The following is a 288,358-nucleotide window of genomic DNA, read 5'->3' as shown; positions in this document are numbered from 1 at the left end:
AATTATTTTGCCAGGCTTGGGGGTAATATACATACACATATACATTTTAAACTGTTAAAGTGTGTGTTAAATTCAATTAAAAAGAAAGAAAGGGGAATGTGAATTGGCGTTTACCTTCAACAAAAAACACACATAGTTCCGTTTAGCCTACACACACACATCATTTGGCTTTACAATCCTAAATGGAGCCAACACAGAGAGCCGGCGGTTGCTGAACCCATCCACCACCCCAACCATCCACCCTACTTGGACTTCCCCCACCTTAACTTCCATTGTTGTCACCCAAATCTAGAAAGATTTAGGGTCTGGCTATGAGTAATGAAAATGGCCCAACTCGAGGGGCAGCACCAAGCATGCATTTGTAAATATCACTGCACGCAATTGGATAACACTACGACCAATCAGAACAATACACGGGGTGACGTATACAGAGCGCTACCAGTGGAGCTAACTGGTAGATTAGAGTCTTGCCGTATCCGGTCAGCAAAACAGCAAAAACGTCCTTCTTGCAAAGGAAAGATTCGAGCGCTGTCTTCTGTTCCTCTTTTAGAGAAAAAGCCAAGTCTGACTCGTTCATTGTAGCAGCCAAAGCCGTTTCAAACAACTGGTGTTCATCCGTAGCCATCTTGCAATGTTTACTGACTGATTCCGGGCTTCGTCATCGTAGCACTGTCGTCATCTGTTTAGCTCGCCTCTGGCCCGCCTATATCAGATACACCGATGTGATTGGTGCAGCTCGGCTCCAACGGCATGGGTAATGAGCATCATTACTGATTGCCAGAATGACTCGCTGAGCAAATTCAAATTGTGCTCTCGAGAGAACTCTGGATTTCCAGGGTAGGATCTGGGGGGATAAACCAAATAAAAAGTGGTGATACCTGATAACTGCTGAACCCGACTTTAAGTGCAGTGATTTTATGTCCATTGTCAACATTTATACATTTTTTGCTAGATTATAACATAATTATAATATTCCAATATTGGGGTAATTCCTACTCCCCCATAAATAAAGACAGCAAAATGTGATCATGGAGAGCATGAAGCAACAGAACATGAATGCATACATTTGTAGATTTCTCCACCTTAGTGTGAGCCTAGAGATTATCGCTTTAATGAACCTGGGGGGCATATTCGCCTGTATTTTACATATGATGGAGCAGACTAGAAACTGGGAACGCAAGAAAGGTCACGATGGTGGGATGTTGCTGTGATGTGACTCTAACCAGCCGACAACAAAGGCGCTCTGCACTACTACTTTAACAAAAAACAAGCCTCTGAAAATATAGACTCCTACTCTATGTGCAACAACTGTGAAAACATCAGTCACGCAGGAAGGCACTCAATTTTCAAAAAACCATCCATTAAAATATCCATCTCCATGGCAACACTGCCTGTCACATCTACATCAAGGACACCCGACAATGTATACGAGCTTTATTTGGAGCTATAAGGCACTGAGGAACCGCGGGCTGCCAGCTAAAAGGCCAGCAATTTTCAAGCACGCCGGCAAGGAAGGGATCAGGGTCTGTCTCACTTTCAAAAACCTCCCCGCTCTGTCCCTGAACCCTGGGGTAAAGGAGAAAACTATGTGATCGCCCTCAGCCATGAATGATTCAACAGCTCACACTGACTTAGATTTCTGAGTCTGCAGTGCTTGCAAACAACCTGGGGGACAAATGAGGACTCACTACAGCCAGTTTCTTGTGTCATTAAAGTGTGTGCAAATGCCGCTACCTTTGAGACAATATGTGCTTGGTTCTGATGAATTCTTGGACACAGTGTCTGAAATACCTTACTTACTACTGCCTGAATACACACCCATGACTCATTTCTAATGTTTCCGCTTTATCACTTTAAATTGGCTGTTTGTATATCCAGCTCCGAGTTAGTCCCTCGCTTCTTTCAGATAATGTAATCCCCCACAGCGCCCAGGCATGGAGATTAATCTGTCAATCCTCACTATATTAACCTGCGCCTGATATGCAAGAGTTGGTATGAATGGAGAGCGAGCAGGAGCTGCAGAGACATCTCGGTAGAGCATCTCTGCATTGCTGCACGGAGGCTCCCTGACCACATGGCTTCCCCCCACATGTGAGCCTTCAGGCTGGAGTGCTTGTCAATATGGATACTGCTGTTCCTGCTGCTAGCCGGGGCTGATAGAGAGCATGTGGTGTCGCTGCTGGACAAGAGACAAGAGTGAGGAGAGCACTCTGTCATGTGGACACAGGTGAACAGGCGTTATCAGGCAGGACATGTGTTGTCTGGGACAGGTTGTGACTCTCATTTGATTCGCACTCCCTCGCATGCTGTGCAGTGTTTTGCAGGGTATCCATACTGTTCATGTGCAAGCAGCAGGGAATTTGAAGGGTGGCCACAGACTTTTATGACATCATCCATTGGTTTGTGGACCCTCTCCATCCCCACCTAGGTCACTAATAGGTAGACCTTGAATTTGGACCCTACCCAGATGTTGTCCTTTCTGGACCTGGATCTAAAACGATTAGTTTGAGAATTATTCAAATTTGAAGAGGCATTTCTGTTTTAATTGGTGCAATATTTCTAGTCTTTACCTCACTGGTTTAGCAGCCCAGGAGACTCACAGACCAATTGCACATGTGGTAGATTATCTCACCTGATGCTACTCAGCCAATCAAATCTGTGCATTCTCACAAGCGTTGCAACAGTTCAACAGTCTTGAAGCTTTACATTTCTCATCAACCCTGTGGTAGTGGTGTGGTTAGGTTTAGGCACAAAAAATTACCTGGTTATGGTTAGGAAAAGATGTTTTGGTTTATAACACTCACATTTGGTCCCTCTTTAGCTCACCTCAGGGTGGTGAAGAGTGCGAGCCAGAAGGCGATGCTGTCAATTTACTGGTCCCTCTATATCCCAGTCCTCACCTATGGTCATGAGAAAGAATAAGGTTGTGAATACAAGTGGACAAAATGAGTTTCCTCCGTGTGGTGTCTGGGCTCAGCTTCAGAGATAGGGTGAGGAGCTCGAACATCCGGAGGGAGCTCCAAGTCGAGCCACTGCTCCTTCGCGTCGAAAGGGGTCAGTTGAGGTGGTTCGGGCATCTGATCAGGATCCTACTGGGCGCCTCCTGTTAGAGGTGTTCTGGGCACGTCCCACTGGTAGGAGGCCCCGGGGCAGACCCAGAACACACTCGAGGGATTACATATCTCATCTGGCCTGGGAACGCCTTGGGGTCCCCCAGGAGGAGCTGGAAAGTGTTGCTGGGGAGAGGGCCGTCTGGGGTGCTTTGCTTGGCCCACTGCCCCCAAGACCCAGCCCTGGATAAGCGGATGAAAATGGATGGATGGTGTCATGTTTGGTGGTACAAAAGCTGCTGGAAAAGCAGGGATGGGACGATGGCAAACACCAAGGTTTGGTGGCTCAAATGCCGCTGGGAAACACTGCTGGGAAGTGCTGCTGGGAAGTGCTGCGATGTGTTGGTGAAAAACCAGAACTGGTGCCAAAAATAGCACTAGGAAACCTTGTGATGTGCCACTAAAAACACCTAGGTTTGGTGGCACAAACACTGTCAGGGTCAGTAAAAACACCCAGGTTTGGTAGCTCAGATGCAGCTAGGAAACACTGCGAAGGGTTGCCAAAAAACAACCATTATTGTTGGTGTCAAACAGTGGTCTGCAGCTTGGCAGGTGTCTCGCCAAGGTGTCACACCATCCACTGTCTCCTCCACCTGTCAGCGTTGATATGATGTGTATGAAACATGCAAATGTAACGTATTTTGTGGTTTGCAGAAACATATAATGCAGATCTTTTCTTCTGGCGACTGGGCTGCATGTTCTTGTGAGAGGGTGTGTAAAAATGAACAAACCACCTAAACTGCAACAAAAGATACGTGTTGGATGCTGGCTTTTTTTTTGTAGCTCTCAGAGTTTTTAATCTGCATTGCGATGGGAAGAAAATGAGTGCAAGCTGATGTTTATAGAAAGATCTGAAAAGAATCTCCTTGACAACTTGAAATGGGCTCATTCACACTATTTGGTGGTTTATTCAACTAATTTTTAGTTTTCTTTGTGCATGAAAAGTGTGATTTATTTGTAAATGTATTGCAGTTGTGTTGTGAAAGGCGTAGCAAGACGGATATTCAATATATTTCTGTTAATTTAACCTTATGCTGCCATAGATGACTTGAGAGTGTGAAGAAACGTCCAAGGAGCATGGGAGCTTTTGTGTGTACACCTCTGGGTTGTGTGTGTTAATGCTCCTCATCCTCTGTCCTTCTCTTTCAGTTTTTCTTTCTGGGAAGACAGTGCTCCTGCTGCACTGGGCTTGTATTGTGCCTTGTTTAGGTGACACTTGCTGACACAGCTAAAACAGCAGCATGCAAGGTGCCTACGGAAAGGTGAGCCTCAGCATGCATCAAAGATTCAGAGTTTAAGGCTGGATGAAGAGATAAGCAGCAGAAAGCTTTGCAGATAAGACGGGGAAAAAAGAGTGTTTAAAGGTTTAGCAGAGCTTTATGTCTCCAGGTGTGTGTATGTGTGAAGGAGAGCTCTCTCTGGGGAGACGGAGAGATTCACTGTAAGGTATTTCCTTAATATAAACTGTCTTGAGATCTTTCGGGCAAAGATGCCAGTTTTCTGCTGTCACTGCACTCCACCAATCGACATATCCAGCATACAAAACTGAGCAAATATGAGTCAAAGCTGGAGCCTCGGGGAGATGAATCGGCCAAATTTCCTTTTTTGTGGCAGCCTTATTTTGAAATTGCCCACAGCTGACTGGAAGAAAGATGCAAAAGTGCAGCTTGTTTCTGATGTGACTTTTGTTGAACAGCAGGCAGGTTTAACTTCACCATCTGAATTGGGAAGATGCCCAAAACCACCCCCTAAACACCTGCCAGAGGATTTTATGCACAGGCGTCATGAAACAACATTAAGGGCCCACGTCTTTTGAGTGTCACTCCGGCTATAAAAGCATCATCTCAAAATAAGTTGACGGGATTTGAACTCATCTTTGTTGTTTTTTTCCAGTAGAAATACAGGTTGTCCATAAAAGCTTTCCAAAAACACATTCATACCTCACATCTGCATAAAGCCCTGCTACTCCAGTGGATTGATGTGTGGCCTTGCTGTTTCTTATTGCATTTTCCTCTACAGGAGAGCCTCTTATCTAATGGCCTCCCTTGTTGTTGAGCTGAGCCACTGTCTGACTTTTACATTTTATGTCAGGTTTATATTCGTAACCCCCCCATGCTGACAAACTAATGGATGAAACGTTGTCCCTTTCTGCCCGAGCTGATGAGCTGTCTTAAAAAGGAGCTGCCTGGTGGACTCAGCCAGCAGGTCGGTGAAATAAAGATAATGGCCATTATCTCCTCACCACTTGCTGTAATTTCCAGTTGACCGCTGATCCGGTGACACAGCTGGACATGACCCAAAATTTTGGTAAAAAACACCAGCTTGTGTTGCTATAAACACCTCTGGACATATCCTAGACTGTTGTTAAGAACACTCACTTTTGTCACAACAACATTACTGGACATGTTCCGAAATGTGGTTGAAAACATTTGCTTTTGTTGCTCCAAAACACTGCTGGACATGCCTCACACTGTCATTAAAAATACCCCCTTTTTGTCACGACAAACATCAATGCACATGTCCCAAACTGATGTTAAAAAACACCCCGTTTTGTCACTGCGTACACGACTGGACATGCTAAAAGCTGACATTAAAAAACAACCCCTTTTGTCTCTACAAACATCACTGCCCCGAAATGTTGTTAAAAAAACATACACTTCTTTTTGTTTCAATACCACTGGGCATGTCCCAGACGGTCCTTAAAAACACTGGCTTTTGTCACTACAAACACAGCTAAACATGCCCCGATCTGTCGTTAAAAAACACCCACTTTTACTGCTACAAGCACAGTGGACATGTCCCGAACTTTTGTTAAAAAACAGCCCTTTTTTTCTTACAAACACCACTGGACATGTCGCAAACTCGTGTTAAAAAACACCTTGTTTGTCGCTACAAACACCGCTACAAAACATTTTGTCACTGCAAACACCGCTGGACATGTCCCAGACAGTCGTCAAAAATCACCCCCTTCACTGGACATGCCCCAAACTGATGTTAAAAATCATCCCCTTTTGTCACTACAAACATAGCTAAACATGCCCTGATCTGTTGTTGAAAAACACCCACTTTTGTCGCTACAAGCACCATTGGACATGTCGCAAACTGATGTTAAAAATCACCCTCTTTTGTCACTACAAATATCGCTGGACATGTCTCAAATTGTTGTTAAAAAACGCCCCTTTTTTTGCTTCAATACCACCAGACACGTCCCAGACAGTCGTCAAAAAAACACCCCTTTCGTAGTGACAACAACCGCTGGACATGCCCCAAACTGACGTTAAAAGTCACCCCCTTTTGTCACTACAAACACAGCAAAGCATGCCCCGATCTGTCATGAAAAAACACTCACTTGTGTCGCTACAAGCACCGCTGGACATGTCCCGAACTTTTGTTTAAAAAAAATGCCCCTTTTTTCCCTACAAACACTACTGGACATGTCCTGAAATGTCATTAAAAAACACCTCCTTTTGTCACTACAAACACAGCTGGACATGTCTCAAACTGTTGTTAAAAAATGCCCCTTTTTTTGCTTCAATACCACTGGACATGTCCCAGACAGTTGTCAACAAAACATCCCTTTTGTAGTGACAACGACCACTGGACATGTTCCAAACTGATGTTAAAAATCACTCCCTTTTGTCACTACAAACACAGCTAAACATGCGCCGATCTGTCATTGAAAAACACCCATTTTTGTCGCTATAAGCACCACTGGACATGTCCTGAACTTTTGTTTAACAAAACACCCCTTTTTTCCTTACAAACACTACTGGACATGTCCCAAACTGATGTTAAAAAACACCTCCTTTTGTCGCCACAAATACTGCTGGATATGTCCAGAACTGCCATTGAAAAACACCCCATTTTGTCGCTACAAACACAGGTAGATATGCCCTGAACTGAGGTTGGAAACACCCTCTTGTGTCGCTACAAACACTGCCGCACATGCCCTAAAATGTCGAACACCCCCTTTTGCTGTTATAAACACTGCTGGACATGTCCTAAACTGTTATTAAAAAAAACACAGTTTTTGTCACTGCAAACACTGCCACACATGTCCCAAACTGATGATAAAAGACACCCACTTTTGTTGCTACAAACACCACTGGACATGTCCCGAAATGTCATTAAAAAACACACAGTTTTTGTCATTACAAACACTGCTGGACATGTCCTGAACTGGTATCAAGAACACCCGATTTTATTAGTCACGAACACAGTGGCTTGTTGCTGGCTTCCACTCGGCAGCTGTCTCGCTATATGACACCGTCAACCATCCCTTCCTGCTCCTGATGAGAAACTCAGAACATACACAGAAATACAGAAATGTACAATGCAACCATCTCATTCAGGCGACTGGGCTGGTGTCTCGTTACATCAGTTAGTGGCATCTGTCAGCATGTTTCTGGAACCACAGTGTTAGTTTATCCAACAGATCATTTGAGGAGCTCAAAATAGGATATGTTGCATTTTTAAAAATAAGACAGTTCCTATTTATGTGCAGCCTGTGTGCTCTTTTTGATGCCTCACTCCAGTGACAGAGCCATCAGGGCGACAGTCAGGAGAATCCCTCTGCCCTGCTGTGAGGACTAAATGCCGGTGTGTGGAGGATGAGCTCCTCACAACAGAAGATTAATCATTCATATAGGAAGAGCTTCATTTACGTGTTTCAAAGCTAATTCTCCTTTTGTTCCTTCAAGGGATGCAACTGAAACGATATCAAATGCTGTTGCTAGGAGACACCAGTCATGGTCCACAGATAGGGAGCGGGCGAAGTAAGTGATGAGCGCTGGCACTGACTTCAGACCAGTATCAGTAGCAGAGTGAGGGAGCAGCAGGAGGAGCTGATGGATGGAGGGAGAGCGTGTGGAACGAGCCTATGGAAAATAAGTGATGCAGACTAGTAAAAGATAATGAGGAGTGTAAGCAGATTCAGATACCTCAGTGGTTGTTTAACGCGCCTTTGTGCTTCATGTAAACTCTACCTCTGGAATTTGAACTTCAGCAACACAGACAAGCATCTCCTCCCTTGATGCGCCACCTTCCAATAAATCCTTCATACACAGCAATCAAATAACCATGAATTATTCAGTGTTGCCAAACAACTCACACATAATCATTTAATGAGTTTCTCCCCTATCTCTTTGCTCCGATATACTTGGGTGAAAATAACTTCTTGTCTGTGAGAAAACTTGGCCGGTTTGTCTTTGAACATAAATGGTAAATCACTCATCGGAGCCGGGACGCCGTGATTGTTCAGTTGTTAGATTGATGGATTTTTCTTGGCTTTTAATGAAAAACAAACAGGGAGTAATAGAATTATGAGATTAGTAGGATCCCTAAACTGTAAACATTGGAGACAATTAGTTTGTCAAAAAGCGGCTACAGCGTCTGTGTAAACATCACCCGAGCGGCGAGTGCACGCTTGTGCTCCGCCAGCGCTCGTCTCATTTGTCACAAACTGACTGGTTCACATTCTGGGGGAAAACAGAGGAAACACACTTATCTTTGGCGCGCTATATATCATAACCAAACAAAAAAACACGACAAGATTTTCTGCGGGAGTGATTTAGCTGTTGGTGTAAGAAAAACAACACAAAGCTCAGACAGACTCTTTGAGCCTCGGAATGAAACGAGGAGAAACTCATAGGTTTCAGTAAATATTCTCCAGTTACAATATGAATTTGCTGCATTCATAAAGGAGCATATTTCAGCTGGATAACACCAGCAGTAGCACAAAATATCACACATACCATACATAATAAAACTTCAGAAATACAGTTTCTCACTTTACTATTATGTGAAATGCTGTTGACCTTAATGTAATAGATTGGTGTCACTAATCTTCTCGGTCTGGCGGTATCTCTGTACCTTTTTCTTCTTTCCATTTCATGCACACAAAGTGTCCAACACTGGGTGTACAAGACACCAAAAGTACAGCTGCAGTAGTCAAACATTTCTTGTCATTACACATTTACAGGTTATTTTACAGCTTGTTCTTAAAGGCATACTACACCAGCACGTTCTCATTCCCAGGTTGTCAGATTCCAACACTGCCCCTCTGTGTGTGATGCTGTTAAAGAAGGCACCCTTTGGCGTCTCCATGAGATGGCAACACATTCTCATCCTAACTCGTCAAATATCGCAGCTCGGTCAGTGGACTTTCACATCTACATTTGACACGCTAGGTCTCTTCCTGTGTCTGTTATTGATGCTCATGTCAATTTATGCCTGTTACTGTACATGCTCCCTCTGGGTTGGGTGTGAAGTACCTCCCCAAGCAAGGGAGTTCAAGTATCCCAGGGTCTTGGTAGAATGGAGCGTTAGATGAACAGGCAATTCAGCGAACTTGAACAAGCTGAGCTGGAAGGCAAAGCTTTCGATTTACTGGTCCATGTACGTCCCAACCCTCACCTATGGTCATGAGCTCTGGGTAGTGACCGAAAGAATGAGATTGCGGCTACAAGCAGCTGAAATGAGATAGGGTAAGGAGCTCAGACATCTGAAGGAGTCGTTGCTTCTTTGCGTCGAAAGGGGTCAGTTGAGGTGGTTCAGGTGTCTGATCAGGATGCCTCCTGGGCGCCTCCTGTTAGTGGTGTTCTGGGCACGTCCCACTGGTAGGAGGCCCCGGGGCAGACCCAGAACACGTTGGAGGGATTACATATCTCATCTGGCCTGGGAACACCTTGGGGTCCCCCAGGAGGAGCTGGAAAGTGCTGCTGGGGAGAGGGATGTCTGGGGTGCTTTGCTCAACCTATCAGTCTGAAAGAAGCCACAGAGCTTGTGGCTCGCTACGTGGTCGGAGAAATGCTGCCGTTGTCTACGGTGGAGTCTAAATAGGTGGAGTAGGACTCACTGACAGACATATTTCAGACTCAGGACTTGCATTATGCCTGGTACACGCTACACGTTGGTACTCACCAGTTATCCCCGGTCGTCTTTCACAGTATGTGTGATGTCATCGGGTTATTCTTGTCCTGTTTTTATTACTTTCACTATTATTTGAGTCACTGTGTGTGTTCATGTGCCAGCCGACATGTTGTTGTAGTCACCTAAAAGCGTCAGCAGATGGCAGGAGCTACATTTGAAGCGCCATAAGTAAACTATCAAGTTACTGTATCTTCCACAGGAAGTTCTGACAAATGTTTCAGAATAAAAGCCTATTTAGAAAATGGAGGGATTCTCTCAGCCGAGGTTATAAGGGACTTTTAATTTGAAACAAGTGTTGAGTTTGAAATGTCGGTGCGATATGTTAACTTTACAAAGACAACGGAGCGGATAAAAAGTAAATATATAAACACACAGAGGGATTAATAAATAACGGACCGTCTATAATGTAGTTTGTTTCAAATGAAGCTGGGAGCCTCTGCAGTTGTGGTGAGTAAAAGCCCCGCCGCTATTTGTTAATGTTATTACTTTATGTCCGACCATGAGGATGTACCATTGTTTGCTAGCTTGATGCTAATGACAGTAACGTTAACTCAGCGGGTTGACAAAGTGCCTCTGCTGTTTCACACCATCATTTCCCCCTTTTACTCTGTGTGTTAACATCCCTAGAGGAAATATTAAAAATGCTGGGGTGTTGTTGTCATACAGTTGTCTACGGCAGCAGATCGCTCTGTGTTTCTACTGGTCAAAGTGACGGCTGTGATGGGAGAATTGGATCTCAGTGAAGGGCAAGTGGTCCATAACTTTAATTTTGGAGACAAAAAAATGTAGGCTTAGCGCCCTGTGGTCCATTGCCCAATAGGAAATGTAGAATACTCAAAAGTACTTAAAAGTGCTTGAGTTACTTTTCTCAGGGAGTAACGTTGGAAGTACTTTTAAAGTATGAATGTTACATTACTCAGGGAGTAACGCAGTAAAGTAACTGGTTACTTTTTTAAAAGGTAACGCAGTAACGTACTTTGATGACTTTTAAAGTAACCCTTACCCAACACTGTCAGAGACGTAGTATAAAGAGCTGGTCCATGTTGGGCTGGTCGGGGAGGTGGACTGTCAAACAAACACAGACTCTCCCCATATGAAACCAAAAGTCAGTGCTGTGTCAGTCTAATAGTCAATGCTTATTAACGTTATGTAACTACATGAGTAACATCAGTACATGCCAGTCCGGACTCAAAAAGACCACAAAGGGATGTAAAGTGACACATAATGACTTCAAAACAGGCACAAGAACCACAGAATGACCCTTTGCGTATCTCTGCTTAGGGGCTCATTGTCTCATAATACACCCCTGCACAGGAACACATTTTACACTCTACTAACTCTAAATCAAAGCACAGCAATGAAAAACAGACTCCAAATGTGTATGTTTAAAAACTGACACAAATGCAGTCATAAAAGGAGGAGCGATTCAAATGTTACACATCACAGGCATCACAAATTAACAGGAACGGCAAAGAAGGAAAAGTTTTGACAACAGCAGCGGGTATTTCGACAGTGAGGAGAATACGGCTTCTAATTAAGTGGAAGTGTGAAGGATGCCACTGTTCCTTCACTCCACTCAACTACCTGCCAAACACTGTTCTCTCTCACAGCCTCCCTCTCCTCCACCTGCAGGAAAAAAGCTCTGAGACACACATTAGTGCAGAGAAGAAACGAGAGGAGACAAGGAGAGACGAGGGACGGGATCAGATGTCATGTAACAGCTATTTCAAAGCACAGGTTTACTATCAGAATGAACAGACGTAATGAAAACATGACACGGTTGGAGTAAGTAGTGACTTTGGTGCCATTAGTGCCATGAAACAATTGACAAGCACACACTCGCAAATGCATTGAACAAACTCTTGAGAGTGGACAAAATAACATGAACAACTAACTATATAATGTTGTACAGTGTGGCTGTTCTTGAAGCTGGTTTGATGACAGAAATGCTGGTGTGTTTCGAGATGCCACAGGCTGTGGACTCAACAGCAAAGGCACAACACTGATGAGGGAAGTGGGAACAGGTGAGCAGGGGGGCGGGGCTGTCAGGTAATCAGTGGCTTACTGCGGGTCAGGTGGCAGCAGTAGAGACAGGAGAGTTATGCCTGCCATACATTAGAAGACTTTACAAAGACTTTTAAGTCCGACACCCTCTCACATGCAAAGACAATTTAAGTTTTCAGTCACCCACTGTAAGATTTTACAAAGACTGGGGATCTTGCAGGGTCACTATTTTCAATACTGCAACTAGAGTCCTTTTGAGATTATTTCCCATCCTGCTCCTGGAGGAAAACCTTACACCAAACTCTGTTTCAGAAATATGACATCATCAATATGACATGAATCATTCGTTATGTGTCCGCAAAAACGCATGACTCTAGAAACACAAGATAAGAAGTGTCACACGTCAACTGTATTCTTGTCAATTCAGCCTTAGTATAACCCATAAAGACTAACTGTATGTGTATACAAATTTTACATGTTGGATTTTGTTTCCTCAACTCACTACCAGCTGTGTTATTACAAATTTAAGATTCCTCATTAAAATTACACCCAGCCACACTGCCTGTGGGAGCAACGCATGTGTGTCACGGAACCTTGTTATTTAAATTTTTTTCAGTACACCTGTTAACAGGTTAAAGCACTCACATTGCCTGCGTGAGCAGCGCTGCTTGGGCATAGCGTGGCTGCTACTCGGCTGTGAAACATATTCTTGCTGGTTTTTATTTGGTGTGTGTGTGTGGGTGTACTTGTGCATGTTACATAGTGAGGACCAAAACAACAAACAACACAATTGAGGACACTTTTTAAAGCAAGGACATTTTGACCGTCCTCACTTTTTCAAAGGCCTGCTTGAGGGTTAAGACTTGGTTTTAGGTTTCAGGGTAGAATAAGGTTTAGGTTAGGGCTGGGTAAGGGTTAGGTTAGGGTAGGGTGGCAGTGCCCTTAAAAGGGCAATCCAAAGGGCACGGGCTCTCGGGGGCTCATAATAATCTTGATGCTCTTAAAACAAGACCACAAGGTCCTTGTAGCCCTTTAAAAACAAGATGTTAAAAAAAAAAATGCAAAGTCAATTGGACTACTAGACAGATGAAGCCACAGGAGTTTGTAGTTTATCAAATATCTACCGCTCTCCAGGGTCTTCCAATGTAACCTCCAAGGGTGGTGAATAAATTGTGGAATCATGTGTGAAGAGGGAGGGTTGGTAAAATAAATAAGAAGGAAGAATAAATTACAAAATAATGAATTTCATAATAATAAAAAATAAATAGAAGTGCCACACAAGTAATTAATAAGTGAATAATCGATAAAATCACACACAATAATAAAATATATACAAAAATATGTTAAAAAAAAGCGTGCAATAATACCACAACCTCCCTCCAAACCATAAAATCTTATTTATATATGTACACGAATTCACAAGAAAGAAGCACCCAGGATGATTTTTTTAAAACAGAAAAAAAAGGTTTATTTACAGGCTGCTAGGGCTCCGCTGTGGATAGGAAAGATTAAAATTATAAATATATAAATATATATGTGTATATATAAAAAACTTTTTAAAAAGGTCTCTAGATTAAGAAATTCATAAAAAATGCAGTTACACCCACCATGAAATAAAAGTGCTTAGGATAATCATTAACCACATGCAATCTCAATAAGAAATATATAAAAACATGCAAAGCATAATATAAAATATAATTATAAAATACAAATGTGAATCATAAAATTGGCATAAAACACGTAAGCATGCTTAAAATGAGTACATAAATAAATAATAATAAATAAATAAATAAATTCATAAAATCTTAAATTCAAGGGGGCTAAACTGCATTTAAATAATTTCAATAAATATATAAAAGGAATAAATTCATGTGGATATATTAAAGAAAAGAAGAGAAAGAAAAGGCAATTGTTAAAATCACAGGTAAGAGCCTCTAAAAACCTATAAAAACAAGAAGGCCCTGCAGGGTCAAGAGGTCGCACTCCTAATGAATGCCAAAAAGAATGTATCATTAACAAATGGAAATGGATCCATCACCCATATTTTTCATTAAGGCCCGTGGGGTCTGTTGTTTTTAATAGATGGATCCATTTCCTCTCTGCCGCTCTTCTCTGACCAGTCGTCCAACCACTATTGCTCTCCAGGCCCATGCTTGTCACATTGTGTGGTGAGGGGAAGGGGGTAGGGAATGCACTGTCAGTGAGGGTTCTCACAAAGATAGAAAGATGTGTGTGTGTGTGTGTGTGTGTGTGATGTGGATTTCTGCAAAACAAGACAGTGAAAATGGTCTTTTGATAATCATATTGACATTATACCACATTTCATTGCCGTTTCAATGTCTATATCTCTCATATAAATTAAATATATATAAAAATGTATCTTTAACTCAACACTTCCTGTTTCCAACAACATTTCTGTAAAAGGAATCCCTTCATCTGTTATCACAAAGCTTTTTATGGTGAAATATTTGCAGGACCGTGTTGTAATCTGTGTATTGCTCCATCAATTAGTGGAGTATCTGTTTTTATTGTGGAAATACAGCACTCATAGAAGCAGGCTGATCTGCAGCAGCAACGTTGTTTGTGGGCACTGCTCACACAGGCAGTGTGGCCCGGGTGTAAGTGTTGGTTGGTGGATCAGATACACACAGAATTAATCACTTACTCTTGTTCACTCCACAACTCCACCAGTTTGTCCTCCTTTTCCCACAGTACAAGACAAACAAGACTTGTTCAAGTTCTTGCACCTCCCCTGAGTCCTCTCCATGTGAACTGTCAACCCAGTGTGGTGCCTCTATTTTGGTGCTGGAGAGAGCGCAGCTATTCTTCACTATTTGCACGAGCCAAGATTGAAAACTTGTAATAATATTAAACGTTTGATTTTGTCCGACCATCAACACCAGTAATGGACTGACTCTGAGTGAGTTTTATGACCAGCTTACAACTAAAGATGGAGATCACGGGAGCGCTGACTAACTGAGGTAGAACTCATGATTTTATTCCAGCATTAGAAATTTGTCTGTGACAGTGAAATTGCTTGACAAGTCGTTTGGTGTGAGGCTGGCATTAGTGTTGCAGGGAAAGGAGCAGCTTGGGGGAGAATAATGAATGAATCAAGCTGGTGTTGTGACATATATACTGGAAGTAACGCAGCACATTTGCCTGCATGAAGTGCCAAAAGTAGGTCATTTAACACCTTGAAAAGGGCTGATTCAGTGCGCTGAAATGTGCCGAATCAAGACCAAAAATGAATGAAATGTGAAATAAAGTGAGGGAGCAGCGATGAGTAACTTTTTTATGTCTGTTTATCTCTCATTTTATCTCCTGAAAAGTCTGAACCTTGTCTGAAAACTTTTAAAAATAAAGGTTTTTGATGTGTTGTTTACTTCAAGACTGGAAAACACCATCTGTTTTAATTCCAGTTAATAGCTATGAAATAATGTTATGTATGCAGAGGATTTATAAAATATGCTGATCTTAACGTACTTTACATATAGCACGAAAAAAAAACCCTTGAATCAATAAGTAAAGCAGTGCGGATATTTAAATGCAGCAGGACTTTATGGAGGCTGATGTGAGAAGTGGGGATGGAGCTTGGTGGATCCAGTAGAGAGGAGGAGGCAGAGGGCCTGGGCTCTGCACACAACAGGCATTTATTATTTATTAATATGATAGCTAAGTGTTATCCATTACACTGCAGTAATTAACAGTACATTAAGGCCGTTAAATTACACATTAGTAAAAGTTTTACAAATGCTGATGGTAATGTTGCATAACAAATAAGCAGACATAGATTGCATAATACACAACATTAAAGGACACTGAGGATGTTAGCTAGGATGATAAGGTTAGGACGATAATTTTATGATGTGTTCACACACTCTAGTGTCACATCGCTAGAGTATTTTGGTTGATGTAGCACCCTGAATGTATTATTTAATTTTTCTTGCTGATTTTATATCAGTGTATACAATTAAAACATGGCACACGTCATCTTACCTAGCTGCTTACATTTATAGTGACTCTTATAAATAGTCGCTGTTCCTCCTCCTCGACCCGATGTCCGCAGGGAGTTAAAATAGCAGCAATCATCGGGTAAAAGTTCTGTGAAAGCACTGGACTCACCAACAGTCAGCCACGTCTCAGTCACACAGAGAAAATCCAATCCTCGGGAAGTCAGGAAATCCTTCAGGATAAACGTTTTGTTTGCTAACAATCCAGCATTTACCAGCCCAATCCTGGCAGGAGCTGGTGGGTCCACGGCGTTAGCTGTCCAGGGAGCCACACACAGAGGCCGCAGGTTGTGCAGATTCACCCCACGCCAGCGGGGACGAGGAGAGCAGGAGCCGCGGGGCTGGAACACCTCATCCGGGCCGACGACAGGTACCAGCCAGGCGTTGACAGGGTCCAGCGAGTGCCGAGAAATAAAGAGGCGAGGCACCGCTCCATACTCAGTCCAATAAGCCGTGGAAGTGCTCGCCAAACAGGCCTTCAGCCTTACCAGCCGACCGCTGCGTTTACCCTGGCGGCGGTGGTGCTTACGCCGGAGAGGTGGAGCTGGGGCGCGGCAGAGGTGAGCTGGGATCCCTGACAGGAGCGGGGGCAAAGTTCTCCTGTCTTGTTGTTTCATTCACCCCCAAAACAAACACATGCACGAGTCAGGTAAGTGTCTTTATGACACTACACGCTAGAGCTCATGGGAAATGTAGGCTTCATTCCGGCAAAACACTACCGCTTTTGTCCACAGGGTCGCCAAAATTAACTTAAAATGAAAGTTCCTTGTAGGGGCTTTAAGGTACGTCCTCACTATGTTTCTTTTCCTAAACCTAACCACAGTTAACTTTACTGGCCTAAACCTAACCCCTGTGACTTTACATTAATTATTATGATAATGTGGTCAAGACTGAAGAATTGATCATTTGCACGAAACAAGATGTGAAGACAGAGCCGGTTACACTCAATGGCCAACATGTTGAAACTGTGGAAAATTTGAAATACCTTGGGACAGTTCTGGACTCCAGTGTGAGCTTCTCTGATAAAACTGAGTATATTTTCACAAAATGCTCACAGCGACTTTATCTTCTTAGAAAACTCAGCGGCCTCGGTATTAGTCAGCAGACTTCAGAATAAGTGAACAAAACTATGGATGAAAGTGTTTTAACATTTCACCTCCCTGCCTGGTACAGTCTCCTTGACTGTACATCCAAGAATAAACTCTTTAGGATTGTAACGATGGCAGGTAAAATAGTTGGCAAGCCACAAACCCTTGACCCATCTCTTTACTGAAAGGACGAGGAAGAAAGCGAGGTGTATCTTAGCCGATAGCTCCCAATAGCCCCTCTAGCACCTAAAAATGTATTTAAGAAGTCCTTCATCCCAAGTGCCATCAATATCCTTAACTCAGCAAAGTGACTGATGAGTTTTAAACCACAGACAGACAATGAGCTGATTTGGTGTTTTGTAAATACTTTATATGCCTGTGTTACCAACTATTTGTCTGCTTTTTATTATCTTGTCTTTTCTGTTTGGTGAGCCGAAGACAAATTTCCACCTATGATGGACAATAAATATATTTTCTGTTATATCCTAATCTAAAAAGTTTTGGGCACAATGCTTCCTCAGCAACACATTCCACCAATGGGACAACGTTACCAGCTGTAGCCAAATTGCCAAATGAGCAGCTCAGCTAACTGACTCCCACTCCACTGGAGTGGTGCACAGTGGCCAAGGGACCAGGAGTGACCAATGGCTGGGCAGTGGGCCTATGTTTTCAGATGTTAACACGGCTGGGTAGAATTTAAAAAATTAAAGACATTTACATCACAAAACATTAAAGTTTCACAAACTCTAAATGGCTAGTGCTTTGGAATATGGCGCGAAGTTCACAGAGAGGAAGGAGCGTCAGACAAAAAGGAAAGGCCTCTTGTATTTCATGCTTTTTTTTGTCTGTTTGAATTTAAGTGGTAACTTATTGGTTAATTACTTACAAAATATGCAGAGCTGGGACAAATATGACTTTGTAATTAAGTGTGGCGCTAGAGAAATGATGTTTAGCTTCAAATGGTTGTGTCCCCTTTGCAAACTGGATGTGTTCTCTCCTTGTGCAAAGTTTGACATCATGGCTCTGAGGGGAGGGTGTCCAAAAATGTGAATTTTTGATGGACATTCAGCAGTTGCATGGCGTGCCCCAGCAACTAAACTGCTGTGTGCTTTGAAATTAATTTAGAAAGGTAGAAGGAATTAAAAGCTGGAATTTACAGATCCTAGGACCCTGAACAAAGGGCTCACAGGTTCGACAAAAAAATCAGGGGAGCAGAGTTAAAAACCAAGGAATTTATTACAATTAAAAATAAACAACGATGGTACCATCAATCGAAATTAAAGTTAAATCATAAAACCAACACTATTACTAAAAACAATAAAATACAGGTTGGGCTCTCCTAAACCCATCAAGCAGTCCAGTCCCATTCAGCAGCTTCTTCTGTGTTGACATCCTCCCTTTTGGCGTCACACCAACTCGAACTCAAAGTGCTCCAACCGTTGGAGGGTCTTCCAGGGTGGCAGACTCCCTGCTGCCAACTCGGGCCTGAGTAGAACGCCACTGGCAGACACTGTCGGCTGCATGTCTCCTTGCTGCACTTCTGGTGGCTCTCGGGAGGGCCGCTTCTCTCTCAGCTGCTTGGTTTAGCGTCTGCTGCAACCCACGTCCTGCCTCTGTAAAAGTTCTTCCAATTGGGTCCTCCCATGCCTGTCGCTCATCAGGTAATTGGGTCATATAAAAACACACAAGGTAAAATAAAAACGCAGCACACTATTAAAAACATGAAAATAAATATTAAACGTAGGAAAACATGACATGGACATGAAGTTTTGACCTTGTCACAGTCAGTTTGGAGACACTTTGTCATGCACCACATTGTTGGTCATTATTAGGAATTATGAATCAGGGGGTTATCCTCTGAGGACCATGAAGATCTGCAATGTAGCCAGCAGTTGTCAAGATGTTCTGTATTGCCTGAAAGAAATGGAAAGACGGCCAAATGAACAGACTGACTCACCTTCCTCAGGCGCTTCCACAGCAGAAACCAAAAAACAATAAAAGGAAGTAAACCCACAAAAACAATAGGAGAACATTAAAAATTAAGGGCTGGGATTTTTATAGCTCGCAGGTGAAGATACTTGCCATGATACTTAGTTCGTTATTAATTTATGAACTTTACTCTCTACTTCTTCCCTGCATCACAAAGTTGGGAACCAAAGGTGCCCCTTCAATGCAGCAGCTACAGCAGCTAACCCTGAGGGGCTATCTGTGACCTGCTGTCCTTGGCAGGTAATAACAAGCTTCATCAGCCAGTCAATCAGGTGTCCCACTAAGTAACGGATTTGATTAACCAGTAGTTGCTCATGTAGAATGAGATGTAATTTAATATCATAGTGGTGCTTTATTTAGCATTTAATTAACGTGGCTGCTAGCAGAACACCATACCACCTGCCTGTGTGGTGACGTGTCTTTTCAGCTCCTGATTTGTGACTCAGATACTGTTGTCCAATGAAATCCTAAACTTTCTTGATGAGTCACTTTTTCTCCACAGCATGTTACTGCTCTCTTATTAATTTTGTCAGGATTTCTCATCTTATGGGTGTCAAGTAAAGTAATAAAAAATAGATGAGAAATCAGGATAATGACAGTAAAGTCGTTTATAAAGTCGTTTCAGTAAAAACTGAAGGAATGTTGGTGACAAAAAGAGTCCTTATTAATATCCTGTCGCTGGAGTTTTCATTTTTAATATAGATTTTTTTTTTTTTTAAGGAAGAACCTGGTAATTTTCATTTAAACAAATGTGTGTAAGATTTAGGGAGATTTAGTGGCATCTAGTGGTTAGGATTACATATTGCAACCAGCTGAAACTTCTCAGGTTCGAATTCCCTCAGTGTTCATTGTTCAGGAGGTTTTTACCAGGAGCCGAATTAACTGCAGAGGTCTCTTCCTCTTTAAAACATATTTACCAGGTGATTGAAACCGGCACCTGCTAATGTGTGTTCACCTTATTTCTGATCCAGACACTCGGGAGGTAAATTGAAGCTTTCGATTTACTGGTCCATCTTCATCCCAACCCTCACCTATGGTCATGAGCTCTGGGTAGTGACCAAAAGAATGAGATTGTGGGGTGGCTGGGCTCAGCCTTAAGGCCCGAACATACTCGGGCGTACAAATAAGCGGAGCAGACTCTGTGAGGAATGTCCGCAGTCATTTGGGCTTTCATAGTCGACCGCACTTCCGCGTTGTAGTTTCCTGTAAAAATGTCCGTGAAAAATCCCCACGATGTGAAAAATACATGCCGAGCAGTCACTGGTGCGCGGAGCGGAGTCTGCACGGTCGTAAAATCTGAGCTTTGCGCGCACGGGGCTTGCGGACGTCCGCTTTGAATCCACGCGGACCTCCGCGGAGTCCGTTCCGCGTACGTTCCACCCGAGTATGTTCGGGCCTTTAGATTTAGGGTGAGGAGCTTGGACATCCGGAGGGAGCTCGGAGTAGAGCCGCTGCTCCTGCACATCGAAAGGGGTCAGTTGAGGTGGTTCGGGCATCTGATCAGGATCCTTCTGGGCGCCTCCTATTAGAGGTGTTCTGGGCACGTCCCACTGGTAGGAGGCCCCGGGGCAGACTCAGAACACGCTGAAGGGATTACATATCTCATCTGGCCTGGGAACGCCTCGGGGTCCCCCAGGAGGAGCTGGAAAGTGTTGCTGGGTAGAGGGACGTCTGGGGTGCTTTGCTTGCCGCGGATAAGCGAATGAATAAGGATGGATGGATGGATGTTCAGGAGGTTTTCACCCAGAGCCAATTCATCCGCAGAGGTCTCCTCTTCAAAACAAATGGACCTGGTGATTTAAACTGGTAGAAACACTGATTATATATCTAGAGCTAGAGGTGGTTTGTCTGTTGTGGGCTACTGTAGAAACATTTAAGTGAACATGGACATCTCTGTAAAGGATCCGCTACCTGTGTGGCTATAAATTATTCATTTTAAGGTAACGAAAACACAACGGTTCTTATTTTCAAGTGATAATACACAAAAGAAAACATACTTATTATATTCCATATCTGCCAATAACACTGGACCTTTAATACCAGGCAGGTATAAGGCCGGCACTTCACTCTCCCCAGTGATGTCATTGCCTGAGCAACATTCAACAAAGCTTATTTTTATATTGCAGATAGAAGATTACAGATCCGGCATTTTTTCCAGACATGCAAGACTCTCCAAAAGATCAGTGAGAATGCATCATATATCTACTTAACTTCTCTTTCAGATAAACTGCAGCGAGGGGATTTCAGAGTGAACAGTAGCTTTCTCATTCCTTACATCTGAAGGACGATGTTGACACTACAGTACAGTGGGCGATAACAGGAAGGACGGGAGGCGCTTTATCAGTATTTACAAAGGGAAGTACATACTGTGTTTGGAGATGAACATATAGATGCATTTCTAATTGGTCCACCGAAGACACCGGTGGGAGTCTGCGTGTAGTGGGGAGCTATTCAGCGGTAGCGACACTGAAATGATGGATGCCAAGGCTGGCCGTGAAGATAAAAAAGCACACAAAAAGATGTAGGTGAGAAAGAGAGTGGGAAAGTCAGGAGAGGGAAAGCAGTGATAGACGCTGTTTTGGGCGAGAAACTAAGATAAGGCAATGGGTGCATATCAGTGAAAACAGATTCAGCGGTGAGAAATAACCAGACAAGAGCAAAGCCTTGGCTGCAGCAGAGGGAGCATAAGCGCTTAGGGAACATAAATTGTATTGCAAGAATCTAATACATTAATAAAAACTTGTGCGTGGCAAGTCTTAAACATTCAGATAGAGCCTGACAACTGGGACAAGTCGGAAAGACAAAGAAACATTGTTACTCAAGCGAAAAATGAGGGCAGTGCAAAACACAAGTTGACAGGAAATTTATGATCCTCAAATAAAGCATGTATGTACAACTTTGATAAATCATAAACAGGATGCATCATCCCTCCAAGGTACGTCAAAATCAGAGCTTGGCGTAGCAGCAAGGGGCCTTTAAAATTAAAATTAGCATCTCAATCAGGCCAATCAGCAACACAGCTCCACCAGATGTAGAAGCAGAGACGTAATTCTCTTGATTCGCTGGCAGCTTAAAATTCTTAGTTCATTCTGTAATTTTCAAATGTTTGGGACTAAATCTCGCCAATTAAAGGAGGTGCAGCAAAACAGCAGCAGTAAAGGAGGCAGGAGGCATCTGCAGGAGGCTACTTCCAAGTCTCAACACAATCTAAAACAAATAATCAGCCTTACACCTTTTTTATTTCATCATGTGGAGAATGATGATTAAGCTGGGCATAGGGTGTACAATTTAAGGTGGTTTGAAAAATGTTGTTTAAAACTTCCACTCAACAAATAAATCATCTGCAATATAAAGTCAGAGCTCAAGATTTATCTGCTCACGCTGTGTGGTCAAATCGTCCAGTAGTCCAAGTGTAAAATGGACAATAAACCGCCCCTGTAGATCGTTCTGGCTGCTGACAACTGTCAATAAAGCTTTGTGTGAAAGCTCCAGGGTAGTGGGCAGGCAGGAGTTTGTTTGTGGAGGAATGCGTCACAAAAATGTAGAGACAGACGTCCTCAAAAGGGCTTAAACGTTTCAGCAAAAACAGGGCAGTCCAAACTTTGTTTCGCTCTCTTTCTCTTTCTCTTTCTCACACACACACACACACACACACACACACACACACACACACACACACAGCAAAAATGAATTGAATGAATTCAAAAGAATCAACTCACCATGGATCCTGAATTACAAATCATCCCTCTGCTTGATCTCCAGTACATGCTGCCAGATCAGCCTAACAGAAGACATCCACCTTCACCCTCCACTTACTCATACTGTTGTGGTGTGGTCCTTACAAGTAAATGTAATCTTTTGCACTTGACTAGAACAGTGGTTTCCAACTGGTGCGTCACGGTCCAAAAGTCAGTCTTTGGTCCATTCTGAATGGACCACAAGTGACTTACGAACGTGTCACGTTTCTCAAAAACACACTTTTTGAAGTACAATGGATTCCTTGCACAGAAGTTTTATTTTGAAGTGCAGTTTCCTGCTGTAGAGTGAGTGACTAACGGACAGCTACTTGACAGAGACAGCAAACTATTCAACGACATGGCCAAACGCAAGTATGATGCTTAATATGTTAAACTGTGTGGACTGTGAACGAATGAATGACTGAATGAATCGGAGAAATCTGGACCTTGTCGCTGGACCACTTGGGAACCATATTGTATGAGTATGAGAAGTATGAGTATGAGAAGTGTGACTGGGGGAGGAGAACTGTTGACTGTTCAAGGTCATGCACATATGTGCATTTAACATACAGTACATTTACGACTGTGATCTTGGATGCAGACAAGGTTAAGTTGACATGTTGAGCTTGTGTATTCTCTTATGAACAGGGACGAAATTGGGATGTTGTTTAAAAAGAAAGACATGAATCTGTACCACTGTATCATCATATATGCAAATTGTTGAATAAAATTTGTAAGGGCGACCAAAAAATGTCAGACGCAAACAACTGGTAGAGAGCTGCTGATCAGGCTACAATTGCCTCCTACAATGTGCAGCAAGCGACAACCAATAAAGCTGAAAGTTTCTCTAAAATACGAGTCAGAAACAGGCCCAAATCACACAGTGTGTGCCCAGCTTTAGTGTTTTAAGGGGTACAAACTTTAGTTAGGGAAAGACAAACCACTACGTATTGAAGTCCCTCTTGTCTGTTTGGACTGTGCAAGGACCAGAGAGAAAATTCTTGGTCACAGTCTGTGCCAGACATTACAATATCCATTTCCAGGTGTCAAATTGTGGACTGAACACTTGGTAAATTGTAGCGCTATAATGTAAAGGGAAGAATAAACACAAGCAGAGACACATCATCACCTTGCATCATCCATCTGTGCTGCTTTGAAAATGGTGATCACATTACAGTGTGTTACGGGGTATTAAAGAGAGATCTACAGTATGAAAAACAAGACTCAAAGCAAAGGTCTGAAGGTGGGCAGATACACTGTGACTCAGCTTTTGGCTCGGCCTGAATTAACCACCACAGTCTGAGGCTGTCCTCTTTTAAAATACAACCACATAGGTCGGTTGTACAAGCAGCAATATTAACCCGTATTTACGTGTAGTGTTATGCCGCGACCTCTAGAGGCCATAGGTACAACGCTTTTTCACGACCGGTGCCGTGTGATATTGATGCCAAACAAACAAACCAGTTCACCCAGTAGACCACAGTGTGTGTCCCAGGTAAAACCAAAGAACAATTTACTTACAGTTACCTTGTACTATCATCCCTCATGATCCTTGTACGTCACTCGTGACATCATTTGTCCAAACCCAACCTCCTTTTATGATGTGTTTCATCTGTGCATCACGTAAATATGCTAAACAGTGTCTTATGCGTTGATAAGAGATGCAGAGGGACATGACAAAGTGTGGGTATTTGACAACCTGGGAATAAGAACGGGTTGATGAGTCAAACAAACAAGAGTTTACTGCAGGAGACTGGTTTTAGGCCCCGTTTATGCGACGATTTCAACTGGAAACGATGAACTTTAGTTGTGTTTTGGCCGATCGTTTACACGACAGCGGCGTTTTGGGTGCCTGAAAATGCAACATTCTGAAAACGGGTTCCAGAGTGCAGCATTTTGGAAACAGCAGCGTCTCCGTTGGCATGTAAACTTGCAATATGCAGTTCCTCTGAAAACGAAGACTTTTCGCACATGCGCATTACGGTTCCAGTCACTAGGCCTGCCGACCGTCACAACAACAACAATGCCGAGCTCTGTTTGTGCTGCTCACCCTGTTGATTTGAAGTGAAGTGTAGATCTGTTACTGTAGCACCTCCACCTCGTCGCCTATCCAGACAAAGTTATCTGTGCGTGTTTTCGCCATTGTGTCTTCTTTGTTTTGGTTTGCAATCACCGCGTTGGAGAGGAAGGCGCTTCAGCGCAGGCGCATGGCGTCATGCCGTGGTGTTGCCTTGCAAATTTACACTGCCACCCATTGGCCTGGCGTGCATACTACAGCGTTTACAGTAGATTTTGCGGCTCCGTGTGAACGAGGATCATTTCAATAACGTCGTCATATAAACACAGAAGTTTTAAAAAAAACAAAGGACAGACTTTTCCGTTTTTAGAGAAACCGTTGTCATCTAAACAGGGCCTTAGTGTCCCGGGTGAAACGTAAAGTCAGCATTGAGTTATTTTAACAACGTAACATAGCATGGCGTAGAACTGGGACGGCAACATTTACTATCAAAAGAGCCATTTTTGACCAAAAATAATTCAAATAAAATCTGTCTGCAGCCAAAAAACATATTTTAGCCTTATGATGAAGGTAACACAGACTATCAAGTCTGAATTAGCCAATCAGCATTACTGGTGGATTTCAATGAGCATTTATTAACATGTTTCACCACAAGGTGGCTTATCTGCAGCGGGTACTTTGATTCTGCAGAGCTGGCGGTAAAAGCAAATGAAGCTGTCAACACTATTAAATTTTCTATTCTCCTCCAAAACTTTACTTTTCCGGATTTGGAATCCATAGCTAGCCGAGCTAGGGAGCCACCGCTCTTGAGGTTTGGCAAAATTTGGAGCTGACACAAAGTTTAAACTTTGGGTGCATATTTTCTTTAGGACAACTACGACAAACAAATATTAATGCTAAATGAACATGTGACTTTTTTTTTTTTTTTTTGCCAAAGCCACAGGAAGCCACTGAAGAAGTGGTAAAGAACCGCATGTGGCACCAGAGCCACAGGTTGCCAACCCCTGCCGTAGAATGTCACATGTATGTGATATATACTACATACCAGGGCAGGAATTTCAAGGCTATTTGGCCTTGTGCCCTTGAAAAAAAATATCTGCCCTAAGGCCACATTGGCCTTGATGCCCTGCCTGCACAGCCCCAGGTGATTTTGCAGTTTTCTCCTCTGCCTCTTTCCTGTCAACACAGCTTTGACACCTGTGTCTTTTGAGAAAAAAAATGGGTCTTTTTGATGACATTCTGGAGACTTATGGAGCAACATCAAATGAGACGATGCATACATCACCAGTGGTGGGTTTGATTCGAGCCTGGCATGAACTGCTCGGACGGGCTATAACGACAGTTTGACACCAGTCTATCACCGGCCAACCAGGAGACTTCATCAAATGCCCGGGCAGGGATCGTACCGAGACCGGTATTAAACAACCCAAGGCAAATTTAATCAAGACTGTAATAATAGTAAGCTCCACCATTATTGGCGTTACTTTTTAAAGTTTCGGTTTCATCATCATTCTGCAGCCTCTCTCCTGCTCTCTGCATGTCAGGGCTGACCTCCTCCTCACAGCGCGCACACACACACACACACACACACACACACAAACTCAACAGAGTGAAGTCAGACAACAGCAGAGAGGCCGTGGTGCAGATGAAGGGAGTATAACTTCAAGATAACTCTAGTTAACAACAACTACGCTTGTTACTGTAGGTAAGTGCGATAAAACCTCTGCCAGCCAAGCCAGTACTTTATCAATACATGTGATCAGCATGGGAGCAGGAGCGTTTGAGGGATGCTCTTGTGAGTTGGATTAGTTGCTGGGAACAAAAAAGCCATTTGTGGTCAAATAGTTTGGAGGACTTGTTGCACAATCCGGTTCACACATTATAAGGAAAGACAGGCAACCACAAAGGAGGTACTCAAAAAAACAACTCAAGGACACAATCAAAAGTTAAATTCTTTACTTTACTTGAGAATTCAGAGTTCAGTACACAAGAGTAAGTCCTAACAATCAAAGCAAGGATTTCAAGGTCCAGAAGTACAGAGGAAAGGTCAGATAAGACCAGGAGCACACAAGGAAAACTGCTGGAATGCTAGAACCAGATAAGACGAACTGGCAAAGACAGAGTGGATGCAAGACTGAACACACAGGGGAGGCAGGGTAATGAGGAACAGGTGAAACTAATCAGGGCGGGTAAGGTAATTAAACAGGCAGGAGGCACAGGAAGAAAAAGAACTAGAAAACTAAAACAAGAACACACGCTAGCGATAGCTTGTTTGTCCATGCCCTCAAGAACAACACATAGATGTTTTCTGATCTTAACTTTGTATCAGCAGGATGGCATCATTTGTCTGTTTGGTTAGGAAAAAATACACGGTAGAAACACTATGGTTCTTTTTTTTGGCAATTTTGCCTTTATTTGATAGGACAGCTTCCAGCGTGAAAGGGAGAGAAGAGTGGAAAACATACAGCCAAGGGCCGCTGGCTATGTCATGATCCTGGGTTTTGTTTATAGTTTGTTATCCTATGGATTTTGTTCTGAAATTTTCTGTTTGTGTTCCCTTGTTTCATGTTGTTCATTCATGTTTAATGTGTTTCCTGTTTTATTTTGTATCCTCCCTCCTCATGTGATGTGTCTGGTTTCATTACCTGTTCTCTGTCACACCTATCTCGTTAGTCCTTCCCTGTTCCCAGAGTCTTCCTTTCACACCTGTTCTGTATTAGTCTTGTTGGCTCCACCCTAGTGTTCCCCTCCACACCCTTGTTATTAGCCAGTCCCCATTTCCCTCCTTTTGCCCGTGACCTCCTGCTCCAGCTGTGTCTCTTGTATAGCGCATTTCTAGTCATCCGACCACTTGTTGACCTATTGACATACACAGTCACACACTGATGGCCAAGCCTACAATATAAGGTGCCACCTGCCACTCAGTTAACATTCACACACTCTCACACATCAATGGACAGCCACTGGGGGTTCAGTATCTTGCCCAAAGGATACTTCAACATGAGGACTAGAGGAGCCGGAGATCAATTTACCGATCTTCCGATTAGTGGACGACCTGCTCTACCTCTGAGCCACAGCCATCCCGGTTTACGCATAACAACTTTGTTTCGGTTAAAGTAAGTGACATTCAGGGAAACATTTTGATTCGGGTTGAATGACCACTTGGTTAAGGCTAGGGGAACATCGTCATCATGTAACAATGATAAACGTGGTTAAGGTGAGGAATTGACCCATCTGTCTACCCTGACCTCCTTCTGCGGACATTGTCACACCATAACAACACTACCTCTCTACTCCCGTCATAATTACTACAGCTGTTTGAGGGCTTTGTCACACGAATGTAAACATGTCTCTATTTGGGGCGCTTGCCGAAATGACTGATGCTGTCGTTCTTCTTGTGAGCACAGTCTCCACGGTGATACTGTCCAAGACAAACGTAGGGATTAATGCACCGCTGCGAGCCTGACATGCAGAGAATGAGCATCTGTTTTCCACAAGGACTGACCCACAAAACATTTCAACATAAAGGGTGGACATTAAAAGAGGCAGTGATCAGATCAGTAACAGTATTTTACTGTGGTCCCGCCAGAATATGTTTCTACAAAAATAATGGAATGTCAGCCGCTGACAAAAAAAAAAAAAAACTGACTTAACCTTGTGTCCTTTAATAACAGGAAAACAAGAATACGACCATGCTTTCAGACTGAAACCTCTCAGCTTCTTTGCACAATAGAGGAGCAGACAGAAAACTGTGGATGTATGCTCAGAGAATTGGATTGCATCCTCAAAAGCCCTTTGAACCTCTTTGCTCGCACATACACACAGTTTTAAAAGAAAACAAAACAGAGCCCAGGGCATTGCAGAGAAATACTTCGGTATTGGCAGGGAGTGGAAATGAGACTGGCAAGCAGGAGGAAAAAAAGCAGCTACTCAGTTTGTCATTGCTCTTAACTGTTCCACTCAGAAACCATTGATCTCAGGGACACATGGTGCTCTACCCTAAGTACCAGCCACTGGAAATTCACTCATGGGGGGGCTGAAGAAGGAATGTGGCTGCAGCTACTGTGGCTCACATAACATAACCATACTGGTGCATGATATGTAGTAGGGGGTCCCTGTTCCGTCTCTCCAAGGGGTCCTTAGCCTGAAAAACGTTGAAGACCTTTGGCGCAAAACCTGCAGTTTTGAATTATCTGCTATTATTAAATTACACTGCTCAAAAAATGAATGGTCACAGTACAACACCAAGTCATTTAAACTTCAGGGATATCAGCCTGTCCATTTAGGAAGTTGAATCAGTTTCAGCTGCTTTGGTGCAAATGAAAGTGACAACAGGTGCAATGGAAAGGCAAAAACAAGACAACCCCCAAAAAGGTACTGGTTTTTCATGTGGTGTCCACAGACAGTTGCTCTCTCCGTATCCTTCCTGACTGATTCTTCTCTAGTTTTGTGTCCTGCTAGTGTCCTTGTCACTACTGATAGCATGGGTACTGCAGCCCAGTCAGGTTGCACAGGTAGTCCAGCTCCTCCAGGATGGCACATGCATACATGAGGTTGAAAGGAGATACCAGGAGACCGGCCATTACTCGAGGAGAGCTGGACAGGACCAAAGAAGGGCATTAACCCAGCAGCAGGACCGGTGTCCTCCAGCAGGCTACTGGTGTGCATGTTTCTGACTACACTGTCAGAAACAGACTCCATGAAGGTAGAACGAGGGCCTGATGTCCTCTAGTGGGACCTGTGCTCACAGCCCTGCACCGTGGCATTCTCCAGGGAACACCAGAACCAGAAATGGCAGGTCTGTTATTGGCGCCCCGTTCTCTTCACAGATTAGAGCAGGTTCACACTGAGCACATGTGACAGGCGTGAAAGAGTCTGGAGATGCCGTGGTGAATGTTATGCTGCCTGTAACATCATCCAGCATGACCGGTTTGGCAGTGGGTCAGTGATGGTCTGGGGAGGCATATCCCTGGAGGGTCGCACAGACCTGTGTGGGCCCAGGGTTCCTCCTGGTACAGTGGGCCATGGGTTCTTCCTGGTGCAGTGGGCCCTGGGTTTCTCCTGGTGCAGTGGGCCCTGGGTTCTTCCTGGTGCAGCGGGCCCTGGGTTCCTCCTGGTGCAGTGGGCCGTGGGTTCCTCCTGGTGCAGTGGGCCCTGGGTTCCTTTTGGTGCAGTGGACCCTGGGTTCCTCCTGGTGCAGTGGGCCCTGGATCCCTCCTGGTGCAGTGGGTGCTGGGTTCCTCCTGGTGCAGTGGGCTCTGGGTTCATCCTGGTGCAGGACAATGCCCGGCCTCATGTGGCCAGAGTGTGTAGGCAGTTTCTGGATGACGAAGGCACTGTTGCCAGTCATTGGTCCTCTCGTTCCCCTGACCTAAATCCAGTTGAGTACCTATGGGACGTTAAGTATCGGTGCATCCAACGCCACCAAGTACCGCCACAGACTGTCCAGAAGCTCACTGATGCCCTTATCCAGGTCTGGGAGGAGATCCCCCAAGACACCATCTGCCAACTCATCGGGAGCATGCCAGGACGTTGTCACATTATGAGCTGGATCAGCCTGTGATTTCGATTTTTTACTTTGATTTTCGTTGTGATTTTGAATCCAGCTCTCAGTGGGTTGATGCTTTTAGTTTCAATTGACTGTTGTTATGTCAGTTTGTTCAACAAATTATACAGTGTACATCAGTGAAGATTTTCAACTAATGAATAATTCATTCATCAAGATCTGGTGTGTGATTTAAGGGTTCCCTTAGTTTTGTTGAGCAGTGTAGTTTGATGTTTTGAGGCCACAACAAGTTCATTGCCAATGAATTTTAACTAAGAAAATACAGTATTTTTATGATTTAACATGCCTTCTGTATCAACCACAGCCACCTCACGTCTTCTATCCACACAGTAATACAGAGACAGATCATTTTGCTGGTTGAACAGATATAGATACAGATACAGTCGATGACTTCTCGACACACCTCTAACAGGTATTTTTTAATGAAGTCTGCAGAATCCAGTGTTGGCTGCATATATCAGAGGTTCACTCCAATAGAGACAAAACAGTTTGTGTGTAAAATCAGTTTTATGGCCTGTTCACCTAATAAATGTCCCTCAGTGCCTGTTCCCTCTGGGCTGCTGTGGTTTCAGCAGCCTATACAGTACTAAAGAACATTCAAAGCTCCAATGACTGCAGCTTTACGGGACATTTTCCGGTATAGTGCTTCCGAAAAAGTAGAGTGTGGGGATAATTAAAATGTAAGAGAGTGGGGATAAAACAGCATATTCAATCAAAGACAAAAAAATATTCCAACTCAAAGGAGGAACAGATGGGCTACAAAATAAACCCAATCCAGCGTAGCACCAAATGTTTTTGCATCCTTTGAAATATACTGTGAAATAAAGAGATGGAAAGAGCAGATATGGGAGGACAGCGGAACGAGGAAACCGGTAAATGTTGTTGTAAGACAGGTAGAACACATACATGATCTCCTAGGAGGTGACTGCACCCTTTCACCTCTATCCAGTGAGCCAATACATCTTCATACCCATCAACCTGTTAACCTCTCAATATTTAGTCATGACTTGGCCTTCTGTTCATCTCCTCTTACCTTTGAACGAGGCAAATGAAACTGCATGAATTAAATCAATGATGTGAGCCCCTGACAATTCCATTACAGCACTGTTTTCCTCTCTTTCCTTACCATAATTTCCGTCTGATGTGCCTTATGCTTTGTTTGTCATCATTTCTGACATTTCTCTTGCATTGCAATCATTTGTCAAATGCAAGTGGTAACGTCTTTCTTCATCTCTGCTTCATTCCATTGTCTTTGTTATTTTAGATTATGTTGTTTGTCATCTTTATCTGCTCAAGACAGCTTCCTTCATAAATCCATTGTCATATTTGTGGTGCGTAAACAAATGGTCCTGTTTACAACTATGATTTTATAAACAGTTTGATATTTATAAGACAGACAAAGACAGATTTATAACACTGTATCCTAAACAACTTTGAACAGGAAGACACTTAGGGGTCAGCTGTGGCTCAGAAGGTAGAGCTGGTCGTCCACTAATCAGAAGATTGGCAGTTTGATCGCCAGTTTCTCCTGTCAAAGTATCCCTGGGCAAGATACTGAGTGCTTGTGAACAATTACTGAGTAGTAGGTGACACCATGTATGGTAGCTTTGTCCACCACTGTGTTGAGTGGTATATCAGGAAGTTATACATTTTGGGTTCACTGCACTTTATATTTTATTCTTCTTGACCAAGACCTGTTGTCCTCGTCTGTGGACACTTTTTTTGTGCCATCTACTGGCAGCAAAAGCATAATACACTAATCTTTGTAAAAACATGATGGTGGCCATCTTTGCCAAGTCAGTATGCAGCCGATCCTGACACAAAAGTGGACAAGGTCCAAAACCTGATCCAACTTTATGGTTATCATGTCTGTAGTTTGATAGGCCTAATTCCCAAAATGCAGATACCATGCTTGGTCACTGGCACTTGAAGTTAGATACTGAGGCGGTGGTATGAGATGCACTGGGCGGTGGCATTTTTTTGATGCTCCGGGCAACTACCTCAACAGAGTGGCTGCTGTTCACATCCCATAAAGTCATCTGAGTTATTGTAATTACAACATACTGTGCTAGTATGAGCAGCATACTGCAAGTGGTCACATATCGCTGCTTTGTCAGTGGCCTTTCATGCTAGGTATCCTCCTGCATCTACTATTGATGTTCAGATATTTTGCAGCCAATGCCAGCGTGGCAACAAAAGCACATGATTAGGTTTAGGCAACAAAAGCAATTGGTTAGATTTAGAAAAGAACATAATGGCTATTCATTCATACGGGAAGTGAACACCGGGCTCCCAGGTGAAAGTCCGGGCTGTGTTGGACCCATCCACCACCTCTCCTGCCCACCAGCTCCTTGTATCATATTCTTACCAGCAGCTTTTGAACCTGGCGCCATCCGGCAGTCTATCATACCAACGTGACAGTTGCCATCCAGCTGTATTATGTACTGACGCCATCAGTCCGCATATCATACTGCTGCAACAGGTGCTGCTACTACGTATGATACTACCACAAAAGGTTGCTGGCCGCGTCAGAAACCAACGCCACATGGCAGTGTATCATACACTCCCCTGATGGCTGCAGTCCATGAGGACCAAAACCTCACACCACAAAAACAATTTCTTCCTGACTGCAGTGGACCTCATCAACAAGGTCCAGGACCCCCACTGGCACGGACTCTTATACATTAATTAACACTTGGACTATTATGTTTGTCTTATGTTTGTCTGTCTGAATAAAAGTTCAGGTCTCAAGAGGCCTGTTATGTCTTTTCTGTTATAACTTTTTTTGTGTGGGTTTTTTTACCCTCTTACATCCCACCACCAGTGTAAAGGCCATCATTTGTCATTGTATCATTAGTTTGGATCCAGGAGACCAGCGTCAAACCTCCATCAGGAAGCTCCCTGTTATGCCTGTTATATACATTTCCTGGTCTCTGTCACTTCAGGCTCGGGTGTCTTTTCTGACTCAACTCTTCTTGTAAATAATCCAAGCATCAGTCATAAGTCCCAAATATATCTTTATAGTTTGTATTTGCTCAGGTTTACACAAACGAGCTAGCAAATTTAATTATGCCTTATTATGAGCTAGCTTTATTAAGTTCATGCATATTTTACTGCCGTTTTCCATTAATGAACACTAGAGAGATCCAAGTAATTTGAAACAGCTGCTTGAAAGAAAAGCTAAGGTGTTTAACACTCATGAGGGTCCACAGCATCCTGTGTGACTGTGTCTGTTGTAATAAGTCAATTAAATTACGTATAGTGAGGCTGGTGGCTGACAACTGAAACAACATACCGGCTCACATATTTCCCATGGAGCACAGCTCTGTCAACACAAACATAATTTGTTTGTGTGCATTGAATCCCTTCTTTGATGTTGTCAGAGGAGAGGATATGGATGCTCACATTAAGTGACATCAATTATATATAAAAAGGCACTAAACCCAGTGACACAGTCTGAATGAAACAAATAGGACAGTTCAAAGATAATGTTTACAGTGATGAGAGGTAACAGTAACAGAGAGTGAACAATGGACTAAACTGCATAAACTTTGGACAAACTTGTATTCCTCTGCAAACTTTGGGGAAAAGGTAGTCCTCGCATAGTTGACAGTCTACTTTAAAACACAGACTTCAATGTAATAGATCATGCACTGTTCAAACATGTACCTAGTAAGAGTGGTGTACCAGATATTGAGCACAGCGTTAGTTCAGGACACGATGTCAAGCTCAGCTCACATCCCAGCTACATCAGCTGATCACAAACAGCCCAATCAACTGATGGAGCAACTGATTGGTGGAAGGGAGTCAGCTGATAGATCACATGATTCCTTTCTATGCAACCAATTAGTGAATCTCATTCAGGGCTCTATTTAAACTGCTCTGGCCTGCCTACTGTTGCTGCTTCCTCTGCAAGCTGCTTTGCAACCTGCCTCCACCCCAGCTCCTCCTTTTCATGCTATGTCTGACTTATCAATGTCATTTCTGTTTGTCATTGATGCTGCTCTGTTCTGTTCCTGGGGGTCTTTGCTGCTGCTCTCCCTGCCTTAGGCTTTCCATGTAGGCGCATGGAAGGGCATGGAGGTTTGCTCTCTCTGCCTTAGGCTTTCCATGTAGGCGTGTGGAAGTCCTGAGGAAAAGCAGAGAGTCCCCAGAACAGAGCCATACCACCTAATATAATACTGCAAATGGCAAAAAGTTTTCTTTGACAAAAGTGTTCCTGACTGAAGTAAAATTTTGGTTGGAATGAAAATCAGATTGACAATATTTAGTGTCTAACAACATTAGAATTTCATGTTGCATTGATATTAACACTAAATGTCTTTATTCTACATCAAAATGATGTTGGTACGAGATGTCTGTAAAATGTATGAAAGCAGCATTAATACTTCTGCACTGAACTGATGCAGTAGCTACGGCGTATGCTGACGTGCACCTCCCTAGAAATGTAACTATACATCACAGCAACGCACACCCCCTGTCTATTTTTGTAAGCTGAAAGCATTCCCCCTGAATTTGTAACATTACCTTTCTTGAATATTGCTTTTGTCCCTGGCTTCATATGAGTAGAGGAAAAGTCTGCTTGTCGCTAGGCTAATTTATACAATCTAAAATGCCATAGGCTTGTGCTGAAAACATTAGCATGTTGTATTTGTGGGGAAAATGTGTCCAGATAAAGATAAGTGCTTTGTCTGTGAGTGCTGCGAGTTATAGTGAAGCAGATTGGTGCACTTGTCTCTATTAAGCCATGTTTAATGTGTGCTTAATGTGTGTTTTGAATCAACTAAACTTTACAGCACTTCACATAATAATCACATCATAATACTGTCCTTGCACTGTCTTCCTTTAGGGATGATTCCCCATCTGTAACTTAATTTAAACACCTGCTTGAACTCTACCTTTGTTTTTTTTTTTTTTTATCTAGAATCTGTTATTACCACTCAATTTCCAATATTTAATTCTTCCAGCAACAACAAGGTCCTTTGAGTCCTTTGTATTTTTCTAATCACTATATCAGTATTGGAAATCACAATATAATGAATAAATTTATTTCCACAATATTAAAAAAAAAACACATTATTGAAATGCTTCTCTATGGAAGCCCATTTCCGTCAGTTGATGGAAAAAATCTACTAAGTCAAAATTATGACTTACTATGTCAAAATACTGATACTAAGTCAAAATTATGAGATACTAAGTCAAAATAATGAAATACGAAGTCAAAATTATGACTTACTAAGTCAAAATAACGAGATACTAAGTCAAAATAATGACTTACTAAGTCAAAGTAATGAGATACTACGTCAAAATAATGAGATGCTAAGTCAAAATAATGAGATACTAAGTCAAAATAATGACTTACTAAGTCAAAATTATGAGATACTAAGTCAAAATAACGAGATACTAAGTCAAAATAATGAGATACTAAGTCAAAATAATGAAATACTAAGTCAAAATTATGACTTACTAAGTCAAAGTAATGAGATACTACGTCAAAATAATGAGATACTAAGTCAAACTTATGACTTATGACATTATTTTTGACTTAGCAAGTCATTATTTTGACTTAGTATCTCATTATTTTGACTTAGTAAGTTTTTATTTTGACTTAGTATCTCATAATTTTGACTTAGTAAGTCATTATTTTGACCTAGTATATCATTTTGACTTAGTATCTCATTATTTTGACTTAGTAAGTCATTATTTTGACTTAGTATCTCATTATTTTGACTTAGCATCTCATTATTTTGACGTAGTATCTCATTACTTTGACTTAGTAAGTCATTATTTTGACCTAGTATCTCGTTATTTTGACTTAGTAAGTCATAATTTTGACTTAGTATATCATTTTGACTTAGTAAGTCATTATTTTGACTTAATAAGTCATTATTTTGACTTAGTATCTCATAATTTTGACTTAGTATCTCATTATTTTGAGTTCTTAAATTTTATTTTTTTCCATCAAGTGGCGGAAATGGGCTTCCATACTTCTCTGCACAAACACATTACAAATAAAACAAGACAGTGCTTACTCCTCATTCAAACCCTTAGGATGTTTAGTTTTTAAATGATGTATCCAATAAGCTTTTCTTTGCACAAGTCTGTTCATCCCCATCCCTTCCTTTCCTTAGTGGTGTAACTACCTCAATAGCCATAAAACACAGCGTACAGACTTCATGGTCTATGACGTTTAAATGTCTGGTATTATAGACTTCTCATCTCCTAATGTTGCTTTCAGAGATTCTCTGCAAAACAAACCCACGGGGATATCTCCAGCAGATACACCACGTATTTACTCATATGTGTGATTCTACCTTTCATTTGGATTTTTACTTTTATGTGTGGGTGTAGAAAGTGATTACTCTTAATCATTGCACTGCAGTCCCATTGCAGTGCCCATTCCCCCCTGAGACTAATCATGCATGATTAGCTGATGGGTTTTGAGACTGGCTTCAGAATGAATGCATTTCTAAATTTAACTCCAAAAGTGCAGTTTGAAATGTCACCGTGCTCGCATCATTATCGCCTGTATCAAACTCGACACTTTGGAAAAACAGCAAGGACTCCAGGGTTGGGGTTTTAACACACATGGACAGGAATATCTTGTCCACAATCTCTCCAGGCGTCGGGCACAAGAGCGCTGGAAATATCCTGTAGGTGTTGTAAAGATACAGATTCTTCCACCGTTTACTGTGCATAGGACGCCGGCTCCTGACAGACTAACTCTTCCCGGGATTTTATAGGATATGGTCACATTTTATGGTTCGTAACTGTTGGCAATATAATGAAATGAAGGTCATTTTGATTTAAAAGCTCAAACAGACTTTTATTAGCCCACAAGGTCGATTCATTCCCAATGTAATAGCCGCTAAATTTGTCCCTTAGTGAAGATTAAAGGCTGTTTTCTTGTGTAAGCACAGATTAACCTGTGTTTGAAACATCATGAGGATTCTGTTCTGTGGGTTTCTTCCTCTCTTAAAAGCAGCTACGAGGGGTTTTTAACAGGTTATGAAACAGTCTCAGTTGAATGCTGATGCCTCTATAGCCACATTAGCACAGAAGACCATCGACGAGAAGATTGGTTATTTCTACATAATTATTTCTAATGCCCTTTTCATTTTCCCAGGTGAAGCTTTACAGTGAGTAGAACGTTTGTCAGTTGAAAGGAAGCAGGAGGAGATTTTCTTTGGAGAACTTTAATTTTCACATATTGTTTCTGGTTATGACTGATGCTGGACCAGGATAAAAAAAAATATGATGAAAGACTTGGCGGAAGAACAAAACAAAAAAAGCAAAGGTACAGTGATAGCGTACGGGCGAAAACATGAGTCAACCTTGGTTAGTCATTCAGCAGATGGAGAGAATTGCAGGATTTGAAAGGATTTAAAACAGATCCTGAATTGTCCTCTTCTTCCTAGACACCAATGTAATATCTTGTTGTTGTACCAGATGGGACCCCTTTTGCCTTCAGAACCGCCTTAATTCTTGGTGTCACAGATTCAACAAGGTGCTGGAAACATTCCTCAGAGATTTTGGTCCATATTGACATGATGACATCACATAGTTGCTGCATGATGTGAATCTCCCGTTCCACCACATCCCAAAGGTGCTCTATTGGATTGAGATCTGGTGACTGTGGAGGCCATTTGAGTACAGTGAACTCATTGTCATGTTCAAGAAACCAGTTTGAGATGATTTGAGCTTTGTGACATGGTGCGTTATCCTGCTGGAAGTAGCCATCAGAAGATGGGATCATAAAGGGATGGACACGCTCAGCAGCAAGTTCTTGATCTTGCCACTGACAGGCTGAGATTGTTGTTTTAAGTGTCTGACGAGATTATGGAAAGGATGCATTGAGGTAGACCTTTGTATTAAAGATTAAGATCCTTTTGGTTCAACCAGAAACAGCCCCGAAATTGCAGTCGTCAAACCCACCAGACTCTATTTAAAGAAACAGTAATTTTGTCACCCTAAAACACACATGATTCAAAGTCCATACACACAAAATAAAACCATCTTGGTTTGTCTTTCCATTGTTTGAACAGTCACCAACTTTGGTTTGGTTTAAATAAACCCTTCACCCAGTTAGATGTGAAAGTATGCTGGCTCTATACGAACTAAAATGGTTGTTTATTTAAGTGGGTTCAGCTATGGCGATATCTGGGCTGTTTCTGAAAGGATCTAATGCTTTATCCAAACAGTGTTGGATTGTTTAGCCACTGGTAAAAAACATAAAGAGCCTCCAAGGACCTTTAGTTCTTGACGTTGCAAATCCCTGCGCGATAACATTATAGCACATCGTCGGAACATCGGCTAGTGTCCTTGAATAACACAATGTAGCCTCACAGAACGGTTCGTATTATATCCACGAATGAAGTTACGGCCTTGACATAAAGTTAGGGACGTCAGGTTTAGTCAAGTAAAGTTACAGAGGCTAGGTTTAGGAAGAGAAACATGGTGAGGACGGACCTTAAAATGGCTCAGAGTTCGTCCAAAGTTCACATGGTTCCGAACACCAGTCTCCGTGGGAAAGTCTCCAAAGAAAATCTGCAGTTCTGTGACCTATCCACTGCTCCAACCTACCTCCTTAAAAGACCACTCATGACTGCTTCCTTGTTTACTGCCATCAGCGCATTGGTCACATGATTGCAGCCTTCGAAATACGTGGGTTATACACACATTGCTGGCTCATGATTATGTGGGATATGTACGAATTTGGGTGAATTACTTATCGTAGGAAAACGTACAAACATTTTATGAGAATATGGAATTCACTATAACACGTTTGTCTATTGCATCACAACATTAATGGCTGTGTCATGGTATCACATGTATAATAAATTTAACAGTGTCCGATGTGAGTATGAGCATTCACAGGCTGGAGGAAACGGTCATGCCCCTAACTATGACTGGAGACTGACTGTATCTACACCTACGCGATGTAGCACATGTGCACTGTGCTCCAGCTCCGGTCCCACTGAGGCAGCGTCTGTATAATTTGATTGCCGAGCCTTCAAGCCCTATCGAGCCGACCCAGGCGCTCTTGGTAGAGAGGTTACAAGTAACCCCCAGGCAAGACTTCACAGATCAATGTGAGCTGCTTCCGATTCTTGTGCCTTCATAATTTGCCAAGCAAGTGATCAAGAGAAGTGATCCAAAACATCATCAGGTTTTAATACACGGGTGCTGCAATTCAATATCGATCCTCTGCGCAGGGCAGTCAAGTATGGACATGTGTACACGAGGGTATTTACATTCTCTGCATGTCCAGCTCACTGTGACATTAGTCTTATAAATGAAGCGCTACAGGATTGTGCTGGTATGTATCGATGTATAAAGAACATAAACAGGAACATCTACAGCGTAATGGGATGCCCTTTCAGTCCAACTCAATTTATTAGAACAATAAATACATGAACACAGTTTTACTCCCTGTCTGCCTGCCTCGCTCACACATTCATACACCCATGTTCACAGCTGCCAGCGATCGATAAACAGTCGATAAGCAACACATTAATGCTGTACTGTAGAGAACTGCACTGGATCCACAGCTCGTCAGTGCCTCTCAGTTCTTCCTTAAGGACACCAGTCTTATAAGTATCAGTGACTGAGATGCCTAAATTCTCGGCACAGCAGCAATGGGCCGAGTGGATTAAAGTCAGCGAACACACAGACCCAAGCTGAGGGTTACTGTTGGTTCAATTCTAGTTGACAGGACAGATAAATCATCTGGAACTGGACAGTTTGGGTGAAATTAAAAACAAAGACAGCAGAGTTATGGAACAAAATACTATGAGCATGGACAGATTGTGTCAAAGTGTGCACACACCCCAGCCCTCCTACAGACAAACCTGCAAACCCTTACATTTCTCCCATATGTCTCCCGATTTGACAAAGGTTAACGCCTTTTTCTCCTCATGGTTATCACAACCCTGGTTCCTGGCACTGCACAGCATGAGTAAAGCCTGCAGTCTTAAAGTCTACTGATGCCTCCCTGTTGGTGCTTCCCCTTCTCTCCCTCCTTCCCTAACTGGAGAGGTCGGTTCCCGGGGGACACCCTCCTCTCCGTGCTGACTGTATTAGAGAGTCACAGGATCCCTCTAGCTTGGGTTTTGAGGGGTGCCTTGGGAGTTGGGGGGACCCTGCTTGTCCTCCTTTATTGCAGCGGGGTACCCAGCTGTCTTCCAGAGACCATGAGCCTCTCATTCTGCCTCGTTTAGGCATCCAGGACCCAGGGGTGTGTGGGCCAGGGAGGTCAGCCAGCTGTAGGCTTGGCCAACGCCAAGGACCCAGAGTACCAGGAGCGTGGACCAAAACTAAACCAAAATTAGTATTTGACAGAAAGAAGCTGTTCCAGTGGAGTTAATATTTTGTTATTTTCATTCTTTAGTCACCAGAATGCAGGAAACAATGTGTCGGAAACTCAGATTCTTTTGGGGGAGGACCTCCAGATCCTGCTTTGGTTTCAAAATACTAACTACTTTATGTTTCAAAATTGGCAAGTATGTTCATAATGGAGAAAGACATCCAGACTAAAAGCACACAGTGCCCAGATGTAGCTCTTTTGTTTGTGGTCTAGATATTTGAGTCTCTTGGTGGTGGTTTTGACTCTCTTTTTGGTCATTTTTTTCTTCTTTTCTGCATTTATTTTGAGTTTTTGCACCTCTTTGTGGACATGTTTTGTGTCTCTTTGTATTTCTTTGTGATCATTTTCTGTCTTCGTGTAGTTTTTTTTGAAGGTTTTGCACCTCTTTGTAGTCGTTTTTTCTATCTATGGACATGTTCTGTCTTTGTGGTAGTTTTACATCACTTTATGACCATTTTGTCTGCTTGTAGACATTTTTGGTGGGTTTGCACCCCCTTGTAGTCATTTTGTTTCACTTTGTGGACAGTCTTTGTCTTTAAGGTGGTTTTGCATCTCCATGTGACCATTTTATGTCTTCTTGTACTTGTTTTGTGGTGTTTTTTGTAACATTTTTATGTCTCTTTGTGAAGTTTTAGGGCTGCTGTGAAACTGCGTTTATTCTTCTTGTTATTTTTTTTTCACCTCTTTGCAGTGTTTTATGTCTTTGTGGACATTTTTGTCTGTTTATTTTGCACCTCCGTAGTCGTTTTATGTCTTCTTGTAATTGCTTTTTTTTTTTTAAAAAGGTTTGGCACCTCATTTTGGCCATTTTATGTCTCTTTGTGGACATTTTTCTCTGTTTATTTTGTATCTCTTTGTAGACATTTTGTGTCTCTTTGTGGATATTTTTTGTTTCTGTGAGGTGGTTTTGCATCTCTTTGTGATCACTTTATATCTTCTTGTCGTGATTTTTGGGAGATTTTTGCACCTCTGTAGTCGTTTTATGTCTTTTTGTTGACATTTTTGTCTATTTGTTTTGCATCTCTTTGTGGTCTTTATGTGTCTTTGTGGACACATTTGTCTCTTTGTGGTGGTTTTGCATCTCTGTGATCATTTTATGTCTTCTTGTAGGCATGTTTTGGAGGTTTTGTATCTCAATGTGGTCATTTTGTGTCTCTTTATGGACATTTTTGTCTCTTTGGTGGTTTTGCATGTCTTTGTGATCATTTTATGTCCTCTTGTAGTTGTTTCTGGTACGCCTCTTTGTAGTGTTTTTATGTCTCTTTGTGAAGTCTGAGCGCTGCTGTGAAACTGCGCCTATCTAGGGCAACAGAAACGTTCTTGGGTTTCTATCTTGGGTGCATCAGTACAATGGACAACCAAGAAAGAAAGGCAGAGGAGATACCTGCACACCAGTGCAGCTGAGTTGGACAGCAACAAAAAAGGTTCACAGGCTGAGATCAATGTAAAGTCAGTGTATTTATGACACAAAAGAAGGGTGCTCAAAGTGCACAACATAATAAAGCATGAATGAAAGCAGCAGCAAAGGTTTGAGTTCTTGACTATCATCAGAGCTGCTGACATGAGTGCTTCACAGAACAGATACAGACACAGACAGATTCCTACCAGGTGTGATCAATCAGTCAGCTGCTACCACTAATTAGATGAGATTAACTGTGAGGAGCAGAAGCCTGACTACCAAACCACAATCACCTGTTCTATGAGGATTGGACTATTCATACCATCCTCACACACAACACAGCACAACATACACATGTACAACACACACAACTATACACAGAGGAATAAAAAATGAAGAAGAAAATATGATGAAGCATGTCCAGCAGCGCCTCTTTGTCGCTTTGTGGACATTTCTTTTGTGTCTTTGAGGTGGTTTTGTATCTCTTTGTGGTCATTTTATCTCTAATTGTAGTGGTTTATTGGAAATTGCATGTCTTTGAGGTCATTTTATGTCTTCATGTAGTTGTTTTTTCAGGGATTTTGCACTTCTTTGTATTGTTTTTACGTCTTTTCCACAACATTTTTTTCTTTGTAATGATTTTGCATGTCTTTGTGGCCATTTTGTCTTTGTGTTATCGGTTTTTTTTTTTTTTTTGGAGGTTTTGCATCTTATTGTGGTCATGTTGTGTCTCTTTGTGGTTGTTTGTGGACATTTTTTTGTCTTTGTGGTGGCTTTACAACACATTGTGACTATTTTTTTTTTGCTTGTAGACATTTTTTAGTTGTTTTGCACCTCTCTGTGGTCATTTTATGTCTCTTTGTAGACACGTTTTGTGTCTTTGTGGTGGTTTTGCCTCTCTGTGATCATATGTCTTATTGTAAAATTTTTTGGGGCTTTTTGAGGTCATTTTGTGTCCTTTTGTAATGTTTTTATGTCTCTTTGAGCACATCTTTGTCTCGAGAGTGGTTTTTCATCTCTTTGTGATCATTTTATGACTTGTCAGTTTTTTGAGGCTTTCCATTTTGTGTCTCTTTGTAATCATTTTATGTCTTTTTGTGATCATTTTTACTGTCTTTGTGGTGGTTTTGCATCTCTATGTGACCATTTTGTCTTCATGTAGTTGATTTTTGGAGATTTTGCACCTATTCGCAGTGTTTTATTGGTCTCTCTGTGGGCAATTTTGTCTCTTTGTATTAGTTTTACATTTGTTTGTGATCATTTTATGCCTTGTTGTAGTTGATTTTGAGATTTGCACCTCTCTGTAGCTATTCTGTGACTCTGTGATCATTTTATGTCTTATTGTAGCTGTTTTCTAGTTGTGTTGCACCTCTTAGTGGTATTTTATGTCTCTTTGTGGACATGTTTTGTGTCTTTGTGGTGGTTTTGCATCTCTGTGATCATTCTATGATTTCTTATCATTGTTTTTTGGAGGTTTTGCATCTCATTCCGGTCATTTTATGTCTCTCTGTAGTTGTTTAATGTCTCTTTTAGTAATCATTTGTGTCATGTAGTCATTTTCTGGAGACTTCATCCCTTTGTGGTTGTTTCATGTGTCTTTGTAGACATTCTCTGTCTTTTGTAGTCATTTTTTTTGTCTCGTGGTAGTGTCACGTCCATGCGTGTGAACAATATTGAGACTAATCACCTTTTCAAAATGACTATGATGGATTACACACATATCTGTGATGTGTCAAAAACCTTAATGAGTTTACGCTTTTTCGCTCTGATGACATCTGAACTTACACTGTAACGAATGTTGTAGAGAAAATGAATTTTGATTAATAATATGTATCAGTAATTCCAGTACCTCTGCTGTCTAAAGCTTGGTGACACCTCTCCTCTGCTTTGAGAAAGAGCCAGTCAAGCGCAATCAATAAAACACGCTGTTAAAACAAATGAGTTGCATGTGTCTCCCTTAACTGGACACAAAAAATCCATAATTTTATTGTGTCGTTTGCTCTTTTTTTTCCATTATTCCTGAATTATAATACAAAAAGTCTTTCCATGCAAAGAACAAAAAGCACACGCCATTAATCATCAACTCAAACCTTTTGCTTTAATCGCTATTTCTGCTGTTTGCCTCTGCCTGCGATAGCAGCTGTCACAATGGGACAATATGCATGACTGGATTCCCATCAGCCCTCTCTGTACATCCACACTGCTGGAAAGGAGCGACAAGCCCCGTCCCCAACTTCATTTTCAGAAAATAAAAGTTACCCTCACAATTACCCACTGTGATGTACTCTGAAAATCAGCATAATGAAGCTTGTAGTGTGAGAACCACTAAAATCTGATGTAAAAATGTTCCCAAACTGGTGTCAAACAATAGGGAGAACAACTCATACAGCATTTAATTTAATAACAGATACTCATTTAGTCTTTTATGAAATTCATCTGGATGTGCTGAGGCGGTGTTACACTGTAGGCCTCTGAGAGAAACAGTAGTAGGTGGAAATATGAATTATAAACATAGACTGGGATCAGTTTTTCCCCCCCGAGCACTGTGAGAATAAATGTGAGTTAAGGCACTTAAATCGACTCATCTACTCTTTTTATTCCCGACCACAGGAGCCGCTACGTTTCAGCTGGAGAGTCAATCACAGCTGCTTGATATGCACATGTGTGCTCCCTCTTTTTTTGTCCTTCACACTGAGCGCAATGAGGCCCTGATGGTAAATGCTGAAATGCATTAATGTAATAATATCCACCCTCGTGACAGACAGTGACCCGCGGGGAAACTCCGGCCTGATATGAAAATATTGCCCAGCGCGGAGTGTCTCCAAGTAATTGAATCATGTCTTGCATTGTGTACTCTGCCTTTGTGTTGTGCTGTGTGAAAATTCGTTTAATGGTTTGGAACAATGTTAATGCACTGGGAGCTTTGGGTTTGAGAGGGCTGGTGACCCATAGGAGGCTTCTCGTGGGGGAGGGGAAGATTTCAGGGAATGTGTGAGAAATGTCGTGTGTGCATGCGTGTACAGTATGTTAAAATAAACTTAGATTGATTGTACTTTTCTTTATGTGTTCTTGGACATGCTTTTATTTGCTGGACTGAAAACCAAATCCAAAGAGAAGGATAATAAACTGGGACAAATCCTGAAGGATGCTGGGCCAACTTTCAAACATAATCTTGAACCACAATAACTTAGGTAAATCAAATACACTCTGATTCCAGCAGTATTTTACCCCCAAATTTCTACAGACAGATCAACCTGCTCTCATTCAGAGGCTGTCAAATAGGTGGCTTGGCACACCTGTTCTGTTGTGCGGTGTGGAGCAGGTGGAGACTGCAGGCAACAGGAACTCTAATAAATCACTTTCTATTCAAGGTTTGAGCAGGAAAAAGTAAAACTGAAACTTATGCAACAAAACCAAGGATCTACCAAAAATTGGACTGAGAGCCAGGACTTGAAAGCAAACTCATCAAACAGGATGAGGTGCAGGTGGGGATAAAGGCAGAGGAGCTCAGGTGAGGGAAATAAGGTGACTAGGGAGAGCAGGCAGGGAGCTGATTGGCTGCGAAGGACTAATGAAGCTGATACAGGACAGGTGTGTAGAAGAGTGAATGATGGAAAAGAGCACAGAAACCCTAAACCCACACAATACAATCCTCTTAATAATAAAATGCTGTGTTAATTTTCAGTTTTAGTCATTTTTATCCTTATTTTATTTGAATTGGTGAAAATTCATGACATTTTAGGCAACTTTGAATCATAATGTTTATTTATTTATTTATCTTTACACTAATCCAGAGAGGCTAATTCATGTATCAGAAACAAGAAACAAGGTGACAGGTTGTATCATAATTTTATTTAGACACTTTTTTCTACAACGACAAATAATTTCTGAAATGGCAAAAAACAGAAATATAACAAACATCAGATGGACTGGAGTCATAATAAATACGCCACAATAATATAAGTAAGCAGCGCCGATTAATTCATTTTAAGTAATAATGTGGAAAAAGACCTTTAAAGAAACATTTCTATTCTATTTTTGTTTTTTTCAAAATGACTGGAAACACGAGTCCCCTGTTGGTAACTTAGATCGACGGTCCACTGTTAGCGAGGTTGATGTGTATGTGTGTGTGTGTGTGTGTGTGTGTGTGTGTGTGTGAGGTGGTATATGCACATACAGCGAGCAGCAGCAGCGACCCACCGTCCAACACCGGCACACTGTGAGAACGGAAACAGAGCACCTGCCGCAGCAGGTGAATGCGCTGTCTGTAGTCATTTTGACTTGACCAGTGGACTTTCCTACAAACTAATTGGCTGTAGAAGCAGGTGCTTGATGTAAAACCAGCCGCCAGCAATTTGACCAGCTGAGTTGCAGGTGACACCATCAGCCGGCTTGAGTCAAACTCAGACCAGCCACTTCACATCTCTGCAACTTTTCTCTGCAACGTTCTAAAATGGTTTAGTCTTGTCTCGTTGCAAATCTTTGGTCTGAACTGGGAATAATACTTTAGTTGCTCTGAGCATCAAATGTTGCCTGGAATGGATTTACAGTGGAGTTTGCTGAAAGCCAAGTGCATCTCTTACAGACACTAAAGTGTGGCTTGTGCATCGGTGCCAGATGCTGAAAGGGCATGATGAAGCGTCAGTATCAGGGGTGTAAATATAGACAGTGCAGGCAGTGCAATTGCACTGAGGCCCCTGGGGTGGAGGGGGCCGTAGAGAGTGGGCCCTTGCAAGTGAATCAGATTGGAAATATACCTGTGTGTTCAAAAATAAATGATAAAACAAAGAATATTTTTAACGGTTCCATTTGCTATATATGTCCTCAACAAGGCAAACACATCTGTGTCATGATTTCATTTTATTTTTCTAAATACTCAGAAGCTAGTTAAAACAAAATTACATGCTTTTTCTATATAAACTATAAAATCTATAAATATACTATGAAACTATTAAACGACTAATTTCTTACTTTCTTTGACATATCTTGTTAGATATATAATGATAATTGCTGAGTGATATGCATGTTGATGTTGACCAATGTTAAGTCTCTGTTTGTATCAAGACAGTACATACAAAATAATGTGCGCTTGGGCCCGTCCAATCGTCTTTACACCACTGGTCAGTATATACCACCTGGGAGTAAGATCAGGAGAGTATTTCTGGTGAAATTTCCCTGGGTGGGAATAATAAAGTTCTTCCCCACCTAAAATTGTTACTTGTAATACTTGATGAGGTAATATTCAAACACAAATGAATGCAATTGAAATTTGTTTGCTTGCTACTGTAAACATATTCCTCCCATAGCACAGATAATAAAAACAGTTGTTGTTTTTTTCATTCCCCTGCCAGTGTACGTGCCATTCACTATGAGAATGACATATTTTATTGCAGTGTGCCTGGGTGGCTGCCCTGCTTTTTGCATAAGAAACGGTAATCTCTGGAACGGATGCATTAGAAGTCTTGAAAGTGAGGACCAAAGGAATTTTAATCAGGCAGAAAACATGCTGCTGTTTAGCTTTTATACAACCCAGCAGAGCTGTTGATGTGAAAACTGTAAATCTCTCCCATAATTACTCCTTGCCTTCTTATCGCCACAAACTAAAGGGGAGAATCAGGGAGGGGAAAAACAAGAGGGGGGGGGGGCAGATTCAGCAGGCTCAGTGTTCGCCCCCTCGGTCAGTGGCCCCACAATCAGCTCTGGCTCAAACAACATGGAGTTTATCATTCAGAAATATTCGGGGTCCTGGTCATGTAGCTGGATAAGCAGGGACAGCTGGGCTACTGAAATGGTCACCATAGTACAGTGGATTGATGAAGACCAACTGAAAACACAACATGACTCCGCCACTTCTCTTCACTGCTGTGGGTGGGTCAATGTGTCCAAGCTTGCAGGTAGCTTACTCGTTAGTGAGAAGCTTGTTTGTGAGCAAACACTGTTTTAATAAGCAACCTATAATATTCGTCAACAGACTACCAGACTTTGTGCCAAGCAATACTTTACTTTCTTGAGGGTAAAGGGCATACAAAAGAGGAATCCCAGGAACTATAACAGTCATCTTCTCCTCTCTAAATGTCTATGTACATCAAGGTAAATATCTAGTTTCCTGATCCACCACTCTTTTAGTTTCTGTCTTTTTGGGTAGATAAGAGTGCATTGAACCTTCTTTATTAGCATGAAATTACAATGTTCGGACCTTCCCTTAATTATTTAAGGGAACCCCCCAGTCAGGCCCATGTGGTTTGCTATTCCACAATGCTTTGGCGGGTGAGAACATCAGTCCGCATTATCATGTGTTTAGTAGGTCATCAATGACATAGACTGTATATAGACAGATGACACGTCTCAGCTTCCTCCTACTGTGAAAAACTGATGCCTAAATATCCCAGATGTGGCTGCTGCCATCTTATGCTGTTGGCAACATTTGGAGCCAGAGACTGATTGCTGTTGAGTTTGGAGTTCCTGTCTATACATCTGTACGACCCAATCGTGAGTAACGCCATGAATTGCAAGCTCACAGATTGACACTCACAGCTGTCAGTCATGATGTCAACCCCCATTTTAGAGCATCAAATAACTAATTAAAACCAATGTTATTCATAAAAGTAACACTTAAACATCGAGGTGATTAGAACTCTGTGAAATGACAGAGACCAAAGAATTATTTGGCCTGTACTTTGAGTTTTTAGTTTGTCCCATGTTGAGTGAAGGGGCGGGGCTTAACCTATACAAAAGTCCAGCCACCAGGGGGCAGTCAAACTGGTTTGGCTTTACTTTTGTGGAGCTTTCCATCTCTCATACAGTCACGCTAAAGTGGTTGTCACACAGCTCACATTTAAACTATGTACTTTCTGAAAATGCAGCGTATGTGACAGTATGAACCAATCTGCTTTTTTTCCCCCTCAATGTTTTTGAGTCTGTTCTTTGTCAAAAAATATGAAAACCAGTCAAATATTTCACTGAGAAATGCAGGTTTGTGACTCAGCTCTGCAGCCTTGCTGGTCTGTGCTTTGTATTCTTTGTGAAATTTCTATTTTGATGTGGCCACAGTTCTGTAGATTGAATAATGATGACAGTAATGAATGACACAGTCAACTGTGAGATTTATAATTTTTTAGCTTTTCTGTTGATGGCCTTGTGCTTCAACTTCTCAGTAAAACATTTGGCATTTTGGCATAAATCATGGGCTATTTGAACATTTGCTTTAAATTTTGATCAGCATGGGATAAGGTGACTGTCAGAAAATGAACGGCAATGAAAAAAAGGATGTTTAAAATGTGTGAATTAAATTAGTCCCTCTGATCTGACGTGACATTGTCATCATGCCAGGTCAGAGTGCAAGGCTCAGGGTTTAGTTTAGTTCAGTTTTCAAAAAGACCGTGTGCAATGACATTAATCATTCACAAAAAATAAAAACATGGTTCCACCAGATTTAGCGAGACGCTAATTTCCATCTGTCGTCAACTTAATGGGGTAAAGCAGTACATACAATTACAACACAGATCACTAGATAAGCAGATGCCCCACACAACCAAGGACACTGAGCACACACTGGACATCATAAAATACAGCATAGATCAGTGGTTCCCAACTGGTCCAGCCACCGGGTCCAGATTGCTCCTTAGTCATTAGTTCAAGGTCCACAAAGTTGAGTATACTGGCCATGTGTCAAGCTAGTTTGTTGTCTCTGTTAAGTAGCTGTCTGTTAGTCACTCACTTTAAAGCAGGAAAATGCGTTTCGCAGTAAAAGCCTGTGCCAGAAATTCAGTGAGTTTTTTTTACAAACTTGACACATTCAAAAGTCATTTGCAATCCACTCAGAGTGGATCCACAACCCCTTTTTTGGACCATGACCCACCAGTTTGGAACCACTGATGTAGAGTTCATGATAAGTTCATAAGTCAGCAAAACTTGGGAAGAGATTTAGGGTCGTGGGAACTAATTGATAGCGTGGACAGGCTGAAAAAGTCCAAAAAATCTAGTTTTACAGCAGCTAATTGTGAGTGGACATATGACTCGCCAAGATGGTGTGAGTGGCTTCAGCAAAAAGACACCTGAATGTCCGACACTATTCAGAATTAAATATTAGAGATTTTGGCACATGTAGCCGAGAGGGAAATTTCATCTGAGGTGAGGGGGCGCACAATATTTGGAATAACAGCTTAAGGAAGCACCAATGTAGCTACGTCTGAGCAGTTTACCTGTAGCTCCTGTTTAATGCTCCACATTTCTGCTGTGCAACACCTATAAAGTCTTCCCACCTGCATAATAAACAGCTCTATTTTGGTCTGTCGCTAACAGTGTCATCCTGTCAACATTAACCAACGTTGCCTTGGTTTGGTTTGAGGAAGGTTTCGGTTCAACACATACTGATGCAAAACGATCATGATTTGGACCACCAGTGTGAAATCCCCTAAAAAACTACTGTTCTGTATAAGAGTATCAGTCTCAGCAGGTGCAGGTACGGTGTTCCAGAAACTGCCTTTGACGGTTATGTTTAAATGAGACTACAGTACATGTTTAATTGCTGTGTAGGATTCTGCTCTGGAAACCAGGTATTTCTAAGTATAGAGCTGCTTGATTGCAGATGGGACCACAGCACTGCCAAAGGCTCCGTTGAGAAGCTAATAGTCTCTGCGGATCACAACAATTTTCCTTTCTAACTTGTTAAATGAGACCTGAGAGGTATGACGAGTGGGTGTGCAGGAGAAAGTGAGAGTTCCACACGTTCAAATTAGATAAGACTGACTGTTGACTCCTTTTGTTAAACAAGATTTAGCATTAACTCCTCAAAGTGGCTGCATTTTTTGGCTTTTCATGACTTGGCAGGAGAATTAACTAAATAAAAACACCAAACATGGAAAGTGTGAAAAAAAGAAAAATGGTATCAGGACACTTGTTCCTGGAAATCTGTATTTATTGAAGAAATGTGGAGCAAGAGGAGCTTTCACGCCTTGGCACCAAGGGACACAGCAAATCACTGGTTGGACAAAATGTGATGAATTGTCTTACAATACAATTTCTTTGAACAAAAATAGTGACAACAGGGATTTTTTTTTTCAGGACCTGAATATAGAACAAGCAATACAGTGGCGGATCTTCCTATAGGAGACATAGGCGAATGTGTAGGCGTCCACTAATGGACTAACTTGTCCACTAATGAACAATCCAATGTTCATTAGTGAGTGTTCATCACAGTCAGAACATGCTAGGCTCACAGGTAGACAGCAAGTGCAAACAACTACCATTCAGTCATTCAAACCACATGCCAAGGTGTTCTGACATACATTCAACCACATATAATGTGTTAACGCTAATGTGACCCGATGTGTCCTCAGCAAGGAAAGGAGAACATCATCAGTGCAGGACATAGTGGCTGTTTTGGTGACAGTGCACTAAAGCTATGCAACTCTCAAGCAGGATTTATACTTCTGCATCAAATCGATGGCATAGGCTCTGCGTAGATGTGTACCCTGCGGCATAGCCTGGCGTGCACCTCCTCAGAAATGTAACCGCACGTCTGTTTATTTTTGTTCAGATAAGAAACAAAGTGTGAAGACAATAAAGCATTAATCATTTGCTGTTATTTTGCTGCGTACTGCTACTTAGAGTTTGAGCTACCACCTACAAGCTAAGCGCACAGGTGCAGCTAATGAGATTGATGTCAGCAGCCAAGCACAAAGCACTATTTTGGGGTGAGCAAATCGTCACAAACCTGTGGATGAAACTAAAATGAAGCAGTTACATACAGCGCTTGTTAAACAGGTGGCAACTGACTGCAGACCTGAATTTTAAATCTTGTGTGTGATTTATCCTGGTTTCATATGAGTAAAAGTCTGCTAACCATTAGGCTATTTCATATAATGTAAAATGGAATAGGCCCGTTTCCACTGCAGGAACATCGGGGTAATTTTATGGGGCCGGGGCCATTGGTGCGTGTCTCCACCGCAGGAACCACCCCCGAAGGACAGAGTTCCGGAACTTTTACAGGGGCTAAACAAGTCCCTGCCTCAGAGTAGGTACTCAGAAGGGCCCCGAGAAACTCCTGGCTGGGACTTGGGGATTACTTGGTGCTGATTGAATATACTCAAGGCGGGATGTGACATTCTGTAATTAATAACATGGTTATCGTAGATTAGCTGGGCTAACCGTTAGCTGTTAGCAGTGTCTGTAATAACTCAATAAACGGTCCGTGAAAAAAATATTTTTTCTAGCGGATATCTTAGTTACAACATGATTGAGCTAGCAAAGCAGTTTTGTGTTGCTATGTGTGGTGTTTATTCAGTTGTGGGAAATCTTGATGTCTAGACAGCTAACAGCAGCAGCAAAGCTAACATCAGGACGTCATCTGTTAAAGCCTCCCGATGTCGGATACGACATGAAACTACTCCAGTTAGCTCAATCATGATGTAACTAAGACATCCGCTGGAAAAAATATTTTTTTCACAGACCGTGACCGGAGTTATTACAGACACCGCTAAGGGCTAACGGCATCCCTACGCCCCTACGTCGCCCCGGTCAAAATGGTCGTGCAACGATTACGTCACATACAGAGCCCAGTAACTTTCAAGGTTCAAGGTTCAAGGAGTCTTTATTATCCCCGTGGGGCAATTTGTTGTACAGCCAGCAGTAATAAACAAACAATTAAACAACAATCACTCAGACAACAATAAATAACCAGAGACAACAAAAAGAATGAAGAGCAGGTCAGTCACTTATTCAGGAGAGCAATAGCAATAGCAGCAGGAACCTTCCCCCTACTCCGCTCTCTCAGTGGAGACAAGGCGGTTGAGAGGGCCGAGCGAGAGGACGTTGCTGTAGTAGTTCCTGCCCCCCAAATAGTACCAGGAACTTCTTCAGTGGAAACGGGCCTTTTGTTTGGAAAATGTGTCCAGCAAAATACTAGTGTTTTGTCTGTCAATCTTGCAAGTTATAATGGAGCCGAATTTTGAAACGTTACCTTTGTTAAATGTTGCTGTTGTCCCTGGCTCCATATGAGTAGAGGAAAAGTCTGCTAGCCACTTGGCCAATTAATACAATGTAAAATGCCATAGACTTGTGCTAATAACATTAGCATTTTGTATTTGTGGGGAAAATGTGTCCGGCAAAATACAAGTGTCTTGTCTGTCAATCTTGTGGGTTATAATGGAGCTGATTTGTGTACTTGTGTTTGAAATTGTCGCTACAACACTTCAGAAACCCCACCACTGACTAGCGTTTTGGAGGTGTAATTGTAGAGAGACACAGTCAAGACACAGACAAGTATAAATGCGTAAGGCCAAATGCGTAGGCTCTATGTAAAGACTTTTCTTAGTTTGCACATGTTATATTCTTTTAGTGTTTATTTATTATCTTTGTTTGTTAGATGTATATTTGTGTTAATTTCTTATTAGCTCTTGTTGTTTGTAATAAAATGGTTGGGGCGGGGGGGTTAGACGTCATGGCCATCTTGCCCCAACTTGCCCGGGGCGCTGGCTGTTTAAGGTCCCAACTGATGCCATTGGATACACGGTAAGTCTTTGTGTATTCACCAGAGGAGAAAAAAGACAGTCACCAGACATATTTGATATTGAACAAGAGAAGGTTTCACTTTTCACAACGACTGTTTCCAGCATGTTAATAACACTCCGGTGGAGCCACTGCAGGCTAACTGAGGGATTGGATTGGAATGAAAGGCAGTGTAATTTCACACATTGTGAGAATTAACTTGCTGCTCAATGAGTGAGCTGGAGGGTGAAATATGTAGGATGGAGAGTCTGTGCGCTGACATTATTTCTTTAAAGCACATAAACAAACGAAACCAGTGGACATGAATAGTTTATAACTGTTTTAAAGAGAAGCAGGAGCAGTTGCTTTTCACTCAGAAATTTGTGTTTTCTTCAACAAAGGAGAGGCTATTTTCGAGGTTGGCATCTTATCAAGTGTTGAATGGCTCATTGAAATCTGATCATCTACAATTAACAAACATGGGCGCACACACACACACACACACACACACCTAGAACGACACAGCATGCAAACAGACCCAGCATGCAAACAGACACAACAATGACCGTGTTACCCTTTTTTGACATGGTTAGTTTAAAACTATTTCACAGCCCTGGGGAGCAGATACAGACAGACAGACATAAATATACTTAAAATGATATTAATAATTAACCAAATAATTCCACTTATTTTCACCCTGGGCCTCATGGTTCTTGACAACAAATCAAAATCACATCACATTCACCGAGCTGTAGAGCTTTACAAAGTTTTCATTTACAAGACTCCAACACACACACACACACACACACACACACACACACACAAAAGCCATTACTTGTCTAATTGTCTTCATAAATCGCCCACTTATGATTTTGTTCAACTTGTGATAAAAGATCTGATCTCCAACTCTTAACTAGCTGAAGTTCTCTGATGCTGCATTCACTGCAGATGTTCAGCAAAAATGAATCACCAACTGGGACCCCCCTAAATGTCACAATTACCTGTCAGAACTCAGTCAAACATAATTATCTGTATCTAAGAAAACGAGGGCAAACTGTATCTGCTGTAGAACATCTATGGTGTAAATCAGAAGTACAAAGTATTTGGTTGTTTCAGCGTTTTGACTTGAAGTGGGGAATGTCCATTTTACACGGTTTGGAAGCGTAGACTATATTAACTGGATCCTTTTAACAACAGGATTCAAAAAGCACCCACAAAGTTGCTTTGCTGCGTCACATTGCCTCTGGTACACTGAGGTATTTATTTTGTTCTCGTTTTTTACACAGTTCAGTGTAGATGTTAGGCTGTTGTAGGGTCATGTCATCACACAAAATGGCGGCGAGCAGCTGTGGCTCATTCGTTCGCGCCTCGGCCCCTGCAGCCTCGAGCCTCGGCCCCTGCAGCCTAAAGTGTCCTTGGGCAAGATACTGTGCATGTGAATGGTTATTGCTCCTGATGAGCAGGTGGCACCTTGCACGGTAGCCTTGGCCACCTGTGTATGAATGTGGTGTGAATGGGTGAATGCTGACTTGTGATGTTAGGCGCTTGAGTGGTCACTAAGACTAGAAAGGCACTATATAAAGGCAGTCCATTTCACATTTGAGACGGCACAACAGAAACTGAATGCATGCAACGTGCTAGAGATTGCTACTAACATTCCTTGTCCACTGTAAGGGCAACTTATATTAAACTTTTGTCAATTTAGAGATGCTACACATCGTTAGCTCGATTGATTTCATTTTACTAAAACCATGAGCACCAGAGAAGAGTGTAATTTATTCAGATTTACTGGCATAATAATAAAAAAAAAAGTGGTGACTCCCTACTTTGGAGCTGTCATTAAGTCAGAATATGTGTCCATTCCTCTATAACAAAACAGTTTTGTGTAAAAAGAATTAAAAGCCTGTCCCGAATAAAGGGCTGCTGAGTCCAGTTATCTCAGCAAATAATAGCCCAGGCAACTAATTGACGTTTTATGGTATGCACTTGCCAACACTGGGTGGCACTGTGGCACCAGCTTAGGGTGGGGGAGCCCTTCTGTGCAGCGTTTACATGTTCTCTGGGTTTTCTCCGGGTATTCCAGCTTCCTCCCACAGTCCAAAGACATGCAGGTTAACTGGTGACTGAATGTGAGTGTGAATGGTTGTCTGTCTCTATAGCCCCTTTTACACTGCCAGATTTTCAGCGAATGTTGGGCCGTTTTGCCGGCGAGCTGCGAGCGTTTAGACACACAGAGCCGGATTGGTGTGTTGATCCGAGGTGCCCAGTTATCCACCTCGTAGGGTAGTCATACTGGTGAAACCTTTTTGGTTTAAAACAGAATGAGGCCCCCTTCCACAGCGAGAGGGGCTGTTGAAGACTTGTGGGTGGAGCTGTTGATGACGCCGCACGAGTGACCCACTGGCAGTGGATAAACAGGAAACAGCTGATAGCAGGAATTAGCGAGCAACTAGTAGTAAGAGGGAAACACAAACCTGACAGACACTGTAAAGATGAGCAACTGGGGAGACAAGGAATTGCGCGCCCTCCTTGCCCTCACAAACGAAGAGGCCATTAACTGTCAGATGACGGGGACGGTGAAGAACGGGCCGACTTATGAGAGAATCACTGAAGGACTGACCAGCCGTAGCTTCCCTCCTACGTCACTGTTTACGTCACACGCTGAGCTACACGTTTTGTTACTTGCTCATGCCCCCCATTGCCCCGAAAAAGGCGCATTCTGTATAAACAAAAGTAGGTAGGCGGCATTTTGCTGCACTTCCTGATTTTGTTTTTATACTGAAAAAAGACTGATTGGGCTTTCCTGCAAATTTGCACAATTCCTATCTAAAAAGGGCTCATGTGTCAGCCCTGTGATAGTCTGGCGAGCTGTCCAGGGTGTACCCTCTCGCCCAGTGTCAGCTGGGATAGGCTCCAGCCCCCCCACGACACCTAACAGGATAAACGGAAAATGAATGACTTGATGAATGACTTGCTAGCCACATTCACTTTCCAAGATGACAATATGTCAGTGTTGTGTTTACAGCTTGTTGTGTTGCCCTGAAGAAGCAACCAGTGGTTTAAGAGATGTTCTATGCTCTGCAGCACCATTGATAAACTAGCAGATAATAAAGTTCAGCAGTGAAGCAAAGTGATAAAACTCCACACAAAGTAATAAACTAAGAAAACAATGCCTAAGTTTAAAAACATTCCTGTAATTAAACTTTATCTAAATTATATTTTGTTGTAGAACCATAACATTATAAAGACATACAGAACAAAAGAAGCTGTGAAGCATTTAATTGAAATAACTGGTTTACTAGTTGAGCAGAGGCTTTATTTCCTGACAGCTCAGCCAGGAGTGTACTTTTATTGTAATTCACTACAAAACAATAAACAAAAAAAACACTGAATTACGAAATAATGAATGATGAAATGGGAATGCACCTTAGTAAACAGCTACAACAACTTTTCCCCTCTTTGTGATGAATAATGTATGCTGACCTACATGGCAGAAAACATATTCAAGGGATCATATCGACTTGTTTGGCTCAGAGAGGCGTCTAAGCATGCCTTCAGAAATGTCCACTCTTTTATGGTGCCAGTGAAAGTATGCACTTGATCGATCTGTGTTATCTCTTCCAAGTGTCTCAAGTATTGACTGGCTTGATTTTTTTTTTCTGGAAGGAGTCTGCAGAGTCAGCACAAAGTCAGCGTGTCTTGTTATCTCTCTTGCTGGTCCCAGAGCAAACAAAACCCCTGTATATGTTTACAACCATTTTAAACTTTGATATATGGGAGGGCCTCCTCGTCCCGCTTTAAGAGTCACCACACAAGCTCATTAAGAGCCAATGTTCCTGTTTTTATGACAACACAAGTTGTTACTGTGTCCCAGCCTGCCCTGCATGGTTCAATACAACCAGCCCTGATTATAGGTGAGGGAGACGTTGCGGAGGAGAAATCAGAAAACTGGAAGAAGTTAGAGGAGGAAAAAAACTGAAGAGAAGGAAAAAAGAAGACGCTGATGACAGAAAGGAAGTGAGAAAGCAAGAACGCTGGAAATGTACCAAGAGACAACAGGCGCTACCAATTAACTTGCTCCGAGAGTTACGACTTTCTCTTGAGCCCTCACACTGGCTTCAACCTTTTGACCGCTCATATATAACTTAGAGCCGGTTAAGTGCCTCACAAAAGTAAGCATCTCATTATAATTGCTTTAAATATTCATGACTTCCTCACAATCAACAGTAACTTTTACAAAGCAGCCGATTGGATGTGCAGCTGCTTTCTTTCAGCGTCTATTGACAAGATAACTCTTAGCACCTGGCTTGTCTCCATAAGTGGACTCTAGTCATTACTTACATTGAGACTGTAATCCAGCCAAATGCCAGCCGCTGAATGAAGCTGTTTAAGTCCTTCGTATAAAACAGCAGCTATGGTCACCTTGAATTCTTCTCTGTTAAAGTGCACTCAAAGAGGCCTTTTTCACACAAGACATTTTGACAAAGTGTAAATGAAATCAATGATGGCTGGATTCCATTCAGCTGCTTTGGCTTCAGAGTCCTGGTCAGTAGTGAAGTGGTTGCTAATGAAGTGTGTGCACTGCTAAAGAGATGGGAGGGTTACGCAGGAGGAAGTGGCCATACTTAGACATATATTCCAATGAATCTTTGGCTGACAGGTGGGTATACTGTAAACAGCTAGAAAAAGAGGTGGGCACACCCCATGTCCCTGCATACACCCTCCTTTTTGGGTAATTAAATTGCTAGGTCAAGTGAAAATTGCAAACATAGTTTCGATGCTGTCTCAGATTCGGAGCCTGTTATTATGCAATGTATCCTCATAGAACTGAAATGCTGACCCAAAAGTCAAGAAACTTGGTGAAGAAAAATGACGTTAAGTTTATTCCTAAATGTTACATCGTTGGCAACTGGATTTGCTTGGGTTTCTTGAAGACGTTTAGCCTCTCACCCAAGAGGCTCCTTCAGTTCTAATGGACTAATGAGGAGTCTCAGGTGTTAACCTCTGTGTGGGTGTGAACTCTTGTAGAGTCGTTGACCAACCCGGCCATCATGTGTGTTTTAGGGTTAGATGGGTCCAGGTGTGAATTGGTGTTAAGCCGTATGGGGAGGGATCCCAAGACTGCATTGTAGGTGGGTGATAAGTGGTGTCCTAGGCCACCTCCTCTGTTTAATAATGGTCATTCCAGTTTGACGTAGATGGCTTCTTTCACACCTCTTTCAAACTATCTGTCCTCTCTGGCCAAGATTTGAACATTGCTGTCTTTGAAGGAACGTCCCTTCTCCTTCAATGGCAAGTGCAGCAGCTTCTGTTAATTGTAATGAACATGCTCTGCTGCAGCAGACATGTTTCACCGCGTCCATGTCCCATGTTTTGCGGTTGCTGCAACACATCCCTGACACAGACCCGGCTGCAGAAACAAATTAAAGGGGGGGCACTAAATTTTTTTAGGGGGGCAAACTTTTTCAAACTACTTCAGGCTGAACAATGGCTCTGTGACCACTCCTACAGTGCTGAGAAATATTATTTTCCCTCACCAAAAAGGGGCAGTTCATCCCAAAATCTAAAAAAACAAACAAAAAACAATATTGTAGTGCTCTGTCCATTTATTCAACTCAAAAGTCAAGCATTTCTGGAGACATAAGCACTGATGTCAAGCTGAACACTGAAGTAAACATTCAAACTAGGAGAGGTAGCTACAGCAGCTAGGGAGCACAAGGAGCAGAACAAATCAGTGTTACCCTTCTGCCTTTAAGTACCCTAAGTGGGTGTATCTGTAAGATGTGTGTGTGTGTGTGTGTGTGTGTGTATGTGTGTGTGTGTGTGTCACTTTCAGTAGAGTGGCAGGCGGCATTTGTGGAGTATGTGAAACCTTCTTAACACATTGTCCTTCCACTCATTCCTAAATTTTCGAGTCAAGTCCCTAGCATGAATGTTTACTTCAGTGTTACTGTTGACTTCAGTGCTTACATTTCCAGTTAAAGTCAATGGTGCTGCTGCTTCCTGCTCCCCCCCGTTCGCGTTGTCACTTCTCGTCGTTATATTTTTTTGGAAATAATTCCGGATATCCATAGCTCGCGCCTCGCGGCGATATTAATTATCGATGCTGTCCATGAATGAATGAGTCAGCACCCGCCCCCCTCTGTCTGTAATTGGCTGAAAGTTGACTTCATTTGTTGGTTGGATTGGTTGAACTGTATGATCGTCAAAACGAGATAGGAATAAGAGAGAGTTGGCCACTCTGAGTTAAAAAACAAAACCCCCCAAAAATAAACAGCTTCCAGTCGAGGGCGGGCACAGCTGACTCTGTGGGCGGGCACTGCCCCCCAATGCCTGCCCATGCCGCCGGGTCTGCCCTGACATATGTTGTGGCGTTGTCCTACTTTCCACCTGTAGATCAAATACAGCAAGATGCAATATTTGTGACAGAAAATTGCCACCCAGCTGCAACATCAGTCACCTCCAAGTCCTGTCAGCATGCTTTCCTCATAGAACTAACTATACCAAGCAAGGATGCCATGGAGGAGGCGTTTGAACGCAAGAGATTGCGCCCAGCTGGCCTCGTAACTGAAGTGACGACTAGAGGCTGGACAGCTGAGGTGCAATCAATCAAGGTGGGCTGCAAAGGCTTCATCACTAGATCCACCACTAGGCCCCTCAAGGAACCTGGGACCAATGGGCAGGCCCAGAGGAAAGTGGTCAAGGATCTGGCCATTACAGCTGAGAGGTGCAGTCATTGGCTATGGCTGAATAGAAAGGATCCTGTCTGGACCCCTCGGTAACCACAGAGGAGCCAACCTTTTGACACACCCAGGCCTGATCAGCCTGCCGTGGGCCTGCCTCAACGGAGAGTGTCTTGTGATAAAGGCTGAAACACCTGATGGTTTTTAGGTGCACAGCTGATGATGTGTCAGGGGGCAGCTCTGCCGGGTGGTCTCGACTGAAACACCTATGCTCTGGCACGAAGTGTACTGAAACTCCAGGGATTGTATCAGCAAGTATTATCAAGTCTAAATCAAGTCCATCTCAGTTGCCTTTTGACTCAGCTATTCTGCGTAGACAATATTATGACTTGGATGACTGACAGACTTCCCAGACAAAAGTTTGAGTGCAGTTTTGGCAATAATGTCAGCAAGGAACACTCCAAATGTGTATTACTTTTTTCTGTCCAACATCTCTCAATCTTCCACAACAGCTTGCCTGAATGACGCTGTTCTCTTGAAGCTGATTAACTCCCTCCCTTCAGAGCTTTGTGAAGGCAGCAGGTATGTTTTCCATTTGCAGTGTCTAATTCAAGTGACGCGCATTGTCAAAGTGCGATTACTCACACCAGATCCACTGTGGATAGCCGATTAGGTCTTGAGCAACCGGCGTCTGGCTGTTGCACACAAACATCGGTTTTGTTATGACTCGGCGTTCTTACAACATCTCCCCAGTTTATAGAATGATGAGTGATAATCGTCAGAAGTGTTTGAGATGATGACATGCTGGGGAGACATGGGACACACACAGCTCACTCATGAGACAATAAAAAACTTTTCTCCCCTCTTTATGTCTCAGAAAACACATCACAACTGTCACTTTTTCCCAAGCCGCTCCTCAAATGCATCATTTTCTTTCCAGCTAATCTGACAAAAGTAACACCTGAAGTATCACATTTTAAATTGCTGCAGAGGTTTGTTATTGGAGACGCAGTTTAGTTCTGCTGATGATGAAAGTGGAGTTTAAAGTGTCTGCATCGGGACAGAAGAGTAACAAAGGCTTAAAGGGACAGCTCACCCCACAATCAAAAATACATATTTCTCCTCTTACTTTAGTGCTAGTATATGTCAGTCTAGATTGTTTTGGTGTGAGTTGCAGAGTGTTGGAGATATCAACTATAGAGATTTCTGCCTTCTCTCAAATATAATGGAACTAGATGGCACTCAGCTTGTGGTGCTCAAAGTGCCAAAAAATACATTTGAAAAACTCAACAGCAGTATCTCTTTCCAGAAATCATGACCTGGTTACAAAAGACAACATCACTGTAAGCAGTTTCGTGGAGGAACTTTTTTCTTTCTACCAAACAACACCCGCCAAACTGGATCACTGCATAGAAAGGTGCCATGCTATGTTCCTAAAGGCCCTGCAGGTGTTTCAGTTTCACAGTGACTCTTCATTACATTTCCCATTGGTGCTGGAGCCACCAAACCTATGTGCTTTTCACAGAGGCTACATAAATAATGGACGTAGCCACTGTAACGTCACCCCTTGGCTTATGGCCTTAAATTCTGCACTTCGGCCAACACCTTCTTGATTTTTGGAGCCAGAAGTGACTATATTGAGATGAGAAGTTGAAGCTATGGAGAAGCGAGGGATGGATCTGACACATGGACTGTAGCAACGCCTCACCTACAGCCTGTTTATCAAGTGGCCCCACGCTAAAATATGCCTTTGGGCCTTTGGGCCTTGATAAAATGTAAACAGGTAATAAAAAAAAATCACCCTGTACTGTTGTCATGAATGTTGAAATTAGCTAAAGAGCACTTTTTTTTCACCAGGCTGAAAATATGTTAACTTCTGCTGTAAAGTTGGACATTTAAACATGGTGGTCTACGGGGATTGACTCATTTTTGGAGCCAGCCTCAAGTGGCTATTAAAGGAACTGCAGTTTTTGGCACTTGCACGCTGGTTTAATTTTTCAGTTTCAGAAGTTGCCACTTGGCTTGTCACAAACCTGTCCCTGCTTTTGCGACAACTTCTGCGCCACTTCTGTACAGGCGACACATTTTTACAGTTGACTCTTTGCTAAGTCCCACCCCCAGACACAAACTGGCCAATCATAATTTAGCATAGCTCAGCCCAGGGTCCGGCAACAACACAGCTGTGCTCCATTGACTCTAATGCAGTCATTTCAGATTTCCTTCATTTTCAGGCTGGTTTTGTGGATTTGGAGCTAAATGTTGTGCCTGGGGCACGTCGTGTATTAATGATACTCGTTACCTGGAGAGGTTGGAAAAAGATTTACGTTTCTTCCCTGTTCCAAAACCAAAATCAGACCCTGAAAAGTGTAGGGTTAGCTAGCTAGCTACTGAAGATATAGCCTACTGAATGTATACACATGCTGCTTTTGCTTTGTAATGATTCTAACAGTGAAACAAAGACCGACCCTGCTGTACAGGAACCAGTGAAGGGAAGCAGGGAAACTTTGCTGATATTGAACCAGCTGTGTGTCATCACACTGTGCGCAGATGAACGTTGTTTACTTCCCCTGGAGATCCCAGGAGGTCCAGGTGCTGGCAGCGGCATGGGGGCAAATTAAAACACCGTTCATCTGCACACACTGCGATGCCACACAGCTGGTTCAATATCAGCAAAGTTTCCCTCTATATTCATTGTCTTGTGTGGCGATCAGCCGTGATGTGGTGGTTCACTTTTACACTGTGATCTGTAGCCTATAGTTCGGCTTTCGCTTCTAACTATCTTTGTCTTTTTAACCTGTTGTTGCTGCTGAGTCAGTTTGACATCCTGGATATGTCCTTCAAACACAGACTGTAGACCCCTCTGTCTGCTTCTCTCTGGAATCACGGTTTCATTTTTCCAAACATGTAATCTTTCTTCAGGGAGTGCAGTTAATTTCAGTGTGGACTCCATGCTTCCTCTGACACCTTGTCGGACCATCACAAAGGGGTGGGGCTTAGAGAAGGGTCAATTAATGATACTAAAATACCCTTAAAAAAATCTGTAGAATAAAGTTAAACTCCTAACTGTCCACTTACAAGTGGGAAAGCATTTGTGTCCATCATACCCACGTATGAATTTACATATTCTCATCATCACTATGGCACATTTTTTCCAGCTTCCAGTCATTGCTGGTATCATCCAACTGCTTCATCCCTCATGTCTGCCAAAAATAAAAGGAGATTTTTTTTCTTAGCCACAGTCGGTGTTTTGGCTGTTTGCCAGTCAGCACTCCACACTGCTGCCTCTCCTCTTTTCCTTTTCCAGGGACCTCTGATGAGCTGTGAAAGAGCATCGATGGACTCCTACAGTGCACCTTCCACGTCTCGGGGAGATTGTAATCATGGCCACAACTTTCTTCTTTTTTTTTTTTTTCTTTCCCCACACATCCTCAGCAAACTTATTCATAGGCATAATAAATAGGATCCACTCTCTGTGGATTAATGAGAAATCAGAAGTCATCCGCGTGAGTAAATCTCTCAGTGGAGAGAATTTAAAATCCCCTCACGTTTGGAAAAAATAAAGATCAGTACTCACTGTATTATTTTAGCTGCTTTAATGCTGTGTCTGGCTGTAATGGATATATATTTACTGTTGCAATAGGTGGTACATTTATCAACCTCCCCTTGTTACCAATGCAAATGTGTAAACCCACATCCAGCTGAGAAGACAAGGCTGCTGACCCCCTCCACTATTAAACCCTCCTGGTAGTAATAACCAAATCCAATAAAATTAATATCAACCCATAAATATAAAACACAGAGCTTGACCATCTCCCTGTTTCCTAATTAATTGCGCCACATAATTTCCCTTAAGATTCGGATGGCGATACTTAATGTTATCACTCAAATTTACAGTGTAATTAGTATAAAATAAAAGGTGCTCCCATCTCTCATTCTTCCTCTGGTGGTTTCTTATTACACTCATCACAGCAAGTGATTTAAGCTCAACGCCAGGCAACAGCACTTCTCTGCAACCATTTTTCAGTTCCACTGCCACAGTCCATATTGCTGAGCTGGACCGTGGACATAAAATCACCTGTGTTCTCTGCATTGGGAGCAACACATACAGTAATGAGGACTGGAATGAATGCACAGATGACAGCAATGGGTTTTTTTTCCAACCACCACCTATAGCCACTGTTACATTAGTTAATGATATGGAGATATTTCACTTCAACACATTGTCAATATCAGTCAATATTGGCTGCAGCTAATTATTTTTAGTATTGATTATTCTGGGGATTATTATTTCAATGGACTGGTTAATTAGTCAGTCTCTTAAATGTCAGAAAATAGTTAAATATAGTCAGCACTTTTCCCTGAACTGAAGGTGCAAAGGTAAAGAAGTTTATGTGGAGGTGTCAATAGTACATACCCACATCTGGGTGGAGGGGTTTGTTAGATAGATAGAGATATCTATCTATCTATCTATCTATCTATATATATATATATATATATGTATGTGTGTGTGTAACTAAAATCCTGCCAAAACTAAACAAACAAACAGAATGTGGCTCACAAATATAAAGCATTATAAACAAAATAATGTATTTGGTTTTGCAAATACAAAACGTACCCATCAAACGAATACACAACATAATTCCATCATGCTATCAAATACATGTACATGCTTCCAAAAATATATATCCATCAAAGACAACATGTCTTACAAGTACAGAAAAAAATCCATTCATTGCATACTTCAAAATTAATTTAGACATTTACACAGGAGTAAAAGCCAACAACGCCACCTAGGAATTTACAGAGCCCAGGACCCTGAACAAAGGGCTCACAGGTTCATGGGAGCAGAGTTAAAAACCAAGCAAGAGAATAAAAGTCAATTTAAAGGAAATTCATTAAAATTGTCACTATTAATAAATTGCTAAAAACAATAAACCGTAAGTGCTATATCGTAAGCAACTGAACTTGCTTGCGTTTCTTGAAGACGTTTCGCCTCTCATCCAAGAAGCTTCTTCACTTCTAAATGACTGGTACGAAGTTGCAGGCTATAAACCCTGTGTGGGTGGGAACCCTTGCAGAGTCGTAGGGGTCACATGTGAGCTCTCAGTTTCAGAGTCGTTAAGGTCACAATGTGAATCGCTGACCCACCTGGCCACCATGTGAGTCATTCAAATTCCTGTACCAGTCGAAGGGTATTCCTCCCAAATTGAATGGCAACTTGTTGGTGAAAATTCTCAGTCATCCAGGTCATGGTAATCGTAAGTGCTATATCGTAGGCAACTGGACTTGCTTGCGTTTCTTGAAGACATTTCTGAAACTGAGAGCTCACGTGACTCCCACAACCCTGCTAGGGTTCCCACCCACACAGGGTTTATATCCTGCAACTTCGTACCAGTCATGTCAAAGTGAAGAAGCTTCTTGGATGAGAGGTGAAACGTCCACCAGAAAAGCAAGCAAGTCCAGCTGCCTATGATATAGCACTTACGATTACCATGACCTGGATGACTGAGAATCTTCACCACAAAATTGGCCCACAAATAAAAACAATAAAGTACAGCAGCTGTTCAGCAGTCCTGGAGCCCAACAAGAAGTTCAGTCCCATTCAACAACTCCTTCTGTGTCGACGTCCTCCCTTTCAGCATCACGCCAACTCCAGCCTTAAACGACTTCCACGCCGACTCCAAAGCGCTCCAACCGTTGGATGGTCTTCCTGGGTGACGGATGTCCTGCTGCCAACCCAGGTCTGAGTAGATTGGCGTTGGGGGAAACTGTCGGCTGCACGTCTCCTTGCTGCACTTCTCGTGGATATGGCTGGTGGCTCTCTCAGCTGCTTGGTTTGGCGTCTGCTGCATCCTGCGTGCTGTCTTCCTGCTTCGCCCTGCCTCAGTTAAAGTCCGTCCGGTAATTAGGTCATATGCCTCGGGGTGTGGCTGTGTCTTTCAGGGTCATGACAGTTCAACAGTAAAAAAAGCACACAAGGTAAATTAAAAGCACATTTGTGACCCTGTAATATATGAACCTAAAAATGAGCAAAATAGGTCCCCTTAAATAAATAAATAAATCCTACATATTTTCAGGATGGGTGTAATGTCTGCGGTTTTGCCGGTGGATGCTTCCTCCAAAGACAGATCATCATGGCTCTACCATCACCCCAGGGTTCATACTATGTGCCTGAAATCAGCGTTCACTAAGTATATCCCTCCTTTTTTCCACAGTAATACTTTCCAATTTCCTTTGCGCTGTCTTGCACCACTCGACGTAATCAATTTCAATTTCTTATTATTTAGAGACAAAGGGAGCCACGCTTGGCTGAGAATCTTTGATCTAGCACCACAGTCCTCTGTAATTTGCACCACTAAAGTAGACCACCTCCTCATCCACCTCGAACCTCCCTCGCTCTCCACTTCATTGTGTGTGTGCTTACCTCAGCTGATGGAGCTCATCGCGGGTCAGATTTGATTACAAGAATGAGAAAACTTGCCAAGTGAAATTTCGTTCTGTGAGCGCGGCTATACACAGTGGCCATTTGACGACACACTGCACGGTTCCAATTTCCAGCTTGTTGTTGTCGGCACAATATGAGACTACAGTGTATGGAAGCAAGTGAAGAAAAAAAAAAACCCATAAAAAAAGCATTTGCATTTTTATGACTCACACTATCTGTCTGTCATTTCCCATGAAATCACTCTGAATTTGAGCATTGTAACTTAATGACACACCAGGAGCAAATACAAGTGTTTATGCCCAACTGCTCAGACAGATTTTTTCTTTTTTAGAAAAGTTCCTATGAGATGTCTATTCAGTTAATAATTCAGTGATAGAAAGTTTTCCAGAGCGGCTCCAGCTGCTGCATGGACACAAACTTTGTGCATAAAGTTTCGGAGCAATTTTCTATTCTGATGGCTTTACAGCATTGTCACCGAGCATTTGCTTTTGCTCTAATCATCTCTAACTGATAATTAGACGATGTTCTTGTCACCATCACACACACACACACACACACACACACACACACACACACACACACACACATAGCTCCTAGTGGGCCTTGCTTTTTCTGTGAACAATGCTTGTTGTAATTTCCAGTTGTCTCCGTATGAAATAGCACAGCCTTATCTAAGCAGGAGACAATTTAAAAGTTAAAGACAGACGGGGACAGGGGAAGAATAAAACTCAGAGAAGAAACACACAGATTTAACTTTTAAATATCCCCTGTCTGCTTGCAAAGGCAGACTTTCCATTACAGGCACAGCACCTGTCAGAATCGGACAGATTTTAAACATGTAATCTGAGTATTTGTCTCTCAGCTCCGAGTAGCAAAAGGCCAAATTGCCTCTTACGGTGCATTTTTATATCAAAACAACTGTCTCGGTGAGTCACTGCAGCGCGGAGCTTTGGCTGTCGACGAGGTATTTACAGGCTACAATAACCTCTGCACAATCACAAAAGCAGTGTCCTCTTAAATTCCCTTCAACGCAGTCACAGGTGGAAGCATCCTTTAGAAAAGGAGTCGAGTATCTTCAACAGCACAGACCCGGAGCAAAGCCAAAGCAACAGCCTGTGAAGCTAAGACAAGACATGTTTTCTCCTCTGTTCTATATTGTAATAACAAGGTGAGGGTTGGACAATGTCCAGCTAAAGGATGACTGACCACATGCACTCTTATGATGCAGATTTATGAGCTCAAAGGTTTGATCATCAATGCTCACATTTGTTAGTAATTTTTTCTTTTCAGATCGATCACCACGAACCAAAGTTTGTTTGTAACCGGACCGAGACCACCTTTTCAAGAAGGTCTCGGTCCGGTTGTTTTGGTGCACACCCAGAGATTTTATTGCACTTATTTACAGTAACAAGCATAGCTGCAATCTAAGTAGTAATCTTGAAGTTATACACCTCTGCACCGCGGCCTCTCCACTGCTGTCTGACTTAAGGAGGAGGTCAGCCCTGACATGCAGAGAGCAGAAGACAATCTGCAGCATGAAAATACATGAAACCAAAACTTTAACAAGTACTGATAAAAGAGCAGATAACATATGAGGTTATTTATACTATGGGCTTGGTTAATTTTGCCCAGGGCCATTTAGCCCAGGGTCTTGATACTCATCCCTAGTCGGGCCACTCAGAGGTTGTTTCTGGGCCAGATGTGGCCCACAGGCCGGCAATTAAATAGGCCCAGTATAGGGGACTGAAGCGGACCCCTTGCAGACCTTTGTGGATGCAGAAACCATGACTTGGCCTTTGCGGTGGTGGTAATCTGTCTTTGCATGGAGCTCTACAGCAGTATGCCTCTTTGGTAAGTTTTAGGGAAAGATCACAGTTTGGCTTTAGTAAAAAGAAACCAATGCTGATCATACTTGCCAACCCTCGTTTTTCCTGGGAGACTTCTGGTATCATTGCCCATCTGGTTTCCTCCTGGGGCCAAAGTTCTCCTGTGTTTCTCCCAATCTGTGACAAAGTTTCAAAGCCTTTTTTCAGTTTTTGTTATAATAACTTGTTTCTGGCACTGTTCAGTGGCCATACAACTCTAGTTGTCTAGTGCTTCCCCCTGTCTTCCTATTACTCCAACCCTCCGGCCATGCATGGGTTAGACACAGCTGCTGGTGGACACCTCATCTCCATGCTGACCACGTTATGTGTGTCATGTCCGACAGGATGCTCTAGAGGAGGTTTGAGAGGTGCCTTGGGGGTTGTTTGCCTTCCTCCATTGCGGCAGGGTACCGAGCTGTCTTTGAAAGACCATGAGCCTCCATTTCTACTTGCTGAAGTATCCAGGAGGCCCCACTGTGGGTCTCTGACATGGGCCAAACCTACAGCCTGGCCTCCCTTCCTCCCTCCTGCTGGTACTTTGCTGTAGTACCAGGGGCATGAACCAAAAACTAAACCACATTAAGTCTATTTTACGTAAAAATGTTGTTACAGTGTACTTATATTGTTATTTTCAGTTTTTGAAAAAGTTTTTTAAACTCACTTTTTAATGTGAAAAAACCCCCAGACCCTCCTGCTTAGGTTTCAAAATTCCCCCTATTTTCTGAGGTCTCAAGGTTGGCGAGTACAATGTTGACAATTGGTGATAAACAAGAAAGGAACAAGCCTTTTTCCCTCCGTAATAACCTGTCTTGAACCTTTCCTCCCGTCAGAATTTCTATGGCTGCTAGAGGTCTTCGTCATGTGAACGTAAACGTGTCATTTTGGAGCGCTTGCTGGAATGATTCTGTCATTTGTCCCCCCTTGCAGCAGGTCAAAACAATTTGTTGGTGCCTTTCAAAGCGGTTCCACTTCAAGGTTAAAAACTGATCACAGCTGCAGTTAACCAAGAAGTGACTTATTTTTCTTGGAAGGATATTTGGGGTGCTCACGGCATTAAAAATGACACCTAAAAAGAATCAGCAATGTCTCTTTCTAGACTCAGTTTGCCTGTTGGCAGTTTTCATTGGAACTTTATTTAATTGAAGAAAGTGAAGGAAGGTCCCAGGTGGATATCTCAGAACCCGGACTGAAAGTGAAACTGAAACCATTGAACTCACATATGCTCCATGGGGCAAGAACTCACAAATGTTCTTGTATCATCTGACATTCTATCATCTTTTTAGCAACAGTCCAATACACACATGGAAGTTTCAGGCTCTGCCTTCCTCACGGTGTGTCTTTAGCTCCTGACTGGCAGAACCCTGTAGATTTTAAGAAACGTAGTATGAAGACAATGAGTAGTTCATGTGTAACAGCAAAACCATCTTTATCGCTTAATACCATGGAGGTTGGTGAGAAAGTTTGAGTGAACTGACCTTTTAACTCTTGATACTAAAATAAGTACATACCAGTGTCAGTGCATCCTTTCGGTTTTGTAATTCTACTTGTACTTTTCATTGCAGATGGTACAACTGCTCCGTGATCTGAGCGAGATCACGAGAAAGGTCTGGGTTCCTGAAGCGTGACACAGAGGTCCAAACCCTGCTGGTCTGCTTGACAAAGCTCTATTGCACATCTGCACTCTGATACAGCAATCATCCCTATTCCAATTATCCCACTTATCTAAATAACAAAAAACGTTTCAGGCAAATGAACACATCGCTCATCTAAAGCTCCAGCACAATAAGAGGATGTGGGGTTTATTCTTGAGTGTCACCATTAATGACATATTCATGTATGCTACACCCCTAGCAGAGGTTTTGATGCTTTGTCCACCAACCCACTAATGCCATCACTTCACTTAATTACCCTCAATTAAGACACTATAAAAGAATTGCAAAGAATTGCTAATGAACTAATTTGGAGACGTGGAAACATTCAAAAGGAGATCCTGGATTGAGGGCAATTAACCCCAGGCATGGTAGATAAGCCTCTTTGCTCCCTTAAATCCCCTCTTTATATGGAGAGAAAATGGGAGCTTGGAGCGTAAATCCACCTTAAAATATGTGACAGCTCAATCAATATTTGAAGATTAATATCCACTTCGATGACCATAAATAGGTTCAGAACCTTATGGATTTAGAAAACTTAAGCTTTCACATGTTGCTACAAGGAACTGTTGAGAAAAGTCCACTGGAAATTGTGTCCACTTTCAAATGGCATATGGCCTCGTTCAAGTGACAGTTGGGTGCATAGGTACGAATCTAAGATAAACCGTAAACAAATACATAAATACAAAGATAAACAAAAACAATGTGGCTCAAACACATGGACTGTTTAAAATAATGGACTTGGCTACCATGACGGCACCCATTGCTGTGTGGACTGCCGTTTTGAAGCCTTGAGTTCGGCATTTCAGCCAAAGCCATCTTGGCTTTCTGGAGCCAGAGGTGACCATATTGGACAAGAGGCTGGAGCTGTGAAGGAGCAAGGTGGGGCCTGTCAATCAAGCAGTGCCACCCTTAAAACTTAAATTAATAGCCCGGGCTATTATTTGCTAAAGTAACAGAAATCAACAAGCCTATATTTGGGACAGGCCTGTAATTCCTTTCACACAAAATTGTTGCTCAGCAAAGATCCGGAAATATAATCAAATCTTTTTTAAACCGGTATGAAAATTACTTTTATAAAAATTAGGCTTCAGCCCTGCCAATATTTATATGTGGAGACCATGTGAATAGTAAATGGGCTGACAAATGGGCCCTATATGGGATTGTCCACAAGTTCCATAATGGCCCCATGTCATTTGCCCATATGGATGGGTTTCCCCAAAATAAGATCCCCATTTTGGACCTATACCCACTTTGTACTCAGGTAGCTCCAGCATGACCCATGTGGGGCCCACTTGGGCAAACACACCCATGTGATCAATTTGCATGGGGCCAATATGAAACACATGTACAATGCCATATAGGGCCTAATTTTCAGCCCATTTACTACCCACATGAGCCCACATACAACTTTTGGCTAGGAGATAATATATCAATTATGAATCATTTATTTGATCTAGCTCTGACAGAGTTACAACACTAGAAGATAATGGCACCTGGCATACCGACACAGCACCACTTTATCCTATTACAACAGTACTCACAACTTGGCTTCATGTTTACGAAAAATCCTTTTGACTCTTTTGAACAGAAGACCCTTACGGACTAAAGGAATATGAATAAGTTACACGGCATTCGAGGAATGGACACATAATTTGAGGTAACTAACACCCCGGTTTTATACATTTGAAGAACTTCTATTGAAAAAAATTAACTGCTTGACAACCAGAGCAGGCATCTAATTGAGACCGGCGTTTATTTGTCAAAATGTGTCGCCACACCAGGCTATTTAAAGGGACTGGGTGTTTAACTGGGACTAGGCTTTTAAATAAAGCTTTACAGGTATGTATGACTTTGGACCTTGTTAAAATGTAAATGGGTAAGTTCTGAAAAAATCAACCCCTATAAAGTTGTCATGAATGTTGAAATTAGCAGAAAAGACAAAAATTGTTTTTGTACCAGTCTGGAAACACTGAAGTCTTTGGCTATTCATTTTGGATCAAGCCTCAATAAGATGTTCGATGAACTGCAGTTTTTGGTACTTCCTTACTGGCTTCATTTTTCAGCCTTGGACGTTGCCGCTTACCTAAACACAGCATAAAAGGTGAAACTCAAGCACTTAAAGCTGCATTCATATATTCTTTTACCAATGAACCCTTTTAACAGCAGACATAAGAACCTATCAAACTAGGAGGAAAAGCACAGGTGAAACTGATAGCCTTAACGAGGGCTCAGTTCCATAAAGTGTCCCAGTGAGATATTCCAGTGAGCCAGCATGCACAATACCAGAACCTTCCCTAAGTGGAATGCAGCTAAATTGAATGTGATTAAATACACCTGTGCTTCTCCTACTCTGACATCTCAAAATATCTGCTGGCAGAAGGGAAAGCGGTTTCAAACACAGAAATAGACGTATGAATCTGTTGTATCCCATGTGAATGTGCATAAGAGGAGCTGATAATGTTGGTGTCTGAATACCTGGAGTTACGGTGCTTCCAACTTAAACAGACAACCAGAAGAAAAAGTGGACCTCAGATAACATTTCCACCAAACTTCAGATAAAAGGTAAACTGTCCAAATATGTAGACACCTTTGGTAATTTCTGTGGTTTCCAGTGTCCTGCCACAGTATGCAGCTACAAGCTACAAATGCTTGTGGCTAACCTGTTACCAAACAATTGCCACCTGAAACATCCAACAGGCATGGAACAACATTAACATTCATTAGGAGTCCTGTTTTCCTTCACCTGATGAACATTAGTAAACTATGTACCTTCTTTCAGGTCTGTTTTTATCTCCAACAACCTGGGGAAAATATCTGGCTCTTTAGCTAACTAGCTAGGCTGCTACTTGTCTGACTGTCTATCTCCAACAACCTGGGGGAAGTATCTAGCTCTTTAGCTAACTAGCTAAGCTGCTACATGTTTGACTTAAATTCTTAAACAACTTAGGGAAAATATCTAGCTCTTCAGCTAACTAGCTAAGCTGCTACATGTTTGACTTAAATTCTTAAACAACTTAGGGAAAATATCTAGCTCTTCAGCTAACTAGCTAAGCTGCTACATGTTTGACTTAAATTCTTAAACAACTTAGGGAAAATATCTAGCTCTTCAGCTAACTAGCTAAGCTGCTACATGTTTGACTGACTTTCTCCAACAACCTGGGGAAAATATCTAGCTCTTTAGCTAACTAACTAAACCACTACATTTTTGACTTCCTTCACAAGCTAGATGCTAGCTTTGTCATTTGGTGCTGGGTAGGTAGCATACTTTGAGTTTATAAGATCTTTTTAGATTAATAGCTGACTGTTGTGGTTGTAAATGGACTTTGTGGACAAGAAAACAAACCACAAAAAGCTAAAAGTGGCTAAAAAAGCTCTGTGGAGCTAACAGGAGCTGCAGAGCAGTGTTTCATGGGCCCTCCGGTGGCCTTGGGCCAGGGTCATCTCTACTCCTTGACCTCCCCTGATGTTGGGTCTGCTGTCTGGATTGGAAGTACGAGAAAGCACTTGTTACATTCAAATATCTGGTTCAGGATTTATCTGCTGAGTGGTAAAAGGCTTCCATTTTCCCAAATCAAGCACAGTGATGTCACCAATATACTAAAATGATGTCAACTTTAAACCGCTTTTAGAGCTAGTGCTAGCTACCTTCATTGGAAAAGAGTTGGCAACACTGCTGCAGAGTTAGATGCTAATTCTTGGTTGGCCCAAGTGACTCCTTTCATTATTATTTAATTCAGGAAAATCTCAGAAAAGAGACTTAGAGAGAATTACCACCCAGAGTTTTTTTTTCCATCAGTGGGTTGGATAATGCTGAAGCGGTGGATTTGCCATGCTAATGGCACTGCCAAATGCAAAGACTAATAGCTCAGCAAAACATAGAGAGCAGCAGGCAGGTCACCAGACTCTAGTGAAACATACTTGAAAACGCTGATGCATACAGAACAGTCCCTGTACTCGTTATTGTGACAAACTGTAAACAGGAGTACAAGAGGCATTAGCATACAGGTGGAAAAGACTGAGGCGCAGCAGCATCTGATTTCTGAAAACGCTCACGATACCAAAAAAAATGGAGACATTGTCTTTCCATGCTGTTTGATGAGAGTGATTAATTATCATGCATATCAAACTGTTTTGACAGTAGTTTGGCCCGTTTCCTGGATTCCAGGTAAAATCGCCTTCCCCATCCTCTATTGATTTGTGCATATTGTATTTCTTCTGCTGCCTGCTTTTTCCTCTCCTCCTGTCTTTTGTTCTGGTGGTCCTGAGAGGATTGTGGGCCCAGCTTGTCAGTGACTTGCCAAACCTGATTAAGACAAACTGGTCTGACTCCAGGCCTACCTGATACCATGACACAGCCTAGATTTTAAGGTCATGGACTCATGTTTTATGTATGTTAATGATAGAATAATGAAGCGTTACATGTTACACAACCTGTTGTTTGAGGTCAGATGTCAAGGCAATGATGGTAGACAGGAGAAGGATAGTCTGGTGCCTTGCCCAGGATCATGTGGAAATGCCAAACCCAGTTGAAACTCCATTATTCAGAAAACTAATTTTATATGTGAAAGTGAGAGGAGGTTGTAAGTTTGTGGCTTTGTAGGCTCCAGACATGGATGTTTTCTAGCAACCTGTTGCTGGTTTTCTAGCTGTTTTTTGGGCATGAAAAGCAGTTGTTTTGTATCAAGTTATTGAGGATAGTGCTTCAAATATTGGTTTCTTTTACCAAGACCTTGCTGTGTTTCCTGCCGGAATAGTGGCCTGAAAAGTTGTTGCATTTTAGTGAGAGAAACTGAGGTATTTTAAGCCAAAGCATGACCATAACCAAATGTTTTTTGGGCCCATTTTGGAACCAATGTTAGGCAGAGCATTGTTTAAACAAAGTTTGTAACGTAGCTGCTAAATATTAACGTGCAAATGTATCAAATCCATGGTTTGCAGAAAAGTGCGCCGCTATTTATTCTGGTGATTGGGTTGACATATTTCAAATTTTGACCTTATATTCCGATGCAAAATCCCAACATTGAATTTCTCAAATGTTCAAGGACCATCCGCACTTTCTTTGTTCCTCAACAAATGATCAAAGGATGATCCATTCTACATCTGCTCGAGCCTCTTTACAACTTCACAAAAGAAATCCATGATGCAGAGTTGCTCACACACACCAAGAGGATTATTTCCTCCCCCTGTTGAAGACAGTGGCACTTCAGATTCTTTTCAACATTAAGTCTCTTGACAGCTGTTTCCATTGACTGACAGCCCAGTGATCAATAAGCACTCTGTAAATGCAGGTCCCCACGACACAGCACTTGAAGCAGCTAAAGAAAACAGTGATTAACAAATGTTAATCAGGATTTTAACAACTTGTTGAGGAGGAATCATATCTAGGTAATCCGCTAACTAAAGGTAAAAAGAGAAACACCACATGGCCACTGACACAAGCTGAATCAATGAATGGACTTAAAGTGATAGTTTGAATTTTTTAAAGTGGGGTTGTTTGAGGTTCTGTAATCAGTCACGCCTCTGGTTTGGAAAGGCAGGTGGGAGTACCACCAGCAGAGCTAATTAATGTCCTGCTGTGGACGGGGGGCAGCAGCAAAACATATTTTAGCAACCAGTATCAGTCTAAGTGTACGCTATACTCAGAATATTTTCACTGCTCTACCTTGACATCAAAAAGCTCTTTACAATGGGGAACTGAATAATCACTAATACTGAGTCAGAGGGGTGACGCCTACATGTCTATGCACTGAAAGACGATGAACTCTATGCAAAGTCAAAGAAAGTCCGAGAGTTTGTTAGATTTTTTGTGAAAAAGAGAGGATTTGGGGATCTATTCTTTAAATACCCTTGTCCCCAACAGCCCAAATCTTAATTTGGATTTAAAACCCTTTCTTTGACTTTGCATACACTTCATTGTCTCTAGTATACAGATACCTAGGCGTCTTCCTATCTTTGTCCTTAATTTTTTGCTTTTCTTTTGCTCTCTCTGTAATAGCATTTTTTCTTCAGTCTGTTTAGTGCAGTGAGATTAAATACAAAATCAATGCAAAGATGTGGATAGACCCAAATTTGCACCAGGAGATGCAAACTCACAAAATGTGCGTGTTGCTGTTTTTTCTTTGTGTTTTTTTAATCCCACAGATGAAGTGTGAGAACTGGTTCCCAAATTAGAGGGTAATCCTTGACATATACTTGATAATACTTCTTAATATAATAAATTAATTGATTAAATTTCAGCTTCTTAGCAATGGTGTTAAACTCATTATGTTTATCATGGTAGAATAAAAAGCTGGCCTTTCATCGTCAACCAAAAAGCTATAAAACTTTCAAAGGGATGTCGAAGAAGAAAGTCAACAAGCAGGAGTAGGTGCGAAAGAAGTGACATTTTAAACAAGAAGTTTTCTGAAATTTAAGAACTAAATTAAACTGAAGCACAGAGAACACAAAACTAACAAGGCTGCAGCCTCCTTCCTCCTCTCAGCTTCACTAAATGGCATTTCACGTTTTCAGCTGCACCTAATTACAACCTGCCACTTGCTCAGGTAGAGCAGGCTAAACAGAGAGCAAGCATCAACATCTAACAAAAATAATTAAGAAAACATTAATGTAAGATTTCTTAGTTACTGCTGACATCACAGTTTGTCTATGGGTGCCATACACACCAGTGAGCGCACCAAATGTAATGTAACGTCATTGATAAAACATAGAATAAATTGAAAAAATTGGACTAAATTTATAATCAAGCAGACACACACAAAAAACTGTTAGTGTTAGGAAAACAACTTTCACAATCACAGTTATAAAAAAACATGTTTTTATCCTTTTCTGCATCCATTACTTATTTTAAAAAATGCTGAAATTATTCTGTTTTGTTGTCTTGATAATATTTCCTCTCAACCCAGTTATAGTCTTACCTCAAGTAAATCAGTCTTTCCAGAAAAATATCCAAATGTGCCTGTATATGCGACACTACAGACAAATACATTGTTTTTAGATTTCCAAATGCATTTTTAATGTTAAGCATTTTGAATTGCCTGTTTCTTTGTCCTGATCATTTGATAAGATCTACCATTGTGTTTACTTTCACAAAATATTCTGTTTTTTGTCCTATTCTGGAAAAGACAATATTCCTACTTAGCTGTTTACATGAAAATGAAGATTCCGCTAATATTTCTGTTTACGTGCAGCTCTGCATACTCCACTTAATGTGCCCTAACATGTCGTTTATCACGTCAGAATATGGAAAATTGGAACAGCTGGAGCAATTTACACCATCTTGATTTTTTTTTAGCGTCAAAATAGGATTTTTCCCAAGTTTTTTCCCGCCGGTAGTGGACATGTTAAACCATGCGAACACAGCTTCCTCTGTCATTCCTTCAACCAACTTCTTGAAAAGGTCTCCATTGCGTTATCTGTTGATATCCAAAAACGTGTTGATATCCAGTCTTTTATAATTTTTAAAAGTAGGTGTTTCTACTTCTGATCAGATGACGTGATCTCACAGAAATACATGAAATGACCATGACCTCTGCACATGTGGTGTGGTGGTGAAATTTGTGTGTCCACCAACACAATTTGTGTCACTACTACGTGATGCGGTGTTAAGAGGTCGTGGTCATGTCACAAATTTCTTTAAAACCATGGTTGGACCCAAAATGTGGGCTTTGCTTTTGGGCATGCATCTGTTCCCCTGCCTTGCAAACTGTTGGCTAGCTGGTTTGTGTATAACACACAAAGCTGACAGAAACAGGCAACACGACGTGTGTCATAAACGGCGGTCCAAACCCCAGTTAAGATGCACATTCTGTGCCGTATACATGTTCAAAGAATGCTCCTAAAACCTGAATAATATTCTGATCCCAACTTGTTGCACGTTGCTGCTTGGTCAGTGCTGTTCACGTCTACATATTACACACGTTGGTGTTTCAGGAGAGCGTGTCAATTTACTCTTGTCAGATGCATTGTGTCTTAAAATACGTGTCTATTTTTACAGGACATGCAGTTTCTGCTCGTTAAGTGCATCCAGTGTTTTTCAAAATAAACTTACAACATCCATTAAACAACTCGTATTTATATTTAATTCCTTGTGCAACAAAAGCACGTGGTTAGCTTTAGAAAAAAAACATGGTTTGGCTTAACATTTGTACAGGAAGCAAACACTGGGCTCATGGGTGAAAGTCCGGGATATGTTTGACCCATCCACCTCCTCTCCCTCTTGCTCGCCCTATAGGGACTTTCCAGGTCCTGATATTACGTGGTTACTGGCAGCATTTCAAACTGACATTGTACAGCAACATGTAATACCACACCCAACAGGTGCTGTCCGGTCTTGTTATTAGACGAGGAGGCCCGTCTGCGTATCGCACTGATGTGACAGGTGCTGTTCAGCCGGCCGGGGGCGTATCATAGCACTGTGAAAAGTTCCATCCAGTCGCATTACAAACTGATGCTGCCAGGCAGTGTATCATACCACCACAAAAGAGGGCTTTTGGCATCAGTATCTGATGCAGAAATTGTTGACAAATTGAGTTCAGAATGAGAACAGGCTGGCATATCCTGCGTCTTGATCAGAAAAAGCTACACTGGGAACAAGGCCGAATACGTAATATCCAAATGAAATATGCTGTTTACAAGACAAGGATCATCTTTGGAATGATACTGAAACACTTGTGTGAATGTAAATATAGTCAGTAAGACCAAATACCAGATGTAGACGGGTATAGAAAGCAGGTATGTATACAGAAACTCAGGATACAGTATGACATAATGGACTAACTCACACAACTCATCAACAGATGAAACAAGCTTTTTCACCCTGACATGAGGACATGAACTAAACACACAACAGGTAACAGCTCCGAGAGGTGAAACAGGAGCACGCCATGGCCTTGACAGCTCTCTGCTGCCATTAAAGAAAAATATATTAACACTCAATTTTACATATGCACTTTGATGTATTTGCCATTTACAGGAGGCGCATTAGCCAGACTCTTTGTTCACCGCGTTGCTCTCGTACTCTGGCACCAGTGAGTCCATTAAAAACTGTGATTTTTCCACAACTAATTGTGGCACTCTCGAACCGGCCTTTGAGGCTCTCCTCTTCATCAGCATGTTACAGGTGCATCTGCATCCACCCGTGGCCATTTAGGGGCCCGCTTACAGTGACACACACACTCATATGATGCGTGCAGACACTGTGAGTCATTTGTATTGTGAGCAGGAATAACTATAGCAATGTGGTGGGTGTTTTGACTGTCACCCAGCGTCGTCTCTGGCCGTCAGATGGGACTGAGTAATGAGAACAGACGAGTTTGATTGTAGTGCTAATAACATCTCGCCGTACCTGGAGCATTTACACGAGCCACTAATACATTCTTTTAAAGTTAAAATATGTAAAACTGTGTCTGACATCCGTCACCACACGAGAGCCGCCTCTCTCCTGCATCTTCTTTAGTTTGTGTTTTCCTCTTCAGAAGCTTCCCGCTTCATATGCAAGCTCACCGCACCAATTTATACCTCTCACTTGCTACAAGAACCACGTTGTTAAATAATTCAAGTACAGTATGTATGCGTTTCCTAAACCACTGGTACTTGATAGGTTTTAATTGACAGCTAAGGTTGAGGATGGCACCATTCAAACTGAGCCTAATGGTGTCTTATTTTTCCTCGAAATTGAAAACTCTTTAACAGTGATGGGATGAAATCTGGAGTGATAGCACTGAGAGGGAGGAGGAGGCTGATTTTTTTTGCCTTGTGGGAGTATATTCATTAAAATAAAGTTACCTGTCCGTCAGTGTGGTGAGCGGACCTGAAGGCAGAGGGCTGATTGTGTGTGAAACTGCACTTCCTGTGGGCAGACAGCCACAGTCTTCTGAGATTATTCCCCCAGTAGATGTCAGTAAAACATTCCCATCCTCGGTTTATTCCCCCCACCAATCTTGGCTCTTACAGTATGGCAGGTTTTAAAAAGTAAATATAATGTCAACTCACACTAAGCCTTTAATACCAGCAGCCCTATTTTCAGATGCAACGTTGTAATAAATCAGGCGGGAATTATCCTTTCTCAAACAAGTGTTAAGCGGCTAAATCTCAATAAGTGCCAGTCAGTTATGATAAAACGAGTCATTCGGCTGCAGCAGCTGTCTGCACACGCAGAGAGAGGAGGAGGAGGGAGAGGACAATGTATACAACGTGACGAAGAGCAGGACTTCATGGCCAGATAGTCAACAGGCTCCCTGCAGGGGACTGAGTTCATGGACAGCACGAAGGGCACAGGACATCAATTTAAAACTCTTCTATTGTCTACTTTTAATTGTTTCCATTCGGAATTAGTTGCGAGAGATATATTTAATTAAGTGGAACTGTTTAGTGATTTATTCAGTCTTGCTCCGAGATATTCAGAAGCTGATTTGTCTCCCTCCCACTGGCGGATTGCTCCTCTGTTTGACTGGAAATAGGATTTTGAGAATGGAAATTAAATTTGGAGACTTTTGCGGCGTGCTTTGGGTGACAGGAGTTACAGAGAGCAATGTCCCCTCAGCATGTCCATTATATGTGATCTAAAAGAGGTCAAATTTTCAAACATGCACTGGCACATTTTGCTGTCTCCCCTCTCCAAATTTGCGCTCTCCTCGGTGCTGAAAGTGTGCGTAAAGCTGCGGTAAATCTGCCCCTTATTTTCTGAATGGGAACACACACACACACACACACGCATGAAAAATCTTGCACTTCTGCCAACAAGTGAAATAAAATGAATGAAATCGTAGTTAAATAGCCTCCAAACGCATTAAATAAATATGAAAGTGCCTTGAACCAAGTCCTAATGGGCTAAATTCCCTTTGAAAATTGGTGGCATATGTCTGATCCCGCTGGCGCGAGGCTTAATTGGTGTATTGGCGAATAATACAATTAAAGGCTCTGAGCGATTTTGATATTTTAAATCACGTGTTGCTGCTGCTGCTGCTGGACACGCTCGGCCTGGTTTCCCCGAATCTAAAAGGCAAATAACGACTGTCATTATCGTCAAAGAAATGCCTGCCTCCTTCTTATAGCTCTTTCTCTCCCTCCCTCTCTCCATCTCTCTCTCTGTGTCTTTCTCTCTCACACACACACTCACACTCTCTCGCACACACTTCTCCCCCACCTTCCCACTTTCTCCTGTGCAGCCGAGGCGCTTTTCGTCTCCAACGCCTGTCTCCAGAAGCATGTCCTCAGACATGCAGCCGCGGTGCGATGAAGCGGACCAAAAGACGCCACCAGCATGACAGCATGAAAGCAGGTAAGCCCATACCTGGATAATCTATCCCCCCTTGTGAAGTGTTTTCTCTCATAAAACGGGGAAAAATATGAGAGTCGATAATTCTCGAGCAGGTTTATTTGCCTGTAAGAGCAGGAGACAGAGCGCCTGTTCCTGCGGCGACTGAGCGAGCGGACAGCAGGCTTCATTAATCTGCCTTGCTCAAGGACACTCCGACAGAAGGGACTAGTTGTTGCCAGGGATCGAACCTGAGACCTCACAGACACGGGACTGTGCCAGGTCGCGCACACAGCCGCGCAGACACCTGTAATCATCATCCTCCGGCGCGTAAAAACACGAAGCTCGATCATTACACTAATATTCCGAGAGGGTTTTCTGACACTCAGTGGGTCAAACTTTATTTCCAGGAAGGTTTAGCTCAACAGAGAAATGCAGATTGTTGTTATGAAGATGTGATGCCATGTAATCGGCGCAGAAAACAGGCCTGCCAATATCTCCTGCTGGGGAAGCTTTGCACGATGAGCGCAAGGACGAAATGTTTTACGCTTGAGCCACAGCTGCCTGTGCCAAATGGCGCATCTTGGACAGAGAGAGCAGAACAGAACTTTCTGTGTGGCTTATGTCATATAGTTTGCGCGCACCTGCAGCTTAAAAATAGTCCCAGAATTATTCTGTAGTGTCGTTTAATGTCATCCGTTCTGTTTTCCAACCAAATACATCCAAGCATCCCGCACCTATGCGCGCTGTCTTCAAATCTCCGCTGCAATAATCACAGTTAACCCCAATTTATCGGGATTTCTCAGCAGCTTTTGTCTTTAAGGGATTTTACCAACTGTGTTTTCATCATTACTTAAGAAACGTCAAATGGTTTACCAGTGATGTTTGCGCTCGTGGCACTCTAATGCGCGTTGGATAAAAGCGTCCTTCGCGTCGTTTCATTCCTGCCGTCATGTAACAGCTGCTTCCTCCACAATTCTCCTCTTTTGATTTTCCATCTGGGCTAAAAACACTCGAGTCTAATCGTCCACACGCAGCAGAGATGCAGATCTGTGTGAGGCTGTATCCGCCAAGGAGCACATTCCTCTCTCGTCTCCTCAATTCGATCACCCACTCTTGATTTCAGCGCCTTTGATCGCCACAGCGAAATGCACAAAGAAGCTGCTGCTGCCATATGATTCCTGCGTTTTCAAGTCAATTAAAGAACCAGTCAAACCGCCCACGGAGTGATGCTTTTCTACGTGCGTTAAGATTTACAAACCTAATTAAGGCTGAGAGGTGATTTCGCGTCGCAGCCGCTACCTGCGTAAAAGCGCAACGCTAGAGCAGACTTGAGACGGCGCAGGTTTGTGTCGGATTGTGTTACAGCTGAGGTGTTTTACGCGCAGAGTGGATCTCCCAAATTATGCTCTCAGCTTGTTGCCCGTAAATCTGCTGGAAGCTGCTGGACTCGGTGTTGAGAAGGTAAAGCTGTGATTTATTGAGCTACTTTTCCGTTTCCACATTTTGAGGCTGCATGTTGTGTTATAGAATCAGGATGACATTTACTGTACATGTGAGTGGAAAAAGGGGAGTAGATGTTTACTTGTGCTTTAATTTGGCTGGATAATTCAGTGCAGTGGGGCGACTTGTGATGGATGGATGGATGGATGGATGGAGGCAGTTCTGGTTTTGGATCATTTAACTTCACTGTGACATTAATAAAAGAATGAGAGTCTGCTTAAGAAGAGCTGGGAAAACTGAAAATGAAAAGTAATTTTGTCCCTGAGAAGGAAAATCAGATTAGGATTCTCCGGATATTTCTGCACTGGCACTAAGACAAAGTATGCTCTGTATGAGCTTCCTTGTTCCCGAGGATGTCTGGACTATTTTTTATAACACAGAGTACAGTGGGTCTGATTATTATTTTGAGTGTAATATTTTATCAGGGGTTATTAAATGAGTATTTACAGCAGGGTCCCAAATAATACTGCAAACACAGTTCACCTGTGGCTCCAACCCGAGCAGAGATTTGATATTCATTTGGCATTTGCTTGTGCAGTGCATGAATGAGTGCTGTGGCTTGACCTTGATTAAGTGGCTGGCTGTAATTGGTTTTGTTTGAAGAGATGGCAGGTAAACAAAAAAAAGCACTGATGTCGCCGTTAGTGTCTGTTATTGTGGCACCGTGTAGGTCGATGCTGGATTTGTTCTTGCACATTCGTGCACATCTCCAATTGGGAATCTGATTTGGTGCCTTGCCAAAAAAAAGAGGAGGTGATTTGCATTTTGCTTCTGTCTGGAATCCATTATAAAGTTTCCATCACTTCAGCCGCGCACTGGTGTTTTTCAAATAGCCCTGCAGGGGAACAAGTTTTTGCGTGCAGAATATTGTTCATCCATCTGGGAAAAAAAAACCCCAGATCCATATTTGGTATCAAAATGTACCTGATATCGAACTGATCACAGCTGCTGTACTCGAGGAAAAACATAATTTGGTGCTTTTTGTGGGAATGTTAATCTGTGGTGGATACTTGATCATGACTGGGTGTCGTCTGCTGCAACACTTGAACCTAAGGCTTCACAGAGGAGCTATTACTTTACCTGTAGATAAAGATTTCTGACAGCCCATTACATTTCCATAGAGAACACAATGTGCAGGCCCACAGAAAACCTTTAGGTTTCATAAATCACTGGAAACAATCACAGAAGCTCTCAAAGCGCAGCAGGAGTGAACAGTTTCTTTAGATGTGAATAAAAGTCTCTGAATGCACATTGTGTTGTTGCATATTCACATTATAATCATATTGCCCATTGTAGAAATGTGATTGTAATGTTTAAGTGGTAAAACAGTCAGTTTTCTCTTAGTGCTGCCGTGTGGTAACAACTTAAACAAGACTGCTTCACTGCACGACCCACTGCTTTTGTAACAACTCTCAGCTTTGTCAGTATTATTATATACTTGTTAATGTACTCAGCTTAACGCCTCATTTCCACATGACTCTGTACGTATGTGAGTCAACCTGAAGTCCATATGAGAGCCTCCATGATCTCCGCTGTGGCTGCAAAAGTCCTTTAATTTCATAACAGTCAGAAATTAACCTCGAGTGCATTGCTAGAAATAAACTTTTGCAGATTTTGGATAGAAAGCATGCACTGTGCCACAGGATATTAGCACAAAGATGAATTAACTAACAAACAACACCATTTATACTTTCTCCTTTCTTTCTTTCTTTCTTTCTTTCTTTCTTTTTTTTTAAGGCAAAAAATCGACAGTATGTTTAGCTAGCTAACTTTGGTAGCATGCTAGCAGTGTAACTTAAAAGAGTGCATGCATGGTGGTATACGTTCATTCATTCATTCATCTTCTAACCGCTTCATCCTTTTGAGGGTCGCGGGGGGGCTGGAGCCTATCCCAGCTGACATCGGGCGAGAGGCAGGGTACACCCTGGACAGGTCGCCAGACTATCGCAGGGCTGACACATAGAGACAGACAACCATTCACGCTCACATTCACACCTACGGACAATTTAGAGGCGAGAGTGCTAACCACCACACCACCATGCCGCCCAGTGGTATACGTCTATTACGAAAATATTTCACAATACCAGCAACACACTAAACAGGCCAACATCCTCACTGAATTGTCGCCATGTATTGTTGGTTCTGTTTTTGTCTCTGTACAGCTGCATACACAAATTATATAAGATTAATCGTTCCTCTGAGAACCTCTGTGGTTTCCTATTTGTTTGCAAAACTCCTTCATATGCTTACATCTTTGTTTTTTGTTTTTTTCCCAGCTCCAGCCTGCATTTTCCTCAAGTACGTTGATAAATGTGAACTTTTGCGACAGATTTTGGACAGACTGTACCAGAATTAATTAGCATTAAACTGAATGAGCCAATGTTTTGATGAAATTAATACAGCTCATGTACTGTCCCCATTACGTGTCCGTATTGGCCATCTTAATGCATGACCAGTGAAAATGTATCAGTGAGACAGTAACAAACAGTAAACAGACTTGGAATGTCTCCTAGTTAGCGGAACAAGTTGCAATATAATAACAACACAGCTGGTCAATGAGTGCTGAAGCTAGCCATCAACAGCATAAGCGCCGCATCTTTAACCACCTAGAACATGCGAGGTCAGGCGCTGGGCGCTACTCTTGTGCCTTTTTGGTGCCAGCTTTCAAGAGTGCGGCGACAGGTTCCCGTTTATCTGAAATCCTGAGTGCAGAGCTGATCTGTGTAGGCCTATCGTCTGTGGGACACATGTAAAGCTCTGGCAGCCCTGCACTAACATGACTAACTTCTCCTTCATATTTACCACGGACTGATATCTGTGGAAGAAGGGAAGGATGTCTTTCGGCTGTGATTGGATGTTCCTCATCACATGACATGCGGTGCGCGCTGCTGCGTTCCAAAAGGTGAACACCGTTTATCTCAAAGCGCAGCCGTCGTGCCCTGAAAAATGGGTGCTTTGGAAGGCATGCATGCCACACGATGTCACTCTAGCGTTTGAGCGCAAGGAAAAAAAATATTTTAAAGGTGCAAAAAATGTGTACGGCCCCTTAAAAGCAAATGATGCGCTAATTAACATTAGCATGTAAATTAGTGTCATTTAAACACCAAAATGAATCACTGTTAATGTCAATCTGCGCACTAATGAGCTAACACTGCATAGACGTCATTCTTAGATGTTAACTAACATATTAAATAACCAACTACTTGTAGCCATTGCTTTGAGGGAATAAGAAAAGTGTAAGATGAGGGAGAAACCCTCGTAATGCGCCCACAGACTTTGTTTACTACTGGGATTTCTCTACTCCACAGTGCACAGCATATCTCTTGCAGTGTATCAAAATAAAGGTTGTTCTATCAAAATAAAGTCTATTACAAGTTCAGTACTTAAATCAGAGGACAGAAAAGAGCTATTTATACTTTTTTTTTTTTTTTTTTTGCTAAGGGAAAAGTTTAACGGCACATTTAGGTACCAAACATTGGTTGCATGCTAGCTGTATAAAGTGCATGCAGAGTGGATAATAGTACAAAATATTTAACAACACTGGCTGCACACTGAACAGGCCGACCTCCTCATTTTAATTGTTGCACATATTCCACACGACTGGATCATGTATCCTTAAGGGTCTGTGAAGAGATGCAGTTCCTTACGTTAAAAAACAAGGAGCCTACTCTGTATGCTACACAGAAATACGGACACAACACTGTGGAGATGAGGTGTTAGTTTCCTTGGTACTATTTTAAGGCATATTTAAGGGCTTTAAAACAACTTTTCACATACATCTGAATAAAGGCTTCCACCAGTCTTACCGATGCTCTCGCTTCTGTGCAAGTTTGCAGAAGTTTCTCTGTCTTGTTGCTCTCCATCTCCACTTATCATCCTGTTTGACATCCTGATGGTGATGGATGAGGTTTGGATGCGCCGTGACTGAACAGTTATTTGATGGGTTTTTCAATTTCTGCCAGCCCACTGAGGTTTACCGAGGTCAGACATGCCGCTCCGTGTCTTTTTTCTCCGTCTTCAAGTGCCCTTCCCCAACCCTATTGATATGACATTAGAGATGCAGATATCATAGACTGTGCATAATTCCTTACTGGAGGTGTCAATGTGTCTGACTGTGATAGCAAATGATGGCACGCATCGGTTTGTGCATCATGCACGGCGAGCAGTTTTCCCATGAATATTGCCTACTGGCATGTTGGTTAACGTAGATAAGAGTAAAATGACGGAGCATGTTCATTCACATATCTGTCTCCCACGTTTTAAGGAGCGACCACAGAGAAGTGATACTTGTTGCCCCCTGTGATGATAACATGACACAGACAGGTATGATCTATGGTTGGGTGTTTGCTGTTTGTTTTCATATTGAAATTATGAGGACATAGACCAACACTGTGCTTTGTTATAGCTAAATGTGTATGCACACACACACAACAGAAAATATGACTGTTTCTTGGCCGCGCGGAGGACAGAGAGAGGAGGAGAGATTGAAGGAGGCGGCTCATGCCAACGCTTCTACCTACCATGAATGCACACATATTCCTAAATCTGTGTTTTTGGCAGTGGTGGAAACAGCGTTTGAGGCGAGGTTGCTTTTGTAAAAAGTTAAATTTAGCCGGTGGGGTGCCTCATTCCATGGACATAAGCTTCTCGGTTGTTGAGCGGCTGCACAGTGCACATTAGTGAATCTGTGTAGCTGGCACACACAGAAAGGAATGTCTAATTATCACGCTTTCAACCGCAGTAGGCTCCTCTATTTGCACTGAGCTCCTGCTCTAATCGCTTTCTTTTGCTATCATTACGCACTTATTTATTTTATTTTTACGCAATTAAAAATTTTATTTTTGCTCCGTGTGGATGAGCTGGGAAGTCCACGCAGCGTCGGCTGGGTGTTGAAGGAAGGTCTCACTGAGTAGAAACAGAAGATTGGCTCGGCTGGTGTGTGGAAATTTGGTGGAGAAGCTGAAATGAGATTTTATGACGGGTGTTTTACATCAGTAAACATGCAGTGTACAAATGTGTGTAGATACGAATACGAATGCATATTTTATTTTTGTGTCTCGTCGTTTACATGACCCATCCCTCATGGGATTATTCAGACACATTAACTAACAACCATCCAAATATCCCAGCATGTCTAACAGCACAATACATAAATGTCAACCATACAGAAACATAACAGACTGCTCTCATGCACTGTTGGTATGTACATGAGAAGTACTACAACCCAATCTGTATACAACCCAGGTAATAGAAGAGGGGTCATGTGAGAAGTGCACTGACGGGAGTACAGAAGGAAATAATAAAAAGGCTGAAAGTATGTGTAAGAAGAGAGGTTTAATGATGAATGCTTGAAACAGCACACGTAACTATGTAACTTCACTTGCCTTAACCTAACCTACATAATCTAATTTACGTATCTTTACTTGCCTAAACTTAACCTACTTAATTTTAATTGCCTAAACCTAAGGACTCCCAACCATGTTTCTTTTCCAAACCTAACCTACATAACTTTACCTGCCTAAACCTAAGCTACATCGATTTACTTGCCTAACCCTAACCTATGTAATTTTACTTGCTTAAACTTAGCCTACTTAATGTGACTTGCCTAAACCTAACCTACATAACCTAACCCTCTTAACCTAACCTACGTAATTTCACTTGCTTAAACCTAACCTACATAACTTTACTTACGGAAACTTAGCCTACTTAATTTTATTTGCCTAAACCTAATCTACATAACCTAACTTACATAACCTCACTTACATATCTTTACTTGCCTATACTTAACCTACTTATCTTACTTGCCTTAACTTAACCTACGTAATCTAATTTACATATCTTTACTTGCCTAAACTTAACCAACTTAATTTTAATTGCCTAAACCTAAGGACTCCCAACCATATTTCTTTTCCAAACCTAACTTACATAACTTTACCTGCCTAAACCTAAGCTATGTTACTTTATTTGCCTAAACCTAACTTACATAACCTAACCTTCTTAGACTAACCTACATAACTTTACTTGCTGTAACCTAACCTATGTAATTTCACTTGCCTAAACCTAACCTACATGACCTAACCTACATTACTTTACTTGCCTAAACTCAACATCCTTAATTTTACTAGCTTAAATCTAACCCACCTTACCTAACCTATGTAAATTTACTTCTTTAAACCTAGAGTCGCTCAACCATGTCTGTTTTTTTTTTTCTATTCCTAACTTGCGTAACTTTACTTTCCTAAACCCAACCTACATAACTTTCCAGTAAGTACGCAACGTAATGTAACGTAACGTAACGTAACGTAACATTAAGTGTCTAACATCATTTGTGGGGCGCTCACTCTTTAGATATCATACAAACTGTTGTATGACAATACGTTTAACATAAACATCTAAACAAAAGCACAAACCTCGCACAAAGCAGTTGCCAGGGAAAGTATTAGACTCATATCTAAATATGGTTTCATCAGCTAAATGTAAACTGTATCCACATTCAAAGCATGCAGATTTCCACATGCTGATGCCGTATCTTCAGCTAGTGGGACAAATGGCTAGTGTATCCTTTAGTTGTGCTCCTTATCAGATGTTGAGTGATTGCAGAGCTTTACAATATGAAGTGCCACTAAACCACCGTACGAAGTGGCATTGATTGGAAAGGATGGGAGGAGGGAGATTCCTCCTTAAGGTCATTATCTAGCAGACAGAAAGAGTTAGACGAAACAAACCAGTGTAATTGCATTTGTAGCAAAAGACTCGGAATCAATGGACTAAGCACTACTTACAGCACTGTGTCAGCATATTTCATCAACATACAAATGGATTCAGTGACCCTGTAATTGCTCATAAAATCTATTCTATGAAATCAGTTCCGCGGCCCCGAGACGACTGTGGTCTGTGTGATCCAGGCCTGGAATTTTGTAATTTTAGGGGCAAGGCCACTTGGCCTCCAGCGGGGCAATTTGTTTGGGGGCCAAAGGCCACATGACAGGGCATCAAGGCCATAAGTTAACAAAAATGCAATTCTGATTGCAGACAGATCCATTTCCGTAACAGTGTTACACCACCTCTAGATGAAGGCAAACATTCAAAAGAATAATTTATTATAGAATCTTTTTAATGAAGACATTTTAAAAACAAGTTGGGGTAAATGATATAGGTAGGCTATATGGTGAAATACATTTACATCACACCCATAAGCATGTATGTGTGAGACAGACATTCAGTGTATGTAGTTTACATATTTTGGCCTAAATAAGATTTATGTGTGAGATTGTTTCTGATGGAGAAATGGTCGATATTGAAATTAATAACATAAAAAACACTTGATAGCATTCTGAATTAAATTATTTTCTGGAGCTGATGACGGGAGTAGCAAATGAGTGAGCCATTTCACTCCTTTCTCATCCCTGGTGAGAGATGCACATGCACAGTACCAATCGGGCAGGATGCACCAGATTAGGTGACAATACTGTGACTTCTTCCAGTCTTGTTAGAAACTTAAAAACAAGAGCTCTGTCCAGCTTGCATTTACTCGACATATTACATATGTTGATCACAGGTGCATTTGTGGATCCAATCTGAGGTTCTACACTAAAATGAAAGCACTGTTGTTAAAAAATAGTGTTCTATTTCTATATGAATTAGAACAACTTTTTAGTTTAACTTTGACTGTGCATGGTGCTCTGCTGCTCTGTTTGTGCCCAGAGTGTGTTCTGCCGCTCTGGTGCTTCAACGGTATATTCAGCCCATTCCAAAGTCGTCAAATACTTTCACTTTGTCTGTGAGTTTGGTGTCAGACACCAATGCCAAAAGCCACCTTTTGCTGTGGTATGATATGCAGCCAGGTGGCATCAGCTTGTAACGAAGCTGGACAGAACCTTTTGCAGTGTAATGATATACCGCCAATTGGCCAGATGGCACCTGTCACAGTAATGTGTATGTGGATGGGAGGTATGAAATGCCACAGGATGGCTTCAACTTGAAACGCTGCATCATATAAGGAGCTTGAAGTACCGTATGAAGTGAGCAGAAGGGATGGTGGATGAGTCCAACAAACCCGGACTTTGACTCAGGAGCCCGGTGTTTGCTTCCTGTATGAATGTAGAGTCAAACCATGATGTTTTTTTCTATACCTAACCACATGCTTCGGTTGCCTAAGGGCTCATTTATGCTCAACGTTAAATACGGATCCGGATACAGACGGAGCCTTCTGTCCGTGCTCTGCGTTCATATCGTCCGTATTTCTGCACGTTTCCATAAAGCTTACGGATACGGGCCAAACGGAGCAGTACCACCGAGAACCGTGGACGCAGTGTTGCTGTCACTACCCGATACGTAGCTCTAGTGAGACACGAAGAAGAAATAACAATTCAGTTTCTCTCATCGGCAGTACTAGAGAAAAGAATTCTCCGTCCTCCAGTCGCGACGTATTTAACGGCCTCACCGACCACCGCCTCCTACAACGCTGCCTATGTTTGTCTTTTATGCAAGAGGTACATTATCAATATCTCCTCCACAGTCGCCATATTTGTTTTTGTCATAAACTTTAGACGCTGGGTTGCCCCCTGGTGGATATATTGGTTAACATCCATGCCAACGTAAAGGGCGCATGGAAGTATGTGGACAGTGACGGTAACATCGTTTGAAACGGACGTATACATTTTCGTACGTAAAGGGAGCATAAATGAGCCTTAAACCTGAACATGTGCTTTTGTTGACATACTGACGTTGGTGGCTGCATCCCAGAACATCAACAGCAGATGCAAGATACCCACCGTGAAATATGCACACATGAAAGTCCATAGTCAAAGCGGCAATATGTGATGACTTGGGATGAGAGTGTGTTGGTGTATTTCAATTTACACTCCAAATTTACGGTTCAGTTTACTCGGAGTGACTGTTTAGAAATGCACACATTACTGATTCCCAATCAAGTCCATGTACCAACATTCTGTTGCCAGGGTGGACTTGACAGGAGAGGGCAGAGAGGGCAGAGAAAGAATACAACAAAACAGACAACGAGCGAGGCACCAAGGCCAGAGTGGCTGATGGGCATTCGATTTTCAGCAGGGCATCAAAACCATGGCAGTCACGGCTGGTGGTGAAACACTCCTGCCCTGGTTTCTTGTCATTCAGAATGCATCTGACAACATCAATAGTGATCTACGTGGCAGGCATTGGAAGAATTTGACATGGATAAATTGTTTCATTCAAGTGTTTGACAGTAAATCGTAGTTCAACACTGCTGTCATGTCTGCAGTCTTTGGATCAAAAAATCATTTAGCACAGAGTGAGGAGAACATATTTTATTTTCAGTCCCAGTAAAGGCAGTAGTAGCAGTGAGATGATAGTCACTCATTGCTCACGATTATTTTAAACCTGCACTGACTGATTTTTTGGCCACTTGGGGGCAGTGGAAACAAGTTGTTCGTACTGTGAACTTTTAGGGCAGTTGTTGAGACTTCTAATAGTTCACAGTGCTAATAGATGACAGTTAATTAAACTCCATTTTAGAAGAACTGATCAGATTCAGTTGATGCTGCACTCCAGTTTTAACTCCTTGACGCGTTATTGCCATGTTTTATCCCGTGAAATGATCTATTATTACACTTCTAATGCATATGTTTCAACAGGAGTGCCATACAGCAATTACAAATCAGTTTCATAATGAACACTGTATAAACAGCAAACTGTAGACTGAGCAATTGCTCACAGCAGCATTCTTGTCACTAGAATCAGGAAGTAACTCTTCAGGTGGGCTAAGTGCCCTTGCTTTAAATCAGGTCACCATGGTGATGCTGAATTGCAATCAGAAAAGGAAACTTGAATTTGGTTATATTTTAGAGGCGATGAATAGCAAAGAATGCTGACGTCTAACCCGGGCTTTCACAACACAGAAATAAGTCTCCTGTCCTTCACAGTTGTGTTTTACAGAATTCTTTTTAATGAAGCTGGCTGTATTTTCATCGGTAATGCTACGTTACAGTGCTCAATAATCCCTCCATCGTAGCACTGTTTATCACCACTTAATGCCAGCATAATAGGACCGTACATTTCAATCATTGTGAAAGTCTAAACAGCAGCCCAGTTGCGGCAGCGGCAGCAGCAGTTGTAGTACTACCCTCAAAATCTCTGGAGATCCCTTTGAATGTTCTCTGCCTCCAAAAGCCTCAGGTGGTCCTCAGTCTTGCCGCTCATCCAGCAATAATGCCGTGCGGCCATTCCCTGCTCTTAATTACTCTAAACTTCAGTATTAGATAATTCCAGTCTACTACTTCAAGCTCTGGCTCTGTCGTTATCACTGGCTCTATAAAACATTCAGTGTGCCGTCTGCTCTCATCGGACCTTGGCAGGGAGGGCTTATTGTAATTGCCAGCAGGCCTAATTCCTCTATGATGGGAGATTGTAAGACACGAGACAGAAAAAAAAGGTAGCTCTCCATCTCACCTTCACAGTTGCAGTGCACACACATTTTGAAGAGTGTTTGGTGAGGTGGAAAAAAGGAGAGACAGAAAGTAGGTCTAAAATTACTGTACGTTTCCTGTCTAATTTTTGTGCTGCAACTTTAGCAGCGGGGGGAACGGCTCAGGCTGGTGTCACAAGTTCTTGTAAACGGTGCCAACATGACAGGGTGCCCCTAATATCTCACTGTGCTGCTGCAGATGCTGCTTATGTGGGTGGTTTTGAAGTAGCCCTGTGTGACTTTTTCTTCTCGTGGGCCAGGAGCACTAACAAGCAATTAGCCAACAGGAAGAGAGCTTGCTATTTCAGGGGGACAAAATCCAAAGCTTACAAAGTCTCAGACTCTCTGACTCTTCTTTTTTTATTTTGGACACGAGCTTGTTCCAGGAAGTGAAAGCTACCGACACTGATACAAAAACATCTTACAATAATCTGGACAGACACACAGGACTGAGGGGCTCATTTGAACATATTTAAAAAGGAAGAGGAAAATGCCTGAACACTCGAGTGGACACAGAAGCATGACCTTGAAGAGCCCATTGAGAGTTTTGCAGATTTAATACAGATTACACTGCAGTATGTGCGATGCATTAGAACTAGCAAAGCGTTAATCCATCCACTTTTAAGTGCAAGTCAATGAGCTGCTGGCAGCTGACTTCTATTTGAATAGGCAATAAAAGTCAAACTGTACTCCTGAAGGTATTGCTGTCCTAATTACAGGCCTGCCTGAAGCTGATAAACAGAAATGATCGCCAAATGGAGGCACCATGTACTTGACGTCAATAATGAATCACTGCCCTCTTGTACTTGTCATTCTGCCGTTCAGCCTGAATTCAGTTTGTTGGTCTGCTGGTCAGTCTGCACTTTTGGTCCACACCAAATATCTAAAGGAATGCTGGGTGGACTGCCACAAAATATGCTACAAATATTCATGCCCTGCAGAGTTAACCTTAATATCTTAAGTGATCCCTTAACGTTTAATGCAGCTCCATCACAAAATCCAAACTTTTAATTTGACCATTACTTCGGTGCATGACCTGCAAAGCCATTTGCATTCCGACCACAGCTCTACTAGCAGGCTGACGTAGTAAATAAAGATGGTGAACGTAGGAAACATTATGCCTGCTACCTTCTACAATCAAGGTTCTGCTTCACCATCTGTGTCACCAATTTCCCATCTCCAAAATGTTCATAAGCATGGGTCAAAGCTTCTCCTATCAAGTCTGTTTTCATAAACCACAGCTTCTGCATGGGAGGTAGTGTACGCCTCTTTCAGGCCTCGTTTTGTGCACACACAATGTTAATAAATAAAACCCCAGGCCCCCAAGCCAAATTTACATAGTGGCTAAACCGTGTTACTACAACTTCAAGATCCGTCAGTGATGCCACTGATGATGCCTTTGGGCCCATGAGTTTTTCTTACGGACTTACATTGAAAGGGATGCCTGTAAATGAGTGGCTACATCACAACCTCTGCAAAATGACTTGTTACACTTTCAAGATTTGATCAATTTTGTGCGGTAACATTTGCCTTGCCTTTGCCTTTTGTCTTGAAGGGTTGTGCAAGTTAGCCTGCTCAGCTGGCAAAATCTCTAGTGTGCTTGCTGTAGGTACCCCTCCAGAATCAGGTTTGGATCTTCGGGGACAGTGTGTCAATTCTTGCTTGTTACTTTGTCTTTTCAAAATAAACTCACAGTGTAGGTGAATAAATGGTATTGTTAGGTTTACTTCCTTAGGTTCAGGCAACAAAAGCATGTAGTTAGTTTTAGACAATGATGTCATGGTTTGGCTTAAAATAAGTATGTTTGTTACTAGCATAATGTATTGTCACTTGACATACATCACTACCGTAGCTTGCTACACCATCTAGCAAACTTTGTTATTAAAAAAAACCTGATTAACTTTTGGTTTTGCACTGAACACAAAACAGTGGTTCCGGTTTGTTTGACCCATCCACCTCCAGTCCAGACTTTCTAGTTCCTTAAGTAATGGCAGATGCTCAGAGTGTCAAAAATGCCCCACCCTGTTTATCTAATACCACCACTCAGCGCGCAGTATCTGAAGCAGCGGGGCACTGACCAGATGAGTTTTTTCCCCGAAAGTATCACTTCTTGAAAATGTTCTAAATTAAATCATAAGTACATTGGGGATTGCATAATTCAGCATTAACATCTGCCTTCCGCTGGCACAAGCCTGAAATTGCTGCCACAAAAAAATTCTGCTTAACATCCCTTTTAGAAGCACATGGAAGGTTTTCTCCTTCATCAATCAGGTCGCAGATACTTGTAAAGAAGATAAATCTGTGCTTTACTGCATGCTGTAATTACAATCTTAATCATGCTCTGTTAGCAAAATGTGTCCCTTGGCTTCGTGGAGAATTTGAGTTCCCCTGTGACCAACACAAGTCCATTAACCTGAAACCGCCAGTAAAAATGGAACACCAGAATCCCCCTTGGTTTATTTCACAGTGAAAGATATCTCTCCATGGGGGCATTGCAAGGAAGTTCAATTCTTTTGCCTTCCAATAAAAGGAAGGCTATTTAAAACCACTAGAACTCCTCTCTACCTCAGGTTTGATCATCACTAACTTAAAAAAACATGCATTGCTGAAATAGCTTGAGGGTGTTTTCTAGGGTTCAGCAAATGTCTTCTATGCACAAGTAACAATGTGTGCAGTCTACAGATTGTCCAAAACTGTGTCAAACAACCATCCTCTTCACATTCCCAGCTAGATAAAGAACATGTGTGGAATCAAAGCCGATTAGAGCTGCCTCGAGATGGACGACTTGACACAAAGCTCAATACTGTGTACACACGCAACAGATAAACATGGGCCCTGGCCCTGGATATTATGGATCAAATCAAAAGGTAAACAGACACTACAGCACTTGCTGAGGGAGCGAGGTGGTGGACGAGTGGCGGTGGCTGCTGCGCATCCCATCCTGAGCCAATATTATGAAGTCCAGTGACAATCACTGTCTGTTATTGTTATTGGATTCTGTGTCTCGGTTTATTCCTGTGCTTTTGCAAGTGAGGACCTGTTTATTGCCTCAGGTACAACCGGGTTCATCCTGTGTTTCTTTAATGCCGTGAGGCATTGTAAACTGTAGTTTCCTTTTATGTGGTCAGCCGGTTCAATTTATTGGCTCTGTCCACACTGTCTATTTAAGAGTGAACGTGAGAGAAAACCCAGATAATGGTAGTAAATACCACTGTGTAGTCTGATGGCATACGTTGAGTGTCTGCCTTTCCTTCAGAAAAGACTGTCATGTTTGTGCAGTGCCTTGGGGGCCCATGGAGGAAATCACTGGAGTATGAAGACATACAGTATTATTCCAAGTTGCACAGGAAACGGGGTCATGAGATACTTTACAGGATAAACATGACCGGTTTATTTGAGAGAGAAGACATAGCCTGAGATTACACGTATACACACTTGATAAGTACAGCGTGACCGAGTCGTCTGGGACGTGGATGTCTCATTCCCTTCCTTCAGGCTTCACTTTGAGAAGCCAGTGGACATTGTGCTTTATCCAAAGCTTTGTACAGATTCATGGTTTGGCTTGACATTCTCACAGAAGATCCCTGAAGGTCTGAGTAACTCGTTCCAGGTGAATGATTTGACATTTGAGAGAAATGCCAGCAAGAGGGGAAAGTGGGCACTTCTAGGTTATCCCAGCTTGTGTGTGTTGTGGAACTTGTAGGGCTTCCTCTTTGCATTCTGCAGTGGACACGCAGGCGAGTTCTGCATATTTCCCAACCAGTTTTTTGAACCTCTCTGGCCTCCCGATGAGCCGCCTCGCCGTGTCAGAGCATGGAACCCATCTGAAATGCTGTTATTTGACTTGACAGGAACAGGACTGCCAACAGAGTCCAGAGACTACACTGTGTCAGTGGAGCACAAACAGACTGTGGGATAGATTTACTGTGTGAGGCACCCGCAGCCCCTATGTTCACACCCTCTGATGGCCCTTTTTGACATCCCTCTCACAAACAGAGCAGTCATGGCAGAAAAAAGGCATGTCTGATCATATGAAAAAAGTTGAAGACATGGTGAGATGAGAAATACCCTCTCCAAGTTCTTACACTGTGTTGCTGAACTGATTATTCTGCTCTTACTGACAGTATATGTCAAATAGCATTTTTGAGTATTTATATACAGTCTACCCATGTAAGACCCTCAATTTGATCTACTTGTAAGTTATTAAAGGGTAACTTAGATATATTGGTTTTGCTGACCTCCAGTGGTTTCTGGAGGTTTCACTTTGCTGCACAGATGTAGAGGTGTTGTGTGTGGTAGTAGGCACACCCATCCGAGATGCAGAAGTACTTTATACTTTAACTAACATAATACCAGACTGAGAAGTATCATCTTAGTGGTCAAGAGTTCTGAGTTTCACCTCTGACCACTCCCAGCATTTTTAATACCTCAGTAATGTCATGGCAAGCTGACACACCCTGGAATACATTTCTACATCACTGCAGGAAAGTGAGCAGGTAAACGACTAGAGACACAAGATGTTCAGCTGATCTTGGTCATGTTTTAGGTGCCGTTTGCGCGTTTATCTGTTTTGTCAACAGGATTATCGAAAAACTATTGGCCCATGAAACTGGGTGGAAGGGTGTAGCATTAGCCAAAGAAGAACCTGTTTGATTTTGGAGCAGATTCAAAATATGGGGCAGATAAGCAAATTATTTTTCACTTTGTTGTGCAGTATATGCACCTGGCTCTTACTCCAGATGTCACAAGCAAACATGGAGGTGGCTGAGACAAAATGGCGGCGGCTAGCAGTGTAGTGCCAAAAACAGCAATAGTACCGACAGAGCTAACACTCACTGGGGTGACGTGGGGTTGGAACCTGAGGGTGGGCGTTACACCTCTGCAACGACACCGTCCTGCCACTGTTTGTCAGGACAGCCTTATCAGGGGTGCTAACAGCACCAACAGTGCTAACAATGGCAACGGTGCTGGTGCTGACGGAGCTAATAGTGTACCGAGAGTTCGTTTACACTGACCAGGGCGACCATCCCAGCTCACCTTATCAGGGCTAGCCCAATCCGGAAATCCATCGGTCCTTTACCTCTGGAGGCACAGCCTGGAGTTTTTCGACTAACAGAAGTGCAGGGGTCTCGGCGATCGCTCACGCCCTTCACTTCCGGTGGTGCCCCCAGGGAATCTCTGTGTTGTTTACAAATACTTCGGGTAGAAAACCAGCAGAGTTTAGCTATATATCACATTTTTCACGTCACTATATCACCGTGTAGACTAATCTGATGTTTGTTAAGTCTATAAACACAATGATCAAACAAACGTTAATATTTCTGTGTGCACGTTTTGTAATTAATAACATGGTTATCGTAGATTAGCTGGGCTAACCGTTAACTGTTAACGTTAGCTGTTAGCAGTGTCTGTAATAATCATAGACCGTATAAACATAAGGTAATAGCTAACTCAATAAACGGTCCGTGAATAAAATATTTTTTCCATCGGATATCTTAGTTACGACATGATTGAGCTAGCAAAGCAGTTTTGTGTTGCTATGTGTGGTATTTATTCAGTTTTGGGAAATCATGATGTCTAGAAAGCATCAGTGGCTGCAGCTGACAGGGACAGTTAGCAAAGCTAACATCAGGATGTCATCTGTTAAAACCCTCCCGTTGTTGGACACGACATAAAACTACTCCAGTTAGCTCAATCATGTTGTAACTAAGACATCTGCTGGGAAAAAAAAAAAAAAAAATTCACGTTGACGAGATGGCGTTTTGGGTGGAGCGGTTGCTATGGACACGGAGCTTGCTGTTTCTGTAGGTACACATTTCCTGGGGACACCTGCACGTCTCGGCCATGCCCCCTCCATTGTGATTGGCTAAAGCACAGCATCTTGTATGTAAATTGCAGACTCTGTCTTGAGAGATTAGGGCTAGCCTAACTCTTGTATGAGCAACACCATATGAGCACCTCTCATAAGTTCAGCTAGCTAACAGATATCATGGGTCAAAGGTGCGTCTAAGTCGGCAAGAACTTTAACATACTCTGAATAATTTGATCAGATTTCCTTTGAAGAAATATCTCACCAGGCACACGTCTGGTCAAAAGCTAAACACTGTCTGACTGCGGTTTCATTGTGTGTTTGAATATTAGATTCAGCTCCTTTATAGCATATCTGTGATTCAGTGTCTGAGCCGCGATTACCTGCACCTGTTCTCTTCTGCGACAACACTGTCCTGCTATTGTGGGTAAGGACACCGTTATCAGTGATATGAGCACAATGCAGCACAGCGGTGATTAGCCAGTGGGATAATACACAAGGACATGTACTAACATGCAGACGTGGTCAGACCTGTTACCAAAACAGCATTACATCACAGAGAGGTATGGTGGCTTCATTCTCTGCTCAGGATACCATCACTCTACTATATCCTTCCATAACAACAAGTTGTTTGCTGCTATATCAATGTTCTGAATGTCGTATGAAGCTCTTCTGAAGCACTTCTCAAATACACGATCTGAAAACTCAAACAGAGAGCATTGCTATGCAGGTACATCTCCACAACTGCCTAGCTACTTTGTTTGTCAATCAGAAGGGGAGTGCAAGAGACAAGGTCATCCCACTTCTCTCCAATTTTACACAGTTTCCCAGTCCAATCAATACTGCCCAACACAGTTAAATCAGAGAGGTCTCATTCCCCAGTCGCCTGATAATTGGAAGCTGTTAGCATGGAGGACAGGACAGGAGTGTCAATTGGCTCAGCCTCTGGCTTTTTGTAGAATGACACCGAGGCTTATTCGCTCTTTGCTATAACCTAAAGCTCAAATGTCGGATGTTTTCATTGAAAACAGCACTTTCTCATCCTCGACACTGGGTAGACCAGGAGGTTTTAAAATTCTTGCATTTTTGATGAGGGAAATCACTGGAACTTAAGCCTTCAGTACTTCTGGAGTTGGCAGGATGTACTGGGTTGCCAACTACTTTGCCAAGATGCATGAATTAAAAACTGTTTACTCTTAAAGGAGAAACAATGAACAGTTAATTTCACATTAAGCCAAGTGTGCTCTTTTGGAGTATCCTCTCCCATTTATTATTGAGCAGCATTGTGACAGATCTCACACTGTTTGTAAACTCACTGTGTAACTCCTAATTTAAAATCATATTGTAATTGTAAGAGAAATGTATGAGTTTTCATTCTATTGCAAATGATAAAGATCTAAATGGCTTGGCTTTCAGTCCCTTTAAGGCTTCATGTATTGCTTGCACTGTCTTTGACTTTTCATCACACTTTACAAGCCTTACTCGATAAGGAATGTTCCCAGTTTCTAGATGACTCTTCAGACTGTGAGCCTCTGTGCTCAGAGATACTTTAAAGATTTTTTTTTGGCAATTTCTCTGTGAGACAACCTTTCACTCCTCAAAGTCATGATAACTTAACTTTTTATGTCATGAGCTGACACAGCTTCCAGCGATCACTGCTGAACATCTTGTTTTCTCTCGGTTCTTAATGGCACTCTACTGTAATTAGTGCTTTATAAGAGGCAGGTGTGCTAAAAAGGTCAACCAGTTTGCTACAAACACAGACGGGGATAACAACAATTGTAAGACTAATACACAGTATGTTTCCTACAGGCGCCTAATCAGCGTGATTAAGGCGGAGTCTGTTTTCAATTAGATCCAGGTAATTTTGTTAGGACTCAAATCAAGGTCAAGTGAAGGCAAACACTTCAAAAGTTTTAGAGTTGCCTTAAATTGCTGAAAATCTTTGACTGGCATTTCAGTCTGTTATCAGATGACAGGACCATGCATCACTTTCACATACGGCAGCTTGGTCAGCTTGGTGAGCTTCAAACCATGACCCTCTAGGTACGACTCCAGTGTTAGTTTTAGACACATCAGTTCTGGTGTCAATTTCTGCTCATTCAATGTCACAGTGTCTTTTAAAATAAATCTCCAACTACACAAGAAACATAGGTTTTGCTACCAAAAGTGCTTTAGATTTAGGCAACCAAACCATTTTGCCACTAAAACTACCTTTGGTTTAGGCAACAAGACAATGTCAGCACCAAAGCTACCTATGTGTAGGCAACAAGATGGTTGCACTACCAAAATTACTTAAAGTTAAGGCAACAAGACCTTTTGCTACCAAAACTACCTTAGGTTTAGGCAACAAGGTGGTTGCGCCATCAAAATCTATTCAACAAAACAGTTTTCCCACAAAAACTTCTTTAGGTTTTGGTAACAAGATAGGTTTGCCATCGAAACAACCTTAGATTTAGGCAGCAAAATGGTTTCACCAAAAAAACTACATTAGGTTTAGGCAACAAGATGGCCTTGCCATCAAGACTACTTTAGATGGTTCTGCCGCCAAAACTACCTTAGATGTAGGCAACTAGACAGTTGCACTACCAAAACTTTGGATAAAGACAACGAGATGGTTTTGCCACCAGAATTATTTTAGGTTTAGCAGCAAGACCTTTTGCTGCCAAAATGCCATTAGGTTTTGGCAACAAGATAGTTGCGCTACCAAAACTAATTTAAGATGGTGTCATTACCAAAACTACCTTAGGTTTAGGCATCAAATGGCTGCACCACTGAAATTACTTTAGGTTTAGGCAACAAGACGGTTGTACCACCAAAAACTACCTTAGATTAAGGGTTACAGTTTCCCCACAAAAACATCTTTAAGTTTTGGTAACAAGACAGGTTTGCTACAAAAACTACCTTAGATTCAGGCAACCAGAATGTTGCGCTACCAAAACTACTTTAAGTATAGGCAGCAAAATAGTTTCGCCACAAAAACTACTGAAGGTTTAGGCAACAAGACATAATAAGAAATAGGTTTCTCAAACTCAACGAATACGCCTCATGTCAACTATGTCCAGTAACAGACGTCGGTGACTTTGCGAAGGGGTTGAAAAAACTCTCACAGGAGAGGAACTGCGATCTTCTGTGTGAAAGTCCAGTGTGTGTTTTGACCCATACCATCCATTAGTTGAAAGCCCGGGGTGTCTCATACAGATTCTATAAGGTGCCTTGTGCATTGGAAACAGAAGCCACGGCCCACTGACCATCGGCTGTTTTTGATGCCCTGGGAATGAGTTTGGGTTTGACATGACCTGCTGAGTTTAAATACAACCAAGGACTCTTGTAGCACATCATCCTCTTGTTTCCTCTCCTGCTTTATATTTCCTGTCATTACTTTTACTCAGCTTTTGCCTTGAGAGGCGGATATGCCATAAATTAAAGGAAGAAAAATGCAAGCCTATAATACAGTAGATAAGTGATGTGACCTTGCCATTTTGTTCCACTGCAGTTCTGAAACACTTAGAGTTTTTCTTTGTATCTTAATTGGGTGAAACAAGAAAGTTTTATGCCTTCAGACAAAACGTCCTTATTAGAAAATACATTTATTTTTGTAGATAAAGGAACACAAACCTCCTATCAGTGCGATCCTATCTTTAAATTACACTTCTGTGAGAGCGCGTTCGGCGTAATTACGGCCTTACGGACGACCTTTGTTCAGAAGAAACCAAGCCAACAAGCCTGACTGAATCATCTCGTCCTTCAGGTCACTTCCCTGTAATACTACAGGACTTGCAAAGTGGGAGCATTCAGCTAACCTGATAAGAGGGACAATACTTCACCTCAAGCACTGTAAGCTATTGTAAAAGCTCAAGTGAAACACAAAAAATGACTCAAACTCCGAGTACAGCTCTGCTATGATCATATATGTTAATTGTTGTGGGTCATTAGGTGGCCAGGTCTACCTCCAGGTTTAATTTGATATGTTTTCTGCTTCTCAGATCAAGACATTTGCTCCCTCGAGGTGCCATTGTACAAGTTAAATGATGATAATGATTCCTGCAGCCCAACAGATTCATTATGGCCACTGTCTTGTCAGGTATCACATTCCTGGAATTAATCCAAAGGGAACCGAATCCCCATTCCTCCTCTTGCAGTTAATTGCAAATCACGGTGTCACTTTTCATGGTGCTGCAACCGTCCCTTGAGTGCAGCTCGTCCAATTATCTGTTGGCTGGTGATTTATTTGGTCACTTCTTTTCTCCTTCCGTCCCCGTGCTAGCATCCTTCATTCACACTCCCTCATTCCCTCTCCCCACTTCATCATTCTGCTTATCCTATATCCTCGCTCCTCTCATCTTTCCATCTCCCCCTCCTTGCGCCGTGTTCAGCCTCTCCCTCTCTCCCCAGAGCAGTAATGGTCTGGTTCACCATGCCGGGGCTCAATAATGAAGCTGCTGCCCTAGAAAAGCCATGTTAATGTTGACTCTGGGATCAGATTCTGCTCCAAGACACACGGCAGTGACAAATGAATGTGCCGGCTTGAGCCAACCGAGCCCAATAAACAGCACATATAGATCCGTGCACTGGGAGGTTCTTTGCAGGCAGATTATGCATATGAGAAAATAGAAATTCAAATGTACTCATCAGGGAATGTTCAAATGAGCTGTTGACATGTGCTCCTAGTGAATAACTAACCAGTATAGGCACTTTGGGGCATGTCCAAGTGTTGTAGTATGATGTGTTAATAAACAGGAAAGTGGAAGTGTGGCTCCCTGAAGTATTGGTTCATCCATCTGGTTGTCAGCAGCATTGACAAGCTGTCTGCCTGCTCATGCTCTCCCACTCTGACCTCCCTTAACCTCTTCGGTACAGTCTGACAGCCTGAGATGTGCTCTGCTCATAGAGAGGTGTGCGCATCTGTCTGTCTGCCATTGTGCTTAGCTGCATTTACATCTGAGAGCTGCTGTGCCAGTGACCCTGGCTGACGTACATAGGCAGTCGAGAGGAGTTTCCTCTGTCTGCCGTCCCCATGTTTCTCCTGTCAGTCTCTGTCTGTCTGGAGCCTGAGGAGCAGCCGTGCATGCCTTCCCTCCATCACAAAGACGGTCTCCGCCTGCTAAACCCACTCACGCTCCCCCAGCTTAATGTGTAATCTATTTAAGTTACTGCAAACTGTATTAGGTCTGTTTAAACTGTTTCTCCAGAGACATGCCATAATGTGAGGCTCCACCATGAGGGCTATTTTAAAATAAACCCAGCTTGTCTGCTGAGATTCAGTGGCGAAAGAATTCAAACTAACAGTCCAGTCGCTAGAATGAAATGTTGCTATTGTGCATTTCTATAAATCACAGATATGTACATTTGGACATTTGTACTTTTCTTATGTCTGACGTAGTTCAGATTACATGTATATGACCTGAGCTTCTCATCGGAAAGAGGAGGCTTAGAGAGGACAAGAGGTTGATGGACTGAGTGACCCTTAAGGCCTTTGCACACTGAGTCCGAAACATCCGTCCGTCATCGACTCGGTGAAGAAAATGTGGCGGTGGGACACAGCTGCGACAAGACGGGGGAATGGGTTGCACAGAATCATTTCATAACTCAGACAGCCTACATTCAACAGGTCAGAAAGTAATATTCAGGTGGATGATGATGAAGAGGGGGAGGATGTGGACCGCACACAGAATGTGGAGACAGAGAGGGAGGATAGCTCCGCCCCTTAATGCAGCTGAGATGCCAAATGTCAGATAGGTAACTCCAGTGGAGAGAGGAGGAAATGTGTCCATTACTTTTTTCCACAATGAACAGAACAATAAAATGCATCAGAATCAGTGTGCAAGGTGTCTGTGCATGACGATTTTTTTTTTTGAAGACGGATTAAAGAATGGCATCTGGGCAAAAATGGACTCGGTGTGCAAAGGCCTTTAGGTGAGAGCTTAGCGGACAGCAGCAGGTTGAGACAAAAAAATTCTGCAGAATTCCAGCCATGTTTGTAGCAACCAAATGGGGTATTATAAGCCAAAACATGATCTTTTCCAAACCCTAACCAACAGAGTGTGCCAGGGCTGACGTCAAAACCCGCAAGTTTAGCATCGCGCTGGTTCCCGGAAGAGAAAGTGAATGTGATGTTTGCATTGCGTTTTGGATTATGTCAGAAAATAAGCTCCGTGGCTAACACAAGTTTATGATACTTACAGGTTTTGTTCAGCGAGATAATCTTCACATATGAACACCTTTCATACCGCATTTGAAGCTTAAATGCGATCGCCAGAAGTAAAAAGCTAACGTTAGGCTTTAACGGACTACATGACTACTCCACGGTCGCATGACTCTTGACGTCACCGCCACTAAGCTTTCAACTGATTTCGGCCGCTTTATTTTAAAAACATTGTATAACGGGGAAATCGGACTGTTTAAGCTAAATAAGAAGCTGTAATGGCGGACTGCCAGCACTCTCGCCTGTTCGGGGGTGATGACGTTTAATGTCCCCGACAGGGTTTGTAGTCGTATTGAGCAACTTGTTAGCAACCGCCTTTTTTACGACACGTAAAAGCTTCAAAATTCACAAGTAGGGTATTTACTGATGTGTTTTATGTCGTAGAACAAAACCTGAAACTCGCTTAAGCTTTTGTTAACCACAGACCTTATTTGAGGCATTTTACCAAAATCCCATTCAAAAAACGTATTGACTTTTAGACGAGAGAACCAGAGGTGCTAAAAGCGCTAACAGAGTTCCGGGTGTACTGGCACACTCTATTGGTTTTTGTACCTAAAACTAACCACATGTTAACCACAGCATTGTTCTAACTAAAAATTGAAAATTAAAATGTAAAGAAACATACAGTTCAACATATCCACTACATATGAGATGTACAACTGTAACACACAGTGGTTCGCAGAAACGTACAATGCCAACATTTATTCTGCCAAGTTCGGATTTTGCTATGGACGCTATTTTGTACATTCCAAACTAGCTATCACCCAAATATAACTGAAATAAGGATTCTCCATTTTCTAATTCACAATGAAAAAACATTTTTGATACGTTTAATGTAAATAAGGTGACGTAGTGCAGTAAAAAGCAGCAAAATAGAGCTCGTTAATAAAAAAGTTCCAGGGTAGGATCCCTGGAACCCTAGACAACTGCCTGGGCTCAGCCTAAAATGTCCTTAAGTCCTAGAAATGCCCCTGAGTACAACTAACCTGTGGAGGGCTGCCGCAACTGGCTCCTGGCCTGCTGTCATTTTGCAAAAGTGGTCCCTGCTGATCACTTGCACTAAGTTTAAGATAATTACCTCAAAAGATGGCCTCCAATAGCCTATAAAGTTAAACAACTATTATTTAACTTTCTTTGGGCCCTGTAGGAAATGCTCAAAGGCCTAATATCAGTCACCCACCACTGATCCACAGTAGAAGAAGGGAAAAGTTGCCCTCTTACATGGGTCCAAAATATGGTGTTTGATGTCCTAGAAACAAAAAAAACAATAGCAGAAATGTGCAAATTCGCAACAGGAAATAACCTCATGTTGCAAACAACAGCTTGCATAATGCACATTTGGTGAAATGCACCTCAGATTAGTCGCTACCACCGGCTGCCATTAAAGGAACTTCATGTGACGGCTCTTCTGCAGTTGCTTCTATATTCAGCTGAATGGGTTTGTGCTTGGAGCTTTTGCCTCTTTCAGTCCCCTCGGTATCTGCCAGAATTGATAAATCAGCTTGTTGTGTGCAGTTTGTTAACCTCTGGTTATGGGTTTTCTGGGTAATGAAGTTTAAAACAATCGAATATTTCTCCCGATAGAAACAACAGCCTTAAAAAGTGTCCTACTACTGCTTCATGTGATTATCTTAGCAGCGAGGTCTGTGGTAGAAATGTAATTCCCTGCATCTTTAATTCAGTGACAAAACTGCAAAACAGCTGGTAAAAATTAGGGTTAACATCTGGGGCCTGTTTCACAGAGGCAATTTGCAAGCACTGCTTACATGCAGATTGCAAATGGTGGCAGCATCACAAATGGTCATCCCTCACAAATTGTGGATACATTTGTGAGTCCTACAGGTTTCCTGCACACTCGTGTACATCAACAGTATTGTATGGTTTAGAGAAATGTATCACCCCAAATTGAAGCCGGCATGCTGCAAATTTGGTGTATCCACCCCCCGGGTTAAGAACATGCACGCTTTGATGATAAGTGCATCCATGCTTTGCTTGGGTTGGAATACAGTGGCAAAGCTGTGATTCAATATTAGCAAATTCCTACCCATCAAATGTGAGTATTTGAAAATAGCCAAGCTTGCAGAGTACTCCATTCAGCAAATGCACTCAGTGGCTCCACAACATGACACTAGGCATCCATTTCAAAGAGGAGGAGATAACTTTGCTCTGCTTTCATGACATCAGTGTGCTTTTTGTTTGTAGCAGTTGCAGGGCAGATGCACAGCACATGAAACGCAGATAGATATGAGGTGCAGCTCGTTTCCCGGCACTCGCAGCTAGGAATGCTGCATCCGTCATGCAAAGATCATCCCCTCCCTGCCCCTTTGAAATGGTGGCTTGGATCTGGTGAGGTGAGGCAGCACAGCTTCATCCACACAACCTTCTCCACAGAGAGACACCAGTATATAAAGGTTCTGCTCCTGTGCAGCCGCTTATTGGAAAATGCATCAAACTCCCCATGCATGAGGGATGTGAAATGTTATGAGACCAGGTGTAAGGCGGCCAAGTCAATCAATTTCCAATTAAGCCATGCTCCTCAGTCATCCATAATTCTTTTTAGCATGTAAGTGGCTTTTTAATCTTTTCATACAGGAGGTGTGCTTAACCCGTGCACCCTCTATGAAAGATGTCAACGAGTGCGGGAGGAATTAATTAAAAGCGGCAATGTGTCTGATGGATAATGCCAAAATTTTCCCCGTGAAAAATACAGTTCACCCGTTTTAATTTAATCAATGCGCTCAAATCAGGATGGCAGTTCCACTGACGCCCAACCCACTCGTTTACAGCTCAAAAAACTCCAGAGATTTATAGAGTCCTTTCACTTCACCATATGAATAATTTATTACTCAGTCTCTCTAACAAAACCCGAGCAACTCTCACTCCTATCACACTCTATTGTGAAGAGTCGTAAAGCCAAAATGCTGTTAATATATTTAACTTTTGTCTTGGGTTGTTTCTCTTTTTTATTCTTTGGGCTGTTTTGTTGGACTGGAAATTGCAGAGAGATTGCCACAGATAGACAGTGAAGCATTACTCAACTCTCGGGAGATAAGGAGGCCTGGTTTTTCCAAGTAAGAGCTGTCAGTTTGCTCAGTACGGAGAATGTGATTGAGCATGTCTGGTGGCTGCTTACACCACAGCCTTGCCATCTTCCTCGATACGGCGATTGATTAAGCTGTCCCGTCTGGGCTTCCATTGGCCCCGTGCCCGTCCTGGGGCCAAAATATACCTGCACGGCCTGTCAGCTGCTAAAGTTATGACATCATGAGGCCCCTCATAAGGCACCTCCATTGTTTTGAAATGAAGGCACATCAATTTCATGGGCTCCACTGCCCAGTGGATGATTTGTGAGTGCTATTATCCCTTGAAATCGCTCCGGAAAATGGCTGCAGTGTGAAGACAAGAATTGGTGACAGGGGGGCGGAGGGGGTTGGTTGGTCACATGGAAATGGTTCACTGATTGTGTATGTAACCTGTAAAAGCAAGGTCAGAGTGTAGGGAAAACAAATATCAGGGATAGACCACAAAGTGTATAAAGCAACTGACTTAGTAAGCACAACATCACCCATTGGTTTGTGGACTCCTGTTTGGAGCCTCAAGTTCGGCATTTTGCCGTTTTGTGATTTTGGAGCCAGAAGTGACCAAATTTGGCAAGAAGGTGGACCTGTGGAGGAGCGAGGGGTGGATCTGACTCACAGAGTGTGGTTAAGCCTCATAGACAGCCTGTCACTTGATGTGGTTGTCCTTAATTATGCGTAACTTTAAGCTGTAATTACATTTAAACAGGTGAGTTACATGAAAATTCAGCCCCGTCACGCTGTCATTAAGGGCAGTTTCTTGTACCAGGCTGTAAACATGCTCTTTTCTGCTGTACAGTTCTGGCATTTTAACATGGGAGTCTGTGGGGATTGACTCGTCTCTGGAGCCAGCCTCAAGTGGCCATTAGAGGAACTGCAGTTTTTGGCACTTCGAAGGTGGCTTAATTTTTCAGCCCTGGAAATCACCACCTGGAACACAGGCTAATGCACCACTGGCACCATGGGTCACCATTAGCAGGATTGGCTGTTAGCTCAACAAGCTCGGTTCACTGTTAGCTCTGTTAGCACCAGCCCACCATAGAACTCTGCTGCCCACCCACTGCTAACTAACTAACTAGCTTTGCTCCCTGTGCAAACAGCATGAAGATGGACCCCATAGTAGTTGCTCTATTCAGTTTGTCATTTGCTAAGCGATGGTTACCCATTCAAGAATCCTTTTTGTCCTGGAGGTGTCCCAGGGAAGATCAATGCTCATCCTAAACATTTTTTGTATCATCAGCAGGATGATGGGACACCATTGAGCCCTGACTAGGGGCTAGGAAGCTAATGAAGGCTCGCAATATGGGGATGTTTAAAATTTATTTAACTTCTATTGAGGCAGGAAACCTCATTGAGACACATTGGCTCCTTCTCAGGGGAGAGCTGATCAAACTTAGTGGCCACAGCGAGCCACCTACAGGCAATATTTGGTGTACAGAGAGTAACTTTTTGTGGCAACAGCCCATTGGGCCATCGTTAATGCTGAACCCTGAAAATGTTGTGTTTCCATAGAAAAATGTAATTTCAAAGTTCCTTTGGAAACATGAAAGCACTTCATAAACATGGCAACTAGTAAACACAAACAGACTTACGACAGAGGAAATAAAAAAAAATGAGCGCCAGAAAGAGGAAAAGAGAGACCAATAACTTAGTTACAAAATCAGAATGCGAGCACTTCCTCTTTTTCTTCTCGTAGCAGCAGCAGCAAGAACAGGTCTGACTGCCATCCAGCTGACAGCGTAAGTTTTCATTTCCAAGCTTGACTAATTCATTATAAAGCCATTTGAGTGCCAGAACTCTCCATTGTTATCACCTGAATCTGAGACATAGAAAGTGCTGACTATTTGAAATGATAATTTAAAACCTGACCACAGCGGAGGGAAACGCAACATGCATCTTGTTAGGGATTCACCTCACTGCCCACTTAGCACGAGCAGTTCAATTTGTCTGAAGCTTCCACTAACTTAACAACAAAAAAGCAGATTGCTGATAAGAAATGCTCATTAATCTCGCCCGGGCAGGCATTGAACCCGCGTGCCATCTATTTTCTTTTCAAGAGTTCACTCTCCTTTTTAAAACTCAAAGTCGTGCGGGAACAAAAAAATGCGAATCTGTTTGGAGGAAAGCATCACTGCGCGCTTTCATGAGACCAGCTGCCAGAACACAATACGTGGTCAAATGTTAAAGTTATCAGTGGAGTGCAGAAGTGAAGGAGCCTCTTCACCACTCTGCTTTCCACACCTGCACTGAAGGATTTCAATTCACTGGCAAAGCCCTCTATGGCAGCGCAGAGCCATTCTGCTGGGCTGAGATAAAACATAACACTAAAAAAAAAAAGTTAAATAATCAATTCCAAAGAAATGGCTGGGTATTAATCTAGAGCTGACTGCAGCATGGTACCTCCCAGAGGATTGCAAGATGATTTGCAGAGGGATTTAGGAGATGATTCACGGCTTGTGAAAAAGTTATATGCCAATATTTTCTAAAATACAAATATTTCATCATGTTTGTAATTCATTGTTAAATTTGTGCAACGAATATGTGCAGCCTCGAGGCTTTGTACGTAATTATAAAGTAAAATTGTCTGCTAATGAGAGAAATTATTCTCTTCTATTTCAGTCACTATCGCTGCGCTATTGCAAAGTGTGGAGTCAGTTTCCTTTAACTAAAGACTCATTTAGAGGAACTGGAAAGGTGACACTACATTTTTGTCTTTTGAGAATCAGGAATCGGAAATTAATAAATTCCTGACAGGCTGAGAAACATAACATACAAAGGATGGTTTTCCAAGTTTCACAGCCTGCATGACATAGATGAGGCAAGGTGCCAGGGATCGTTAACGCATGTAATCAGGGTTTAATGAAAGACAGCAAACCTGGAAGCATTCATTGTCACTCTGAGGTGAAGGTGAGCTTCGTCTTTTTCCCTGCCAGTGAGCAGAGGGAGGGTGAGTGTGTGGATGCTCAGCATAAATGTGTGCAGAAGGTAAAGTCGCACCCACAGGTGTGATTAATTTGGTATATTGCTCGTGTACATCATTACTCTTTTGCTGTGCTGTGACAGTTGAGCACTGCTCTGTGCTCCTCTGTGGATCAGCATCATAGAAGTTGTAAATTTATTTTAAAGAAGACAGAAAAAAGATAATAATAAATCTGACATGGTAGTCTTTTGGTTGGGATGTTATGACGTGTCCCAGATGTCTTCTCTACCAAACCACGTGGGATGAATTTTTCCCTACAAATAAAAAATGCAGATACATATTTGGTAAAAAATCTGAGCTCAGGCTGGAGTCTGACTTTTTGACATCCGTTTGATCATATCAAAATGATAATGCACAAAAAATTATCCACAAACATTTCTCTTGGCTCTTTTTGCTACAATCTGTCATAGAAACAGCCAACAAGACATCTAAAGCAAGGGCCCTTTATCAAGTGAAAGCTAGCTTGTGAGATAGCAACAGCTAGCCTTATCTAAAGCTAAATTTGGTTTTCAATTTGTTTCTAGTTATTTGTAATAACTAAAATATGCCATAAAATTATCCTCAGACATTTCTGTTGGCTCGTCTTGCTACAATCTGTCATAGAAACAGCTAACTAGACAGCTTAAGTGAGCGAGCTACAGCAAGTAAATGCTAGCTTGTGAGATAGCAACAGCTAGCCTCAGCTAAAGCTACATTTAGCTATCAATTGTTGTAGCTGTTATCCGCAATTTTAAAAAAGTATGCCATAAAATAATCCTCAAACATTTGCTCGTTTTGCTACAATCTGTCATAGAAACAGCTAACTAGACAGCTAACGCAAGAGAGCAACAGCTGGCCTCAGCCAAAGCTAAATGTAGCTATAAATTTTTCTAGTTGTTATTTACAATTTAAAAAAAATATGCCATGAAATTATCCTCAGACCTTTCTGTTGGCTTGTTTTGCTTCAATCTGTCATAGAAACAGCCAACTAGACAGCTAAAGCAAGAGAGCTACATCAAATGAATGCTAGCTTGTGAGACAGAAACACGTAGCCTCAGCTAAAGCTAAATTTAGTTAAATTTTGTTCGTTAATGTTGTTTTGAATGCAAATATTAAAAGAAGACGGACAAATACTGAGAACAACAGAGATACATTTAATCCCTATGATCAATGCTGAAATACTACTGTACTTACTGTGCTGTCTGTTTTTGTAGGTCAGAAGAATCTTTTCTAGCACTAGTTTTCAATCCTGGTGCCCCTCGTCTGTCGGGTCAGGCCACTGTCAGGCTGATACTGTGTCATCTGAACTTGCCATAACATGGATTTATTCTTATCCATGCTTGTTCAAGAAGCAGTGTACATAGAACTGCTCTGTACTGTACTCTTGTACACACGATGCGAGTGCCTTACCCCATGGGACGAAGCAGTAAATTATAGTCAAGAAACTCGACAGCATGGGGTCCACAGTGGCTCCCTGTGCTTCATTTCATATGCAGAAGTGCCCACATTACCGCAAAATAATGGATAGGCCTATTATAATTTAAACTGGCTGCCATTAGATGCAAATGTAAAAAAGACAAAAAAAAATGTGCAATAGGATCTGATGAGGAATTTATAGGTTTTGCTTGAGAAGCTGTTGAAGTTCTCGCTTCCTCAAAAACGTTGCTCCTAATCCTAAATGGGATTATGGCAATCAAAAGTAGTGTAAATGTACCGCTCAGCTGTCCTAAAACTCAAGGAGTGTCCTGCAAATCACATGCGAGAAGGGATGTCAAATTTACAAAAGAAATGACACTAACGGAATTTTGAGGGAGAGCATATAACTTCCACTAATGTCTGCTTAACCCGTATTTCTGTGCGGAAATATTCCCCGCTGTTTGACTTCTTATAAAAAAGGAATATATAATTTAAGTCTCGACAAAAAAAAAAAAAAAAAAAATCCTCTAGTGTGAATTTAATTACAGTCATAGCAGAGAATGTCGTGCTTCTTCACCTCTGTCTTTTACAGTGAAAAGAAGCCACTGAAGTCTCCAATAAAGCTGCCATGGGCTTCTCTCAATTCCACCTTTTGACTGGAGCTTTCAGATGCTGTCCCTGACATGTATGATTAAAATCCCCAATGGCATTGCATGAAAGGTCCAGCCAGTTTGCCTGCAAGATTATTGTTAAATCAAAGCATAGCTGAATCTTATCTCTTGTAAGGGATTCTTTGGAGTGTCTGATTGGCTGTAATGTGCAAAGCTAACCCTTATATGATCCCTGCCGAGTGTTTATTTAAATCATACCCTCTCTCTGAAGCTTTGCCCTTAACTTCTTTTGCCCAGATCTTTCTCAGCTTGTTGTAAAATTGTGAGCCCGGCTGAGAAAGTGAGTTCCACTGAAGTGAAGACGAACAGTGCAGAAGCACATTTCTTCTATGGCGTGGATTTGAAAAGCTGATAGAATAAATTTCTATAAATATGCAGGCAGTGGGGCAAAAACTAAATTGGACTGCTTATCATTTATGCTCTGTGAAAGGTTAAGTAAACAGATAGACGCTTGAAGTTTGAACATTTTTCTGTCCCGTTTTATAAATCCCTTTTTTTTGTATTAAACTTATACAAGAACATTTACACAAAACATTAATCTCAAGGAAATGCTTTTCCATCTGTGGATTCTGATCTCACACATGCATTTGCTCACAACCCCTTAAGGTATGACAAACAGTTTCATGTTTTTTGCTATGTTTGTTCTGCATTTTCACTCAGTGTCGGCTGAACACAATGAACGCGCATTTGTTCGACTCAAAAAGGAGCATCTATTCAGAAGAAAAAAAAATCTAACTTATTGTGATGTTGTTGGCAGCAACATCAAAGAGATCTCAGTGATTGTCTTGTCAGGGTAAATGTCTGGTGAAAAACATAAACAGCTGCAAGTGCAGTGAAGCTTCAAACTCTTTACAGTGTCATTATATTCTGATGATATCTGGACTGAGATCTCGCTGCGTCAGTCAGAGAAATAAAGATGGTGTCTGATGATTTTTCAGCTTTAAGATGTCACAGTCAGTCTTAAAAAACAACTAATCTAAGGAATTCATATCAAGATATCTTCTGTTTTGTACAACTGGCAAATACACCCACCGGCTACTTTAGCACCAGGTGGGACCCCTTTTGCCTTCAGAACTGCCTTAATTCTTGGTGTCACAGATTCAACAAGGTGCTGAAAACATTCCTCAGAGATTTTGGTCCATATTGACATGATGACATCACACAGTTGCTGCAGATTTGTCAGCTGCACATCCATGATGTGAATCTCCCGTTCCACCACATCCCAAAGGTGCTCTATTGGACTGAGATCTGGTGACTGTGGAGGCCATTGGAGTACAGTGAACTCATTGTCATGTTCAAGAAACCAGTTTGAGATGATGTGAGCTTTGTGACATGGTGCATTATCCTGCTGGAAGTAGCCATCAGAAGATGGGTACACTGTGGTCATAAAGTGTGCCAAGAAAATCTCCCCCACACCATTACACCACCACCAGCCTGAACTTTTGATACAAGGCAGGATGGATCCATTACACCAAATTCTGACCCTACCATCTGAATGTGGCAGCAGAAATCCAGACTCATCAGACCAGGCAATGTTTTCCAATCTTCTATTGTCCAGTTTTGGTGAGCCTGTGTGAACTGTTGCCTCAGTTTCCTGTTGTTAGCTGACAGGAGTGGCACCTGGTGTGGTCTTCTGCTGCTGTAGCCCATCTGCTTCAAGGTTGGACAAGGTGTTGTTGCTTCAGAGATGGTCTTCTGCAGACCTTGGTTGTAACCAGTGGTTATTTGACTTCCTGTTGCCTTTCTATCATCTTGAACCAGTCTGGCCATTCTCCTCTGACCTCTGGCATCAACAAGACATTTTCACCCAGAGAACTGCTGCTCACTGGATATTTTCTCTTTTTTGGTCCATCCTTTGTGATGCTGTGATGGTGTATATGATTGTTATTGTTATCAGATTTTTTTCTTTGATTATTTGACTGTATTGGCCTCAAAAACCCAGTATTGGTCAGGAGATGATGTCAAGTCTGAGAAACAGAAATTGAAGAGAAAGCTCAAACAAGGAGGGGAAAAATAAAAACAAATATTTAATGGAGCACCTCGATGACTAAAGCATGACTTTCAGAGATTCATTTCTACACAAATAAGAGAATGTAAAGGTGAGGAGGTTTGAGGCAGCAAAGGATTTACTTCCTCTATGACTGCTACACACAACAGTGGGATGCGGAAATAATTAATTCACACAAAAGGTTTTGACATTGTGCTCGGTAAAGCCTATAAAAATTTGAAGCGACACCAATCTGATTTTAAACTGGAGCAGGCGCTGGATCCCCTGTCAATTGGCAATGAATAAAATCAGCCTTGCTGATAATAGAAGAGGAGAAAACAACTCAGCAAAACGCAAAAAAATCCAACCACAGAGAAGACTGAATCTTTGATGAAGGAAAATATAGATCAGCTGACTGAACGCTGCCTGAAGGACGTCCAACCCCAACAAATAACGCCACATTAATATTGGATTAATAATATATCAGAGTCAATTTCTATTATTGTTAATAGTATTATTATTATTACAGAGTCAGTGCAAACAACCTTCCAGTGTTCCAACTAGTTTAGTTAATTTTAACTATGTTAGGGCTGTAACAGACTCTGAGGTCAAGTGAGATTTGGCTGTTCAATCCGAATATTTGAGTGTTCTTTTTTTCCAAATATAGAATTTGAGAGTTTTAAAGGGACTTTTGGAGTGAGAGTGGCAGTCATGTAACATAGTAACCAAGCAAGTTAGCCTTCCAAGCGAAACCATGCTAACTATGCTAATCGGACATCGGAAATGTCCAACAACATTTTTTGCCAACACTAGATATAAAACAAAAACCAGACAGTGACGTATTAAGTTGTCACAAGTTTAAATTCACCATTTCTAAGTAGAAGCCAGAAGATAATGTTATCTTCGAGCCTGACCGGGCAAAGCCTCTCTTCCTTCAGGCAGCTGCCTGCATCTCACTCAGACTCACCCAGGCTCTGGGTCTGCAGCTGTCTGCAATAGAGAGCAGCATGGCAGCAAAGGGTGCCCACTCTGCAGCTACATCTAGGGACTTAAACATCCCTAGATGTACACTGGCTGACAAAACAAACACACAAAAACCCAGTGCTCAACTTGAGGAATGTCAGTTGAATGAGGGGTCTCCGACTGATGATTCAGATCTTAGACTTTCACGGGGCAGCCCTGCTGTACATGCTGATTGGTCGTTTATTTCATAAGATGATCTTATGGTTTTGAGTGAAAGTCATAATAGGCAAAGTACCAGTGGTGGTAAAACAAATGTGGTGGAGTAAAAAGTACAATATTTCCATCTGAAATAAGTAGGTGTGTATGTAGCTTGACCAATTCTGAATTGTTACATCTATACCCATAAAACTTCAATTTAAAGCCTACTCCCAATTCCCTTTCACGAACCCATTGTGGCTACACATTTTGACAAATGAACACCTGTCTCAATTAGACGCCTGCTCTGGTTGCCAAGCAGTTCATTTTTATAGAAGATCTTTGGATGTATAAAACAGGTTGTGGCCACCCTCTACCCACATCGTTAGCTCAGCAAGATTCTCCATAATTCAGTTGTTTAGTTCATTTTACTGAAACCATGAGCACTGAAGAATAATTCATTCAGATTTACCAACCTGGTAAACGAGAGATGCAAAAAAGGTGGTGACTCTTTGCCTTTGAAGCACTCATACAGTCAAATTATGTGTCTACTCCTCTGTTACCCTGTAAGTAGTTCATATTCCTTTAGTCTGTACGGGTCGTCAGATCAAAAGAATCAAAACGATGTTTCAAAGAAATTAATTCAAGCTGTGACTATTGAATGTCACTACTACAGTTTTTTACTGCTATATACAACACCACAATATCATATACAGTACATAAAGATATACTATGCAGGATACTCTTTAAAAAAACTATTTATACACTCATACAGAAGTGATCCCTCTCAATCATCTGTTATGATCCATTAGAAGTGTGTGGCGGTGTATCTTTTCGTAGCGACTCTGCCCTCTGCCTGTATTTTCTTCTTATTTTCTGTGTATAGGACATTTATGGATGTGTACTCCCACAGTGCTCAGGTGAGGTCAGGCCTCTATAAAAAGGTAGCGATACCCTGCCAGACAGTAAGCAGCAGGCATCGAAGAGACACAGCACCAAAAAAATGCAAATGTAGTGAGATGAAACGCCGAACGAAAGTGAACCTAGGGTTGGCTTTTACTGTCAGTTTTCAGTTTCGTTGGCGAAAGTGTTTGCAGGATTGTCAATCACTGTTTGTATAGTATACCTGAGAGTAAATGTAGTACAGTTGGCAGATTTAAAAGAGTGATTGGCACAGATGAAAATATCCTTTGGTGGTTTTTAGCTCCGTTAGTTCTGAGTGTGTGTCGGGACGCAGAGGGAGAGGACTGGAAGATGGCAGACGGCAGCACACAGAGCTGAGTAAACTCTCTGTTTAATAACAGGATCCTTCTGCCCTGAGGTTAAACAGATCCACTAATCACTCCCTTTGTTTGCTTTGGTTTTCATCTAAGCAGCACCCAGAGCCATGGACGTCTGTGCGTTCACAGCTCGGCTGTTTCCCCAAAAGCTTGAATATGCAGGTGCAGAAACATCCGCCCACTGAAAATAAGACAGATGTCTACATTAGTCCAGATACAGATTTAATAAATGCTGGCACTTGTCCATGCATGTTTAGTGACTTGTTATTTGGATTTCTTGATCGATCAGAGCAGGCAGTTAAATGAAAAACATTTACCAGCAGACCATGCATATAGATCCATCATGTATATTGGAAGTCTGAGATATTCTAAAGAGATGCAGAGTCGGTGGAAGATTGATGCATCGGCTTGTAAATAGGCTGACAGCCAGCCTTTCAGACAGTTACATAATCAAGGCTTTTTATCCAGACGCATGCCCCCGTGCTGGGATGTTGGCTGAGAGCAGATAATGAAGAGACAGTGTAGATGTCCACTGAGATCTATGACCAGGTTCAGGCTTGGAGAAGCAACCCCTCCCTCCTCCCCATCATAATGCTGATGTTGCAATAACGCAGCAGCCCACACTTGAAGGAAGGCCCCGGCAGTTGCAGTCAGGGGACACCAAGTACTAGGAAATTGCATTACAGGCGTTCCCTTTGGAGTATTTAAAAATGGAAACACTGGAAGGCTTGTTTTATTGCTCATGCCTTCCATGCGGTCTTTCCAAAGCGCTTCCGACAGTTCATAGCGGTGTGAACATGTTTTTGTTATAAGACAGTTAACACGGCACTCTCAGGGAGATCTCATGGAGATGCAGAAGTCATCAGACATAAAACAGCAATTTCACAGAGGGGGATTCTGAGGTGAAGTTGTGATATGTGAAAGTGTGATATGAATGGTTCCATCTCTGTGGATATCACATCTAGCTTGGGGAGCACCTTTTTCTCATTTTCCGTAACCTGCATGCCACATCTTCCTCCTGTGTACAGTTCTCTGCATAATGGAATCTGACTGTATTGCTATGCAGAGGTAACCCACAGTGAACCAGATTCATAATAACAGCAAGACCATTTGAACAACCTTGGAGTAGCTGAGGCTTCACTCTGTCTGCCGTCTCCATGTGCCATTAGATTAAACGTGTAATGTTTGTTTACATTAAGGCTGCAGAGAACGACTACTTTCAATATTGATTCGTGGAAAATCTTACAAAGCATTCATCACAACATCCTTAAAGTCTAAACCCACGGGGCTGAAAGATGTGCCAAAAACTGCAGTTCCTCTAATGGCCACTTGAGGCTGGCTCCAAATGTGAATCAATGCCCATAGATCCCCATGTTAAAATGACAAACTTTAAAGCAGAAATAAACATGTTTATAGCCTGGCACAAAAACTGCTTTGGTCTTTATTGGTGATTTACCTGTTTATAGGAGATGAATTTAAAATATAACTCACCTGTTCAGCTTTGACTGACAGACTATGGTGGTGCCTCACAGACATCCTGTGAGTCAGATCTGACCCTCGCTCCTCCACAGCTCCATCTTCTCATCCAAATATGCTCACTTCTGGCTCCAAAAGAAACCAGATGGCAATGGCCAAAATGCCAGACTCGTATCTCTAGAACAGTAGTCCACAAACCTGTTGTTCATGTCACATTGGCTACATCCTTTTATATAGTCTATGGTTTTGTTTGACCAACAGTCCAAAGTATTCAGTTTACTATCATGGACACAAGACAAAGAAAAGCAAAACTAAGAAGCTGAAAATTTATTTTTTTAGCATTTTTGCTTCAAAAATTAAAATTATCAACTGATCAGAACGGCGCGGACACATTTTATATCATTTTTCTCATTTTCTATTATGTCCGACTCCTTTCACATCTTATTTGAAGAATACCAGCTTTTGACATCAGAAGATTCAGAGTCCCACAGGCAACATTAAACAGGTTGACGAACCCTTTTGTTCCTCCATCTGTCAACCTATTGATTAGTGTACCTAGGCTGATCACTGAATGTAATAGATAATGATTAATTTACTGCCCTGCGTCCACTCATCATAATGTCTGATGCCACGTGTAGCATTCGTCATATGGTTTGTTGTTTGGTTAAATGTTGTTTCAAATGTTTGTTTTTTTTTGCTGTATGTATGTGATCTATGGGTCAAAATGTTCCGCACTTAACTGGCAGCGGCATTCTGATATTACTGCTAACTACCATATAAGCCAACCTGGTCTGACTCCGAGGTTGTTGAAATACAGTGCCTGGGAAGTGACTTAAGGCGTCAGATACCAACGAAAAAAGCCATGGTTTAATGTCGGCACAATACGCAGCTGGGCGCCGTTATAGTTTAACAGCGCTCCACAGCATCGGGGGAAACGTGGCAGGACAAGAACGTTAGTTATGGCGGCAAAAGTTGTAAGTAGGGTGGACAGGAGGGGTGGTGGATGGGTCCAGCAAACACCAACTTTCACCTGGGAGAGCGGCGTTCGCATCCTGTAAGATTATAGAGCCGAACGTTGTTCTTTTTTCCTAAACCCAACCATGTGTTTTTGTTGCCTAAACCCAGAGACAAAAGACACGTATGTAAATGGTAAATTTCCTTTGAAAACAGAAGTGTTTTTTGAAAGAAGACAATGCATGTGACAGACGGAACTTGACACGGCGTCCCAGAACGTCAACAACCAACACAACTTTGACATCGTATCTGGACGTGGAGGGTCCATGACCAAATGTCGATATGTAACAAGGTCGGAGTGAGAACGTGTTATATAAGCGCAGTGCAGAGCTGTGGCGATTAGCCAGCAGGCTACACACATGGGACTCCCATGCACTCAACATGCTGTACCGCAACAAAGAACAGAGAATACAACACACAGAAAGAGTGTGACTTCATTCTCTGCTCAGGACGTCATTATATTATACATTATATATCTTTACATAGCAAATATAGTTTGCTGCTTTATTAATGCTCTGATTATTGTTCAGAGCTCCTTTTATTGACATTGTTCATTGATTTAAATGTACTTTTCTTGGCCATTTTCAAACAAAAGAAATGCATTTGATTAAAAAACATGAGGAAGAAGAAATAATCTGTCAGAGTAGAATGAAATGAAAATTTGAGTAGCTCTGTGTAGCCACACTGCCGTAATAAATCACCTCAAACTTAATATATGAAATGAAGATGTGGGAGCAAGTATTAATCAAGGCAAACTTGCAAATTAAAGACTTTGAATGTGTTACAGATATTACCTTGTTAAATGGTGGCACACTTGAATAGCTAGTTATGTGTCTTGATGGTTGTTTTGAAGAAAGAAATCACAGCTTAAAAGGTACCCTGTGGAGTTTTCGACCACGACTATCAGAGCTATTGAGTGGATCCCAATTTGTCCTGTGTTTGTCCCAAGGACGCTAACGGTATTACACTATTCCACTGATTAACAGTTTGTGGTGGCAATGTGCAAAAAAGTGGAATTGAAACATGACTTTGTTTACGAGGAGACTCCAGAGGGCATCTTTAAACAGAAGTATGGTTTGTGGTGTGTTTGCCCAAATGAACAGGTTTGTCACGGTCTGTCACGTTGAGTTGGGGTGGCGTCTGGTTGCCCAGCCAAACTCCTCTCCATCCTTTTGCCAAAATTTTGGATTCAATGTCTCCAGTAACAGACAACATGAGCATACAAGCAGCTGTAAAATGTCCCTTCGGAAGCGTAGTGGTAATTCTCACAGATGCCACGTTTTTATTACTCACCGATGCACAATCAATTTAAAGATCTCTTACCCAGTGTGTTTTACACTCCTCATCGCCCACAGGTTGCCAATCTTCTGAACATTAACAGGAGTTGACTGCGAGCAATCAAAAACAGAGACAAGCTGCTATCACTGTTATCAATGAGAGATAGAATAACAAGCATTATATTGAACCCTGCATAAATCTGCAAGATAAGATCAGACACACCATCCCGCCGTGTTCTAACACATATCTGCAAAATGTGTTTCAGTAGCGTAATCAGATGTAAATGTGATTTCATTGGCAGCACAGCCAGCTCCAAGGCATCTAATTTAATATGTATCTTGAAGGTATCGGATTACAGGTGTGAACACGGAGAGGTAAAGAAGAAAATCTGATTGCCCACACAATAATTGGGATAACTTAGTTCAGTTTTGAGATCTCAGACACAAGATCTAAAGTCTGTTATTTGTGTCGCTAAAAAAAATAAGGATAATAATACGTCAACAGTAGTTAAAGGGACAGTTTGCCCCTAAATCAAGAATACAAGTTTTTTATTTCTCCTGTAGTGCTATTTATTAATCTAGATTGTTTTGGAGTGAGTCACTGAGTGTTAGAGAGAGGGCAGACATCTCTACGGCCGATATCTCCAATATAATGGAACTAGAGGACACTCGGCTTGTGGTGCTCTAAGAGCCAAGAAATACAACTCAACAGCAATGTCTCTTTCCTCATCTCATCTAATCATTAATGACAGGCTTGTGTTTGTGACAGCATGAGATGTAAACATTATTGACATCCTCTTCGGCTGACCAGTAACATTAGCTAGCTCAGTGGTGCTAGGTGAACTAGCAGTAGATGCACACTTCCTTCTTCGTGGTGATACAGTTGGCGATCTAGTCCGACAAAGAAAAGAAAATTCCTACACGAAACTGCTCACAACAAGGTCTGTGGATTATGGACTATTTTCTTTCAAACGAACTACACCTGCCAACTGTGTTACCGTGCAGAAGGAACTGTGCATCTGCTGCTAGCTCACTTGGCACCACTGAGCTAGCTAACATTACAGCTCAGCCAGGAAGAACGCCAATAATGTTTACATCTCAGCTAGCAGTAGATGCTAATCCATGGACCTTGTTGTGAGCAGTTTCATGTAACTATTTTCTTTCTACTGAACTACATCTGCCAACTGTATCACTGCTCTGACGAAAGTGTGCATCTACTCATGAATAAGAGGCTCATACGTACGGCAGCACGAGATTTAAACATGAATGACATCCTCCTCAGCAGAGCGAGCAGTAGATGCACGCTTCCTTCTGCGCAGTGATACAGTTGCCGGGTGTAGTTTGGTAGAAAGAAAATAGTTCCCACATGAAACTGCTCAGAACAAGGTCTGTGGATTATCTTGAGTAACCAGGTCATGATTTCTGGAAAGAGGCAATGTATTTTTTGGCACTTAGAGCACCACAAGCTGAGTGTCATCTAGTTCCATTATATTAGAGAGAAAGCAGACATCTCAACAGCTGATATCTCCAACACTCTGCAACCCACACCAAAACAATCTAGATCAATTAATAGCACTACAGGTAAGAGGAAAAATATGTAGCTGAATTTTGATTTTGGGTTGCACTGTGCACTTCTAGAGCTAAAAGCTAGCACAGTAACCAGCTGACAGTCATCTCCCAGCCACTTCACTCCTCTATCTTTACAGGGCTTAACCACATTTCAGGGTTTTATGGTCCGCAAAGTGTCCAAGCAGTTCAACAAGCATGTTCCAAACGTTTAGTGTTCCTCCGTGATGACAGTCTGCGGTACAGGTCGGTCACTTTATTTAATAGGAGTCCCCCCTCCCCAGAGGTTAAGGTAATTCTTGGGAGATTAAGGTGACAGAGTGAAGAGAGCTGCCCGGGTCAGGCTGTGCCCAGGGAGAACATGCACTGCTCTTTATAACCTTGATGGACATGTTCACTGTTGCACGCATATACAGTGAGTCCACCGCTCCGAGCAGCAAAGAAATGTATCTTAGGTCATGCCACTCTGCAGCCAATCAGTATGCAGTATATGTCATCTGTATATGTTAAGCCTTAGTGCACATTATTCAGAATTCTCAGATTTGCTCACGGGGGAATTAACTGCCTGTCGCCAACAGAGATTGCAATCCATGTCTGAGGCTGCCTATACAATATTTTAAACCCTTATCATCATCTGACAATTTTATGAATAATTTTCATCATCTAACAAAGCAAAGGAATTGCTAGTAAGCTTCAAATCCTCCTCTGACATGATTAGGGAACATTGAAGTACACTTATGCTTATGCAGTGTCTGATCAGATGAACAGCTTTTCCTATTAGCATAATAAATGAATTAGAGCACCCGAGACAAAGATCATTAGGCAGGTTTTCACCACGGGGAAATCATTTGGACAATGTATTGTCTAACAACGTGGGACTACAGCGATGCGTCATACAGCCTCAACATGCATCAGCCTCCGGCTTTCCCCAAATCCTTCACTCACTAAAGCCCTGCTGGTGTTTGCATTCTGCCGAAACAACCCTCATTTCTTCAAGGCAGCTGTTTGGTTTCAAACGCGGGGCCTCTGTGATTTCTTGGCTGTCTTGTAATTAGTCATAACAGTGAGTGGCATGCTGCAGACAGTAATGGCTAATGTGTCCATGGAGTGACATTCCATAAACACAGGTTGTTATCATCATACTACATCTCCTTGCCGGGACAGACTGACTTAGTTTACTAAACACCATAGCCTCAGGATTTATCTCTTTATCATCTGCTCCCGTCTTTCCCTCAGCTTCTTCAGCTCAACTTATTTCTCTGCCTACAGTTCAAAAGCAGGTGTGACATTGCTTCGTTCTTGCTCTTCATATGCTGAAGACATAAACAGCAGCTTGTTAAGAGTTGTTTTTAATAAGCGTGTAAGGCTTGGGTTAAGAGCTTTCCAAACGGCTGTGGTTCCTGCAAGGTGCTCTGGTTGAAATTTGCATTTAAACATGAGGTGTGACTGTTAGCAGCTCATCTGGAAATATGAGTGAGAGTGCTGCAGGACTGGGGATAATGGTCTCAGAGGGCGGTGGCTCCCATACAGGGTACAGGCATACAGTGAACTTATGCCACGGACATTTACATTAGAGGCGGTCGGAGCCATCATCATTTTTCTTTGATTGTCAGGCAGGGTGTGTACATTATGTATATTGGGAGTTACAGGTCCATAGGGGTTGAGGATTGTATAATTTGGACTGAAAATTGTATCCCAGGGCAACTCTGTAGCTGCTCTACCCTTGAAATAGTATCACTGGCTTTTGATCTGGGATGACCAGTGCAGAATCCCTTGGGAAGGACAGTGGGACCTGATGATTCCACTTTGGATAATTTTACTACACATCCAGTGTCAGCGTTCAGTGGCAGTGCAGATAATGATGTGCTCTTAACAGACACAGGATAGATTTTTTTCTTCCTGTAAAATGTAATAATCCTGTAGACCGGTGGTTCCCTACTGGTGGGTCGCTGGTCCATTCTGAATGGACCGCAGGTGATAAGTGAACATGTCAACTTTGTAACAAAAAAAACCCAACAACACTTTATTCAAAAGTACAGTGGATTTCTGGCACATAACTTTTATTTTGAACTGCCATTTCCTGCTGTAGAGTAATTGACAAATGGACAGCTCCCTTGTCTGGAACTTGGGAGCTGTTGTATTTACATTTATATTACATTTCTCCAATCAAACGTGACACAAGGTGACTTGCTTTCGTAACTAAATTTCGCAAACAAATTCCACGTCACGGAAATATATCACATTACTGAAGTAGCTGCTTGGGCAGCGGCAGATACGGACGTACAATGCACCCTTTAAAATCTGTAAGAGACTCAACGGGTTTCCAGTCAGTTCCAGTATATACAGTATTCGTCTGCGTCATTAATACAGTAGATGTTCAACAGACGTAGTATAAAGGGCAAGAAAACACACTTAGGGCAGGCAGTTGGGCAATCTCAGACCCATAGGTTATCAGTCTTTGGGGGTACAGCCCATATTGAAGGAGATCCAGCGTAGCCAGTGGATATCCAAGTCAAGACTTCCTCTTCCATACACCGGCCAGTCTGCGTATGAATTCAGATAATTAACACGCAGACTGTTTACCTGCCTCTCAAACTTGACTGGTCAATACTACTTGGTGGACAAACAGGAACCAAAATGTTTCCGATAATAAATTCTTGTCTTGTTGCTTACAGATTCTGCAGATTTATGTAGAAATCTGTTCATGGAAATCAGTGGGTGGTGAGGTGGATGGGTTCAGCAAGTGTAGGACTCTGACCCAGGAGACCGCTGTTTGTGTCCTGTGTGAAACTGAGGGTCAACATTGACTTATTTTGTTACGTCAGTCAAGTGAGTCAACTGACGTGAATAACATCAAAACCAACTCCCAATCCTGCCCAAGCGTCAAAATATGACTAACAGGAATGAGATTACAATACTAACTTTAGCTAAGTATTTTTGTTGGCTAACCTGAACCACAACCACTGTCATTCCCAAAACCTCAAAGGAATAGTTTGGGAAAAATGTGTACTTACTTTTTTGCCAAGGATACTGTTAGCTTAGGATATTACTGCAAAACACCTTGCAAACCTTAATGTCCTCACACTTTTTGTAGTTAAATGTTAGAGATTTATGGCGTTAATGTGTTAGCTCTGAGGATCTGGTACCAGGCCCAGGCTATCCATTTCCCTTGTTTTCAGTCTTTATGTCAAGCTAAGCTAACTGCCTCCTGCTGTAGCTTTAGATTGAATGGAAAAATATGAGAGTGGTATCGATCTTATCATCTAATTCTCTACAAGAATGCAGAAAAGTGAGTTTCCCAAAAACTTTCTATTCCTGAGCTTGGATTCTTTGCCATAACGGTGACCCCCATTGGTATTTTAGAAATAATTATAAAGTGTTGTCACTGAATGTTATCAGGGATTTAGAAGAGCATACAATTAATGTCGTGTTGGCAAAAAGGTTTTTAGGTGACTTTAAGGCAGCCTATTGCTCATCCTACTTTACTTCTTTCTTTTCCAACAGTGGCCATGGCTATTAACCATGAAGCTGGAGCCGGACACGCCCATCGCTTCCTTCTGTCAAAAAGAGCCCCTCTGGTGCTACATTGAACACACACTCTCCAAGTATGCCATCCCAGTGCAAGAAAGCCCAACGGACTGCTTAACACCCGCTGTAAGTACTAACCCACTTTGACACTAGAGTGAAAGCTTTTGAGTGTTTACTCATGACACTCACACCAAGTCAAACCCCAAAAGAGATAAACTCGTCCTCGGCTCAGGTTTCTGAATGACACGTTTTTAAATAACCCCCCTTTTGTTCAAATGTTGTAGTGAGGTATCGCACCCGCTCTCTGCACGCACGGTGCACACATTTACATTTCTTTAATTTTATTCAAAGAGTTATGTCTGTCTTGACATATTATTTGACCTGCTGCAGGTCATTGCTCGCAATGAATTTCAATTTACCCGTGACATCTTGGCAGACTGAAATTTATGTACACACAAATGACATTTACATATTGTGTACCTCAAAAAGCAGAATCACTTCACCAAACCTGGCAGGCAGCCCTAATATATCATGTATTCATAATCTAAATTTATTCATCATAGATGTGAAATAATGTGGTCATTATGCATACATAATTTGTTCAATGCATGGCACACTGTCATGCATGTTATCTGGTAGCCTTTGAAGAGCAGCCTACGCTTACGGTGATATACTAGCAGCGTTCTTACAGCATGTGTATGTGACATTTTTCTAACATAACAGTGGAATTACAAGAGTTTGTCCTAAATCAATAGATGCAAAAGAGCTCTTGACCATGGATTAAAGAGCAGAGTTGTGAATCTGACACGCTGCACAGTATGTAGTGCGCTACAGTCAGACTGAGACCTTGAACATAGAAACTGTGTAGTGCTCGCAGTCAGGAGGCTTTAAAGCACCAGGTGGGTGGGCTTTTTAATTGCATAAAGAAAATTCAGGTAAGTAGACTTGTGTGGTGATGTATATTAAATTGACATTCAATTTTAAGCCGTACTCGCTGCATCGCCCTGAGGGTGGCATTATCAATCAATGGAGTGCAATTAAATTTGATATGAACATTGACGCATCTTCCCCTTGGCCTTTGGTCTCGTGCCAAAATGTCAGTTTGTCCAAAACTTTTTGTGCTAATTAGCAAATGTTAGCATGCTAAAACACTAAACTAAGATGATGAACATGGTTCGTGTTATAGCTTATCATGTTGGTATTGTCATTGTGAGCATATTAGCATGCCAATGTTAGCATTTACATCCAAGCACAACTGCGTCTGTAGACTTAATCTTGTTTAAAGTGTATCTTAACTTCTCAGTCTTAGCCAGGCCCCCAGCAATGCTGCTCAGCCTTGCTTCCAATTTTTCCCAGTGGCCACTCACAATATTGCAGTGAAAAAATCCCCTGTGACACAAAAAACACTTTCCCATAGACTATCATGGTCTATGGTCATTTAATCTGTGAAGGTTCTATATTTGTAAAACTCTCCTGATGCCGAGAAAAGCAATTTAAAAATCCTGTACGGCATAACATTGTAAAGTCAGTGGGCAGAGCAGGAATTCATGGGTGGGCCAGCAGGGAAGACAGTGGGTCATATACCCCAGAGGTAAACCCAGAAGCTAGAAACTTTTTAGGCAAGTTCCATTGGACTGAACAGGCTATCTTCTGACAGCTTATGTGCTGTCAGAAGATAGCCTGTGCATTCCACCTCTTCACACAGACTGATAGCCTGCTGTTTAAACGTGACTGTAGTCCAAGTAGTATGGACCAAACGAAAACCAGAACCCTTTTGATACCATAATCTTCTCCCATTACCTACAAATTGCAGAATCTGTTTATAGAGATTGACCCGGTAGGAACCGGAGGGATGGCTCTACACTTCTACGATGACGCAGTGTCAATATCAACAGTAATATGAGTGCAGTGAAGAGCAGCGGCAATTAGCTTGCCAGTGGGATACACTCCCTGGGACTCGCATGCTCTGACATACACACACGGCTGGACCATCTACCACGACGCATACAGAGGGAGCGTGACTTATTCTCTGCTCAGGACGCCACTCTATCTTTACATAGCGAACATTGGTTTGCTGCTATATTCTGATTGTCACATGAAGCTACTTTAAATTCATTCTTATATAATCACAGGAATACGGCCTGTTTCGGAGGTAAAATTATGATTTGCTTTTATGATTCAGATCGTTCCGTTTAAAGATTCACAGTGGGAAGTCAAGCGATAGCATCAAAGGCATCAAAGATCAGGTGTCACTCTGTCATGCCAGACGATCACTGCAGACAAAAAGGATGTCATGTATCGCAATGTGCAAGCACTTGATATCAACAACCTCACTTCACACTGCGGGAGTGTGCGCGGACATTATCAGCAGACACAGAGTCTGCACGTATGCACACACACTCACACACAAACTCACATTACTGTTTGATGCTGTTCCACCAACAACACTGTCAAGAGCTCTCCCCTCTTCATCATAGTGATGCTGTCCAGAACCATATCTCAAATGGAGTTTCGGCTCTTTGATGTCACTGAGATTGTGTGTAGATGTGTGTGTGTGTCTGTGTATCTGTTGCTCTCATTTGCATGAGAGTTCATGTCTCTTTGTGTATGTGTGTCTAAGTGGCTGCATATTCATCTGTCTACTTTTTTCTTGCTGTGTGTTTGTGCACCCCCAAAGGACTGTCAGGTCAGGTCCGTGTCAAGCCGGCCAAATCCCTGGCACAGATTAACAGGAGAGGGCAGCGCCAGGCTTTGAGGGCTCGAGCAGTGGGAGCAGTCGCACCAATTAGGAAGCGGCAACCCGGCCACCCAGTCCTACACTCGCCCTGGCTGGCTTGAGATAACAGAGCCGACACACATGCTCAGACAGATAGGCAAGCACGGGGATGCACTCGCCGCATACCCACTCATAACTTGGTAGCTTATACATATGCAACACAGTGCCAAACGTCATCCATTAGCTGCAACGGGGGCCTGAGCGTGCTGCTGGAAGTGTCAAATATGCATGAGGGAGTGGAGGTCTGTGTCTCCTAATCCTCCAGGCAATTAATACAATCGTTTCCAGGGCCAAGCACCTAGATGCACACATCAACCCTCTCCCTGGGCCCGTTGAATTTTTTAGGTAGATTAATTTACAGGTACTTTGGCCAGAGGCTTGCTTTTATGGATTGGAGCTGTCTGGGCGCCAACGGCAGGCCATACATTGAGAATTGTCCGCACTGATGCATGAGGCACCGGGGACACCATATTCACAGTAGGTGGAAAATCCTGCTGGAAAAGCTGTGTTTAAAGATAAAAAGCTTTCTGTTGTGCTAATTGTATTGTAACACTAATTGAGCAGTGATTTGGTGTTTGGTTTGCTAAGCTGAGTTAATACACGCTAAGTCCCGCATGTGTTTTCAGAGAAGTTAAATTTTGTTGAGATTTGGAAAAGGGGATAGTTTGGATATTTTGAAGTGGAGTTTTATGGGGTACTTATCCATCGTCAGTGTATTACATACAGTAGATATCTGTCAGCACACCCCCAGTTTGGAGAAGCAGCCTGGAGTCCAACACGGAAGCTAAGCAATGTACTGTTGTTGAGGAAGGCAGCAGCAAAACACATTTTAGCCACAGAGAAATCAATAACAGTTAAGTGTACACTATATTGAGAGTATTTTCACCCCTTAACTTTCTATCAGACGGTCCATTTAGATAGCTTCAGTTCCCCATCTATGCTCTCGTCAAAGCCACCAGACTCCATTGACGAAACAGTCATTGTGGCTTGCTGAAGACGGGAGCTGCTGGTCTACTGCTGCCTTGATCAGCTAGTTGCTGTTATTATGTGACTTTGATGAATCCAAACTAAAACTTCTCAGCCCCTCCAGGATGTTGCGATCACAACAAATAACACAAAGTCAGCTAATCCCCCGTGAATTTTGTGCCATTTTGAAATCTTGCATCATTTAAAATGGGTGAAAATTGTGGCACCATGCCACAACGATATGTCGTTTAAATGTTTAACTGTTATTCAGGAGGTGTTAGTTGTTGAGGTCTGGGGAATGGATGTAAGTCAGGGGTGAAGGTGGAAGAGGGATGTCTTCTGTTAGGTTGATCTGGGAGGACGTACTGGAGATCGGGCAGAGGGAGACTCAGTGTGGGGGTTCCGTCTCGTTTTTCCACCCGAGCTGATTACAGGCCTCCAGACGGTATCTAGAATGAGACATGGGAGAGCTATGCACCAGATTGGGTAAGAAGAGATGAGGGGAGAAGGGATGTGAGGATGGAGGAATGTTAGTAGCGACGAGGTAGGGAGGATGATGGATGAAGGGATGAAGGGAAGGGAAAGGGAGGGTGGGTTGAGAAATCTCAGACGAACAGAGTAGGATGGGTTGACCAGGTATAAGTAGGCTTGGCAGGTAATCAGAGGTGTTGTCGAGACGTGGCCCGGCTCCCGAACCAAATTAACTTCATTTACTGCTGCTGGAGTGCGAGCTCTGTGCCTGGGAGGACGGAGTCACACACGCACAGTGGCAGGGCTAACTGTTAGCATCACATAGCTAACATTACCCAGTGATTGATAACACGTATATTGTCAGAGTCTTAGATTAATGGCTCGGTGTTGGGGGTGAACAGCTGCTGTGGGCCTTCTGCCCAAGGTGTACAGTAAGACAAGTAGAGATGAGATCACGTTGTGCTGGGTTAGCTCGTGCTAACTGGGCAGAGAAAGCAGGAGGAGATTGGCTAATGGAGACTGTCCTTCAGCGCTGCACAATCACAAATAGAGTCCTGTTCTGTGGCAAACACTGAGAAAAGCTGCTGTGAAATCAGGTATGTCCGGCCAAAAGTCTCAAAACCAGTCTGCAAAGTTCTGGATCGACTGCCTTAAACAGCAAAATCAAAAATTAGAATAAACAACTAATCGAGGCAGCAGTAAATCAGCAGCTCTCGTGTTCAACAATGTTGAATTACTGGTTGTCTCAATGGAGTCTGGCTTAAAACAACATGATATGACTGCCTCAGTTCTTGGTCTGATGGTAACCCTCCAAACTGAGGATGTGCGAACCAACATCTACTGTAGGTAATACACAGACTGTGGAAGAGTACCTCATACAACCCCGCTCCCGAGATCCAAACTCCCCCTTTAACATTCACGCCACACAAACATGGTATTTCTAGACTTGACTGTCAGAGAGAATTTTTCTTTTATATATCCAACTGTTTTCATTGCATTACTGTTCCTGCAGAGCATGTCGTCGCCTTCGCTATATTGTCGAGCATTTAATTCTGTCTCGCTTTTCGTTGTTGGTTCTGCAGATGTTTTTTTTTTTTGCCTCCAGTCCAATATTGATTGAAATGTTCAGCCTAGTGTGAGGAGAGGGGGGCTGCTGGTATTCAGAGGCATTCGGTTGGTGGGGAAGCAGTATTGATTGCACTTAAAGTGACAAGATTGAGGAGCCCCACTTTGACACGTTATCCCCATTGCTGCCAACGGACAAAGTGCGCGGCCAGAGGAGCAGCGCCGATTGATTTCTGTGATCATGAATGGCCTGAGACCTGTGAATCAGTCGCCCAAGCCGTGCTGCTTGAAAATAAGTCAACAATTTCTCATAACGCGGCGGTAATGTAAGGACTGACAGCCTGTTTGATTTAAGAGGACAAGTAAATACTATGGTAATGAATAGGCTTCATGCACACTCTGATAAGCTGAAAAGTCCTCACAGCGCTGGCAATAATAACCCAGCGTGTAAAGCACTGGTAGTATATTTGAGAAGGCAGGTATTGCGGGCAGCCGCTTCAGACATCTATGGGATTTTGTTGTGCATAATTCACTGGCAAGGCATGAAGCTGATATAGCCTCTCCCCCTCTTATGATCATCCATCAGGTAAAATTGCTTTCTTCTAACATTAGGCTGTCAAAGAGAAATAACAAATGTAGCCATGCAGAGCAACACATGATTACAGGGTAATAATGCCCCGAGGTCAAAGGAGTGTGACCTCATTCGGAGCAGCTTGTTGAAGGGAGTAAGTGAAGTCGCGTTAGATGAAGAGTCACCAGGGAATGGCTCATCACCAGTCAGGTGATGCTTGTTTTTTAATCACCGTGACAGCATGTTTCATATAATTGAAAAAAAAAAAATGTAATTACGGTGACATTCTTAAGGAAAACACTCAAGGGGGGGAAAGAAACATGAAGCTAAGAGAAATGTTCAAAAGAATGCCGCAGCCTGATTGAAAACGTTTATATAACCTTCCGCCTTTGACCACTGCTCAGAAACATCTCTCGCCATCAGTTGAGGGCTGTTCGGAGCCCCACATTTGCTCTGATTGATATTGTGTAAATCCATCACTATAATCTTCCAGGAAATTGCACAGGCGTTTCCAGAGGTCTAATCGAGATATGGGTGCACTCACATTCCGAGTAGGAGTGAGAATGAGGAGGAAAATTAAGGTGAAGCAAGACAGATGGAGGAAAGACCCGCACGGCTCAAGATGGATGTTTTGAAATCGGAAAAATACATATAGAAGGAGAGAGAGCTGGCCGGAGTGTGGTGTGTTTGAGGAAAAGGGAAAGCACAAAATTAATAGGTAAACAACAGGATAAAGTAATTGAATGGAGGGGGAAGAAATGTTGGACATGCTTCGGTGATCTCAGTTTCTTCCATCCCAGTGTTCTCCTTCCTGTGTGTCGCCTGCAGGTCTCTAGTTCCATGTGCTGCATAGCCAATTACCCATGAAAATAAAAGAGAGAGAGCGGTTGCAAGTGATTAACACACACTAAACGATAAGCACCTCCTGGATTCAGACGCAGAAACGTGGACGCACTTGGGAAGACAAATGTTGCTCAATATATAGTAAAATAATTTCCACTATGAAGCGCAGTGCTTTATCTGCACTGGGGCTTTATTTTATTTGTATTTTTTTGTATTAGAGCATTTAATCAAACACCACATTTTGGCCCTCAACTAATATTGTCTTGAGTGAGAGGATGCGAGAGCAACAATAAACTCGGGCACTGGTTTATTGGAGGGTTTTTTTCTTCTTTACTCAGCATACAAGGAGAGTCATAACAGGAGGCTCTGCACAAGCAAACACAGCATGGCATATCATCACAGCAAGTGTTTGCGCATGTGGTGCTGGTGCTGGTGGTTGGGAGGGGGGGTGGTAAGTGAATTGTGAGGTCTAGATGGTATTGTTGTTCGCAGGGAAGGACTCAAAGGATGTCTTAATGAATGGAGCTCGGGGAATGGCAGAAGGGGGGAGATACTGTGTTTCTGATGTAGACACTGAATTATTGAAAAGAAGATCCGTGCACTGGTAACATGGCTATTTCAATTTGTCCAGTTATAGTTATTCCAAACATTATGTTGATTCTTTAGCCTGTTCTTATTCCCAGGTGGTCAAATAGTGATGCTTTAGGAGCCGCACCGAGCTTTCAACTAAGGACACAATTATGCTCGGTGTTAGATAGACGGATGGAGCCTTCTGTCCACACTCTGTGTTAATTTCAGCTGTATTAGTGCATGTTTTCTAAAGGCTTATGAATATGGAGGAAACAGAGCAGTACAATTGGAGATCATGGAAGCAGTGAAGAGTAGTTTAAGTTAGATACAATCATAGGAGACAGCGAATGGTAGTATGTGATAATATTATGTAGTGAAAATAGGTGAAAGAATTCTTCATCCACACTGGGATGTTTATAGGAGCCGTACAGACTACCACCATCTACAAAGTTGCATTTAAAGGTACAATATTTTGACCACCTCCACTGTGCCTTGCTCATTGGTGTGTGAAACTTTTTACTCTGCCCTCTAGCACCATTTATTGGTTGAATCTTTGCCAACGTAAAGGACGTATACAAGTACAAGGGCAGTGACGCTGACAACGTTTTAAAACAGACATATCTATTTTCCTATGTAAATGATCCACGGCAGACTTCAGGCTTCAGATCATTTATTGTACCCTTAGGTAAATTCAGTTTGCAGGGAGTGAGTCGTCCTCCACTGAACATATATTGACAGACAGCACGTAACAAAATATGCAAAACAAAGTGACACAGTGCTCAGGCTAAAAGAAAAGACAATCCCCATATAAGATAGAAGGTAAGATAGACTGCCTATAGTTCCAGTGGCCCAAAATTCCGGCGCCTCCATCCCATTGGACCAAAAGCCCATTTCTCCAACAGCCCTTCATCCCAAAAAATGGACACCCATTGCTCTCTGCAGTTAGACAACCTAGCTACGAAGAAAAATGTCAACAGCGCTGTGGTGAACGTTCGGTTAGGTTTAGGTATTGTCGTGCTTTCGGCTTCTGAAGTAAACTAGGCTAATCCGTCTGGATTTGCGTGGGTGGAAATCACTTCACACAACAAGGAATCTTCCATTCCTGCACTTTACGTAACATCAGCAGGTGAGTACTGAACATGCAGACATTTACATCAGTGAAGGCAACTCTGCTGGGTTGCGGTCTCAAGCTCAAGCATAGAACAGCAAGCTAGCGCTGTCCATACAACCTTTACTGACTGACGCCTGCTACAACTTGCTGTCTTCATGTGTAATCTTGTCACATCAAGATTAATCAAAACATCACTTCTATAACAAGGCAAATATTTGTAAGGGAGGAGAGGGGGCACAAACATAACTATTGTGAACTGGCTTACAGTATAAAAACAACTTGGTTATGAAGTTAGGAAAAGATCAGTTTTGGCCTAACTCACCCACATTTGGAGACACAAGAGTCGCTAGATAAGTAATGAAGGGTTGATGAAATACACCCAGGTTTGGCGGTTCAGATGCCACTGGGAAACACCATGAAGGGTTAGTAAAAACACCTTACCTCAGTGGCTCAAGCACCACTGGGAAACTGAAACTGCTGGGAGTGTGTATTTTTGGAGAACATGACTTCAGAGCAGTGGGCGCTCGGTTTTGGGATAATGGGCTGTTGAAGGAATTGGCTGTTGGTCCAGAGGGATATTTTTCCAACAACGGAGCTACGGAATTTGTGGCTTTTGCCTGCAGCAATAATTGATGTTGAGAGCAACTGAGTTAGATTGATAGGGAGGGGAGGTGGATGAGTCAAACAAAGCCAGGACTTTACCCAGGAGACTGCAGTTTGTGTCCCGTGTGAAACCAAAAGTCAGTGATATGCAATTTACGTAGGACTGTCACGCACTGGTGTCATACGTAACATTCCCTTACGTAGCAAATGTAATTAACCCCAAACTTTTTTTCAAACCTAATTAAATAGTTTGTTGCTTGAACCCAACTGTGACTGTTTCTCAACACAGTCCATGTGTTTCAGCTGTATGTCACATTAAGACAGTGAAGGGTGCCCTTTGAGTTGATATCAGAAGCTGAGGGTCGTGACAAAGCATCAGTATTTGACACCCTGGTAATGACAACAAGTTGGACTTTTACTGTTTTGGTTTCCAGACAGTTTGATGTCTAACTGAAGAAAGGTCAGATGAGCGGAAAGCTACAGTGTGTTTCATGCTCTTTGCATAACGTCCTTCACCCTGAAGACTGGCACGCCGCTCATGTCCACTGTTGGCAGCAAGATTAAAACAAGTGGCTGAGAGGCATCTTCCAGCTTGATAAGTTAGATGTGACAGCCGACTGTGCTCAGCCTTGGGTAGCAGAGTGTGTGTGCTTGTGAACAAATAACGCAATGATGTGCAAATATATTCTAATAAGTTTGTTCTGCTTTAAATTCCATCTTTGATACGTTTTATTTGTTACCTACATTTTTCTCTAAGCTCCTAATCAAAACGCAGGAGGCAATTGGGAATTTATGTGCATACATACATCTTTAATATTAGCAGTGTGAGTTTCTCTGACATGGTAATATATTTTAATCATCTCAGGATTTCAGAGATTCAAATGAGCAGGTTTCTCCAGCTGGGTGGGATTAGCGATGCTCGGCTAAATGTGTGTAGCTTAACGGTGTGCTGGATCGTGTTGTGGCATGTGCAAATGCTTGTATGCTGTGTTTTGTGTGTAACCACCTGCGTGTAATGAGCATCTGACCCCGCGTGGATCATTTCCCTTCATGGTTTTAATTAGGTTGTAAATGTCAACATATGAACCATTTTCTTCCGCCGTGTGAAGCGTGCATGCAGTGTAGGCTGTTTGCTGTGCCGGACGAAGGGCTGCTGTTCATCTTTTGTCACATGTTGACTTGTCGGACAATTAGAAAATGTGAATGACTCAAAGGCAGGGCCAAGAATAGCAGCCTGAGGCGTCGCTCCCTTCCTGACCTCCAGTCCTCCCAATATTCATTACAACAGAAGTGGGAGATGCGCGTCCTGGCAACCACCAATTAAGGCCACATATCCTTCACATGAGGGCTATTGCTTAATCAAAGCTCTGAGAATAATGAGCTAAAGTAAACAGTAATTACTGGAACCAGGTCATTGATTACAGTCCTGTCTCTGACTGACCCTGTGGGACTTCTAGGCAAGGGAGCATCTCCAAATATCCACTTCATAGCAACATATGACCTTATAGCTTTGCAATGAAATCAAATTTTCTTACTGAATTGCATCAAGTATTATTCATTCTGCTTTCAACCTAAATCCTGCTATATTCAGCCACCGGGATGATAATAACTCCCCCTTGCTAAACACATATCCACGCTGCACCATTTATTTAGCGTGTGATGACAAATCTATCCACGGCACCCGTATTGACAGCGTGAATTATGCATGTCGTATAGATTTGCCACCTACAGTATATAAAGGAGTGGAAAAAGACATGACTGTGCAAGCTGCCACCACATTAGTGAGGGCTATTTCAAACCGGGACACAGTTGAACCATAATCCAAGAGTAAGAAGTCAAGCACGGTGGGTTAACAGCATGGGTCATCAGCATAAAAAAGGGATTGTGTTCGTTTGAATGATCTCAGGTTGTATGAGGCTCTCCTCAATAGAAAAATGACAACATTTGATGTTTGCTTTTGTGTGATTAAAGAAATACTTCAGCCCCAAAAATGATCATTTGTATATCAGTTACTCACCCTATGTTATGGTGAATTGAATCTCACATGCTTCGGAAGGATGAAGAATCCAGAAAGGGAGAAAATTCCTGATTAATCAAGTTGTGGGAGTTTAACAACGGCAAAACTAAATCAAAACATCCATTTACAAACTCTAATACAGCTCGTGCAGTACAATCCAAGTCACATTGATCCACTCGTATGCTCAGTACTCAGTACTACCAAACTGACAGCCATTTATGATGGGTAACTGAAATAAAAGTGAAACTTATCCATGCTCTCTTCAGAGCCAGACTCCATTGACAAAAACAGTTATTTTATCTTGATAAAAACATGAGCTGCTGGTCTACCACTGCCTTGATTGGTAGTTAGTTTGGATTCACCAAAGTCACATAGTAACACAAACAAATATAAAACATTTTCTTCACAAATTCAGTGTAACACGAGATGAGTAATAGATATACAAATGCTCATTTGGGGGGAGAAGTATTCCTTTAAAATGTTCCCACAACCTCCTGGGTTGTGCAAAGATTGCATAACGTCACATTACTATAACAAATCTTAAGTCTGGTACAAACTGTGCAATGCACAGCCAATGAACTGAGTGCACAAGTTATCTTTAGCTTGCTAGCAGTTGAGCCATCGGGCTCAGCTTCATCACCAGACAAGAACGATGACATTGATTGATTTAGCCAAAGGAAGAAAAGTTAAAACATTTTGTTGCATCCAGTGCCAAAAGATTTAAAGTTCTTGCTTTCTACAGTTTGTTAGAAACAGTGTTGTGCTTTGGTAAACACTGCAGTGATGTCAAATAATCCATGGTATAACAAGGATTAGGCAACTTGTTTAGAGTTAGGTTGAATCATTTTGTACATACTTTGCCTCAATCCACTCACGTCCTTCCAAACTTTGTATGTAATCAAACAGCCTTTATAGTTCACTTTGTGTGAGCACACCTTTAGGGAGGAGGTCAGGGTGATCACTGGGCATGCAGTGTACTTGAAAGTTTTAGATACCTAAACTTAAACATCCCATAACCATAGCTGCGTCAGGGCTTCCTATGAGCTGTTTTAGAAACTCTCTGGCAAGCAACCAATATTTTTTTATCGTTCAGATAAATGTACTGTTGTTTGTACCCATTTCCCTTGAGTCCTGATAAAACATGAAACACACTGGTAACACAACCACGTGAATTTCTCTGTATTCACAGAAGGGGCCTAACATGGCTTCACCTAAGAGCTGCTAATTTAACTGCACAACGGAGACGCTGCAGTCCGAGTCTCTCTTGATTGTCTTTAGGGGGGCAGGTTGATGTTAAAGCAAGCAGGGAAGGACATTAGCAGTGAGTCAATCTAAGCAGCGCTCTTGTTGTACTGTAACGACAAAAGGTATTGAATTATCTGTGTACACTGTTTGTCTGCAGGGGGGTTAAGGGCCACCGTAAATGGTGGCTGCTCTTCGGAGCATTAGCAGTGAGAACACGATAAGGCTGCTCTTTCAGATCATTACCATTCATCACTGCTATTATCATTAGAATAGATACTCTCACACATTACCTGTCAGCACACACGCACATTATATACACTACATAATCTTCCATTACAAGCTATTTTGCATTCCCACCAAGTCAGTGACTTGGCAATGATTCTCAGGCGCCCACATTTGCATACATGTTACAGTCAGCCAGTGTGTGGGTAACATGAAAAATGCAATTTTCTGCGTGACTTCTCACTCTTCGAGGTGGGAGCTGTGTGTGAGAGACAGTGTGTGTGTTTATGCCACCTGTAATTGTACTGCTGCTGACATTTCATGATCTTGACTGCTGGTGCAAAAGGTTTAGGGTCATACCTCAGTAAAAGAAATACTTGGTCATAAACTTTCTTTATCAGTCATAGCCTGGAGTGCTGCCGGACAATAAAGAGCTCACATTAATCGTAAAAAACTGTGCTTCCAAAAATGGCTGCTTCAGAGAGAATGAAGATGACTGAAGACCAGAAAAATAATATCAGTATGTTCATAAAAATGGTCATAATCACGGTTGTTTGCCAGGGATTATTGGCAGCTCATGCAGTGACACAGCCCAGTGTCCCTAAATTAACTCTAATCATATATTAACCATATTGTATTTGCCACAACCATAATCCTTCCCTACCCTTTGGCATTTGGTAGTTGTCATATACAGATAAAATAGAAGTACAGATTTAAAAATTTTGGCATTGGACGACTACATACTGTCACTGAACGTAACCCAGGGTTTTGCAGAAATCAGTATCAATGTTCCTGTCTGGTGATTGGCTTGAGTGGCATCAGGATTGCCAATGATCAGTAAAAAAGGATTCTGAGTAAATCCTGGCATATACTGAATGATTTGAGTGTGTTTCTGACCTGATTTTTGAGTCGCACGAGTCATTTTGGAGTCTGACTGAATTTGAGCTTCAGACGTCATTTGCTGTGCAGCGTACAGGAGGGAGCAATGACCGATCACAGCCCAATTAACTGCTCCACATCAACCGTTGGACATTCGTATCATTTTCTGGCGTGTCAGAAATGTTGGGCGGCCATCGTCGAGCTCTTTCATAGTTGAAGCAGAGCCATGAGTTGAGTCCCCAAGGTTAGTGTCTGTCTGTCATGCCTGAGTGAAGTGGCAAACATAGCGTCTGAAAGTGCCATAGCAACATGATGCATTATGTGGACGGAAAACATGGAGGCGTTTCCTCCTCCTGTCACGACCAATAGCAACAAGAGAAACATTAGCAATAACGCAATATTGTGAATCCGTTATGTGTGAAGTTAGAGAGACCTCTGCTAGCAGACAAACTTCTACCTGCCTCCAAGCTTTCAAACAAATCTTTGTTGTCAATTGTCAATAGCTAGAATGGTCCACAGGGGCTGTCGGTCCAAATTTCAGGATTTCTATTATGCTGTTGAAGTGTATGGGCCATTTGAAAACTACATCAATATAAGAGTGAAGGAATCACGTACTGATATAGTTTGGTTCCTTATTCATAGCATCATCATTATCTGATGTGCAGAGGAAAAAAGTTCAGTTAACATTTCGAGTTCCACAACAATTCTGTTTTCACGTGTTATTTGTGTATTCATAAGAGGCGAGTCATTGTTCTTCAAATTGGCTGATAGTCTTTTTTTCTAAAAAAGACCAATATACAGCTTTAATTTGAAGGAGGACATTGATTGTAAGGAACAGAACCTTTTCAGTGAACAAGCTCTCTTAAGTTTAGGGTACTTGTGGGTACCTATAGAACCCATTGTCATTCAGGTATCTTGAGGCGAGAGTTCAACGGACCCCCCTGAAAATCGCTATGCCAGTTGTTCCTTCGCCAAAATGTAGCCTAAATTTGGAGTGTTATTCAGCCCCTTTCTCTAAAAGCTATGCTGACATGGTTGGTGGCATTGGATACCTTAGGTGGTTTAGTTTCACAACATACCACTACCTGTGGGCTTAAAAAATAGATTCCACGACAGCCTCTCAAAGACATGTCAGCACCCAATTATTTTTGCTTGAGGCGATCAGCAATTGTATTAGGCTGGTCATGCCATGGCTTGAAGATCAGGCCCTTCAGTTTGAGTGCATAATCTTTACATCTTTACATTGCAGAGAATTTACTCGGACAATAGGAGATGGAATTAAACAACTTTTCTAAAACAGGCTCAAATCGTACAGTGGACGCCCAGCTTTAGTGGGGTCTTTAGCAGGATTTTAGTCCATGTATATATGTTTGGGATATACCAAGCACACAAGAGGATACTTGACTTACTTACTTACTTACTAAAGAAATAGTAAGAGTAAAAATTCTGGGTAAAAATTTCCTTTAAGCATAACTGAGACATTTATGGACTCTATAGGGAAGATTTAAGATCCCCTGTTACAGAGGTCTACATGTGTGGCAGTGAATTCCCCACAAAATAACAGGAGGGACGAATGAAGTTATTGTGTATCCAAAACATCCTTTTTCTCTGACAGTGGAGAGGGAATGAAGGGACGTGTTCCAGGGTCACATCTGGCTTCCTGCTATTTTGTATCCAGATAATCATCCATCTGAAAAATTAAAGTGCTCCAAAAGGATTTCATGATCAACCACAGCAGTTAAAGTACTCTCCCATGGCTGAATCAAACACTTACAGTGACAGACTTTTGTTCTACATAGACAAACCTTTGGCTACCCCTGTTAGATTAATGTTATGACATGAATACAGCCCCGTGGAGAGCTTCAGCCACACAGTGTCCAAGATGTTCAATTTATGACAACCCTCCCTCCTGAGAGGGTTTCGATTCAGCACATCAATAGCGCTCAGTAATTTCTAAACAGAATGAATGAGTGGCCAGCGGGGAGTCTAGAAGAAGAGACAACGAACTCTGCCACAAGAAGCTCTTTCTCCTTGTCCCGCTGCATTTTCGGTGACAGGCTTATTCCCAGCACGGTGACATACAGTACATGTAACAGTGTTTTTGTCTTTGCTCTCTGCGAGGGGGCAGCCTCTGAGAGCACTTCTGCAACACATTCATGACAATAAAACTGTAATAAAGTGGTTCAAACACAAGAGTTTTAACACACTGTTTTTTTGGATTTTTTAGTGTATGGTCTCGGCACTTTCCACATGTTCTTTCAACATGGCTTCAGCAAGGTCCACCGGCTGTCTGATATTGGCTCACAGCACCAAAACGGTTTTAATCTGCAGCCAGGGAGCCTCAGCGGGACAATGACCAGATTTGGGCAGGGAGAAAAGGGTACATGTCTCAGTCCTGAATGTGGGGTGTCAGCATTTGATTAATGCCTGACATCATTGTGCTTTCAACTTGGGCACGCTGATAAACTGAGAGAAATTGCTGATGGATGGCCACCTTCCTCCGAGATAAGGCTCATTTCTCTCCTTGGATATAGGCAATACAGCAACTAGAGATTTCTGTTCTGACATTAAAGACCTTGTGTGTATCTCATTGGGGATCTTATTACCTGTTGGGCCGCTGCAACAAGATGGCCTTGACTTTGTGCACTCTTTCATGAAATGACTTGGACACTGGCTGAGGGATGGACATGTTTAGCTTTCCAGACACAGATTGCTTTTCTTCCAAATGAGCCAAATGATACGATGCCAGATACTGAAACACACGTGATAGCTCATCTAAGTGGCAACCTAATGTGCAGTGGAGCCTCAGCGGTGCCACATGGGCCTGTTAATGATTAATCAGTTTGTTTGTGTCACATAAAATGTTGGGGTTTTTTTGTCTGTTTTATGTAGGAGTTAGAATACATTTTTTTTTAACACAGCATGTCTTTAGGGTAAATATGATTTCTTTTTGAGCAAAAATAACAGTGCCAGACCTAATAATGATAGTAATAATGATAATAATAACAATTATTTTTATTTTTATTCTTATTGTTTTATTTACAAGAGCAATTGAGCAAACAAAAATAACCAACATAGCAAACAAACAATAATAATGAAAAACAATCAAGAAATCTGGAATTTTCAAATCGTGTCTTTTTTTCATTTTCTTTTTCTTGTTTTTTTCTATGTCTCTGAACCATCGACAGCCACGTCTGGAGGCATTATGTTTTCAGGTTGTCCATCCATCCATCCCTACCTCCATCCGTCCCATTCTCGTGTACATGATATCTCAACAACACTTTCAGGGAATTTCTATAAGATTTGCAAAAATGTCCACTTGGACTCAGCACTGAAATGATTAGATTTTGGTGATCCAAGGTCAAGGTCAGTGTGACCTTGTGTCCGTTTCATTCTCGTGAGCGCTATATCTCAAAAAGGCCTTATGGAAATTTACTTAAAATTGGCACAAACGTCAACTTGGACTCAAGGATTAATAATAAGAGTTTGCTGGTCAAAGATCAAGATCACTGTGACCTTACGAAGCACATTTTGGCTATAAGTCAAGAATTCATTTGCTAATGATGAAAAAAATTCACACAAATGATACACACGATGAAAAGATGAAGTGATGACATTTTATATCCAAAAGGTCAAAGGTAACCTTCACTGTGACATCATAATATTATGCAAAAATATTTTTCTTCCTATTTTTCATCACCATAAAGTGGCATGCAAAACTTTGTGCACCCATGATCAAAATTTCATCAGTTGTGAGTAATACAATAAGTAGAAGATGAACTGATTTTCCAAAGGCATAAAGTTAAAGATGACACATTTCTTCAATATCGCTACTGTAATTCAGGAACAGAAAGAGAGACATTTGTTTAGATACTGAATGGGTGACGCTAATCTTGGGTGTCCACTGTAAACTGTAACTGCAAATTGACTGGTTTGTGAAGGCATAAAACTTGGTGGCAGTAATTCCGGTTGCATAGTGTTCTCCACTAGTCTTTTGCCTTTTAATTATTCTTTTACTGTAATACTCTACACATGCACTCCACCATTTCCCTTATGTTTCATTTTTTTATGTAAAAACAAAAAAAAAAAAAAAAAAAAAAAGAAAGAAATTTTAAAACAAAGTAGAGAATTTTGGTGCCCCCACCAAATCTGAGTAGTTCTACATATAAAGAAGATATAATACAAGACAGGTGTAAGGAACAAAAACTATAAAAACTAAAAACAAAAGTTTATTTTTAGCATGTTTACCCTGAAGAACTGCTTCCTCAGGACTGTCACCTTTGACGTACATGCCAACTAAATCACAGCTGTCAATTGTATCCTATACATATAACCTAATCAATACTTTAGATGGATGATGGGCAGCCGGAGCAGGTGGACTGGTGATCAATTACATGTGTGCCGGTTTTAAACAGAAAGCTTGCAGAAACCAGATATGTCCTAAATTACTTCTCTAATTCACTGGCTTTGCAATCACACAGCAACCTGGGAGACATTTTCATGTTTCATTAAGAGAATTCTCTTTTCCTGCCATTGAAATTAAACAACAAATAAACATCTTCGGGGGCTCATTTCTTGGTGCCCACTCTTCATAATATAGTCACTGCATATTTACCTCAAGAGGACATGGTGTTCACATTCATTTACCCTAAGGGCATGCCTGTTAGGAAGATTTACCATATCTCACAGGTGCCTGCAATTGATTTGAAGTGATTCCCAGGGCAGCCGAGTAAATGAAATGTCAACATCTATGTGACGTGATGAAAATGAATGGTATCCCACACAGGAGAGCAGACAGCGAGGGGGCAAAAGTAAGAGTACGGCGCAGTGAACTGTCATGTTTGGTGAGGCAGGACTTCACTCATTCAGGTTAAATCTTGAGACTCTCTGCACTTGCCATCCAGTGGTCATTTGTGATTTGGGAGAGCAGACTCTTTACTTGTGGTTATGAACGTACAAACAGATTTTCCAGCTTGACGAGTGATTGGTTTAGTTGTTATTTATTAATGGGAGTGAAAGTATTTTTATCTATTGCTTTTAAAAATGGCAGTGTGAATCAGTTCATCACTTTGATCCAGACTGAAATAGCTAAACAACTGTCAGACGAATTGCTATGAACATTTGGTTCACACATTCATGGTCAACTCTGGTGATCAGCCACAACATTTTGTGCAGGCATTCATGGTTCCTAGATGATATATCTTACAGACTTGGTGATGCCCTGACTTTCCTCTAGTGCCACCCCGAGGTGCACATTAGTGGTTTTGAGTGGAAGGTCAATACTTTCGTTAAGTTAAATTTAAACACTGTACTTGCTCAGCATCAGCATGTTAGCATTGTCGTTTTGATCTTGCTAGAATGCTTATGTTTGCATTAAGGCAAGGCAAGTAGCTTTATTTATAAAGCACAATTCATACACAGAGGAAGGTTCAAGGTGCTGTATAGAGAAGTTAAAAACAATATGATACAAAATAATTCAATTCATACTTTGAAATACACAATATAGAGCTAGAATGCAATTAAACTATGCTATCTTTTTTTGAGGTGGATCTGATGCATAGACTGTGGCGATACCTTGCAGACAGCACAAAGTCCTTAATTATGCATAACTTTAAGCCTTAAGTAAATGTTAGCAGGTGAGTTATATAAAAATTCACCCCCCATACAGTGGTCATGAATGTCGAAATTAGCTGTAGAGACCAAAACTGTTTATTTGTACTAGACTGTAAACATGTTTATTTCTGCTGTAAAGTTGTGGAGTTGGGGATTGACTCGCTTTTGGAGCCAGTCTCAAGTGGTCATTAGAGGAACTGCACTTTTTGGCACATCCACATTGGTATCATTTTCAGCCCTGGAGGTTGCCACTTGAATAGTAGCTAGCATGGCCATGGACTCTTTGACTGCTGTCACACAGTCAAAATGTGAACACCATGGGCACTAGTTTCCCGGCGCAGCGCAGGGTGACGCAGGCTGGCGAACCCCACGCAGAGCTAGTTTCGAGCAGCGCAACCCGAGGCGCACTCGGCTTGGTAGTTTGGCAGACCGAGGTGCTCTGAGATGGGTGTGGTGGCGCAGCAGGGGGAGGTGTCGACAGATCCAGCTTGGCGCAGTGACAGTTTCGTGCCAAAAGGCTTCGCCGAAGGTGTGTTAAAAGCTCGCCATCTCAAACCAGGTTTACTGTCGGCACATGCGGAGCGCAGCCGCTGTAAGTGGAAATTTGGCTGACTGGCGGACATTACGCACACATCACCAAAACCTCACAGGCAGGTTTCCAGAATATCAGGTGCAACGATGCAATAAATACCCAAAAAACACTATTCAACGCAACTATCTGCAATCAGCACATAAATGTATCTCTATATCGACTGTCCCGTCACATCTGATGTCAGATCAAAGGGGATTGGCACCGTTTGGCACGTTTGGCACGCGTAATGGAAACCCAACCTGATTTGATTAACACAGCTGCAAACTAATGAGTTCACATCCCTCTCAGCCAGCCACAAACAGCCACAGCATCAGATAGGGAGTATATATTCAGCATCTGTCATCTTAGAAAAGCCAAAAGAAAAGAAACAGAGTGAGACTACGAGAGAGAAAGAGAGAGAGAGCGCGCGCACGCACGAGAGAAACGCAACATTGATTTACAATTGTGGTGACCTCCTCCCAGGCTACCTTTGCATCATCAGCCCGTGGAGGTCTGCTCACAGTTCCGTATATTCGGATACCGCGAGCTTGGACCCCTCAGACCAAAACATCAGTTTCCTCCTAGGAGGAGTTTGGCCGTCTGACACTGCTGCTCTCTTCTGCCATGGCGAATTGAGTAAACTCTCATTACGCCTTCGCGCGGTACATTTAAGGGCGAGGAGAGGGGCTCATTTGATTGGTGTGATGTGTGTAAAACCCACTCCACGCCTTCTCTCCTCCCTCTTTCCGACTTGCACAGCTAGGAGGGACGGAGGTGAGAAAGAGGAGTAGCTGTGCCAGGCGCACAGTGTGCCAAACTTGCAAAATCCGCCTGGCCACACCCAGTTGGCAAAGCGCAGGTGCGCTGTGCCTCCGCCTTGCCTGGTCTGCGAAACTAGAGGCCCATATGTCATTTCCTGAACACTTTTCCTCGACCTCGATGGAAAATGTTATGAGGTTCAAGGAAAGATGAGAAGGAGAGTTCATAAGGACTTAGGAAAACACGATGCTAAGAGAATCTGACTGCACATATGCTAGGCTACGTAATTATGCAGTTGATACTGATGTGGATCACACTAAATGTTATGCTACAAGGAATTGTGGGACATTATCTGCTTTGAATTCATAAAGGATGGTCCGGTGTACCCTATGCTAAAAGAGAAAAGAAAGAACGCATTGACACACCATTCCTTAGCATGTAGACGATCTGACCAGCTCTTCTCATGGCTGACAATTAGATACTTGCAGGTCATTTCGGTCAGTTAGGAGCCTTTCTAAGCAAAAAAGACAGTTCTGCAGTCTGTTTAGTTTATGATGCTCAAACCACCGAAAAGTGACATTTCAAAATCACTTTCCTCGACATTGTCTTTGCTAATTGGAATAATCCCTAAACCTCTCTGACGTTTGGCTCCAGTGTTAACAGTATTCTGGTTAAAAGGTCAGTTCACCTAAATCCCTGCTCAAACACATTGAGTTTTAACCAGCTTTAAAGAAGTCCTAGGAGGACAGAACATACAGTATTTGAAACTCTCTGAAACACTCAGTCTGCACTGTGAAAACTCATCTATCAAATTAAGCAACGCTCCAGTTGTAAACACAGCGAGTGTGTTTTGAGCTGGGCGAGGGCATACTTTGTATGGCTCACTGGAGTTCACCTTTTCTAATCTCTGTCATACACCTTCCTCATCTTCTCACTGTAATTATGGACTACATTCACCACGGTTGATTGGCGGCCCTGGTAATCGTATTAAGTAATCCCACTACTGAATGGTAGCAACAGGACATTGTTCAAGAACTTTTTCTAAGATGCTTAGGCTGGCAACATGCCAGACATGACTCTATTCCACCGCTTTAATTTTCTTTTTCTTGCTACTGACTGTCGGTTCACCTTGATCTGGTCGGAGGCTGTTTGTAGCTTGTTTTAGGAGCTGAGCACAGGGCAGTAAAAAGGAAAAATCCATACAAAAATACTGCTGACAGCTTATTTAAAGCTAATACTCTTTGTGTTTCTGGGCCCATTTTTGTTGTTTTGTTGTCTATTATTCACACTGTCCATTGCAAGATGTCGTCTCTATCATGGAAAGATATTTAGCTGCTATGGAGCTGATAGCAGCTAAATTGAAGAAGAGAGAAAAAAATATATGTAGCAGAGTGAATCAATGTCAAATGTTGCATCCGGATATGGAGGGATCAATTGTAAATGTATAACAATGCTGAGATAGCCACAGAAAGACTCTGGACTGCATCAGTGAAATGTCTTCATTATATGCAGGCCCATGAAGATAGGAGATGGGACAGGATCCCCCAGGACATTAGATGCTGATGGTGTTGGAGGAAGGCCAGTATAGGTGGAAAATAGAATCTCACAGTTGAATCTCCAGAAACAATCTGTAGATCATGATGTTGCTTGGAGGTGGGAGGTCAGCAACCCAATCATCAGAGTAAATGTTGGTATTGTACATGTCAGTAAACCATGGGTACGTAACATTGTACATTATTATGTATGTTAGCGGATATATTGAAACTGTACATTTGTGTTTAACGTGTGGTTCAACCCGGTCTCACCCAAAAGTCGTCGAAATCCGGCACTTAGGTAGTTACTTTCAGCATCAGACACTGATTAAAAAGCCGTCCTTCAACGTTGGCATGATATACGGCCGGCTGCTGTTATATTTTAACGGCGCTAAACAGCATCAGGTGGAAACGCAGCCAGACAAACATGACAGTTAAGGTGGCAAAAGTCTATGTAGGACAGGCAGGAGGGGTGGTGGATGGGTCCAACAGACACCTAGCCTGGAAGCCCAGACTCAAATCTAGGAAGATTTTGAGTCTGGCCCTCACCGATACACACTTCCTACCCAAGGGGCGGCACTAGCTGAGGCATATTAAATGCCGCCGAACACAATTGGATAGCATGATGGCCAATCAGAGCAAAACACAAGGTGACGTATTCACTGCACTAAGCCCCATTTGTTTGCCGAACAGTGGAGCTAACTGATATATTATGCTTTTGCTGTATCCCATCGGCAAAACAGCAAAAACGTCCCTCCTGGAGATGAAGGATTCTAGGGCAGTCGTCTGTTCCTCTCTCAAGGAAAAAGAAAAGTGTAGTTGGCTTAGCATTTCTTCCAAAGCTAAACTGAATGGGCACAGTCCTTCGGCAGCTGCCATCTTGGCTGTTTACTTTTCGACTCCTACGGCGCAGCACTGTCCCCATCATGTTACGCCCGCCCAGAGCCCGACTTTGTCAGATAGACTGATCTGATTGGTCCGATGGCGATTCAGCGCGCTCTGCTTGTTGGGCCCAGATCCCCATGCAGAGCAGATTTGAATTTGCTAGGGGCGGGATATCTGGATTTCCAGGTTAACAGACACCGACTTTCACCCAGGAAAGTGTTGTTCGTGTCCTGTAAGATTATAAAACCAAACAATGTTCTTTTTCCTAAACCTAACCATGTGTTTTTGTTGCCTAAACCCAACCACATGCGTTTGTTGTTGGAGGAAAACAAAACGTCAATTTGCATTGTTGTAGGTCGGAGTGAGACTGTGTTGTGTGGTTGTGTTTAGGCACAAAAACCACTTGGTTATGGTTAAGAAAAGATCGTGTTTTGGCTTAAAATACTCGATTTTGGTGTCACAACTGCCGCTGGAAATGCAGCTGATGTCTTGCTTAAAACAAGCATTTTGTCATTTATTGGTCTGGAATGGTGATCTGCGGCTTGGCAGCCATCTCACTTTGGTATCACCACAGTACCTAGAGATGACAAAGTCAGCTCACATACATGTAATCAGAACTTGTAAACAGAAATGTACAATGCCAACAGCATTATCTGGGCATATATATAGCCCATTTGCAATATCCACTCAGCTGAGGTTTGTACCACAGCTTGCGACACAGCCTCTTGCCTGATTATGGATGACTCTTTGTGTTGTCATGGAGATGCTGTACACAAACAGTTGCAGGGTGGAGGTAGAGATGCATGGCCAAAAGAAAAGCTCACACCTCTGGTCAGGAAAAGACTTTATTATGAAAAGACTTTATGAAAGACTTGGATGTCAACAGGTTTTGGAAATGCGCAAATATAACAATAGCAACCTTCTCCAGAAGGTGGTTGAAGGAGTGACAGAGTGAGGCTGTGTTTGCATGGTCCAACAAATCTGCCACTTCTGGAAAACATTGAATATTCATTCTCATTAGCCATACAGTAGCTCAATTATTGGTAAGCCATAAACTGTAATATAGTTATGTTGGTAATAACATGGTGCTGCCACTGTTTACCTGGTGATTATGCAGCAATTTTGGGTACAAAGGGACACATGACAATGGTGCTGTAATTATTGGCATATTAATTTGAGCCAATTTTCTTAAAAAGACAGACTATTTTGACAGTTTGTTAGCTAAAATTCAGATGTTGGAAAACACAAGATTCTGTCCACAACAGGGTAGTTATGATAAACTGACATGACAGTTTGGAGTTGCTAGAAAGTAATTTTCACAGGACACTGTCAAAACAAACCTACAGAATTTTCTTAATGAATGCGAGGTAACAATTTCCAAGGGGTCGCAAGCATGTGAAGGAACTTTCTGCAACTACACTTTAATTTGGAAGTTCAGCTTCCTGCTGTAGAGCGAAAAGGGTTCCACTTCTGGCAACTTTACGATTCCCATCAATGTCCGCCCTGTCAACACAGCCACTTTTTAAGCCCTAATTGCACTCTTGTTGCAGTGAACTGTGACCTGAAGAAAAGGTTGAGCTGAATTGGGTCTACACCAAAAAGTCAGTTTTAACATTTCATTCCAGTAGAACTCGTGGACATCACACTTAGTAACAAGATCACAGTCTGAGCAGTGCCGTTGCGCCAGGAGCCCTCTACGATGTCCTCGTGTCCTGGATGATTTGTTGTCCGGGGAAGTTTTCTGGGTCTGTCCAACGCCGGCAGGGCAGGACCGAGGGAGCAGAGCCTGCTGGATTAATTAGATGTGATCAGCTTTGCCCACTTTGGGTCATTTCTCAGACTGCCCTCCTCCCTTTTCTACTACTTTGGCATCATGGAAAATCACTCCGTTTCAGTAGCCATTACTCCCCCAGCCCTATTCATCTCAGCCACCCCCAGGACTAGCAGAGCAGAAAATCTTCCCATCTAATCAATATTCCGAGAGCGACATAAAGAACGGTCAAACATACAGTTCAAACACGCATTCATTTTGCATTTGATTGTCACTGTATCAATAGAAGTTATTGTTTACTTCAGGATTAATTGCTCAGGTACTTAAATCATTAAACACTGGAGCATTTCTTTGGAAGTGATACTTAGCGGTGCTTAATGCTGCCTGCTCTCATTACTCCCAAGGCTTTCACCTCAGCCAAGTTTATAACATCCACTATAAATACAGGCTAATAGATTGGTTTTACTCTTGTCAGCAGGCCAAGAGAACAGCATATTTTTCATCCATTTGTGTCACCAATAGCTCAGACACTGTATATTTCACTGTCAGCCAGCTGGGATGTTTGAATATAGAGGTAAAGCCTTAAGTCATCCCCTCCTTTTAACTTCTTTTGGACGTACTGTAGCTGTCTGTGTAGTGAATAATTCAAGTGACGGGCTGATGGGTGACTTTAATCATTCTTTGGCTGTCAAATGAGAATCGCAGGCCACATACAGAATCATCACATCATAACCATGGCATAATTGCAAATTACAGTTCTGAATGGGACTGTAAAATTGCCTTCTGTCTGTGACAAAATGGTGCCAAGGGGAGTAGAGTATTATTAGAAGTAATACATCATTTAAATATGTATTTTTTTGTATTTTGACACAAGAGTGGTGATGGAGTTATCCCAGCCCAGTCACCAGAAGATAGTTTTGTTTCATACGTATCATAGGCATAGATTTGGAAGGGGACGCAGGGGACATGTTCCCCTCTATATTTAGAACGTGCATTTATTGCACCCAGTAACATGATATGCCAAGATGTCCTATGCCAATTTCTATGCATAGGACCCCCATACCTCCTGTTGTAACAAAATCTGTGCCCTTGCGTATCAAATCATTTCTTAATTGACGTAGTATAGGCTGACTTTGTCACTGGGAGGTGGAGAGTTGTTGATGGCGTGTCGCCTGGGTAAGATACCGCCAACCAGTTGTGTATTAGTGAGTCATCACTGTGTTTCCAGCGTCTTTATAGCTGCCAAAACATGGGTGTTTTTTCTGGCTACCAGCACTGGGATTAGTGCCTTGAAAACCAGTTCTTTTTAGCAAGACATTGTTTCTTTTCCTGCCGAGCCAGTGCCACGAAGAAAAAATGTTTTTTTTTAAGTTGCTTTTTGGGGCATTTTTGTCTTTATTGATAGGACAGCCATAGATAAGCAGGAAAGGTGAAAGAAAAAGGGGGAATGACATGCTGAAAGGGCCACGGGTCAGAATCTAAGGACTTAGACTATATGGGGCACACATTGAGCTAGAGGTCAACTCAAAGTGGTTGTTTTTTACTTTTTTACATAGCTGCATTTCCTACTGAGCTAATGCAATGAAATGCAGTTGTTTATCCTGACACAATGCTCTTTTTTGTGCTGGGAAAGTGCCACGAAAAGGCTTTTTTTTGTGATGTCACTGCATTTCTAGCAGCTTTTAGCCACCGAATGTTGGTGTTTTTAGCAACCCATCGCCGTCTTCCCTGCCAGGACAGTGCCGTAAAAAACATTGTTTTTTCAGTTGTTCGGGTCAGAATCGAACATGGGCTACTGCAAAATACTCAGACTATATGGGGCACACACTGAGATAGAGCTCACCTCAAAGTGGTTCTGTTTTAACAAGACATAGCTGCAATTCTGACTGAGATAATGCCATGAAAAGCGATGTTTTTAGCAACCCATCGCTGTTTTTTCCTGCCAGGATTGTGGCATGAAAAGCTTACACAGTTGAGCGTTTGTTTGTCTTTTACCAAGACATCACTACTTCATCAGCGGGGATGGTGCCCTGAAAAATGGGTATTTTAAGCCATTTAAGCTAAAATATGATCTTTTTTTGTGCCTAATCCTAACCACATATTAACTACAGCATAGTTAAAATGTAAATCTGTGTATCCTCTGCATAATAATGTATAAATCTATTGTATCCATGGTTTGCATACACATACACTTTTGATGTGAAAAGGAAACTGAGTGAACAGCCGTTTTTCCAATACCTACCTAATAACATAATGCATACAGTATACAGCTGCTCTGCAGCATGAGTTTTGAGTTTCAGGTAAAACTTCAGTACTGCAGCCCAAATTACTTTGGGTTTTATTATCAGGTTTGATCTAATATCCATTCAGCTTTTTAGGATTTTAACATTTTGCTGTTGTCTCTAAGAATTGTAACAGTTTCCACAATTTTATTTCCCCCAAACTTTATTTCAGAGTCATCAAATACCATACTGCTGTACCAATTTGCTTCAGTAGTTAGTAACTTAAAAAATATGCACTTCTGAACTTCTGGCAATTACATCAGCAGTGAGAAAAAACCATCCTTGGGATGACGGAAGCTGGCAGAGGAAACAGCTTTGAGGAGCTTTCTGCTAAGAGTGTGCAGTGACCCATTACTGAAGTCTGGCCTCTCTGGCTGCTCGCTACAGCCTCCCCAGTCTCTCATGCACAAAGCCGCTGCTTTTATTACTGCAGGGGTCATTGATAATGGTCCTTTCATGACTGTCTCTGAGAGCAGAGCACTGCCCAGTGCCCACGGACCATGCAGTTGTTCATTTCCATACACATATTGACACACACAGGAGGGGTTTGATGTGCATAATGGAGCTTCTAAGCACACGCTGGCTTTTAGTCGAAATTGTTCAAGTTTGCTTGAGACCTTCGTCATTCCCTAAGAGCATCTCTCCGTATGCACAAGAGGATGACAACCTCCAGCCTCCGATGCAGCTGCTAATCTGGGGCTATAAATCAAAATTGGCAAAGCCACTCCCTCTCAGCCACACAAAGGCGGCGTAGCTGAGTGTAGCATACTGATGCCAGCCCCTGGAGTCTAGCTGCGGCCGTCCAGCTGGACTGACGCCTGGCAGTGCTTCTGCTCGCTTCCTGCCATCGCAGGCACACAGTGCTTAGCGGTGGTTTATCAAACCCACTGTGCCATGAAAGCATGACAGCGTGAGGCCTGCAGATTAAAACCACTCAACGCTCCGCCATTGCGGGAAGAAAGGCACACCACTCTGTAACAATAGATTTGACAAAAGTCAGAGCTCTGGGTCACAGCCAGATGGAATTATCGTTTCCTTTCCATTTGCCCCCACTGAAAAAAATGTAAACCAGAAAAAAAACTATATTTGCTCCCTAAACACTGACGGCTGATCCAAATTTACCAAGTTTGATCCCAGTTGTTTGATCCCGCAGTCCTTGTTTCAACCACACTCATTTGCTTATGACATACTAAAGCAGTGCATATCCAGACATTTTTAACAGCATTCTCACCGCAGCACAATATTACTTTCCTAAACCAGAAGGCAGCAACAGAAATGAAGTTGTTATGCAACACATCAGCAGCTCTTCCGGTGAACACAGCTCTTATAGCTCCTGTGTGGTGGCTAACTCCTACGAGTCCTGCCGGCTCATATGGGAGTAAACAGATCAATAGGCCCACCTGAGAGATGGATGCTCACCTCCTCCGAGCAGCAGAGTCCACAAAGCCCTCCTTTCAGCTGCAGCCTAATGACGCTAATGGGCAGCAATGCTCTCAGAGACCCTTTATTACACTGATTAGGCCAACAAGCTCAAATATAATGTCCTAATCTGATTAAGAGATGGACACAGCTGGGCAGAGAGGGACAGAGTAGACAGAGAGAGAGAGACAGAGAGAGAGCGCACCAGTGGAGATGGGTTTTTGTTGTTCATGAATCTGAAAGGGCTAAATTGCAAAGAACTGGCAGTGCGCTCGTGCTAATGTATGCTAAAATGTCATCTGTAAGAGGTTTATGGACATGTGAAGTGGTCTTGAAAACTAAGCTACTTCCGAGTTCACTGCTGACACTGACAGGCAACTGTCTGCAACTGATAGGAGAACTAGCTGCAGCCAGATCCCCACAGGCCTGGGCAGAATCCTGTTATGGTGTTTATTAGCATTATTCAGTCGAAAGTGAATAGACACTGGGTAAAAGATGTAATTGTTTCCGAATATAGGTCGCTAGGTGTGTTTCCATCCACCTTATTTTCATTGTGTGTCACCACACACAATGGAGGCACACATTTTTGGAGTGATTGCCAAACAAGGGACCAAGCCAGCTGGCTATATTTGGTGGAATTGAGGTTGTGACATTAGGTGACCAAAATTGAACGTCAGGTCATCTGGTTGATGTAGAATGCTGACAATAGATGACATTAATATTTTGTTGGTTTCAAGTTGTGTTTTTAAGCAAACAAAATCCAGTGTCTTCCAAAAGTCTAACACCAATGCAATCTTGACGTAGAATTACGACATTTACGTCACAAAACCCAGCCTCTGCAAAATGTCATGCTATGTCACATCACAATAAGTGAACTTCTGACATTGTTAGACATTGAAAATATCATTGACCTGATTTTAATTCCATCCAAAGTTTAATGAGAGTCCAACATCTTATTGACGTCAAATTGACGTTCGGTGCCAGCTGGGAAAAGTCAAGATAGCTCACCCCACTTTTGACCATTTTTCCACATCTCTCCTGATACTTTTATGTAAGTGAGATAAAAATCAGCCCCTTTGTGGATTTATTTTTGGCTTTGTTGGAGCATCTGTCCATCAGATTAATTAGCAAACACAGGCTAGCTTGTACCTATTTGCCTACACTGGCTCATTTGCAAATCAGAGTCAAAGAGCTGACCATACAGAGACTATATTTAGCCCTCTAAACACTAAATCAAGACAGTGTCTGTTGAGTTGAGCATTGAGAAACACTGCTCAGATTATGCATTGCTCCATATTTCAAAAATGTTTTCTGACTCTTAAAAATTCAACACACAAAATAATGCACCTCAGCTGTGAAATTTATCACGTGATCCAGGCCAACCCCAAATCAATCATTTCCTGCGGGATGAAACCTGCAGTGATGGATACCACCCCCCAGCTCGCTGTGAGACAAGAGTGCCACTTTGGGTGTGTGTGTGTATGTGTGCTGACTACACTTCATTTAGCACTGCTCCACAGGGGAGCCCGGGGAAATCACAGAGACATGGCGAGAGAATAAACAAACAAATCAAAAGCATTAAACCAAGCAAACACAACATAGGAGACTTTTTTAAGGACCGTTAAACCTCCATTATCCACCTCAAATTAAATGTCTTCTTTGGTAGACTCCTCTCGTCCTGTAGGGAGGTATGAACATGGTAAGCACAGGTTGCAGAAAAAGAATAAACAAACTGGCTGCCAATAATAGTGGCTTAAAACAGATGAAGTGGATCTCAGCTGTAATCTTCTCGCACCACTTCTCATTTTCATAGCGAAAGGAGAAAATGTGTTGTTTCCCCCAAATAGAGCTTCCTCTAGATTTGCTCTCCAAATGCTTCCTGACATTTTAATTAACAAAAGTGAATTAAAAGTGCACAAATGTGTCCACTTAAAGCCTTATTCAGTGTGCATATACATCTCTATGTGTGTGCCAGTGTCTTGCAATCTATATTTATATGACCCCACCCACCATCTTACAGCTGCAGGCACTCAGTCATTAGATGATCCAATTAGATGGTACAAGCTACCTACGGAGCTCAGGGAAGGTACAAATCTGCTACATCTACTGGTACTATGGGCAGCAAATTCTCCTCAGTAAAGGGACGTTGGAGATTACATAAGTGAAGACATTGCACAAACCTAAATACATACAAATATAAAAATGTTTGTCGATGCTGACATCAGGCTGGGGTTGTCGTGTTTTAATTAACTTAGATTTAAATCAACATTTCTCTGCTTCTGCTGGGAATTTTAGCATTCTAATGAAACACAGTCATGCTTGATTTAAAGGAGTAGTTAAACGTTCCGGGAAATATGCTAATTCACTTTCTTGTAAAGGGTTAGGCAAGAAAATCAACAGACCAAATTGCATTGCTAGTTTCTTCAAGAAGAAAACCCCCATGCCATGTACATAAAATCAAACAGTGCCGAGTAAACGCTGCCTGAATTGGTTAGTTCATTTTCAGCCATCTATGAGAATCAGTATCAGTTTACGTTTACGCTATATATCGAGCGTTTTCATCACTTTGTCTTGCCGTCGGACACCCCGTTACGACAAGGAACCTGAAGACATTATCTTGAAGCCACCAAACTACATCGACAAAAATATCTGCAAACAGTGCCGTCTCAAGTCGTAGATCGTTGTTATTTGTGCTACTGTCAAACACATGTACATACCAGTTGCATCTATGCGGTCATCTGAGCATTCTGTCCTTTCTCTGTGCAGGAGACACACAAAGGTCAGTCTTTTCAGGTGGCTAAATTCTTTTTGCTGTTGCTAGCTTCCATGCCAGTAGATGTGGTTTATCAAAGAGCCTTCTTAGACCTGGTATTAACATGGGTTTCGGATGTTTCGAGATGAAGTGGACAGTGCTAAATACTAGACTAAATGACCACCAAGACGCACTGTGATCCGATCACTCAAACCACTTGGTCTGGGATGCATCTGACCACGTATCAATGCATCCCCGAAAAGGACTAGCCTGTATTATCAGTGCAGGACGTGGAGGTTGTTTTGGTGACAGTGCACTAAATGCTCTATAACTTACCCTTTTTCTGTTGAGTTGGACGGAGTGCTGTGTGACCATCCCTTGTTTTGCCTTATTGAAGGAGACGTGTTCAATTCTACTGACAGTGAGATTTGCAGCTGTATTGACACAACCACTAATATGACTAGCAAGCATGCTACAGAGAAGCTAGCAAAAATGTGGACGCAATAGTAATAACTGTGTGTGGGGCAGTTACAAAATGTGAACACAAGCAGTCAACTGGAGACAGCTGATAGGCCCAGGTGTGAGCAGCAATGTGTCTCAGTTGTCCACTGAAATACATTTTGATACCAAGTCTAAAGAGGCTCAAAGATGCTAATAAAGCAACACAGGATATATGATAAGCACAGCAGAAGTGTCAGGTAAGTTGGACCACCTTATTTAACTTTGTATCTTGGAAGTCATTGTTGTTGTTAGTGCGATATCACAATGATTTGGTCTACACGACTCTCATGTCACATGGTAGGCCAAAATATGATGCCTGTTAGCTTAGCTTAGCATAAAGACTGGCTCCATCCAAAGCGGATAAAATCAGCCCACCAGCAACACTGAGGAACATTAATGAACACTTCATGTCTCATTTGTTTAATCTGTGTTAACTGAAGCCTATTTTTTGACTTGGTCCAAAACTTCCTTGAGTCTCTGCTTGTTGCCTGGCAACCTGTCCTGGCTAAGCTAAGCCTACCTAAGCTGCTGGCTGTAGATTCACATTTACCATACAGACATGAAAGTAGGATTGATCTTTTTCATCTAACTCTCAGCCAGAAAGTAAATAAGCATATTTCTCAAAATGTCAGACTACTCCTTTACATAGGTTGGGCTTACGGGATACAACTCATGAGCTCAAAGATTCTCTTGGGAAAATTTCTACGTCATGAACACCTACACAGGGAGTTTTTACATCTTCAGTACAGTGTGGTTTGTGTCTCTAAAATGATCAGTTTCAGTAGGCACGCTGTTTTACCAATATTATTTTGATTACTTTTTTTTTTTCTGGTGAGCATCTTCTGCATGACTTAACATTGTTGAAAAGCACTGCAGGATCTACCCTGTCAACACAAGGAACAAACTTGAGTTCTACAACTACACAACACTCACTACACTAATAGGTCTGTAAATATTTGGAGCTTGATACATGCCAGTGACTAACAGTCAGGTCAACTTGGCCTCTCCTACATGGATTATTACCATTTACAGAAATCCGTTTCTCACAGGTCCCAAAACTTTTTGGAAGTGGACAAAAAAGATATGATTAGCCATACAAAGGCTAGCTACTACTTAATGACCTTTTTTAGCTTGTATGCAAGTCAAAAAGTCAACAGACAATGTTCTTCTGTCTAAACAGATGTCGTTCTGTCTGTGGTTATCTCTATTTAAGGAAAACATTGAAAAGCCAAGTTGATAGGTAATGTCTGAGTCATAGACTGGAAAGATTTTTTGTACCTTTATCAAAAGGTCAACAGTAATTTATAGAACTGTTTCCTTTTCTCCATAGTTAGTCATAACCAAGAGTTGTCTCTGCCGTTACATCTGACCTTATTCAGAGCTTAATTGAAGCTTGTAGGAAAATGTCCATCTCTAAGTCATTGCAAATGTGATTTAGCTCTTATACAATATCACTTACATCTGTATAACTGACTGACTGGTAAATATTTAATCGAGTGTAATGCAGATAGAACAGTACAAGTCCCAGTGGCTCTACCAGAATTTTTCATGGGGGTGGCCAGATGGGACCTTTGAAAATCTTGGAATTTGTGTATGTTGTTGTAGTATATAGGCTAGTTGAAAATTGTGTCAATATGAGAGTTAAGGTTTTGAATACTGCAATGTATCGTCTTACAGCAGTTCGTATGATATATTATGAAAATGTACCTACAATGGTTTGTATGATATCTAACAAATTAGTGCCCCACAAATGGAGTCATCACTTTTCGTACTTATAATAAAGTCACATAGAAGCAGTTTAGGCAAGTAAAGTTACTTAGGATAGGTTTGGGCAAGCAAAGTTGGGTTTTGGAAAGCAAAGTTATATATATTAGGTTCAGAAAAGGTTGGTGGTTGTGGGTTGTCTAGGTTTGTATTTAACCTAAAGTTACAAAGGTTAGGGTTAGGAAAGTAAAGTGACATAACAGGGTTAGAAAAAAAAAAACATGTTTTGGCTTTGTCGTGTTATGTAGTTAATGTGAACTTACGTAGATTAGATTCAACAAACTAAAGTTACGTAACAGGTTTAGGAAAAGAAACATGGATGGGCAATGACATGGAGCCCTTAATGTGAAGTTCCATACTTAATGTAAAGTTACATAGAATAGGTTTAGGAAAGTAAAGTCAAGTTACAGGCTCAGGAAAATAAACATGGTTGGCTATCATCACTTTACGTACTCAACGTAAAGTTACATACTTAATGTAAAGTTACATAGAATAGGTGTAGGAAAGGAAACATAGTTGGGTTTTGTAATTTTACGTACTTAACGTAAAGTTATGTAGGTTAGGTCCAGGAAAGTAAAGTTAAATGGATTAGGTTTAGGAAACATAGATTGTTGGGCGTCCTCACTTCACGTACTTAACATAAAGTCATATACTTAATGTGACGTTACATAGAATAGGTTTAGGAAAGGAAACATGGTTGGGTGTTGTAATTTTACGTACTTAACGTAAAGTTATGTAGGTTAGGTCCAGGAAAGTAAAGTTAAATGGATTAGGTTTAGGAAACGTAGATTGTTGGGCGTCCTCACTTCACGTACTTAACATAAAGTCATATACTTAATGTGACGTTACATAGAATAGGTTTAGGAAAGGAAACATGGTTGGGTGTTGTAATTTTACGTACTTAACGTAAAGTTACATAGTTAATATGAAGTTACGTATTTAACGCAAAGTTATGTAGGTTAAGTTCAGGAAAGTAAAGTTAAATGGATTAGGTTTAGGAAACGTAGATTGTTGGGCGTCCTCACTTCATGTACTTAACATAAAGTTACATACTTAATGTGATGTTACATAGAATAGGTTTAGGAAAGGAAACATGGTTGGGTGTTGTAATTTTACGTACTTAACGTAAGGTTACATAGTTAATATGAAGTTACGTATTTAATGCAAAGTTATGTAGGTTAGGTTCAGGAAAGTAAAGTTCAACGGATTAGGTTTAGGAAATGTGCATTGTTGGGCGTCCTCACTTCACACACTTAACATAAAGTTAAAAACTTAATGTAATGTTACATAGGTTAGGTTTAGGAAAGTAAAATTATGGAGATTAGGTTTAGGGAAAGAAACATAGTTGGGCATTGTCACTTTATATACTTAACATGAAGTTACGTCGGTTAGATCTACATAAGTTAAGTTGCATAGAATAACTCAAAGTTTACTTCGGGGGAAAGTACTGCCACCTTGCGTAGAATTTTGCTCTTCGTACTACATACGTCTTTGCTTCTATATATGTATACATGCAAACAGTGCATGAGAACAACCTGCATAATGATCTACTTGGTTTCTTGTTGTACAGTTAATATTATTAATTATATGATGTGCATTGGCTAGTTAACATTTTGGGTTCCACAAAAATCCTGTGTGTTATGTATCTGTACATGGGTAACGAGATTCATTGTTCTTTAAATAGGCTGCTTGTCTTTTTCCTTTAAAAGACAAACTTTAATTAGAAGGAGTATATCAATTGTAAGGAACATTTACAGGGAGCACGCTTTGTCTAAAACCACCACAAAGAAGCCTCCAATCATTCTATTAGGTGGATCTGCCCCCCCTGGCCACCCCTTTGCAGCACCACTGATAAATCCTGAGTTGGTTTATGATACCCAGTAATAAAGAGGGGTATTTTTGTGCAGTGAGCGTAATACATTAATCTATTTTGTTCTGTCTCTTTTTAAATCATTAAAATAATCATCACTAAATCACACCTCATGTTTTAAATTGGCTACAGAGATACAGTGAGTGTCTGTATTTAAATTATCCCATGATTGAGTTGATGTGGTGCATTTCTCATCTCCACAGCTTGTATGATTTAACCTGATCACATAACGACTGAGTGCCTGCAGCTGTGAGATAGTGGGCGGGGTCAGAGTGAAAAAGCCTCAAGGCTTGGTTCACAACTGAGTCAGGGTCAGGTGCAACAGATTTGCCAGTGCAGACCATTTCTGCTTTGTGACAGTGGTTTTTACTTAGTCGCAAGAGCTTCCTTTTAACCCCTCTGATTCTTCTATACTGCTCACTCACAACAGAATCATATCCATCCATCACATGCGCCTCTCAAACTCTTATGTTGGCCTGTGCATTGTGAAGCTCAATTGGAAATCTGAACACATATAGATGCAATGTTCCAGCTTGACATTTCAAATGAATGGATAAAATGGCTACAGAAATTGTGAAGGTTAGTCTAAAAATAGGCAAGAAAAACACTCCGGGCTTCTGGATGGTGTATAGAAACTGAGAATATGATGTAGAAAGGAGATAATAGGAATCATAAAATCAGCCGGCAGTTTTGTACCCGAAGCTAATATGATTTTAAATGTAAGTTTTTTTCAGTCAATAACACTTTCCCTTAATTGCATTGCACTTGAACTTGAATATTTTATTAAGTAAAACACCAAATTTAAAGTCCAGCTGGTGAAATTAATACTAATAAGTGATGCAAAAACTAGGCTTAAAAAATGACAAAAATAATTAAAAATCCATTGCTGTGAAAGCTATAAAGGGGTCAAATATTGGCAAACTATTTTCAGCAAACTCAACAGAGTGCAATCTTCACTTTCCCACAATTTCATCATTTCTTTTGCTGCCAACTATTTCTCTCCGTTAAACTAAACAAAGAAACGATGGCTAATAGCTTTTGAATGAAACGGCCTGCAACACTGACACAATTACATCGCATTGTGCCGTCTGAATCCCTTTCTCTTATTGCTTATTGGTAATCTATATGCAGATTATGCAATTTATTGACACGACGTATGGGTGAACACGCGGTAAATGAACATGGAACAAGATTAAAAGAGTGAGTCACACTGAAATGGGAGATATTTTCATTTTGATCAGCGTGGGGGAAATGCTGCACTCTGTAAACAAGTGCAGGAAACAAGGTTCCTCAGTGCTGCCGCTCTTTCCCCCTTTTTTCATAATGGACTGTTACACTGTGGCTTTCTGCTCTGCTCCTCCACTTTCACCTCCTGTATTTGACTGACACCATGATTGCAGCATAATGATGAGCTGAGACGGATTTGAGTCTATTCTCCAGAGACGAGGATGTTCTCGCCCTTTCACTCCGGTCAATTATCCTTTTTTGTGTAATCGGTAGTCATCTGAATCAAATTACAACAAAAGGGATCAAAATCCGCCTTTTTTCCCCACTAAATTATAGACAATGACAAAGTTTGAGCTGAAATGTGGGATGAATTCATTGGAATTAATCAGAATTTATCATCGTCACTGTCACACTTGCGTAGGCACTCAAACACTCAGAAGCTGTGCTCAATCTGTTAGAAGCTAAGTTTGAAGTGGCTCCCTTTGGATTTTTTTGAGGTCAGATTTACCCCATTAGGCAGGGGAAAGGGAAAAAAGCTTTATCCCATTTGTAAAAAAGAATCACTCAGAACAAAAACACCTCTTAGCATTTATTATTAATGCAGAGGTGTCTGATCCCAATTTGCCATGCAACCATCCCTCTGGTTCTGCAATGCCTCGCCTTAATTTCTTAATGAAAAAGTTTTCAATTGCAGCTATAAAAGATTGTCTTCTAGTCCAGACAGAAACAACTTATCCCAGCCTTTACATAATTCATCAGAGCAAATTGTAATAAATTGATATTTGGCATCACCTGATCAGTGCAATCAAGTGAAAACAACGGAGGCGGACCAACAGATGAAAGCAGCTGCAGTGCATGCAGTGACTGTGATTTGTGCATCAGCTGCTGCGGCATGCAAAGCTGAGTGTCCTTGTTGATCTGCTGAAAAACCTCATTCACTGTCTGTGTGTGGTCATTCTATCTATTTACTCACGCTGTCTTGCTCTGTATAACCTAATGATTGTTACCTGTTAGCAGTGTTTATTTACCTGCTTGTTTGCAAATAATCCCTTCAATATATCCTCACTAGCTTCATTAACTTCCACATTTCTAATCAAGATAAGGGGAATTACACTGGGGCAACAAAACCAGTACAAACGCACATGGGAGCATAGCAAACAAAGCCCATGTTCAGTGTGTAAACTTACCATACACCAATTAGGATTTTATGACCATGTGCAGCTTTGGCGTGCAAATAACAAAGAAAAATAAACCAAGAATACTCAGTTTTAACTTTACAAAATAAAGGATCAAGTGTCATCATTCTGTCTGTGACTGTGTTTACATGCCTTAATTCCCCTATGTGCATGAAAAAAGAAATTAAGGGTTATGTGCCTGTTGTTGTGACTGTGTTGGATGGATGTGGGTGTAACAGAAATTGAAGAAATCTAGTTGAAAAAAGAGCAGTACAGCTAAATCTGGCAGCAGAGACTCTGCAAACATCAACATTGCATTTTTTAATTCCAGATTGGCTGACTTCTCAGTATGCTTCTTCGCTGCCCGTGGTGTGGATGACGTCATGTCAGCCACAGCCTGAATAATGTGTGAACGCTGCGTTCAAGGTAGACAGCTCATCACGATGAGTGACAAGCGCTGGGGCAGGGATTTGACCAACTGGAGGGGAGGAGTTGGTGGGGCCAACAAATTCTCTTTGCTGAGGTGAAACCTGCATACTGAGGCTCTTATGTCACATAAATACCTCAGCCCCTTAAAAACGTGACCACAAATTGAGGTGAGAGGCTGTGTTGCAGAGTAATGGCTCATGTGTGCTCAACGTAAGATACGAATATGGAGCCTCCAGTCCATGCTCTGCATCCATTTCCTTTGTGCATGTTCTCAGAAAGCTTACAGGTACAGACGAAACAGAGCAGTACAACTGGGAATTGTGGGACAGTGTAGCGTAACGACATACAGCCCTACAACATGATGAAGACGTTTTAAAAGTGGCAGAATAGAACGTGTCGGTAATATAGTGAAAAGAGCACCACCTATAATACTGCCTCCGTTAAAAGGTACTTTACCACCACCCCCTCCACTGTCTATGGATATATTAAGAGAACTGGATACAGCATTTGAGGCGGGCTCCTGTTCAGTCTTATTAAAGTTGCTCAGTGGTGAATTAAGCCAAAAAAGCTCAATTTCCATGGTGTGAAAGTACCCGAATCTTCCGTGTTATGGGGCCCATAGAGTAGCTCTATGCAGAGCCTACGCCGTAGCCTACACACATGGCCTACGCCATTGTGAGCATTTATACTTGTGTGGTGGTGTGTCTTTGTCACTCCGCAGTTACACCTCCACACCACTAGTCGGCAGTGGGGTTTCTGTGAAGTGCTGTAAAGTTTAGTTGATTCAAAACACACATTAACACACATTAAACACACATTAAACATGGTTTAATAGAGACAGTTTTAAACTCAAGTACACAAATCAGCTTCACTATAACTCGCAGCATTCACAGACAAACACTTGTCTTTATCTGGACACATTTTTTCCACAAATACAACATGCTAATGTTTTTAGCACAAGCCTATGGTATGTTACATCGTATAAATTAGCCTAGCAGCTAACTGACTTTTCCTCTACTCATATGAAGCCAGCGACAACAGCAGCATTTAACAAAGGTAACGTTACAAAATTCAGCTCCAATACAACTCAAAAGGCTCAGCAACAAAACAACTGTCTTATACTAAACACGGTTTCCAAACAAATATAACAACATTATTAGCACAAGCCTATGGCATTTCACATTGTGTAAATTAGCCTAGGGACTAGCGGAGATTTCCTCTGCTCATATGAAGCCAGGATAAATCACACACAAGACTTAAAATGCTATTTTTGAGGAGGCTTTATTGTCTTAACAATTTATTGTTTCTTATCTGTGAAATTAAAGTAAATAAAAGCTTTGTTTCCACTGAGGAAAGCACTCAGCTTGCAGAAATAGACAGGAGGTCTGCATTGCTGCCGCGTGTGGTTACATTTCTGAGGAGGTGCACTTCAGGCTACAGTGAAGGGTACTGCATCAAATCAATGCAGAAGTAGAAATCCCGCATTACAGCTGCCAAACATGGCCAATTTCTGCCAGCAAAGCAGCTGACTTCCAGTTACTTTACTTTAACGAATACAAAATGATTATTCTTGCGACTCCTCTAGACTTTATAAATGCTATTGGACCAAAGTGATCAAATCCTGACAATCAATTCAGTTTGCTGGGGTTGTGACACTCAAAAGAATGTATCCACTAATTTACAGACATCTCTTTCCCAATCAATCAATCAATCAATCAATTTTATTTATAAAGCCCAATATCATAAATCACAATTTGCCTCACAGGGCTTTACAGCATACGACATCCCTCTGTCCTTAGGACCCTTGCAACGGATAAGGGAAAAACTCCCCCCAAAAAACCCTACAAAACAATGTAAGGCTATGGGGAAGAGTCTTTTTTGATCCCATGGCATCACGTGACAGACTTGGTCATTGTAATTTCACTTTCAGTCACTATGTAAAATTGGCTTCACAGCGCGGCGCTGTTCCTGGGGGCTTGCCACTGTCATGTTGTTTGTTGTTGTCAGAAACTCAACTCTGCCTTCTTCTACCATCTGTTTGATGTATTTATGCCAACATAAAGGACACATGAAAGTATACTGGCAGTGACAGTCACCACATTTGAAATGAAGGTATCTATTTTTGCGCGTAAAAGGAGTATAAATTGGACTTTTGGGTTAAGGTTCAGGGTGGCAGAAGAGGATACAAGAGTCGTAGTGTTGCTACATGTGCTGCAACTTGCTGGGTTGTCTGTGTGCATTAACAGCATATCATATCTAGTAATGTGCCATAATCTGATTTGGAGCACTGCCAAGACTGCCAAAAAATTAATTCAGTGAGAGCTGAAAAGCACTGAAGTACACAGCGACTGACACATTAACTTAGCATATTAACATAATTTGGGTGAATATGGGCATAATTCTCTAAATTACTATGGTACCACTGGTGTGTGTGTGTGTGTGTGTGTGTGTGTGTGTGTGTGTGTGTGTGTGTGTGTTTTAACATGCTTATATTTAGTTGGTTCCATTGGGATCCCCCGTAACTGCACATTGAAGCACTAATAAGAGTGGACATCAGTCAAGACCTTGTGTTACTTTGTATGGAAAGCAAGACAAAGTGCTGATTGGGGTTTGAAATTGAGGTTCATTATGTGCTTAATTAATTTGACCTCGTTGTGCATTAGTTAGTCTGAGTCACGCTGTCAATTATATAAAGATGTATGACGTGTTTCCACTTCCTCCAACTGTATAAATGAAGTCAAAATATCCTGGGTATGGCTACTGCCATCTTACGCTGTTGTCATTTGGAACCAGAGTCTGCACAGTAGCGAATCCCCACCCATACACCCGTCTGACCAAATATATATAGTTCTGTAAAGTTTTATTAAAAAAAAAAAAACATCAAATATGTAGAGTTCCAATCTATTACTCTTTTAACCAGTTCATTAACTCATCTGTATCTGAGTGAGTTTAATGAACGAAAAGCCAGACATTTAGGAAGAGGAAATGCAGCCATCGGCTCATGTAGACATGACTCAGGCCGTCATATGAGTGAGAATAGTGAAGGACCAAGACAGGTTCCTTGAGGTACTCCACTGTGCTTTTTGTCTGAGAAACTCCTGAATAAAACATTGCTCTTCAATGAATATTTTGCCTATTTTTAATCAGCTTTGTGTCATAACAACGTGGCTAACATGTAGAAAGTGAATAACAAGTGTTGCACGCTCTGGCTCCATAAGGCCCAAAGGCTGAAACATCATCAAAATAAAAGAACAGCATAGGGAGTCAGTGCGACACTTGTTTTCTGCAGTCAAGTCTACTGCCAGTGATCAACACCTTGTTATGATTATTGCTGTGCATTATCTTTATATGTAAATAGAATGTAGAAAGTGAAATATGTTAAACTTGCCTCCATCTTGCAAGTAAAAATAGATGTTTTTGTATAAGGCTATTGTTAAAACTACAGACTCTACATCCTCATTTTTGTATGCTTGCTGTAAACAGTATAGTAGTGGATCCAGAGAGTCTAGTTCTACTCAAACCAAATTCAAATCAAATGGTAAAACTACACAATGCTGATCAAATACAGTATGAACCAAGATTCTGTTACTGCATTGCCTATTTCTTGCCTAAAATGTTTTCAGAAAGATGTTATATCTTACTGTTTAACTGCAATACCAGATCATTTGTTACCAGCTGGCAACCATATTCTTTTCAGACAGGCAACTCAGCGTTTCGTCAACCACCAGCAAGAGCGTTTATTGGTCCAGTGTGGTAATTGAAGGTTTTCTATCACTCATGCAAAGCAAATGCCACAGCCCCTTTCCTCTGTTTTCCTCTGGTCTTACAGCACCAATTTCAAAAGTATTTGCATCTTTCTACTGCATAGACAGCCCAGTTTTATGAGAAGACTATCTTTCTGTACCACAGAGACCACGTATAGCCCAAAGCTCTAACACTGTGTCTACAACAGTAAATATTGTCTATCCAGTTGAAGATCTTATCCATCACACAGTTCCTGTTATCATCTAGTTGTGAGTTGCATTTACATATTCTGGGACTGTGCACGTTGAGAGCCCAGTTCTGTAGATATGTTGAAGTACATAAAAAAAGATTATTCCGTGTGAATGAGTACTGTGTTTGATCAGATCTTCTGTTTACAATAGGTTTGATCAGAGCAGGCAGATGTTTGGGGGACTGCAGCCGTCATAACGATAGGAGTGTCATACATGTAATTCTCACTGTGTATTGAGCAGACACATAAGAACAGGTGACCATCACACTGATATGGCACCTGAAGACAATATGGAAGATGTTTGGAGAAGGTATGCCTGAATACAAAGACACAGGTTTTAAATGACTAACTGTTGTAACAGAGGTTTGTCCAAATGGTGCATCTATTTAATGGTCGTTTTGTTATATTTTATGAAATATGAAATACCAGTCAATGAGAGAAGTGGGTCAAAGATTGGCCTTTTCGATGGATTTTGGCCACAGGCGACATGACATGAAAATTTAGCAATTAACTGAATCAGAAATGACAGCAAGTTTCCTTGGGCTGATTGCCTTCGCATGATCTAATGTCAACAAAATAGCCGTCATCAGTGTCAGGTCTGCTAATGAATGTTTAGTTGGGAGGATTTGATTGGCTCCAGGCACAATGTTTTGATGAGATGTTAGGTTAGGTGCTCTGTTGTTGCTCTAGCAAAGCGAAACACCAATTAGCCAAGTTTTAATGGTAGAGTGATTTTTTTTTTTTTTTTTTTTTTTTTTTTTTTTTTTTAAACACAAAAGTCCAGTGGCATGCTTCCCCGGAAATATAAAGCTGTCAGTCAGAGCACAAGGGAATGAGATACTGAAAGCAAGGGGAGGACAGGCTAATTACATAGCTGACACCTCTTGCCTTCAAACATCCTTTTGCAAAGCATTTTTCCACAGTGATTTCACAATCACTGCTTTGTTTAGGTGTGCATCTCTCTGGTAGCATGTGTTTTTCCTCTATTATTTTTAGGACATTGCTTTATTAGATGGCCACAAATGATGTAACGAATGTTGTGAGCAAACCACAGTGTTGGCAGTTTGTGTTATTCCTATTGCAATACTGAGAACAGTGCTTGTCAGTGCTATCAATCCAGCATGTCAGGGCGTACAAGAAAAGCAGATGGCTTAAATAAATCAAATATGATGCAGGAGCATGCCTCTTGTCTCTCAAAATGCTTCACGCATTCTCCAGCAATAGAATTTAAATGCCCCTCACAGCTCGCCAGCAGCAGCGCTTCCTGTGCGGTCCTGTTTTCAGAAAATGAAACCCTGTGATCATTATTTATCTTTTTAAACTTCACAAACCTAATTTAACTAAGCAGTCACCATTATGGATGGTTATTCCAGGCGGGACAGCCTCTCGAGGCAATGCAAATAAGTGGAGGGCAGATAGTGAAGCTGGAGTATTTAATATACAACATGTATAATTAATGACAACGGCTGTGAAATATAGTGTAGATTCAATGGGTGGAAGCTTATTATAATTTTACTCTTGAAAGAAGCCAAGATGGACGCTTTACAGTAACTCTATAGGAAGTTACCAGTGCAGTGACCTTTTCTATACTTGCCTGTGCATGTTGTTCAGGGGTGTAACAGTTAATAGGGGTTAATAGGGGTCTCCTCAACAGCCTACACTTTGTTGTGTACATGTCGCACGACCAATCAATATGTCTCATAGATCTCAAGAGCTCGCCAAGTGTAAAGTTGATCGGATGACTGGTAGACGAGAAAATTGAAAGACAGAGACGCCTTCTGTTAGTTAATTAAGACATTAAATTATATTTTGTGGGAGCTTTATTGTCCTCCCAATGTGTGGCTTCCTTTTTGTAAGATAAAAGTGAGGGAAACAGACCCAAGTCATGACTACTCGTGGTAAGAAACACCCTTGACAACAGAGGTATGAATTTCCAAATAGGCATAAGTGGCGTGCTTTGGCATAACCGCCACAGTTATGAAGTGAACCTCAGAGAAATGATTTAACTAGCGGAGGTATTTTGGCTCCGGTAACGTTAATGACTGTATATAAAGATGGACAGCGCATCTCTAAATCCTCTGACTGTACTAAAATGAAGCCAAACATCCCGGATACAGCTGTCGTCTTGCGCTAGTGACGTCATTTGGAGTCTACACAGTGGCTAAATCCAAGGTATCGAGGTCCCATCCATAACAATCCTGTCTAACCAATTGCGAGCACACCGATTGGCACGCACAGCTGTCAGTCATGTCATCAAATAACTAATTAAAACCAAACTTACCAAACACTTTAACGTACATCAGCAGGATAAGCACTACCTAAAATGGCAGAAACCATCTTTTGGAAAAACCTGTTTGGCCTATGTCCCATCCACTAACATGGAGGCGGATAGGACAGCCAGCCAGTCACCAGGGGGTGATCGAGATGTTTTGGCTTCACTTTTGGGGAGCTGTCATGACATCCATCTTTGTTATACCATCTGTTATGAGTTAGTATGTCAAACTTACACACTTCGAGTTGCAAAGGCAGAGTTGCTGGTGCTTGTTGACTCTAGGGAAGTGGGGATTTCGGTTGTAACATTCGTATATCCAGCACCCAGCAGCAAAAATGAACTGCTTTTGGCAGACATTCCTATAGGCAAACCTCTCCCAACAGCACTACCGACAACAGGCTGGACTCCGCATGGCCCTGAACTCCAAACTGCACCAAACTTTGCGTCTTTGAGTCCCCAGTGATACACCCTCTAAGTGTGAAGTAGATCAGATGAATGGTTCTTGAGATATGCGAAGGACAAACTCACACACAGAGATTCCTTACTCCATAGTTTAATGTGAACACTGTCAAAGCATTGTAGAATCCTCTAAAAGGGCACTGAGGTGAAATAAAAAAGCCATGTATCACATTACAACACCACTAATCTCTTATCAGCGGATAAATCAAAGGCAGTGACAAGGTAATCAAATCAGGTAAGCCACATAAGTAGGTCCTGTCAGTTGCCTGTCTGTGTGACGCGTGGCTTGACAGGCCATCAGGTTTGAACGCTTCCAGTTCAGGTCGTGGCGCATCTGTTATTTGGATCAAGTTCGGCTTCCATGGATTAGCATCTGTCAGCTTTATTTACAGCAACACCACTAGGCTTCAGAGCGCAGGTTCCTGCCAAGGATGCTGATGGCCACTTGTGACTGGCTGTGGCACATTGTGTTCCCGTCTTATCTGACTTAGCTGAAGTTGCCTCTTTACAAGTGTGAGACAGATCCCTCTGCAAGCGAACAACCACAGAGAGGCTTCATACATCAGTGGTTCTTGGACCGCAAGTCCCATAACGCTCCACTGAAATAGACTGACTGATTGACTGAAATAGTTTGTTACAGTCTCCAGGCTTTTGGTTCAGCTGTTGCATTTAAAGAACACAGGAAACTAGAGTTTGGAGACGAGAAATTATTTCAAATCAGCAAAAAACTTTACAGACTATACAGTACTTTGCTCACATTATCCTCACTGAATGCTGCTGAAGATTAATGTATATTGTGATGGAAATCATCTCGTGGCTTACTGTAACATAAGAAAACTAGATCAGGTACTGTAAATAGAACAACCTGTCCAAGGGCAACATAGCTCTGCTTTTTATCACTAAACTCTGAATCACAGGAGGAAGACAGAGGGGGATGGGCAGCAAAATACAGAAACAATGAAGTGGAACAAATCCAACAGGCACACGCTTTATCTCGTTCCCTTCGCCTTCCCTGCCTTTTTTCCATTTTTGCTATCTTTCTCTATCTTAATGAGCACCACAGCTTTCTATCGAGGGATGGTGCCAGTGTGATACATCACAGGCAGGACGCATACGGGGGGGAACGAGGACAGGACAGTAGCAGGGTGACAGTGATGCTGGCGGAGCGATTAAGAGTGCTTAGACAGGCATGCTGATTCACAGAGTATGAGCAAAAGAGCACCATCATGCTCAGGGAAGTGGCAGAGGCACCCATCGGCTCCTCAAGATGAAAATGTAATGAGGGATTCATATTGTATAAGACTTAGAATTGGATTTTTTAAAGCAGAGCTGTATTCATGACCACCTGAAAGGACTCAATTCCAGGACGGAGTCCAGTTGAGTTTGAGTCAAGATCTAAAAGGGATGAGACCAAGGCCCAACCCCATTTCTTATTTTCACCCCTACCTCTCATTGTCAAGAGTCCTTTTGCACCTTGGAACAGAGTTACGAGGTAGTGGTTGATATCTTCCCATATGAAATGGGACAGCCCTTTAAGACCCTTATTCTTCATCAATGCTGCTGGACTTGAGCTAAATTTCGGGCATCATATACCATCAAAGGGGGGCAATGGGACAGGGAAATATGCCAAAATGCAGGACTGTCATGCACAAAGCAGTAATTAAGTAATGTTAGCTAGCTAGCTAGTTCAGGCTGTTACAATGCAGTGTTTATACATATACCCAGAAAAGGCAATGCACCACAATTTGTATATAATCCACATAATCATGAGCCAGTAATTTTATATCCTACGTCACCAGGAAGGCTGCGATCATGTGACCAATGGATTGCCTCAAGTAAAGAAGGATGTATCAAAAACGAAAGTATGTAAGGGCACATTGCTGATCAACGTCACATACCAAGACAGACAAAGCCTTCTGTCCGCATTGTGCATTCATTTCATCTGTATCTGTGCATGTTTTCTGAGAGCTTAAGGAGACAGACTAAACGGAGCAGTACCACTTCAGATCGTAATGGCAGTGTAGCTAGTTTAAGCGAGAAGCAAGCGTAGGAGACAACAAAGATCTTTAGACGATGGTGGAACCAAACAAAAAAGTTGTATGAAATAATATACAGTAATATGTAATGAAATTAGTGAAAAGAATTCTCTGTACACATGTCAGGATGTATTAAATGGCCTCTCAGAACTCCATCTACAATGCTGCCTCTGTTTAAAGGTACAATATCATAACCTCCTCCACCGTTGCCTCATTTGTTGTTGTCAGAAACTTTTGACTCCCCTCTAGTGCCATTTATTGACTGTATCTATGCCATCATGAAGGACGCATGGAAGTCTGAGGGCAATGACATTTACAACATTTGAAACGGACATATCTATTTTTGTATGTAAAGGGAATATAAATAAGCCTTGAGGAGGCAGACTGGGGTGGTGGATAGGTCAAACAGCAAAGGACTTTGCCCCAGGAGACGGTTCCTGGAACCGTGTGAAACCAAGTGAACTTTGAGTTATTCTAATGTACATCCTCACCATGTTTCTTTTTCCAAACCGAACCTACGTAACTCTGTGTTATGTACATAAGATCATTGGGTGCTAACTTGTAAGATATCATAGAAACCGTTGTTGGATTTAAGGACGACAACATATGAACTGTCATATGTGGATATATTGGCTATTGAGACATTGGCATAATACTAGCTTTTTTTTTTGTTATGCTTGTTATAAAAAAAAAGGACCATAAGACATTGAAATGAAATAATAAGATGATAATAATATGACAGTTACTGTAATTCTAAAAACTTCATTAATGGAAAAAATACATTTGTGGGTTTCTTTCTTCTTCTTCTTTTTTTTTTTTTTTTTTTTTTTTTTTGCTTGTGCAGCCATCTTGCCAATGATTTCTCTTGGTTCCACCAAGAACCACCATTAAAGCCCTAACACTTCACCCTACCCCTCTATCCTAGCAACAATCAGGACACCTTACCCCTAGATGTGAAAACACAGAATGTAGGGCTAATGGGTAGGGGAAGGGGTGTATTTGGTTGATTAAAATTGGATTTTTGGAAGCAGATGCAGAGCTGTCGTCATAACCATAGGAGAGGTCAATTTTAAAAGTCCAGTTGAGTTTGAGTCAAGACCTAAAATATGGCAAATGGTAGCGGTACTGAACCCTGAGACCCAAATAGTCTTTTTAAATGCAAAATACTGATCAGAAAGTTTCAGATCTACCTGCAATCAGTGCATTAAATGTTTGAGTACATGGTTACAGGCACTGTTTAGAATTCTAAAATGTCCTTTTTTGGCATACTCAAGTGGTAGTATTAAAAAAGACACTGCAATGCATGCTGGCACCCCCTTCCCTCTACAAATCCAACCCGGGGAAACTTATAAATGGGCTGAAAGCAAAAGATGCAACATCAGTATTATATGAAAGATGCTACAATAACATAAAAATCGAACATAAAAATCCATACTTGTCAGTAAAGCTACCTATTTTCTGTGTTTTCAATAGGAAGGAAAAAAATGAAGTCAACTTCCCATAGTGGATTAGTCATAAAAAGTGCTCTTGAGATTGGAGTCGAGACCATAATGAGACTCAAGTACTGCAGTCCGGGTGTGTGTGTCGTATCACATGACTTTTCTCGACTGATCTTCAACTACTGAATACTAACAATGTGCTCGACACCATTTTGAGAAGCCGTTAAACCTTTAAGAGTGTCACATTGAGAGTGACATTAACAGGCTTATGTTCTCCCCGCTAAGCACACTCTAGTCAAAGGGTTAGTTATAATTGCTCATCGGCCTGAGTTAAAATGTCTGGTCATAAAGTCAGACTGCACCGAGAGCCGGTGGCGCGATCAGAAAGACTCACTGTACAAAGTCTGAGAGCTCACTTGCATAACGCAATCTCATTATTCAAAAGCAACGTTGTGCCACATTAATAGAAGGTGACCTTTCAGTTTGTTTGCAGCAGATGCTGCTTTAGATTTTATTTTAACTCCTCTTAGTCTTGCCATCTCTTCAACACATCAGAATTGAAGTATATTTCTGTCACACCTACCCATTCCTTTCCCCTGAATTTCCATACCAGGTGATGCGACACTTGTTCTGTGGTGGCGGCTAAGAGCAGGGTTTAATTGAACAAAGCCTGGGAGAGGGAACCCCAGAGCAGCACCAGCAGGGCTCTGCTTCACCTGCGTGAGGTGATTACTGAGCCACTACATAAATGCAGAGGCTCGACGGAGAGTGCATCCATGTCTACACTCTATGTGAAATCAGTAATGAGCCAAATTCTGCCAGGAGACACTAGTGGGTCATCTCATTGCCATGCATAGTATGAAGAGGCAGGGACAGCAGGGGAGTCCCAGGAGCAATATAGAAAAGGAAACAGGCTGTATTGTCATTCCAACAGTATATATTACACGGGAGATGCTCTTAGCTGATAGCAACAATACGGGAAGATACCATATTGCCACATGTAATGTGGTACATGATAGTGTCCCTGGCCGAGCAAAGTTTAGCGGTGGCTCCATTCCTTTGGATTTATCTGAATCAGAGTCTGAAATTCAGTAGGTCTGTCGAGCCGAGGAGAGAGGCGTGCACTGTATAGAGCAAGAAACAATCATCGATGTTCTATTTTTGCCCACATGAGACACAGATTAGATAATCAAAAACAGGCTTATTTTTATAGGAGCAAAAATGGAAATGTCAATACACTCATTCAAGCTCAAAGGATTTCCCCCATGCATGGTGCTGGATCACTGCATGTATTTACATTATTCCATCCATAGCATTAGCCTCGCACAATATACAGGCTGTCTGTTGCTGGCAGTGTCCTGCAACATTTCACCAGAGAAATGACTTGCCTGCCAGATGTTGCTTAATAAGTCTGTCTGCGGATTGTAGCTTGTTTCATGGCTGCTGCGAGTGTCCTCGGTGCCCAGTGAAAAGTGTTTGTCATGTATCAGCTAATAGAGACACCTGGGACGGTTTCCATGAGGATAAAATAAAAGAGGCAATGTCTTACAAGCTGCAGTGTGTTTCCTGATCTGCATTAGGGGTTTAGCTAATGTGGAATTTTTTAGGGCATATGATGATATTGGTATTTTTAGATCAAGGTTGCTGATAGTGGTAGATATTTTTTGCTGATGAACACGGCTGGTGTTACTTAAAGCATAATAAGACACAAACTCTCCATTGAGATTGAGACTAATGAAATTGTACGAGGTGGGGTAGCAGCTCATGCTCCTACTCTTGAGAAGCAATTATGATTAGAAATATGGAAATCTGCCAAATCAACAGAGGATACATGGTGCGGGGCTTTTCAGTCGTGGGTAAATTATTTGTAAGAAATAAAACGTTTAATGTGAAGTGAGAGGCGAGATAGCGAGCGTCTGAGTAGGTAGAGTGACGGTGTTTGTCAAGTCGGAGCTGCTGCAGGGTCTCCCTGTATGACAGGAGAAAATTGACTCGTCTCCCTTACCTTCCCAGCTTGCTTGAGGACTTTGTTCATTCATTACTGGCTGAGCTCCAGTGTTTTTTGCATCCCAGAAGGCTGGTGATATTTTCCAGACAGAGCGTGGCTTCTGAACTGTCAACTATAGTTAGAACTATATAAGATCTTTCCATTGACCTGCATCTGTTCAGAATACGCCGACTTGGCTCCCGCTATTTTAATCTCTGCTCGGCAGAAGGCTTGATTATACTTCCAGTAATTCTATCTCCAAATTGTTTGTGTCTAACAGATTTTTGGGTTGAATGCGGCGGCTTACACTGAATCAGATTCGTTGGCTGGGTTTGCCTGGCAGAGCAGCAGAGGTCGTATGTGACACTGTCATTTTTCACAGATGGTGTGGAGGCTGCCATAGCAAAAAAAAAAAAAAAAAGCTGGAATATCAATAGGCTGATCTCTGAGCATTCTCTAAAGAGGTAAGGAGGGGGTGTAGCCGGATAAAGGGCACCTTAAAATGACATTCCTGCAATGCTGAAGATAATTTGCGGTAAATCAGTATGAATATAATTTCTATGAAGTGGCACCTAAAGGTCACAGTGAAAGAATTACGAGCCTCTTGCTGTCAGAGCTCAACACAATTCATCAAGAGAAATAAAGAGGGAGCAGTCTCTCAGTCTTGAATGACCACATTGAAACGGAAGATGAAGAAGAGTCTGGCCAAGACGTGCATCGTCCACCCCCTCGCTGTATTCTTAATCACAATACGTGCACGCACAAAGACATGCTAATTCTCCAGTGTACATTCTGATCTCAGTCCCCTCACTTGGCGTGCAGTGACACATGGCCACCTACAGGTTCTCTGGGGAATCTCTGGGCACTTGACTGTTTGCAGATTATCACAGTTTGTTTTTCCACTCGCTCGAATGCCATTTCCTGCTCGTTAACGCTCCATTAACTTCATGTCCACTTAACACAAGCACTGCCAGAGAGGTTTGGGTTTGAGAGGCTGTCACACCTGCGAAGAAAGAAGAGGTTTCCCTATAATTACACCCTCTAGGGCATAATGTGATTGTCTGATTTTGAATTGAGGTCATTGTAAAGCTATTCCTTAAAGGTTTGATACTCATTTATTAATCTGTCCTATCATGTTGGAGAGGTCGTGCACCCCTGCGACCCTGGGGGTTGTTGGGGGTAAAAGCTTCTGGTAGATTCTCACAAAACAAAGGAGAATGCAAAATTAGGAGACCCTTGAATCAGTTTTAAAGGGATAGAGTGGCGTGGCTGAACACAGAAACGAGGAAACCTCCTCCTGGAGCTAGGACTGAGATGGGAGCTTTTGTTGCAGGCGGAGTGACATCACCCAGATTAAGTTTTCTCATCTCTGTGCATGGTGCATGCTCTGGAAACAACACCTGGACAGAACTAGATAGAGTTCCCAATGGTGAGAGACACCAGTCAAGTGCTGAGATGCTCATAAGAACCCAGTCTTGCCTGTCAGCCACTGGTCCGGCGATGATAAGCGTCTGGACTCAACAGCCAATATTTCAGGAGATCCGGTGTAGAAAGCAGATATCCAGGTCAAGAATTCCTCTTTGCTGTGCTGGTCATTTCAGTCAATTTCTATAAATTAAATTTGCATATGCATAAAAAAGCTAGTAAATTGTAAATGGACTGCACTTGTATAGCGCCTTTCTAGTCCTCTCACCACTCAAAGCGCTTTTACACTATGTCACATTGATCCATTCACACACATTCACACACTGGTGGCCGATACTACCATACACAGTGCCAGCTGCTACTGAGTGACCATTCACAAGCTCTCACACATGGATGGAACAGCCATCAAGAGCAATTCAGGGTTCAGTGTCCTGCTGAAGGACATGCAGACTGGACGGGCCGAGGATCAAACTGCTAATCTTACCATTAGTGGACAACCCGCTTTACCTCTGAGCCACAGCTGCCCCAAAACAGACAACTGCTGATGGGTTCCAAGATCGCATTTCCGTCAGTGCATTCTGCCTCTTCACGTATTAATTATCTGCTGCTCAAATGTGTTGGTCAAAACTACCTGGACTACAAACCAAAAGCAAAATGGATCTAGTACCAGATTTGTGTCTCTTTCCCTAAACATTTCCATACCAATGTAAATTTATTTTATCGTGATTAATAAGAACCTACCCGAGATCAACTGTCGGAGCAGAGATTTTGGCATTGCTATAATTCCTCTGGTCCTTGTATAACAAGAGTGGGACCTATGTCCTTAGTGGATTGCCCAACCTAGACTTAAAAGGGGGAGATAGAGCATGAGATTGACAAGCAATTGCTGGCAGTGTAATGGAAGAGTTGTGCTCTCAATTTACCTGGTAATCCACTTTCGTGGCATCTGGGAAGTTGACCGAAAGAATGACATTGTGGAGAGATAAACAGGATTCTTTGAGTAAAGTTGCCAAGTGTCAGTACTTTTTCAATGCCACATTTTTAATCTCACATTAATCTATACATTTGACAGTACTGGAAGTATCAGAGTTCTGAAAAGAAACAGATCGACAGTCAGATTTCAACCCAAGGCTGCACAGATGAAAAAACTGAGGAAAATTTTACTGTACAGCATTCTCTCCAGCGAAGAACCCAGCACGTGACTGTAGGTGTTTGTTCAGTGACTTTTTCTGTGCCATCACTGTGTGCAGGCTGTTAATACCAAAAATATATATCCTCTTTGTGTGCCAAGATCTTCTTTTCAAAACCAGTTTAGTTTCAACTACTTTTTAAAAACCTGCAGGGCACACAAACATGCAGGGCACCCTTTACCATTTCTATGTAACGCAAAGCTGAAACACATTGGTTCATGTTGTGAAACAGTCACGGTTAGGTTTTGGCAACAAAACTGCTTGGTTATGTTTAAAAAAGGTCATGTTTTGGGTTAAAATAAGTATGTTTGTTACGTAACATAGTGTGATTGTTCATAGATTGTGAAATATTATGTTAAAGAAACACTCACTTTTGGTTTCACAAGGGACACACTGGTCTCCTGGTCCTGTGTTTGTTGACCCAGCTGCCTTCCCTCCTTTCCACCCTATGCGGACGTTCTCTGTCTTTATACCACGTCAGATGCTCTCAGCATCAAGTATTGCTGCAGATGGGTTTACATCGGAGATATCTGAAAGCCCAGTGGTTCTCATAAGGATGCTTAAGGGTGTCCTTGGTGTCAATGTCACACGACAAAGAGCATGACAAGGCATTGATACTTGACAACCTGGGACTCGGAACGGGCTGACCTGTAAGGACCTACGGGGACAGGTTACAAAACACAGACATCCAAAGGGAGCTTTTAGAAGAAGAAAGGAGCTAGTTTTTCTGGCCTGAATGCCTGCTGGGGGTGTATTCCCTGTGGTGGTATCCCCCTGGGTCTCCTCCCAGGCCATGATCCAAGACGATACTTTGACTGAATTTGCTGGAGGAATTTCATATCTTTTCTGGGCTGAGAACATCCCAGGATTAACAAGGTAGCGCTGGAGGTTATTGCTGGGGGAGGAGGTCGTCTGGCCTACTTTGTTTAGCCCGCTGCCACCACCATCCAGTACCCAAATAAATGGCTGAAAACGAATGCATAAATGGCTTTGATCATTTTCTGTATAAATATTTACACTGAATCTCTACAGGCATCCGTCAAGCTCTTCCCCTAACAGTCTGATACCCCTGAGACAGTGGGGAAAGCTCGAGGAAATGAATGCAAATTTGTAATTATACTTCACCGGCTCAAGATTCGGATCATTTTGTAGCCATGTTTCATCAGAGCACTGGGATGACTTGCTGGCTTGATGGTTATCAGGACCTTTTTCATTTCCTGCTAAACATTTCTTCAAATATTTGTATGCATTTGTGAGTCTGTGTATCTCAGAGCTTTGTCAGTATCCCAGTCTGAGTGACGGCCTTGCTGGAGAGGAGTTTACACACACTTGGGATAAAATGAGCTAATATTTACCTAAGCAGGTACTTAACCTCATGACAGAGTCCCAAAAGGTCGTCTCAGTAAAGAAAGACTTCCGCTTAATATTTACCAACTGTCAATGAACCTTCCCGCATTGTCATATTAAAGTGTGACTGTTGTAGTTACACCACCTCTCTTAACATTTTAGAAATTGATTTTTTTCTCTGGAGTCGGGATGCCTCGAGTTTTGGATTAGCAAGTGAAGTAGTGAGTACTTTTAAAACTTTCTCATATCCATGAACTGTAATACTATAGAGAGAAATGCTGAATGGATCTGCACCCCCTGCGGAGCAGCCGTATTGCAGCAGTGATAGGTTTTGCATTCCAGTCATGCTTCCCTGCAAACAGCAAGTAAACGCAGGCCTAACCCTGCACGCTCCCACGGAGTGGGCCAGAAATGAAAATGCATGTAATCACTGAAAGCAGGGGGCAAGTGCCCTGGGCTTTACCCTGGATCAGTGCTCAGAGATGGGGAATGGGAAATCTGGACACTGGGGAGGCAGCCAAATGTATCGGTCTCAGTGCAACCACATGGCTGCCAGTGAAAACAATGTTTCTTATATTTCAGCGTGAAGCTGCATCAACACAAAGCTGACACCTATTGTCTGCCCCTGATAAAACCGGTGACCTCTGTAGGTGGTTATTTAGCTTCAAATAAAAGTCCAAGCAGTTACTGTCATTGACATAAACATGCAACAATTGTTTCTTGCTTTGGTACAGTTGTTTGGGTTTACATCTGACCCTCCAGGAGTCCTCTGCAAAAGACAGTGAGGGCAGAAGTTGTGGAGAAAGCGTGAAGTTAGCCCTTTCTGCTTCCCAGAGGGCATAGGCAATTTTCAGCTCTAGTGAGCCAGCTCCAGGAATACCTAAGTCTGAACACAGAACAATACTCAAGCTCATTTATTCACACCCTCCCATGGCAGCAACCGACTTGTCTCGCTTTTTTCTTCGACTACACTAAACAAAAAGGGCAGATTTAGGACTGCAGAATGCACTGATACACATTTAATTCAGTGAAGACATTAAGGATGGTGATGGTGGAGAGGAACTCACATACTTTACCTCAAGTAAAATGCATACATTAATCTATTAAGAAGTCTGATGAGGAAAAATCTGAATATTCATCTCTCTTCGAATAATAATGGAAGTGTCACTCATGTTCTGATTGTGCTCTGTCAGATACACTGGCACTGACTGCAGTAACACTGAGACTTGCAGGTAAGCTCCATGATTGATAGCTATGCTAAGAGTGCCACTGCTGCTCTCCCCAGGCGATGGCAACTGCACTCATGCTCAGCGGGCTGGCATGCCAGCATTTCTACCAGTCAACAGTGAAGCAAAGACATCTTCTCTCTGTTCAGTGCTGATATAGCTGGCCGGATCTGAAGGACACAAGATAAAGATATTCAAAAGTGAAATGTGTAATGCCTAATAACCACAGACTGTATAGAATAATGGATGTAGCCACTGTAACATCATCCATCAGTTTGTGGACTCCTGTTTTGAAACCTTAAGTTTGGCAGTTGTTGCCGTCTCGGTTTTTTAGGGTTAGAAGTGACCATGTTTGGATGAGAGGATGGAGATAATACTGAGGCTAGCTGCTAGCTTGGTTAGCACAGTGCATTTATAGCTATGGTTAACTGTGATAATGCTAATGCTAATTTTTCGGTAGCAAAAAAACAGGCTAAAAACTATTAAAAATGTACTTAATGCAAAAACTGAACATGCAACTCCTTAGAGGACTTTTTTGGTGACCAAAATGTTAGTTAACACACTGAAATTGCAACAGCTACAGCTATGCCTATACCCTCTGAATCTGGGGTTATGCCAAGATTACATTACTTAACCGACAATGTAGACATGCTAGTGACTTGTCACCCACCTGTCAATCAAGTGGCCACACCCTTAATTGTGCATGACTTTAAATATCACTAAAATGTAAACGGGTGAGTTACATATAAATTCACATGAAGAGAGACATCAGCATGGAGACCAAAACTGTTTTTTGTACCAGGCTGTAAACTTTAAAGTTGGGCATTTTAACGTGAGGATTGACTCTATCTTATAGCCAGCCTCAAGCGGCCATTAGAGGAACTGCAGTTTTTGTCACTTTCATGTTGCCTTCATTTGTCAGCCCTGGAGGTTGCTGCTTGCTGGCAACATGCTCCAAAGAAATAGGGGTCTGTGTTTTAGGGGTCTACTACTGGATCCATACAACCAAATTTTACAGTCATCACTTACGGGAAAAAATGAAAAATCAACCACTAACTAAAAGCAGGGCAAGATATGCAAAACTCAAAACAAACTACTTAATCTCAAAAGCCGGTCAAAATAACACTGCTGTCTTATAATCTTCACGTGTGGCGTCGGCCTATATAAAAGTTTGTTACAGCTTGCGAAGCTCAGTTTTAGCTGGACCATTGCAGCAAGAAAACACACATCAAAATCATATTTCATCACCATTTCTAATGTTTTTCAGTATGGTTTGTCATTAGTGTCACTAAAGATATGTTTCACTAAATAGCCAAAGTTACATGTTACTCACCAGTCTAAGAAAAGGTTGTGAGTTCAGCATCTCTTTACTCCTGAAGTGCTGTGTCCAGCGGTGGAAAGCCACGCCAGTTTATGCTTTTTATATTTTGCATGTTTTTATGACACTTAATTTCTTTGCTGGTGTACATAGTTTCTTGCCGGGAACAGGTGAAATTGCGGTGCCACTAACCAGGATCTCTGCAACACAATACATAGACCTTTTTGATATAACGTCAAAACTTACTTCTTGCCATTCTTTTAACAATGTTAGTTTGTTTTTTGAATAAGCAGGAATCCAACAGGCAAAGCTGTAAAAGCACAACACTGGCTGTCCTTTTGAAGCAGAAGGGTCTTTCCGCAGTAGGTTGATGCTAACATGGCTCACAATATGTGGACTGAAGCTTTAGAACAAACCCCAGGCTCCCTTGAGACCTTTTCAGAAAAGCATAGCTGCTCAAATTGAGCTGGAAAGGATTTGTGCATCTTTAGTTGACTCTAGCTGGGCCGCAGCTTTTGCTGTGTTGTGGCAGAGATTTCAGGTGTGGGACAAGGGCTTATGGCAGCAGGAGGTGGACAAAGAGCAGCGAGGGGAGATAACTGTCTCCACTGTGCTATGACCATCTATACTGATCCACTTTACTTTTCTAATCCACTTGTCTCAAGCGAGCCACAAGTGTGTCCCATTTGTATTGTTGGTGTTTTTGAATATAAATCAGTGGACTTAAACATTTTATGGGGATTAGTCCAGCTTAGCTCCATGCCTAATGCAATGATTAGGGATTTCTGCAACAGCAGATAAGTGAATGTTCACTAGTTACTCAGCAACTGCGCTCAACTGTTAAAGACCTTAAGCCAAAATGGCAAAGACTTGGACAAGACAGCTCTGCAGCAGCAGCAGCACTGTGTCACCCATAACACTTCAGCTTTGGTGACACTGTGTTACGTCACTTTGCACTTTGGTCACTGGCCATCTGATGAAGGAAAACAATGTACTGTCAACAAGTTCAAATCAAGTCATGTCGAGGAACGTCTAAATGCAATCTAGGTTACAAGAATTTAAAAAGAAAAACAGAAGAAAAGAAAAGTAAGAAGAACTAAAAGTAGAATACTGTTGCAAGGGAGCTTTGAAAAGCATAAAAGAAAATATCTTTACAGGTTTTTGTTCTTTGGTGACCAGGGTCAAACCTGGCACATTTGGCGCCCTATATTTATTGTATTTATTACAAACAAGATCTCAAACAACACCTAACAAGCAATTATAATAGATAGCCTTGCCTTTTCATTTTCTCTTACTCTAAAGCCTAGTTCAGACCAGTGATTCACCACGGGACGAAACCTTGGCTTGACCCTGGCTGAGCTGCCGGTTAGCAGCTTATGGTGCTAACTCCACAGGCAGCGCTAAACAGACAGAGCTAATACTGTCAACCACAGGTGAACTGGAGGCTGGGCGCTACGCTTCTACAACAATGCTTTCCCAATATCATTACCGACTGCTGTATGAATACAGTGCAAACCCAGCTGGCCAACAATGTTGTTTGGTTGATTTTAGATGTGGGGTGACCAAAATTTTAGGTGAATATCTCACTATCACTATCTTCATTCATATTTGAAGAAGCTACAAATTATATTGAGCCACAAAATAAACCCGAAAAGCTGCAAATCAGAACAGAAGTACAGAGAGTTGTTGCATAGAGATGATACACCATCTCGTCTAGTTGCATTAGTGTGAACCGGCAGTTTTTTTTGAAGAGTCAATTATTCTGAATGTGGCCTTTCTCCGTACGTAGCATTCCATTGGATTTGCCGGTTTTATTCACGTTTATTCCAACTGTATACAGCACATTTTGAATATGCATCTCAGTTGAGGTTTTTATCACAATTTGCGACACTGCCTTTTGCCTGTTTAAGGTCAGCTTTGTACATTGTCATGGATACGTTGTAGACAAACCAAGTAGCCAATAGTTTGCAAGGCTGGGGTAGAGATGCATACCCAAAAGAAGCCTCCACATTTCTGGTTGAAAGAAGATACACACCAAATTTTAAACATAATGAAAGAGGAAAGAGATAGCAACAGGTTATTCGATATGCGCTGACCTTTTCAAGAAAGTAATTGAAGGAATGTAAGAGGAAGACTGTGTTCACGCGGTCAAAACAGTCTGCCACCAGTGGAAAACTACAAGCAACAGCTGTTCCAGTTTACCGTAATTTGATGTGATAAACAACACATTAGAGCACGTTAACTGGAGTATGAACAGCAGTATGTAAACAGAAACATTAATAAAATATGTATTTTTTAGGAAGACCCGCCACTGCAAATGACTCAGCTTTATTTGCAGTCTGTCTACACTTTTCCAAAAGTAGCATTTATCTCTCAGCCGAACAGACAGTTTGAGCCTATCTTGCATGATTAAACTCCAGATGTTGTCTGAACATTGATAAATGTATGTGGCTTCCCCCGTGGTTTTAAGTCCAATTTGTATTCACTTATTGAACACCATATTGATCCTTCTCAGCAGAACAGTATGCCTTTTTGATTTACAGACTGAATACCACAGGCTGAATAAAGTTGGATAAGGTCTTTTTACAAAAGAAGGAGCTTAAATGAAAGGTTGAAGCAGTTCCCCAGCCTCACGATATGTCAGACTGAGAAGTGATAAGCCACCAAGTGTGCCATAAAATCTGACCTACAGCGCCTGAAACTCAAGACACAGAGCAGGCAAAGTGCATTACTCCTCATACTAAAGGCCTGTGATGTACACAGCTGAGCAGTCAGTGTATAAATCAAAGCAAGGTCTACAACACGAGCCAATGTTTAAGGTTAAAAGCGAGAACTAGTGGGTCACTTGGGGATCAAAAGAATTTTCTAGTGCTGTATGAAGAGAATTTTTAAGTGCAAGTTGGAAATGGACCTTTGAAGATAAAATGTCAGCTCCAATTTTGTCAATAATTCCTTTTAAAGTTTTTTTTTATTGAACTCTTGGTAATATGGACTGTGTGTGCGGTGTGTAATTACACTTTTCCCTCTCTTTTTAAGATTGTACGTGCTAACATTGCAGAGTCTAAAAAACTATATTCACAGGAGAGGGAAGATTGATCTTAAAACGCCCATCAACTCCAAACGTAGGGGTTTGGGAACACATTCAGTTGAAATGAAAGGACGGTGATTCAAGCCACAGGCTAGTCATTAGGCATTATTATGTGGTCGAAAATGTATCCATCCAAGTGGACAGGCAGACAAAAGCCTAGAGAAAAAGGACCAGCTTTGAGCACTTTGCATGAAAAATAAATAAGCAAAGGTATTTTTCATACATCACATGGATTTCTGCCAGTGTCGGTTTTATTTTGTTGTCCTTGGTGGTCAAACATTGCAGGTTTAACTTAGTTCCGAACAACATTTGAAAACACTTTTAGACAAACTTATTTAATAACAGTAGTCGTCCAGTGAGGGAGCAACATCTTTCTTCCACTGGGTAGCTTGAAAAATATTCTGCTTGACTGCAGCATGCTCCAATACTTCAGCTTCATATCCTCATTTGACTTGTTGCCTCATTTGCACGCATCTCATTTTTCATCAGCCAGTCATGTGCATTTAAATCGTGCAGTCCCTTTTTTATCCTAAGTAATGAAGCAGGTGTCTAATGGAGAGATGTTATTTATACACTGATTATGAAATATATCTGTGCCAGATATCTGTGCTTCTAATTACCAATGTAATTGGTGCACAGACAAAATTGTCACCGTTATTTGATGAATTGCTTTTAGACAAGCTAATAGCTGATGTAAGAAAAGGTCACACTGTTAATACGGCAGAGAGGCGTGTACTTATATTTTATAATTTCGACCATCATTAATCTCCTCTCGCACCATTACATGTTGAAAGTTGGCATCACATCTTTTGTAGCAATATCGATGTGTTTCGCTGGATGTGACAAACTAATAATTACATGTTTAGTGTTAAAGTGCTGCTTTTATTATTACTATTACTATTTCCCACAGTAATGTTTTTCAACCCAGTTGCCAGAAAAAACGCATGCTATCTTTGCGTGTTATTATGTAGCAAATTCACTGAGATTTTTCAACAATGCTGTTGTTAGTGTGTGGTTATGTTTAGGCACAAAAACACGTGGTTATGGTTAGGAAGAGATCATGTTTTGACTTAATATACACAGTCTTGGAGGCATAACCCCAGCTGGAAAAGCTGCTATGTCTTGATAAGCTTTTTGTGGGAATTTCCCTGCTGGAAAAAAACAGTAATGGGTCAATACAAAACACCCATGTTCCATGCCTAAAAAACAGCTGGTAACACAGAGATATGTCACCACAAACTACCTACATTTGGTGCCTAAAAGGCTGTAAGAAACACAGTGATGGGTCATAAATCACCTCCTCTTGGTGTCTAAAAATCTACTAGAAACACACCGATGGATTGCTACAAAACACTCACATTTGGTGCCTAAAAGCTGCTGGAAATACAACAACAGGTCGCTACAAGACACCTACATTTAGTGCCTAAAGAGCTACTAAAAACACAGCAACAGGTTGCTACAAGACACCTACATTTGGTGCCTAAAAAGCTGCTGGAAACACAGTTTTAGGTCACTACAAAATACCTATGTTTGATGTCTAAAAAAACAGCTGGAAACACAATAACAGGTTGCTACAAAACACCCACATTTGGTGCCTAAAAAGTTGATAGAAACACGGTGACGGGTTGCTACAAAACACCCACATTTGGTGCCTAAGTAGACACTAAAAAACACAGTGACAGGTTGCTACAAGACATCTACATTTGGTGCCTAAAAAGTCGCTGGAAACACAGTGACAGGTTGCTACAAAACACCCATGTTTGTTGCCTAAAAGCCACTGGAAACACAGTAATGACTTGCTAAATCACAACTGGATTTGCTGTTTGTTGGTCTGGAACAGCTTGCAGCTGTAGCTTGGCAGGCGTCTCACCTGGATGACACACCATCCACCATCCCCACCACCTCCTGATGACAAACTCAGCTCATATACATCACTTTAGAAACACTGATATGATACATTTAAACATGCAAATGAAACACCCATGGTTTGCAGAACCATAATGCCAAGATTTTCTTCTGGTTACTAGGCTGTCTTTTTTTATTTTCAGAAGATTAATTCTCAAATGCATTTACCTAAATACTTGACTTTTATGCCAAGCTAAATAGAAAGAGTTCAGTGTTCTTTCTGAGTTGAAAAAAAAGGTGCAATATTTCTTAACAGCATGATACAACTGTGCTTTACCCATGACCCTAATAAATACGCCATTCAATGACTCAAAAGCTGAAGCAGACAAAGTCATCTTTTGCACCTAATTACAAATCTTCTCTTCTCTTCTCTTTTGTAGGTTCCATGTGAGTAGGAGGTGGCAACATAAGACCAAATGCCATGGATGTATTCAATTTCACCTACTGGAATGCCTCTGAAGGCAACAGCACAGAAGTGGTGGAAGAGAGCAAGAGCGCCTACAAGACTGTGGAGGTGGTGTTCATCGTGTTGGTGGCCGGTTCCCTCAGCTTGGTTACAGTTATTGGAAATATCCTGGTCATGCTTTCCATCAAAGTTAATAGGAACTTACAGACTGTCAACAACTATTTTTTATTCAGCCTTGCATGTGCTGATCTAATTATCGGACTGTGCTCTATGAACTTGTACACAGTCTACATCGTAATGGGGTACTGGCCCCTGGGCCCGGTGGTGTGTGACCTGTGGTTAGCCTTGGACTACGTTGTCAGCAACGCATCTGTCATGAATCTTCTCATCATAAGCTTTGACAGATACTTCTGTGTCACCAAGCCCCTCAGCTACCCTGTCAAAAGGACCACCAAGATGGCAGGAATGATGATTGCAGCAGCCTGGGTCCTATCTTTCATCCTCTGGGCCCCAGCCATCCTGTTCTGGCAGTTCATTGTTGGTGGGCGGACAGTGCCTGAGAAGGAATGCTACATCCAGTTCTTCTCTAATGCTGCAGTCACTTTTGGCACCGCCATCGCCGCCTTTTACCTGCCTGTCATCATCATGATTCAGCTCTACTGGCAGATCTCCAGAGCGAGCAAAAGCCGTGTGAAGAAGGAAAACCGCAAGCCATCAGGAGCCAATCCAGAGCCCGTGTCGCCTGGCCAGCGGAGTAACAACGTACCAAAACCCAACAATAACAACGTACCAGGGGAGGACACAGGCCGCTCCCAGAGCCAGAATGCTGAGGATGGAGCCAACCAGCATGATGGAAAACTGCAAAACGGCAAGGGGCCTTCCTCGACCACTGCTGAGGGAGAAACCGAAGCTGACGACGCGGCGAGGGAGAACTGCGCTGCTGGGGAGGAGAAGGAGAGCTCCAATGATTCAACATCCGGCAGCGTGGCTGCGTCCAATCAGAAGGACGAGGAGGCAGCAGCCTCCACTGCTAACTCCAGCGCCGAGACAAGCCAGCCACTCCCACGTCAGCGAGCCAAGGCAGGGGGCTCCAAGCTGACCTGCATCAAAATCAAGACGAAATCACCCAAGGGTGACTGCTACACACCGTCCAACGCCACCGTTGAGATCGTCCCAGCCACCGAGCGGCAGAATCACGTGGCGCGCAAGATCGTGAAGATGACAAAACAACCCCCCAACAAGAAGAAGAAAGGGCCGCCATCACGGGAGAAAAAAGTGACCCGCACCATAATGGCCATCCTGGTGGCTTTCGTTGCCACCTGGACTCCTTACAATGTGATGGTGCTTATTAACACCTTCTGCTCCAGCTGCATCCCCAGCACAGTGTGGACTATTGGCTACTGGCTGTGCTACATCAACAGCACCATCAACCCGGCCTGCTACGCCCTGTGCAATGTCACATTCAAAAAGACATTCAAACATCTTCTTCTCTGTCAGTATAAAAACATTCGGTCAGCCAGATAAATATGGGCCACTTAGGAGGAATAGTCGAAGTATGATTTTCCCTGTGTGTGTGTGTGTGTGTGTGTGTGTGTGTGTGTGTGTGTGCGCATATTTTATATATATATATATACATATGTATGTATACATATGTGCGTGTGTGTGTGTGTGTGTGTGTGTGTGTGTGTGTGAAAGAGGTCTGTGAGTGTAATGAAGACTGCAAGAGAACATCTGAAATTACTTTCCATCATTTTATCCTTTTGTTTTCCAGTTTCTCTCTCAATAACCGGTTGTAGCACTTTACACAAATCCAACTCACGCCAGTTGCGTTGAGACGTGTCGTGCAGAAGCAGCATAGATCAGGGAAGGTTGTGAAAAATTCAGTTCGACTTGGCTCGAAAAAGCGAGGGCGTGTAAAGCAGGGAGCACTTGGGAATGACACCGAGCTGATAAAAAAATGAGGAAAGATAAAGAGCAGAGGAAGATCTGCGCTGTATGAAAACACAAGACTTCAAATGGGAAAATAGGGCTGACTGAATTTACAAACCTCAGAAGTTTGAAGTTCAGTGAAGATACCTGTAGATAACTGTACATATCAGTGTATACTCAATATTAATGTGAGCCCACATGTGGGTGTGTGCCGGCTCGGAGTGCGTGCGTACACTCATGTGTGCCCCTCTCAGCCTGCCTTCTTTCTGTCTGTCTGTGATCCTCATCATGGCACTTCCAACCAGCGACATGTAGAATAAAGTGGGGCAGTGAACACAGATTTGCCTCTTACGTAGTCACATCAGGGTTGGAAGCTATCCCATCTACCAATGAGCCCCTGTGGGAATGAGTATCCATTAATACATTATAGATATATGAATATATTAAAGCTGCACTTCAGCCACATTACAAAAGATGCTTTCTGTACTCGGCCGTTTAACCATGCAGGTGGTTAGGGTGCTTTTATTTGGCCAATTATCCATCTCCAAAGTTCTGCCTCCACTCCAAAACAATGGAGATCAATGCAGATGTGTTTGTGCTCACTGGCTACACATTCCTCACTGAGAAGAGTTTTTCCATTAGATCTTCTAATAGACTTCCAAATAGAAAGTTTACCTACCACTCAAATGTGATTGGCCAATACTAATCAGCTTAAAACAGAAACCAGAATGTGTCCCATACTAAAATCTTTGCCAGTCGCCTACAGAATCTGCATATATATGCAGACAACTGTCTGTAGCCCAGACATTAGTGGATACTCAACCACTAAATTGGATCCTACGAGAGAATAAACCCCCGCTTTGATTTAAGGAAGAGTGGGACAGTTTGGGAAATATGCTTATTCGCTGTCTTTCCAAGAGTTACATGAGAAGATTGATTCTATTCATGTCTTTAGAAATGAGCTTAGCATAAAGACTCGGAGCAGGCGGCAACAACTGGCCTAGCTACTTAAAAACAGCTTAGTCTACCTGCACCTTTACAACAAGCCAGCCATTTTTGGAGGATGGTGGTTGTTCAGTGAAAGTGTCAAAAAGAATTGTTAAACAAAACACTCTTCAGTGAATACAGTCAGACACAAAGGTAGGCTAATGTTATGTGTTTCACTTTTCTAGATACTGGTAGATCAATTATTCATGATTAGCCAACGTTTTATAGCATTCACTTAGCATAACATGAGCTATCTTTTGTCTGATTGTGTAGTGTGGCTTGTAGATCTGAAGGTCATGTACTCTGGGGTTTGACTGGGGAAGGCGCTGTCACCAAACACCAGGTAGACAACAGTGATTGTAAAGGGTGGCAAGCTGTCAAGATCTTTAAGGATCCATGTCATTAAGTAACTTCAATTTTCTAATATATTATACATTTCTGATGAACGATAATTAGACCAGCAGCTACTGTAGCTATGGAAGCATATCCTCCAGAAATGGCGACATCACCCAAGAATGCTTCACTTTCCTATTCCTAGTAACTCACTATATCTCACATGTTGTATGTGTAAAATAACCAAAGTGCGAAACAACAAATTGTGGTTTTGTAAGATTTAAGTTAAAGTATCTCGGGGTCTTGTTCATGGGTGACGGTAGAATGGAGCGTGAAATGGATCAGCGGTTTGGTGTGGCTTCTGCAGTGATGCAGGGACTGTGCCAGACCGTTGTGGTGAAGAGGGAGCTGAGCCAGAGGGCGAAGCTTTCGATTTTGGTGGCTGGGTTCAGCCTTAGACATAGGGTGAGGAGAAAGCTCGGAGTAGAGCCTCCTTCGAAAGGGGTCAGTTGAGGTGGTTCAGGCATCTGATCAGGATCCTCCTGGGCGCCTCCTGTTAGAGGTGTTTCAGGCATGTCCCACTGATAGGAGGCCCTGGGGCAGACCCAGAACACGCTGGAGGGATTATATATCTCATCTGGCCTGGGAACGCCTCGGGGTCCCCCAGGAGGAGCTGGAAAGAGTGCCTGGGGAGAGGGACATGTGGGGTGCTTTGCTTGGCCTGCTACTCCCACGACCTGGCTTCGGATAAGCAAATGAAAATGGATGAATTGCCAAAATCTCCTGAAGTCTTGTTTTCACTATGAGGCCAAGAAATAGTCCCTCATGTAACCACCTTAAATCCACAACTTGCTGTTTTCACATTTTTGGTTTCCACAGTAGAAAACTCACTTAGTTCAAACTTCCATGTAACATGACAGATAATAACCAAATAGCTGTAAGAACAACAAACAACAGGAGTTTTGACTAAATAGACGAAAAAAAAAAGATTGTTCAGTCGCTCTCTTTGATTCGCCATCCGTTCACATCACATCACGTCAGCTTTTACAACTGCTGACAGGATGTCTGATGTTTATTTCATGGTGGTTATTAAGATGCCTGTGTTTGCTGTCACTGCTAAGAACCTTCCTACTCTGCGAGTGAAACAGGTGGCTGGAGCTCAGAGCTGTGGCTTTGTACGGTCTGTGGGAAGGCATTGTGTGGTGTGTTTTTCTTTTGGTGTGTGTGGATGAGTGGGAGACATCATATGATTCTGCTGATTAGTAGACTGATGTCACGGCGTGTACTGTACACACTGTACTGATGATGATTGTGAGGAGTTGTGTGTGTGTTTATGTGTGTGTGGGAGCTCTTGTGTGTGGGTATACATGCTGACGTGTGTTTGCTCCAGGAGTGGAGTTTACTTCTGATCACAGGTCATGACCCTGTGATTTCAATAAGGGCTATTACCGCGTCTTTACCGTTCACGTTTTGTAACCCATCTCCTTTTTTTCACTTGAGAATTCATGTTTATTAATTACATGTAAATCATTATACACTTAGATTAAACATAATAAATAGTTGTGCTTAGTTTAATTGGAAGAGAAATAAGAAAACCAATTTACTGTACATGTTCTGTGCATCCATGCGTGTCATCCATCATTTCAACCTATTAGACAATTCTCAGTTACATTAATGTATGCTCACCAGTTGCAGTGATGAATATTCAGGAGCGTTTGTCATCAGGAGGTTGCCACGGCGGCTGGTGGGGGAGCTCTGCGAAGAATTACACCAGCACCCAACAGCTCCACAAGGCTGTCTCCTTAAACAGAGATCTGGGACAGATCCTATAATGAACACTCACCATGAGGCTGATCAGATTACGGGACGACGTGGAACACCTACATTTGAGATTAAAGATTGCCCATTACACGCTCAGCTTGGGCTTGCATACGACGCACCCATGCCCTATTTAGTGCTCCGCTCAGTCCTGATCCTGTTATAGTCTCTACCTCATATATGAGGTCATGAATGTAATGTAAATATCGCATATATATATATTCATCAGCTTGCTCTATTATTAATTCTCTTTCTCCTGCTATATTACACTGCAGAGCTCCTATATGTGCAGGATAGAACATCCTTGCACGTGCATTCAGATTTTGAAGCTGCAGTCACAGAAATGAGTCACAGTTTTGCATAAAGCGAACACAATGACATTTACATTTCTTTACTGGCAACCTGCAGCTAAATGGTAAATTTTAGAATACCAGAAGGATGGGATGCATCTAATATTCAATTCAAACAACTGAAGACCACATTTACTTGTTGGGGATCCTTAATTTGCAATCAGAGCAGCCCAGATTATTTCAGCATGGACTCACATGTGGCAGACTCATTAGCTCAACATTTATTTTATGAACTCCACTCCAGCATAGTAAAACAAAAACAGGTGTCAGGATGCTGTTTACCCTACCTGTTATGTAACTTAAAAATAGCAACATCAGACAGTTTTTGCCTCTTTTTAGGTGGCAGGAGTGAAAATTAGTCATCCTCAGTATTCGCTGTGTTGTGGTTTCAGAATGACGAAGGCAGCTGGAGAACAATAAGATACAAAACAGGATGTAGGCTCTACAGCAGTGAACCTCGGACTACGGGCCAGATGGGGTGCCGGCTGGCCGACCGACTATTTTCTAATTCACAGTGGAAATAAATTAAATCACACTGGGATTTTTTTGTAATTTGAGTGTTAATAAGGTGCCAGAATGTATTTAAAAATGATCTGAATTGTGCTTATCTATCAAAAAATAAAGTGCCCCCGACCCCCTCAACAGAGTTTCAGAAACACCCCTGCATGTACCTGATCTGTGCAGGGCTGCTACGTCTGAATCTCCCTTTTGGCAGAGATAAGTGGGGACAGTTAACATCACAAAGTTGAGGCTATTCATTCATTATATATACTGAACAATATGTTTAATGTCCGTTTATTAATTGGGCCCTGGCCTCCTGTCATTTTGCAAATGTGACCCCCGGGCAAAACAGGTTGAAAAGCCCCACTCTACATTTTTTTCCCAAATGATAAACAGATTTTTATGTGTTCTATTTTCTCAGATGGCTTGAAAAATAGTGCATAAAGCTGCTGTAAATAGCACAAAAAATCTCCTGAGGGGGTTGGGCTGAGCCCCCAGTGTTTACAACATCTGGCTCCACCCCTGCTGCATTTATAATTCTACTTAATGGGGCCCTCTGTTTAATTGTCAGAAACGCAGCTAATCTGTTTCATCATGTCTACATAGTAGTGGTCGACCAATAGTGGATATTCATTCATTTTCCTATCCCAGCTGACATTAAGCGAGAGGCAGGGTTCACCCTGGACAGGTCGCCAGACTATCACAGGGCTGACACATAGAGACAGACAACCATTCACACTCACATTCACACCTACGGACAATTTAGAGTCACCAATTAACCTGCATGTCTTTGGACTGTGGGAGGAAGCCGGAGTACCTGGAGGAAACCCTGTTGACACGGGGAGAAAATGCAAACTCCGCACAGAAGGGCTCCCACAACCTGGGTTCAAACCAGGAACCCTCTTGCTGTGAGGCGACCACAGCACCACCCTGCCGCACAGTGGATATTTAAAGACCAATATAATGACGATAGCTGTGCACAAGAAAACGTCAGTAGCCAATTAATCATTTAATTTTTAACAAGGGCCTCTAATTTGAAACGGGAAGCTGCAACATTCACTCATTGGACTCATAGACGTTTGCTCTAGCATTGATAGTGCTACAGTGCTGGAGCAGCTGTCGTGGTCGAGCCAAAAAGTTATGGATATACATGTGAAAATGAGGAACAGTAGACACAGCAGAGGGGACCTGCTTTCTCAACCTGCTCCTCTGAAGTCGTCAAAATCCAGCACTCGGGCAGGGACTGAGTATCAGTCACTTACGAACAAAGTCATCCTTTCACGTCAGCATGATACGCGGCCAGTCGCTGTTATAGTTTAAAGGTGCTTGGCGGTGTCAGGGGGAAACGCCGTGGGACAAGAAGGAAAGTTAAGGTGACGAAAGTCCATGTAGGGCAGGCAGGAGGGGTGGTGAATGGGTCCAACAAACACCGACTTTCACCTGGGAGAGCAGTGTCCCGTAAGATTATAAAGCTAAACCCTGTTCTTTTTTCCTAAACCTAACTACGTGCATTCGGAAAAATCTTTATTTTGAAAGAGACTGTATGTAAACAGTATATTTCCTGTGAAAACAGAAGTGTATTTTGGAAGAAGACAATGCTTGACACAGCGTCCAAGAACGTCAAGAACCAACACACCCAGAGTACCTTTCATGTCGTGTCTGGACGTGGAAAGTCCATGATCAAGACATCGATACGTGACGAGGTCGGAGTGAGAATGTGTCGGCTTTCTCTGGATCCGTGCCCACTAATCATTTAACACAACCCTGCCTTCTTTAGCTCCAGTTGGTGATGTACATCCCCACAATACTGGTGACCACTACACAACTATCGGCCACCTGCAGATTTGTGTTATTTGAGTAAATGTTCTTTCCACCACTGCTGCACGTGCAGTACATGTGGATGGTCCATGTTTATCTACCCGAGCAGTTACAGCAGGAACTGAGGCATCCATCCAAGTTCGACATCCAACCATCCGTCACGGTGATAAGTGGAGCCATGTCTGTCTGACATCCGTCACACATCTCAGTAGTGGGTAGAGAGCCTTCCAGAATATCTGATTAATCTTTGCTAAGCTGTCGTTTGAGTGATACCAGCAGGAGAGTAAGTGGCTCGCAGCTCGAGCGGTGGTCCGGGGGTCCCGGTTTGAGCAGCTGCTCGGGTGTTTGATGGAAGGTGATGGCAGTTTATCACCTCCCTGGAGCGGGAAAAGCGCAGAGGTGCATCTAAAAAACAAAAGTGTTCACTGTTGCTATCTGCTCGGCATGCACTTTAAACATCAGGAACAAAGTTCTCATAAACCAATCCGCTGTCCCCGCGGCTGTTGCCAAGTCGTTGGACAGATGAGAACAAAAAGACGTTCCTGTATCAGGCGTTGTCGAGGAGGACGTGGATGATGTGAGAGAATGTGGGCTTATGATAGAACAGGAGGGGTTGTTTGTTGACAGCGAAGGAGAACGGCTGTCATGCATGTGAGGGAGGAGAGAAGCTGATAGCCCCCGAGGTGTACACTTTGTACGTATGAAACAGATAAGCTTGTCTTTGTCGTCATGGCTACTCATACAGGGGATTGATAGAGAGGGAAGACGGGGGAGGACAAGGTGGGGGCTTGTCAGTGACAAAATCCAAAGCTAGAGGATCACTGCATGTGGACCATGTTTGGAGAAGTCACAGCCGTTCCTCGCAGGTCAGCCAAGGGTTCTGCTGCAGGAATTTGAGAGTCCCAGACGAATCCTGCCGCCTGGTGTAAACACAGTGTGATACAGCGCTGTTTACCATCCCTCCTGCGCCTTTTTTTTGCGTCTCATTCTCATGTTGTGGATCCACCGTCTCTCACTTTGTGGGTATTACAAGCACAATGCACACATGCTCATGTACAGAACATGCATTGTGATCATCTGTCTCATGTGACTAAAATAAACATTGTCTCCTTTGTCATCAACAAATCATAATGTGCCGTCAGAGCTAGCTGGGCTCCTCTTCATACGGCTTATGTCAAAGGGCTAAACTCCTTTTACGGAGTACATATGACATGTAACGTTTATCAGAGACGACTTCAAATTCAAGGTTTCCCTGGATTCACTCTTGGGGCCGTTCGCCGGGAATAATCTCAGCAATCGTGTGCATGCAGCCGGTGCATGCTGGGAGAATTTTATCAGACAGAAAAATATATAAACATATATCGCCAGATTGTACGGAGCAATTTGAAGTGCCTTATCCAGAGTAACATAAACAAATTGCTCTTTTACCCTGAAATCCCTGTTGTGTCTGTCTGTGCTGGAAGGTGTAGATGCTGTTCATGGGCGGATTATGAGACAGGGGGCCCCTGGGCACAGATATGGAAAAGGGCCCCACCACCTCTTCAACGTAGGGGCAAAACACACAGATTCTGTGGTTGTCTTGGCTCTTTTTAGTGGTTTGTGTGTCTTCGTAGTGGTTATGTGTCTCTTTAAGGCCATTTTGTGTCTTCTTTGGTCATTTGGTGTCTCTGAGGTTATTTTTTGTCTCTTTGAGGTAATTTTTGGGTTTTCTTTGGTCATTTGGTATCTCTTTGAGGCTATTTTTGTCTCTTTGAGGTCATTTTGTGTTTGAGGTAATTTGGGGATTTTCTTTGGTCATTTGGTGTCTCTTTGAGGCCATTTTGTGTCTTCTTTGGTCATTTTATGTTTCATTGAGGTTATTTTGTGTCTCTTTGAAGTAACTTTTGGGTTTTCCTTGGTCATTTGGTGTCTCTTTGTGGCTATTTTTGTCTCTTTGAGGTCATTTTGTGTCTGAGGTAATTTGGGGGTTTTCTTTGGTCATTTGGTATCTCTTTGAGGCTATTTTTGTCTCTTTGAGGTCATTTTTGGGTTTTCTTTGGTCATTTGGTATCTCTTTGAGGCTATTTTTGTCTCTTTGAGGTCATTTTGTGTCTGAGGTAATTTGGGGGTTTTCTTTGGTCATTTGGTGTCTCTTTGAGGCCATTTTGTGTCTTCTTTGGTCATTTTATGTTTCATTGAGGTTATTTTGTGTCTCTTTGAAGTAACTTTTGGGTTTTCCTTGGTCATTTGGTGTCTCTTTGTGGCTATTTTTGTCTCTTTGAGGTTATTTTGTGTCTTCTTTGATGTCATTTTTGGGTTTTCTTTGGTATTTTGGTATCTCTTTGAGGCTATTTTTGTCTCTTTGAGGCCATTTTGTGTCTTCTTTGGTCATTTTATGTTTCTTTGAGGTTATTTTGTGTCTCTTTGAGGTCATTTTTGGGTTTTCTTTGGTCATTTGGTGTCGTCTTTGGTCATTTGGTGTCTCTATGAGGCTATTTTTGTCTCTTTGAGGTCATTTTGTGTCTCTATTTGAGATTATTTTGTGTCTCTGAGGTAACTTTGGGGTTTTCTTTGGTCATTCGGTGTCTCTTTGAGGCCATTTTGTATCTTGTTTGGGTCATTTTGTGTCTCCTTTGGTCATTTTATGTCTCCTTGAGGCCATTTTGTTTCTGTCTGAGGTTATTTTGCATCTCTTTGAGCTTATTTGGTGTCTTTTTTGGTCGTTTTGTTCCCCTTTGTGCTTGTTTTGCCCCTTTTAAGTAGTCATATTATCTCTCTTTGCAGCTCCTTTGTGTCTCTTTGTGGTCATTTTGAGTCTCTTTCTGGTCAGTATGTGTTGATTTAAGAGACATTTTGCAACTGAAGGCCAGAGGGGCCCCTGACACTTTGGGCCCCTGGGCCTGTGCCCAATAGATGTGCTCAGTAATTCGTCCGTGATGACGCTGCGGTGTGATGCACATTGAAGAGCATGTTCTGCCTTTTAAATAAACTTTTTTGTTGGAGATATTGTGTTCTTCAGCTCTGAGCTCCCATAATTTCCATCTTAACAGCCACCGTCTGATTGCAGAGGCAATGAAAGTTGGGACTGAACAATCTGAAATCATCATCTCGATGCCTTTTGGGGTAGTTCATCAGAAACTGTACAGTATACAGTCACAGCAGTGACATATTTCAATACTATCCAGGAGGCACAGCGGACTACTTTGGTTGATTTTCCATCCAATACGTGTGTGTGTGTGTGTGTGTGTGTGTGTGTGTGTGTGTGTGTGTGTGTGTCAGGTGTGAGTGTGTGTGTGTGTGTGTGTGTGTGTGTGTGCATTCAATTTTACATATGGGAAATTTCCCGTGTGTGTCTGCCAATATACCGAGAACAGTGCTGTCATTTGTGTGTGTGTGTGTGTGTGTGTGTGTGAGCATGCAGCTTGCTGTGCGGTGTTTTATTTTCTTCTAAACTCCTCAGCATGAAGACATCCGATTGGACAAAAATCACGGCACACATCAGGGAAGACGCACACAGTGTGATTGTCTATTTCTCTGTCATCTCTCCTTCCTCTTTAAACAAGTCTTTCAATAGCAACAGGCTTCCAAAGACTCACTTAGACTCAGCTCTGCGTGGTACTGGAATACATACTGTATATTATATTGTACATTTTGTACACACACTTAGTAAAACTGTTTGTTTTATCACTGTACAAATACACATGTAATATTACAGATTAAAATATGATCAGTGTACAGCCAGAGAGTTTCTTTTATGTGGGTTTGGAATTCAAATTGTAATTTAAAATCTATAAAGATATGAATATTAAGTGTGTTTCAAAGAGAATATGATTATAAGAGCAGGAGGTATAAATATATGTGCATTTCTGGAGGCATGATTTGCAAAGAAATGGATTCTCGCCTTGCAAAATGAGCAACTGGATTCAAACTTTTCAACTTTCGGAGCAGCGTTCAAGATTGCAGGAGTGACTTTTGCAGCCAGAAAGGGGGATAAAAGAGCAAACCTGGAAACTCAGAGGAGGACAAAAGCTGAGAGTAGTTTCCAGTGACGAAGGCCCGAAGGCCGGAGGCAAGGGCTTCATTCTGATTTCACCTGTAAATTTATGAGGCCTCATACTCACCTGGAGAAGAAGCTGGCCGTCTGATATCTTACTGGACACACTTTCTAACTTTTGCAATTTTAACATCCTGGGGAAAAGTTTTTTTTTTCTTTTGTGGAGCACCCACAGTGTTGATGTTTGAGTTGTTTGACCCACTCTGAACTTTAAGGGTCGAGATTAACGTTTAAAACAAAATCAGCAAACAGAAAAACGAAAATTAAAAAAAAAGAAGTAAAAAAAAGAAGTAAACTCAGTAGCCTGCTGCAAGTGTTAAATGTACATACAAGTGTTCATTTTTCATTTGCTTACGTATGTAGATGTTCATTGTGTATTCACTCACCGTGGCTTGTGGCTTCTCTTCGCAATAGGAAAAATAAATTTTACAGTCTATTGTTTGCATTGTATATATCTATATGATGATAAATTATATGTAATTCGGATGCGGTACATTTGAAATGTACATACACGTCTTTAATAGCTACTCTCTGAATGTTTCCTCCCCCAAAGAACCCCTCATTTATTCTCCTCCCCCTCCCCCCTCCTCCTCCTCCTCCTCCTCCTCCTCCTCCTCCTTCTCCTCCTCCTCCTCCTCTCCCCACTATGATACTTCCTGTACAGTAACAATGGTATTGATTTCATTTTTTGATGCATTCTTGATTGATTATTTGTTCTGGACAATGAATCTGAGTGTTACTATCACTGGCCACCTATGACACTGTAAGATGAACTGCATTAAGTGGTTACATTGTGCCATATTCTCTCAGAATGAAATTCAAATAAAAATATATGAAATGTGTTTTAAATTTTTTTTGGAGCTTTTGAGTGTGTGAAGGACGTCGCTAGGATTTAAGGACATGGGGGACTTAAGCCTGGATCATACAGAAAGCGTTTTGCAGGTTGCCTTCTATGTAATCAATCTACTATGAATTTAGGAATTTTATTTATTTGACAGTAATCAGTATCTAGTTCCCAAACTGTTGAGGCAGAGGGTACTTACTGTAGCTCTGGCTGAGGGTTAGAGGCTTTCACAGGGAAACAGAGATCTGTGTGGGTACATGAGACCCTAACAAAGAGGGTGGGTCATGGGGAGTACCACCAGTTGGTCCAGGAGCTTCGTCACGATGATGGCTGTTTCCAGACATATTTTAGGATGACTCAGGGGCAGTCTGACAACCTGCTATTTATCGTCAGGCTGTATAGCTCTGGGTATCCAGCAACCACTACCACCAGTTTCTCCTCCATTGTTTACCAAATGTAAACTTATTGTCACGACAGAAGGCCCGCCTCTCAAACGATCCAATTGAACAATGGGAAAAATGACGAGATGATGTGTGGCTCCTTTTCGCTCTAAGTTTTTTCAGCTCGAGGAGTTCAGAGCGTAGAAATGTGTCTCATTACGAACAATTACGAAAAGCCACCTCCAGCTGCTAAAACCTTCCTGTGTGATCGGGGCCTTAGCCCAGGCCTCTGTAGGGGGGACGGGGAGGAACCTCCCCCGTGAAAATGTTTGGTGAAAGCTCTGATTTGATTGCCTGATATGAGACCAACAGAACTGTCAGCTCGATACACTCCGTTTCCATCTTCAGTCTGACATTGCGTCCACTCTAACAAATTTCTGTGGCGGAGAGGATAAATTTTCCCTAATCAATCAGGGGTTGACGTCAGCAAAGGCATGCGGTCGCAAGAGCGTCCCACCACCGAATCAAACGGGATCAGATTCCTTAAGGAGGCCTCAGGATAAGAGAGTGACTTCGGAATCTGAGCCAAGTCCTCAACAAGGGCACGTCTCAAGCCCGTTGTAGACGGGAGGTTCCAGACGTGAAAGCGGATTCAATCATTAGAAACCAACTTATCCCCCTGAATCTAACATCATTATAAGTCCACACTGATGCGTAGCCATGGCAACATAATTGTTTTGCCGGATTTTGTGCTGGAGCAGAGCAATATTACGAAGACATGCTGATGTCAAACAGCCTCAGTAGCAACATCTGTCTTATGTATAGCCCTGTTTCCACCAAACGCTTTCAGTATGGTACCTTTGGAACCAACAGTAACCCTTCAGACATGGTACCTAGACCCCAGTGTTTCCACCACAAACAGTGCTCTTACATGTGGGCGGGGTTGTTGTCACTCACTGCTATCTGAGACGAAAATAGAACAGGCTGCAGTGAGAGTCTCTCTCCATGGGATATTTAGTCCTTCTCAGGCAAGCTCAGGGGTTTAGTGTTGCTGTAGCCCACAGGAACAATGCTCCATGATGCTTTCTTTTTCTCCGAGTGAGGATCTTGTGGAAATGAATATATTTATATATTTATACATTTGAAGATCCACTCATCACTAAAAGTGTATGTCACCCAAGAGAGACAATAAAAACTTATGTAATAGAACTCATGCATTGAGTAACATTACAAGTTAACGTTCCACCTTAAAATTCGCCGACAGTCTGCCCAGTGAATTAAATTATTTTTTCTCCGACTCCAGCAACCAATTCTATTTTGAAGTCACCTTAACTAGGACTTTAAGGAAAATTTTGACTTATGGTGTTATGTACAACTGACCTGTGGAGCTTAAGTTACAAGAGAAAAATGGTGAGCACACAATAGCCTGTTGTGGCTAAGCCACTTGTTTCCGACCTGCTAAACAGAACATATAAATCTTACACAGTGGACCTTTAAATAAAAGATCTGAGTACTTCTTCTACCACTGTTAACATCAGTTTAACAGCATGTTAAATGGGTTTTCTTCCTCTGCTGACGATCCACAAGGTGAGAGACACAAACACGTTTTTTACCTTTAATTTTTTTATTCTTTTTTATTTTTGGAAAGAAAGGGAATGTTAACTCCAACTGAGGACTACAATCAGGAAGACTTTAATTTTGTACAGCCAAGAGCTGGAGAGTAAAAATCAGCGGGTATAAATTGAGGTACAACAGAGCAGCGAGCAGGAAAACACACTAAACACAGTCGCAGTTTTTTTTACACTTGTACAGTTTGCTATTTCATGCAGCCTCCAGACAAAACTAACTGTTTACTCTAACTGGAAATGGAAGAAAAATATCATATAGCACAGAGAGACGGGGGAAGCGTTACCATTAACTCGAGACACTTGGAAAAATTGCAAATGCACGTCTGATTAATTAAGTGAAGATGTTTAGAGCTTCACTTTTCGCAAAACGCTTCATTAAGTCGAGGCACGGACCAGAGAGTTTTCCAAATTAAAGTTAGGCTATGCAACTGTAAAACAAATCCTATCCAATTTGTTTGGAAGAAAATCATCCTAGAAACAACATCATTAGGTGAGAAAGCTAGTAAACAAACGTCTTTCATATTCATTATTCATCAGTATTACGTCTCCTACCACATCGTACAAGTCGTTCCTTATCAGGTGCTAGAGAGAAGAGAAAGTAAAACATGTTTGTCACTAAAAGTCATATTTCCACTGGTTTTGTCAAAGCTCTACAGGCTCCTACTGTCAACCTACAGGACACACAAAGAGGAACCATGTTGAAATAGGGCAGTGGACATCTCTCCACCCTCTTCTGTCTTCCTTCCCGGGGACAAACAGCCTCATCAGTCCATTTGGGTGCGCTCTCGCTTCTTGCCTTCCTTCTTTTGCTTCTTTGCATCTGCAAGACAAAAGACGGTGAGAGAGACGGTGTTTACTTTGACACTTTCCCTGCCAGAGGTGGTGTTTTTGCAAATAAACAAATCCCATTGTCTCCGTGAAGAGCACATATGCTCCGCTTCAGATTGTAATAATCAAGCGTATGAGTTTTAATTGGTTTTTTATTTTGCCAGGGTGCAGGTTTAGTGCTGAGACGCTGCATGCAGTCCCTGCTCCCGCTGTCTCCCGGGGATTGATTTGTGGCCGGATGTATGCCCCATGAAAAACCGCTTTATCGACTTCCTGCAACAGTGGATTGGTACCTGGCAGCCATGACAGAAGACACAGTCTATGGCCTCCTTCTGTGCTTCGCAGCCTCTCTGCTCTGGTGAGCAGGAAGAGAGCACAACCTGCAGCCGTTTAGCTAGCTAGCTCCTGGCTAGCTGTTTGTTGGACTGTCAATCTGCGGGGCTGTTTGTGTGTATGTGCTTGTCTGCATGCATTTGTGTCTCTCAGCTGAACTGTCTTTTTTATTGTTTGATAATACGCCTGTGTGTGTGCAGACAGCTGTGGGTTACATAAACCTAAATCAATTTGTAGTGAAATGAGATTCCCTGCCGCCAAATAGGCTTTTCCATGGCCTTTTCTGCAAACCACGAATATGTTACATTTGCACGTTCCATACAAATCATACCAGCGTTTCTAAAGTGACAATATATCTGAGCTGACATCATCATCAGGATGTGGAGGGGATGGTAGATACAGTAACAGCTGAGCGAGACGCCTGCCAAGCTGCCATTTGAAACCAATAAACAACACAATCAGTTTTGTTTTTTTGAGACATCGCTGTGTTTTTAGCTGCTTTTTGCTGTTTTAACACCACAGATAGTGAAACTAAAAGCTGCTGTTTTCACCGAGTTACTGTACGTTCAGCTTCCAAAATGGCGGAAGTCATTAATTTTCAATGAGTACCCGGCAACTTGGGCGACCTGTTCGTCAGCCACGCGTCTTGGGCGACCAAAGCGACCGGAGTGTGTCCAGAGGAGAGTTAAAACACGTTTAACTTTATGGTAATGAGCTCTGACGCAGTTTGGCGACAACCGTTTGGAATGCTGATGTGCTTCAATGAAGCGGTCCCAGACAACAAGCCATGTAACTTTGGTTCCTACAACACACTTGTTCCGACAATGGATATCGAGAAGTTTATTACTTGCGTTTGCGCCCACTCAGTCCTTTATCATGTGTCACTGTTTAGTTACAGAGACCAAAATAAAAAGAATGAGGCTTGGGACTGCGTCGTGGAGGTAGTTGGTTGGTCTGGTGAGTTTTAAAGTGTGTAATGTTAGTAATAGAGGAGAGAATTACAGGCTAATGTTGCGACGTAGCATGCAAGTCCTCCTTGCTTGGTTTGAATGGGATGACATACTGCAAAGCAAAGCATTTTATCAACACAGATTTTGTAAAACACATGGGTGCAGATCCCGGGGGGGATGGGGTGGACATGTCCCCCCCAAATTCTGAAAAACACAAATTGTGCCCCCCAGTTCTAAATAGCTTAAATGATTGAAATTGAACAAATGTATACAGTAGTCCTATATACTGGGAGAAAGGGAAGATGAGGAGGAGAAATGGGAATCCGTGAGAGGCGAGAGATGAGAACGTGAGTGGACATAACATGCCTGAGACCCTGAAACTAGAAGTAGCATTAACTAACAGCGAAGCAGTGAAAAGGAGGGTGATGGCTGGTTCCATGTACTACTGACTGTTTAAGAGAAATAAACAGTAAAGGTAAGCATATTATTCTCTTTGTAGTGCTTTTTGAATGACTTGGTGATGGTGATGAGCCTCTATGAAATCGTGAAATATGCTGGCAATCTCAAGCGCTCTGTGGGCATGATTTGCACGCGTGCAATTAAAAAAAATCACAACTGATTGTGTCCCCCCCAAACTTGTCATCAGATCTGCACCGATGGTAAAACAACATTAAAATAAAGACTGGACAACAGCAAGCAACAACTATGCGGCTCCTTTAAATTGACAAGCACGATCGAATGTTCAATGATTCACGTGATGAGCGACTAGAGCGACCAAAGCTGCCACAAATATTTTTGACAGTCGTGCTTCTTGGGTGGGCTTCTTGAACGTAGTAGTTATTGCTGCTTTTCCGGCAGAGTTTGAGCCACCAAACCAGGTACTTTAAGCCAAGACATAATCTTTTCCTCACCATAATCACATGGATTTTTTGCCTTAAGCTAACTACACGTTAACTGCAGCGTTGTTAAAACATAATGTTGTAATGAACCTGCTACGTAACATACAAATGCTACGAATTTGTGGTTTGAAGAAACAAACAAGAAAGGACGGCAGAGGAGATACCTGCACACCAATGCAGCTGGGCTGGACAGCCACAAAAAGGTTCACAGGCTGAGATCAATTCAACATAATGTCAATTTATTTAGGACATCCGTGCATAAAAAGAAGGGTGCTCAAAGTGCGGGTGTCTCCTCTGCCGTCCTTTCTTGGTTGTCCATTGTATTGACGCACCTTTTTTTGTTGCCTTAAGTTCGCACAGTTTCACAGCAGCACTAAGACTTCACAAAGAGACATAAAGACACTACAGAAAGATGCAAAACCACCAGAAACAACTACAAGAAGACATAAAATGATCACAAAGAAATGCAAAACCACCTCAAAGTGACAAAAGTTTCCACAAAGAGACACAAAATGACCACAATGAGGTGCAAAACCTCCAAAACATGCCTACAAGAAGACATAAAATGATCACAGAGATGCAAAACCACCACAAAGAGACAAACGTGTCTACAAAGAGACATAAAAGGACCACAAAGAGATGGTTTGGTAGTCAGGCTTCTGCTCCTCACAGTCGATCTCATCTAATTAGTGGTAGCAGCTGACTGATTGATCACACCTAGTAGCAATCTGTCTGTGTCTGTATCTGTTCTGTCAAACCTTTGCTGCTGCTTTCATTTGTGCTTTATTATGTTGTGCACTTTGAGCACCCCTCTTTTGTGCACAGATGTCCTAAATAAACTGACTTTTTTTGCATTGATCTCAGCCTGTGAACCTCTCTGTGGCTGTCGGGTGTGCAGGTATCTCCTCTGCCGTCCTCCAAGATAAACTTTTTTTGTTGCCCTAAGTAGGCGCGGTTTCACAGCAGCCCTAAGACAGAAACATACACGGCTGTTTGGGTTGCACAGTAGGAAAAAATAAAATGAGCAATGGCTGAACTCCATGTCAGGGTCCTGATGTTGACCTTACAACTTTCAGGAAATGTTGCAGTCTAAGACTCGGCTGTTTTGACTTTAACTGTAACCATAACTTTTAACTTTCAACACCAGAAATGAGAGGTGTTGTGTGGTGCCTGTTGACATCTGCTGTTTATGATGACATTGCACCTTTCACAATAAAGTGTAAAAAGTTGCTGAAAGTGGAAGTCTTTTATTTTCTATCATCTGCAGCAGTCTCACAAACATCGACCACTTACTGCTAAGATATGCTACATTTGTGTGTTCAGCTCGTGCAGGATGTATGGATGAGTGGATGAGTGGATGGACTGGATGAGTGGATGAGTGGATGAGTGGATGAATGGATGGACTGGATGAGTGGATGGATGGATGGATGGATGGATGGATGGATGGATGGATGGATGGACTCGATGGATGGATGGATGGACTCGATGGATGGATGGATGGACTCGATGGATGGAGGGATGGAGGGATGGAGGGATGGATGGATGGATGGATGGATGGATGGATGGATGGATGATGTGTGGACAGATGGATGGATGCATGGATGGTGTGTGGACAGATGGATGGATGGATGGATGATGTGTGGACAGATGGATGGATGCATGGATGGATGGATAGATGGACTCGATGGATGGATGGATGGATGGATGGATGGATGGATGGATGGATGGACGGATGAACGAAGGGATGGATGGATGGATGGATGGATGGAGGGATGGATGGACGGATGGATGGACGGATGAACGAAGGGATGGATGGATGGCATGGATCCTGGTTCCCTTCTCCTGATTGCCAGCAGCTGCTGACCTGCACACCTGAGCATCATCTACAATCAGTCCACTGCAGTATTAAACCCCGGCTCAGACCTCCAGACTCTGCCACATCGTTCAGTCTCCTCTATGCTACAGACGTCCAGGCCAACTTCTAAGTTTTGTGACACTTTCTGTGTCTCAAGTTCACCACACGAGCCTCAACCATAACCAGCCACGTCCAGCCTTGTTCTGGTCTGCTGCCTCCGGATGTGGACTGCTCTCTCCTCAGCCCCTCAGCCTGCTCTGCTTCACCATTCCAAGCCCACCTCAGCCATCATTTCACTCAACCCTTCACCCCCCATCTATAAACTACAATAAACTGCCTTTAACTATTCCCAGTTTCCTGGTTGTGTTTGCATTTAGATCCGAAGTTGAAGTGTCACAACAGGGTGGATGGAGTGGTCAAATAAATTAATTTGTTACACGACATCATACACTGTACAACTCTACCGAAATGCAATTCCATCATCTCCACTGTTCTGCCTCCTTTGCTGCTCTCTTAACATTGTAGGCAGCTGCTTTATAACTCTTCATGTTTCCAGCACAGCTCTAAGTTGTAGGCAGCAGTGTGTGTGTGTGTGTGTGTGTGTGTGTGTGTGTGTGTGTTTATGGCATCCCAGGAGAGCTTTAGAGATGCTGGTAGGTGGATTCTCTTACTTCTGGACAGAGCCAGGCTAACTGTTTCCATCTGTTCCCAGTCTTTGTGCTAGGCTAAGTTAGCTGGCTACTGGAGGTTGACTTAATGTGCTCTTGGCAAGAAAACAGAGAACTTCTTTACAAAACAACCACTCCATAAGCACATGGCACAGCACAGGAAAGCCAGCTCCTCAAGTCGAGACTCACAGAGAAGACTGATGGTTTGAAAGAGTTGTGAAAGAAGCCATCGATGTCAAACTGGAACGATCATTGTTAAACAGAGGTGGACGACGACATCACTTATCACCCACCTACAAGGCAGTGTTGGGATCCCTACCCGGACGGCTTAACACCAATTCTCACCTGGACCCATCTAACCCTAACGACACACATGATGGCCGGGTGGGTCAATGACTCACATGTGACCTTAATGTCTCTGAAAAGCAGGATTTATACTTGTGCGTCAGCTCTTTGCAGAGCCTACGCTGTAGCCTACACATGTGGCCTATGCTGTTGTGAGCATTTATGCTTGTGCGGTGGTGTGTCTGTGTCACTCTGCAGTTACACGTCCAAAACACTAGTTGGCAGTGGGGTTTCTGTGAAGTGCTGTAAAGTTTAGTTGATTCAAAACACACTAAAAACACATTAAACACACATTAAACATGGCTTAACAGAGACAATTTCAAACACAAGTACATAAATCAGCTTGACTATAACTCGCAGCATTCACAGACAAACACTTTTAGCACAAGCCTAAGCATTTTACATTGTATAAATTAGCCTAGCAGCTAGCGGACTTTTCCTCTACTCATATGAAGCCAGGGACAACAGCAACATTTAACAAAGGTAATGTTACCAATTTCAGCTCCATTACAACTCACAAGGTTCACTGACAAAACAACTGTCTTATACTAAACACGTTTTCCAAACAAATACAACATGCTAATGTTATTAGCACAAGCCTATGGCATTTACATTGTATAAATTAGCCTAGCAGCTAGCGGAGATTTCCTCTGCTCATATGAAGCCAGGATAAATAAAACACAAGACTTAAAATGCTATTTTTGTGGAGGCTTTATTGTCTTCACAATTTATTGTTTCTTATCTGTGAAATTACAATAAATAAAAGCTTTGTTTCCACTGAGGGAAATGGTTTCAGCGTCGTTTCGATGCAGAAATATAAATGTTTCGGTGTATTTGATCATCTCCTTTCAAATTATATGTTTGTATTTCTTAAATGTTTGGCACCACTAGTCTCTAACTGTGGCGTGTGCTCTCAAGCGTTTTAGTTTAGAACATGTTGAAGAGAGACGTCAACCTGGATAATCCACAACCTCTTTATTTAGACCTAATCCAGAGCAAGTTACTGCTGCAATTTAAACTAAATTTAGATCATACCACAACTCTTTTTTTTTACAGCTTTACATGAACAAATAATAAATGCTCATGTTCATAATGACAGTTTTTAAGAAGTCACATGAAAAAGCAGATTTGATTAAAATGCTTGACAAATCCAAAACAACTAACGTAAGGAAAAAGGTGTGTTTAAAAAGAGATACAGTGTGATGATATATGAAAAGATTGTCAATACTTAAATCCTGCATTAAAGTTTTTGTATGAATGGATTATCTTGAAAGGACACCTCCTCAAATCCTCTAATGGCATGCAGGCGAGCAGTTCTGAACAGCGACAAGGTGTGCTTAGTCAATGAGATTTCAATTGAGCGTCAACCCTTTAACATTCTGAATGTGCTCTATGAGGAAATCTTAGAAATCTCTTCTTGTCCCCTCGGCTGCAAATTTCCGTGGGCATTAAGATTTTGACGTTCATAGCGCGCTCACCCATGCAAACATGGAAATCGCTCTTCCGTCCCATTTGTTTGCTTGTTTTCATTTGTTTAAATGTTTTCTCTCCTTTTTTTTTCTTCTTCTTCTTCTCTGTCCCTGTTGTGTTTGTCAGCACATTCCGCTCCCCCGGGGAGAGAGATGGAGGAAAAGGATTCACTCTCGCTCTGTTCTGTCTTTCTCCATATGTGAGACGGGGATTGTCATACCAGGCTGGAGTACTTTCTGCTGTATGTGCACAATACATGATACTGCTCGCTCTGCTCTTTGCCTCTGACACACACTGATAATCAGGCTGCTGCTGCCTTCTCCGACTCAAATCCGCCCTGAGCCAAAACACGGTGACTACATATCTGACCAGTCGAGAGCAGAATCTGACTCTCTGACATTTGTTGGATCGTAGCCAAGTACATTTACTCAAGTACAATTATAAGGTACTTGTATATTTAATGATACATTTTGCCTGAAAATATCTTTTAAAATAAGGAAATGTGTAATTTTAAATACTAATATTAAACCTTGTAGTTGTATGCCTCCGCAAACTAGTCATGTTGCAGTTACAGTCCAGACTCATATGCAGCCCGGACAGTAAACAATGCTTTAAATATGGATGTTTTTTCCAAAGAAGCTACAAATTCTTAAACGATGCTTCAGACACATCCTACCACAGCAGCATAGGCACCCGTGTGAAATTTTGTTGTAATTAACATATGAATTGTTGAGTTCGGTCAGGACCTCTTGAGTCGAAGAAAACTTCCATTTGCTGTATTATATTTGGCGGTATGGCTCTGTTCTGGGGCCTCTCTACCTTTGCTAGGCCTACACAGAAAGCCTCTTCCACACACCTATGTAGAAGGCCTACGGCAGAGAGAACATACCTCTCTGCCCTTCCATGTGCAAATGAGAAAACCCTGAGGCAGAGAGAGCCATCCTCCTGCCCTTCCATGCGCCTACATGGAAAACCTAAGGCAGGGAGAGCAGCATCAGTGACAAACAGAAATGACACTGATAAGTCAGACACAGCGTGAAAAGGAGGAGCTGGGGTGGAGGTGGGTTGCAAAGCAGCTTGCAGAGGAAGCAGCAACAGTAGGCAGGCCAGAGCAGTTTAAATAGGGCGCCCTGAATGAGATTCACCAATTGGTTGCATAGAAAGGAATCATGTGATCTATCAGCTGACTCCCTTCCATCAATCAGCTGCTCCATCAGTTGATTGGGCTGTTTGAGATCAGCTGATGTAGCTGGGATGTGAGCTGAGCTTGACATCGTGTCCTGAACGAACGCTGTGCTCAGTTTATAGCCAAAAACATGTTTTGTGAGATCACAGTGACCTTGACCTTTAACCACCAAAATCTAATGAGTTCATTGTTGAGGCCAGGTTGGTGTCTGAGCCAAATTTGAAGAAATTCCCTTAAGGTCTTAATGAGATATTACGTTCTCGAGAATGAGACAGGTGCAAGGTCACAGTGACCTTTGACCGCCAAAATCAGTTCATTGTTAAGTCCAAGTTGATGTTTGTCCAAAATTAAAATCAGTAGCAAAGTACAGTGTAGCTGTCACAGGGAGATACGGCTAATGCAAGAGAAGCATCAATTTAAAAGATAGATCACTTTATTATACCACTAATTAGTTCAAATGGACAAGAAAGTGGTGTATTTCTTTTATACTTTGCCGTAAGATCAAATGTGGTGTGTCTGCCTTTGGACTATTTCAAGGAGATCATCGTCACATGGTGACTGATGGGCTGTCAGTTATATTCTGGGCACAAAAAATCAGCTTAAAATGGCATAAAATGAGGCTATTAAAAGTTAAGTGTCTGCTACACAGTTTGGCCGGCCGACCTAAAAACTTCTTTTCTTAACTTAATATTTCTGCCCTACAAAGGCAGGGAGCCGTAGCTGCAGAAACTGTGAGTGAATGTGATGATAATACCCTGTGTGGCTCTGAATTAATGTCTGTGATTTAAAATCTGAACACCACCTGTCCGTCTAACAGAATGACACAGACAAAATTGCTCCAAACAAATTCAGAGCCGCCAGATTTATCTCCACAAAGCCTTTTGTTTAACCAGAAATCAACTCTGGCATCCAAACACTCCAAACACGCTGTGTACTCCTGTTGTGCTGAAAGAGAAGGCGGGGACCTTGAGGTTTCTACAGGCATTCATAATGTTTCATTTCTGTCACTCTTTGTTCTCTCCTTCGCTCTGCAGGGTCTGTGTTTCACCTGGGCTCGACAGCAAAGACACGCAACTCTGAATCTCAGATCGCTCCCGAGGCGCCTCTTAGCATTGTCTCCTCCAGAATCTGCAAATGACAGATGCTACCTCCATCACAGTAACCTGCTGCAGTCAGGGGAAACCTATCTCCCAAACCCAAGGTGGCTGTTCAGAATTGCAGATTTGGCCGGGCAGATCTCTGCGCCCAGCCGGGGGTTAGATAGCCTCTCCTCTCTCCATTTCAGTCACTCCAAAGCCAAACATTTCTCTCTTTTTTTCATAAGCCCCCTGATCCCGTGGCTGTGGACTGTATCTCTGCCATCCCCTGACACAGAAAAGCACACACAATTCCCCTTCCTGTACACACCTCATTGTGCACAGCACCCCCTCTTTCTCTTTCCCAGTAACCCCTTTGCTTTCCAGGGCTTATCTTCCAACTGGCAGACATGGAAAATCACATCGCACATCACACTGCTCTGAAAGCTCAGAGTCTCTCTTCCCGACTGCTTCCCCTCATCTGGGCCACTGTCATCCTCGCTCTGCTTCTCTGTTGCCCTCAGCTCTCACACCTCTTAGGCTGTCACTTCGCATCCATGCATCCGGCCTTCATTAGAATCGATGTGCACAGGTAAACAGCGCTGCAAACCAAACACCTTTTCACTCGCGTGCACACACACATCCAGGATGTGCATATATACATCTGAATTTGCATTTTTAACATGAAAAGCTACGATCTAGATCGATATTCCTGCATAATGAAACACGAGGAAATTAAATTTGAAAAGCAGAGTAATCAAAATGTAATGTGGATGCATTCATGCATCCTTTACAGGGATTTTAATTGGGACCTTCTTGTCTTGAATGTCTATGCCACGCAGTAGCAACTACAAGGCTCTGATGATTAAATTAATTAATTACGCATAAGGTTCTTTATATTCACAGTATAACACTTCAAGATGCGGCTCAAATAGTGATGCTTTGGGTTGGTAGCCTGACCAAACCTCCAGCCGATGCCCCGGGAATGAGACTCAACAATTATCTTTTTCCAGCACCCTTTGAATGAACACTTCACCCCCAGATTGACCCATGCACTTTTGCTTAAACTTTACAATTGAAGACACTTCTGCATAAACAGTTTCAGGCATGAACGAGCAGCATGCCTTAGCAACTCAATGGAATCCACAAGCAGGGTTCAAACCCACGTGCTGATGGGTGCTACTTGTATGCAGCAGTGTTTTTAATAGAAAGGTTTTAGCAAAAATTCATGGGACAGCATTGTAGTCAAGACCACCTAAACAAAGACCAAGTCATGACCAAGACTTTGACAGGTTAAGACCGTGTTAAGTCCAAAACCAGACGAGTGCCAGTCTGACTCGGTGTCAGTCCCATTGATCAGAAGCCCTCGGTGTAAGACAACAACGCCCAGAGGCACCTTTAAGCCCTGTTTCCACCAAACACTTTGGGTATGGTACCTTTGGAACCAACAGTAACCCTTCAGACATGGTACCTAGACCCTAGTGTTTCCACCACAAACAGTGCTCTTAAATGTGGGCGGGGTTATTGTCACTCAACTGCTCCTCATTACCGAGGTTACACGCCCACATTTTCAGAAAAAATAGAACAGGCTGCAGTGAGAGTCTCTCTCCATGGGATATTTAATAATAGAGGGTTTGTGCTTTTAGTCCTTCTCAGGCAAGCTCAGGGGTTTAGTGTTGCCGGAGCCCACAGGAACAATGCTCCGCAACACTTTTTTTTTCTCCAAGTAACATAACAAGTAAATGTTCCACCCCACCAGCAGTCGACCCAGTGAATGAAGTTATTTTTTCTCAGACTCCAGCTGCTGCTTTCATTTTATAGTTACAGTTTACTAATAAAACTCTCCACAGTGTGAACAGTGGTTACATGAGCCTCAAAACCAGCCACAACTCAGCCCTGAGCAGAGTGACCGTCCTCTACTGACCAATCAGACTGCAGTGTTCACAGCTCCACCTTTTAGTACCAGATCTGTGTGCTAGGTACCCCAGCAGAGGGGGGACCAAACATGGGGACGGTACGGAACGGTTCCATTGGTACCATCCACAACTTTTCATGGCAGAAACGGAAAATAAGCGCCAACATTTCCCCTTTTGCTCCTTTTTTTTTGGCCAGTTTAGTGATTTTCCCGCAGTTGTGGTCTTGGCTTGTCTTGAAACAAAATCCAGCACCCTCTTTGTCCAAGTCCGAGACGAGACCTTCAGAAAGCAGTCCAAAACCGATCTCAAGTGCTACAACACCTGTTTGAGAAGTACTGAGCATACGACTGAATAAATTAGACTTGGATTATACTGCATAAGCTTTGTGTGTAAAAGGATATAGTTTTACAGTCCCCCCCTTTAAATCAGTTCAGGAATGTTCACCATTTTGGTTTACCACTGGGGCATTTGAGAAAGTTTCCTTCATGAATTTAAGGTAACACGGTGTATTATTAATATACAAATGGACATTTTGTGGCTGAAGATTCCTTTAGGAGACTGTACCAGAATAGCAGAAGTGAAAAAATGTAAGTTATGGATACTGTACGGCTGTACAGTCTAAAGCAGGGTGAAAAACATAGCCGTGGGGTGAATGTGAGTGTGATGGACGCTGATATATTGGAGACCTGTCTGTTGTACACTCTTCCTCACTCTCACCCATTGCACTATGGGATAGGTTACTTCCCCCACAGCATAAATCAATGTGGAAAATGGACGGACATTACGCAACAAGACCTCCAACTCTAAAAGCACAATGCGTCATTTGTACGTGACCTTTGCTCCCAGTGGCTGAGTGATAATTATGGAGCTGAAGGTTTTTAGCATGAACATATGTCATTACTGGGCATTTCCTGAACAGAGTGATGCTGTTGTTTTTCTTGGGAGCTCACCTTCCATATGGACCTGCTATAAATCCATAGACATCTCTGTATATTTTAACAGCAGCATCCTGTATAATATATTTGCTGGAAAGCTTGGGAGAGTCACAGCTGGCAAGTACACTACAGCTCCTCAAGAAACTTCCTGTCACAATGCATTAATGATGTGCTGCCGAGTGAAAGATTTAACAGATTCCTCCTTTGAAAGTCAAATAGAGTTTGGCATAACATCTTAGGACAAACAGTCGAGCAGACAGACGTGTTACAGTTGGCAGTGCCGCAGCTGCAGACATCCTGTAGTAAAAAAAAAAAAAAAAGAGCTCTGTCTCAGGAGTGCTCACATTTGTCTTATCGGTGTAATTTGGGAGCTTCACCTGACTGGGCTGTTTGCACGTGGAGTTTGCTTAACCTCACTGTCACTTCATCAAACCTTTCTGTGCACACATGTCATCTGCTGAGCGTGATAAGGCCGCAGTTTATAACCATTGGCAGCAATTCTGCACTCATTATAATCCTGTTTGGACAATGGGGCAGCCGCACTGGGTCAGTTACATCCTTGTTTACAGAATTAACAAAGGCCATCGCCGCACATGGAATGAATCGAGTGTGTTCTTATCACCAGTTGTAAACCCAGCAGACCATATTATATTCTACATGCGTCCACATGGTTATTTAATATTTAGTATTTAAGGTTTCTATGAGAGCATGTTTACACTCTTCAATGGTTGAAAAATTTTATTAAACATTTTCCTCATACTGTCTGTGCTGAAACACTTGAATACACTTGCTGTCTGAAACATTTTGTTTTCGCACCTGTCTCTTCAAGTCCCCCCCTCACGTAAAGGCCCAATCTGCTCTGGGTAGTTTGTGTTCCATGGTCTTGGAGATCTTAGCGTCTCTACACCGTCATTGCAGACGGGGAACGACTGTAACGGATAATAGCATCTCTTTTTACTGTAAAAAAATCACCAATAAAAACACACCTAGACATGTTCCAGCAGGAATATGATCCGAAATCACATCTGCAACCAAGGTTACATGTTTCCCTGATGTTTCCCATGTACGTTAGCAGCGTACTTGCAGCAGGGAATGACCAACAGGTTCTTTTCCCAACTTGTCACATAGTGGCCTTTCATGTCTACATATTACACGCTAGGTACCTCTCCGCGTCTGCTGTTGATGTTCCAGGATGCCGCTACCAGTGCTGGGACATCTACAAAAGCACGTGGTTAGGTTTAGAAAAAAACATCATCGTGATCTGGTTCCACATTCATACAGGAAGTGAACACCATGCTCCCAGGTGAAAGTCCATGGTTTGTTTGACCATACACCGACCCTCCTGCCGCCCTATAGGGAGTCTCCAGCTCCTTATGTGACATCCTTACCAGCAGCTTTTCAACTTGACGCCGTCTAGAAGTCTATCATGCTGTCGTGACAGGTGCCATCCAGTTGCATTATCAACTGTCACTGCCTGTCCACGAATCATACTGCGTTAGGTGCCATAGCGGCATATCATAATACTGCGAAAGGTTAGGTCTGGCCATGTTACATACTGATGCCACCCATCTGCATATCATATCACCACGAAAGGTAGCTTTTGGCGTCAGATGTCTGACAGCATAATCACTGACAAAACAGCTGTGTTTTACGTGTTACCTCTCTCAATGACAGCTTACTGGCTCTGAACTGTAGTTGGGAACACTTATTAACATTAAATTAGCTTGACTTGTTATTAGCTGGTATCTAGCTTCTAGAGGTCCAGACCACTTTGCAGAAGGAGGGCTGCGAGACGTTCGGGTGCTGTTCACAACAACGGCTATATTGCAGTCGTCACCACAAACAATAGGCATGACCTTCTCATGAGCTCATCTAGACACTTAATTCTGCTGCTATCATCCCGATTTGCTGAATGCGTCTTCACCATGACACCCTGCCAGCGCTGCTTCCCTCCGTATACACCATTAAGTACATGTCACACCCGCACAGGTTATCCACAAGGCCACTGCCCTTGAAGGTGGAAAAAGGGTGAGCCGGTAACACATGTTCCAGCAGGAATATGATCCGAAATCATGGAGAAATGAACAACATCAGCACCCAAGTTTACATGTTTCGCTGATATTAGCATGTAGCTACACGTATGTTAGCAGTGTACTTGCAGTGGGGGAATGACTGTAACGGAGAACAGCGTCACTTTCTGCTGTGAAAAAATCACCAGTAAAAGCATCTAAACTGAACTAGACATGTTCCAGCAGGAATCTGATCTGAAATCAGGGAGGAATTCACAACCAAGTTGACACGTTTCCATTACGTTAGCAAGTAGCTACATGTAGCACTGTAGGCTATGTAATGTAAACACTTGCAGTAGTGTGCCTGGATCAGATGACCATATAAAGAAGTCCATCACACTATGACATCATACCGTTGCAAGACATTGAAAAAACTGTTGGGAGCGGAGTGTTCAAAAAAGAAATCTGAGTTGTCACACACTGGGATTACTTCTACATTTGTGTTTAATATAAACATCCTTCATTTTACCACTATATTTAAGACAAAATATGTTAAAGCATAACAGGTCCTCTTTAACTCCAGTTTTCCGATAGCTGCCCATTTTCCATAGAATGTGGGAAGTAGGAGCTCCCCGACTTCAGTTTCTTTGACATGACAAAAGAACACTAAAAGCATGTAATTACAGCTGAGTTAACCTATTCACCTCTGCTCTCACACTGTCACTCGCTGCTTCAAGTTAGCATTTAAGTAGGTGGGTTTCCATCACGCTGACGTGAATGTGAATCACAGCTGGCAGCGCCTGAGATTAAAATCATTTGCAAGGGTTTGTGGGATTTAGTCAAATCAGCCTGCAATCAGCCTGAGATGTGCCAGGAGACGAGATAAATATCTGCTGAACTTACACAGTAATTATCACAAAGAGGATAAAAGGAATCCACTCTTAAAATACACCTTGATGCACTTACCGATGCTAATTTATCACAGTCAAAATGAGAATCAGATTATCTTATTCCAGGTTTTGACCTGTGTGTCATAGCTGTAACACATCCAACTTCCAAAATCGAGACAAAATATTCAAGCTTGTCACAGGGACGATCAGCAGTTCAACTAAATAAACAGAGACACCCAAGTGGTAAACACCCCTTCAGCTATAATTAATTAAAACAAACCAACTAATCTAACATTCCCAGTAACTGTTTACAGTGATCTGACAGGAAGTACTGGAGCGATTCTTCCCATAACTCATGAGTTTGTTTCTGCATGGGTCGTTCTTTTGATCCAGGCCGACATCATGACTTGCACTTTCTCTGAATAATGAATATATGACATTTCCAGCTTTCAGACTAGTCCAAAGAGGTGACTGTGTTGCATCGAGAGTTTAAGGACAGTCTGTTTGAAAAACAAAAAAATCTGTCTAGGTTACATTGCAAAGCAGCGCAGTCGCCAGAGGAAAATGTTGGCGTTGTACGTTTCTGCAAACTATGTAAACACTGCCTTTGGTTTTCCTATGTATCATATTTTCTAAAGTGAAGTAATATACAAGCTGACTTTGTCACTGGGAGGTGGAAGGGATGGTGGACTGCAGACCAGCGAACAACAAAATCAGTTATTGCTGTGTCTCCTGCCGGGATGGTAGCATGAAAAGTGTTTATTTTTTCCCTGAGACAGCCCTGCTTTCTTGCCCTGATAGTGCCATGAAAAGCAGCAGTTCTTTGTGTGTTTTTTACTGAGACATCACTGCTTCTCGTGCTGGGGTAGTACCACGAAAAGCGATTGCTTTTTACAGAGATATCCCTGCATTTCCAGCCAGGATGGTGCCATGAAAAGTGGTTGTTATTTTCACGAAGGCATTGCTGCGTTTCCACTGGGAAAGTGGCACAGAAAGCGATTGTTTTTTCCTCGAGACATTGATGCTTTTCCTGCCATGATAGCGGCATGAAAAGCAGTAGTGTTTTAAGAAGATATTGTTGCGTTTTCTGCTGGGATAGTGGCAAGAAAAGTAGTTGTTTTTTTCCTGAGACATTGCTGCATTTCTTGCCGGAATAGTAGCATGAAAAGTGTTTATTTTTTCCCTGTGACATCCCTGCTTTCTTGCCCTGATAGTGCCATAAAAAGCAGCAGTTCTTTGTGTGTTTTTACAGAGACATCGCTGCTTTTCCTGCTGGGGTAGTACCACAAAAAGCGATTGTTTTTTACGGAGACATCCCTGCATTTCTAGCCAGGATAGTGCCATGAGAAGTGGTTGTTTTTTTTTTACCAAGGTATTGCTGCGTTTCTGCCAAGACAGTGCCACACAAAGCAGCTGTTTTTTATTCCTCCATGCATTTCCTGCACAGGTATCACCATGAGACATTGTTGCTTTCCAGCTGGGATAGTGGCACAAAAAGCGGTTGTTGGTGTTTTTTATACTGAGATATCGCTGCTTTTCCTGCTGGCACAGAGGCAGGAAAAGCAGTAGTTTTTTTCCTGAGACACTGCTGCTTTTCCTGTTGAGACAGTGTCATGAAAGTGGTAGCTTTTTCCCCGAGACAGGCTTTTCTTGTCGGGATAGTGCCATGAAAAATGCTTGTTTTAATTCCAAGACATCAATGCTTTTCCTGCTGGAATAGTAGCACGCAAAGCAGTTGTTTTTCTAGAGACATTAGTGAGGTTTCCATCCACCTATTTTTATTCGCATTTTCAAAAATTGCGGGAATAAAATTGTATGGAAACGGCAGAAATTTAGAAATAAAGTTCTTACGCTTGGAGAGGGTGGATTTGTCAGCATATCGATGAAAGGAAAATGGGACTTTTTGCTATGGAAACAGGTTTTGCGAGTAAATGATGACGTACCGGCACACAGATCGTCAAATGTGGCCCTTGACATACGGAAATGTGTCAGCCAGAGTTTGTGAGCAAAATGCTGCTGGACAACTACTTCCCAAAAGTCCTTCACACCCCTACGTTCCCATACACACGGAGAACAACGCGGTGGTCTCCTTCCAGCTATTTCCGACAGTACTGTTAACATTAAACTTCTTCTTTGTCGCCTCTTCCTGAAGATGGTTAGGTACGCTGTCAACGCTGACAAAATGCTAACCAGAGTTCTCCAAAGAGCCGGCAGGTTTATCAGGAATCTGTCCATGGTCAGTTGTTGAGTGTCAGTAAAGTGTGTTGTTGTTTACAGTGGGCATAAGATGCTCTCTTATGACGTCATCTCATGGCGCACTCTTCTTCTATGGGGGTGTTTTTATTTTGTTCATTTTTCACGAGAAGCGCCACCTACTGCTCTTCCTGCTGACTCCCAGTAATCGCAAAACAATAACAAATGGAAACAGGCATAAATTTGCATTTTCTTTTGTGCATTTTCACAAAATTCACTCAAAAATTTCGATACATTTGGATGGAAACGCCACTATTGTTGCTTTCCTATCCAGTTTTGCCCCCAAACTATTTTTTTTTTTTTAGCCAAAACATGAACCTTTCCTAAGTGGTTTTTGTGTCTAAACCTTACTAAATGTTAACCACAGCCTTATCTGCTCCAAAATAACCAACAAGTGTAACATATCTGAGGTTTGCAAAAATGTACAATTCCAACATCTTTTATGGTGATTGGGTTGTATTGCTTTGTCCCGGGTGGGAAGTATTAAAGGTTCATTGAAAATACAGATGTTTTTCTCAGGGCGCACAAGAAAGGATTCAGTTGCCGTTTTGTAAATTATTGAACAAATCAAGTTGCCATTCTGAATTTTTGTTTATGCTGCTGAAACTAAACACTAAAATATCATGTCTTTTATTAGAGTACAGAGAACCTCCTGCCATATTTCTGAGGGCACGGTGATCCATCAACAGGACTTCAGTGATCCCTGCCGCTGCTGACAGCCCGCTCAGCGAGAGTTACATTTTATCTAGTGATGATTTATTCCTCTCCGCTTACCTTGCAGCTTAGTCTTGGGGATTTTCCCACAGGGCTTGGTGGCTGTGACAGTGGTGGCACAGGTCGCATCCATGAGCGCTCGCTTCAGCACACCCGTCCTGTTCTTCTTGCCCGTTGCCAGATCGCACTCCCCCCAAGCCTGGAAGTCGTACTTGCATTCCCCTGTGGTGCACAAAGAAATCAGATACTTCATTAGATGCTTTTGTTTGGTGAAGTAGCTCAGAGGAGGTTTAGTGTCGGTGAGATCAAGCAGAAAACCTGGTAAAAATGACACAATGCAGCACCTATATTTGTTTAAAAAAAAAAAAGCAGTCACTTGCAATCAGTCAATGAATCAACCCCCTCGAGCCTGAGGAGCTAAGAGTCCTACGCTTTGAATGGCTGTTTGATGAATGCTTTTAATTTACTTGGCTATTATCTCCTTGCTATCAACTGAAACTGCCCAAGATCCACAAAACCAAGCGATGCTCTTATTAAAATAAAATAAAAGAGGTTTATAGCTCCTTCCTTGCAGGAGCAGATGGTGCTTCACAATTTTGATCCTACATTTCCCATATGATGAAACTCTCCAACAGATGAATGCAATCAAACGCAGCCTGGCTCCAGTTCATCCTGAAAATAATGGACAGATAAAATCTCAGCAGCAGAGAAATGAACATACCTTCAGCAGCACCTCAATAGATTCCACATATGTGCTTTTATTTGATTTTAAATTGTACCCACCTTAAACTCAACCTCAGAGGATGTAAGATTGCACCATAAAATGGCAGCAGTCTATGCTATAGAAATGTGTTTGAAGAAAAGTGTGTGTGTGCATGAGTGTGTGGTTGTGTACTGTATGCCCATGTCTCTCATATCTCCCTCCATTATTTTGTTGCCACTCTAGCCGGGCTCCCTGGAGGCTGTGACACTCATTCGTCAGCTTCCTCTCACATGAAAGTGTCGGACCCCTTGTCACTGCCGCTGAGATCCCCGGGTGCTCATCAGAGGAGGGGAGAGGGGAGGGAAGGGGTGAGGAGTGGAGGGACGGAGAGGGGAGAAAGGCAGCTACAGAGCCATTGTTGCAAGAATCCCACAGGGACTTCCTGAGCATCCAACTTTAAAACCTTGCGCCTCCATAATTTGTCTCAGAGAGAGGGAGAGCTGGCTCCTGGGAGTTTGACAGGCTGCCCATGTCCTCTTTAAGGTGTCACATACAAGTAGGCAAAATAAAAATGGTTGTACAAGTGTGAACACGCCCACTCATCAGCAACCCTTCATCCAAGCAGAGTCCTGTATAGATTTCAGGATGATTAGAAGAGATCTGATCGTTTAGAGGCTTTGAATTCCAGTGTCGAAAGCTTGGTTGGGATTTTAAAGGGACAGTTCACCCCGTAATAAAAAATACATGTTTCCTTTTACCTGCAGTGCTATTTATCAGCCTAGATTGTTTTGGTGTGGTAGCTACCTGTTTGGAGGCGGGAGGGCGCCCTATTTGTTCTACTCTAGAGAAGGTTCACCTCTGGCGCAGCTTGTCGCAGCTTGGCAAGATAAAACTGACAAGGGAAAGAATGTTGATGCTGCCAAAAGTGACAGTGGAAAAGGCCCGTAGATGGGTCCATGTCATTGGTCCGACAGCCCATTGGTCCGATGTCCCGTTGTTCCAATATGTGATTATACTAGGCTATACTGTATTTGTGTACCATAGAGGATCAGCAACGCAACAAAAGTAGGCTACTGGTCGAGATACAAGTGTCATAGAGAGAAGAGAGTGAAACACCATAACCTCCTGTTATTAACTCTGGGGTCCGGGTTGTGTGGGGAGCTCTCTGTGGTGCTGAACGGCTCCCGGCGGGCGTATTTCTGCCTTGATGGTGCACCACAACCGGCTCTGGGTCAGCTGGGAAAGGCTTGAGGCGAAGCAGGCTCACAGCTTATGTGTTTGCCACTTTCTTTTTCATTTTAACCCACACCATGATCTTTTCCTGACCCTAACCAAGTGGTTTTTGTGCCTAAACCTAACCAGACCTTAACCACAGGGCATCATGATGATTTCAGAACAACGGGACTTCGGAACAATGGGTTTAATATGGTCAGACCAATGGGATGTCAGACCAATGGGCTGTCAGACCAATGGGCAGACCCCGGCTCTCAGCTTGTGGTGCTCAAAGCACCAAGAAATACATTTGAAAAACTCAACAGCAGTGTCATTTTATAGAAATCACGACCTGGTTCCTCAAGATAATCCACAGACCTTGTTGAGAGCTTCTCCATGAGTAGATGCACGCTTCCTGTGCAGTGATACAGTTAGTGGTTGTAGTTCAGTAGAAAGACAAAAAAAAAAGCCAAATACTGTAAAATGATATTTAAGGAATAACAATAGGAAATAGAAAGGGGCATGTTTAAAAAAGTTTTTTTTTGACTGACTGACTTCAGGTAGGGCCATTTGTGTTTATACGTTTTCATACTGGCCATTTTAATTCTCCATCACGCTTGGCACACAGGAGAGGTTTCAGTTTAAGGCTGAGAATACTCTAAGGATTGGATTTAGACCATTTACAATATTTTTAAGGATAGATAATGAATAATAACAATAATAATAATGCAAATTTTCTCCACAAGCAGGAGCATAACATCAAATTCAGGGCCCTATGAATTAGCAGTCTCTGTGATGCTGCAGCATAAGCAGCCACTCACTCAGCTCTAGCTGCAGATGAAGCCTAATGCAGGGGCGGACTAAATCATTTCTCACCTTTTGTGAGGGGTGAGAGGGGCCTCAGTGAGACTCCACTTTTTTAAAGAACAAAATTCAGTCTCTTAATTTTATTCAGCCAATTTTAATATAGTTGTGGCACCAAAACAGACTGCAGTGTTCACAGCTCCACCTTTCAGTACCAGATCTGTGTGCCGTGTACCCCAACAGAGGGGGGACCAAACATGGGGACAGTACGGAACCGTTCCATTGGTACCATCCACAACTTTTCACAGTGGAAAAAAAAAAGCATACTTAACTGAACTGCACCGTACTGCTTGGTGGAAACAGGGCTTATGACACCCCTGTCCACAAGAGTTTAACAGGGGCACTTTGAGAAAAGATTAGAAAATACGTGTGGTATTGTTATGCATTTCCTTTTGTTTATCTCTGTTCAATGTCACTTATATGTTTTGGGCTTTGTATCGTAGCATTCACAGTATTTCTATGGCCTATTGTATAGAATCCCATTAGCTGTTGTGTAGCTGCCCTCATGCTGCTTGCAACCCTGGTTACAGCAGTACAGCAGACACCCTCCTGTTGGAAGTACAATATTTGCTCTCCCTGCATCGTTGTGTTGTACTCCTGTGAGCTGCACAAAAACCCAGATGGAGTCCGGAACAACTCTCAGAGAAAACTCCATAAATCCAGGTTTACCCTTTTATTACAAGGTTCTTGTAATCGTACCTAAAACCACATGATGTTGTTCCCTAATGCAATATGCTACCTACATGTACCCACGAATCTAAAAGCAAAATACATTCATGACAGACAGCAGCACCATATTTGAATTCAGATTTGGCTGCCAGGGTTAGATCACAGGGTCTTTTCACAGCAATTCTGACGCATTTTGTGGGGTGTCGGCACAAAATGTGTCAGTATTTATCTTTATGATTGGAAAAATATCCAAAATAAAATAGGCACTGGCTTAAAACAAGACGGGCCTCTTCTTCTTTTCTTTTCTTCTCTCAAGTAACTTTCCACAATTTAAAGGCCAGAGGCATGTAACTTATTGCCACTGCTCCAAAACTTTTCCTGCTATAATCTATATAGCCAGTTAGCGGGACCATTATTTCCTGCAGTGTGTTCATCACTCGTGACAGGCTCATTGCAGAGCAGCAGGCTCCTGCCTGACAGGCCTTACTGGGGGAACAAAAGTCCCTCAGGCTTGTCACTGCAAGACATTTCAGCGGTGAAGGCTGCACAGTCTCAAGCCCGAAAAGCAAATGACAAAGCAGGGTGATTATTCCTGTGTTTTCCATGACGATGTATCACTTCCTCTGCAGACATTTCCGTTGTACCTCTAATTAGCTAGCTTACTCATTCCTATTGTGAAAATGGGACCATTGTTTGTGTGAGTGACAGGCCGGCATACATTATGTGGAGGTGTGGGGTGACAGAGGGATGGGAGTCATGCAGCTGTGCAGAAGGAGGGAAGGTCTCGGGGTCTTTTAGTGGTCGTAGATTATTTTAATATCATGTTACAGGAGATCGTTTGGATTGGTGTGGAAATATCCGTGTCGTCGCTCACCTCCAAACTTCTTCTTCCAGTTGCAGGGGATCTTGCAGCGTTGGGTCTTAATGGTCTGCTTGCAGTCGGTGCCGGTGCGTGTCCCCTCCCTGGTGCCGAGTCCACAGTCGCCTTCGTTGGCTACGCACACACTCCACTGCCACTCCCCACAGTCCGACTTGCGCTCCTTCTTTCCTGTAGGACCAAAGGTACACCGGCTTTAGGTTCATTTCTACTCCCGTCATGTACAAAAATAGATACATCCATTTCAAACAATGTTACCATCACTGCCCTCATACGTCCATGCATCCTTTATAATGGCATAGATACACATAAAAGATGGCACTAGAGGCAAATGAGGTGACAGTGGCAGAGGTCATAATATTGTACGTGTGAACAGATGGCAGTAGCATGTGCAGCCATTATATATACATCCCGACATGTGGAGAGAAAATTCTTTTCACCATATTGGCAATTTGTTTCATTCCGCCATTATTTAAATTTCTTCGTCATCTCTTACAGTCCTATCTCTTGAACTACGCTACAATGCCACCTCAATCTCAGGGGGCACTGCTCCATTTTGTCTGTATCTGTAAGCTATCGGAAAACATGCACAAATATGGATAAATTGAATGCAGAGTACAGACAGAAGGCTCTGTCCGTCTCCGTCTCTGTATCTAACATTGAAAATAAATGAGCCCTTAGTAACTCTTTGATGTTATCACCACAATTATTTAACAGTAGTTTGGTTTTACGTCACTGCCATACAGGCGTCATAATCAAATATTCTACATAAGATATAAATATTAAAGTATTTTTGCGGACATTGATTAAACCCCTAAAAATATTTTGTTTGTTCATTCACTCATGGGTTACACCCTGGACAGGTCCCCAGACTATCACAGAGACAGACAACCATTCACACTCACATTCACACCTACGGACAATTTAGAGTCACCAATTAACCTGCATGTCTTTGGACTGTGGGAGGAAGCCGGAGTACCTGGAGGAAACCCAAACCAAACTCTCCACAGAAGGGCTCCCCCACTCCAGGTTCAAACTGGGAACCCTCTTGCTGTGAGGTGACAGTGTTAACCACTGCACCATCGTGCTCATCAAATTACTTATTTGGAATTTTTCCATGAAAAAAATCCCTTTGTGCCTCAAAAGTCTTAAATATAACTCTACACCTTTGCCTCATTTAGTATGCATGGATATTTTGATATGCAAATTGACCCCGTCCCTTAGTCGCTCACCTGATTTTTGACTCTGCTTGTAATCGGTAATAGATAACGCAAGCCCTCGATCTGTTTGCGGTATCAGATAGCTAATAATGTGATGCTAATATTGGATACATTTTGTTTCTGATTGCCAGCTCTGCATACATAAATGCCACACACCCAAGCTAATTTGCAATGCCCGTCCCTAGCTGCGTCTTAAGACACAAAAGACTTTGCAACAAGAGCACAAGTAACTGTGAAAAGGACAAATAACAGTACAAATACAGAGAGAACAATGCAAGACACAAACTGCAATACATAATTAGCACCACAGAACTGGAAGCACAAAAATATTCATGACTGTATAACTGATTCCTCTTCAAAAACTGCTTCAGTTTGAGTTTAAAGTGATTGAATTCAGGATCCAGTTTGAGTTCTGTAGGTAAAGAACTCCACATGTAAATTCCACGGACAGAAAAAGCTGTTTGTCTGAATGAGGACTTACACAGAGGAACTTTACAATTCCCACTGGCTGCTCCTCGTGTTACTGAGCCAGAAGATTTTGAAGTTGGCAAAATGTATGAATATTACAAATTACAACTGACTGATTGGTTCCTTGGATTTGTGATGTAACAAACCTGACTGTCATTGGTACACCGCAGTTCCAGAGCAGAAATGCTCGGCCATGGCGTTGATGCTTATTTTTCACAATATGTCTTGTAACATATAAAAAATACCGTTGGACATGTTAACATGGTTAAAAGCTTGATTTTCACTGAAGGGAGTCTTTAAAAATGAATATTCAAGGTGTGTGTCCATGCAAGGCTTCACCCGATGTTGTCTTATTTTTAGTTTTTCCCGCATTTTAGCAGGTCAAAACCTTTGACTCAAAGGGTTTTGCTTGAGTCAAGTCCTGTATTTAAAGAGTCAAGTTCCAGTCTCAGAGCTGTCAAGTCTGAAATTCTCATTTTTATATCTTGAGTCTGCCAAGAGTCTCACGTCTCCAGCTCCGCTTATGAAAAATGTGTTAGAATCTAGAAGTTCTTTATTAGAACAAGAAATGGAAACTGCTACTTGCACTGTCTGTAAAAGTATTTACCCACCCTTGGACTTTTTAATATATTTTCAAGGCAGATGTAATGAGTTTAGTGCTTGTGCTAATTTCCAATGCAAATCAACCTTTTTTCTTGAATTTAAATTAGCTAAATGTTGTTTTCTTTACCCAAGTGGGATTTATCCGACTTATTTTGCTGTGCTTGCAAGATATTGCTATTTGTCTCTGGTAAATTCTCAAAGGAGACCAATTACTTGAACCCCAAAGGCACTTTTTTCATTTTCATAAATTTTCAAAAGTTGTGTCCAAGTAAATAAGTTGTTGGGAGGAACACTTTTCACAGCAGGATCCACCGTCAGAAGCAATGTCTAATGATTTGATTTAACACTGAACATCACGGTGCTCCTGTTTCCTATCAGTATGATGTAAAGAGAATCTAAATCTGCATATATGAATTCTGTAGATGTTGTCTGTCGTTGAAGAACATGTCCTGAGCTTTGCGAGATTCACCTTGTTTCTCTGCTTTGCCTCCTTCAGCTGCCATCACCGTTAGCACCAGGAGCGCCATCACGGCCACCCTCGTCCACTGCTTCTGTCCATTCATTCTGAAAAAGAGATGAGACAATCATGAGATGAGATCTCTGCTTTCTTTCTGCAGAGTGTTATCAGTTTGTGCTGTTCAGTGCAAATCCAGGAGTTATTTTGAAGTGCAAGTGTCCCACGTCTACTTATATGTCAATTAACGCTCTCCTACATTTCAAAACCCTACATTTTGAGAGCTCATGACTTTTGAGAACTCCTTAAAATGTGCCTGGATTTGACACACTCAGCTGAACAGGAGGAAGAAGAGAAAGGCAATAGTTGTCCAAAGTCTCATGGGACAGAGGAATAGCCTGGGGAATTTCCATCTCTCGTGGTGTCATTTCCACTGTACTGGATTCCAGTATCAACATTTTGATTGTCTGTGCTGCAGCTACACTGTCAGTCATGACTGCATTTGCTGTCAGTCTCTGTGAAACCTTGTCGAGGGTAGATAAAGTCAACACACCAGTTTGATTTGATTTGTCAAAACTCAACACAAATATTCCGAAGTGAAGTTGAGTCAGCTCTTTATCACAACATTAGATTAAAGCCGTAGAAAACTGTTGTTTTTAAAGACATTTTATTTACATGTAGATTGTTTTCTGAAGGTTGATTGGAAGGTTCTGAAGGAGTGATCAGCATTGGTGCTGGTGCTGGCCTGATCAAATAGGGGGTCATCCCTATGTTCCCCCCAATGTTCTGCAAATGGGGAACATAGGACCCTTTTCCCGAAAAAAGGTCCTATGTTCCCCGGGTCTGATGCCCCCCCCCCGAAACACGAAAGAAAACCGCCCTTACCTCATGTGATTGCATGATTCAATGCCCAAAGGCACAGACAACACTCCCCAAGAGTCACATATATTTAGAAAGGGCTCATTTTCTCCACTATAATTGTCGAATTCAAATTTGAAAATTCCGTGTGTGTGTGTGATGGCCTAATTAAACTTTATTTCCAGCACCTGTAGCCCATAGGCTATGCATGAATTGGTCAGACACTGTCAACATTACGAAGGCGTCAAGCTTCTCCATTCATTCACATAAAGCCGATAGCCAATTACAACCTAGAATAACCTACATTATAGTATTAAGATATGCGCGTCACATGGGCTATGTCTTATATGCAACATTAAACTATGCAGGAAAATGCTGAATTAAATCAGGAACGCCCCACATAGGCTATTTGTCGCGGAATTCAGCAATTATAGTGGATAAAATGAGCCATTTCTAAATACATATGAGTCTTGGGGAGCGTCGTCTGTGCCTTTGGGCATTGAATCACGCGATCACATGAGGTAAGTGCGTTTTTCTTTCGTGTTTTGGAGGGAACATAGGACCCTTTTTCGGAAAAGCAGAAAACACAGGACTCTTTTTCAGAAAAAGGGTCCTATGTTTTCCGGACCCCGTCCCGGGAGCGTATCTATGTTTCCCAAGTTCTGTGTTTCCTGGGTTCTATGTTCCCCACTTAAACCTGCAAAAAAGGTTCTATGTTCCCCGCTTACACAAAAAAGGTTCTATAGGCCCGTTTCCACTGAAGAAGTTCCTGGTACTATTTGGGGGGCAGGAACTACTACAGGAACGTCCTCTCGCTCGGCCCTCTCAACCGCCGTGTCTCCACTGAGAGAGTGGAGTAGGAGGAAGGTTCCTGTAAAGTTACTGGGCTCTGGATGTGACGTAATCGTTGCATGACCATTTTGACTGGGGCGACATATGGACGCCGTTAGCTGTTAGCCCTTAGCGGTGTCTGTAATAACTCACTAAATGGCCCGTGAAAAAAAAAAAAAAATCCAGCGGATGTCTTAGTTACAACATGATTGAGCTAACTGGAGTAGTTTCATGTCGTATCCGACAACGGGAGGCTTTTAACAGATGATGTCCTGATGTTAGCTTTGCTGCTGCTGTCAACTGATGCTTTCTAGACATCGTGATTTCCCAAAACTGAATAAATACCACACATAGCAACACAAAACTGCTTTGCTAGTTCAATCATGTTGTAACTAAGATATCCGCTGGAAAGAATATTTTTTCACAGGCCATTTAGTGAGTTTTTTTTACATGGCGGAGGAAGCTATATGAACGAGCTAATCCTTGTCTGCTGAGTTTTAAAAATGCCAGCTATTTTGTTGCTTTCTGTTGACATCACATCCCTCCTTGAGTATATCCAATCAGCACCAAGTAATCCCCAAGCCCCAGCCGGGAGTCTTTCGGGGCCGTTCTGAGAACCTACTCCGAGGCAGGGACTTGTTTAGCCCCCGTAAAAGTTCCGCAACTCTGTCCTTCGGGGGTGGTTCCTGCGGTGGAGACACGCACCAACGGCCCCGGCCCCGTAAAATTACCCCGAAGTTCCTGCGGTGGAAACGGGCCTTATGTTTCCCGGGAACTATGTTCCCCGCTTACAAAAGGTTCCATGTTTCCTGGGTTCTATGTTCCCCGCTCAACCAAGCGGGAAACATAGAACCCTGGAAACATAGAGATGACCCCGTCCCTATATTGTGGGGGACCATAGGACCCTTTTTCGGAAAAGCGGGAAACATAGGACCCTTTTTCGGAAAAAGGGTCCTATGTTCTCCAGTCCCTATATTATGGGGGAAATATAGGACCCGGGGAACATAGGTACGGTCCCATCAATAGTGCACTAGGTTTTTGACCACTATTAGTGCAGTGGAGCAATATTTCTGTAAGTGGGTCCCCATATCTTTATATTATGAGCAGGTCCCTGTTTCATTTATTCTATGAGTGGGTCTCAGCTTTCTGTTTAAAATGTACAAACGTAGAAAGATAGCAACAACTCACCCACCTTTTAAATGTTTCCATCTGCAGTCAAGCTTACAGCTAATAAGTAGCCTACATGGTTTGTTTACATGACTTAACAGATGTGCATAATTAACAGATTCAGTGTGGACACAGAGTGACGCTCGCTGGCTGTGAGGACGCTGTGTAAAATTCATATGAGGCATGCATTGCCAATAAACAGATAGAAAAGCGGGTGCAGTGCACCTGTCACACAACACTGGCAGAAGGAATGCACAGCCAAGACACTGTTATGTGTTTCTGGCATGGAAATATAAGACCCAGACAAATGAGCCCAGGAAGACGATAATCGAAAAGTAATCCAAAGTATTTAGAGTACGTTATTTAGTTTGAGAAATTTCATGGAATACATTACACATGACATTTTATGTAACATTTTAAAAATAACCCTCCCAACACTAAGTATTCCTGCCGATGGTTTCACATCACTCAACCGGTTGACCGGTAAAATTAATTACCCTAGGAATACAGCAATGTGCCAGCAAAAGGCAGTAAAGAAGAATATTGCCAGAGGGTAAACATGGATGTCAACAATGCAGCCAGTTGTGAGGAAAGAAATGCACTCAATACATTTGCTATGCACCAGAGAGCTTTGTGTGTATCCTTAAGGTGTGATTTTGACTGTTAACAAGACATCTTCAAAGGGTACCTTCAAGGGTAAACGTTTCTAAATCAATGTTGTCATAAGATTCAGTGTTTCCCCTATCAGTTTATTTATTTATTTAAAGTTTATTTGTATAGGGACCAGTATGTAGCATACATAAATGCCACACTCCACAGCATTTATAGCCCACGCTAATTTACAATGCCCGTCCCTAGCTGGGCCATAAAATACAAAAGACTCTGCAACAAGAACACAAGTAACTGTGTACTGCAAAGTACAAATAACAATAAAAGTAGACAGAACAATACAAGACACAAAATGCACTACATAATTAAACTCAGTTGAGTCTAAAGTGATCGAAATCAGCATCAAATTTGAGTTCTGTGGGTAGAGAATTCCACGTTAATTCCACAGACAGAAAAATGAGGATTTACAAAGGGAACCTTACAATTCCCATTAGCTGCTCCATGTGTTACTGAGCCAGAAGCTCTAAGTGGAACCACAAGGCCACTGAGCAGCTGGGGAGCCTGATTATGTAGGCATTTATTGATTGAGTTTGAAAATGAAAAATCATTGAAATGATCAAAACTTAACATATTCAGTGTCTGGAGATGTGCTCTTATTGGTTTCCTGTCCAAAATTTTAAATGCCCGATTGTACATCATCATAAGAGGTTTACTTTTTGTAGATGCTGATTGTGACCAAGAGGTTACACAGTAACGTAATTGTTTCAGTCTGAAATGGGACACAGTCTCTGATCTGCCTCTTTGCTTCTGCAACCTTGCTTACCATCTTAACATGCTTCTCGAGTCTTAGTTGTGAATCAAATATGAGGCGAAGGTATTTCACCTCTGAGACCTGTTCGATATGCTGTCCATTAATATTTAGATTTAACACATTACCTGATACATTGATGAGCAAGCCCTGGCAGTAAAGCAAACTGACACCATTTTCTTAATAAGTGCAAGGTGTGATTTTTCAAACCATGCTGCTATGGATTGTAAGTGACACGACAGCTGTGTGGAAGCTGACAGAGAAGTTTTAGCAGATACATGTATGACTGTATCGTCTGCATACATCTGAAACCCTGCTTCAACACATGATTGTGGTAAGACATGACTGTATAACTTAAAAAGAAGCGGACCAAGAACAGAACCCTGAGGTACTCCTGTCCTAGTTTGCAAAAGAGAAGACTAATCATTATAAATGATAAAACACTGTTCTCAGTCAGACAGATAAGACTGAAACCACTGCAATGTTTTGTTTAACTGATTAAATTTGGAGAGCTGGCCCTCCATTTTCAATGCCACGAAAATCTCCTGTCTCATGTTACCTTAACTAAAATTGACAACAATGAGTTCAACATAACGAGGTATATAGATTTTAATTGGGGAAATCAGCATGTTGGTATCAAATCAGGACTCTGTATCTACAAATACTCTTTGCTGAGATAACTAAATATGTACCAGGAGGGAAACGTTGGATCACGGCATCCCTAATTTAGGAGTAATAAATGTTTGCAGAGTGATTTTGGTGTTTTAGTGTGAATGTGTTGTATGCAGCTGATTTTGAAGCTACAAATAGGGAAGTAAATGGCGACTATCCCAGCATCATTATTCCCCTTTTAGCTGCCAGAAGATACAGAAGCTTGTAGTTGAGACTTGTGTTTTCAGTCCTAACAGGCTTACTGAATTCTACAATAGTTGCTCGAGAAGAGATTACACCTGCTGCAAAAAGCGAGGAAAGAGCAAGGCAGCTGGGATTATATTGTCACTGCACAATGAATTGTCACAGAGAAAAAACACCATCGGTCGTCTGTCTCTTTGTTTGCACAGAGAGTTTGCTGACATTTTTTAGCAGGTTTAAGGTTTTAAAAAATCAAACATACTCCATATTATCAGAATCAGAAGTTCTTTTATTATTTGATCCTCCAGCCGGTCCTGGATCAGCAGAAAGCTGTTAACTGTCACTATCACCTGCCTAATGCACTGTGATGAAATTGTTGCATAGAACCCACTCTCTTCGACTTTCCTGCCTTCTCCCCCCCACCACCTTTTTGTTTTTCAGAGAGAGAAATCCTCTCGCAGCCAGCGCTCTCTGAGAGGAGAGACAGCATGGGACTGAGGCAATTACCAAGTGTCGATGCCAAAAACTGCTCCGAATTCCTGTAGAAAGCCTGATCCTGACAGGGAAATAATATCCATTTGTCATTTTTAATTAATCATGAGCTGGCTCCGAGCCCCCCCCAACCCCCTCCTGTCCGAGTTCCCATCCTATTGTGCGAGGAACTTGCCTTTCCAACTTTTCATTTCTTTTACTTAAGACCTCACAACTTAAGTCTCAGCCTGTTTAAAGACTGTGCAAGCCTCTGAAATTTAAATCAGGTATTCAAAGCTTATATTTAATTATTGGATGTTATTGTAGTGCATTCTACCTAGAATTTAATGTCTTCCAGCACTTCTTAGAAACTCATAATGAGCCTTATGGCAGCGCTTGTATTCTGCCTGCTAGGGAAAGTTGTCTGAATCCTTCACATGATTGATTTTATATTTTACCGACTGTGGCAGCGTGCAGGCAAACCCTGTTTTGATTAAATACTCCACACTCCATCTTTTTTAAGTAGACTCTTTTTAAGATATTCCAAACTATTCATCTCCATAACCTGAAAAAGGAAGGGGAAAAAAATCATTGAATCCCAACTGTAAGAAGTGCATACAATGAGTTCTAAGAGTTTCAGAAAGAAAACCCAATGAAAGCGCTCCGATAAGGATCATTTTCCAAGAAAAAGGCATTGTGGCCTTTCAAAAGATAAGAAAACCTTTTCCTCAGTTAGTCACACACACACACACACACACACACACACACACACACACACACACACACACACAGAGCGATGGGCTCTTGGTGCAGTGCAGTCATAAAAGACGACGGGGTTGATGACATTGAATGAGTACGCCATACAGTAGGTTAAAGAAAGAAACACGTCTTGGAATTGAAGTGAATTAACCATTTCCTCCTGAAGGTAGAAAATCTAAGATGGCAGGTTTCTCCTCCTCGCGAGGTCAATACATTTAATGGAAGTCTCTCCCAGCTCCTATTTCCAGAGCATGACAGCACCTATAATGGATGACTGGGTGGATCAGAGCATTTGACTATCATTCGGCAGGCATGTGTGCTGCCTGTGTAACGCTTTGATAAGAAGCGCTGGGGGTTGCCAACTTAAAGGATGTCTATTTGTCCCCTCCTTTTCTTCACAGTCAGACACACCTACAGCTCGACACTTCGTGACAGAGAGAAGAGGACGTTTTTCCTTCCAAGTCTTCACCCCTGGCAACCTGACCACGACTCAGCCACTTATTCCCCTGACTCAGACCCTCATAATTTGACTAAAGGATGCGGTTTTATATCAGCTCAATTCACCACAGGTCACATCATCCTTCAGCATCCCCAGTAAAGAGACGGTGTCTTCTCCTGCAGGAAATCTTGTCCTGTTTCTTTCCAGGGAAATACTGATGAAATTTGTGAAATTCTTAGACATATTTCAATGTTCTTCTAATACCCGAGCAGATGGACACAAGAAGAAAAAAGTCATCAATCACTGCTCAACTTGTCCCCAGATTCTAAGCCTGATACATGATGCAGGATATTGCCATACCTGAAGGTTTAGTGAAGTGAAACTCTTCCCAAAAAAAAGCCAGTTAGTGCCTCAGAGGTCATAGTGAGAGTAAAAGTTTCAAAGGATTTTTTGTAACGTCCTCAAGGTTCTGAGGGAGACAGTACTCATTGTGAAAATAAATCTGAATAGGTAGGTTCTATGGCTTTGAAGTGTTTAAGCACAGTTCAATATGTGATTTCCTGAGACTTTTTTTGACTACACAACAATTGCAGAAAAATAAAACTTCAACATTAAGAACACTTTTCAGCGTCCAATCATACATTCAAAAACTGCTCCTGGAAAAGTGACAATTTGAATGATTTGTCACATCCATCCATTTTCCTCCACTGAAAAGCAGGATGAGCAAAGTACATCAGACATCCCTCTTCCCAGCAACATTTTCCAGCTCTTCCTGTGGGATCCCGAGGCATTCCTAGGCCAGATGAGATATATAATCCTTCCAGTGTGTCCTGGGTCTACCCTGGGGCCTCCTACCATTTGGGCATGCCCATAACACCTCTAACAGGAGGCGCTTGGGAGGCATCCTGATCAGATGCCCGAACCACTCAACTGATGCTTTTTGGCGTGAAGGAGCAGCAGCTGTACTCCGAGCTTCCTCCGGATGTCCGAGCTCCTTACCCTACCTCTAAGGCTGAGCCCAGACACCCCACGGAGGAAACTCTTTTTGGCCACTTGTATCCGCGATCTCATTCTTTCAGTCTCTACCCAGAGCTCATGACCAAAGGTGAGGGTTGGGACATAGATGAATCATTTGCCACAGTCCTGCCCCATGTCTAAAGACTCACAAGACTTTTCATCAGACATTACTCACACACTGTCTTGTTTTATTTTGTTGTACTTATTTGCATGTATCATGTCAGTTTTTACTTGTTACCTTTGTCTGTTTCCCGCCTGTTCCCCTACACACCTGCTTTGTATTAGCCTCGTTAGTCCGTACCTGCTCCAGAGTTTTCCCTGCACACCTGTCTTGTGTTAGTCTCGTTTCCTCCACCCTGGTGTTACCTACCACACCCTTGTTGTCTCCACTGATAGCCTATCTTTGTGTTCTCCTTATGCCACTGCCTGCCTACTCCAGCTGTGTCTTGTTCTTCTGATTAGTTGTCTGTGTATATACCTGTCTCTCCCTTTCTGTTTTGCCACTCTGCCTGTGTTGGCCTCCGTGTTGTTTTTTCTGTGCTCCTTGTTGAAGTCTCTTCATGTTTGTCGATTCCCAGTTGGTCCCTAGTGTGGAGTTTTGTTTGAATTCAGCCTACTCCTTAGGTTTTCTTCCCTTGCCCAGTTTTGTCTTCTTTAAAATCAGCCTTGTCATTAAAGCTCGCTTTTTGTTCTTCAAACCTTCCTGCATGGTGTTTTGGATTTGAGTCCCTTTTTTAACCCTGACGTGACAGTGTTAGTAAGTGATGGTGAACATTTTCAATTCAAAATAAAACATGGTTAATAATTAGGATGAACATGGTTATTGCTGGCCTCCATGCCCCAGCTTATAAATGGCCTTGACAAGTCGCCAGAATAGATGTTACTTTCCTACTCTTCATGTGTGTGAGAAATGTGTGCTGATTATGAGTTTGTTACTGATTAATTTGCCAGTTATTTTCTTGATTAATCGTTTAGTCTATGAAATGTAAAAACAAGATTCAATTCAAAATGACACACAACTGCAAAAGGCAGCAAGTTCTCCCATTGGAGAAAGTGGAACCAGAGAATGCTTGCTTTTGCTTGCTAAATGACTGGACCAATTAACTGATTATGAAGTTAGTTGCCCATTGATTTTCTGTGGGTAAATTAACTGATTATTTCAGTAAAGGTGTTCAACTATTTTTGCTTGAATTTTATTAAGCAGCACGTTGTATTTGGTCATCTGCTCCAGGCACGTTGCTACAAGTGTTTACAGTACATACACTGCTACATGTAACATCATGCTAATGTCAGGAAAACCAGTCATTTTGGTTGCTGATGTTACTTTCTCACTCTAAATTGCCCCTTGTGTGAATGTGAGCGTGAATGGCTGTCTATGTGTATCTGTCTCTAGTTGACATAGGCTCCAGCACACCCATACCAAGGATGGATGGATGGATGGATAGATGGAATCTTGGTTGCCGTTATTGCTAATTTCTCCCTAATTTTTAGACCAGATTCCTGCTGGAACATGCTTGCTTCAGAAGCTTCCCTTAGAAGCTTCCCAGGTAGAAAGTGCTGCCATACTCCATTGGAGTCATTGCCCTGCTGCAATGATGGTGCAGAGACACCAAGAGTGCAGATGCGAAGGACAAATCGGAGCAGACTGAGCTTTTCCGAAGGGGGTTTTATAAAAAGCCAGGTGCTAAAACAGCTCTAAGTGTTGCGTACATTTAAGCACATAAACATGCTTTAGAAGAATCCCAAAACACTCTTATTTACCTTAGAATAGTATAACAGGTCCTAATTTCAGGTCTAAAACAAGTGTAATGTAGGAGTCTAATAGAGTTCCTCATTGAGCTAAGACAGACACAGGAGAACTAAATGTTTGCAAACCACACACCTTGGGGGCTGCTTTAGCTGGAACATCAGAAATATCCAGTAATCAGTGCAGCTCATGAGCCAGTGAGAATTAGTCCTATCAAACCCTCCATTTGCCCCATTGATCCAGACACAGCTGTGGGTTCCTGGTGAAGGGAATGGAGGAGGGAAGCCAATACTGCCCGCAAATCGATGGACCTTCAGTGACTCCTTGTGTGCTTTGGCAAGTACACACAAGATGCTCCACCACTCTGGAGCGCAGACAAACACCAGATACAAAACGCTCCCCATCTCTTTTCTCCCTCTCATTAGCACTGACGTAATCCCTGCCGAGCACATAAAGGAGAATCTATCCATACTATCAGATCCTTTGCTCACAAATTCAGGAGGCAATGGAGTCAGCGGTGCAGGGATAAAGCAGAGAGCAGTTTAATGAATCAATTATGAGACCCAAGAAGGGGTGTTATTAGCTGTACTGTCTGAGCGAAAAAGATTTCCATCATTACCGCTCGGTGAGGAATGGAGTATGGTTCCTTTTTAATTTACACTATTAACCTCTCAAAATCCAGTTCTTAATCAGAGAACTTGTCGAGATACATATGGGGAACGTGTAATTAGGCAGCAGCCCCTCAGTTGTGTCTTAATGATGAACACAAATATTATCATAACACACATGTATGCTTTTAATATCACTTAGCTGCACATGAATTATACATGTTTTTTTAATAACTCTTTGCCCCCGGAGATAAGAAATCAAGGAATGTAGTTTCCCAGCTCTCTGACTCATCACGCAACGCTTAGAGCTGTGTCAGGTTTAAGAGATCTTTTTTGTTTTTTTGCATTAAACAAACAATTGAAACCCACTTTATGCATTTTTTTGAAAAAGCAGCAAAAATTTAAAAATATACAAATAACTCTTTTACAACGCATCTGGTTTTAGCAGAAATTACAATCTATATTTTTATATTAACAATGAATCAAATGTGACGTGCAAAAGAAGTCGCTTGTAGTGATGATCCCACAGAGAATTATGACCTGAATCAGCAGTTCGTTGGTTTTACAGAGCTTTGTAGAGACAGCCCCGTAGGTGTTTTCGAGGGGCTCCTTCTGAGCAGAGTTTTTCTCCGGGTACTCCAGATTCCTCCCACAGTCCAAAGACATGCAGGTTACTTGGCAACTCTAAATTGCTTATTTGTGTCTGCACTGCAAGATCTCAGAATGATCATGGCTCTTAGAACACCATTTTGAGCATAGACTATATAAGAAAATGGACCAAGCTACCGTGACGTCACCCATCGGTTAGTCGACTCCTGTTTTGAAGCCTTGAGTCTGGCATTTCAGCTATTGTCATCTTGGTTTTTTGGAGCCAGAATGGACTATATCTGGATGAGAGGCTGGAGCTGTGGAGGAGCAAGGGGTGGATGTGACTAAGCAGAGGCCCTGCCCTTAATTATGTGCAACTATATTCTTTAATAAAATGTAAATGTGTGAGTTGTATGAAAATGCATCCCTGTACAGTTGTCATAAACAGGGAAATTAGCTATAGAGACCAAAATAGTTTTTTGTACCAGGCTGTAAACATGTTTATTTCTGCTGTGAAGTTGGTCATTTTTAACATGGGGTCTATGGGGATTGACTCACTCTTGGATCCAGCCCCAAGTGGCCATTAGAGGAACTGCAGTTTTCAGCACTTCAGTGTTGGCTTCAATTTTCAGTCTGAAGAGGACGAAGCTTAAAACATCACCTCTGTGGTAATCAATTAAATATTTGTGGGACCATAGTCTAGTGCGTGGACTTTTTTTGGCTTCATTTATCAGCCCTGGAACTTGCTACTGTTGAGGGACTTTTTCATAGGTCAGTGACTTAAGTGTACAGTGATTGGGGCATCCGGTGGCTTACAGGTAGAGCAGGTGTCCCATGTATGAAGACAGTGTCCGTGCCGCAGCGTCTGGGGGCTCGATTACAGCCTGCGGTCATCCCCTCTCTCCACTTTTCATGCTCAAGCTATTTAGTTCAATAAAGGCGAAAAGCTAAAAAATAATCTTAAAAAACAAAAGTGTACGGTGCTAAAATCCCTGACAATACAAAACACAAACAACAGCTCATAACAAAAGACATGTAAGAAAACATGGACAAATTGACCGACAGTGAAGTCCAGGTTTACGTGGGACGTGGGAAATACAATGTCATTTTGACTCGAAAGTGAAACAACAATTAAAAATCACAAAGAACGAGCAAATAACAACAGACCAACAGGCTTGCTGGAGGATTTCAATGGCTGAGTGTGCAGTGTTAGAGGTGCAGTACAGAACTGTATCATCGGCGTAAAGATGGACATTAGAATTTGTTATAGAGGATGTAATGTTGTTGATATAAATGGTAAACAGGACAGGACCCAGTATTGAACCTTGTGGCACACCCTTTGGCTATACCAACTCCCAGCCTGCTTCTGTCACTTCAGCATTCCTCTTGGCGGTGCAAAAGCCCCTGAAGGTATGGAGTTCTCAGGGGAGCTCCACAGTGGGCTCATCCTTTCAGGAAGTCTCTAGCACTGTCTGGTCTGAAAACGCTTCATTTGTCGGCACAGGACATGACTGTTTTGGTTGATTCTCACAGCTCTCATGGTGCGCAGCCATCAGCTGTTCTCAGGGGAGAAGCTTTAAAGACATACTGTACACCACCTGCTCAGCATCAAACATACTCAGTTAGTGACTGGCTGCATAGTGGAAGATTTAGCAGCTAAAGAGCCAGATACTTCCTCAGGAGTTGGTAGAGACAAAAAAAGAGTGAATACTGGACTCTCATTTGCTATGCAATGCGATTTTCTTTCAATAAGCACTGAGAAGCTTCTGTACTTAATATTTTACTCAGCGAAAGTGAGTACATATTAAAATCTTGGGATGACATGCTCAGCCAATCATAAAAAGCCCGTGAATTCATTACATCTTGAGTGATTACTGGCAGGTTAACATGTGCCGGGTTGTGCATTGAGCCACACATACAATCCATAACTGTTGTTCTATTTCAGTAACAGGGGACAAACCCTGATAGCAGGCTGGGAACAGGCCACCACGCTCCACCTATCTCATCTGCAAAGTAGAAACAGGGATAGCAGCCAAACATGTTCCATGACATGAAGCTGGTTTTACTGTGCAACACTGAGGAACAGGCCAGCAAGGTGGAAAAAACACAACTTCCCATACAAAGGAGAAAGTTGTGGGTGGCAAAGTGAGAACATGCTGCAATAAGCATATTTTGTCTTGTGCAATAAGCTTTTCCCCTCCAATTCTCCCCGTGGCCTTTCCGTCTTGTTTTATAGCTTAGTTTTGCGGGTACATTTCACATGAACACGCAATCAGAAGGAAAAGATAGTTCAAATCCTGCACCCACAGTTCTCTTCCAAGTGGTAAACAGTGGTCTCAGGTGGAAAAGAGCACTCAGGTCACAGGGGACTGTTCGACCTGGAGAGGAAAGAGCTGACCATCTTCACCTCTCGTTGCTGTGTGGAAGGTAAGGTGTAGAGCACAGGCCCAAAGGGACACACAAACACACAAAGCTGAGGTAGGGCCAGAGCAAAGAGTTGTAATCTAATAATAAAAGGACCTTACACCAAACAAAAGACAGAGTCCATAAAAAACAAGCTGCTGTGTGCATTTCATTGTAACTGTGTATACATCATCATGACCTCAAATGAATACTTATATCCAGCCTCGTCGCCAGAATAAAATATTTAATGTCTGCAAGTCATAGATATGTTACATTTGCATGATTCATATACATCATATTAACGTTTCTAAAGTGACATAGTTCAGACTACATGTATATGAGCTGGGTTTGCCATCAGATGGATGGGATGGTGGATTACATGACACCTAGGCATCACAAAGTTGGTATTTTTTAACACAAGTTCAAAACACATCCAGCCATGTTTGTAGCGACAAAAGCAGGTATTTTTTTAACAAGAGTTCTGGACATGTCCAGCTATGTATGTAGCAACAAAAGCAGGTGTTTCCAGTATTTCAGTTCAGGACAGGTCCCACATTTGTTGCGACAAAAATTGATATTTTTCAACAAGAATTCGGGTCATTTGGGTACAAAAGCAGGTATTTTTAGTGCGTGGTTGGGACATTTCCAGCTGTGTTTGTAGTGCCAAAAGAAGGTATTACTCAACAAGACTTCAGGACGTGTCCAGCTGTTTTTATAGTGACAAAAGTGGGTATTTTTAACGCAAGTTCAGGACATTTCCAGCTGTGTTTGGGGTGACAAAGGTGGGTATTTTTCAAGGCGAGTTTGGGACATTTCCAGCTGTGTTTGTAGCAACAAAAGTGGGTATTTTTGACATGAGTTTGGGACATTTCCAGCTGTGTTTGTAGCAACAAAAGTGAGTATTTTTTAACAAGAATTTCGGACATTTTCAACTGTGTTTGTAGCAACAAAAGTGGGTATTTTTGACATGAGTTTGGGACATTTCCAGCTGTGTTTGTAGCAACAAAAGTGGGTATTTTTTTAACAAGAACTGGGACATTTCCAGCTGTGTTTGTAGCAACAAAAGTGGGTATTTTTTTAACAAGAACTGGGACATTTCCAGCTGTGTTTGTAGCAACAGAAGTGGGTATTTTTGACATGAGTTTGGGACATTTCCAGCTGTGTTTGTAGTGACAGAAGTGGGTATTTTTGACATGAGTTTGGAACATTTCCAGCTGTGTTTGTAGCAACAAAAGCAGGTATCTTTAACATGAGTCCGAGACATTTCCAGCTGTGTTTGTAGCCATAAAGGGGGTATTTCTGAATATGAGTTTGAGACATTTCCAGCTGTGTTTTAGCAATAAAAGCAGGTATTTCTGACATGAATTTGGAACATTTCCAGCTGTGTTTGTAGCAACAAAAGTGGGTATTTTTGACATGAGTTTGGGACATTTCCAGCTGTGTTTGTAGCAACAAAAGTGGGTATTTTTTAACAAGAATTTCGGACATTTTCAACTGTGTTTGCAGCAACAGAAGTGGGTATTTTTGACATGAGTTTGGGACATTTCCAGCTGTGTTTGTAGCAACAAAAGTGGGTATTTTTTTAACAAGAACTGGGACATTTCCAGCTGTGTTTGTAGCAACAAAAGTGGGTATTTTTTTAACAAGAACTGGGACATTTCCAGCTGTGTTTGTAGCAACAGAAGTGGGTATTTTTGACATGAGTTTGGGACATTTCCAGCTGTGTTTGTAGTGACAGAAGTGGGTATTTTTGACATGAGTTTGGAACATTTCCAGCTGTGTTTGTAGCAACAAAAGCAGGTATCTTTAACATGAGTCCGAGACATTTCCAGCTGTGTTTGTAGCCATAAAGGGGGTATTTTTGACATGAATTTGGAACATTTCCAGCTGTGTTTGTAGCAACAAAAGTGGGTATTTTTTTAACAAGAACTGGGACATTTCCAGCTGTGTTTGTAGCAACAGAAGTGGGTATTTTTGACATGAGTTTGGGACATTTCCAGCTGTGTTTGTAGCAACAAAAGTGGGTATTTTTTTAACAAGAACTGGGACATTTCCAGCTGTGTTTGTAGCAACAGAAGTGGGTATTTTTGACATGAGTTTGGGACATTTCCAGCTGTGTTTGTAGCGACAGAAGTGGGTATTTTTGACATGAGTTTGGAACATTTCCAGCTGTGTTTGTAGCAACAAAAGCAGGTATCTTTAACATGAGTCCGAGACATTTCCAGCTGTGTTTGTAGCCATAAAGGGGGTATTTCTGAATATGAGTTTGAGACATTTCCAGCTGTGTTTTAGCAATAAAAGCAGGTATTTCTGACATGAATTTGGAACATTTCCAGCTGTGTTTGTAGCAATAAAAGTGTGTATTTTTGACATGAATTTGGAACATTTCCAGCTGTGTTTGTAGCAACAAAAGTGGGTATATTTTAAAAAGAATTGGGACATTTCCAGCTGTTTATAGCGACAAAAGCAGGTATTTTTAACACAAGTTTGGGACATATGCAGCTGTGTTTGTAGCAACAAAAGCAGGTATCTTTAACACGAGTTCGAGACATTTCCAGCTGTGTTTGTAGCCATAAAGGGGGTATTTTTGAAAATGAGTTTGAGACATTTCTAGCTGTGTTTTAGCAGGAACAACAGGTATTTCTGACATGAATTTGGGACATTTCCAGCTGTGTTTGTAGCGACAAAAGCAGGTATCTTTAACATGAGTTTGGGACATTTCCAGCTGTGTTTGTAGCAACAAAATAGGGTATTAACAAGAGTTCAGGATAGGTCCAGCCATGTTTGTAGATATTTTAGGCTAAAACATGTTTTGCTGATGCTACCACGCTACCCGAGTTTGTTTTTGTTTTTTTGTTTGCTTGTTTCTTTGTGCCTAAACCAACCCATGTGTTAACCACAACATCGTCACAACATACAACTGAAACAGCTTTTCCATTATGTGTGAACATACAAATGTAATTATTTTTGGTATGTACAGTGTTGTTGTTACTACTCCTTCCTAAGCTACTGTTGGTGATGTTTTCTTGCAGAGTATCTTCAGAAACTCTTCAACTGGCCAAACAAGGTAGAATTTATAAAGAAACTGAATTCAAAAACACCTCACACAGAAATGGTTTCACTTAGATGAACATTTTTGCTCTTACTAAGTCATGTCAGATATTTAGAGAAACAGAAACAAAAGAAAATGCATTTTATTGACAGATTTTTCTTTATGGCTCAGAGTCTGTTTATCTTTAGTTATAGACAGAGAATACAGCACCATGTCCTTGGGAAAAGTCAAGCAGAAAAAAATTCACTTCTGAGTGGCTTTCCCATCTCAGTAGTTGTGATTCAGAGAAGAAGCGAATGCCTCACCTAGACACAGGGCATATTGAAAGGATTGAAAGGAGTTTCTCGGTCTGTGTGTTCCTTGAGCTGAGCTTTTGAGAGATTCCAGTGCAGATGAAATGAGAAGTGTATTGACTAGAGGAGGGCCTTTGAAAGAGACAGACAAGCAGACAAGGATGTAAAGTCAAGCATAAAGCTCCAATATGCAGCCACAATAAAACAGCGGATTACTGCTGGGTGGGAAATAAAGCATAAACAGCTGTGTGAAGGGTTACAGCAGGAATATAGATATGGTAAATCATATAAGACGAAGCTAAGAAAACGCTGCTCTGTGCAATAATACCTCCGGGTTTGATAATGACTTCCAGTGGGGAAAAAAAAGTGAATCATCTCTCATGGGGCCATAGGACGCCTTAATTGAAGCACGCTACCATTTCTCATGTGTTTAGGTGCAGATGATTAGAGGAAAATGCCACACATTTTCTGACTTGTGTTTTGTAAAGGTCAGACAGTGGGGGAGAGAGTGTGTGGAGAGGGTCCCCGCTATCTCTCAGAACAGCCCTGGAGGAGCCCCCAGGGAGCCGCGCTCCGGAACAAAAACAGCATGTGTGGCACTCCATGTGTGTGCATATGTGTGTGTGTGTGTGTGTGTGTGTGTGTGAGGCCAAGTCTTTTAAAAGTGAGCTCAGATTGAACAGCAGTGAGGAATGACGGGCTTGTTTAATGATAAAAACACAATAATAAGGATGACAAACAATGGCTCTGTGAGAGCATCGAAGCTGAAACAGCTGAAATTGAAGACTTCAATTTATGCATGAATGCCTCCATTACGCTGATCATATTATATCGTCGCCTCCGAACACCCACTCATTCGCCTATCCTCCCACTCATCTCTCTGCCCCCTTTTCTTTATTATTGGCACTCTTAGGAGAACACTACGAGCCCTAAACTGTCACTAGTATGACAGACTCCACTCTTTATCAATTACCCTCACTTTTTTAGGATTGTAAAACCACAGTACCACAAATAAAGACTAAATTCAACTTTTTTTTTTTTTTTTTTTTTGCCAGTGCAACTCCACTCCTCTCGTCTCTTTATATATACTCAGCTTTGTAATATTTCAGCCATGTTTTCAAAGCAGCACAAAGAAAGCCAGGGGGGCACACAAATGGATTAAACTTTCAATAAGGACGACTTCTCAGTGGAGACAGGTTGGTAAAATACCAAAAAAAGAATCATGTTTTTAGCGCTGACTTAAGGGGTAAACATTTCAAACAAATATTTAGAGAATGTTCAAAGTTAGGACGCTGTGAATGATAGCAAAAAAGTTTGAAAGATTGCCGCTGTTTGAAGTTCTTCTGAAAGTTTTCTTCGTTTTAAGAAGTGGACTCAGCTTCAGTTTTACTCTCAGCGGTGTCCTGAATACAAGCTTGAAAACACTGATGACCTTTATATTTTAATTGTAACAGATCCATATACACAAACACTAAATGGCATGTCCATCAAAAGGAAAAAGTTTTTTAAAAAAACTTTAAGTCCTGATAAGTTAATACTCAGGTGCCCCAAAGGCCCAATAATTAGCTACAATACTAGCTACTACTACTACATAAACTACTGTGTCATATACTATACTTTAAATACTTCTAATATTTCTGTTTATATTAATGTTTATATGGAGCATATCTTGTACTCCACCCCCATTTTGTAGCAAAAACACCTAAAATGACATACCCAAATTAAAATGACTGTAGCTTCTGAACTGCTTTGAGTACATGCATGCATGAGGTCTTGCCAGAAAGCAACCTCTCTGAAGTTTCTTGTGAAAGTGTCAGAAACACTCTAGGTGATACAGAAACAGAGTAATGGGTCTCTGAAATCAGTAAAAAATGGAAGATTTTGCCTAAAATAAAATAAAAAATGATTTTCAGGATGAATAACTGTCTGTGGCTTCATCTGAGCAGGTAAATGACACTATGGGGCTGTAGGCACACTATCAATGAACATTTGTTTCAAATTTGAAGAAGATTGCTCAAAGTATGACCATTCTACAGTGTTTTTTCCATGCAAAGATCCAGGCGGAGCTCCAAATGACAAGCCGGTCACTCGGCTTCAAAACAGTACTATCAGTGATCAAACAACACTCAGCCAGCTTCAAACATTGTACCTTATTGAAATCAGGAGTGATTATGATAGCTGATGTTGTTATTCACAGAAACGTCGGTGGTGGAGTTAGAGAGGTTAAACCTGCAGTAACTTTTTTCTTTTTTGGTTTGTTTTGTGGCCACTGGGGGGCAGCAAAAACACAAAATGAACATATCACTTTTTAAGTTGACTTGTTAGTAAGCAAGCGCTTATTTACACATCCAGCAGTTATAGAACATTATCATTCATTCGGAGTCATGTTTACATCCGTTTGATGAGTGTAAGTCCAACATTTACTCTCTTTTAGCTCTGTTTTGGTTTCCACCAACTCATGAGGGAAATACTGCATCTGATTCTTTTGCTGCTAAATGTTCCACTGTGTTCAGCAGCTAGTCTTTTACTGTGTCTGTCTGCTAATTGGTGATAAACAGGTAGTGTGCAGTGGTTTGGCTGACTGGTATGGCTGAGAATGACACTGTGAGAGCAGTAAGAGTGAATAAAATGACAAGTTGCAGACCAGAGAGCTAAACAATGAGCTAAAACTTACTATAAAGCTCTGTAAAACCAACGGGCAGCAAGCAACCCTTTATATTTTCAGTTTTTATATAAAATATATTAGTTATAGCCACTTTAAACAAATGTTTCGAGGTTGGGACATTCTTTCCACATTGCATGTCCACAAACAGCTGCAGTCACGCAGCTGTGCACACGGTTCCATTCAACATGAAACTGAAACTATGACAACACTGCTTGGTTCGCAGTGATTGTCTGTCAAATTGCCAACTTCAAACGAACTTCACTGTGGAGTGAAGGCTCTAGATGGCTCGAGTGCAGTGTTCTAGACAAGACTAGAGTGTGGGCAAGAGATTATACTATGTAACTGGAGCATGCACAGTTGATGCGCTTGCTATGCGGTCACAAAAAGTGGCCTGCACATGGACATCTGCAAAAGGTCCCAGGGATATGAGTGGATGAAGACATTTATGTCCCATCTTTTCTCCTTGGCGTTCAGTCCCAGCTAGGCGAGAAACCTTGGCTTTTACTCTTTTTACTCTTTTATTTCCTTTTTAAATTGAGCTCTTACTATTTCCTTAGTTTTATTTATTATATTTGTGAATGATTATTTTATATTTCAATAACTGTACAGCACCTTGGTCAACTGAGGTTGTTTTTAAATGTGCTTTATAAATAAAGTTTGACTTGACTTGACTTTATGTTGACCAAAACGCACCTTTGTGGACATGCAGATGCAGAAACCTGAATTAGACTTTAGGGAGTTCAGTAGGGGCCCCAAGCTCATTTTGCTCATGGTGAACCCCAAGTTAATTCTTGCTTCTATTGAGGCTGAAGCCTATTTTTTGCACATGTAGAGCCCCAAGCTCATTTTTGCGCAAATTGAGCCCCAAGTTCATTGAGCTCCAGGCTCACTTTCACCGCCACTGAGCCCCCCATCTCATTTTTGCACATATTTAGCCCCCCCATCTCATCTTTGAACATATTGAGCCCTGAGCTAATTTTTGCCCCCATTGAGCTCCAGGCTCAATTTCACCGCTATTGAGTCCAAAGTTCATTTTTTCACATATTGAGGCCTGAGCTCTAAGCTCATTTTTGCACAGATTGAGCCCCACAGCAGTTTAATTTAGCTGCTTTTCCACCTGAATTTGTGAAGATTTTGTGTTTGTAGTTAGTACTATATGACATACACAAAGAAATTTACAAGATGCTTACAGAATGAAATGTGCGAATTCATGTGCAAAAAAAACCAAACAGGAGTTCTAAAATGATTTTTGAGAAAAATACAGCAAGAATTTAAACTTTGTTAGCTTGTTCAAATATTGCAGGGATTGGTCAAATATACATTCATTCATGCACTGGAATGTTCACAGACCTTGGAGAGACTGTCTTACACTCACACAAACTGACGTTAGGTGCGACTCGAGCTGTGACTGTATTCATGAGTATATCCTCCACTTACTAAATGTCAGAGCTAAAAGGGTTCAGAGGCCAAACACTGATAGATGTGGCACATTTAGAGAATAAGCTGAAAAAGGCTACACAGTGTGAAGACTCTGAGTCAGCAGGTTCGATCATTTCAGATCATGCTGATCTGGGTGTGCTGCACTCATACAGTTGCCTGTTTTCATCCTGACCATTAATCTCCATTCCTCTGCGTGAAGAAAAGCCACAGCTGAATCACCTGTGTGCAGCCTGGCTGCGGGGGACATCTTATCACCGCTCTTGCACCTCGTGCTTCTCTCTCTGTTTGGGTGCCTTTTGATTGCTAGAAATAGCTGGGTTTGTTCCCTTTTGGATTCTGGCTGTCTGGCTACTGGACCTGTGCAGTCTGATCCCCCCAGCAGCCACTGACAGCCCAGAAACGCCGCTCCGTCCCTCAAGCCCCACACTGTTAGCATCAACAGTCAGCACCGCCCTCTCCGCTCTCCTGCCGACTCTCCAAAGGCGCCAATTTAGAGGACTCTGTCTAATTGAATAGGCAACATTTATCTTTATGTGAGTGTGCGTCTGTGTGTGTGAGTGTTCCTCTCAGGAATACGCTGAAAGCACCTTGAGTCACTTGTTCATTAAAGTATGCTGGATGAGAAAGCCTTTGCACTCAGCGTGGGCAGTTTTCTCTGCCTGTTGATTAAGCCATCCGCCCTGCTTTTCTCTTCCCCATCCTGCCTCTGCCTGCCGCTCGCGCTCTCCCTCTATCTGTTCCTTTCTCCACTTCTTATTCAACGTATTTAGCCGGGAGAGAGATAAAGAGAATTTGTATTTCTGTCCACTTGAGTGGTGCCGTTCGTATCTCTGCAGTTTTTAATTTTGCTTGTAAACAGACTATGGATTTTCATTTGGAGTGGAGCGGCAGCGACGGCTTATTCAAGAGCCCAGAAATCACAGCCTCCTTTAAAAGTGAGAATGAGGTAAATAATGCTGTAGCAGATATGAGTCACTCATGAATAATACAGTAAAAAGGCAGAATATGAATAACATTTTGATTTATGAAACTTAATTTACAAGTTCCTTTAAACTGTGTGTGTGTGTGTGTGTGTGTGTGTGTGTGTTCATAAAGCTTTTCTGCAGTGTCATGCCGCCGTGTACATGAATGCCTGTAAGTAAGTCCCAAATGTATTATATAATAAAGCAGAGTCAATTAGAAGGACACACATTAATGACTGCACCACTTGCTCCCTGGGTGTTAAAAGTTAGAGTCCAGCCAAAATCTCTTTTTCTGTATAACAAGCATTCATCTAATATAGACTTAAAAGTTTGTAGTTTGTTTCTCTCACTTCAGTTCAGAACAAAAATATAGCGGCGAGCAACAATCCCAGGTTCAAGCCCTTTACTGGTGAACAGAAGGAAGCAGCTGGGACGGTTCTGGCCTTCACAAAGCTGAGCAAATTCACTTCAGCTGGTTTAAACAAGAAGTGAGAGCAATCACACACTTGTTTCAACATTACAATGTGGAAGTCACACCTTTTGAGCCCCTTCATCAGATGTGAACTAAACTTAGTGTGTACATTCAGGACTTAGTGCAGGATGTCTCCGCTGAGTTTAAAGCCAAATGAAGCTCCAGTGTGAGTTCAGTCAGGAAGACAATACTTTTCATGCTCATGCTGTAAGTTTCTTTCTCACTCTTCCATTCACTCCTTGCAGGCATGCTCACTCACTGTCTCAAGCTGTCATTGTCTGGGTCTGTCACTTGAGTCATCAGCTGATTCACAATCAACCAGTAACACAGCGACACGCCTTCTCTGTCAGCCATATGGTTCCGTCTCTGCAGTAGTTCTTTCTCGCTGCAGTCGTGCTCGCCCTCCACCTCCCCATCACCACCAAGTCATCAGGCTCATACGCCTCAGCAGTCAGCAGCCACTACCACCGCCAGTGTCTGGACTCCATGTTGGGATTTATCTCGCTGATGTCCCTCAATCACAAAATGTCTCCTTCTGGTGTCCAAGCGCCAAAGACTTCTGTTAAATCTTAAGCAGGAGTTATAGTTGTGCGTCAGCTCTATGCTGAGCCTATGTCAATGCCATTGTCAATGTCAGCTTTATTTATATAGCACCAATGGCCAACCAAAGTGCTTTATAGTTGAAATAAGCAAGAACAACAGCAACACACAAAAAACATTTATAAAGTGAAATATAACAAAGGTAAAAGACCAAATAGGCCAAAAAGGCCAAGGTGAACAAGTGAGTCTTGAGCAGTGATTTAAAAGTGGAGAGTGGGAGCCGCGACTGCAAAGGCTCGATCTCCTCTAGTTTTTAATAGTGATCGAGGAACATCCAAGACCATCTGATTCGCTGATCTGAGGGCTCTGAAAGGGCCGATGCAACACAACAAGGTCAGAAAGGTATTCTGGAGCCAGCCAATTCAGGCCAGTGAAGTGAAGAGAGTTATGTGCTTGCGTTTCTTTGTCCCAGTTAGGAGACGGGCTGCTGCATTCTGAACATGCTGCAGGCGGTTAAGCTCTGATTGCTCAATGCCGACGTACAGAGAGTTGCAGTAATCTAAGCGAGAGGTAATAAAAGCATGGATAACTTTTTTGAGGTCTTTCTGGCTTAGATAGGGTTTAACTTTGGCTAAAAGCCTCAGCTGAAAAAAGCTAGACTTGACCACTGAGCTGACCTGTTTGTCTAGGACCTGAACCAAACCAGGGTGACCGAACAGGACAACCTCTGTTTTGTTTTCATTTAATTTTAAGAAGTTTAAGTCCATCCATGTTTTAATGTCACTTATGCAGTTTAGCATGGCCTGAAGGGAATCTTTGGAGGGAATTTTTAATGGCAAAAACACCTGCATGTCATCAGCAAAGCAGTGAAAGGGCATACCATGCTTCCTAATTATCAACCCCAGGGGTAGCATATAAAGGGAGAACAACAGGGGGCCCAGAACTGACCTCTGGGGGATCACACAGGTCAGAGGGGCCACTGAGGAGGAAAACTGCCCCATATGAACAGAAAAGGATCTGTTTGAGAGGTACGATTTAAACCAACTTACAACAGTGCCTTTTATACCTACACAATGCTCTAGGCGTGACAGGAGAATTGTGTGATCCACTGTGTCAAATGCCGCTGTTAGGTCAAGAAGAATTAAAATGGCACAGTTACCAGAATCAAGGTTTAACAAAAGATCATTAAAAACTTTTAAAAGAGCATTTATACTTGTGTGGTGGTGTGTCGGTGTCACTCTGCAGTTACATCTCAGGTTTCTGAGGAGTGCCGTTAAGTTTAGTTGATTCAAAACACACATTAAACACACATTAAACATGGCTTAACAGAAACAATTTCAAACACAAGTACACAAATAAGCTTCACTATAACTCACAGCATTCACAGACAAACACTTGTCTTTATCTGGACACATTTTCCCCACAAATACAACATGCTAACGTTATTAGCACAAGCCTATGGCATTTTACATTGTATAAATTAGCCTAGCTGCTAGCAGATTTTCCTCTACTCATATGAAGCCAGGGACAACAGCAACATTTAACAAAGGTAACGGTACAAAATCTGGCTCTCATTACAGCACACAAAGTTCACTGACAAAACAACTGTCTTATACTAAACACGTTTTCCAAACATGCTAACATAATTAGCACGAGCCTATGGCATTTTACATTGTATAAATTAGCCTGGCGATGAGCAGAGATTTCCTCTGCTCATATGAAGCCAGGATAAATCACAAACAAGACTTAAACTGCTATTTTTGTGGAGGCTTTATTGTCTTCACAATTTATTGTTTCTTATCGCATCGCATCACTTCGTTCCATATCGTATCGTATCAAACCAGTACAAACTGGCCCCCTAGGTTTAATATCAGCTCAGTTTATAAGGTTAATAACTCAGCAACCACCTGTCTACAACTGTGTTATTACATCATGATTGTTTTTGTGGATTTCACGGTTTGTAAGTAATTTGTTTTCCAGGAAGTAACTGATAATATATCACAATTGACGGGGGCACACTGTTCAGTATACTTAGTTCAGCTTGAAGACTCAGTGCTTAAGATTTGTTCATCCATAAACTGAACAGCCCGACTGCACAGGAGGAAATGGAGGCAGAGGTCTATTTGGATCTGCAGTTACAATAAATTCCACAAGTGACAAGTTTTTATGCCTTGGACAAGAATAAGGATGTCTAGAAACTTTTCAAGCCACTCTTGCAGAATAATCCACTTCTGTGCAGTCTCTCCATATGCTCAGTATTACTTCTTCTATCTTAGACCTAATGCACAACTTCCCTGAGTTTAAAAATGTGCATGTTAACATAGACTGTGTTTACATGCCCACTAGAATCCATTATCATTCTGAATATGACTATTTTTGACATTCCAGTTGCACATTCCCAATAAGGCCTTATTCCGATTACAGTATTGTTTGATTAAGACATCTGGGATATGCCAGTATTATTCAGGTTTTTCGTAGAGTTCTTTGGACGTATCTACATCACATGAAATACACATCTCAGTTGGGGGTTTTTACTGCAGTTGGCAACACACGGCCAGCTCTGTGACTTCTACACAAACACCAACTTGCCAACACTTTCTGAGGCTGAGGTGGAGATGTATGCTCAAAAGAAAAGCAACACATTTTTTAAACATTCTGAAAGACTTGGTTATCAGCAGGTTTTTGTGATATCGTGACACTGATTTTTTTCAAGAAGGTGGTTGAAGGAATGAAAGACGGAGGCTGTATTCAACAGCACAACAATAAGAACAATTCGGCCAGCTGTGGAAACTTTGAGGAAAATCTATTTTGATGCAAAAAGCAAAATGGCACAAGTTGCTCCAGGCTTTCTACTTTACCATACCTGGCATGATACAAGACACGATAGGGCACAGTCATTGGAGTATGCACAGCTGGTCGGATTATGGTCTTTGTCAGAATAAGAGCAAAAAAAAAAAAAAACTATAGTATCTTTTGCATGTAAACATAGTAATTGTCCAATCTTCTTTTTCCACCCATTTTGAAGGACAGATTTATCTCTGCACACCTCTCAAGTCACTCAGGTTTGACTCAGTCTTTCTGCGAAGTCGTCAAAATCTGGTACTTGGTTAGTGACCTCCAGTGTCAGACATGACATTTGGCGGCATCAGGGGAAAAAATGTCAGGGTGAGAATGAAAGTTAAGGGATCGTGCACCCAAAAATGACAATTCAGCCATTATCTACTCACCCATATGCCAAGGGAGGCTCAGGTGAAGTTTTAGAGTCCTCACAACACTTGCGGAGATCCCAGGGGAGAGTGGGTAGCTTCAGTGTCCTGAAGCCCTGACATAAAAAGTTGTTAGGACACTTGGATCACTAGGGACGAGCAGTATGGAGATATTTTGTGGTGTCAGTTATGTGTTTTTGGACGTTTGAATCTGGGGCGCCGTCAGCCTGCCTTAGGTGATGTTTTGTTGCTACCCACTCTCCCCCTAGGATCTCCGCAAGTGTTGTGAGGAAAACAGTAATTTCCTGGTGTTATACCAACATAGTGTGTTTATTTTGAAAGAGACTGTATGTAAACAGTGAATTTCCTGTGAAGATGGAGGTGAATTTTGAAAGAAGACAATGCATGTAACAGGCAGAACTTGACACGGTGTCCCAGAACGACAGCAACCAACACAGGGTACCTTGCACGTTGTATTTGGACGTGGAAAGTCCATGACCAAACATCGATATATGACAAGATCGGAGTGAGAATGTGTTGGTTTACTAGTTGCACCAACCTATATCAAATTATCATAGAACATATAGTTCCTCTGTTTCTCTATAAAGTAACATTGCATGTAATAAAGACTGAATAAGAAAGTAGACGACTACCAGCTCAGGCATAAGGCTCATGTTTGGATCTTGTCTCACAGAAAAGTTAGAGAAGGAGAAAACTTCCTCACATGAAGCCAGCACTGAGCTCACTGGAGTTAAGATAAAGCACACGAATGAAGGTTTCTCACACACACAGCCTCACACACAAGGGGAATGACAGAGCAGTACAGAGAACAAAAGTTTGACTGATGATGATGCAGTCATCAAAATGCAAGGACTTGCATCAAACCAATAAAATTTTAACAATCTGCCAGCTCCAGGGCTTTCTTTGAGTAAGATGCTAAAAGACTTTCTCCCACTTTAAAGTGTGTATGCCCATCCATCACTCTGATCTACACAGCTGTGTTATTTCACTGTTTTTGTGTGATAACTGAGACACAACATCTCTTTTGTCACTTTTTATGAAGCATGAATTAAAGAAGCATCAAGCTGATTGTGTTCAATGCGTCTAAATCCAAAAATTGGTTTAGGATTTCTTATGTTATAGTGTCCCTGAAATTTGTCATGGCAAAACCTAAAAGTACACTGTGACACAATTTTTATTTCAAATTTGACATAGCAACCCAAATTTTTGGTAATTCCAAATTTTGATGACCCCAAATTTTTGTTTTTTTGTTTTGTTGTCTCAAATGTATTATGGTGCCTGCAAACCCTTAATTTGGCATTATAGTCATTAACTTTATTTGTTATAACCCTAACCTTTACCATTGTGTCCCCTCCAAAAATGTGTCATATGATGGGCCCAGAATTAACTATAGCACCCCAATTTTTATAACCACAATTTTGTAAAAGCAGCCAAACTCTGATGTTTAGTTTAGTGACCTGCATTTTTTTTCAACCTCAAAATTCTGTATGCAAAAAAACAAAACAAAATTACTCCCTCTAACATTTGCTATTGTGCACCCCAAGACTTAAACTTTTAATTGCATCCCCCAAATTTGTAATTCTTACGTTTCTTGTCTTGTGTTTCCTGTTTTATTTTGTAACTCACGTTTCAGGTCTCCTCACTTCCTGCTCCCCTGTGTTCCCCCTGTTTGATTACCTGCACCTGTCCTAATGTGTCACACCTGTGTCTCGTTGTCTCCCCTATTTAGTCTCTGGGTTTCCCTCTGTCTGTGCCAGTTGGTCTTGTACTTTGAGTCAGCGGTCCAGCTGTTTCTTTGTTAGTTTGTTTGCCTTGTGATATTGACCCACTTTTTGGATTTCTGGATTTTGTCTTTGGTCGTTTTTGGATACCTTTGCTTGAGTGACTGACATCTGTGTACCAAACCTAGTCTGAAATTAAAGGACCTTGTTTTGAACTTTATTCCGTCCCTGAGTCTGTATTCGAGTCTCTTTTGCTTCAGTGTTGTTGAAAACCCTTCTCAAAAAAAAAAAAAAGATTTCAGACATTTGGGGATACACTTAAATTTTGACAAATCTTAAAACAGTCAGATAGTCAGATCAGAATCTGATTTGGGAGCCCCCTGGTGGATAATTAAGAAGTGTTGTGAAGAGTTATCCAAATTTTGGACGGTGATGACAACAGTACCCCACAAAATGTATTGGAATCTCAAAATATATTTTAGGGCAGTTGAATTCCAAAAATTATTATAGTGGCAAAATTTGACATAGCACTCATAAATTTCAAAATTGTGGTTTAGCACCCCTAAATATTGTCATTTGTTATGATCAAAAATATTATTATGCCTCTAAGTTGTGTCTTGGCAAACTTTACAAATATGAAACGACGTCTTCACAATTCCAATTTAATATAGCAACCCAAATGTTTGAGGTCCCCAAATTTGCTACTGTGCAAATTCCAAATTCATTTTTATTTGTAATCTCAAAAATGTATAATGGTGCCCACGACCCCTTCACTTGTTACCGCAGTGATAAATGTTATTATTTGATATTCCAAATTTGTCATAAGGTTCGCTCCAAAATCTTTTTTTTTTAATTATTTATTTATTACAATTCTTCTTCTTATTATTATTTTTTTTTTTTTACCATCCCAGATTTTTAAATGAGCCACCAAATTTTAGTACGATGGCCAGGGATTGGAAATTAGTGCCACCCACCATCCAAATACTGGTAAATGTGGCTGCAAGATTTGCTTCACTCACGGACCAAAAGAACAATGTCAGTCTAAGGTACATTTCTAAATCCACCAGCTACGATGGCAGGCAGACATGTGGATTTGAAACTTAATTTCTAACTCTGATGGTGACTTTTTTGTGACCTCTAAAACTTGTTATGGTCCCACAAATCTAAAATTCTATATAACATGCATGAAATGTTATTTGTTATGTCTAGCTTTTGTTATTGTGCGCCCAGAGTCTCAAACTTTTCAGTGCATTACCACAAATTTGAATCTGTTACAGTCTCATAATTTGTTGAAAACCCCCAACACAAAAAAATAAAATGTTATATTGTGTTATGGCAAACTTGAACAAAGGAATAATCGGATGTGGGAGCCCCGTGGTGGCTGTGGGAAACTAAGAAACGCTGTGCTCGCTGACTCTGGCGCCAATTTGAATACTAATGACAACAGGCTGAAAGCTTGATACTCCAACATACAGTAAAACCTCATATTCAGCACAGGACTCCATATAACATACCACACAGCCAAGAGAAGACATTGCTCATCCCCTGGATTTAAACATGATTCCAGTCTCAGATAACCTACATCTACCACCTACACACACGCCAACATTTCCCCTCAGAGGTTTACCACCCACTTCCCCCAAACGAGGCGTCACACGGCGAGGCTGAGAGGGAGCACGACTACGGCTGCTGCTGGTGGAGAGATAAAACCTCCAGTTACCTGTAATCCCACACCAGCTTCTTACACGCGGCATCATGGTCACAGCGACACGTCCAGCAGCAGAGTATAGGACAGGGATTAACAGCAGGCTGAGAGCATGTAGCCAACTGTAACAGCCACGTACAGTAAGACTGTGAGCTTTATTGGAGGTGCTGTGAATTCTTTTCTGTGGTTTATCTGCACTCCACTCTCCAGATATCTTTTTCCTCTTTTGTATTTTCTCCTGAAAAGCTCCTACAGGTGTCTTTCTTTTGCTCAGATCATCTTTCCTTATTTCAAACAAGCCGCAAACCTAAAACTTGGGCAGGAGTTTTTCCCCCCCAAAATCCAAGGAACAACCACTGTCACACACATCTGCTGCTTGTAGCAGTAAATCTTTGTTTTCATGAGCCGTGTAGGGGATGAAGAGCAAAATCAAAAATTATTTATATGACAGATTTATTTCTTTGTGGGCACACACACCGCAAGGAGTTTTGTTTATTTCACCCACTGAGTTATGATAGTCACATTAGGGTACAAATTTGCATATGTTCACATTCGGAGGCGAGACTGAGATGTACAAATAATATTGTAGTGCGGTGCAGCATGACAGCAGTCACTACTTTGCTGAGGCAAGTTGATGAAGCAAATATAACATTTTCTATGAGGACATGAACCTGTTACAAAACCACCTTAAAACCGTGGTTAATGGCCCCTGTGATAGAATGTGGCAGCCAATGTTGACATTGTGTGTTTCATATATACTCAGTATACGAGCTGATTTTGTCATCTGGGAATGAGAGGATGGTGGCTGGCTTGAGACTGAGGCGAGACAGCTGCCAAGCTGCAGACCACTGTTCAACAACAACAAACATCAACAAACAACAACACTGGTTCGTTTACTGGCAACCCTTTGCGGTGTTTCTAATGGTGTTTGCGACACAGAATCTGGGTGCTTTCTTACCAACACATCCCAGCATTTACAGCGGTGTTTCCACCAGTGTTTGCAGGACCAAACCTGGCTGTTTTTTGATCGACACATCATGGTGTTTTCAATGGCATTTGAACCATAGAACCGCGGTGGTTTAAGCAGCCTATTGCAGTGTTTACCAGCAGCATTGGTGCCACCGTGCCTGAGTGTTTTTCACCAACACATCCCAGCATTTACAGCAGTATATGAGGCTCTGAACCCCGATGTTTTTAACCAGCACATCACAGTGTTTCCACTGGTGTATGTGGCACAGTTTCCCAGCGCCGTTGGTGCCACTGTACTTGAGTGTTTCTCATCAAAACATTTTTACAGCTGCATTTGTAGCACCGAACCTGGGTGTTTTTCATCAACATATCACAGTGTTTCAAGCAACGTTTGTGGTATTGAACCTTGATGATTTTTACTGAGACATCCTGGCATTTTCAGCAGTGTTTGTGGCACAGAACCTTGGTGTTTTTAACCGAGACATAGCTGCGTTTCTACCAGTGTTTGTGGCACCAAACCAGGGGTCGCGTTAACCAGTTTTTTACAACAATGACCGGAAAATCTGAAGGCTGTTGGTCGTTTTGACCGGTTGCAATTACCACCCCTGTCCACTAGTGTTTTCAGACTGCAGAGAAAAAGTCATTCATCTGCTTCATGTAGCACTGGACACACCGGACGCGGAACCGAAGCGCAGCGCCCAGTGGAGGCAGTTTTCAATCGGCGCCCATGTTAACCTATCTGACTGTCCACACAGCATGTCTGTTCATCTTTTCGTTCATGTCCTTATTAATGCACACTTTATAACTTGGTTGTTGGATTTATTAAAAATGAACGAATGAAAACTAAATGTCTTTGAATATCTTTATTATCATTTAAAAACGAAAATTAAAATGACCGTTAAAAATAGATTATGACCGGATTTTTATGACCCTGTCGGTCAAAATGACCGGCGACGAAAAAGTCTAGCGCAACCTCTGCACCAAACCTAGGAAGATTTAGCAGCATATCATGACATTTTGCAGCAGTGTGTGGCACCACATGACGACTTTCAAGCACTTTCAAGTAGCCTTTCACGTGGCGTTTGAGCCACAGAACCTGGGCGTTTAAGTGGCGTTTTCCGGTGTCTCCCAGCAGTATTGGTGCCACAGAACCTGGTTGTTTTTCACCAACTCATCTAACATTTGCACTACTGTTTGTGGCACTGAACCTAGGTTCTTTTAGTGGCATTTCATGGCATTTCACAGCAGTGTGTGGCACCAAACCTGGGTACTTTTCACCGCTCCATCTCTGCTTTTCCAGTGGCTCTGGTGCCACCAATTGTGCCCTAAAAGGCTTTTGATTGTTTACAGAGACATAGCTGCCCCTAAACCAGATATTTTGATCCAAAACATGATCAATTCCTAACCAGAACTAAATGTTTTTTGTGCCTAAATGTAAAGTTTCATCATATCTACAAAATAATGTACAAATGTAATGTCTCTATTGTTTGCAGAAACAATGTGAACTCTCTTTTTTTCTTGGTGATTGGGTAAGACATTGGAAATAAGCCTGCCTTAATGTAATTAGGAAAAGAAACGTTTATACAAATGTAATTTGGAGAATCGTGCAATATTTTCCAATGCACACAGGAACAAGAAGCCTCACAAACCACACGTTTCTATCAGTGTGATGGTGTCTGTATCTGCAGGCAAAGGAAAAGGTGTTCTGCAGTGACGCCCACGTGGTCTAAAGATCTATGTCAATTAAAGCCAGCCACTACTCTTCCCTTTAATAGAGTACAACATAGCTTCAAGGTCAGTGGTTGGAAATTTTTACAAGTGCCAAGGAGCTGTGGGTGCAGGATATGTGCAGCTCTCTGCAGTCAGAACATAACCTACGTCATTTGGTAGGTATTTTTATCCAAAACCCATTACAGCACAGTACCGGTTAGATTCTGCCAGACAGACTGATTAAACAGGTTTATGCATCAGGTTTGTGCAAAATAATGATGACTAATCTGTTAGCACTACCTACAGCATATTGCTGTTTGTTGGCAAATTCAAAGACAGAATAATCTTCTTTGTACATTTCATTTGGTGTTTCTGTTTTATTATTCAGAGAGTATTACGCAGTGCTGTGTGCAAGTTAAGAGAGTGTGACTGTCAGAGGATTCATTAATGTGTGTTCCCCCCACCCCCCTCCTCCTCCTCTCATATTTCGCCTGCAGATTTCATCTTGCATCTTGAGGGAAGCAGTGGTGACAGTGGTGGCAACATTAGCTTGCAAGGCATGGTAAAGCACGCTGTCACCGGGACACGCCGTGCCTTGCGAGATGAGAAGTTTTGACTGCCTGACATCGATGCAAGACAATAAGTGAGAAAGTGTGGGCGGATTGTGTTGGCTCACTTTAGCAAAACAAATTGTTGTGGACAGTTTTGACAGCTCTTCCCACCATTTTGAGGACATGTAATGTCGTGTTTACAGTATTAGTGTCACACTGCTGGCACAGATACTGGAGAACATATACAGTGTATGCGATATATTTATTTCACATTTAAACATGGTGATCTCCCGAGCCCACGTACTGTGAATCAGAGGTGCTTATGCGTTTCTTTATGCCTTCTTGAAATAGGTATTAAAGGTGTGGGTCTATACGGTCTCTGGTGTGGAATAACAAATATACAGTATGGTGTCTTTGTTTTGCTGAGGCACTTCAGTCCTGTTGGTTCCCTTGTAGCTTGTGTGGCAGCGGAACAAAGCTCGACTGCAGATTACGAACGGCTCACAAAGGCAAACAGTTGTATATTTCCCTCCAGGCTGAGGCTCAGCCCACATCACACGGCAGCCGCGGAGAGAAATAGTTACAGTTCAATATCTACGAGACACACGTCACACACCCTCGACTAGTCAAGCCCACCACAAGCGATGCCTAAAAAAAGCCTATTGATTTTAAAATAACAATAATAATCTGTCTCTACAGCTCTTCGAGTCGCAGCATTACCTCGATATCCGTCCAATTTCAGGGATGACTGCAACCGAGGGAGTTTCGGCCTTTTAATCACTAACCTGTACGATTTGCTAGGAGGCAATCAGCAGTAGTCATTTTCAACTATTTTCTCCCAAGGACATCAGTCAGTGACCCTTCACTTTGCACCACATGAGCCCGAACACATCTGGATTCCCTGTTATTGAGTCTATGCACACATCAGTGAGTCCATGCACACATCCTAACCCTCATGCTCGATTCCCATCTCTTGTTTGGAATGTTTCGCTAATTAATATTCATTCACATGCTTCTCCCAGGTGGAGGACCCGCAGGGAGGCAGGAGTTTTAGGTGCACCTTTCAATAACAGTGTTTCTCTGCTGCTTTGGTTGGGGATTTGCTGCTTGCTCCATTTTTTTTTTTTTCTTCTCAAAAATCCCTGGCGCCCTGTCTGAAACTAAGAGATAGCTGGACAGAGCTCAGGTGAAGTTGTTGTTTTTGTCCCTCCCAACATTATTCATAAAATGTGTAGCTGAATAAGCAATGTGTGAGACAGATGTTAGTTTCTCATGAGATGAATATTTCAACCTGATCTCCAGAAAAAATGTTGGCATCATTCAAACCTACGTTTGGTTATGATAAGATCATGTTTTGGCTTACGATACCCAGTTTGGGGGGCATGATCTGTGCAGGAAAAACAGCGATGTCTCGGCAACCACTTTTCATGACAAACATCCATATTCGCAGCCTAAAAGGCCAGTGGAAACATGTTGACAGGCTGCTACAAAACACCCACAATTCCAGCATAAAAAGCCGATAGAAACATGCCAAAAGGTTGCTGCAAAACCCCCACATTTGAGCCTAAAAAGCTGATGGAAACATGCTAACAGGTGGCTACAAAACATGTAAGAGTCTAAAAAGTCACTGGAAATACACTGACAGGCTGCTACAAAACACACACAATTTGGGCCTAAAAAGCAAATGGGAAAACACAGACGGGTCACTACACAACACGTAAGTTCAGAGCCTAAAAAGTCACTGGAAATACACTGACAGGCTGCTACAAAACACACACAATTTGGGCCTAAAAAGCCAATGGAAAAACACAAACAGGTTGCTATAAAACACCCACAATTCCAGTCTAAAAAGCCAATAGAAACATGCCAAAAGGTTGCTACAAAAAACCCGCATTTGAGCCTAAAAAGCCAATGAAAACATGCCAATTGGTCGCTACAAAAACGTACGTTTGAAGCCTGAGAACGTTGACAAGGTGCTACAAAACACCCACAATTTGAGCCTAAAAAGCTAATAGAAACATGCTGACAGGTTGCTACAAAACATCCACGATTGGAGACTAAAAAGTCTACTCATAAAACAACGTTTGGAGTCTAAATTGCCACTTGAACACAGCAGTGACTCGCTAAAACATGGCCAGTTTTGTTGTTCGTTGGTCCCAAATAGTGGTCAACAGTGGTCTGCAGCTTGGCAGCAATCACGCATAGGTGAAACACCATCACCTACACCTCCCGTTGGCAAAGTCATCTCTCTTCATTTTTTTTCTATAAATAAAATAGGTGGAAATGTCAAATTGTGCAGAAAAAAAAACAATGAATAAGTAACTTACATCATTCATTTTTATGTCTGAATTTCATTTTTCTTGGACTAAGTGAAAAAAAAGATCAATCAATATGAAAACAACATTTAATTTTTTCAATCGAGACAAACTAATTACAAGTTTTCTTTGTCTTCTTTCAACGCATTTCAAAAGATGCCAGAATCAGGTGAATGTGCATCAATTATCTTTGTAGTCGCAAAATTAGTCACAGTGTGAGCAAAAATGAATTTCAAAGCCATGTGTGAAAATGTATGAGTCATTCTGCAGAATGAAGAGCATCATTAGTTCTGTAGGTTTGCAGCTGTGAAAAGAGGCTGTAAAGTTGCACAGCTTCAACTGAAAAGGGTCAAAACTGGAAATAAATCACGGGTCACCCCTCAGGGCTTTTAACATCCTCACCATATTCACACTGTTATCTTTATCCCTCGCACACCTCCCCTTTGATCACTAAATCAGTACTCCATTTCTTTTACAGCAGTAGGTGGGTGTTTGAAATAAGATTTTAGTGCTAAATGATGATTAGAATTTCCCAGTCCCACTCCAATTCTCCACATGAAGAGGGAAAAAAAGGCAGCTTATTTCTGATGACTCAACCACGGAAAATAATCACACCTATTCTGTAAATTCTATTTTTCTTCTTAATGTGTGGCAGAAATTGGAAGCAGGAGACTGTTGTTTTGATGGTGATATTGGTTTCTTTTGATTTAGCTGTCAGTAGAGGGCCCTCATGATCTATCCGTAATGGCCCTGACCTCTCATCCGCACTCTGTTGCAGTAACTGTATTCAATGACACCCACCATCAGCGTCCTTTCATGCTTATATTGAACAGAGCTTTTCTCTACTGCTCACTGTGTTTTTCTACTTCAAACAATGGCGGAGATTGCTTTAATGTTTGCCTTACTTCACTGTCAAAGACTATTTGTCTCTTTGTTTCCTGATACTCGATGTCCCATTGATTTCCTCGCAGTGATTCTCCTGCTTAGTCTCCCCGCTCCCTCTCCGCTGTGACCTCCACTGAAGGTGTTCAAAAGCCTTTTTTTGCAGCTGTCATATTGAGTGGACAACCTCACGAGCTGCACACTGGCCTCTACTGGGTGAAATAAGTTATTGCCGGAGGAAAGGGAAGCAGAGGAAGGGTAGAGATGCTTTTGGGGGGGAGATCGGACCATTTCAAATGTTTTTTTGTAGATGGAGGATGTCAGCCGCATTAGGGGTTCATGTTCATGTTGATGGGTAGTTTTGGAGCGCGCAGCAGCGCAGAAATGAGAAAGCTGAGTTTCTCCGCGAGTCCTTGTGAACCCAGCGCGTCTTCTCATCTCCCCAAAACACTCTTTTGGCAGGCTTTGAATTACCTGCACTCATCCCTGCCTAAATTGTTCAAATATGTTAGAAGTTGATCAAACAGAAAGGCTTTCGGAGCGCACGGCCGACAGAGCTTCCCCCTGTGGGCTGTTGGGGATCAGACATGAAAACAGGGAAAGAACAAAGGCTTGTCGGGACTGTTAAAGACGCCCGGACCATAGCAGCCCATCAAAATTCATTCAGTGAAACAGGCATGAAATACCCGCCGACTGCACGAACCTCTCAAACATGTCAAAACTCTTCTGTCTCTCAGAAGATATGGTGAAACAGGGAGATGCCTTCATATGAGAGATAAAGCCTTTACTTCCCTTGCTCTGAATCAATATATATAATAAATACAGCCTCTGCAAGTCATGCTTTATGAATAAACACTTCAAAACGTTTAGTTATAGTTGTCTTTTAACTGATTTGTGTATTTTTGATGTGAAAGAAACAAAAAGTTTAAGAAGTATTTGATTCTCTTCCCACAGTCTTGCTTTAGAGGACCTGTTATGTAAAAATAATTACACTACACTTTTTAATTACACTTTATTTTTCTCACACTGGTATTCATCCTCTGTCCAAATGCTCCATGTTAACTTTTATCTCTTTAAGCCCCCCCTCCTGAAAAAGCTCTGACCGGTCAGCATCTCTAGGTCCTCCGTGTCTTAGCAGCTCTGCATTATAGCTGGGGAATGACTGTCACAGAGTATAGTGACACTTTCAGCCATGAAACAGCGTTTGAATCAAAATCTTCCCCAACTGGACATGTTCCAGCAAAAATATGACCCAAAATCAGGGCCAAATTTACAACACTGGCAACCAAGATTACATATTTCCCTGGCATTAGCATGTAGCTACATGTAGCAATGTATTGCAGCCAGAAAATGATTGTGAAAAGCAGAAATTTCTCCCATAATAAATCACCAACTTAAGCTTCTAAACATAACTTGATGTGTTCCAGCAGGAATATGATCCAAAATCAGCGCTAAATTGACAACATTGGCAACAAAGACTACATGTTTCCCTGGTGTTAGCATGTAGCTACATGTAGCACTGTACTTGCAGCCAGGGAATAATTGTAACAGAGAATAGCCACACTTGACCGTGAAAAATCAGCAATAAAAGCTTCTCAACCAAAATCTTTAAAACCAGACATGTCGGAGCAGGACTTGCATCCAAAATTGGGAGGAGATCAACAACACAAGCAATCAAAAACAGAGTTCAAATGACGTTTTTCGAAACAACTTTTTACGTCGGGGCTGCAGCACACTTGGATCACTACAGATGGGCATGTTGGAGATATTTTGTGGTTTCAATTTTGTGTTCTTGGACGTTAGTCTGGGGCGCCGTCTGTCATTAGGTGTGCTAGCCGCTCCCCCCCCCCCCGATCTCCGCAAGGGATGTGAGGACTCTAAAACTTCACCAGGGCCTCCGTCGGCATATGGGTGAGTAGGTAATGGCTGAATGTTCATTTTTGGGTGCACTATCCCTTTAAGTAACAAGTGGGTAGTAAATGAGCTGAAAAATGGGCCCTATATGGGATTGTCAGTGGGTTCCAAAATGACATGCCAATTGCCCACATGGTTGGTTTTACTCAAGGAGGCACCAGATAAGATATTCATTTTGGGCCCATACCTACTTGGCACCCAGGTAGTCGTAGGATGACCCATGTTGGGTTCCCTTGGGTAAACCCACCCATGTGGGCAATTAGTATGTGGCTATTATGGAACCCATGGACAACGATATAAAGGGCCCATTTTCAGCTCATGTACTACCCACATGGGGCCCACATACAAATATGTGGGAAGTTAGGAACTGGAACAAGTGAAAGCTGTCTTGATCAAGTTTCTTTATTTGAAAGATCAGTCAACTTACTACATGTTAAGTAAAAGACGCTGCTTGTGGTGACTAAACCTACACAGATTTCCAGACTCTGAGAGTTACCACCTTTTAAGCTAATTCTTTTGCTTTTACAGCTTTACAACTTTATTGTTTTAGTTCATTCTCACTTTAATTAGCATTGTCTCCAGCCCGCAGCTATTTGCAAGTCTTGATAAATCCGCTGTTCCACCAGCCCAGCACCAAACAGCCAAGAGACACAGTTAGCAACCAGATGGTAAACATAATGAAGCATTTAGTAGCTAAAGACCCAGATATTTCACTTGCTCTATGGCAAAACAGTGTGGTAAATATAGGATTTTTATGTTTGCCATTTGGTACCGGGCAGATTGTGTTTGTATTCACCTGACAAACATTAAAAGATAGCAACTGGCTGTTGAACAGAGCATTTAGTTGCTCAAGGGCCAGATGTTTCCTTCAGGAGTGGATGCAGACCGACAGAGTTAAACTGACAGTGAATATTGGACTCACATGCATCAAGTGACGAGAACTACGACTCTAAATTAATGCTACTGTTGCTTTGTGTCTGCTGCTTTCTAAATAGGCAAGTGGTTGCATTACCTGTGTAAGCTAACATGTTAGCTGTTACAACATTATAAGGGCAATTTACTGCTTGTTTTGTTGCCTCCAACTCACAAGGAAAAATTATTTTGTATTATTTAGAGTTTTTCTTCTTACTTTCTTTTTGTATTACTTGTAATTGTAAGATATTCTTTTTCATATCTAATACACAGATCAGATAAAAACCAATCATCCATGATTAATTTCAAAAGCAATAACAAAAGAGGAGCTGCACTGAGAGGAGTCAGAGAAGAATTCAACTTAATTGAGATGGAAGGGAACACAACTCATTATCAGAATAGTCTCCTAATAATTTGTACAATCTCAGTGTTGTTGACATTTTGTGGTAAGTGTATTATAATAACTGAATTATCTTGTTTCTCAGTGCAAAATGTAAGAAACAATTTTTGTTGAAACCCCTCTACGACAAAGAGACTGCTATTTTTAACTTGTTTACACCAGTTTGCAATGATAGTGTCACTCAGTTCCTGCTCTGCCAGGCTCTGCACGACCCTCAATGAATCAAGCATAGCTTGCGACGCACTATATTCCCGGACCTGTGACAGTCTTATTTCCAGCCAACGAGGAAGCAGGGTGAAAGTTATTTACTGAGAACGGTGGACAGAGGAAGATTGGACATCCCTGATCTGTCAAGGACATGACTTTTGACCGAAGCAAATCCTTCACTTTTATTGCATTGTCTTTGGGGCCATTTGGCACGAGGAGATGGAATTGGGGGATAACATGGCGCATTGCCTTCATCTAGCACTGTCTTCCGCTACTAAGTTTCATGGACAGAGATAAAGTCCAGTCTATAACCTGTAGAGTCTGGAAACACTTGAGCAATTCTTTACACAGTCTGGCCTTGCACTCCAGAGTGAACTGCTGATCTGAGACACACGATTATTGGACCAATCGGTATGAGATGACACCCGATCTGGATGTGATCAGCCCATTAAATTGCCATTTCTCTGGCATACATATGAGTAAGTGTGGCCTGTTGCACCCTCTGGTAGGTTCAGAATGCAATTATCAGCCCATTTAATGGCTGTTACCACTTCATTAGGTTTCACTTTCCTTTGGTTTAGGCAGGTTTTAAACATTTTGTAAGTTTTGTAAGTTGTACTCTTCTTCAACGTTTGGTTTCCTTCCTGGATTTTTCCCACATGGAAATTCTGACCAATCAAGAGAAGCTTTCTCACACAAGGCATTTGATCTGGTCCGCTTGTAAATACCGCCGTGAGAACATGAAGCAACTCTAGGCAATTGTGCAGCATGATTTCGACCAAAGCAAGACAACTCTAGGTCTGAAAGCACCCTGACATCGGGAAAGAGACATCTGTAAAGCAGCGTATACTTTTTTTTTTTTTTTTTTTTTTTTTACCATCACAACCCCTGCAAAATGACTTGTTTCACTATCAGGATTTGATCCATTCAGTCTGATAACATTCAGAAGAAGCACGCAGTTAAATAATTTTATCCTATTTCAAGTTAGCAAAATTATCTGCTTGGCCAGCGGAAGTCTCTGGTGCTCTATGGGCCCAATGATGCTGAAGCGGCGCCAATCATCCAGGTAATCTTATTCCTGGCAGTTAAACATTTGTGGCTTCATGTGCTACTGTGCAACTTTCATCGGACTGAACAGGTTCCTGACTCCAACGCTGTCTACAGCTCTCTTTATACATCCAAGGTTTGGCCGGCAAAATGATATGGGTAGGGGTCTGGGTGTGAATATTGGTTGGGACTTGTGCAGTCTCCTGGGTGAAAGTCCTGTGTTTGACCGATTCAACACCCTCCCATCCAATCTGTAGACAGACTTTCTCGTACATGGGAGAAAGTCCCATGAAAGCTCTCTCTCAGGGCATTTAGTTGCATTTCATGGCCTGATAATGGCCTTCTCATTCTAACAGTAGGTGTGGCAGATCCCTTCTAACCCATATGACGCTTATCATCGCTGATAATGGCAATTTAGCAGCCAAAAGCAGCATGATGCACTCTCTGGGTGCCTATCACTACTTAAAAAGCAGCAAACAATTTAAGCAGTCAGCTTTAAAACACCTCTGATACCAGCTGGTTGAAAGTTAATTGAACACCTGTTTTTCCTGAAGAGAAATCTTGCCTTAACACCAAGCGTAATAAACATGTAAAAAACTTTATATTGGGATTTCTCTGACTCCAAAAGAGGAAAATAGAGAGAGAAAAAAACAGTAATTGGCATGTAATTGGCATCAAGGTCCCGGGGGTCACCAGGCGTGTATGTGTGTGCGTCTGTTAACGGAGAGTTGGAGTTTTAAGTGGAGAGCAGTCACCGAGGAGGGCACGTGCAGCACCGCAGAGATCCACCGCCTGAGGTCCTCTGACGTCAGCTGGAGAGGCTGATGGGAATTCAATACACAGCATCCACACCGCCTAATTTATTCCACAATAAAAATCGGCTGCAGCTTGTTTGTCTGCAGCTCCATTGACGGTTCCGGGGGCCGATGAACGTCACTGGAGTTCACCACAGACTCTTTAGCGAGAGAGGCTTCTGCGAATCTCTTTTCACTTATTTGTTAAGCTGCTGCTAAAGTAACAGAATGCCTCCTAAAAGCAATCATGAATTTGAAATACAGTGAGGCCACAGTTCATTTACTGTTATGTGCTGCAGTGGTGTTATAAAATAGGACATTGAACAATCCAATATTCCAATAAGCCACAAGCACTAAAGAGTGTTGAAACATCTATTCTCACTGTAAAGGTAGCCACTGCATGATATAAGGAACAAAAATGCTCCAGATTTTCCCTCCTTTCAAAGTGTGTCCCATTTTCCAGCCAAATTCATACAGTTTTTGTCATGTTTGTTGATGTCCACCTCACAAATCCATCCAATTCACCATCTCCCTGCATCTGCAGCAAGCTATTTCCATCAGGAACCCAACCCACCAGATTTCCTGTGTGCCCGCTGCTGTCATTGTCTACATTCATCTGCACAGAACGCTATTTGCTCCAGCTTTATTTACCAAACCATAAACGTGGCAACGCTACGTGTGGCACGATTTACAAATAAATAAAGGGAGCCCATTTTGCAGCGTGGACAGATCCAATCATTCCCGTTCAAAGTGAAAACACAACTCAGAGCTGCTGTGCGAGTGCCAGTCACCCCTCTGTGACACGGGCTGTGCTCAGCTGTGGGGTGGGCGTAGGGTTAAGAGCTGGAGGGGCGGAGGGAGGTGGGGGGAAGTGGCTCTCGCCCACAGTCACAGCCCAGGGCATTAAACATGACCTTCCAACTTGCCACTGAGCATTAGAACAGTCAGAGGAGACATGGAGTCCTCTTGTACCAACACTGCAGAGTGTGGCGGGGTTGTTGCCTCCACTGACACCCTGTTTTCGCTTTAATGTGTGTCACACAAGCCTCTGCAGTCAAGGTAGTTTCACCCTGTGTGCTGAGAGCATGCAACCGCCCCAGTGTGACATGGAGTTGATCTGAACTCGAGTGCTGAACTGGCTGTCTTTGCAGAGTGCACAAAGTCAAAAGAGCTGCAGGAGTAGTGTGATTTCCTATAGTAAAAAGCTGAAATGTAGCATCATTAGCACGTAGTTAAGTTTCTGACAAACCATCTATCAAACAGACGGTTGACAATAAACTAAATAATAGTGGAGAAATGTAACAGATGTTCATAACAAAAGAATGCATACCACAAATTGTTGATAAAAACACAATAAAGTTGACAAATCAACCTATTTCCACCGTGATGGAAGTGGAAGCCCTAAAATGCATTTCAGTCAGTCACAGAAAACTTAATTTCCATTTGCAGTATTATATTTGGTGGTATGGCTCTGTTCTGGGGCCTCGCTGCCTTTCCTTGGCCTACACAGAAAGCCTCTTCCAAGCCACTACGTGGAGAGCCTTAAGGCAGAGAGAGCACACCTCTCTGCTCTTCCATGTGCTTACGTGGAAAGCCCTATGGTGGAGAGAGCACACTTCTCCACCCTTCCACGTGCCTACATGGAAAGCTGAAGCCGGCGTAAGTACATCGCTCTGTGTTTCTACATGCTTAAGTGGAAAGCCTTAAGGCAGAGAGAGCACACCTCTCTGCCCTTCCACGGGCAAACAGTGAAAGCCTGAGTTAGACAGAGCAAGCCTCCCTGCCCTTCCATGCGCCTACACCAAAATTAGAAGGCTCTGGAACAGAACAGAGCAGCATCAATGACAAACAGAAATGACACTGATAAGTCAGACACAGCAAGAAAAGAAGGAGCTGGGGTGGAGGCAGGCTGTACACACTTTGTCGTTTTTTATACCATGCTACCCAACTTTTCAGTCTTAATCTGTGTCTTCTTTCTCCTAAAATTACATGTTTCATCTCGTAGATTTATGACTTTATTCTCGTAGATTTACGACTTTATTCTTGTAGATTTATAACTTTATTCTTTTAGATTTACAGCTTTATTCTTACAGATTTACGACTTTAATCTTGCAGATTTATGACTTTATTCTTTTAGATTTACCACTTTATTCTCGTAGATTTCCGACGTTATTCTTGTAGATTTATGACTTTATTCTCGTAGATTTACCACTTTATTCTTTAAGATATACCACTTTATTCTTGTAGATTTACGACTTTATTCTTGTAGATTTACGGATTCATGACTTTATTCTCTCAAAAAGATTTTTTTCATTTCTTTTGCATGGCCCTCCTTTGTACTATATGGGACGTAGGTGACGTTAACTTGCGTACTTTGTGTTGTTACATAAAGGCTGTAAAGTCATGTTTCTACGATGAATTGTGGTTTCACACGAGAACGGCAGCCTCTGACTTGAAAGTCTACGTTGGTTTGACCAACCCACCTTATATGGACCTTCTTGCTCGTTATACCTAATTCATGTGTCCACCACAAAAAAAGATCCTCACTGACTTTGCACTCAAACCGTTTTCCTGTTACCAGCATGTAATTCAAACACATTTTGTCCCTACCACCACGTAATGTGTTATTAATATGTCCTGTCCATTTCACATATTTCTATGAGACCGGGCTATTCCATCACTGTCAGTCGGAGCTGGAGCGGATCAACTACTGCGGAGTCATTTGCCCTTGGAATAAATGCTGCTTGTAACCTTTCCCACTAAAGACAAAAGCCAGATGTTTTGGATTTTTGTCCAGGGGGAGAGGAGCATCAAGGACTGCAGAGTAAAGGGAGCTGGCCATTCAAATGAAGGCAGCACTCTGATTTTCTCTGTATTCCCTGATGATTCTGTTTAAAGGTCACTCGGGTACATAATTGAACTTTTCAAGGCACAAATGGCAGGGGTTCAAAATCTGACTTGCGAGAAAGGGTGCTTTAGTACGCTTGCTTGGGGTGCTGCCCCTGGGACGAGCCTCTCAAACAGTGCAACACCGCTGCATGTTTTTATAAGAGCATAGAGGTAACCACCTCTAAGTGGCATCTGAGGACATCTCATGTTTCATTTCCATCTACCTGTTCTTTGGCCAATTTCAATGCGTGCATATAAAGAGTGGAAATGGCAGAAGGTCAAAGAAAAGTACAAAAGCTGAGGAGGAGAAATCAAAATATGGTAAAAGACGATATGATGGAAAGAGACTGTGACACCGTGGTTCTTGCTTCTGTTTCCTCTGCTGCATTAATGTCATGCTGTTGCTTGCTGTTATGTGCCTCCACTGCACCAAAAAAAAAAAGGAACAAAAAGTGCATGGTGTTTGGGGGTGTACATAATTGATTCCAGTCCAGGAGGGGGCCCTTGTCGCATGTCACCTCCCTCTCTCTAAACCATAAAGGCTGATAAAAACAGCACGGGGTACATGTGGAGCAGAAGAGACGGATTTATTCATTTAAAAACGCAAATGCCATCTTAGGTGGGAAGCAGCACTGAAATGCTTTAATGTATCAGTTACTCATGCTCCGTTAATTATATAATCTTGTCATCTCCACATGAATATTTCCATATAGAGGTAGTTAAAGCGAATGTGCAGTGATTTACATTTGCAGCACTTTAATGGAAAGATTCTCTCAGAGCTTCTGTCGAAGCGTCTGTATGTTCGATAGCTGAGGTTTATGTGCCAGCCGAGTGCCTCCTCCTGGGAGCGCCGGGATCACTCAGTGATAAACTGTCGGGAAGGGAAGGTGGCAGGCGTGTGAAGAGCGGACGTCTCAAGGGTGGAAAGACGCCCCCACCGCCAGACAGTGCATCAGGCTGCAGAGGGCGTCGATTGACAACGCTCGGAGGACCAAACATCATGAATTCACATTGTGTTTTTGTCTTCCCTGTCCTGGGCCGCAGCCTTGCACTGTACTGTCCTCGTCATGTACCGAACAGCATGTGAACTGTTGCTTTACTAGCCCTGCTAACATCTCTAAACTCCAGCGGAGGCGGAGGGCAAGGCCACAGCCCTGGCCTGGTGTTTGTGGTCAGATGGAATGTGAACTCCGGGTGAGAAAAAAAGAGGGGAAGTAATAATGAGGCATCCCCCCTCTGCTGGTTGTTTGTTTGGACAGACCGGCTGTCTCACAGCACAAGCTGTGGACAGAATACTAATGGATATGACTAATGATTCTCTCTCGCCTCTCTCCCTTTCTCCCGATTCCTTCCCACTCCACTCTCCTCTCGCACTCCTCCCTCTCCCTTTCCCTCCATGTGGATGAAACTTTTAACTCTCCGTAGAGCTTCAGAATGCATAATTCAGTTAAGGGACAGCTGTGACATGCACGCACATTTTAGGGTATTTAGGGCAAGTAACAAGTGCCTGACAGAACGTTTTCACCCTCGGGGCTTTGTTGAACACACCCCCGCCCTGACTGATCCTGGTTTCTAATCACTTATTGGTGGGTGGACATAAAACCATCCTTGGTGCAGCGGTAGAGTGGGCCTATCTAATCCTCTGCCCATCCATCTTAGGTGTTTAACTTGCAAAATCATACTTTCTCCAGAATGCTTTGCCTCAAGGGAGAAACGGGAAGACATCCCAGAGCTGCAGAAACTCTCCGCTGGGCCAGATTAAAACCTGCTGAGATTTAACCAAGGATTAGATGCCCCCTTTGGCACTAGGAGGCTGTATAAACTGTTTAAAATTATTTTGGTATTAAGTATTGATGTGGCCCTTTAAGCAGCCTGGTTACCACAGTTTGGTCTAATAAGGAGAGCTGCATGAAGGGAAAGGCAGATATTTTTTTATCTTGAGCCAGCTCAGTCGCCAGAGGAGAATGATGGCGTTGTAAGATGAAAACCACAAATACATTACATTTGCATGTGTCATACCTATCACATCTACTAAGTGATGTAGTATATGAGCTGACTGTCATCTGGTGGAGGGGATGGTGGGTTGTACGACACATAGGCAAGACGCCTGCCAAGCAGCAGACCACCGCACACCACTTTGGGAGCCACAAACTACAAAACCAGATATTTTTAGTGAGTCATCACTGTGTTTCCAGCAGCTTTTTACCAACATGTGACTCTTTTCCAGTGGCTTTTCAGTCCCCAGACATAAGTATTTTTTGGGACCCACTACTGTGTTTCCTGCAGCTTTTAACCCCCAAATGTGGGTGTTTTTTAACAACCCATGGCTCTGTTTCCAAAGGCTTTTTAGCTCCAGTTGTGGGTGTTTTTTAGCAACATGTGGCTCTTATTCCAGTGGCTTTTCAATCCCCAAACATAGGTGTTTATGGGTGATTTTAGTGACCAGTCACTGTGTTTCCAGCAGCTTTTAACCCCCAAATGTGGGTGTTTTTTAACAACCCATAGCTCTGTTTCCAAAAGCTTTACAGTCCCCAAACGTAGATGTTTTTTAGGGACCCACTGCTGTGTTCCCTACAGCTTTTTAGCCACCAAATATGGGTGATTTTAGTGACGGGTCACTGTGTTTCCAGCAGCTTTATAGCTCCCAAATGTGGGTGTTTTTTATGGACCCACTACTGTGTTTCCTGCAGCTTTTTAGCCAATGATACGGGTGTTTTTAGTGACCTGTCACTGTGTTTCCAGCAGCTTTATAGCTCCCAAATGTGGGTGTTTTTAGCAACCCATAGCTCTTCCGGGTGACCCATGGCTCTCTTTCCAAAGGCTTTCAGCCTCCAAACAAGGTTGTTTTTTAGCAACCCATTGCTGTAATTTTTATGGCTTTTTAGCCCCCAAACATGGGTGTTCCTGATTTTTTCCTTCCTTTAAACCCAAACATGATCTTTTCCGAACTATAATCAACTGTTTTTTTGTGCCTAAATCCATCCATGTTAACCACAGCATCATTTAAATATGATGTTTCAACAACTCGGCTACATAATAACGTATTATCACATATCTGTGATTTGCAGAATTGTACAATGCCAACATCAAAAAAATCAACAGAAAATCAACAAAAAAAATCTATTTCATTGCTGCACCTAAAACACGTTTGAATTTCATGATTAACTATGCAAACCCTTCTAATCAGAGACGTGTGTCAAATATGATGTTTCAACAACTCGGCTACATAATAACGTATTCTCACATATCTGTGATTTGCAGAATTGTACAATGCCAACATCAAAAAAATCAACAGAAAATCAACAAAAAAAATCTATTTCATTGCTGCACCTAAAACACGTTTGAATTTCATGATTAACTATGCAAACCCTTCTAATCAGAGACGTGTGTCACCCCTGTACAACATTACCATTAGCAATCCAATTAGCAGTGGGATTGGAACAGAGACACTAAGCGGGAGAAGGTGTTCCACAGTGATGCTCACGATCAATTTAACTTTCCATTCAACATCAGCAGCCACATCACAACAAAACCTTTGCATCCCTGTGACTAAGAGCGACCTGCTATCACACATCTCTGAATGCTTTTTTTCTCCCCTTTTATCACCCACACACTGTTTATACCATGCAAGGATCAAATTCTCTCTGCAGAAATGATTATAATATCGCTAATAACTCCACCGGCTGGATCGAATCCACTCCCGGCTACACAGCAGCCAAAGAAGCGTCTCTAAATAAAATGAGATTGCATTGATTGAGCCAATGGATTACAGCATTTAGGTGGAGCTTTGGCAGCATTTTGGCTGTATGTTATTTAATAGTCCCTTCAGAGTTTTACCTCTGAGCCATTTAGCAAGGTTCTGCATTAGGGGGAAAGTTTCCCGAGTCGATAATGTGGCTTACTTTTATTGCTGCTGCACCTGTAATCATTAAGAGACAGCACAGTGGCAAGCCACAGATACATTTGTAGGTATCATATCAATGTTTTTAAAGTGAGGTAGTATATGAGCTGACTTCATCATCAGGTGGTGTCGGGAATGGTGTGTCATATGCAAGATGGCTGCCAAATTGCAGGCCACTGTTGGAGACCAACAAGCAGCAAAACTGGCCATGTTTTAATAAGTCATTGCTGTGTTTCCAGCTGCATTTTAGCCCCGAAATGGGGGTGTTCTTTTAGCAACCTGTCTGTGTTTATCCATCAGGGAGAAAGTTTTGTGGGACGATAATGAGGCTTACTTTTATTTCTGCTGCACCTTTGATCATCAAGAGACAGCACAGTCGCTAGAAGAAAATGTTGGTATTGTACATTTCTGCAAACTACAGATGCATTTGTACATATCACAAGTATCATATCAACGTTTCTAAAGTGACGTAGTGTCTGAGCTGACTTCATTCTCAGGTGGTAGAGGAGATGGTGGATGGTATGTCACTGTGGCAAGCTGCAAGCCAAACAGCAAACCACTGTTCCAGACCAACAAACAACAAAAGTGGGTGTTTTTAATGACCTGCTGCAGTGTTTCCACCAGAGATAATGCAGAGAAAAGCAAGGTTTTTACCGAGCCTTCACTGGGTTTCCTGACGGGATTGTGCCACGAAAAGCAATTGCTTTTTTACCGAACCTTTGTTGCATTTCTTGCCGGGATAGTGAGTGATTGTTTTTTACCAAGCCTTCACTGTGCTTTCCCAACAGAATAGCGACATGAAAAGCAGCAGTTTTTACCGAGCCTTCGCTGCATTTCTAGCTGAGATAGTGCCACAAAAAAATTAGAACCTTCACTGCATTTTCTGACAGGATAGTGACATGAAAAGCAGCTTTTTTTTTTTTTTTTTTTTACCAAACCTTCACTGCGTTCCTTGCCAGGATAGTGCCACGAAAAGCGATTGCTTTTTTCCAAGCCTTCACTGCATTTTCTGACGGGATAGTGGCATGAAAAGCAGCAGTTTTTGCCAAGCCTTTGTTGCATTTCTAGCTGAGATGGAGCCACAAAAAGTGATTGTTTTTCCTGAGCCTTCGCTGCGTTTTTCTGACAGAGTGGTGACACAAAAAGCAGCTGTTTCCAGCTTGCACTGTGCCACCAAAAGCTGGTATTTCATGTTAAAAGATCATCTTTTCCAAACCAGAACCAAGTGTTTTTTGTGCTTAAATCCAGCCAAACTTTAACCAGTGTTGTTGAAATGTAAAGAACTGTAAATTTCAACATATTTGCCACAAAGTAACATACAAATATAACATTATCTATGGTTTGCAGAAATGTACAATGCCAACATTTATTCTGGTGATGGGATTGCAAGAGAGGGAGGAACAGAAGAATGACCACATAGTCAGTATAGAAACTGATTTCTGTAAGTACCAACACCTCATTTATATGATGCTAATATCCAAAATGTTTTTCTTTTATGGTAAAAAAAAAAAAAAAAAAAAAAAAACTTTAGTAGCATCATTTGTCAAACTCTCCTCCAGCTTCCAGCTTTCTCTCTGATGACATGGTGTGTGAGAGAGACAAGATCATCCCTCAGTTCATTAGAGGAATACAAACACTCCCTACTCCCCTGTGCTTCACACTCTGAAGCCTGTACACACACAAACTCGGGCTGGGGGGAGCACCCCCAGGACCTGTATTCCCTGTATGACATTTGCTAAAGATACACAAGTACAGCATCTCTGTCCAAAGCCTCTGCTGCATCAGGAGGAACTCTTTAAGCTGCTTGTGAGATAAATGAACAACACATAAGCTGATTTGCACATTCGCCAGCTCCTTATTAGCTCATTTACATTTCATGCATACTTAAAGCTGCTCCAATCAATATGTTTATATTAAGCACGGGTCAAATGACTCAGCCTTAATGTTGGCACTGTATGTTCCTTCAAACCACGGTGACGCCCCGTGGGGTTTCATCTCCTGTGCTGTGTAATTTACCCGTCTGTGCTCTCTCTTTGCAGGCAGGTGATCGTTAAGGCAACTGGGAACACCTGAGGGTGTTTCAGGTTATTTAAGTCAGTGTGCAGGTGGTTTCCTGTTTCTGGCTCACCCTATATCTGCCTGTTGCTTCTCCTGCCCCTCTTTGGTTTGGTTATGTTGGTTTAGTTCTTTGTTTTGCTTTTATGCACCTTTACAGCACCCGTACATGTTCCACACACAGCTCATGCACCACACACACTACTGACACCACTGTGCGCCAAATTAATCTTTAATTTGGTCTAATTTGGTTTAACTGGATTGAATTTTGTTCAGCAGCTTGCCACGGTGTGTCTCCATTTTGTTGTGGTCATGTTAGCCACATCATAACACCACAGATATGTAACTTTTGCATGTTTGATACCTTTTCATATCAGTGTTTCTAAAGTGAAGAAGTATGAGCTGACTTTGTCATCAAAACCAGTTGTTTTTTAGCAAGGCATTGCAGTGTTTCCAGCAACTTTGGAGTCACAAACATGGGTGTGTTTTAGCAGCCCGTCGCTGTATTTCCATTGAGGATAGTGCCAAGAAATTTTACCGAGACATCCCTGCATTTCCTGCCAGGATAGTGCCAGGAAAATGCTGTTTGTTTCCAAGACACTACCTTATTTCTGGGTGGGATTGTGCCCCCAAAATTAGGTATTTTAAGCCAAAAACATGACCATTCCTAACCATAATCATGTGGTTTTTGTGCGTAAACCTAACCACATGTAAACCATAGGATTGAGGAAGTAAAGTTTAAACATATCCACTACATAATAGCATCGAAATGTATGTATGTATGTAAGGTATCCATAGGCTGCAGAAACGTACAATGCCAACATTTATTCTGGCATCTGGGTTCCCTTCTATGATGAACCCACAGAGAATTACTACTTGACTCTACAGTTTCCCACAGCTCGATACAGAATTTTAGCCTCTTTTAGTTAATTGTTTTGGTTCTTCAGAACTTCATTGCTCCCATCAACCTCTTTTCAACAAAAAAGCACCTGATTTTGCCGGAGTGCTCTCAACTGCTCGAGTTGCAAAAACTTCAACTCAGAGCTGAAAAACCCCTCACGTCATCTTTTTTCATCATGGTCATGTCAACAAGTTTACAGCTGGTAAACAATGGAGGAGAAACTGGTGGTAGCAGTTTCTGGATACCCAGAGCTATACGGCCTGACGATAGACAGCAGGTTGTCAAACTGCCCCCGAGTCATCCGTTTCCCTGTGACCAACAAACTTTTGCTGACAGCCTCTCACCCTCAACCAGAGCTACAGCAAGTACCCTCTGCCTCAACATTTTAGGATCTAGATACTACACTGAACAAAAATATAAACGCAACACTTTTGTTTTTGCTCCCATTTTTCATGAGCTGAACTCAAAGATCTAAAACATTTTCTATACACACAAAAGACCATTTCTCACAAATATTGACAAATCCGTCTAAATCTGTGTTAGTGAGCACTTCTCCTTTGCCGAGATAATCCATCCCACCTCACAGGTGTGGCATATCAAGAGTTTTGAGGGAGCGTGCAATTGGCATGCTGACTGCAGGAATGTCCACCAGAGCTGTTGCCCATGAATTGAATGTTCATTTCTCTACCATAAGCCATCTCCAAAGGCGTTTCAGACAATTTGGCAGCACATCCAACCAGCCTCACAACCACAGACCACGTGTAACCACACCAGCCCAGGACCTCCACATCCAGCATGTTCACCTCCAAGATCATCTGAGACCAGCCACCCGGACAGCTGCTGCAACAATTGGTTTGCATAACCAAAGAATCCTCCCCCTCCCCCCAGTAAAGCAAAACTGAACACTTTAGAGTGGCCTTTTATTGTGGCCAGCCTAAGGCACACCTGTGCAATAATCATGCTGTCTAATCAGCACCTTGATATGCCACACCTGTGAGGTGGGATGGATTATCTCGGCAAAGGAGAAGTGCTCACTAACACAGATTTAGACAGATTTGTGAACAATATTTGTGAGAAATGGTCTTTTGTGTGTCTAGAAAATGTTTTAGATCTTTGAGTTCAGCTCATGAAAAATGGGAGCAAAAACAAAAGTGTTGCGTTTATATTTTTGTTTTTGTTATTTTTGTTACTGGGAACGGCATAGGCTATGACGTAGGCTCTGCCGCACAGTGTAAACCCCTCTTTAGTCTGAGGGAAAAAGTCTTTTTTGGTCCAAAGGCATCATGGGATGGACCCAGACAGTGTCATTTCACTTTTGGCCACTATGTAAAATTGGTGTCAAAGCCCCGTGCTGTTCCTGGGGCCTTGGTGTCAATGCTGTGTTGTGAAGTGGCCTCAAAACTAGTAACGTCGGTTCAACATTTTGACTGATCATTTTTAATCAGTGCAATATGGTTGTATATTTCTTAATGTGTTTATACAAGTGTTCCAGGCAGCCAATCATTTCTGTATTAAAATCAGGTGGCAGACTCTTAAAACATCTTGTATAATCCTCCAGTAAATGCATTAAAGTCTGCATCAATTTCTGACAATATTACATTATGATTTTCATAACTTTGGCAAAAAATAGTGCAGGATTAATGTTTCAAGATGTCTCATCAATATTTTCATATCACACAATGGATGCCTGGAATAGCAGACCAATAAATCACAGCAGGGTTTGCAGAATGATTAGTTGTGGGTGATGTGTAGTAAACAGACTGAATCTAAATGTGCAACCGACCCACACTACAAACACGTCCAATTAAATGTCAGAGTCCACTCTTAGATCTCTGTGTGTTTACTTTCTCAGTAGGTAGGGAACTTATGTTCCAGCCTTGTGACCTTTGCCCTCTCTTCTCTCAGTCACCGACTGGCAGGCCTGGGGACAGTTTGTGCGTGTTAGCACACATGTGTGTGTGGGTGGCTGTGTGACCAAGTGGGACACTAATGAGCTGACTGATTACAGTGGAAAGCCTCGGGTTATCATTAGCTCTCCCAGGATCAAACATCAGATCAAGCCAACAGCAGGGCGGGGAGGTGCAGGCCACAATTAGATATTTGTTTTTCCACAGGAAATCTGCACGAATTTACGAGGGAAAAAAATTTTTTTAGGGTGCAAATCTTAAAGTTTTATTCTGATTAAAAAGGCATTCACAGCATGCCTCCACACTGGTGTGCACAAACACAACCAGCCAACTTGTGTATTTAAATGTATCCACAAAAGGCATTAGTAGCCCCCATCAATGGGCTCCCTCAGACAATCGGGACCAACAGCACACAAGAGGAACAATCTCTCATCAGCAGCTTAGGGGTTTTGCAGACAGCATTGATTGTCTCGCCCCTCGCCTGTAATGAGATAGCTGCTTGCTTGACGTCTCCATGAGAACGTCTGCATTTCCACACATTATTATTAACCCAGCAGACTCAGGAGGCTCTCCCCATGCAGCCACTGCTCATCGTCACAACTGAACAAAAGATCATGGGAGGTTTGGGTGGTATTTCAGGACAAGTGTTTCTCCTGTAGGTCTGCAGTGTAGCAGATAATAGCAGATAATTCCAATTTGACACTGTTTGTTTTTAGTTTTGGCCACTGTTTTATTGGTTATTGAATGAGAAGATTGTTCTCACTGAACTGAGTGGTCAGACGATCAGAAAGATAAGAAACAACCCAGCAGTTTACCACTTTATTCAGACATACAACTTTAAACTAGAGGCATCCAAGATGGTGGGAATTTTCCTTCATTGCACAAGAAAACTGAGTATGAACACAAGTATGGTAATTATGGTCAGCCAAAGTTGCACCAGAGAGTCAGTCCATAAACCGTGATGGATGTTCACGAAGGACAATCAGGGTAATAATTTTACATTTGCATTTGTTTTTTCTTCCAGAAAAAGACTGGGTCGTCTGGGAGTTGTTTAAAGCTGGGGTTTGCAGTTTTCCAGAAAGGGCAAAAAATAAATAATGGCAGAATTAGAAAATACACCCTCCCACTGTAGCTCTCCTCTTACTGTCCTAACGCCCTGCCATCAGACAACCACGGGAATATGCACGCACTTCATACAGTAATGCAGTGTTTCCTATATACTGATTTATTTGGTCTTATGTCATTGTAGAGCTCTCTCTGTTTATCAGGCCACATATTAGACAAAAATTAGTGGGCTACCACATCCAATAGTCCCTCCATCTTGCCCTCCGCCACCACTGAATACTTTGCCAGGGGGAGGGTGGGCAGCAACTCCAGGGACAAACCTTTGGTCTGCGGCTATAGCAACTGGTGGCCAGTGGAGGCACCAGGTCTAACCTGTGTAATGGCAGCAACAGACAGTTTGCTGCAGCTCCAGCAGGAGTTGGGGCTGTGTGGTCAATGGGCAGTGAGGCAGAGTACATATTGTGATTGGAGGCTTTAGCTAACATTAGCTCATAAACCATCTCAGAAACTCTTCATCAGTACTGACACATGTTTTATTGCATCTATTGTCAGACTCTCTTTCAGACTCCTTTTAATAAGTCTGTCTTCCTTTTTTTGGGTTGTTATGCAGGGTACGCAGTTGTTGCCAATGCTGGAATAGCAACTTTCTCTGCATGATTTTCCTCTATCGAATCAGGGTTTCACCATCTGAAGGGACGTGCACAGGCATCTGCATTTGTAGAACGGCCAATAGGAGCACCTTCTCTCTGATATGACCTGTGATTGGCCAAAATCTCCCATCATGGGCTAGATAATCTAAAGCCTGAAAACAGAGACGAAGTGCAGAAGTCTAGTTTTCTCTCAGAATAACAATGACAATATGCTCTAAGTTTATGTTCCATAGTATTTATGTTTTGAACAGCATGTCACTGAGCTTGTCCAATCATGTTCTTATCACCTCAGAGACACTGCTAAAATAAGATCTATTTTAAGTTTTAGAGACTCAGAAACTGTTGTACATGCTTTTATCTCTTTGCGTCCTGATTAGTGCAACAGCATTTATTCCTTCTCAATCAAAAAACCTTGACTTCAGACTATTCATAACTCAGCCACAAGGCTTTTAACCAAAACCAGGCGGTACGACCACATCACAGCAGTTTTAGCTTGGCTCCCTGTTTGATTTAGGATGGATTTTTAAATCCTAAATTGACTGTTTTTAAGGCACTTGAAGGCCTGGCTCCAGGTTACATTTCAGACCTCTGCGTAGTTCGTGATCCTCAGGCGGAGGTCTTCTTCTTGTCCCAGAGTCCAGACTGAGGACCAAAGGTGACAGAGCTTTAGCAATCAGGGCCCCGAGACTCTGGAACGACCTGCCCGAGGATATAAGGCTGTCCGAGTCACTGGTTTTGTTTAAGTTTCTCCTGAAAACGTATTTCTATCGGAAAGCACATCCTAACTTTATCTGAGCTGTCTGTCTATTTTATTCCTATCTTACTGATGTTATTTCCCAGTTATAGATTTTAGTTTTGGCCTTATTTATTTTATTTTGTACTTAGATGACAGTTTATTATATAGTTTATGCATGTTATTTGTTTTATTCTTCCTGTGTTTTAAATCTGCCTAGCACTTTGCACTGTGTTTTGAAAGGTGCTATATAAATACACTTTATTATTATTATTATTATTATTATTATTATTATTATTATTCATTTTTTATCTATTTATTCATTTATTATTATTTTTTATTTGTATGTTTTATAGGTTCTTGGCCCAATGGAGGGTTAGAGACAAGACACATCTGAGTTGCATTATGAGAAATGGAGGATCCAGTGTTTTTGCAGCTAGACCTCATGTTTGGAACTAAAAATCAGCATATGGCAGCTTCTTCTGCTTTGATTTTGATCATTTGACCATGTTTTTAACACAAATCTGTTATCACTGAGTTGAATGATTACTTCTTGCTCTGTCAGACTTCTTTAGTCCTTTCACCCTGTTCCCAGATCCCAGTATTCAACTTGTTACCAGTGGAATTGGCAGCCCAAAGAATGAAATGAGACCAGAATCATCCTTTAAGGGTCACATCATTACCTTTTCCAGCTCTATTTTATTGCAACTTTTGAGACTTTTGTGATATGACGCCTACAAGTGGACGCAGTGAAGGATGGTTCCTTGACAGGCCTCTCTCCTGGCATTTCTCCCCTCCTCTTTTCTTCTGTTCCTCCCTTTATCCCGTCCTCCTTTTCTTCGGAGGCCCTCCGGACCCCATCAAGCCTCATTCTGTTCATCCCACATGTGAGGGGTCAGTGCGTACCCCACAAGAATAAACCAGCCACTCAATGTGAGGATCTTTGTGTATGTCCTCATCCCCCTACCCTCTTTCTCACTCCCTCTCCCCTCACTTACTTGTGCCCTATAGATGAGAATTGGCTCCATTCACAGCTCTTCCCTCCCCCCTGGAGCGGACTTCTCAGGGCCCTAACAGCGCAATTCTATGCCTTATTGCTCCAGCTCCTCCATGGAGAGCAACCTCGTCAAAGCATTTGTGAAGACACAGAAGGAAATGAACTGGCTTTGTGCTTCGTCTTGACATATAGGCGCGATCACGTGGGGAAGTTTTCGGGGTAAGCGTTTAACAAGAGAAAAGGGCAGAATGTGTAAAATGTCTCTTAAAGGCCTCCAAGTGGCCATCTTGGAAGGAAAATGCCAGGACCTGCTTAGAAATTGAGCAGTTTTATGAGTTTGGCCCTGCTGGCTGTCATCCAGCTTAATCCACATTGTGTTCTGACTTCCTACGGACCCAAAGCTGGTTTCTCAAGCTCATCTCCACCTCATGTTTAATCTCCCCCAGCTCTTTCATTAGGACCACACCATGTGTTGATTCTAAAGAAATGAAGCGGACACCTCATTTCGAGCAAGAATGAGCCGGAGAGAGCTTTTGTCCGCAGCAGGAATGCCCATAAGACAGAGAGGAACACTGTTTGGTCTGACTCGGGTTGCTATACCAGTGCTGGAGAAAGCCATGGCAACGCAAGCAGAAGGTCCGCTGGACCACATAGCGCTGATACAATACGGCTGCTCCGGGTTTGTCATTCCAGTCAGGCCTGACCCAAATTACGACATCCTCGGCAAAAGTGGCCTACTTCAACCAGCACGCATGCACAGACATACTTAATTGGGCTTGCATATATTTGGCTGATAGCGATAATAAACAAAACATATGGATGTTTGAAGTCTAATCACTGAGGAGACGGCCCTGTTAATGATTTAATACTACAGTCCATAGCCCATGGCTGCTGGATTATTGGGGCTTTCCAATTGTTTACCCAATATGTCTACAAGCCACTTTCCCATCTGCGGTTATAATTCTCAGCGTTTTAAGCTTAATAGTCTTTTATGTTTTCATATGTTTATTATCTCTTATCAACAGCCTCGGGGCAAAATCTGCTTAAAATGGGAAGAGCAACAAAAAAGCGATTAGGAGCATGTCTACAGAAACGTTTTGCTAAAATATGAAACAGTCAAACGGAAAACGGGAGAATACAGAAATGCAAAACACTGTTTTAATCACCAGAGAAACTTTAACTGAGTTTCTTCTGCAACTTAACCCAAAGTTTTCTTCACTGCAGCACTGCAAATAAATCCCACCTCCCAACAAACACACACTAAGAAACGGCCTTCATACCGTCTGCGCACTCCAAACTTTTCTGCTCAACTAACCACCTCACCGTCACATCACACCTTCCCCACGAAAGCCGTGCATCAGTAAGTGTGCAACCAGAAAAGAAAAATTCCACTTACTTTATTTTGGAGGTCTGGTAGTTGTATATTAGAGCTTGAAGAAGTATTTTCTCTCGGCTCTTTTCATCTGCACCTCTGCCCCGCTGCCCTGCCTCTCCAATACTATTTCTCTTTGTGGGCTGAGCATGCGATAGCTGTGTAGTTTTTTTTTTTCTTTTTGTGTGTGTGTGTGTGTGTGTGTGTGTGTGTGTGTGTGTGTGTGTTGCATGGGGTGAGGGGAGGGTGGTGGGTTGGGTGTTGAATGCCGGGTTTCCTGACTCGTGATCAGGAGCTCATTACCCCCAAGGTCACTCCAGGGACGCCCTGCCTGGCACTCACTGAGACACCAGAGAGAAGATGTGAGATCGCAGACGAAGAGTGTGAGAGAAAGAGAAAGGAAGAGAGCAGTTAAGAGCCAAAGTGCCTGGGAGATCCGTGGGGACGAGGAGAAAAAGCTGCGGGGGAGGGGGAGGAAGAAAAAAAAAAAGATGCACATACATATAAACAGAAAAAGAAGGGAGAGACACTGATCCAAATGCCAACAGAGAGGCTGATATTCAGGAGGAGCGAGCAAACACAACAACAAAATGCGGCTGCAGGAGCCTGGGATGAGCCCACAGAGTGAGCAGGCTGGGAACAGCAGCCCAGCCAAACCACACAGAGTTATATAAAATATCTTGTTGATCCATGGAAAAGTGAGTCCAACCACAGCAATCAATAGAATATTGACAAACACCAGCTGGGCTCTGCATTTGTTTTTCAGCTTTTTATACCAGCTAGCACTGCAAAATCATATTTACTGTGTCATGTGAATGACATCTGAGTGTATCTCTTCTAAGTGTTTCTGTCGCTTCATTTTCAACTTCAAATATGGTGGATTTGTACACTGTTTTTTGGAGTTTCTAAAGCCGACCATGTACTAGAAGACTTTGAAAAGACTTCTGAAAAACTAAAATCTTAGAATCTAAAAGCTCACATCGTCTTTAGATGTGACGGGGGTGTTGCAGACTAGGGATCTTGCAGGGTCAGTATTTGCAAGAAACTAGATTCCTTTTGAGATTTGTTCCCATCCTGCTCCTGGTGGGAAACATTACACCAAACACACCAAAGTGTGACATATTAACAATTCCTTACATATGTTTAGGGTTCAGCTCTCGGGTGTTGACAATGTTCAAATCATTAAACTTCACTTTTTTCATGAGCCAAGACAAAAATCTTATGGTAATATAAAACATGTTTGTTGGAACGTCAAGACAAGAAAGAGATTGAGTTTTATGACCACCTTAAAGCGAATTTATACTTGTCAGCTCTATGCAGGGCCAGCGACGTAGCCTACACACATGGCCTGTGGCATTGTGAGCAATTAAACTCGTGTCACTCTGTAGTTACACCTCCAAAACACTAGTTGGCGGTGGAGTTTCTGTGAAGTGCTGTAAAGTTTAGTTGATTCAAAACACACATTAAACACACATTAAACATGGCTTAATAGAGACAATTTCAAACACAAGTACACAAATCAGCTTCACTATAACTCGCAGCATTCACAGACAAACACTTGTCTTTATCTGGACACATTTTCCCCACAAATACAACATGCTAACGTTATTAGCACAAGCCTATGGCATTTTACATTGTATAAATAAGCCTAGCAGCTAGCGGACTTTTCCTCTACTCATATGAAGCCAGGGACAACAGCAACATTTAACAAAGGTAACGCTACAAAATTCAGCTCCATTACAGCTCACAAGGTTCACTGACAAAACAACTGTCTTATACTAAATACGTTTTCCAAACAAATACAACATGCTAACATTATTAGCACAAGCCTATGGCATTTTACACTGTGTAAAGTAGCCTAGTGGCTTGCATAGATTTCCTCTGCTCATATGAAGCCAGGATAAATCACACACAAGACTTAAACTGCTATTTTTGAGGAGGCTTTATTGTCTTCACAATTT

The 288,358-nt window shown here is 42.1% G+C and overlaps 2 protein-coding genes across 12 annotated transcripts; one reads left to right on the top strand and one right to left on the bottom strand.

Annotated features, from left to right (window-relative positions):
- Positions 1-72,842: 72,842 nt before the first annotated feature.
- chrm2a (cholinergic receptor, muscarinic 2a) lies at positions 72,843-199,995 on the top strand. 11 transcript variants are annotated; one of them, XR_007448427.1, is made up of 5 exons: positions 81,360-81,629; positions 126,970-127,119; positions 188,949-198,648; positions 199,057-199,076; positions 199,201-199,995. XR_007448427.1 is itself a non-coding variant. In XM_049566865.1 (4 exons), exon 4 carries the CDS (start codon positions 188,990-188,992, stop codon positions 190,496-190,498), a length of 1,509 nt encoding a protein of 502 aa, XP_049422822.1. In that variant the 5' UTR covers positions 72,843-72,913; positions 81,517-81,629; positions 126,970-127,119; positions 188,949-188,989; the 3' UTR covers positions 190,499-199,995. The 11 variants fall into 11 exon arrangements, 3 of the variants coding, with proteins under 3 accessions (XP_049422822.1, XP_049422821.1, XP_049422823.1); XR_007448426.1 differs by adding an exon at positions 198,890-198,972 and having other exon boundaries at positions 199,057-199,995; XR_007448422.1 differs by having other exon boundaries at positions 188,949-198,972.
- A 3,620-nt stretch (positions 199,996-203,615) lies between these two features.
- Positions 203,616-286,577, bottom strand: ptn (pleiotrophin). The gene is made up of 5 exons (XM_049566921.1): positions 286,422-286,577; positions 229,008-229,102; positions 226,245-226,418; positions 221,983-222,144; positions 203,616-204,415 (listed from the first exon to the last, which is right to left on the bottom strand). Exons 2-5 carry the CDS (start codon positions 229,099-229,101, stop codon positions 204,360-204,362), a joined length of 486 nt encoding a protein of 161 aa, XP_049422878.1. The 5' UTR covers position 229,102; positions 286,422-286,577; the 3' UTR covers positions 203,616-204,359.
- Positions 286,578-288,358: the final 1,781 nt, after the last annotated feature.

Source organism: Epinephelus fuscoguttatus, linkage group LG22 (genome assembly GCF_011397635.1).
Source record: "Epinephelus fuscoguttatus linkage group LG22, E.fuscoguttatus.final_Chr_v1".
Taxonomy (NCBI): Eukaryota; Metazoa; Chordata; class Actinopteri; order Perciformes; family Serranidae; genus Epinephelus; species Epinephelus fuscoguttatus.
Note: the sequence above shows the minus strand (reverse complement) of the source record. Positions and strands in the feature narration are given on the sequence as shown.

Bases quoted from the DNA above. Each gene is read 5' to 3' on its own strand.
- chrm2a (XM_049566865.1), top strand. From the start codon at position 188,990: ATGGATGTATTCAATTTCACCTACTGGAATGCCTCTGAAGGCAACAGC.
- ptn (XM_049566921.1), bottom strand. From the start codon at position 229,101: ATGAATGGACAGAAGCAGTGGACGAGGGTGGCCGTGATGGCGCTCCTG. The intron at 226,419-229,007 runs GTGAATCTCGCA...TTGGTCCTACAG, and splicing joins AGGCAAAGCAGAGAAACAAG to GAAAGAAGGAGCGCAAGTCG. The intron at 204,416-221,982 runs GTAAGCGGAGAG...TTTGTCTTGCAG, and splicing joins CCCCAAGACTAAGCTGCAAG to ATGCAAAGAAGCAAAAGAAG.